This window comes from Camelus dromedarius, chromosome 7 (assembly GCF_036321535.1).
Source record: "Camelus dromedarius isolate mCamDro1 chromosome 7, mCamDro1.pat, whole genome shotgun sequence".
In the NCBI taxonomy this organism is placed as follows: domain Eukaryota; kingdom Metazoa; phylum Chordata; class Mammalia; order Artiodactyla; family Camelidae; genus Camelus; species Camelus dromedarius.
The window spans coordinates 64,085,894-64,330,961 of record NC_087442.1 but is presented as its reverse complement, the minus strand read 5'-3'; the positions used below and the strand labels follow the sequence as shown (position 1 = coordinate 64,330,961).

Sequence of the window (245,068 nt, the reverse complement as noted above, 5' to 3'; positions counted from 1 at the left end):
ACCACTCTAAAGTTATTCAATTTTATAATAACTTCAAAGGAAAAATTGTGTTAACACCTCTAGGCCCCTAGAGATCCACTTAATAAATTATTGCTGTGCTTTGGCAGAATCCATTACTGCTCCAGGGAACTGAGGAGATTTCTCAGAGAGCACGTCGTGACCTGGAAAAATATTGTGAAATCATTTTTATACTCCAAAACTCCAACTAAAAACAGCAGTAAAAATGACCATAACCATGAAAAAAGTTGAAAGGAATCATGCTTTGCATCAACACCAAAAATTCAATTTGAGGGAACACATTTTGTTCACATGAGATTTTTCCATCAAGGATGTTGGCTTATTTTAATAGATTGAGTTTGAAAAGCAGATATTCCTTCTGGAAATTGCAAATTATTGACTCACTGATTCTCTCTTAGGTAAAGTGATTTCATGTATAACGATTTTTTTTTGGATAGTCTGAGTCCATGTTAAACAGCTATTAAAATATTTTAAATATATGGTTTACCTACATATTTTATACAATAATTTATAGTTTTAGGATACTTTCTAAACGCTTTATTTTTAAATAACCCTTTGTGAAAGTTATATAATGCTGTTGTCTTTTTTAATAACATGGGAGAGCTAAATACTTTACATCAACTAAGATTTATGAATTTCCTCGTCTTGTTCTCCAAAAGTGCTAAAAATCCTAATTTCATTATTTCAGAGTAGTGTTGAAGCAAAATAATAAAAATTGATATAAAATTTAGTTATTTTTTCCAGTTATCAAAGTGGAAAGAATTTTACGAGCTGCCAATGCCTCCACATCATGACACATCATTAAAAGCTGTTTATGTCTAAACTGTAAACCTTAATATTTGGCGTCGGGGGGGGGGGACATGTCAAGTCAAACAAAGAATGTATTTCCAAAGCAGCATTTGCAAAGGTTAATCCGTGTATAGACTACAGAGGGGAAAGTGCAGCGACTGATGTCTGATGATCGATCCAAGACCCGCTTCTCGAGTTTTTTTTTCCTGGTTAATAAACCACCAGGAGAGATCATTTTTAAACTTAAATTTGCTGAAATGGGAATTTACAAACGTATGAAAAAGAATTCCCTAAACTTGAGAAGTTTCAGTAAATTAATTTTATATCTGAGAATAAAGATTTCTTGCTTCTGCTGCATCTTCCGCACAAAAGATAAAGGATACCCGACTATTTGGGAATCTGCAGGGAGAAAATTTACACAATCCCCAAACCGAAGGTGGTCTTACAGCTCAGAGATCCCCTGAACACCCAAGGCCTCTGAGGCCCGGTCAGTTAAGTGGCTTAACACAGGTCTCCCGACCGCCGGCCCAACCAACAGCAAAGCTCACACGCCACCAGCTAGAGTGAAGGTCAAAGCAACAAACTAATCCGCAGTCCGCCGGCTGTGAGGGTCTTCCTATCCAAGGGAGTTTTTTTTTTTTTTTTAATGCGGTTTATGAAAGGGCATTTCTCAACACTTTTCTCCAAGGACACGGTCCAGCCAAGGATGGTTTGGGTGGGGAGAGGTGAGGGGGAAACACGTACAGGATAAAAGCGCTGTTTTCTGGAGACTTGTCAAGAACTGAGAGTGCGGAACAGGGAATGGGGAAGAGGCGTAGTAAGACGCAAAGTCTAGAGCTGGAAAGGCGACCACACAGTACAAAAGAAAAGTGGGTTCGATTTTTCTAGAGCGGCTTCAAAAGGAATCTCGGGGGAGCCCTGCAGGGGGGCGCAGGCGAAGGGCAGATACTCAGCTGCTCCCAGTAGGGGGGCGGGGAGCGCCCAGCCCCAGCGGCGCAGCCGGGACTCCCCGCCGCACTGCTCGCCCCTCTTGGCGCTCCACGTCCTCCAGGGCTCTCCCCAAGCCCTCCCTTCCCCCTCTCCGAGCAACCCGACTCCTCCCCGGCTCCTCGGCTCTCCCGCCTCGCCCGCCGGGCCCTCTAATCGGCGTCCCTGGGCCCTCTCCTCGCTCTGCGCCCTGCCTGCGCGCAGCCCCTAGCGGCGCGTCATTGCGAGGCCGGCCTCGGCGCGCCTCCCTCCCTCCCTCCAACCCCCGGCCCCAGCCCTGCGCGATCCGGAGCGCGACCGCCGCGGCAGCCACCCTCCAGCCGGCGGCCAGAGGCGCAGTCCCTAGGCCCTGGAGACCGGGCGGGCCCTTGGGGAGTCGGCGCCGCTCCAGCAGAGCCGCGAGGCCAGCCTCTGCCCGGCGCCGAGGGCGCGGAGGTGAGCGGGTCTGGGAAGAGCGCGAGACCGGGTGGCGGCGGTGGAGTTGAGGGTCAAGATGCGGTCGGCGCCACGCGCTGCATCCCTCCTTTCCTGGATTCCGCGCCCTCTGCGTCGTCCGCTCTGAGCTGCCGGGGTTCCTGATTTCCTGGCACTTTGAGGTCGGGAGTGGGAAGGGTGGCGAGGGTGTGTATTCCACAGATCTGCCCCCTACTCCTGGTTTTCCCCGAGCTCCCAGAAAGTCCTAAGGTTGGTTGGGCCCAGGAGAAACAATGTCCCAGGTAGGATGTGCCGCAAAGGGAAAGGACAGGCAGGTTACCTGCGCCTCCCTGGTAGTCTCTACCACTTTCAGTTCATGCTGCTCATTTCATTGAAGATCATGTAGCGCTGCTCTGCGAACGGGTATTTCTAGCAGTCATTTTGTTTATTACCCAATGATGTGACCCATGGTGTGTTTAGGCCATTGTGTATTAGAAAGTAATTGGACTCTTCTTTGAGTGTCCTAAATTATCTGAGCCCTGTATTCAGCCTCAGCCAAAACTTGTTGAAAATTATGCCCTAAAAATCTTGCTCCTAAAATAGAGCAGAAAGATAAAGAGAATTTTTGTCGAGAGATTTCCATTCATTATCTTCGCCACCCCTTGGAGAAAGATTGGTGTCAGTTTTTACTCCTCAGGCAGTACATTTTTTTAGCTGGAAATACATATTCCAGGCCATGGTTAATTATCATTCATCACCACGGATGAAAGTGGGAGAAGTAGAATTCGAACTCCTGTCCCACCCTCACCCTCTTGACTTTGATTAGATCCTAGTCCTGTTAACAGCCCCGCTGCTGGGAACCTTTTTGGTCTCTCCAAACCACATCCTCCATCACACACCACACAGTTTTTTCACTTTTATTATAATTTCTTCGTGTGTTGGTCGCCATTTTTTTTCTCTCAGGCTAAATTTTTTTCACTCTGCAGCTCTCCCTCTGTTGTTTCAAAGCTTGAAAGCTATCTACAGATGAAAAATATGTATCCTAGATATTTTGCAGGATATTTGGAAACATAATTGGAACGGCTGCAGTTTCCTCCTCATAGCCAGTCACTCTTTTGAGCGGTGAGGGAATGAGACAATATCAGTAATGATGAATTGAGCTAATTGTGCAGAAAGAAAATTGAAAAGCTGTATCCAAGTCACTTTATATTGTACTTGTGTCATGAAAGATAGACTTGTAGTGAATGAGCGCAATTATATTGTAATACTGAAAAGGTAGCACAGATGAAGGCAAACAAATTTTTTAAGACAGGATCATAAATGAGTTAGAAAGGTGAGAAAGAGGGTACACCAAATGTTTGAAAGACTAGGACTGCAGTTTCAAAAATGGACAAAATCAGGGCATCAGGAGATGCATTTATTCTGTGCTCAGCCACAACTGTGACATTGACATGTCACTTACCCTCTTTGGTTCACATGCCTTCATCAAAATCAGGGATCTTATCTGGAGACATATTAGATTTCTTTGGGTCCTGACATTTTTGGATGCATTTTGACCACAAAGAACATTCATTGTATTTTTCTTTACTACGTGCCAGGCATTGTGGAGGCAGTGATGGACAAGACAAATATGGTTCCGCCCTCAGGGAGCTTATTAGCTGGCGTGGGAAACAGTAATGAGTAAAGAAACAACTACATAAGAAAGGGAATCTAACAAGGGCTCAAAACAAAACAAAACGAAACTGGAGTGAATTACTCTACTGAAGAGACATAATAGCATGTGCAACTTTCACAGGATGGAAAAGCGAGTGGTCAGAGAAAAGGATGCTGTGGCTGGACCATAGGTAACAGTAACAGGGGATGACACTGGAGAAGTGTGCTGGGACCAGCCAGTTCATTCAGATCCTTTTCAGTCATGGTCAGGAAGGGACTGTAGTTCTAAATGCAACAGGAAGCCACTGATTTTTAAGGAGGTGAAAGGCATCTGATTTACATTTTAAGATGATCTCAGCTGTTATGTGAAGAAAGGTTTGGAAAAAGGCCAAGGACTAAGTAGAGAGGCCCATTCAGAAATGTTTACAGAGTTCAGGTGAGAGATGATAGAGACCTGGACTAAGCTGGTATCAGTGGTGAGGGATTTAAGAAATATTCTGGAGTATAGATGCCGGTGTTGGATTTTATGTCAAGGCTGAGGGAAAGCAAGGACTTGAGGATCACTCCCAGATTTCTGGCTTGAGCAACTGATGGGTAATGATATCATTTACTGAGAGGAGGAAGTTTGGATGAATGTGAACAGGTCAAAAAAGGTAGAAAAAGACTTTAGTTTTGAACCTGTTAAGTTTGCAGTGTCTCTGAGGAGCTGCTTGAGAGGAGAAAAGGCATGGTCTCTCGGACAGAAATGGACAGACTGTCCTTTGATAGGTGAGATTGGTGATCATGAATGTAAGGTAAGCTCAGTGTCTGATTTTTCTTTAGCAACCTTCACCAACTTGGATACAGATACAGTGAAAATGGATAACTGGGTTCTTCCAGGGCTAGAGTTTTGCCAAGTGGATGTGATGGAGAGCAAAAGAGCTGTCCTAGTTTGTTCAGGCTGCTATAACAAAATACTGTAGACTGGGTGGCTTAAACCACAAACATTTCTTCTCACAGTTCTGGAGGCTGGGAAGTCCAAGATCAAGGCACGAGCAGATTCATGCTGGTGGGACCTACTTCCTGGTTCATAGATACTGTCTTCTCACTGTGTACTCATGTGCCAGAAGGGGAGAGAGAGCTCTCTGGACTCTATCCCATTGATGAGGGTTCCACCTTATCATGACCTAATCCTCTCCCAAAGGTTGCACCTCCAAATACCATCACATTCGGAGTGAGGACTTCAACATATGAATCAGTTGGAGGAGGGTGATGTAAACATTTAGTCCATAACAAGAGTCAATCATTTTAAGTGAGTAATAATAACTATACACTATGGAATCTAGTATGGGTAAAGAGAAACCAGGAAAGTGAGAAAACAGCCAGTAGATCAGATTTCTTCTGCTGTCTGGAATTATCAATGTGAATATTTGACTAAGATTATTGGAAGGCTAAGAGATAAGAGCCTGGAGATAGTGAGGTTGGGTGAAGACAAAGATTCACTACCTTTGATGAATAAGTGAAGGAAATGAGCCCATGAGTTGAATGGTTCATCCATTTGAATGATGAAGTAGTGAACAAGGGTGACCACTGCTGGGGCAGAGAGAAAGACTGTGTATATGGGGGTCCAAAGTTACTAGTGATAAAGAATATGCTAGAAGTCAGCAGATGACAGCAGTGGGTATAGAGAGAGGGTATTACAGGTCACCATGAACTTCAAAGGAGCACGCTGTTTGCAGGAGGAGAAGAAGAAAGGTTCAGATGTGGCTTGCAAAGTTAAAAATACACCAACTCTAGCTCATGGCACGGCCCTGGAGGATTACATTTTCTTGATAACATAACCAAATCAGCAGGTTGTGAATGTCATCAAGATCTCTGAGGACAGCCCTTTCAGAGTTGCTTTCATCCAACAATTAATGCTCTAGATCTTTATATGTGAAACATTCAGTTCTGTTTAGTGAAATTAGTATAGCCCAAGAGCTGCCCTTCAGCCAGAGGAAATGTCCAGGAAACTCCTCTGAATTGAAAATCTTAGGAGGCTATGTATCTGAGTGTAATCGAATTCTCTTATTTTGATAATTTCCTTCAAGTATTAAATCCATACATTAAGTCAAATGTCCACTCGAGAAAACTGTGACCTTGAAATTTCAAGGAACCCATGTGCTACTTAAATCACACTGTTACAGTTAGATGGAGCTCATAAAGTTGCAGTGTCACACTGTCAAACATAAGCTAGTGATTACCATTATTATACAGCTATAAGTCTTGGAAACAAAAGAATTTTAGTGTTGGAAAGGACTGCAGAGTCAAGGACAACTTTTTTGTTTTCCATTTAACAAAGGAAATTAAGAGTCAGAAAACTAGGTGATTTCAGAAGCCTAGGCCTATTCTTTGTCCTTGACACCACATAATATAACTTTCTGTAAATGTCATAGTCTTCTCAATTATCTAGTCTGTATTACCTGTGAATAACATCAGAAGAAAAGGTAAAGAAACTCTAGGACCTTGCAAGTCACAGTGTGGCCTGTGAACTGGGACCATGGGTATCACCTGGGAGCTTGGGAGAAATGCATACTCTCAAACCTCACTCCAGACCTACAGAATTAGAATGTACCTTGGAACGAGATCCCCCGGTGATCATATCTGCATTAAAGTTCGATAGTTGGTCCACCTGGAAACTCTACGCAGGTCAGCAGAGCCTGTGATGCCTGGAGAACTAAGGAGAGGAGCCCCTTGTTAGACAGAAAGAAGAGACACCATTACTGGAACATTCTGAATTTTGAATGTTATGAAATAACAGGAGCAAAGTGTGCTGTGTGGTAGGATGCCACATTTTAAGGAGTGGCACTGCCCTTTCCAAAAAGTGAAGAGAGGAAATTGCAAAACAGTGAGTGGACCTTCTGATATGGCTCCTGCCTGTGTGGGAAAGGGGAAAGGGCTGAATGCATATGCTCCAGCTTCTGACGTTCAAGGGCAGCTGTAACTCTATGGCTAGAGTTATTTTTCATTATTACAAACAACAGTGTGAAAAGGAGTGTAATCAAGGATGAAAAAGCCACATCTGAGGAGGGGCAGGGGAGTGTAGCTCCGTGGTAGAGTGTGTGCTTAGGATGCACGAGATCCTGGGTTCCATCTCCTGTACTTTCACTAAAAATAACTAAATAAGCCCAATTACCTACCCTCCAAAAATTTAAAAAAAAAAAAGCCACATCGGTTATCTCCAAATACCAAAATAAGTATTAAGTTGAATTTTGACTCTTTACAATTAGTAGTTTTCAACCTTTACTGCCTATGAAAACAGCTGAGGATCTCTTAAAAGGAAAGTCCTGATGTCCAGGCTGCACCCCAGACCAATTAAATAAAAATCTGGGTGGAAGGGTGGTGGGGGCCAGGTATACCACTCTGTGGTAAAGCTCCTCAGGCCACTCCAGGGTGCTGCTGGAGCTGAGCTTTAGAAAGCTGTTCTCCATTATGGGAAGAGGCAGCTATGAGACTGAGATTCTGCCTCCCACTCACCCAGGCGGTGGGACTTTCTGTTACTCCCACAGCAGTGAGCAGAGTCAGCAACACTCAGGTCACAGTCTGCTGTGTGTATGAAAGTTGGTGGGCCTTCCAGGACATTGTGGGAGGTAAGATGTTTTTAAAGAGGCATTCACTCTCCTCGGTTTTATTAAAATTTGAGTAATAACAGTTACTGCTGGTGGGAATGTTCTAAAATTGGATTGTGGTGATAGTTGCATAACTGTAAATATACTAAAAATCATTCATTTATACATTTTAAAAGGGTAAATTTCATGATATATAAATTGTACCTCAATAAAGCTTTTTTTTTCCGTTGCTGTGTACGCTTCAATATTCCTAATTTCATCATATTGATTAGGTGGCCCGGAAGCCCCTGCCTGTTTTGTGTCATTGGAGTGTTAACACCTAGCCGAATGCCTGGTGGATAGGGCTCACTCAATAAGATATTTGTTGGGGATGGATGGTTAGATGTTTGTGGACTGATTTCTGAATTGATGTCAGTCACCAGAGATCCCTGAAGTTCATAGCACCCAGTGGGCATTGGTGCTATATGTAACCTGTTTTAGGGTATGGCTTTGAAATTAGGGAAGCTGGTTTGTGTAGAGGCTAGAATACTCATAAGGATTATGAGTGAGTTACTGCAACACAGAAAAACTTGTTTTTGTTAGCCAATAAACATAGGTATCCGTATCTCAAGGTACCATCTGCAACAAGATTATAAAATGGGGAAATTAGTTCAGGCATGCTATGATCTGCTAATCCCAGCTTCATTTTAGGCATACCCCGTGGCCACGTGAACTTGCAGTGCTATGAAAGCCCAGTTGTGCACGGGGCACTTGGCTGTGCTTGACGTATAAGGCTGTTCTGCAAGGGGGGATGGAGGGAGCATATAGCTTCTTCTCTGGCTTATGCATAGAAGAAAAATGGGTGGGGAGGTCTTGGGGGAATGTGGTTGCTTTAATTTATTGAAGAAGATCCTAAAATTTTTTGTTAACTGAAGTCCTTGAGTAATAACTTTTTAAAATTGAATTTCTAGACTAACCTAAACTTAAGCAAAAAGCTTTTATGTTGAAAATCTTCCTAACATGAATTAGACTGCTTTCTTGCACTACTAATTGCAACATAATAAACAAGTTTTGTTTTGGTGATTTAGGGCCTAGAAATTTCAGAAAGTCATACCCATATAAAGGTATATATTGAATACGTGCCGAGTCTAGGAAGTATCTTGGAAGTTACTTGTAATTTTGAATTTGTCTCATTAAAATTTTGGGTTTTTTTGAAGAGTCTTGAAGGCTTGGAGTTAGTCAAGCTTTTGCTTTAATGCTATTATATTTCTTTTCTGAAAATTCTTTGGTTGTTTCTGTAAAATATGAACACAAAAAGACACTCAGATCCAAATATGAAATATTGATGAATCATTTGCAATTAGTGTAGTTCATAAACAGAAATTCAAAAAATAAATCTGCATAGTTTTAGTAAAATTACTATTTCATAATTTCTGGAAAATGATTTTTAAATGAAGATGCATACAAATTATCCAAGTGTTTCAGCTGAGGGATACAATTTAATAGTTTGACTTAAATGCATTTTAATATTCAAACAACAAATAGTGATTGGACTGCATTACATTAGGGCAGTTACTCTCAAACTTTAATGTGCATCAGAATCACCTAAGGGCTTTTTAAAACATAGATTGCTGGGCTTCACACCTAGGATTTCTGATTTGGGAGGTCTGGGCTGGGGCCTAAGAATTTTCACTTCTAACAAGTTCCCAGGTGATGCTCGTTCAGGAATCACACTTGGACAATTGCTTCATTAGGAAGTCTCATTATAATTTTTCAAGCAGAATTGCAGCTTTGCTTCTAGGATTGTCTAAAAGGCTTGAGAACTTTTTTCTAAAAAGTGAAAACCTAAAAAGAAAAAATTCCTCTTCCCTCAAAGAAATTCTTTATTGTCATAGATATAAACAGCCGGGTTTTATATGTTTATTTAAATACCGAGAGAATGTAGGGGTAATCTTTTTGCAACCCAAAGGTCATGATAGTAAAAATCACCATTTAGTTACAGAAAATTAGATTGGGATATTTGATATTTCATCTGAGGATTAAGCAGACATCTTCGGCTTTAGGGAGCTTGCTCCAGGGTGCTTTTCTCCCCTCCCCCAGGAAGTTTTTCTCTCCAGCAGGCTTAAGGAACACTTTCATACAGAGAGTTTCCTAATGTCTGCTATATCAGCGATTCTCTAGACTTAACGGATTTTACAGACCAGTAAAATAAAAAGGAGGGAGAGGATCTATGTAGGACTGTCAACTAAACAACTGTTACCACTATCCTTTTAGGAAAAAGGACATTTTGACCCCTAAAAGTAGTTAAAACATACTCTCAGAGTGAAAGAACAATTTCAGTTGAATAATTTTGTGAAAAACTCCCTACTGTATCCATATACCTTTTAATCACTGTAGACCAGTGATAGCTTCATACCTGGGAACCAGTGCCCTAGCACTTTTAAAGTAAGGGCACAGAAAGCCAAATTTAATTTGGGGTCCTTATGGTTTTAAGCTAGAATGAACCTGTAGTATACTCATGTCATGAACCTGGCTTTGAAGACATTCTGTGTAATTTAGAGATTATTCTACAAGTATAATTATACACACACACACACACACACACACACACACACACACACACACACACACACTTACATACGTATATAGAGAGTGATTTGAGGTAAGGGAATACCATGTGATATTTTCTCTCTTTGATTTTCTAGAATAACTATGCTCTGATCATAAAGTTTTTAATTATATGCTGATAAGAGACTTTCTAGTTTTCCTTCCAGGTACATCCTGTCTGTTCCTAACTAGTGTAAACTCCTTAAGTGTAGCACCATGCTTCTCTTCCTTATCTCTTATGTACAAAGCCCCCACTGGCCTGGATAAATTCATGCTGGGTCACAGCAGGGCAGATCTGCCTTTAGATTATAGTTGCATCATTCCTTGTCAGTGGAAATGTACAATGTAAGGTATTTACTGCTCTTATTTTGTAAATATGTAAATCTTTTCCAGCTATTGACATTATTCACTTCTTATAACCCTATTTTTCATGGATATCACAGTTGTAGACTTCAGCTCAGCTGGTAACCAAGTGATTCAAAATGGTGGCTTAGCAAATTGTAAACTGATTGATGAGATTTTTGCTCCAGTGTCTCAGCACCAGATAGTTTCCCATAGCTTGTAGAGATGAACTGCTCTTAGGTCTGCCTGTGGGTGAGTTCAACAGGATAGGGACATGCTTCTCAGCTTTTTGCCTCCCCTCTAGAAGCAGTACACACCTTCACAGTATCTGCAGTGTCCGCAAAAGAAAGTACATTGCTATTCAGGGTTCTTCAAGAGTTACCCAGCATCCAATCATGTTTTGTTTTGGAGTATTAATAAATTTAGGTCTTTCATTGGTTTTGACTTTAAATTGGATTTATTTATTCATTTTGAGGGAGAGGGGAAGCTAGAATTCATAACCTTATAGCTTTGGATTTACCTGAAACTATCCTAAGCTGACATTCATATTTTAACTCTTTAAAGTTAGTATTGCTTTTAGAGAATATAGATATAGGTGACACTCAGAGATCTAAACAGTTTTAAGACTCCCCATACATTGTTTGCATTGAAGCTTTAGAATGGGCAGAGGTTGAAAGACTTGTATTTGAAGCCAGGTTGTGTTCGACAGACGGCACTGTCTTCAGCAAATCGCTAAAGTTCTCTGAGCCTCTGTTTCCTTATCTTTAAGATGGGTATAAATATGTACTTCACAGCCCTTTGGAAATTAAATAAGGTAATATATATGAAAATATTGTGAACTATGAAATATCACAGCAGCATATGGTATTATTATATGCTTTTAGCAATACATAAATAATCTACTTCTCAAATTCATTAAAGATGGTTGGTTTTTTTTTTCCCCCTCTAATGGATGCTTTTACATTCCTTAAAACATTGATGAAAAGATGCTCATTTATTAGGCCAACTTCTGTTTGTGTAGGCACAGTCATACTATTGAAGGTTTCAGTTAGAACTTGCCATTAGAAATACAATGTGAATAAGGCCCAAACATGTTAGAGCAGAGTCACCCATTAATATGTATAAAATACATGGTATAATAAGGGACCCAGAGATGGCGTTATTAGGCCCTAATATAATTTTACCCATTCACATTTCTGATTTGTACAAGGGGTCTCAACTTGCTTTGTAAAAACAACAGATATTGTTTTGCTTTTGTTTTTTGTTTTTTATTTGAAAAGACCTTTATAAGCATGAGTCTTAGATTTAAAGATTTTGCAATTCTTATATTTTGGGAGATGCTACAGTCTATACTGAGAATAACTTGGTAGCAGGATATAGGAAACTTGGGTTCCTGTGTGTAAGTCTAGTAACTCTTTTTACCCTCAGATAATATATATGATTAGGGGTCCGTTAGTCAATTCACCTTGAATTGTTAAATGAAATTGAGCATTGGTTTAATTAATTCTGGTTCCTTTAACTGCTCTTGATTCCCCAAATAGCAACAAGAGGATGTAGAAAGTCTTGTACTAACATGGTGCCTCTGACCCCTCCCTACCTTTATGGGTGCATGGGATCACTCCAGGGGAAAGCAGATAATTATCACTCCTTCTATTGTGAGAAGTATGAAATGAAACATGTATAACAGATTCAAAAATAATGAGTTTTCTCCTTTTGTAGGATCTAAGTTAGAGATTAGGATGACTAGATAATGCTAAGGAGCAATGACATGGCCAAAGAAGGAGAATATACTGATACGAACACAAGCATCCCTTTTCCTCCTTGCCCCCCCATATCCAAAGAAAAAGCTCTTTCTGAAATTCCTTACATGCACCCAAATGACACATACCTGAGCTAGACTGGCTGGGTTCTAATCTTGGTTCTCCTTGTTTCTCTTGAATGAATGACCTTGTACAAATTAATTATCTTCTCCATGTGTCAGTTTCCTCATCTGCAAAATGAGCATGACAGTGTTAGTACCTATCTCATAGGGTAGTTGTGGGGATTCAATCAATTATTTTTTAAAGCACAAACAGAGCTGGCACATAAGAGTATTACATAACATTAGTATTACCTTTCTAAAGATTAATGTACTGATGTATTTGGAGTCATTGAAAATGCTCCATTTCTAGGGTAAGAAGTTGAATTTTCCTGGCTCCAGTAATTTCAAATTTCATTTAGTAAAAACCAAAAAAAAAAAAAAAAAAAAAAAAGCATGTTTTTTGAAATGTTCCGCCTATTCCTGTAAAATCTATTAAGTTCTGTGGAGTGATCCACATCTGCCGTTAACATAAAAGGAATTGTGCAATGTGGATACAGTGGAAGAATATTTTTCAGCCAGACCCAACAGGGACAATGATTCATGGCAATCTGACTGGTATTCCTGAGCAAGTTATTACAAATATGAACATTCCAGATGTTAGTTACTTAAAAAGAAGTCAACAAATTTTTCAAGAAAAAAATAACTGCATCATATTCTATGCAACCAATGAATAAAAGGGAAAGAAAGAGATTTCATAAGTATTGTGTCATTTAAGACCATAAACATAGTATGATTCAGCAATCCCACTCCTGGGCATATATCCAGAGAGAACGCCAATTTGAAAAGATATATGCACCCAAATGTTCACAGCAGCACTATTTACAATAGCCAAGACATGGAAGCAACCCAAATGTCCATAGACAGATGACTGGCTAAAAAAGTTGTGGTATATACACACACAAAGGAATACTACTCAGCCATAAAAAAGAATGAAATAATGCCATTTGCAACAACATAGATGGACCTAGACATTATTGTACTAAGTCAAAGACAAGTATCATATGATATCACTTGTATGTGGAATCTAAAAAAATGACACAAATGAAATTACTTACAAAACAGAGACTCACAGACATAGAAAATAAACTTGTGGTTACCAAAGGTTGGGGGGGCAGTTAAATTGGGAGTTTGGGATTAGCAGATACAAACTACCATATTCAGAATATATAAACAACAAGGTCCTACTGTATAGCACAGGGAACTATATTCAGTATCTTGTAATAACCTATAATGAAAAGGAATATATATATATATACACACACACAAAACTGAATCACTATGATGTACACCAGAAACTAACACAGCACCGTAAATCAACTATACTTCAATTTAAAAAAAGACCATAAACCCATTACTGCCCCCTTTTCATAGGGAAGCTATCTTTCTCGATGATAAGTTTAAAGGACATAGGGTGAATGATAGAAGTCTATAGTACTCAATCTTTTGTTATATTTTGACGTCTACTTTTCTTAAAATATTATTTTCTTAAAATATAATATAATATTATATATTATAATGTTACTTAATATAATATTGTTCATTTTTTAGCATTGGATTTATCATTCTGTCATTCAATGATAAAGTCCCTCACTAGCTACTGAGATGGAGAGCACGGTTTATAGACCTCCACCCCAAATGACTCTAGACAGTAGTTCTTTGTTTCTTATTATTGTTTTTCTGTCTTCTGTTGTCTTGTGAACTATCACAGTCCTCCACCTCCAGCAGCAGTTCTGATTTGCTGTCTCTTATCTGCTGAGAAACTAGATAATCACACTTGTTAGAACTGTATTTTTTTTAAAGTTCTCCCTTGTTGAAAACTTCAGCCTCTTTCCTTCTGTGCCCTAGAGTCTTGCTGTTCAAAGTGAGGCCTGCAGATCAGCACCATCGGCCTCACCTTATTGGAAATGCAGAATCTTGGGCCTCACTCCAGACTTACTAAATCAGAATCTGTGTTTTAACAAGATTCTCAGGTGATTCATGTGCACATTAAAATTTGAGAAGTTCCACTTTAGCAGATCGACTTTGTGACAGTTTGTTTTCCTATTTTGAGATCCATTTTTAGCTTACAAATCATGTCTTGCAGTGGTCGAAGTTATATAGCTGGCTGAACTATTTTACCTCTAGAAACAAGGGACGTTCAAGTGCATTCATGTTTGGTGATAGGTAATCGATAAGCATTTTATTTTTCTCCCCTAGGACATCCCTGGTGATCTTGGAAGAGTCCGTATCATGGAATCGATCTCTATGATGGGAAGCCCTAAGAGCCTTAGCGAAACTTTTTTGCCTAATGGCATGAATGGTATCAAAGATGCAAAGAAGGTCACTGTAGGTGTAATTGGAAGTGGAGACTTTGCTAAATCCCTGACCATTCGACTTATTAGATGTGGCTATCATGTGGTCATAGGAAGCAGAAATCCTAAATTTGCTTCTGAATTTTTTCCTCATGTAGTAGATGTCACTCACCATGAAGATGTTCTAGTCAAAACAAATATAATATTTGTTGCTATACATAGAGAACATTACACCTCCCTTTGGGACCTGAGACACCTGCTTGTGGGTAAAATCCTGATTGACGTGAGCAATAACATGAGGATAAATCAGTACCCAGAATCCAATGCTGAATATTTGGCTTCATTATTCCCGGACTCCTTGATTGTGAAAGGATTTAATGTTGTCTCAGCTTGGGCACTTCAGTTAGGACCTAAGGATGCCAGTCGGCAGGTATGTATTTTTAAATTTTATTCTTATTTATCTGGTATTTTGTATTTCAATAGTTAAACAAATATCATGCATTTTAAAACCAAATTCTGATGCTCTCTGACCATTATCATTTTGAAAACTATGTATGAGCTCCTGCAGATTCATGTCCCGACCTTATAAGGGCACATTTCTATTCCCAAAATGATGTAGAAAGCTGAGAGAATAACTTGAACTTTCCTGTTATAATCAGGCAATTCAAGAAAAAGGCTCAGCTGGCAGATGAATAATGGGCCACCTCCTTGCCTCCTCAAAAGCAGAAACAATCCCAAACGTGTCTTTTTTCTTTCCCTCTCTTCTTCCTGCCCTTCCTTTTATTCTCCCTTCTTCCTTCCTTGCAGCTATTTGGTAAACAGTATTCCATCACTGTATGAAATACTATTTAGTATGACCCTTAAGAAGACTGCTTTAGAGTTACCTTTTTATTTTACATGGATTATTCACAGAATTTTAAATCGTACAGTTTGTTTTATTTTAAGTGTAGATGGTAATCTGGGTGGGGAAGATAGAAGCAGACTGGATTTCTCAGATTCTCTTTTAATCTGAGTTTTATCCAGTTCAACCTGAGAATAAAGCAGATGAGGAGCTCCATCAATGCATCTGTGGAACGAGAGCTTTTATAAGTAAACACATGAAACAGTGCACCTTAAAAATCTTTTAGAAGTGTGGTTATGCATGATAATGAAGTGTGATGGTAAAATACTTTTATTATTTTGTCCATAAAGACAGTTGATTAGATGCCTTAGAAAATAAATTCAAGTATTAAATCACTGTATGCTGCATGTCAGAGTCATGATAACCATTCACTTTTCAAGTGTTTAATTTGGAAGACCTAGAAAAAGAGGATATACTTCCCTACTTTCCGAGAGGCTATTTCTGAATCTTTTTTTCTTTTGCGTATCCACCAAGGTTTAGCAGTGGACACAGACCAAGCAAATTAGAGATGAACCTGAATTTAATTCTTTGCCCATATTTATGATGATTTTCATTATTCAACAGAATAATTGTGGAACAGATTAAGTTCAGCATGAGCTACAGAAAGAGCTTCATTTGTATTTCATAGTCCTCGTGCCTTTATGAATGTCTGATTTATTCCTAAGGTTTATTATAAAATTGTATAATTTGTAGTTTTTCTCAATGAATTAAAAAAATGTTTAATTCACCATTGTCACACCTGTAATAAATTGAGAATGCTTTTCCTTATTTCTTTGGTATCTATTTCTTTACCTTCCCTGCTCCATTTTAGAAGTTCATGAACATTTGTATAATAGTATAGACTTTGTCATTCATCTGGCTAATGTGAGATGAAATTAAAAATCCACAGAGCTCTACATGCTCACCATTATGTAACCAGGTTTAGCAGGCAAGCATTTCAGTGTGGTCTGTTCCAGAGCCCTTATATAAACATCTTTCAGGGATGTATTTAGGAATTTATTTTCCCTTAACATCGCTCAGAGATTTTGTAGCAATATTTTTCTAACTCTAGGTGAGGTACCTACCTGTAAGTGATCATGGCTCACTCCAGCAATGAACGTGGTGCTTGAAAATATTTGTTGAATTCTCAACTGTATTACAATAGCTAAGAGGTTTTGGTAGTTTGAAAACCCACCTTTACCCTCAGCGATCACGTCATTAGAGTTCCTATAGGTATAACACCTCTTAGAAAATGGCGGTGGCTTTACTACTTAAATTAACTAAGCCTTATAATACCATTCCCCCCTCCTCCAGGTATACTATTCTCACTTAAAGATGAACTAATTTTATAATTTTGACCAATGAAATAATATACTGAGATTATCCATGTTTTTTCAGAGATACTTGGTGAATTGGTTTCTAAGCCGAAGGATAAATGTTATAAATAGTACAGCATAACAATTTAGAGGTTTTATTTGCAAATTCAGCCATCCAGAATCCATGCCCATCTCTTTGCTGAAGAGCTGTTAAGGGGCAGTGCTTGCACTCCCCCTACTTGGCAGAATCACTGCAGTCCTAAACTAAATACTTTTTCCAAAGCCTGAAGAGCCAGCCCCACCCCATCCCTGCTGGAATGAGAGAGCTGGAGGAGGGAGGGACATGGCCAGCAGCTCAAACTTCAGGAGGGAAGACCTTACCTTGTCTGCTTAGAACCATGTGGTCTAGAAACCTTTCTTTCCTCCTGCCTCTGTTCCCCTGATGACTTCTGATCTCATGTTCTGGCAGGTTTTTCTGCATTTTATTTTCATGCCATCAAAGGTAGGAAGGACTTTTGTTGTTTTTATGACACCATTTTAACCTATTAATAAATAGATTAATAGATTAATAGATGCTTTATCTCCTTAACATTTTGTATCACTCAAAGTCATCACAAGTGATGCTCCATGGACTATGTGGAGCGTGTGATTGTTACCATTGTTATAAACAACAACAGTGATGATGTGTCTTCTGTTTCTTCCCACAGGTTTATATATGCAGCAACAATATTCAAGCTAGACAACAGGTTATTGAACTTGCGCGTCAGTTGAATTTCATTCCCGTTGACTTGGGATCATTATCATCAGCCAGGGAGATTGAAAATTTACCCCTGCGACTGTTTACTCTTTGGAGAGGACCAGTGGTGGTAGCCATAAGCCTGGCCACATTTTTCTTTCTTTACTCCTTTGTCAGAGATGTGATACATCCATATGCTAGAAACCAGCAGAGTGACTTTTACAAGATTCCTATTGAGATTGTGAATAAAACCTTGCCCATAGTTGCCATTACTTTGCTGTCCCTAGTATACCTGGCAGGTCTCCTTGCAGCTGCTTATCAGCTTTATTATGGAACCAAATATAGGAGATTTCCACCTTGGTTAGAGACCTGGTTACAGTGTAGAAAGCAGCTTGGGTTACTAAGCTTTTTCTTCGCTTCGGTCCACGTTGCCTACAGCCTCTGCTTACCGATGAGAAGGTCAGAGAGATACTTGTTTCTCAACATGGCTTATCAGCAGGTATGGAACGTGCTTGATATTTATCTGATGCTAGTAAAACACTTGATTAGTGCAATTTGTAAAACGTAAGATATGAAATAGTATAAACCTTTACATACCTTGTAAAAGAAATTTTCGTATATTTTGGGAGGGGAAAGAATTGCTCTTTAAGCAGTGTTTCTGCATAAGAATTACATGGCTACTTCAGAATCATTTAGGGTAAAAGTTGCTACCATCTTTTTCTTCATAGAATAAAAGAGTAGTATAGAGTTGGTTTTTGTTTTCTTGTTTTTTAATGTTACTATTGTAATGATTACTTTCACCATCAAACAGTTAATTATTTTACAATTGGCCATGTTCCATGAAATAATAAAGCAGCTCTCAGTAAACATATACAGTAAAATTAGAATCAGTGAAAATATAATACAGAATAGGAAGTCACGATCAGGAGACACACACAAGGCTTTTGTTATCAAAAAGCAGGAAAGATACTGGTTCTGCAGGTGAAGCTTTTCTAGCACTCAACTCTTCAAGAAAATCTCAGGGAGAGCTTCATGGAAGGGGCTTGATGATGAAGTAGACCATGATTTTCCTCAATAATTTCCATTTAGCAAATATAAGGGGTTTCACTGAAGCTCTTTGATGTAGCATTCCTTAGAAAGCTGAGGACAGTGCGCCAAACAAATGTGAAAAAGCTTTTGCATTTTATAAGGAATCAAGGCATCATGGTTCAAGTATGTAGCATCCAGTACTTAAACTTGTTTCAACAATAAAACCTAAAATAATTTGAAAAAAAATTTACTAGATTGATGTCTTTAAGCCATTCTCTCTAAAAATAGCCACTTCTCTTAACTCAGTACAAGGCTCTGATATCTGCTCCACCAGCTTCCTCACCTCCCTCAAGTCTTTTCTTCAGTTTGTTGACACAAATAATCAGTAAACAATCAATAATAGGAATAGAAGACAGTTTTGTTTACAGCAAACTGAGGATGATAGCCTGGGAAACAGCCTCTTAGCAGCTCTGAGGGGATCTGCTCTGAAGATGTCAGGGAGGAGCCAGTTTATACGTGAATTTTTTGGCTAGCTAATAAGTGTAGTCAAGCATACATCTTTGGTAAAGACTGCTACTAATCACAAAGAACCGATATCTCAAGTTAATGACTTTAGTGCTTTTCTATGTATAAGAAGGTGCAAGAATGGGGGCGGGGAGGGAGAGTTGTCACTGAAATTCTTCCTGAGGTGTGCATCTTAACTACCTAAGGGCACAGAAAGCCTCATCCTGGTTTTCTTTCTTCCTGAATCCCCCTCAGGGCCCACTGTCAACTGACAATGGGGTGGGACAGAACCCTTTGTATAACTTGATGGTGGGCAACATTCTTTTCTTTAATGGTTAAAGCAGATGTACAACATATGTTTGGCAGGCCATAGACAGGCCGTTCTAGTCAGCATAAAGTTCAAGCCAAATCATGTATGAACCAGAATGACTTCCCATACCTCAATATGAAAGTTTGTTCCATCAAGTTATCACCTCCTCAACGAGGCCTTCATTGGACACTGTTTTAAATTCTGCCGCCTTCTGACTCAGCCCTGGTACTCCCAGTCCCTCTTACTTCCCCTGCTCTACCTTCTCTTTGTTCAATAGTGCTTACCACCTTCTAACACAGTTTATGTTCTTTGTTTATTATATTTACTGTTGTCTGCCTTCTCTTGTCAGAATTTAAGAGAAAGGATTTTTGCCTGTTTTGTTCATTGATATATGTCTAATGCCTGGCACTGTGCTGACACAGAGTAGACACTCATAACACATATTTATGCAATGAAGGGATGACTTGGGAAGGCAGGTAGATAGATCCAGGTTGTAATCTCTGGGTATACTGGGGTATGCTGTTATCCTGTATTGTTGTATAGACATCAGACAAGATAATAAGAGCCTTTTTCTACAGAGGAGCTCTGTGTCTCTTTTCAGGATGTTGGTATGATTGCTTCAGGGAACTAATGGCTAAGAAATAGCTTTTATCTGGGTTTTAATTTCAGTATGTTTGGTTAACTGAAATTGGATTAAAAGTTAAGCTGATGTTAAGTTAAAATCTGTTTTCCATGTATAGATTATTTAAATCAAAGCTTTAATCTTAGGAAATCCAACTTTTGATTTATACTCTAATTATATTGTTTGCATGTAAATAGATAATTCTAAAGGTAGTCCCTCTGCAGAATATGGCAGATTCAGAGTTAACCAAGTCTGACATGATTACGTATGCATTATCAATGTAAGGGGAAGACATCTGGAAAAGTACTGTACAGGAATGAGGCAACTGGACAGCTGGAAAAGTATATTGATGAGGCAACTCACATGAATAAATATTTGAGCTCTGTAGGGCTTTATCCCAGGGGAAATCCCAGCTTCCTGGGGAAAAGAAGGTAAGAAGGACAGTAAATCAGCATGTAAATGTTCTTCATGTGACAAAGGAAGATAAAGATATATTTTAGGAATTCCCTGCCTGGATTCTCAGTTGAACTAAGGCCAGAATGTACTCAAAATATTCAACCAAGTTTAAATCAACTTGTAAAAGTACCTGAAAACTAAGCCTAACTTCTTTTATATCACAGTCCCAGGACTCCAGAGTCCCTGTCATCGTGATGTATTAGAAATGTGACGTCAGATTTACCACTCTTCTCACGTATGTGAGGAAGGAGAGAATCTTAGTCCTCTTTTCAACTCCCCTTTCTCTCCCCCCGCCCACACCTGGGACAGTACCATCCAGTAATAGGTTCTTCATAACAATTTGTTAAATTGAATTAGGGCAACTTAAATATGTCCATATATGACGTATTCTTAGGTCGAGAGTGAACTCTGTGCTGAATCAGTTAATGTTCTACCAAATAAAGGAAATTCATGTTTGCTTTTTTGTTAGGTTCATGCAAATATTGAAAACTCTTGGAACGAGGAAGAAGTTTGGAGGATTGAAATGTATATCTCCTTTGGCATAATGAGCCTTGGCTTGCTTTCCCTCCTGGCTGTCACCTCCATCCCTTCAGTGAGCAATGCTTTAAACTGGAGGGAATTCAGTTTTATTCAGGTACGTAGGGTTTGTTTGGTTAAGGATGGATGGTGTAGAATTTAATTACAGTTAAGTAAAGTTGAACTTTAAATATGCTTCTTATAATAGAGTGCTCTGGGGCTGCTGTTTATGTGTCTAGCTTGTGGAACACATTGCTAGGACTTGTTTTGGTTAGTAAGTGAAACACTTTAGGACTCTTGGTTAGTAAGTGAAAGACCAGTACAAGATTCTACTGGAGGGCTTTGATAGCACTTCCTACCATGTTACAGATAAAGGTTATTTTAAAAAGGAAAAAAAAAATGAAAGTGGGGGATGAGTGAGCTTAGATCAAGTTTAATACCAAAATCAATTTATTGTTAGTCAAATGAATGAAGACTTATTTTATATTTTGAGTCATCTTGATCTATCTAGAAAAGTCTCATTAATTGTAAATCAAGTGGAGAGACGCTCAATTTGAATATTTTAAAAGAAATGTGCATACATACACAAATACAAATAGGAGCAAAACTAGGTTGATGGACTATGACAAGCAGACAGCCTTATGAGTTTTGTTAGTATATGTATTTGGTATATCAGTTGTATGCATATGTATATGTGTCTATAAAGGGGTTTCAAAATAACATGTTCTTTAAAAAGTTAAACATTCACTTTCTCCAATAATAGCTATTTAATAAATTTGCATATTTTAAAAATATAACTCAAACTTAGACCCTACCTATATTATTACAAAATCAGTACTGGTTATATCCAAATAGTTCATAGCCCAATATGCAGATAAGTGTCATTTGGTAGTACACTAAGTTTTAGCTTTGTTTTTTTTTTTTTTTTGCCTATTCACTTGAGTTTTTTTAAATATAAGTGATCTAAAAATCTCATTCAAATTAACAGCATATCCCTGGTCTAAATTCATTTTTCCTTTTTGAAGGAAAGAAAATGCGAATACTTTCCCAACTGCTAGTTTAATGACATCTGAAAAGAAATAGAAAGCCCTCTGATAAAAGGTGCTGCTAGACAGGTGCAAATTATCATTGTAAATTTAGATGAGACATTGCAAACAGAACAGTTTTCTGCTAGAGAGTTGATTCTTTCCCAGTGAAGTTAGACATTACATTATTATGCTGATGTAATATAACATTTTATGTAACAAGACGATTTCTCAAATAAGCAATCAAACATAATGTAGGGAACCCAAAGCAGCTGACCTTTTAGATTTTGATTTGTAAACTGCTTAACAAAGTACTCTTAATAATCTCAATATGGTCAATATGGCCACGTGTTTGAAATGCTATTTATATTATGTATTAATACTATATTTACCATATTTATCTTCAACTAGTATGTGTGTGTATACCCATGAAAATGCTCTTCAGCATTTAATGTATTATGTACGTAATGTGTGTAAATGTATATACATGTATATGTATATGTACATACACAGACTTTTTAAAAATATACACAACTGGTGGAGGTGTGGGTAACTTTTATAAAAAAGCTTTTCAGTTTTTATCAGTATGCTTAAGGAAAAGCCAGATGTTTTGACCTGCAATCCCACTATTAGAAATAAGTTCTAAGGAAATAAACCAAAATATAGAAAAAGGCTTAAAGTGACATTAAAATTGAGGAAAGTAGGAAACAGAGTAAATCATCAACAAAAAGGAATGGTTAGGTAAATTATAGTACATCCATTCAGTAGAATATATAGCATTAAAATCATGTTTTCATATTTAATGACAGGAAAAGGTTCTGAATATGATAAATAATCAGAATATTAAACTGTATGCAATATGGCCTTATTTGTGTAAAATAAAGTGCATATAAATTTATAAGAAATATATGAAAATATTAAAATTGTTTAATTCAGTAAAGAACAAAGAGTAGCTCAATAATTTAAGATAAAATTGTGTTATCAAAACATAAACACAGTATAGCTGGATGGGTTAATTTATGAGTTTGAATGATTTGCTTCTTATTCTTTGTTTCCTTTTCTTCCTTCCTTAACCCAAGTCGACACTTGGCTATGTGGCTCTGCTCATAAGTACTTTCCATGTTGTAATTTATGGATGGAAACGAGCTTTTGAAGAAGAGTACTACCGGTTTTACACACCACCAAACTTTGTTCTTGCTCTTGTTTTGCCCTCAATTGTAATTCTGGGTAAGATCATTTTACTCCTTCCATGTATAAGCCGAAAGCTAAAGAGAATTAAAAAAGGCTGGGAAAAGAGCCAATTTCTAGAAGAAGGTATTGGAGGAGCAGTTCCTCATCTCTCACCAGAGAGGGTTACAGTAATGTGATGATAAATGGTGCTTGCTGATGCCATGTAAATTTCTGTTTATGCCATTCTTTTTATGACTTCATCTTCACTTGGAAGGGCGCTGTCAAATTGCTGTGGGCCGAAACCAGTTCAGTGAGATCTCAACTGAATTAGTAGTAGAATTTTCTTCAGATTTATTTTCACAAATGTCCTATTTTACCAACATGAATTTTTATAGTCATCTTACTGTTGAAATGTAGGTATGTTTTGTTTTCTTTTGGACAACTGTGATACTATTGTTATTTTAACAAACTATATTCCATAATCAGGCAGAAATATTTATAGTTAACAATATGGATACAACATAATGTTAAAAAACTTTGCAAACCAGCAGAATTTTAAGTTTTAATATAATCCAATGGATTTTTTTTTCTGAAGCTTAAGTAAGGTTTTAATTGTTATCCAACTTAAGAAACAGAAATGCATAATCATCCATTATTTTTAAGAAAAGACACATTACATTAGCATCTAGGTAAGGATGCATGGTAACATCCCCAGATTTCTTTCATAAGATAGGGTTTGAAAAATGTAATTAACTGTGAATCAATGTGATTTGTGAACAAACACAACTTAAAAAGACAACTGAACTTGAAATTATATTTAAAATGCATCGGAGACATGAAATACATACTGATAACGTGTGCCTCATGAAAGATTTTATTCTTTATCTTGTTACAGAGAAGTTTTATTTGCGTGTTCATACGCTGATCAGGGAGAAGACAGTAATATATGGCCTCCAAAACGGCTTTTCCTAATACATTAACAATCCTAGGAATCTTACAGTTGTTTCTGGTTTGAGGGAAAGTGTTCACTTTACACACGAGTAGCTGTTTGTCAGCTGATCTATGTTGCTGCACCTTAGTCAGTCATGCTCTGTATGGTGGAGGATTTTTCTAACATTCACTGAGGGATTATAACATGCCAGGCACTGTTCTAAGCACTTTATTTGTATTATCCCATTTAGTACTTCCAATAACCCCATGACAGAGGCAGTTATCCTCCTTTTACATATGAGAAAACTGAAGGATAGAAAAGTTAAGTAATTTGTCCAAGGTCATGCAGTTAGTGTGTGACAGAGCCAGCATTCAAGTCCAGACAGTCACATTTTAGAGGCTACAGTTTCAACCACGAGGATGTGTGGCCCCTGCCCCATCCCCATGCCTACCTATCTAGATGATCCCTCTTTTGTGTAAAGACATTGACATTCTTTACAGTGTGTTGGTGGTGTCAAAATATATATGGAATTACTATAATCATACATTTATTATTGTGGGATAATCCACACTTACCATGAGAGAGGATCTTGCCTGGGACAGGACTCTGGAGACCCATGGCAGTCCATACGCCTCCCTCTGGCAGTGAGGGACTCCAGCAGAGATAGGACCATAATAGTTTTAATGAATGAATGGCTGAGGTCCTATGGAATCTTAAAAAGTCCCTGTAGAGTTGGTCATCTCTTTTCCTCTTTCTGAGAAGTCCTCCTGCCTGCTCAGCCATTCATTAGGGAGCACACTGCAAGCATGAAGGATATTTGGATGAGTGTTTAATTATAAATCTACTCTAGAGATACATAATCATATAAATTATTCATAAAATTTTCACTGCTGACATTCCACATTAAAATTGCATTCTGTCCATACTTTGGTTAGAATGCCCTACATTTTTTTTCCATTTGCTCTTCCCTTATTAAAACTAGAAAGTTGAAGACAAGATACAATTATATGCATTCCTTTCCTGAAATTACAACATTTCTAAACTTACCCACTTAAGGTAGTGCTGAATCCAGCTGCCAAAAATAAAAGAACTATACTTAGTGGAGGCCACCTTTCCTACCAGTGGCTCTTTGAATATCACTGCATCATGTTGGTTTGGTAAATCACTCATGATTCTCTGATGTTCTCTTCTTGGTGAATTTTAATATCTTGTACTTTTTAATTGAGTTTTTCATTTTCTTTGTTTTAATTATATTCTTTCCCTCTTAAGAATCACTTGTTAGTGTGCAATAGGGATTCAGTTGGGTGATAACTTAAAGGCAAACACCTATAAACTATATAGTGGACTAGTGAAATTAGCAGTTTAATACTTTGTTCCTTAAGTTCCACTCCCTTAAGCTCATGCTTTCACCAGTTAATGTGAAAATACAATGAAATACTTTTAAAAGTTAGATGACTGCTGAACTATATTGTTGCATGTATTTATTAGTTAGCCAATAGTATAAATACAGTTATCACTATTACAGATAAAAGGGGCCTTTGAAGATATAAGAAAACAGAGTTTATCAAAATGTATATGAGATGTAGCTTTTGTTATAAATGGTAATATCTCCTTTTCAGTACTACAAAGATGAAATAATTTTGAAGTTTTAGAATAGACATAATATATTCATTATAATTCTAAATGTATAAAAGTCCTTCTAAAAATGCAAAAATATTGACTTTTAATTGCTTGACTTAAATGACTTTTTATTGCTTTATTTTACTATTTCCTACCTGATTATTTTCCTTAATCATTATTTCTCATAATTATCCTTTTAAAATCATCACTCTGGCCTCAGAAGTAGGACTGTATTCTGCTCTTACTAGATGTGAGAAAGTAGTGAGAAATTTAAAGTATTGGGATTTGTTTCCTAAATTGTATTTGGAGAAGTGCCCCTGAGAAGATTATAAGAATGTAGAAAATATATCCAGTCTTAAACCTATGCAAAAAAATTAAGTAATTTTTTTCCTAAAAGGAAATTAATCATGGACTGAATCATACTACTTAGCTTTTGTGTACTGATTTCATGTCTCCTGTATTAAGAATATTTAAAATCATATTTAAATAAGAATATATTCATGCTAACATATATTTTTCAAAACATATATGAAAATTAGCCTAGATTATCTACATGTAGAGATTTTTATTTAAATTTTACAATATTTTAAAGTATGAATAAATTATATTTATAGGTGTTTATCAGAGATAATTATTTTGTGCTACGTATGGAATTGGTTAATGAGCTAGTGTTAAATTACCTGATTAATTTCTTATAAATTAGCATAACCTTGAGTTAAGGAATTTTACTTTCAAAATTAATTTGATAATAGTAACTTAATGTATGTTCATCCTAACAATCAAATTATAAAAATTGTTTGTGTAAAAGGGCTTCAAGAATATATCATATCCAATTTTTATATTGTTTACCTCTTATATAATATGATAAATCTTAATTATTTTAATTGCCATTTGCCATTAAACTATTTCACAATAAATTCTGTACAGAGAGTTCTCCCCTCAAAGGTTTTATTTGTGAAACCTAAAGTTTCTTATGTAATGTTTTAAATAAAGTACCGTAAGTGTAATTCGTAAATCTTTCTTTAAGAATACTATGGCGCTGAACTTGTGTCAGTCTATGAAATCTCTGTATTGAAATAAGCATTTAAGCAGCCTCAAATGTCATGTTGAAATTATTTCGTATATTCATGACTTAAAGCAGTGCAACACATAGTATAATATACCCCAGTCTAGTGTTAAGATTTATATTTGTGATGTAGATGTATTGTCTTCAAAATGAGATGCTCCATCCTCAGTTGTTCATAAGTCAGTAGAGCAAATTCTGGAACATATTCAGTATATGAAATTGCTCTAAATGAAACTGTAATAATATTAGTGGAAACACAATTTGTTCATACCTTTGAACAGTGAATTTTATATTAATGAATAGGTTCTTCCATTTTTTTTAATGCAGGAAAACTATAAAGTGCTAATATTCAGAGATTCTGTTGATACAATACCAAAAAATGTTTTGTTCAGCCTAACATATGTACCCCACCCCTCACCATGGTTTCACTTTCATTGATTTCAGTTATAGTCAACCATGGTCTGAAAATATTAAATGGAAAATTCAGAAATAAACAATTCATGACATTTTAAATTGTGTGCCATTCTGAGTAGCGTGGTGAAATCTCGGGCCTTCCCTCTCCATCCTGCCCAGGACATGAATCATCCCTTTGTTCGGTGTTTCCTTCCCATTCATCACTTAGTATCCATCTCAGTTACCAGATCCACTCTTCTGGTATCCCAGTGCTTGTAACCTTTATTTTACTTAATAATAGCCCCAGAGTGCAAGAGTAATGACACTAGAAATTCGGATTTGACAAAGAAGTTGTCAAGTACTCCCTCTAAGTGAAAAGGTGAACATTTTCAACTTAATAAGGAAAGAAAAAAATCATATGCTGAGGCTGGTAAGATACGCAGTAAGAATGAATCTTCTATCCATGAAATTGTGAAGAAGGAAAAAGAAATTCTTCACAAATTCTGTTGCACCTCAAACTGCAAAAGTTACTGCCACAGTGCATGACAGGTGCTTAGTCATGCACTGTGGAAAAGGTATTAAATATGTACAATAAGATATTTTGAGAGACACCACATTCACAATATACTGTTATTATTTTTCTATTTTATTATTAATTATTGCTGTTAATCTTTTACTGTGCCTAACTTAAAAATTAAACTTAATCGCAGGTATGTGCGTATAGGGAAAAACATAGTATATATCAAGTTTGCTACTATCTGCAGTTCCAGGAATCCACTGGGGGTCTTGGAACATATACCCTGCGGATAAGGGGAGATTACTATACTGAGATTTTTTAGCTTTCCAAATCATTGGATTAACATCATGCAGTCATCCAAAATTAGGCCAGACTATTTGGATTCTCCCAGTGGCTAGATAGGCTAAGGTAAATCACCAAAGCAGATTTTTTTTTTATGATTTACAAATTCACAAATCCAAGGAGGTATTTTCTTAAGATTTTCTTTATAGGTCTTTAATGGTTTTGCAGATATCCAGCCTGAACAAGGAATGGAAGTTGTCTTCCAATGTCTAGTTACCCTACTTTAAAACCCGCTGCCTTTAACATTCCTCAACTGCCCTTGCAGTTAGGTGTTCCCGTGTGACTGAGTGTTGGCTCGTGAGATGTAGGGGTACCTGTGAGTGACTTCCTGGAAGTCTCTTCAAAGAAAAGCAGCATGTGTTGTTTATCTTATTCCTCCATCTTGCTGCCAAAGTTGTGGATATAACAGGAGCCCTTACAAATATCCAAGAGCAAGGTCAAACCCTAAGGAAAGCATGTTGGAGACTAAAAAAGATCTTGACTGCATCACTACTTCAACTGCATTTTCCTGTATTTAAGCCATTGTAAATTTGGGTTTTCTTATATGAAGTCAAAACTAATCCATTCTGGCCCTTCAGTTCCTTGTCATGATACCGTTTAGCACTGTTTGAATAAACTAGATTGCAATAATTCTTACCTTTAAAAGTTTTTAAAGGATAATGTGCAATTCACATTAGAATTGATTTTCCATTGTTAATTAATTATACTCATTTTCTTGCCTTGACCTTTCATTAGGTATTTTGTATCTGCTTGGAAAATACTGTCTTCTTTATAACTGTGTAATAAATATTTGCTAAAACTCTGTAATCTCCAAAATATCGCTATCAAATTACATGCCATGTTTTTATATCATTCTCATAGATCTGCCTTATAAACATCTAAATAAAAAGTACTATTTAATGTGATTTAATTCCTTTTTTTGAAATGTTATATACAAATGGATTTTCTTTCTTACTGAATAATAATTCCAATATTTGATGGAAGCCACCTAATACTTTTCTGACTATTTCTTTTTAGAAGCATCCAGAAAGCCATGCAGGTAATAGTTTGGGGCTTGGGGGAGTTTTGTTTGTTTTTGCCAAAGCAGTCATTTAGAAAAACATCCATTTAATGAGATGGCATTGTTAAAAAGATTTCATTTCACTAGCATTCATTAAGTGTATTTAAACCAGGACTCAACACAATATTCAAGCTATATCTGTAGGCTCCTGATAACAGGAACTCTGTCTTACTCACTACTACATTCCTATTGTTTCATGCAGTGTGGTCCCACAGATGCTAACAATATAATGAATGTTGCCTCATTTTTACAGAAAATTGTGTTACTTATCATCCCCCATCCATGCAGCTGTGCCTACATCCTCCAGCCTACTCCCCTCCCCATCACTGCCCCCACCTCTTGCCTTGCCTCCTGGCCAGTGGCCCGGAGCTGCCCTGCGGTCCCAGAGTGGAGCTGCAGCCATTACTGCACCACCATCATGCTGCTGCACTGAGAAGAAACTGTGCCTGTGCTGACAGGATCTGTGGGGGCTCCAGCTCCCCCTGCAGCTGCCTGGAAATGCGTGGGTGTGAATATACTGAGAGTAGGGTTGCCAGGTAAAATTCAGCAAAATTTGAATTACAGGCAAACACAAATAACTTTTTCATGTAATTCTGTTAGACATATTGCATGGGAGTTTTTTTTTTCCCCCCTCTCAATAGGGGAACCCTATTTGGGGGGTGAACTTTGACCACGGAGATGCAGCATGAGACAGAGCTGGTAGATAAATTCTTCCTTCATTTCCCCTTGGTGGACTGTTTCAAAGTGCAGTCATTCATGAGGACTCCATGAAAATGCACTAAAAGACCAAGCAATTAACTGCACTTGTTTCAAAGCTCTGGCCAGCTCAGTAGCACCTATATTTGTGGTCCCTCCTCCACTGTCTGCCTCACTTCCATCTTTTCCTCACTTCTGCTTCCCAGAAATGGTGTCCCCCAATAAAGTGGCAGCAGGTGAATGTTTCTTCTTGTTTGTTTATGGCAGGCTTCAGGGAACCAAGGGCCAGCACAGTAATTTTGGTAGTGGATTCTTCAAAAGGAAAATAAAACATGAAATAAATGATGATTTTAACAAAGTCAAGCACAGAGCCCTGCAGATTCAAAATCCAGATTGGCTGAGAGCCCTGAGTGGAAATGTCTCCCAGGGACAGATTCACGTTGATAAAGGTACAGTGATGGACTGTTAAATCAGAAAAGGAATTTATCACTACTGTAAGAAATATCAATGTCCTATAGGCTAGGATACCAGTATTGCCTTAACTAAACACATTCTATTCTTGAATCTGTTCTTTATAGAATTCAAATTATAATTCAAAGGATGTTGGAATCTATTATGGGCTGAATAGTATCCCCCTAAAATTCATGTTGAAGTCCTAACCCCTAGTACCTCTGACTATATTTGGAGAAAGGGCCTTTAAAGAGGTAAAATGAGGTCATATAGGTGGTCCCTTATCTAATAGGACTGATGTCCTTATAAGAAGAGGAGTTTAAGACACGGAAGACCATGTGATGACTAAGGGAGAAGATGGCCATCTACAAGTCAAGGAGAGAGGCTTCTGAATGAAACCAATCTTGGACACCTTGATCTTGGACTGTCAGTCTCCAGACTGTGAGGAAATGAAATGTCTGTTGTGTAAGCCACCCAGTTTGTGGTATTTATTCCCAAAGCCCTCAAAAACTAACACGGAGCTCAAGGAATCAGAACACATCAAGTGAGTTATAGAACTTGAATAATTAATGTCATTGGAATGAACTTGTCTGATTAATCCTGCTCCACAATAAGACAGTTCTCTCCTGGGGGGACTTTACTGTAACTTCCCACCATGTAAACACATTAAACGTTTTTAGCTCTAAAAGCTCAAGAACATTTTCAGTTCATGGAAATATTCCTATGTCATGAAACTGAAGCTTCGATCAGGTAAAAGTCACTCTTTATAAATTAATTTCACTTATTATTGTTTATTTAGTTGCTCCACTAAACATGAATAGCCCCTCCAGCTTCCTATTTAAAAATTACCTACAATTTGGATTATTAGTACACTTTTTATTAGAATGGTTGACTTCAGGGGTGGATGTTCTTTTGTTTTCTGCTCCATGTACTTATTACTCCCAAATTTGCACTGATGATTCTGTTAGAGAGATGTAATTGCTTTTGATTCTTTTTTTAGGCTTTGTTTCTGCAACAATCAATGTGAAGTATTTTTTAAAACACTTAAAGTAGATCAAATTCCAGCTTTTTTGTATTTCTTCTGTTACATAATTCCTCTACACCTAACATACTAAGACTATACTATAATTACATTTCACATGTGCTATAAAAATTTTCTGTTTAAAATAAATTACTGTGACTTAGAAAGAATTAACATTTACTTGAACATTTAGAACATCTGGCATTAGGTTAGTGACTACCAAATTCATATGTAACCTAAAATACTTATTAGAAACATTGTTAATTAATGCTAGTGAATAATTACAATTTTCCTAAATATTACTAATTAGGCATCAGGAGAAAATTAGAAGAATAATATTATTTTCTAATATTACATTTATGTTAAAATATATCTAGCCTTATTACTTTTAAAAGTAAAAATGGTGGATAGGTCAATATATTATGAAAACTGATGGTTAATCTTTAAATCTACAGCAGCTTTTTAAAAATTCCAATTTGTAATTTGTCAGAAATGTTAAATTCTGCTGAACTGTTACCAGATTGAAGCATTTCTAGTCTCTTTGTATAATTCATCTCTCATATGTTTCTCTACTATTAATTTATCTTTTTGCTGAAATAATTTTCCATTTCAATAGTCAGCCATTTTGCCCTTACATCCTTCTGTGTTTTGATGCCATAAAAATGTCTCCTGCGCTCTTAACTTACAACCTTCAAAAATCTATATTACAGAAGGATCAATAAATAATGACTAAACTTAAATCCAACACCTAATTTAAGCAGGTAAAGCTTTTAAAAAGCTTAAGCTTGGTGCATTTAACAAGAAGGAAAATAAATACACCCAACAGTATCATCAGTAAGAAAACAAAGGATGTGGAAAATTCACAAAGTAAAAACCAGTTTTATGTCAATTGCCAAAACAGTGCTAATGAAAAACTACAACACACACTAGAATAGTGCTTCTCAACTTTTAATGTGCATACCTATCACCTGGGAGTCCTGGGAAAATGGAGGTTCTGATTCAGTAGGTCCACCTTGGGGCCAGAACTTCTGTGTTCCTAATAAGCCCCTAGGTAACACTTGTGTAGGTAGTTTAAGGACCCCACTTTGAGTAGCAAGAACTTAGTGTTTACCTTACTCTGGGTAACTTATGAAATGCTTTAACTTGGCTTCAACTCAAATAAAAAAGTAATCATTGAAATCTTTAATGAACATTTACTGAGTACCTAGTATAATCTAGACCAGAAGGTCCCAAGGTATGGTGGCCAGGCCAGAAGCATCAACATCACTCAGGAACTTGTTTACGGTCGACCCTTGAACAATGTGGGGTTAGGGGCACAGACCCTGGCTCGGTCGAAAATCCAGGTGTAACTTTACAGTCAGCCCAACATTCTGTATCCACAGATTAGACCAACCAGATTGTGTGGGACTGTAGTATGTGTTGAAAAAGCTCTGCGTATAAGCGGACTCCGGCAATTCAAACCTGTGTTCAAAGGTCAACTGTACATGCAAACCCTTGAACCCAACCCAGCCTTACTGAAGCCGACTCTGGATGTGGGGCTCAGGAGTCTCTTAATTAGCTCTCCAGATGATGCTGGTGCACACTAAGTTTTGAGAAACACTGCTCTAGATACTACGCTGAAGGCTTGGGGTGCAAACCTGGGTAAGTGACACTCCTTGCTTTCAAAAATCTCAGCCTAGCAGAAAATCTGCTGAGCCAGTAAATACCATTAGGTATATGGTGAGTACAAAAACAGAATGACAGACCAAGTGGCACCTAACATAGCAGAGGATGTAAAGAAGGTTTCCTAGAAAAGGTCACATAATCTGAGTTTCATAGGGAGTTAGACCTCAAGACAGTAACGTACAACATACGCAAAGGTAATGCAGAAAGAAGTTTGGCACCTGTGTAAAACCACAAGTAATTCAGTCAAGATGGCTTGAGTGTGGGGTGCTTGAGGACTTCCATCCTAGTTGCTTCTCACCTGTCACAGAATAAAACAAAAAACTATTAGAGCTAAATTTTTTTTTTATAAAGTTAGATCTATTAACTTCTCAGGTAAGGGAACTCATTCCATGAAGAATTTCACTGATTCCACTGATGGGGAAAAGCCAGAAAATTTTAAGAGCTGGTAAGGGGGAGTTCATGGGAGTTGTACTAATTAAGCATGGGAAACTGGTACCCTGGATATGAGACAGAATGAATATGTAGGTCTGTACACAATTGGTAAAAGTAAAACAACAACAACAACAAAAAAAAAAACCTGTTGTTCATTTGTTAGGAAAGTGTCTTTGGTTAAGTTCAGCGAGGACTTTTCAGGATCACTGAGGTTGATGAATCATTATCAGCTTCAGCCTATTGTGCTAAATTACAAAAGCCAGTTGATATCTGTTGGGCAAACTCTGCTTTAAGCAGAATATTTTCCTTGGTAATCCCTCCTCTTCATCCTTTCTTATCTTGAGATGCCAGGATGAGCACACAAAGGAGAGCAAATCAGCCGACTATCAGCTTTCCAAACCCCATCTTGGGTTCGGGTGCCATCCTCACAGGATTCCACTGTGATCATACAAGTGGTTTCAGTCTCCCTTTCATGTAGTGTACTTGGAATGTGCAACAGCAATTAAAGTTATGTTAATAATATACTTGACACACCCTTTGCACTTTCAGGGTAATTGCAACCTTAGACCTACTGAACCACCTCTAGGTGTAAAGCCTAATGGGAGCTCTAAAACCACCAGTAAGTAGCTGTAAAGATAAAACACAAAAACAAAAAATGCTGAACTCCAAGCCAGAGAGTTTCAAGAAGGAGAGAGTGGTCAACAGAGTAAAATACTACAGACAAGTAAACCAAAATTAGGACAGAAAGTGCCCGGAGACTTTGACCACAGTGTTGGTGACCTCATTCAGGGCAGTTTCAGAGGACTGGGGTTGAGGAAAGCGTAAGAATGAACAGAATCGAGGAAATAGGGACTGGAAGCTTTCAGCACTCATTCAAAGAAGTTTGGCGGCTTTGGCAATGATTTACATAAAGTGCTGCCAAGCGGAAACTAGGTTTTTCATTTCATTTATAGGCCCAGAAATGTCATTCAGATAATCTTGCTTGTTATGTGCCAAGCACCACTTTACAAAACTATCATCTCATTCAGTCCTCTCACAGCATTCCTACCGACAAGAAGAGTGAAAAAATTATGAGAAAAGTGGGGCTTCCTGGGGTTAACTTTCTCTAGATACAGTGATTTGACTCAAAAGCCTTCTAACATTGTGTACAATGCCTTGGTGATTACTTAACTGTCTGGAAAGGCCACTAGAGTACAGATGAGGTAAAAGGCTGGGTAATGTCGCTGATACTGATCACCTCTCTGAGGTGAGATAAACTGCTCTGCTCCCAACACTGAGTCCGTCATCCATCATTCCTGCATCCCACGTTTATCCCTCATCCCTCCACCGACTCATGCTTGTTTTAAAAAGGACCAGCGCGAACTACCAAGACTGAGACACACAGGGCACCAAGGTAACACTCCACGGCCAAACACTGAGGTCTTCACCCGCTTCCTTCCGGCGTGCCGGCAAATTCCGCCACTCCGAATTTAGAGGTGCAGAGATTAGGGTTTGGGGTAGTTTGGATCCCCGGGCTTCCGTAGGAGCAGGTGCTTCCGTCGCCTCCGGCCCCGCCCTTAGCAACGCGTTGGCTTGTTAACAACCGGTCTGCCGGCAGGCGCCGAGGTGCACCGGTGCGCTGCAGCCGCGCCGGGCGAGTGGCATCGCGGTGGACCCTGCCACGGCAGGATCCCCGAGGCCTTTGGCGATTCTAGCGGCTTTCAGGCGGCCTTCATTTCTCTGTGTCGAGGCCTCTTTGGGTCCCCACCTGTAGGGGGTACAGTGTAGGACAGGAGAACCCCCTCCATCCCTCACTCCACCGCCACAGCCATGTCAACGGCCGAGGCCGCGGCAACGGCCGAAGCCCGGGAACCCGGCACCAGGATCAAGTCCAGCAGCCCTCGCCAAATCCCGGCAGTCGGGGTGGTGACGGAAGACGAGGAAGCGCAGGTATGGGCCAGGTGTCTGAGCTTTGGAGGGTTTAAAGGCGGGGCGGCGGGTTAGATCTGGGGGCGGGGATGAGGCCTGGGGAGAGCAGGGGCGGAAATGGGGGCCCGAGGAGAGCCCGCGGGACAGAGGTTCCATTCGTGAAGTTGATCCCTTCGAGAACTAAGCCACCTGCGAGGGGGGTCGGCTGTTGTCAACCAACCTGTCTGGGGACTCTCTTGTCTCAAGATCCTCCCGAAGCCTCCCAGTAAACTAGGCGAGGTTTTGCGGCTTTACTTCATTAAATGTGACCACGAAGGGCCTGGGAGCGAAAGAAACATTCACAGCGAGAATTTAGATTTGATGACCACTTTGTTTGCACTCGGCTTTTATATGTAGATCCCTGTTACCGTGTGCTGCTCTTGATACAGGTGTAAATTCTCCCGTGTTTAAATGCGCTGTTACCAAAACCTGCACCTGGAGGACAGGACCAGGCTGTTAAAATTAGAAATTAAACATCATTTTTATATGAAATTGGAAGCTGGTTAGGAGTATATCGGAGAAAATTGGGAGAGAATAGAACTTATTTATTTTATTGTGCTTGTATTTGGTTTTGAGTTTACTTTTTGTCATGAATACAGAACTAATTCTTTCGAGGGGGTTTGCTGAGAAATTTCACATTAAACACTGGCTTAGATCGCCATTCCTGGCATGGGGGTCTAGAAACTTCAAGGGGTTTGTTTCATACTGGGGTTCCATTGCTCCTCCTCAGAGAGCCATGATCAAGCCCTAAATTAACGTGAATTCTGCGGAGAAATCCTCTCCTACCTCTTCACACTGATGGCGTGAGGCAGCCATGGGAATTCCTGTTGAGGCTTCTCAAGTCTCAGGCTGCGTCAGAAGCCCTGTCTCCTGCGTCCACATTCTGGAGCCTTGGAGAGTTCCTTGGAAGTGGCCAGTTGACTGGGGACCTTTTCTACTGTGGGAATAGAATCAAGCTCTCTGAAGGTGGCCAGACACTTCACCTAAAGAGCAACAACACTTTTGCATAAGGAGGAGCAGGTGTTAGGGGAACTGGGTTTGTGGAAGTATTCCAATCTGGGCAGGGAGAAGAATTTTGAGAAACAGCAGCTCTTCCTTCACTCCCAAGGCTGCAAGGGGGCTCAACACTACAGCTGTTCTCCCAGGCACTGGGCAAAACTGAGAAGTAGGTGAATCTAGTATCTGACAGCTCTCATTCTTCCTTTACTTAGTATAAATAATAGGGGTGGGAGCAAGGTTATATGAGGCAGGCAAGCTTGGGTTAAAAAGAAAAAAGGGGAAATACTTTTAATAGGCCATTGCTAAAATAGTCTACAACATGTCAACTAAAGCAGAACAAGTATACCCGTGTATTTGTGTGTGTGTTTTCTCCCTTCCCTTTGTTTTTTCCTTTTCTTTTATGACCTCTCCTTACAGGGCCTAAGATTCTCCTCTAGGAAGAAATCAATTTGTATTAATTAAAACCCTACCCTGTTAATAACTACTTGTAGGATTATTAACATTGCTTAAAATAGTGAAGAAAAAGGCAGTTTCTACCAAAAGAAATAGAATGAAGACATTTTAGAGTTGGGAGACATGATCACTTAGCCTTCCTGGGTTTTGTTTGTGGTTGTTTTTACAAATAAGAGCCTAAGGCCATGAGAAGTTAACTGAGAGTTACTCCATTTCTTTTCTGGGAGTGGGGTCTAGTGCTGTTTGTCATTTAAATTGATAACCTTTTAGACCTCTGCCTTGGAATTCTAAATGTTTCCTAATCTTTTCAAACCATTCCATATTTGCATCCTCCTCTGCCTACAGAGACAGTACAGTATATCCTAGTAGCGAAAGGTAAGAATGTGGGGTCTACCTCAGTTCATTAAGACAGCTTTATCACATGCTTGACATCACAAAGTGTTCACCTTTCATCTCTTTCCTGTTTATTTTCACGTGGTTCCTCTCATTCTAAAGAAGCAGAAGCCTTTAGAGCAATGGTTATTCAAACCTTAATGTGCATTTGGAGCCCCTGGGGAACTTACTAAAATACAGATTCTGATTCTGTAGGTCTCAGGAGGAGCCCTGGATTCTGCTTTTCTACCAGGTTTTTGGGTGATGCCATTGCTACTGGTTGGAGGTCCTGGTTTCCCACTCTGAGTAGAAACACTTAGTAGCCTTATAGCTGCAGTATGGTATGAACAGTGTGGCAGGGTTTCACAGCAGCTAACTCCTGGAAAGCTATAGGAGATGGACTCAGATTACAAAACAAAGTAAACAATAACAACAACAATAAAACAAAATTCCTACCTTCCCCCTGCCAGGTCAGATGATGTGGTACCAAATGAGGCTTTAAAAGAACTACTTGCTCTCCTTTCCTGTCACCACAAGGCCTCAGTTAATCCTGGATTAATGTTACATCCTTGGGTCCATCTCTTCCTCTCTTCCTATACTGTTCTCCATAAACACTTTATCATCTTCTTTCCTCCGAGTCCCACCTGTTCTTTCTTTCAGATTTTCACAGTAGCTCCTTATTGCTTCCTTCACCTAAGTCATTACAGTGACCAAATCATTCAGCCTCTCTAGGCCTGTTCCCTTTTCTATAAAATGAGCCTGTACTAGACAACTATTCCCCAAATGTGGGTGACCATCACAGTCATCTGAGGAGCTTTTTATAACCAATGTACATAGTTGGGCCCTACCCTAGATTTACTTAGTCATAATCCCAGGTGTGGAAGATGGGATTCCTAAAAGGCTCCCTCAAGTGATTTTTAGCCTCAGAACCACTGAACTGATGATATCTAAGATCTCTGCCATCCCCAGATTGCCTCAGGTCTGCTTCTCTGTCCTGTTTTCAGGGTTTCCCAATGCATAATCTGTCTTTTCTCTGTACTGTGTACTCTGCTTAGTGCCATCTCCGTGGGGGCAGAAAACCCTCTCTGTTATTTTTTTTTTCTGTTGTATACCCCACAATCCCCCAGTATTCCCCAGTAGCACCCAGTACAATACCTGGTACACAGGAGGTAATATTAAATATTACACCCTCCTCTCTTATGAATTTAAATCTTACCCTACTTTCAGATCCCACCTCTCTAAAGTATCCCCCGATAGGAAGCACTTCACATTTTCACCCTCACAGAACTTCTCATAAATGGATATAGTCCTCCAACTGAGTCACACAGTTTCTCACCTAATTATCACTTGTTTTATTTCTGTTACTATTTAATTTGTCTTGTTTTGTCTCTCCCACTAGAGTATGGATTCCTTAAGTGTAGGACATATATCTTAAAACTCGAGTGTCCTTCCTGCCTCAACTCTGATCTCACAGTAGAAATTTAAGTCCTCAAGTACCTTACAAAGCCACTTGTGTTCCAGCCACACTAGCCTCCTGGCTTCTCCCCTACCACGCCAGGTGTACCCTGCCTGAGGGCCTTTGCACTTGCTATGCCCACTGCCTGGAAATTTGCCTCTTGATGTCCATGGCTTGTTCCCTTACCTCCTTCCTGACTTTGCTGAAATGTTACCCACTTTGTGAGTCTTTTGCTGACCACTGCTTGAGCATCCTAGCACTTTCTACGCCTGTTTCTCCCGAGTATTATCTTGCAGGACAATATATAACTTATTGTCTCCCCTAAAGCATATTAATTCTTCATGAAAACAGGAAATTTTATGTGTTTTATTCAATACCATATCTTTAGTGCTTAGAACAATGTCTGGCACAGTAGAGGCACACAATAATATTTGTAGAGTAAATATATGATTTGATTAGCTCACTTGCTTAGGTATCATGGCTGAGATTCCGTGCCCAAATTTGCTTTCCCTCTGAGAACCTCCACAACCCACTAGTTGATGTCATATCCTGCCGCTGTCTGTAATACTGCCATGTACTGCGTCCTTAAAATTGACTACCCCTGTTTTGGAGTAATTGTTAGAAGTAATCTTTGTGGTCACTTGAGGAGTGAGGCAGAGGACTAAGGTGCAAAGAACCAGTGTTCCTGCATCAGGCGGCCCTGTGAGCCCACTTACGAGCTCTGTGACCTTAATAAGTTAGATCTCAAGGCCCCAGTTTAATCAACAGGAATAATAATTCTGCTTGCATATGGTAGGTTTGGGGATTGATTAAGATATAAAGTACTAGACATAAAAACAGACCACAATAAATGTTAGTTCCTTTCCCATTTACTAAGTATCAGCTAAGCAGGATTTTTCCCCTTTGAAATGTTCCTTGGTAAAGTGGGAAAATAAGTTCATCTTATAACTTGAAGTCGGGGTCTAATTTTCTTCAAAGTACTGTATTAAGCTTTTGATCTTAAAAGGTTTGTTAAATGTTTTTACGGTTTCTCCATAAACATCTTGTAATAACAGCAATTACTTTTATGTTTATATTTGTATGTTCTCTTTTGCTTCTACACCTGCCTGTGTGATCTCATTTACTAGACTGTTCCAATTATTACTTTAAGCCTGTGATTTAGAAATCTCTGCCCCCAGTTTAACTCATCTGCAGCCTCGACACCAGCCTCTTCCTCCAGCATTCCCCATCTCAGCAAATGGTGCCACCAGGTACATCATTCCTCGAGCCAGCCAATCATCCTTACCTTTTCCTTCTCTTTCCCACCAAATCAAATCACTCATTAGGTCCTGGTGACTCTGCCTCCTTGATGCTTTTCATTCCATTCATTGTTGTCTATCCCAGTGGACATTTCCTTACTTGAGGCCTGAAGTTACAGACTGGTCTTCCACCTCCAGTCTAGATTTTCCCAACTCAGTTTACTCAGCAGACAGAATGATTTGTTTATTGTTACGTTTCTCTGGCTAAACCCTGTGGAAAACAACAAAGATCATCCTAATGAGAACAAACAGGGGCTATTTACTCAACACTTGCTATAGAAAGTCAGCTACCATTACATGCATTTGGCAGAGACTCCAAGGCAGGCAGGAAAGTGTCACAGTGAGTGAAGAGAAGGCTTCTGGTTTGCTCTGGTTGGAGGCTGCTGCCAGGGGAAGCTGGAAGTGAGCTAGCTAGAAGCAGGACATCCTGTGTGATTCATTTGGCTTTTTCTGGTTGGCCCTAAGTAGCAAATGGGAGGAGGAGGGGAAGTACAGGGAATCTGATAATCATTGACCAGATCCTGACTTTTCTGAGCCACTTGCTGCAGAAGTTGTGGTTTGGCTCCCAAGGTTGATTGCTGCAGAGGTTGTAGGACAGAGTTCTGTTGCCAGATATAGTCTGGCCATTGTCCGTTTATATGTCCAGTCTCTCAAACCATTCAATAGCTTCCAACCATCCTTAGCATACTATATATTTCTGTAAAATGGGGTTAATAACAGTACCTACCTCATAGAATTCAGTTAGCAAATACATGTAAAGTGCTTACAACTATCTTGGAAATAGACATTGACTACTAAGTTTTAGCTATCACCATCATTGTTATTACCATCGTTATTATTATTTACCATTTGACCTCTACTTACCTTGTCAGCATCATCTGTAGCCACTATCCCCTGCACTATCTTCTCCAACATATTGAGTGACTCACCAGTCCTCTTAATGCCATGTGTTCTCTTGCTTTCAGGCCTTCACATAAGCTACTCCCTTTGCTCCATCTGTGAAACCTTCAGTTCATCTCACAAATCCTACTCAGCCCTACCTCTGCCTGCAGATTATTTCTTCCAGAAGTTGTCCCAGATTCCCATCCCTTTTCCTCATGCCATTCTGTCCCTCTTCTATATGGTTCCAGAGTAGACTTCTCAACATTCATGGAGAGTCTTGTAGTATGTGATCTATATTACCTGCATCTCATGCCAGACTGATAGATACTTGAAGTCAGGGCAATGTGTTCCCCATACCTAGCAGTTTCTGAAATGTAGAAGCTGCTTATAAATGTTTATAGAAGGAGAAAAAGGCTAAGGGAGGGAGGGAGAGAGGGAGAAATCTTAAAAATATAACATATGCCAAGCAAGTAAAACAAAGAGTAACATGAAGTGGTAATACAAGATAAATCTAAAAAGAATCTATGCTTTAATTTTTACTACTCTCTGTTTCTTATAAAAGATATATCTGATCATTTGGGGGAAAATTCTCATACTACATGCAGGTATTAAAAAGAAACTCCTGCACTGACATGTCATTTTTATATCTTTTCCAACTCACAAAGCCAGTATCACAGAAAATCAGAAAATAAAAACAAACTATATATATTTATTTCTCTGAGAAAACAGGGAGAAAAAAGACAACTGAGGCAGTGGCAGACGGCACTGTTAAATCCCCAAATCTCAAAAGGCAAAATTCTATTTATCAAAAAATTGTGTAACAGTAAATTTAATAATTTAAATAATTTAACAGTAAAATGTAATAATTTTAATGGTAATTGTAATACCAAGTATAGACAATTATATAGTAAATCCTTTTGATTGTTAATATTTTAAGTAAAAGTCACTTTGAGTAAATAAATTCATTCAGATAGTTATTCTGCAGACTTAATGTTAGAACACTTAACTGAAATTGGTTTTGAAAGATATTTATTGAGATAGAATATATAAGTTTGCAATTGTGAAAGGAAATTCTAGAGCTAAGAGGCAATGGATAATGACTATGTCAAAATATGGAAAGCTACATATTATGGATTTAAAAATCAGAAAATATAATCGTGTTAACAATAAGTGAAATTATATAAAGTATTTATACATGTAAACAAAACAGAAAATAAAATATAAATATATAAAATAAACATAAAATTAAAATAAAAATATAAAAAATATATATAATAAAATAGAAGTATTTAAATAAGAATAAGATTTTTTCTTTTTGAATAATTTTATATAACCACTACATCATCTTTTCAGTCATTTTAAAATAGAAATAAGTATAAAAGCAGGACAGACGGGAAGAAGGTAACAAGTTTGGGATAGCTTAACTCATATAACAGGAGTAAAGAATATTGATATGACATTTTAATTAAAAAGAAAATGTCATGCAACAAAGCATTAACCCTCAAGATAAACACAGCCAAATCTGCACTTAGAATTTGCAGACTTCTGTATCATCATAAGTACTTAAACTTTGGATGATAACACCTCCTGTTTTCTTCCCCATTTGCCTACAAATAACTATATGTCAGGCCCAGTGTTTGGTGTCAGGGGTGCCAGAAAACAAAAGTCTTTGCCCTCAAGTGACGTAGGGTATGGTAGGAGATAAACGCGTAAACCATTTTAGAACAAGGTGATGGGAACTGTAACGGCTATAGGCTCAGGGTGCTATGGTAGCACAAAGGAGGGACATTTGTTGTATCCTTTTTCATCCCTTGGGGAGGTGACACCTGAGCTGTGTCTTAAAGGACCTGTGGGATTTAACTGAGGAGAGGAACAGGACTGTAATAACATAAATGGAAACAGAGGAGGGGGTGAGGGGCATTAGTGGAGAGTCAATGAATGGTTTAGATGTGTTATGTTCAGATTTGCATTTCATTGTTTCATTGACCAGAGGGTAGAGGACAATGTTGAGGAGTGCAATAGTAGAGGCAGAGAGAACAGGAGGAAATCATCACAACTGAGTGAGAGATGAGAACTGAATAAATCAGTATGATGGAATGAGCTCAAGAAATATTTAAGATATAAAATCCATAGAACTTGGTGGTTCCTGTTTTCTAATATGTATGACGGTAAGACTGCTGGGAGAAGGAATACCTAGTTCAGGAAGGTGATCTCCTACCTGTGGTTTAGAAGCAAGTCTTACGTATATCTGCATAGGCAAACTCAGTGTAATGTCTATGCATGAGATCATTTTCTTTTCTAAAGCCTGGAAGTGCTGCTATTCCAGATGCTCTCTTGGGCCTTTCACTAATGAAATTTAGGCATTAAGATTATAAGATTATACTAGAATTCAAGAGGTGTTTTTTTTTTTTACTGCAAAATTCATGTATTCCTATAATTCTCATCTACTTTTCATTCTCCCCTATCTTTTTGTCATTTTTAAGTTGCCAAGGGATAATATAATATAAAAATAGTATGTTTGGTGGGATTTATTGATTCTTATTATATAGAATACTATGAGTTGTATGTTTTTTTAGGGTGTTTTCACGTCTATGGACCTAAATCGTGTCATCAAACTCCTTGAAGAGACTGAAAAAGTAAGCTTTAAGAGAAAATTTCTCTGCTGTTTCACTTATAGACTATAATTTTCCTGAAAGTTAACATGTATTTCCCTAAATATAAGTCTCATTTTTCTCTTTTTGTTGAAAACATTTCAAATAGTATATGTCTTATATTGAAAGACTATTTAAATTTATTAGGAATATATTTAACCTGGTAGGGAGGCTGGAAAAGAATAGATTTGGTTTTGTGGGATGGACAAATCCATGATATAAACAGAAGGAATCATAAGAGTAAAGAAAGACTCATCTAGCCTGTTAGGGCGCAAGGGTAGAAAAAAGTATATCATGATGTAGTGCTTAGTTTTCTGATGTGAAATCAGGATATATACACACTCATACATAGTCATAGGTAATTTATTTTGAGAGAACTCTTATACAGAATGTAATGGAAATAAAGATACAAGACTCAAGTTGAGAGTTTAGGCATTAGGAGAAAGGATAATAAATGCATCTGCATGCATGTTTATACCACACTCTCCTGATGTTACCCAAGAATTGACTGATTGCCTAAAAAGCCAGGACACACTACAAAGTTACTACAGGATGAAGACTGCATACTTTCAGAAGGCAGGAAATAGGCTGACCACGGTAGAGCTGATCAAAACAAAACAATGTCCTGTGGTTAGCATGCATAAAAATATAGTCACTATCTTAACATTTATTAGAATCTGTATTTTTTTAAAAAAGGAAACCCAACTACGTAGAGTTCCTTCTTGCTGTTAAACAAGGGTAGACAAAATATGTGTATTATATGTACTTTTGGTATATATAGAAAATGCCACAGCTTCTCACAGTTTAAGAAGGTTTAAAGGACAGAAGTGATTCTGTCAATGAAAACATATCACTGTATAGAGTTTTGTTTTACTTTGTTTTAATTGGCTGAAGATGTTTGGTGCAAGCTATTACACCGGGCATATTTTAGAGGTTAAAAGTACAATTTCTGGAGTCAGACTGCCAAATTTGACTCCTAACAGTATCATTTACTAGCTGTGTGATCTTGGACAATGACTTAGTGTTTCAACTTGAGTTTCCTATTCTAGAAAAGAGGGATAAGAGGTACCTTCCTAATAGGGTTGCTACGAAGATTAATGAAATGATTGGCATATACAGTGCCTAAATGGTACACAGCATACAAAAATGCTCAACACACTTCAGGTATTGTTAATATTATTTCTGGAAACAATTACTGCTTTTATATTAACCTCATTTTGAGTCTCAATTTCCTATTCAAATGTAAATGGTAATTTATTTTTACCTTTACTGTTTCAGGAAACATTTTGTAATGCCTATATTATAATTTAGTAATTTAAGAATTACTTAGTAATATGTTTACTTTCTTTTTATATTAAGGAAAATTTAAAAAATCTCAACAGAATTAATAGCACAAAAGAACTAAAATAGATCATTTGTTTTAGGATGATTTAGAAGAAAAACAACTTAAGTCTGTCAAGAAAGTGGTGCAGTGTTATCAGAATGGACTTGTATCCTTTATTTATATGTGTTTCATTTATCCTGAAATGGGAGAATTTTCATTAGAAAATATGTTTCTTATTGCTGCTGTAACAAATTACCACAAACAGTGCCTTAAAACAACATACATTTTTGCTTTTATAGTTTTATATGGGTTTGTTAGGTCAGTTAGTTACCTGAGGGCATGTGGATATCAAGCACTGTTTAGTGGTAGCCAAGAAAGTCTACTAGCAAGTGATTTCTTTTCCTATCTTAACCAGATAGCTCGACACCTCTTATTTTTCTTCACATTAGAGAGTTGATGACAAATGATTCTCGGTGAATGCCTTTAGTTGGTTGGCTTTAGAACTTACAAAACAAAAGGAAAGATAAGGTAGCAAGGTATCTTCGTCACTTCTCTAGAAAGTTAACAGAGGTTAGTATTTCTAATATATCCAGCTCTCCTGTCTTTTCCTAAGAAGTTCCTAAAAAAGACTAGAAGTGATCAGATTAAATCAACAAGTGCAAGTCACAGCTACCAAGTGCCCTCGACTGTAAAACAAAATCTGTAAAATGTGTTTACGTACCAGTTGGGTTTTTTAAATAGGTTAAATAAAAGGTGCTTTTATCTGAAGATCTACAAGGTACATTTTCCTTTCATAAACTAGTTTTAAATAAAATAAAATCTCAACCAGTTGAAACCTTAAAAACAAGAAAATGCACCTGAATAACATTAATAAAATAATGCAGAAAAGTAAGGTAGGTTTGGGTTGCTTATTCCTGAGCAATGTACGTTTTGTATGTGGATGGGTGGAGATGAAAGATACAATTGAGCCATTAATTTCTTTCATGTATTATTACTCATGGCCAGTAATAAGTTATTGTTCAACTGAATATGTGGCATAGTAGTTGGTAATAAAATTCTAAAGGTGTGGTGAGAGGAGAAAAAAAAATTTTTTGAGTAAGAGGTTACTAAGACAAAAATAATATTCCTAAAAAAATATGGTTCTAAGTTTTCCTCTTTAGATCTCAAAAATAGTATAGTTAGGACAGGGTCAACTATATTTAACAAAATAGATAGAATTCAATAAGACTTTCTTGACAGAAGTGCTCTAAAGAATCTATTGATAAAAATCTTAATTTTATTTCTTAACTAAAAATATTAAAGCCCCTAAGGGATTTAGCACAGATATTTAAAATTCTGAATCTGTGTGCAGGAAAAATTAAAAAACAGCCCCATTTTATAGAACCTGCATATAATATCCTAAAATTATGTGGGTAAGTTGTTTTTTAATTTTATTTTACATTAGCATGCAGTATTTTATGTTTTGTTTTGTATTACAAAAATGTTATGCTTATGGTGTAGCAAAGTGATACAGAACTCAGGAAACTTCACCTGATCACTTGATTCCAGCAGCTGGTATCTCAAAGGTAGTCCATTTTATTATAGTCTGAAATTGCTGGCCACAAGAGATTGAACTGTAAGTATATTAAAATGTTTTCTCACAATAAATTGCTCTCAAGTGAATGATAAAAGTGAGATTAAACCAAGAAATTATAATATTTTTACAGAATCCCTTGAGAACATTTATGGACAATACTTAATAGCTTATGTCTGTTTTTTCTCTGTCTCTTTAGAAAATTTGACTCTCACAAACATGTTAGGTTCTATGTCATGTTTTTTTTGATCTTCCAAATTTGAATAAAGAATGAATTGGCATCTATTATTTTTGGTATTTATTTTTCAAAATGCAAAGTAGAGGTCAGAATTATAAAATTCATATATTCCATCCTCTGTACTACTGTTTCTTCAACCATTTTGGCGAAGTAGGAATATCTTTTGCTTCCTTGCTACCACTCAGTGGCTAATCAAGATGTATATTAAAATATATGTTTTTTAAGTTTTCAATATAATACAGTAGAGGAAATTTCTTAAACTAGGAATAAACTTTTCTGACAATTCAACCTTCTAAACCTTTCTACCAATTTAACTTTTTAAATAATGTGTTTCTTTTAATATACAAATAATAATATTAGTAAGACTATGTATACATGGTAGGTTTATCTCTCACTTTTAGATTTAGCAGCAATATTTACAATTTTGTAACTGCTTACATTTAAGTTTTTTGATATTTGAATAGTCGAAAATAATTTATTGAATGCCCTTACGATGGCTTATTTTTTTATAGAGACCATGAAAAATAAAGAAATAAATTATTTCTCTAGTGCTCTCAAGGAACTCTAATGTACTAACTGGAATTTATTGTTATATTGATGTGAGATTATATTATATAAAACACTTTCAAATTTTGAGGCTGTGCAAGTCCTAGAACACAGCATTTGTAAGCATTACTTTCAACATCAAGGTTTCTACAGAGCTCCACCAAGAATTAGTTCTCTATGAAAGCTGCGACTGAATGTTTCATTATATAATGTGACAAATGTTTTGAATTGCACTCCTCCCTTTTCTTCATATTTTATAATTATTCACATAATTTTTTTTAACTTCCCTAATTTCTACTGTCATCCTGCATTTTCCCACGCTGCACCCTCACTCGAATCCCTTTTCAAGGACATTTTTGGGAGACAGTCCTCTTGTTTTAGCTTATATGTTTTTCTCAGTGCATCAGAAGTATAATGCTTATTCTTTTAATAAACTTTTTGGTGGAAAACTTCCTGATGCTTTATCTTTTAGGTTGTTTCCTTTGGTAGGAAAGGAAAAGCTTGAAGACAAGAAGAACTAGCTTTAGAGTTCTTCACTTTAGAGATTCAACAATGAGCTGGATAACTAATAAGTTATTTATTTTGATTGAAAACTTCTAATAAACACTAGAAATGAACCTATATGGCATTTATAAAATTGTCCAATTTTTATAGATTGCCTTTGAAATATCTTTTAATTCCAGTTGGCCCATATATACATCCCCATGTGATAATTCTAAATGTTGTTTTTCAACCACTTGGTTAATTTTTTAAAAAAAATAAGTGTAAAGTTCTATATATAAGATATATTAAATATTTTAAAATAACTCAGGAGTTTCAAATTTTGATTCTTGGAATGCTGAAATAGTTTCTATTTTGTATTTAAAAAATGATTTTTCTCTCTTTGACATTTAGGCTGTATGACCTAGGTTTGAGTGCCCTTTTATGATTTGTAACTAAATTATTTTCAGATAACTTTGGTTATAGTAGCTGTGACGTGTGAGTCTAATATAATTAATATTTGTTAACTTGAATTCTTTACTGTCTCAAAAAGTGTATTTGTTATTTTGTGGGTGGTAACTGATCCAGTTAATAAGGAAAAGCTCACTGACCTTTAAAAACAAATAGACCATTGATCTATTAAATAGAGTTTCAAAAACATCATAAAAAGGCCTTGAACAGCTTTTAAGTTATGGGTAGTCCTAGATCTATGATTTGTATCAGATTACCCAATGGCTTTCTAATTTTTGATAGAAGTACAGGTATGATCTATTATTTTGCCCTCAGAGAGAAAAAGGATCCTTAAGTTTTTTAATTTATGCAGTTGCAAGATGACTCTCTTAATCCTTGCCTCTTATGTCCATCTCTCTTCATTTTTATAAACCCATTTTATTTTATCTTATTTTATTCGGGGTCAGCTAGTTAGAAACACACACAAAAAATTCTGATATTTGTTAATTCTCTAGGGCTGAAAATAGGATACTGTCTTCATTATAATCTATAGAAAATAAATTTTCCTCTACTTTGCAAATGATGCTTCAATTAAGGACTTCATTAAACATAACTTGTATATTCTTCATTCTTACTGAAGCCTGCCATTTTTGAAAAAGAAAGTATCGGATGAAATAACATATGCTGAAGATACTGCTAATTCAATTGCACTTCTGGGTGAGTTGAGATTTCCTTAGACAGAGGGGTGTAACATATGACAGGTCCTACTGACAAGAATGAAATATCTCTGCACTAAGTTTCACAGAGAGTACTCCTCCAAATCTAGGCTCTTTTCTTGTTTTCTTGTTGGGAATGAATCATAGTGTGCTTGATGATAATTTCTGTATTGTCTTCCACTCTGGTATTTCATGATACCAACAGGGTTCTTTGTTCCTTAAGTAGAAGGGCTAGCAGATACTTCTTTGTGCTTATTTGTCTTGATGTTATATATTCAAGTTTGATGAAATGTTTGTTAACTTTTTTGGTAAATCAAAACTGTGTGTCCCTTTCTTTCAGCAAAAGTGTTTTCAACTTTGACCTCTAATAATTGCTAGAATCTAACTGAGTGCTAGAATTGATTGAGAACCAAATTGTTCATTGAATAATTTAAAGTCTTAAATAAAATCATAAAATGGTGGAAATATTGGGAACTTTAGTGTAATATACATAAAGATGCCTGTGTTTTATATATAAAAATATGAAAAAGTATCATAAGCAGGTGTTTAGGTTATTGCTCAATTTTCTAGAGAAAGTAATAATTTCCTAGAAATGAGATCAAACACTAGCTCCTTGAATCAGCCTCTGGGACATAACAGTGTGTTCCCAAAACAAATTCTACATTAAACTTATGCTTATTCATTTAGGTCTCTGTACAGGAGAAATAAAAGATACACAACTGGCCCAACAAATGAAAAATAAATATTTACTGACTGGTTATATTCCCACCATTATACTCTATACTGAAAGATGTTGGAGACAGGTATAAGTAAAAAGCATTTAAAATTTTTAATACAGACACTAACACTTTTATGTCTAAGTAAGTTTCATAGTCTTCAGCTGTAGGTACTTTGGGAGAAATTATTATGGCCTAAAAAGGGTGAAGAAATTATGGCCTAAAATGGGTCAATGAGATTAGAATAAACATGGGGAGTTAGATAAGAGACCTTAAGAAGCAGGCAGGCTGGAAACTAATGAGAAACTAATTCTGTGACTCTCTATCATCAACGAAAATTTAGAACGTGAAGACAACCCAGAAGAGGATATGATAATATTAATAGATAAAAAGTATAGGTTTGGTTCATAACATTTAAAAAATGTCTCTCTTGCCCTTATTATTTTAAAATGTTGCCTCCAAAAGTATTGGCAGACATTTGTGTACTAAATACACAGTCCTTTCTTACTGTGTCTGTCTGCTCTTTGCTGAATGCCCGCCTACAGAACACATCACTGCCTCACTTTACTTGATCTTAACCAAAAGGCCAAGAAGTGATATATCACAGCCTCACTTGATGGCAGTATGAACTTTTAGCTTAAAATGAACTCCTTTTACAGATTATTGACTGCAAGTACTGCTGTTCTGTCTCTTATTTTTTTAATTGTTAGACACATGAGTTTAAACTAAAATAATTGTAGTGTAAAGTGTTGAACAAAGGCTATTCATTTTTACTAATAACTGCCCAGTTTCTACTATTACTAGTAAATTATATTACCTTTTCTTCTAAATGATAGATATCTCTGACTGAAGAACAGAATTCTGGAAACATGTTAAGGAAAAAGTTGGTACTCTGCCCTGAGATTATAAAACAGGAAACTATGAGAAATGATCTAAACTTAACAGGAACTAAAAGGGTGGAGAAGCACATGAGAAATCTTAGAATTTCCCATAAACTTGTCTAGTTTTGTTGGGAAAGTTTAGTTATTCCTGTTGCCCTAATTTTTTTCAAAACATAGTGACTTTTCAACTTCAAAGGACAGGTCCAAAAAATTTAAGAGAATAATCTTGAAACTGTTTTGTTTTTTTTTTAAGTGATGTGTTTTCCAGATAGAGTCTCCTAAAGCAAGGATAAGGCTTTCCTACGTGCTCCCTCCCTGTCTACGTGCTTCCCCACGTACTGACTACCTACCCTCAGAGATGAACGTTAGGCAAGGCCTAATGCAAAACACAAGTCTTCAAGGAACACCTAAATATCTCTTTCCCTCAGAGAATCCAATCAGATCTGATGCAGTCCTGAAGCTGATATTCCTGACTCCAGTTGTCCTCAGCATCCAGAGGGCATGGATCATTTCCAGAATCCCACAGATTCTTTTCAGATTTTCTTGGGGATCATACTTGCAGGACTTCACCAGAGCAAATACAATCCAGACTGAAGTAAAGGCTGAAGCCAATTCAAAAGTAGTTCAGATATGACTGAAAAGGAATCCTCCCTATCGTCTATCTCCACCACAATAACTTAAACATATATTAAACTATTACCTGCAGGGCAAAGACTGCCCAGAAACTCACTGTCTTCCAGTCTGTCAACAAATTGAAGAGCAGAGCTCACTTGGAACTTCTCTAAGCAAAGGATGCACTATTAGAGGCAACGAATCACTGAGTCTCTAGTTAGGGAGGAAAACTCTCAACTTTTCTTATACTAACTCATTTAATTCTCACAGCAATCTTTAAAGTAGTAACTATTGCTGTACCATTTTATAGATGAGAAAACTAAGAGACACGTTTATACAGGTAGTAAGTGGCAGAGCCAGGATTTAATCTTAGACAATCTAGTTCCAGCATTTATGCTCTTAATTACCATTCTTTTCTTCCTGGGAAGGAGAGAATGAGTTGATTGAGAGGCCAAATGTTACAAAGATATATCCAAGGTATTTTGTGTGTGTGGTATGTGTGTGTATATATTATGTGATCCAGTCTGAATCTCTGATGAGGATATTTTAAGTACTCATATTACTAACACTTTATGGTTAAATTTGCAAATAAACTTAATGACATTGTTATTAAATAGCATTGGTGTATCTTTCTGGCAGGTGACTTAATGAAAGTACCGAGTTCTGAATTGAGGATACAAATTTGTAAGTGTATAACTGACTTTTATCATGCAGAACCACCAAAGCAGCATATTCCAGGTGAAGTTTTCAGTAGTCTTTCAGTAATAACTTACATCTTTGTAAAACAGAACATTCTGTCTCATTTCTCTCCGAACTTGGAAAGAACCAGTGGGATCATAAATGCAGCACGTCAAAAACATTTTTTTTGGTAGCTGGAAACTCTTCAGTCATTTTAAACAAAAAAAAATTGTATATAATTTTTTCAACTTTAGATTTGCATATTTTTATTTTGATGCCAAATATTTGTGACAGAATTTTTAAATCATACCCAAATTAGTTTAATTATGATGATTACTATTAGTTAATGTTATTTAATACTGTTGATAATATTATTTATTATTTTCTAACATTTTATAATTACTTGTAATATCTATCCCGTCCAATTATATGTTAAATTCCTAATGCTAATAACATTTCCACCATGTTTGGAAAAAGAGTTCTGCATGCTACAGCTAAAGGATCTTAATATATAACGATAAAACGAGTCACACTAAAATGTGATATCAAGGTAGAGGGCACTTGCAATGTGGTAGATATAATGTTGTTTAGGACATACTTTCTACCTTCATAAAGTTTCTGTAATTTATAATCAATCTAGGAAAGGAGAGAAGATGTAAAATATATTTTAAAGTTATATGCACCTTAAGATAGGTGCAAATAAGGCTCTAGTAGAAGAGAAGGATTACTTATGACTAGGGGAAAATGGGAAGACATCTGAAGTAGAGAAATGAGTAAAGAGATTATTAACTGTCAGATTTCAGCTATGGATGAAATAAACAGCAGAGACCAGAAATACAGGTTTGGAATTCATCCAAATAGAAATGAAAATTGAAACCATCAGGATGCTTGAGTTTTCCAGGAGATAAAGCATATAAACAGCAAGTGACCAAGAATAGTAATATGGAAAGTGCTCATATTGAGATCTGGAGAAAAAAAAATCCAAAGAAATTGGTAGTGAAGAAAAGGTTCAAAGAGGAGGATGAAAAGCTAAAGACCACCATGTTTTGTTGCAAATCAATGAAATGTTTGATGAAGGAAGAAGTGGTCTCAGTGTCAAATACTGTAGAGGCTTCTGTAACTGAGGGATGAAAATGCCAATTGATGTGGTATCTGAAAAGCTGTAGTTCATCATAGGCAGATCTATTTCCATAAACTGGTCAGGGCAGATACAGGACTGAAGAAAGAGAGGATTGTGAGAGTAAAGGCAGTGGTCATGAGGCAGTAGAGGCAGTGAATGCAAACTTATTAAGATCAAATGGTGAAGAAAAACAAGGAAGATGGAGAACAAGTCAACTGGTAGCAAAATCAAAGAAAGATATTTGGTTTTGTTGTTGTTTTCAATTTTGAGGATAGGTGATGCTTTCCCCCACAGGCAGAGGAACAAGAAGCTAGTACATGGAAAATGAGAGGATGAAATTCCCAAAGAAAGCACGAGAGGATGGAATTAAGAGCACAGGTTTAGGATTAACCTTGGCAATATATAGGCACCCTTCTTTAAGATAGACAGGGAGACAACTGGTGTATAAGACAAGACAGAGGAGTTAAGGTGCAGAGAAGTGAGGTTGATCTTAATTTGATCAGGCTCTGAAAATTAGGACCCTAAGGCAATGTTCTCACTAGCTGTCACTCAGTTAGTTTCAAGTGATGGGTCCACAGCTGAAAAGTCCTCAGTAGAGCAATTATAAGAGACATAGCCCTGCAGACAGGAATCAAGTCTATGAGACTTAATATTACTATATTCTTCTATAAAAATGTAAACTTGATATATAAAAATACAGTAAGTATAAAGTACATTTTGGTCCATGCATATGACAGAGTATTATGCAAATAAAATCATATTTGGGAAAATATTTTATAGAATGAGAAAAGGCTTATATAAAATGTATAGTGGCTACAGTAAAATATGAAATTCTGCATACAGTATATTGTTCAAATTATATGCATACATTAAAATATCAATAAGAAATATACCAGAATGTTAATGTTGTTGTCTTTGGATGGTGAAATTATGGCAATTTTTGGTTTCCTCTTTATACTTTTTAAATGCCTAAAGTGAGTAGCCAGGGCATACCATAGAGAACCTATCACAGGAATGGGCCAGGCCTTGTCCAGAGCCAAAGATCAAATTCGGAAAAATAAGAGACTGACAGACATCTCAGAACTATGGCAAAGTTAAAGGTCTAGTTGGTCTCAAAGTTGAGATGTCAAGAAGTTAGATAATTACATCACTAAGAGAAAATTAGCTGCATCTCAGGAGAGCAAGTACCCTCTGATGTGTAATTTCTCTAGCTGAATGTAGCTGAGCAGGCACCTTTGCAACCTACCAAAGGAGAGGTGGTGTTTCTCACAGGCACTAAGGCAGAAGGAAATTCTTATAAGACATGTCGCCAAGAATCAAGCTTCCTTAAAATACCATATTCACTAGCGTTTATCAGAACAGCATTACATTTGCACCTCTTATTTCATTGTCAAATTATATAACTTTTGCCACTTGAAAGCACTATAGTAATGCACTAACTTGAATAGTGAAAACACTTGTATTTGTAATCATGCCATTTTCCTTTATTAAAAGGTATATCTACTGACAAATAAATATTTTTCCTTTATAGAATGTAAGATATGCTTCCAAATTTTTGGTCCTCTTTGAAATGCTATTAGTAGGGATTAGCAAACTATGAACCCCAGGCCAAAATCGCCCCTCTGTAAATAAACATTTATTAGAGCACAGCCACGCTGGTTTATTTTTGTATTGTTTATGCCTGCTTTTGTGCTAGGATAACAGAGTTGAATATTTGAGAAAGAAACCCTATAACCTGCAAAGCCTAGAATACTTACTACCTGGCCTTTTATAGACAAAGTTTGCCTATCCCTGTGCTATACCATTTTAAAATGCCATACATTCTTTGAAGTTTTTGTTGTTGTTGCTGTTGTTTAATGATAAATTACTCATTTCTTTGTTTATTGTAGATGATTACTATGTGAAAAAAATTGTACATATTTATTCATTAATTGTTGTTAGGTTACCAGCAAGCTAGTTCATTGTATAAGATTAAAATGGCTGAAGTTGGAGGACTGGCAAAAACAATGGCCCAGTCATTGGCCTTGCTAGAAAATCAACTTGTTGAGAAACTTTGGGTGCTTAAAGCTCTGCAACATCTCTCAACTTCTGGTTTGTATATTATTAAATTTGAACACTTCGTTCCCAACTATTTTTGTTTCTATCTAATGATGTCAAAACTGTACAACAGAAATAATTTTAAAACTTATTTTCAGAAGTTAATTGCACTTTAATGGTGAAAGCACAAGCAGCCAGTGGAATCTGTGCTCACCTCGATGACCCAGATCCCTCTGGACAACTTCTGTTTCGTTCATCCGAAATACTTTGGAACTTACTGGAAAAATCTTCAAAAGAAGAAATCATACAGCAACTTAGTAACTTGGAATGTGTGCTGTAAGTATATGTGGTTAGATAGGAATGCTTTTTAACCTTAAAATGATAGCCAGTGACATAACTAAAATCTTTGAATTTGTATTCAATTAAGCTTTTGATTTATGTAAAGGCTATGTTTTGGAACATTTTTTGTACCATATTATAAATGCATCTGCACAAGAACAAGTCACTTTTTTTATGTGGAAGGCTTTTAAAGTATCTTGTTAACAAAACTAAAGTATGTCTTTGAATATGTATAAAGTACAATTAGGCACTTAGAAGAACTGTTTCATTCATTCATTCAGTAAACCTATTTTTGAGTACTTACTGTCTTCCAGATACTACAGTAAGCATTAGCAATAAAATATGAGTGAACCTTTATTTGCTTATTCATTTATCAAATAATTATTGTCTGCTCTGTGCCAAGTTCAGTACTAGGCTGTAGAAATACAATTGAAAACAGTGCAGAAATGGTCTCTGCTTTTATGGAACTTGCATTATATTAGGAGAGATGGACAAGTAAGTAGGCGACTAAAAGAGAGCATATAAATGTTATGAAGAAATGTTAAGGAGCTACATGTTTTCCAGAAAGGGGTGAATTAGCACATTTTTGTTTGCAAGTGACTAAACCCTCAAGCCAACTGATTTAAACCATATAGGAAATTTAAGGGCTCATGTAATTAAAAAGTCAAGGATAAAACTGGTGTCTTGTGCAGCTGTATTTAAGGCCCAGCAAATACCAGGACTTGGGCCCTCTTCATCTCTATGCACTATTTTGCACTATGTTGGCTTTTAGTCTCAAGATCCACATGGTGAGACCTAAGAAGTCTTAAGTTCACACCATCAAACCCCAAATCAAGCAGAACAGAAGACTTGCTATTCTGAAACCTCAAAGAAAATTCTTTCAGTCGAGTCCCTGTTGACTCTGAGTGGTCTGGTGTTGGCCATATGCTCATTTCAGAGTGAATGCCTAGTGACAGAAAGAAGGAATGCTCTAACTAGCTTCCTTTTAGTTGAAGGCAGCTTTACAAGACCAAAAGTGGGGAAAGACCAAATGCCTAAATAAAAATAAGGGCACCATTATCAATAAGAAGAGCAAATGGGTCAGTCCTAGGAGGCAAAGCAACAAATGCCCTTTATACAGGGAACCTGACTCAGATTTGGAGAGTAATCAACACTTCCTCGAAAACCCTAATCTGGTATTGAATGATAAGTATGAATTAGCAACACAGAAGAGTTTTGCATGCAGAGAGCATCCTGGATGGGAGCAGAAGTAAAAGTAGAACAAAGTAAAATTTAAAAACTGAAAGAAATTCAATATGGTGAGAGTAGGAGGTATAGGGTAAAACAGTGAGAGATGAAGCTAACAAAGTTAGCAGGGATCAAAACATGAAAACCTTGGTAAGGAGGTAGGACTTTATCCTAAGAACAAAGAAAAGCCTTTAACTAGTTTTAAAAGGAAAACGATGTGACTGAATGTTTATTTTAAAGCAGTCACTTTGACCATCATGTATAGATTGGAGTGAGGGATTCTTATCTGGTACAGTGAATTAGAGATGGATTTGGAAAGAGAAAAGATTAGAAATACTTTGAAATAAGTAGTATAATATAAAAAGGGAGATTTTGTTGATAAACACTTAAGTAGTATTTCCATAGAAATATGGCTTTAAAGATCTGATTTTATTTTCTAGGGCTTTGAAGGAAGTATTTAAAAGTCTGCTTACAAGAGGTTTTAGTCATTATGATCGTCAGCTTAGAAATGATATATTAGTGATCACTACAATTATAGCTCAAAATCCTGGAGCACCAATGATTGTAAGTATGAGTCAAATTGCATTCATTTTAATTGTGGAAGTTGTGGGTGTGGGGGAAGGAGGGAGTCATAAAGTATGTTGTAAAGTTTATGTACTTTGTTGTAATGCCAAGTTATATTATAATGTCATGGTAGTCACCAGTATACTTGCACTCTGCCAATTCTTCTTTGTATCTTTCGGAAGCTTGAGATCTTCCTCATATGTTATAATTTACCCATATATTTACTACTTATGATGTGTTTCTATCCTTCCTGATGATATGAGTTCCTATCTGGTATCATTTCTCTTTCACCTAAAGAACTTCCTTTACCATTTCTTGTGATGCAGATCTGCTGCCTGCTGGCGACAAATTCTCTTAGTTTCTTTTATCTGAAAATATATTGGATTTACCTTAATTTTCGAAATCTGTGTTCACAGAAGATGGAATTCTAGGTTGCAGGTTTTTTCTTTTTTCCTCTTAGCACTTTAAAGACATTCCACTGTCTCTGGCCTCCACTGTTTCCAATAAGTAGTCATTGTTTCAAATTGTTGTTTCCTTACGTAATATGTATCATTTTGTTCTCTGGCTGTTTTCAAGATTTTCATTCTATCTTTGGTTTTTAGCAGTTTTACTATGATGTGCCAAGATGTGATTTTCTTTGTATTTATCCTGCTTTAGATTCATAGAGCTTCCAGAATATGTAAATTTAAGTAAAAATTTGGAGAATTTTATGCCATTATTCAAGTATTTTTTTCAGCTCCATTCTCTCTTTCCTATTCTTATGGAACTCTGACTACACTTATGCTTTTGATATTGTCCCACTGGTTGCCCTGTGATTGCCTCTGTCCTCTGGTTCTTCAAACCATTAGATTACAAGTTTATCCTGAGTTTTAGCATCCCTATATGGTATAGATTAGGGCTTGGACTCAGTCTAAAAAGCCATTTAAAAAAACAAAAGGAGAGAGAGAAACTCATGCAGTACCATTTCCTACTTCCAAGTCCTGAGTCCCACCAGTTTCTGCTTGGTTTTGGTTACAAGATAGTTGTTTTTATATTTTGTTCAGAGTTTATAATTGTTACCTATAGGAGAGTTTCTTGTAGGAGTTACTCAGCCATACCAGAAGCTGCCCCTCCTCATATTTTATAATGTAAAAATCATTATGATTGACATCCTAGAGTAGAAATCTCTGGCAGCAATATTCACATATCAGCACACATGTCCCAAGCTGTACTTAAAGGAAATTTGGCAATGATGTCTTCAACCCCGTATCAATCAACAGCTGGTGATCAGAACATAAGAGAACAGTCATGGAATTCACACTGTGCAAAGGGGAAACAGTCTGACATAGCTTCATTGTCAAGGCTGTAATGTGTAGGTGGTCCTCTGTTTCTCTGGAGGCCCTTAGTCAAATTCTCATTAACATCGTTGCAGATATTCAGGTGAATTCCATGAATGTGAGTCAACAGGAATAACATCTTCACATTTTCAAGAAACCACATGGATCTTAAAGTAGTAGGAATATGAAGTTGGCAAGCTCAAAAGCCCAAGGTTTGCTCATATAGATTCTCCCTAATGTACAAAGTCCAACTAGGATATCTCTGAACAGCAGTTTCCTCATGCTGAAATGTTTGCAGTTCTGGTCATTCTTCAGTAATTTTCATGTTTAGTAAGAACTGTTTTGTTATCTCCTGGCCAAACCTTTGATGTATTAGGGAGCTGGGGGTGTTTAAGAAGAAAAGCTGTTAAAAACAACTATTTTCTTCCCTTATTTTGTCACTCGAAGGTATAGATAATGAATTACATAGGTAACTTGTTGCAATACATTTTGGGTTCTTACCAAATTTTAAACAGCAACTTGTAAAACATAGACCAACATATTTCTTAGAACCTACAGAAGTAAGTTTAATATTAACTAAATTACCAGTTTATTTGGCTATATGCTGTTATTTTCTTGCTTTCATCCCTTCCTATTATTAGTGCTTTATGAATTCAAATGAATGACAGGGAGAATCTGATAAAGATGCTTAAATATTAAGTAAATATGGCCATCAGTAACTTAATTTCCATGTAATTAATTCACACTTCTGTTTATTTTGTATATTTATATTAGGAATGTGGCTTTACCAGGGATTTGATACTATTTGCAACCTTTAATGAAGGTAAAAACCATAAAATTTTCAACTTACAATTGTCTTAATGAATCTTATACATCATTTCAGCTTTTATTTTACCTTTCTTTTTTTCTCCCCCTCACAGTTAAAAGTCAAAATCCTTTGGTAAAAGGTCTTAAGCTTTCTAATTCCTATGAAGATTTTGAGTTGAAGAAACTGCTATTCAATATAATTGTGATCTTATGTAAAGATTTATCTACTATACAGGTAAAGAGTAATCAAAAATTTAAATTGTCTCACTTCGTAGTACAACTTTTTAAAAGTCATGGCAGCAAATCTCTCATCATAATGCCTGTATGTTTACCATGGAAAGTAACAAACTCTTATTCACTGGAATTTCACCCTTTCAAAATTTCTTTTGCTTATCTATTAGTGAACCATGAATTTACCTAAATTTAAACCACATAGACCAAGGAAAAGCAGGAGAAATTTGGAGATTTATTTATATATTTAGATCTCCTGAATAAGAGAACATAAAATAAAAGAAAATCCATATGGGCCCATCCAGCCTGATAGTCTATCTCTGACCATAGTAATAACAAATGATTTAATGCTGGAGGAAATTGCTAATTCTGTGCCACCAATCTAAAACCCTTATGAACCTGCTTTTTCTCCATAAAAACCCATATACCAATAAATTTATCTTAAAACTTTATATCCTACATAACAGCATGATATAATTTGAGAAACACTGGAAATGAATTTCATTTCTGTCTTATCACCTACCAGCTGTGTGGCACTGGCAAAATCACCTAAACTTTCTGAGGCTCAGTTCTTCCTTCTGTTGTGAGATTGAGATGAAAACTTTGTAAACTATAAAGCTTTAGAAAAAGATACTACTTATTAACAATTCCATTAGTTTAGTTATTTACTGCATTAAATGAAGTTTCATTTTAGTCTTAGAAATCTTTCAAGTTCCAAAGAGAAATGCATTCTATCAATATTATTAATGATAATATAAAGGTGGTATAGTATAGTGGTTAAGGCTTTAGTCAGGTGGAATCCAGTGCTGTCACTTGCTAGCTACGTGATCCTGAATAAGTTGCTTAGTTTCTCTAAATCCTAGGTATCTCAACTTCAAAATGGGGAAAACACCTATCTCACCTATCCTAGAAATATTATGAGTATTAAAAGAGTTAAAAATTTTTTTGGTAATGCCACTTTGAAGAATATACTAAAAAATGCTCAGAAAAAAACTGTCTTTACAGTTAGAACTTTATTATTCATATTCATATATTACTATTATTCATATATAATATAGTATAGTATACGTAGTATATAACAATATATACTACATAGAACCTAAATGTATTTTCTGAAATGCCATATAGGAAAAACCATTCACTAAAGTATGGTTTATTATTCTAGTTGAGTATTACATAGCTATTAAGATGATAGCTACAAAAGACAAATAAAATTTATACTATAGCCTATAAACCAATTTTAGTTGATAGTAGAGTCAAATGCACAAAGACCATGGTAAGCTTCTTAAAGCAGTATGTAAGCAATGGAATCAACTAATTTTTTTATGCCATATGTTTGTGGCCCAATAAAAGTAGTGATAATGAATATGTGTACTGTTATTTGCAGTTCACGGAGTATTTAAAAAAAAAATTACCTACTTAATACTTGCAGCGATGCTAGAGCTAATGTTCTTGTTTTCTCAATTCTGAATCTTGTGTTCTTTCCATGTGGAATTATAAAAACTTTGGAAAAATTCGTAGATGTTATTGTAAAAAAAGTCTTTGTAGAATAATGCCAGATGAAAAGTAAATTGAATAGAATATAGCACATGGTGTGTTACTGTCTTGTGAACCATAAATACGTATCATAAGAATCAGCTATAATATTAACTTGATTAAACATTATAATAGCTATATATATATATATATATATATATATATTGTTTTATTTATATTGAAATCATGGATTCAATACAATTTAAAAATTCTAGGCATTTAATTAAATGTGGCATTCATTGGATAGAATATTTGTATAAGTTCTGCTGCGTGTGCTTAAAAATAGCCATAGTCATTATCATAACATCAAATAAAATTGATTTCTTAAAGTATATATACAGTTGAGTCTGTGAAATGTTTCCATTTTTTAAAAAGTGAGGAAGAGAGAAATAACCAGCAGTTTATTTGCCCCAAATTTTCTACTATTGTGGTTTTTATCATAAGTAGGATGTAATTTGCATATTGTCAGCTATAAAGTGCAAATCCCAGAAAGGGGAACACAGTCAAGCCATTACTATTGAGTTTAGTTTTTGGTGTTTTAATTTTTTAACTTTTGGTACTTAATATAGGTTGGGATCTTTAGGAAGGAAATATTTTGAAGTGGTCATCAATAACACATCAGATTGGAAATCTTTTATTTAATTTTATTAAATAAAACTGCTCTAATTATGTTTCTAACACAGTACTATTTGTCCTTTCTCATAGTTATTAATTGATGGCAAAGTTATTTTGGCTTTGTTTAGCTATGTTAAAAAGCCCGAGAAACAGAAAATAATTGAATGGTCTGCAGCACAGTATGAAGAATTACAACTGCATGCAATTGCCACTTTGTCATCAGTGGCTCCTTTTTTAACAGAAGAGTATATGTTGTGTCAGGGAAATGCTCGAGTCCTTGCATTTCTAGAATGGTGTGAAAGTGAAGGTAAGTGGCCCTTCAGATTCCTGTCAAAATTTTAATCTACATATTTCAACTGAATGGTGTAGAAAAAGAAATAAAATTAATAAGAGAAATAAAAATATAGATCTGGCTGCCAGTGATTTTAATGTATTTAATATGCTGTTTTAAGGGAAAAAAGCCTGAGATTTCATTTAGAGTCAGACATAGTAAATATTAGCTATAGTTGATTCATACCTCTCAGTAAAAGAAATCATTCATATAAACCGATCTAAATTTTTATATTAGGCCTATCCAACAATTATACTAAGTACTGACAATATTTTAATTAGTCATTCAACAAGTATTTATAGCATGCCTACTGGTACCATATATTGTTTTAGCTACTAAAGATATATTTATGACCAAAAGAAATAAAATCCTTACCTTCATGCAGCTTCAAATCTAGATCTCTAGCCAGAAGTAATGACTCCACATGTAGTCTACCAAATTAGCAAGCCCCAGTTTGTACGAATATTTCAATTCTCATGGTTCTTAGTAGGGAAATAAGAAATATATTATTTTTTAAAAATTATAAGGAAGATATTATATTCTTTTCTGGTAGTAACTTTGCTCTGATGCATTTTCATTAGCTCAAGAATAGAACTCATTTATCCATGAGGGAGAAAAAAATTGTAGCTTATTTTTATTTCCTGGTTTTTAATATGCTGAGTCACTAAATTTAGTCTTACTAAGTTACTGTGCATTAAATAAAACAACCCTCCTGTCTATCCTTTATAACATTTATATTTACAGAAGACTATAAAGCAAAAAAGAGAAATACTGCCTAACAGGAGGAAGCCTGACAGCAAACAGTTATTGAGTACCTACTATGTGGTAGGCCTTCACTCCCTTAGCAGGTTAAAACATTTAGTCCTCACAACAGATTGAAGAGTTATAGGCACTATTGTTATTCCTGTTGATCAGTAGGTAGAACTCAGTCACAGAAGTTAAATAACTTGTTCCTGGCCACAAAGTAAGTGGCAGAGCCAGTATTTCATACAGGCAGTCCAGCTCCAGAACTCACATTTTTTAACCTATACACACTACTCAGAACAGTATTTTGAACTTTTTTTTTAGCATTAAACATAAAGCAATTTCTAAAAGAATCTTTCAAAGAATGCATATTGTAAAAAAGAAAGGAGGACTTGCCTTGTTATTTATCACAATCTACCACAAAGCTATAGTAATAAAACTTGTATGGTACTAGAGCAGGAACAGACCAGCAGAACGGAATATATGGGATGCTGGTGTTATCAGAGATGATATTGCCACTTAATGAGAGAAGGATGGTGCTGGGGCAGTTGGCCCTCCATGTGAAAAAATAAAAATTAGATCCTTTTAACATGTTAAAAAATCAATTGCAAAATGAATTAAAGCCCTAAATATGAAAAATTAAACTGTAAAAATCTTAGAAGAAAACAGGAAATTATGATAACAGGATAGAAACAGAGTTTTAAAAACCAAAAAAGCTTAAACTATACAGATTACTAAAGATTATTAAATTTATTAACTACTGTAAAACAGAAATGACTGCATGACCAAATCTGAATAAAATAAAAATCTACAAATTGAGAGAAGACATTTACTTACCCCTCTGACTGATGAAGGATTAGAATCCAGATTCATAAAGAATGCCTACATATTAAACAGAAAATAACTCAGTAGAGAAGTAGACAAAGACTAGGGATTGCCAAGAAAATTTTTCAAAATTTTTGGAGATATTCTCAAATTTTCAAAAAAATTAAAAGACACTCAACCCCCCCTGGTAATCAGAGAAATGCAATTGCTCTGCAAATTAAGATAACAATGAACTACCATTTCACATTTAACAGATTGGGAACAATCTATTTCTTATACATTGTATCCATATAACCACTTTGGGAAACAATTTGGCAACTTTAGTAAAATTCATTGTGGGTATACCTATATGATTCTGGTGTCACAGGTGAAACTCTTGGCAGAGAATAAGAGGCCATGAACTTTAATATTCATTATAGCAGTTTGTACTAGTGAATGAATAAACTTATTTATAAAATGGATGCTGAAAGCAGTTAGAACTAAGTGATCTAGATCTACTTGTAACAATGTGAATAATTTTTAAAAGCATAATGTTAAGTAACAGAAGCAAGTTACAAAAGATATATAAAATAATGACATTTCTGAGTAAAATTTTAAAACACATATTTCTATGCTGGCAATAGAAAGTAGAGGAGGATGGAATACTTCTCTAAATAAAGGCCAAAATTTTAACATCCATTTAAACTTGAAGATAGATATAAAAGATGTTTAATATATTCTGTTTTATTTATTTGAAATATTTTATTTTAAATTTATTGATGTAAACTATTGATATTTCTCCATAGATTCTTTCTTTAGTCAAGGTAACAGTTTTCATGGTACAGGTGGCCGTGGCAACAAATTTGCCCAGATGCGTTACAGTTTAAGACTCTTGAGAGCCATGGTCTACCTTGAGAATGAGACTATAAACAAGGATCTTTGTGAAAAGGGAACAATTCAGCAACTGCTAGGTAAAATATAACATGTTCATGTCCTGATGAAAGCAGAATGTTTATAAATTTGAAATTTTGTTTGAAATGTTTTTCTACACATTAATTTTGTCCTATAACTGACAAACTCCTAAATATTTACTTGATTTTTGTCTCATATTATTGCTGTAAGTCAGTTTTTCTTTACTGAAACATCATGATCACTTGTCCTTTAAACATTTGTTTACTTAGTTCAGGTACCATTTCATTTAGGATTATCCTCTTTTTATGTAATGGGCTATTGTTATGTTTCCTTCTTCTAGTGATAAGATCACCACTTTTTGGCCAGGCCTTCTGGAGTCATTTTAAAAGAGGATAACATTACATTTTCTAGTGCATTTGATATACTAGACCACTGGTATGCTGGTGTATAGAGAAATGTTTATGGGAGATTCTTTTCTGATGTGAAATATCAAGATATCCTTGATTTTCAACTTAGAGTTGACTATGCTAAGTCACCACACATGTGAGCTCAGTGTAAAATTCAGAAGCCTAAAGCTTAAACAAAAGCTTTATATCTTTCATTAGTTAAAAAATAAATAGTCCTCTGGCCTTAGCCTTCCCTGACTTTGAGAAGTAAGGGTTGTATTTATTCATGTTCAGTGACTGCCTCATGAGTAAGTGATATAATTTGCTGGATGTCAATTACAAATGCTTACTCAAAAACTCTTCTACCTATTAATTGCCTGCTCTTCCGTTTACTGGACTGGAGTGGTGCCCTCTAATAATAAAACTAGTAAGCAAAACATGTACATTGAAAAGGGGGTTAGGCAAAAGCATTCACTTTCTTGATTAGTTTACATAGGATGACCGAACCTGAAAGTAGATTTTTACCACTTCTGTGCACAGTCCATTGTACAGAACTCAGTGATAAGGCCCCCGCCTAAATGGATGAATACAATATTCCATATGTCGAGGAAGAAGTCTTAACTTTACCCAAGTGGCAAATTGGATAGGGAAATCAAATAACAATTGTTCTTTTTTCCTTAGGACCTTTTTCCTTTAACTTGAAAGAAGCTGATATTTATCACGTGAGTTCTTAGGGCAGGGAGCTTCTCTTACTTGAATCTAACAGAGGGCTCTGTAGTAGTAATACACTCAAAAAATAGGAATTGCATTGTAAATGTAAATGTTTATACACTTTTGGTGTAGGCACTAGTGTCATAAACATGTATAGAGCAGGGCTCTCGGGACTTTGCCCTTAATTAGAACAAAAGGAAAGATATATGTCATAAATAGTATGTGTTACCCTGCTCCATTGGTAAGGCAATAGTGAGTAACAGAAAGTATATGCCACAGAAACGAAGAGGTTTTGGGTAGTTTTCAAGGCTGGGCAATCTTAACTGGAACCTTTATGGAGTTAGGGTATGAGGATAAGGCTAGTTTCAAGAGGAAAAATGAAAGAGTTTGATATTTCAAGCAAGGGGACAGCATGAGCAGAGGCATGAAGCCAAAATACGCATGATGATGTGTTCAGAGCTAGCTTAAGTGAGTTGAAGTTTTATGAAGACAATATGAGATAAAGTTAATTGTCTAGTCAGAGGCCAAGCTTTAAAAAAAGAGTTCTGCATGGCAGACAGAGTTTGAACTACATCCTCTTTAAGCATGGGGAGCTATTTGTGGTTTTGACCAGGGAAGTTATATATGTACAATGCTGTTTTAGAAAGAGGAAATCTGAAAGAATTATATTGGGTGATTTAGAATTGAACAAGGAGATGGTAAAGGCAGGGAGTTAAAGATAACTGAAATACGAAGGAAATAATTCACTATTAACATACCATGTGTCACAGACAACAGGGAAAGTGACATGCCTGTACCCAGGTAGGAAGGAGAAGGAGATAATCTAGAAAGGAGAAGCAGACTTGAAGCCAGCCAGGTTGGATTCCTAGAAGGTGCTTCCTAGTAAGGGAACATAGGGCCTCTGTCCTTTACATGCCTCTCCTTAGCCTCCAGCATGTTCAACGAGTCTTTCTAGACTCTGATCCCCTCCCTGAAATTCATCCTAACAGGAACAAGAATTGCCCCTTCAGGGCCAACTATGGAGATAGCTCCATGGCCCTTTTACTTTGGAACATAGCTCCATACTTCCTGCTAATGCCACCAGTGACCACTTTAACTGAGGAAACATGACTTTTGTCTCTCTTTTAAAGCTTAAAGAAAAATTTCTTTTTTGAGGTAAAATATTATAGCAAATGTCATTCCATCTGTATTCAAGTCTTAAAATTTTGATTAGAAGCTAGGGAGAGATTTTAAAGGGCAAGGGAATACTGCTGCCTAAGTTGCTGAAGAGGTCTTCAGGTAGCCATAAGGAGAGGATGCAGAAAGAAGTAACAGGAATAGAAAATGTACTTAGACATGTCTTCCACCTTTGCCTAAAATTGATCCTGTTAACCATGAGGAGAAGAGATGAAGCAAGCTATGATCAGGCATTTTGGTCATGTGTTTACAAAGGCACACATCTCTGCCTCGTGAAACTGTGTATTTTTAAACAGCTTTGTTTGCTGGATAAAGTATCAGGTTGTTAGGGAATCTTTTAATGACATTCCATTCTTTTTTCTTGACTTTAAAAAATTGAAGTATAGTGGATTTACAATGTTATGTTAGTTTCAGGTGTGCAGCAAAGTGATTTAGCTATATATATATATATATATATACATATATATATATATATATAAATCTATTCTTTTTCAGATTTTTTCTGCTATAGGTTATTAAAAGATATTGAATATAGTTCCTTGTGCTGAACAGTAGGACCTTGCTGGTTATCTATTTTATATATAGTGGTGTGTATATGTTAATCCCAAACTCCTAATTTATCCCTCCATCCCTTTTTCCCCCTTTGATTACCATAATTTGTTTTCTATGCCTGTGAGTCTATTTCTGTTATGTAAATAAGTTCATTTGTATCATTTTTAGATTCCATATATAAGTGATATCATATGATATTTGTCTTTCTCTGTCTGATTTATTTCACTTATTATAATAATCTCCAGATCCATCCATGTTGCTACAAGTGGCATTATTTCATTCTTTTTAATGGCTGAGTAGTATTCCATTGCGTACATGTACCACATCTTCTTTATCCAGTCATCTGTCAATGGGCATTTAGGTTGCTTCCATGTCTTGGCTGTTGTAGCCAGTACTGCTATGAATATTGGGGTGCATGTATCTTCAAATTAGAGTTTTCATCTTTTCTGGATATATGCCCAGGAGTGGGATATGCTGGATCATATAACAACTCTATTTTTAGTTTTTTTAAAGAAACTCCATGCTGTTCTTCATAGTGGCTGCACCAATTTACAGTCCCATCAACAGTGTAAGAGGTTCCCTTTTCTTTATACTCCATTAATTCTGTACTAGATAATCCATTAATTCTGTACTAGAAATTATATATATATATATATATATATATATGGAGCTACTGATTGTACTGATGGCTCAAAGAACCCATTTATCATCTGTCTACAGCCTCTAGGTAACCATGCCATGATAACAGCCCCTTTTAATATATTATTATTAACTATTTTATATAATATATATATTTTCAGTTGAAATTTTATAAGAAGGAATTTCAGAACAGTTATTGATCAAAATAAAAATTCAATGCCCAATAACTTTACATTCTTTAAAATTTTTTTCAAATCAGGAATCTTTAAAAATACAATAAGCAAGTACAATGACAAGGAAGAGGCCATTCTTTTGGAAATTCAATCTGATATATTACTTATTTTATCTGGTCTTTGTGAACATCATATTCCCAGGAAGGTATGTATCAAAGTTTTGCTCTCTCAATCACATAACATTCTGAACTTTTTCTTAGTAAATGTCCATAAATGGTGTTTTTTAATTTTCTGAAGATTTACTTTAATATTCTTTTTATAATTAGATCATAATTATGTACAGAAAAGTATATTGATCTTAAGTATATGGTTCAGTAGGTTTTGACAAATATATACACCCATTTAACTAATATCTCAGTTAAAATATTGAGTATTTTTATCTTCCTGTAAAATTACTTTCATTCCTCTTAGCAGCCACACCCCCACTTGCCCACAGGTAGCCACTATTCTGATTTCTATTCTCATAAATTAGTTTTGCCTATTCTTTACCTTTATATGAATGGAATCACGTAATTATTTACTCTATTATTTCTGGTTTCTGTCATCCAGCACCATATTTCTGAAATACATCCATTTTTTATGCATCAATAATTCATCATTTTTATTGCCGAATAGTATTTCATTGTATGAATATATCAAAATTTGTTTCTCCATTCTGCTACTGACAAACACTTTGGTTGGTTCCACTTGAAACCATTATGTTTAAAGCTTTAATAAACATTCCTTTACTAGTCTTTTTGTGGACATAATGCTTTCATTTCTCTTGGATAAATACCTAGGAGTGCAAATGATGGGTCATAAGGTAGGTGTATGTTTTGGAGAATCTGGCAAATAGTTTTCCAAAGTGGTTATACATTATAAATGCTGTTTTGGGTTTGAATTAGATTCATATCTAAAACTAAAAGTTAGAAAAAGAGCTTAATTCCCTTTGATCTTTTTAATGCCATAGCAAAAACTCTGGATAACTTAAACTGCAAGACATAGATTTGGAAAGATAAAAATAGGAAATTATGAAGATTTCAATAGAGTGATTTTATGGAGAGGGAACAAGAACAGTAAATGCATACTTAGCTCCGAGCTTTGGTGCAACTTCTCATATTGTCCAACCCTGTGCCTGTGTTCTTCTGGAAAAATACTTATACTCTTGCTTACATAAGGGAACCAGAACTGAAAAACAAGGCAATGAAAAAAGTTCCTGGTAAGGGACAAATATTAACTGGTAATAACTTAATATGAATTATTAAAGGTTCTAACTACTACTTATATATTTATTTCTCTCTTGGAAACATTAGAAAATCTTCCATGATAGAATTTTAAACCTCCTAAATTACTTATTGCTATCTAGTACTCATATGGCATGATGTTAGACTACATTCATTATAACATGGAAGAAAACCATGGGACAAGTCTTACAGTTTTTTTTTTTTTCCAGAAAGAGAAAGGGAAAAAAATAAAGGGACATTAAGCTATATATTGACTGATGTCCTCTCTTAAGATTATTTACAGTAATTTGTCTGAAATCCCTGAAAACAATTGAGCACAAATTTGAAGAAAGAATTTGTATTACAGTACTGTTTTCCTAACAATGTTGTTGTATTTTTCTGGTAGAAAGTTTTAGGGGACAGGAACAAATGGGAAAGAAAAATATTATTTATTTCAAGAAATAATTTTAAATAAATCTCTTAGGAAATTTTTGGAACTGAAGGAGTGAATATAATTCTTCATGTAATGAAAACAGACCCCAAGAAGTTACAGAGTGGATTAGGCTATAATGTACTCCTTTTTAGTACACTGGACAGCATTTGGTGAGTATTACTGTACCCAAGTTAGATAGATTCACAGTAAAAGAAAATTACCCCTGTATGTATGTAGCTATGTATGCCAATTTTCTTCCCTCAAAATTACATTAGAAAGATAAGCCTTTTTCCTTTCAACAGTCTAGAAATGAAATTTTTACCAACATCCTTTGGAAAGTAGTCTTGTGCATCACTCAAATATAGAAAACCATTCTTGTGTCTAAACTTAAATCCTTGTTTTTTTTGGATTTTTGAGTCTGTTAAACAAAGAACAGCTTTATTAATACAAACTATTAATACATACCCTTGAACTATAAAGTGCTAAGAAATTTAAATATCTAAGTCATAGCAAACAGGTGGCATTCAACATCGAGGGTCAACAGGAATTCTTGGGGGAGACCGCAACAGATTAGATTCTCAAAGTGGAAGAGGCATCTTCAGAGGCGAAGAGGGACCCAGGTGTCACAGCTATTCATGGTGCCCTTCCTCATCGAGGATCACGAGAAATACTCCATTCAAGGGGAGCTGTGCAATCCGGTGCTCCTTAGGCAGGTCGAAACTCTCAAAATCTAGCAGGTTGAAGGGAAAGAATTTTTCTATTTCTGGATTGCTGTCATCTGAAGCAGGAACAGAGGTTTTTGCTTTAATGGTCTTCTCAGTCATCTTTTTGGTAGAGAAGGTTGTCTGTTTCTGTTTCAGAGTTTCATTCGTCTTTACTGACTTTTCTGTAGCTCTGTTGACAGTTCCCAAAGCCTTTTTGGCAGCTTTACGTAAGGAAAGGCCAGATCCCAGCTTCAGCCCATCCTTAGGAGCCACTTGGATGCCTGGTTCTCCATTTTCCTTATCAACAAAATCAGAGTAGCCATTCTAGATTACCCACGTTGAGATCTACAGCCACTGTTTCCCAAGACTTGGTCTCATTCTTTGTTTTTGTGATTTGAACCTATTCCATTTTGGCCTGGTCTTGGAAAACACAAGCATTTACTATTACTCATGCAGTATTTTTCTTCTACTTGAACACTATTGCCTTTTTTTTTTACTTTTTTAAAATTGCAGTATAGTCAGTTTACAATGCTGTGTCAATTTCTGGTGTATAGCACAATGCTTCAGTCCTTCATGAATATACATATATTTGTTTTCATATTCTTTTTCACCGTAAGCTACTACAAGATATTGAATATAGTTCCCTGTACTATACAGTATAAACTTGTTTATCTATTCTATATATACCAGTATCTGCAAATCTCAAACTCCTAATTTATCCCTTCCCACAATTTATCCCTTCCCATCCCCTTACCCCCGGTAACCATAAGTTTGTTTTCTATTTCTGTGAGTCTGTTTGTGTTTTATAAATAAGTTCATTTGTCTTTTTTTTTAGATTCTGCATATGAGTGGTATCGTATGGTATTTTTTTCTCTTTCTGGCTTATTTCACTTAGAATGACATTCTCCAGGGACATCCATGTTGCTGCAAATGGCATTATTTTATTATTTTTTATAGCTGAGTAGTATTCCATTGTATAAATATACTACAGCTTCTTTATCCAGTCATCTGTCGATGGACATTAAGGTTGTTTCCATGTCTTGGCTATTGTAAATAGTGCTGCTGTGAACATTGGGGTGCAGGTGTCTTCTTGAATTAAGGGTCCCTCTGCATATATGCCCAGGAATGGGATTGCTGGATCATATGGTAAGTGTATTTTTAGTCTTTTGAGGAATCTCCATACTGTTTTCCACAATGGCTGCACCATACTGCATCCTATCAACAGTGTAGGAGGGTTCCCTTTTCTTCACACCCTCTCCAGCATTTATCATTTGTGGATTTTTGAATGATGGCCATTCTAACTGGTGTGAGGTGGTACCTCATTGTAGTTTGATTTGCATTTCTCTGATAATTAGTGATACTGAGCATTTTTTCATGTGCCTATTGGCCATTCGTATGGAAGACTGTTGAATTCTTTATTCATCTTATCTTTATGGAACTGGAAACCAATTGATTAGGTATTTCCTAATCAATATTGTTTTCCAAAGTTTTTAACATTCCTAAGCGGGGACGGAAAACTGCTTTTCTTACCATTAATTTATGAAGTTTTGGAGAAAAATACTTGAGTTTCATGTATCATTAACACTTAACACATTTCTTTTGTTCTATTTAGGTGTAATTCATGAGAGCCACACTACAACGCATTTATTAAATAAAAACTCTTAAGACCCTAGACCAAATGAACCTAATAAATGCATGCAGAATATTCTACCCAATAATAGCAGAATGCACATTTTTTCAAGCACTGTAACATTGTGATTTATAATAAGAAATATATATTTGGTCCATTCCTAGTATAGAGCTCCTAAAATTCTTGTAATTTCTTAATCAGTGAGAACAATGGGAACATCTTTTGTTATAGTATTTGGTCTTTTATTCTCAGTTCCTGTAATAGCTTTGCAATAATACAGATGAAAGTAATGTCTTTTGTTATTTATAACAAGTCCCTTTCAACTATATCTGAATTTATGTTAATGAGGTGATTTTTGGAAAGCCCCTAGATAACCACAGGATATAGGGCTGGTTGCCAGGAGCACTAACTATATGGTTAATTAAGGGGTTGTAACTTTTGAGTTACCATCAACCTCCACAGAGGGGAGAGAAGCTGAAGGTTTAGTTTAACCAATTGCCAACGATAATCAGTCATGCCTGCATAATGAAGCCTCCATAAAAATCCTAAACTATGAGATTGAAGAGTGCTTCCAGGTTGGTGAACATACAGAGGTACTGAGAGAGGGCACAGAAGCTTGATGCCCCTTCCCCATACACCTTGCCCTGTGCATCTTTTCCATCAGGCTGTCCCCAAGTTGTATCATTTTATAATAGACTGGTAATCTAGTAAGTAAACTGTTTTCCTGAGTTCTATGAACTTTTCTATATCTGGTTGGTCAGAAGCACAGGTGACAACCTGAACTGGAATCTAAGGTTGAGGGTAGCGGGGAGCAGCACAGTCCTAAGGGACTAAGCCCTTAACCTGTGATCTGCTAACTCAGGTAGATAATTTCAGAACTGAATTAAACTGTAGGACACTCAGTTGATGTCCAAAGAGAACCTGAGAATTAGTTGGTGTAGGAAAAACCTACAAATTTGGTGGCCAGAAGTGAAGTATTTATAGTAGTTTTGAGAGGAGACACAGGGCTGTTTTTTTACAAGCAAACATGAAGCATTCTCTAGGGTAGATCACATGCAAGATCACAAAAAAAGTCTTACAAATTAAGCAGATTGAAGTTATTCCTTTCTGACCACAATGGAATATAACCAGAAATCAGTAACAAAAGGAAACCAGGAAAACACACAGATGCATGGAAATTAAACAATACACTCTTGAACAACCATTGGGTCAAAGACAAAAACAAAAGGGAAATTAGAAAATTTCTCAAGACAAACTAAAAAGAAAACACTAAAATGTTGTATATCTAAACTTATGTGATAAAGCAAAAGCAGTATTAAGAGGGAAGTTTATAGTGATAAATCCTATGTTAGAAAAAAAGAGCATCAAACAACCTAACTTTATACCTCAGGGAACTACACAATGAAGAACAAACTAAGCCCAAAGTTAGCAGAAGAAAGAAAATGATAAAGATTATGCAAAAATAAATGAAATAGAGAATAGAAAAAAAAATCAACAAAACTAAGAGTTGGCTTTTGAAAAGATAACAGAAGTTTCTTGAAAATCAACAAATTTTTGGCTAGACTAAGAAAAAGAGAAGACTGAAATAAAATCGTAAATGAAAGAAGACATCACAACAGATACCACAGGAAAAAAATCATAAAGGACTATTAGAACTATATACCAACAAATTGGACAACATAGAAGATATTGGATAATTCCTAGAAACATACAATCTACTAAGAATGAGTCAAGAGGAAATAGAAAGCCTGAACAGACCAATAACAATAAGGAGATTGAATCAGTAATCCAAAATCTCCCAACCAAAAAAGCCTAGGTCCAGAGATCTTCACGTGTGATTTTTACCAAAACTTTAAAGAAGAATTAATACCAATCCTTCTTAAACTTCCAAAAGATAGGAAAACAGGGAATACTTCTTAACTCATTTTATGAAGTCAGCATCACCATAATAACAAAGCCAAAGATATTATAAAAAAAGAACTACAGAGCAATATCCCTGATGTATGTGGAAACAAAACTTCTCTAGAAAATATTAGCAAACTGAATTCAACAGCATATTAAAAAGATTATACACCATGACCTAGTGGGATTTATCCCTGGGATACAAGAAAATTTCAATATATGCATATCAATCAGTGTGATAAACCACATTAATGGAAGGACAAAAATCACATAATTACTTCAATATATGCAGAAAAAGCATTTGACAAAATTCAACATCCTTTCATGATTAAAAAAACTCTCAATAAATTAGGTAGAGAAGGAATTTACCACAACATATAAAGGCTATATATGAAAAACCCACAGCTAATATCACACTGCATGGTGAAAAGCTGAAAGCTGTTTCCTCTAAGATCTATACAAGGCAAGGATGCCCACTGTCACCACTTCTACTCAACACAGTACTGTAAGTCTTAGCCAGAGCGGTTAGGCAAGAAAAAGAAATAAAAGGCATCCAAATCAGAAAGGAAGAAGTAAAGTTATCTTTGTTTGCAGATGACATGATAGAAAACTCTGAAGACTCCACCAAAAAACTAATAGAACTAATAAGTGAATTCAGTAAAGTTGCAGGATATAAAATTAACATACCAAAATCAGTTGCATTTCTATGCACCATTAATGAACTATTTTAAAAAAGGAAATTAGGAAAACAATCACATTTGCAATGGCACCAAAAAGAATAAAATACTTAGAAATAAACATAACTAAGAGGTGAAAGACAGTGGCATAGCCACTACAGAAAACAGTATGGAGATTCCTCAAAATAAAAATAGAACTACCATATGATCTAACAGTCTCACTCCTGGGTATATATCCAAAGTATCTTAAGAGAGAGCTGCATTCCTATGTTCACTGCAGCATTATTCACAATAACCAAGGTAGGGAAACAACTCAAATGTCCAACAACATATGAATGAATAAAGAAAATGTGGAATATACATACAATGGAATATTACCTGGCTTTAAAAAAAAGAAGGAAATCTTACCATCTGTCACAACATGCATGGGCCTAGAAGGCATAATGCGAAGTGAAATAAGTCATTCACAGGATATCTCTTATACATGATTTCTCTCATTCGAAGTATCTAAAATAGTCAAAAGTGTAGACGCAAACAATAGTATGTAGACAGTAGAATGATGGACTGAAGAAGGCATGAGGAGTTGTTTAATAGATATAAAGTTACTATTATACAAGATTAGTAAGTTCCAGAGATCTGCAGTATGGCATATTGCTCATAGATCTACTCTACAACATAGTGGCTACTGTTAGCAATGAAGTATAATGTACTTAAAAATTTGTTAAGTGGGTGGATCTCAAGTCCAATGTTCTTAATACAAAAAAAAAAAAAAAAAAAACCAAGGGATATAAGGAAACTTTTAGAGGTGATGGACATTTTTATTACTGAGACTGTGGTGACAGTAACACAAGTATATACGTATGTCCAAACTCACCAAATCATATACATTAATTATAGGCAGATATTTAAATTTTAATTATACCTCAACAAACTTGGGGAGGCGGGGTAGAAACTGATGAATAGTACTTTCCATAAGATCAAGTAGCTGGATTTAGCCACTGCAAATTCTGTTTGTATAGAAAGCTGGAATACTCACTCAGCTCTCTCCCAGATACACATAGGCAATAGGACTAATCAACTATCTAGTTTCTTTTTTATTGGAGAGAAGAGAGGCATATAGTGATAACATGATAGCCTGATCTTAAGTTTCAACAGCAAATTCCTATTGACCAAAGTGCTCTATTAAGCATAGTAAAAAATTCAGAGATGAATATTAATGAGTAGCTCGCTTACTATCTATTAGTATATTGTGATTCAGTGATTATTGCAGAAAATGACTTGATGTTTTACCCCTTCTTAATATCTCACAATTATACTAAGATAAAGATAAATGGTTTTATGTGTCTTTTATTACAGCACAACTTCAAATCCCTGATAAGAGATAAGTAGTAAATAAGGTCAGTGTTTAATTGGTGACATCAGGCATCTGGTCTTTTTCCTTAGAAATTTAAACTGAGGGAAGTTCTCTATCTACTATTCATTTGTATCATGAAAGAACTTTAAACTTTATCAGTTTTTCTTCTATCGAGATGTCATGAATTGTTTCCCTTTGTTAATGGTATATCACATTGTATTCCTTGAATAAACCTTACCTGGTTATGGTGTATTATTTCTTTTTCTGTGTTGCTGGATTCAGTTAGCTAATATTTTTAGATTAGGGGGTGGATACCATGTTGATGTGAGTTTAATTTTCCTTTTTAGTAACATTCCATGAATGGTTTTAGTATCTAGCTCATTATTACCTCATAAAACAAGTTAAGTATTCCTTCTTTTCATGTTCTCTAGAAAGCTCTTGTGTAAGACTGTTATTGTATCTTTTGTAAATAATTACTAGAATTCACCAATTAAGTCATCTGTGCCTGGGGTTTTCTCTATAGAAAGGTTCTGAAGCATAGATTTCATTTAATATGTATATGTCAAATTAAAATTTTCTATTTCTTTTTGTGTAGGTTCTTGTAAGATGTCTTTTTCTAGGAACTCATATATTTTGTCTAGATTTTCACATTTACTGTCATATGGTTGTTTGTAATATCTTCTTAGGATTTTTAATGTCTGTATGGTACAAAGTAATGCCTTCTTTTTCTTTCTTGGTTTTAGTCATTTCTATCTTCTCTCTTTTTCCTTGATAGGTTTCACTAGGAGTTGATCAATAGTATTAGTCTTTTCAAAGAATTAATTTATGTGCATTATTATTTCTATTTTTATTATCATTGAGTCCAAACTATTTTCTAGTTCTCATTCTGATTTTCTTTCCAATTTTTGGCTAAGTTAGAAGTATACTGTTTACTTTCCAAACAGAGAAGGATGTTCTATATTGTCTCTTGTTGTAATTGTGAATTAAAGAGGCAAAAGGCAGCCCATAATAGGCATCATAGGGTACTACCTCAAAAGTGAGAACAAAATAAGTGATTCATACTCAGAGGTGGTAAGACCTGTAACCACCTGAGAGAGAGGGGCCTAGTGGATGGCCTTTATGTGCCAACCCTCACAACCACCACCACATGCAACCACCATCACAAATCAGCCAGCAGAAACAAGGGTCTCTTTTTTTCAAGAGGAAACCATATGAAATAATTATCATATTATTGAATCATAAATAAGTAAGTAAGTAAATACATAAATAAGTAAGTAAATAAATAAAAGCCATGTTAAATAGGAAAGGGATACAGGTTGACCCCAGCAGGCTTGCAATGCCTGGGAGGACTTGGGGGAGATTAGGCTCTACTACTCTTTACCACCACCACCAATAGCCTTGTCACCCACATCTATCCCCGACCCAGGAAAACAGTGAAAGCAGCTCTGGTGGCAGTTTCAGTCCCTCACTTCATATGAGCCACATAGGCCTAAGCAGGAGGCACTTCAACAAATAATCTCACATGCAAAGATAAGATGTAATTAAAAATCATCAAATGTTTGAGGCATCCCAGCACTGTGAAAGAGACAGTAAATGGATAAACCATGAAGAAATAGTTATTACAGCAACCAGAGGAGACTTTTAAGAATAATTAATATGAAAGCAAAGGAGAACATTACATCTACAGAAAAGAAATATAGTTATGAAAATAATTAATTGATATTAGTTTAAAAATAGTTGAAATTTACACTGGCAAAGTCTCTTCAAAGTCCAATTTTTAAAGCAAGAAAATTAACTTCTTGATTTAAGGAAATAAAGAAAAAATATTCTTTGAAAAGATTTTCTGATAAAAATAAACTCACAAACTGAATTTAACAATAAATCCTTGTTAAATGAGTAACTTCCTTTTTATTTAAGGTGCTGTATTTTAGGATGTTACCCCTTGGAGGACTACTTTCTTGAAAAAGAAGGCATTTTTCTCCTTTTGGATTTATTGGCAGTAAGTATAATTTCAACAATTGTTTTTTTAAAAAAAGTCTTTATTAACTCTTTCCAAACTGAGTATAAGAGAACACTACTCTGTGATTAACTATGCCCCTAAATAGTGTTCAAATGTTTGTTTTAAACAAAAATCCCTCCTGGAGATTCATAATAGGCATTGGCAAAGAAGTGACTCTGAAAGTTCCTCCAGTAAAAACAACGGTTTACTTAGGTCAGTGTTCTCAAACACATGACAGCAGAGAATTTATTCCATGGTTGTTGTTTCTTTTTCCCACCAAACTTTAAAGAAACAGCTAGATTATTCCAAAATCAACAATCATTTGTTAGTAACTTCTAGCTTCTTCTCTCAGTATTAAAAGTTAAGGGCCCATAGATATATATATCTATCAAAACTCATCAAATTGTACATCTGAACTATGTATAGTTTACCGAACAGAAATTGTACCACAATAAAGTTGTTTTAATAAATAAATAAATAAAAGGAGTATCACAATAAATAAATAAATAGATAAATAAATAAATGTTAAAGGCCACATTAGACAAAGGTCAGCATTTTTTAAAAACTGTAGTTTGTAGGCAATGTGAAGAACTTAGTGTGTCACAGGCCGTTTTACAGAATGAGCAGGAGTGAGCGTACTAAGCCTTCCAGGAAGGCAGCTGAGAAGAATGGCAAAGACCCTCATTTATCCTTAAAGTAACCCCATTCTAGCTTCAATTCTAAGTGGGTCCATAGTCAAGATGATGTGGGAGAAAAATACTTTTGTTTCAGTAAAACTTTGGGAGATAATCTCATGCAGACTTCTAGCTATGGCACTGCCTGTGATTGCCACCATTCTTAATTTTTATTAACAAAATAATAGACTACTTTGATTTAGCAAAGGTACTAAACTTATTTGTGTCCTTTTATTTCTCTGAAAGAAAATTAGTTGACACTAGAGATAAGAGAGCAAACTCATTAGATGGAAAACACAAGCAAAAAATAGGTAAACAATAATAATAATAATCAAAATAATCCACCTTGAATGAGTTATAACCAGAAACCCTTTGAAAATTCAGAAAATTGAACATAATAGAAAAGGATGTATGTATAGCTCTACTTATGTAATCCTAATTGACATATAGCTCACCATGCCTCTCTGACTAGAGTACAAGTATGCCCAGAGCCACATGGTCATGTGTCAGGGGATTCTCAAAGCTACAAAATTAATGTGGCATATCTTCCTGGAATCTTGGTTCTACTTAAGATTTGGAAGTGAGGAATTATATTAGGCATGTATATATTAAGTAATTAAATTGTATGTTAATATTTAATATTATATAGAAGACCTCAAAGACATTTCTCACTCGCCTTCACCATTATGGTTTCTTTGATGGAAAGGCATGAAGACTGGTAGGAGAAGCCATATAGCACAGTGGTTGTGAGCATAGGCTGGACTCAGTCTGATTAAGGCCTCCAATACTTGTTAGCTGTATAACTCTGACAGATTATTTAACATTCTGTCATTAGTTTCTTCAACTATAAAACAGAGGTAACAACACTCTACCTCATGAACTGTTGGGAGGATTATATAAGTGCTTATGTGTATGTATGTGTACATATACGTGCATTAGTCAGAATAGTTCCTGATACATATTTTTGCTACGTGTTTTCTATTGTTATGAATGTAATTATTAGACTGTGCTTAATGTGGGTTAAACCAATCAAGTTAATTACAAATTATAAATCTTCTTTAATGAAGTTTCTATATAAACTTCAGCCCTTGACATTTCCCTGTTTCTCCGGAAAGTAAAATATAGGAATAAAAAAACTCACTTGATTGAAAGTTCTGCTTAATACAATCTGTTAAAATATTTATTCAGTGTGCAATGATAATTGCTCATAAAGGTTAAATACTATTGAGAGCTTACTATGTGACAGGCAGTCTCATATAACTCATCTTAATAATTCTCTTAAGTAGGTAATATTATTACCCTTCATTTAATGAAAGAGGAAACTGATAATGTTGGCAATCCAGACAACATGGTTACATGTTTCCTTTGCTATATTCTATTAGCAGTACACGGTAAGAGAGTTAATCAACCAAAAATACTGCTTGGGATGAACTTTACTATACCTAAATTTTGGTTTGCTGAAAATTATTTGTAGCAAAACAGAGGAAATATTCTTAAGATAATTTTTAAGTGGTTAAATACTCTTTTATGGATGCTGAGTTTCAAAATACAAAGATTACACCTTATCTTGATTTATTTTCATATGTGGCTGCCACTTGCAGTTACCGTCAGTTATCTTCATAACAACGAGGTTCTAGCTAGGATGAGTCTTTTTACAAACTTTAATAAAGCATATAAATTGGAATGATCCTGTAATTACAGTGTCCTATGCATAGCACCATTGACCTTGCTCCACTTAAAATGAACGTTTTCACTTACTTTTACAATCTCCTTTTTTCCTACTTAGCTAAATCAGTTACATTTTTGTTGATGACTTATGTTTATGACTACATAGGAATTATATTGACTCTTTTCCTTTCTTAAAAATTTTTGAAAATGGACTCATTACAATGGTATCTATTTTAACAGGAGATTGTCACAAATCATACTTAATAGTCTGATTTTATAAGGCAATCAAATTTAAAGAAAACATACTGATTAATACAAATGTTTCTCTTTTTATAAGACAGTAATTCTTAAATATTTATTGCAACTTTTTTCTTTTTCTGTTTGCTTGTAAAGTTGAACCCCCAAAAATTCTGTAACCTAATACTTGGAATAATGGTTGAATTTTGTGATAATCCCAAAACTGCGGCTCATGTCAATGCTTGGCGAGGGAAGAAGGACCAGACAGCTGCTAGTCTTTTAATTAAGTTGTGGAGAAAGGAAGAAAAAGAACTAGGAGTAAAACGTGATAAACATGGGAAGATCATTGGTAAGTGTATTTGTAATTGTTCAGAGAAGCAATTAGGTCCATATTTTTAAAAAGAAATGTTAGAAAAATATGAAGACTTCCATTTCTTTGTAAAGTTCTTTTCACAGAGGTTTGCAGAAGTTGCTATCATAAATTCTGAATGATTGGAAGAAAACTAAGTAAATTAGTATCAGGTTCATATTTTTATAGAATATTTTCAGGAAATAGTATCTGATTATATTTTTAACTTGAAGAAAAACCTAACAGTACTTGCTAAAGAACTTTCTTTGGGTTACCTGCTTTTACAAGTATATTCAGTAATATTTCATGTCTAAAAAAGTTTGGGATATAGAGTGCTTAAAAACAATTTTATAGTATTTTATATATTTCTATTGATTCATATTTATATATTATTTACTTTTTATATGAAAAAATTTTCTAACTAAAAATCAAATGTTCATAAATTTTAATTACTAGATTCTAAATGAATGAAGTTTACAGTACGAATTTATAGTTCATTTATCTATTCTATAATGCTACATTACATTTTCTAAACTTATAACGATTCTTATTATAGTTTTATCTAATGTTAGTAATCTAATTAGTTTCATCTAATTGTTAGTATTACTTATTTTTAAGTGAAAATACTTCCTCTTTAACTTCTAATGATTTCTATCTTCAATCCATATTTATTATTTCTAACTTTTGATCTACAGCATCATAAAACAGTTTTATATTTATAGCATAATATATAGAAACCAAAAGCAGGAGAGATTACATCATTGTTAAACTGACATTGTTCAGTTTCTGGATCTCAAAATTAGAAAAGTTTTTTACATAAAAGTTTCACTTTTAAAAGTAATTTTGTGAAATTTTTATGTTTTACATAAATAATAAAAATAAAAGCTTTTAAGTTTTGCAACAGAATGTGGAACAAATTATTGATTACTTATGCTTTTAAAACAGTAACCATATACAAAGCACTATTTTACTGTTACAATATTTTTATATATTTTATGATATCTAGACTAAAATCTTAAAATTGTGTATTAATTTACTACAGTTTTTATCTGTCCCTTCTATATTTTCATGATATCCAATGATTAGATACAAAGAAACCTCTATTTACCAGTTTTCAAGAAAAGCAAAAAATCACACCACTGCCTGCTAACTGCCCAACCATTGCAGTTATGGATGTTGCTGAGAATATCAGAGCAAAAATTTATGCTGTGTTGGGCAAACTCGGTAAGAAGATATTCGTGAAATTCGTTAAGAGTGAATTTGCTCTCTTTTTTGCTGAATGTTGAGAACTGATTTTGTTTTGGAATCCACTTTTCAAGCGTGGTGAACAAAATTTCCTTTTATACAGATAAATGCATATTCCATTGTTATCCCAATGCTCAGGCTACACGCTTGACCTCTGGGTTTGGAGCACAGGCACCTGTATTTTTAAGCTCCCCAGGCAATTCCAGAGTGCAACCAGGATTAAAGGCAGTTAGTTTCTATGATGAGGCTTAAACACTAGAATTCTGAATCACTTGAGATTTTTTGAAGTCCATGCTTCTTATTAAGGAAAGAGTCCTCATTCTTCACATTATAAAAATATAGTATCATGGTCTGACCACAGCACAGAAAGTATTCCTCTTCTAAAGACTAGACAAGGATGACCTGGCAGAGGTTTGTTATAGGGGGAAACCAGAGCTCAAAGAAGTAACTTTTTCATAAATCAGGATGAAATCAAAAGTAATCATTTGCATTTTTTAAAATAATAGATATATGCCTTTTGGAATCATTCGCTCTGTTAAATTAATTCTCTCTTTATAAACTTTGTTTAGATTTTGAAAATTTACCTGGCCTATCTGCTGAAGATTTTGTCACTCTCTGTATCATACATAGATATCTTGATTTTAAAGTGAGTACCTTCTTAACCTTGTTATTAAAATTTAGTATAGCAAAAGCTCCTTTGGGAAATAAAAGATCCATTCACAGTTGTAAGCAATCATCCACGTACTGTGTAGTTTTTTATTTTTCATTTTGCATCTGACACTATTTAAGGAACGTACAGTTAATTGATTGGGTATTTTCCATGGGATAAGATTTCATCTAACTATTAATTTATAAAAGAAGATGGATGTTTCTGTCATAGAGGACTAACAATCTTTAAAATATACCTTCTCTTTAGAGGGTATTATAAGCTAGAATTGAATGAATTTTTATTTATTAAAATAAATCATTAATACTTATTAAGGTATTACTTTATCATTAGATTATATGATTATATAGGTATCAATTAAAGGATCCTAGGTTGCTTACTTTGCTGATTATATACTCTTTGGTAAATAAATGCTTTTGAAATTTTAGAAAAGTCTTTTCAAGTAAACAGTCTCTTCTACTAATATTGGTACTATGTATTTTAATGTTGTAAATGAATAAACCTCTATTTAAAAAAGGAAAACAAGGTTGAATTTTATCCTTATCCTGGATGTATAAATTTTTCTCTAAATTTAAACATACTCAAGTACAGTAATTTCCAGATAACCCAGAATATGAGATGGAGCTACAGCATGATGAAACCAACATGTGAAGAGTTTCAGATTCAATTATTGCCTTAGCTGGAAGGTGAGGGACAAGGCCCTATTTCTCAGGATGCGTGGGTTCTAGGGTCCTAGGAATCCTCATATTCACTGTTCTATGAATTCAGCTTGACCTAGCCTTCAAACAGGGCTTTAGGAAAGAAAGCATCAGTACTTCAGGAGCATGAGACTAAAGCAGCGATCTGTGTAGCTGTGAAAACAGAGTGACTATAAAGGAGGGGGCAGTGATCATAGCAAAGACCTAGACTTAGGGAGTGGAGCCTTGTCTATGAATACTTTATCACTGAAAAATATTTGCTAAATTACTCCTGACTACACAAATGTAATTGTTGCCCTGAATCATTCCGAATGCATGTAACTTATTCCGAAGGGGTAAGTTAGGAAAAGCTGGTTCAGTAGTGTTAACTTTGGAATGACCACCCAAATAAATTTTGGGCTACCTAAAATTATATCTTTTTTTTTTGGTTAATTTAACTTTTAAAAACTCTTTTAAACTTTGTTATAACAGACTGGAGAAATATGGAATGAAATATATGAAGAAATAAAGTTAGAAAAGTTAAGACCAGTCACTATGGACAAAAATATTTTGGAATCTATTACAACAGCATCAGAAAATATTGGAAAGATGGTCGCTTCTCTGCAAAGTGAGATGATTGAAAGCCAAGCATGCCAAGATGTGCAAAATGAACAAAAAGTATATACAAAAGTAAGCCACATATGCCACTGAGGCATAAGAAAATAATTTTAATGTATAAACCAGTTGAAGTTATCCACAGGATATATTTGCCTAACTTGTGAGTGTTTCAGGACTTAGTTATTTTATAATTTTCTTTTATTGTTACTTTCAGTGTCTTTGTACAATTTTTAAAGAAAACATGGAGTTAAGAGCTTGAAATTTAATTACTATGCTCAATGCTGTTTTATGGAATTATCATTTGATTTCTACAGACTTATATTTTAAAAGGTAGACACCTCAGATCTTTCCATTTCTGAAAGGTCAGAGTTTCAAAAATTGTAATCTAGTTAAATATTTCATTTTGCAAATTCAGACAAATGGTGTATCTCTGTGAATATATATATATAAAACACCTCATAGAGAACATTGGCCCTCATCCTTCACTTGGTGATAACCGTAGGGATACTGACAAGATTCTCCTCACCTCACTGCCAAAGCACTTACTATGATCATTCTATAAATGTGGTCTCTGACTTAAGCTAATCAGAAAAAGCCTGTCAGGAAGATATAAGCCATTTTCCTAAAGCTTTACACAGGTAAGAAACAGAACATATCAGAAGTGACCAAATAGGTTAAGTGGCTATTTAAGTGAACTTGTCCACAGAGATGATTTGGATCCCCCTCGCTTCTGCTTGGTGATCATTTATGACTAAAATTAAACATGTAAAACTCTTTAAGGAGATTCCCAAAGTGTTTTCTATTGCCTGATCTTCTCACATAGACTATTAAATGTTTGTATCTTCAGTCTAGTGGACCTCAGTATCCACCTATAATTTCTTCTTCATCTTAGCCACCTCCTGGCTCAAAAGTTTTGTTTGTGAGATTTTTTATTGCAAGGATGCCATCACTTAACCCACTTATTTGCTCCTAAGTGGGTAGCCATATTGGAAGTTCTGCTGCCTCACTAGTTCTGTTGAAAGGCCCGATTCTGCTTCATGGACTAGCTATTGTTGATTTGTTGGTTATTTTTTGCTAGTTATCACGGCTCTTACCCCACTTTTTAGCAGTTGTTTAATTAAATACTCTAAGGTTCATAATTTAAACTTAATAGCATATTATACACTAACCAAGGGCATATATCTTCTGATTATATATGTAGGGGTAAGCCTGTTGAGAACTAGTCTTTGCATTTTGTTAGTAGTTACCTCCCTGGTTTGCATCACCACAAGAAACTCAGCACTCTCACAAAATTGCTTGTCTTGCTACAGTCAGAAATTAGAGCACTTTTATCAATATAATCTTGCTTGAACTATTATAAGTGGCAACAGGAATCTATTTTTCTCCTGTGAATTTTCTGTTGGGTCATTTATGTAGCTTGTTCTGGATTATATACTGTCTTTACAAGTGATAATCATCTAAAACAATCATCTTGCTGAGAATAATATTGTTATTTTCATATTTTATAAACAGTTTTGTGTTACTTTTCATGGGAAGCAGTTCAAACCTTAGCCACATAGTGAGGGAAGGATTTTTTTTTTCCATTTTAAGACTTTTGTTTTTTAAGTTGTTTAAACTCTAATCTTTTTGCTAGCTTGCCTTAAAATTCATGTTGGCAAAAACTAGGTCTTCCCTCAAAATACAAGTATTCAAGCCCTTTAATATTCTTTCATAGAAACTGGAAATCTTAATTATCGCTCTCATTTCAGATACAAGCCACACACAAGCAAAGAGAACTGGCTAATAAATCATGGGAAAATTTCTTGGCTAGAACATCAAATGCTAAAACTTTAAAGGTAGGATTTTTTTTTAATATTATGATATCCACAACAAATACCTAATCTGACAGAATTTTTCAGGAATAAATATTCACTCACCTTTTTCTGTTGATCTTTCATGGAATACCAACACTATTAGATCCTCATTTGCAATTTAGGATGGTAACTGACACTACACATTTTTACAGTTATATAAGATACCACTCTGAGTTTCACTTGGCTCAGTAGTAGGAAGCAAAGATGGTATTCCTGGTTAGCATAAAAGAGATGAGAATCAGTCAGGAATGAGCAGGAGAAATGTGCTCCTGCTTTCCATTCTGAGCCTTCTTATTCACTGGTCTTTTCTAGTAGAAGCAGAGTGAAGGACACAAAAAACAACTCTCCGTATTACCCTCTCCCTCAAAGATGTTTCCCCTCTGTGACCATCAAAAGAAACATGATATCAATGCTTAAATGGGAATTTGGGCTAAACACCTCTTTGGAAAGATGTGATAACCTGTTTCAGCTATAAGCTAGAAACTAATCTAAAAAGTTTATAATGCTAATTGTTCACCTTAAATATGTTAAGCAGCACCATAGATTTCCAAAATCTCATTACTTTTTCCTAACTTTTCCATTAATATTTGGGATACACTTTTACATAATGTCACAATTCTTCTAGGTATGAAATTGTTAAATGTTATGTTAGTCCACAAAAATAGTAGAATCATATTAAGATAGCCTCTTCTATGCAGGTCATTTATTACATTGAATTTCGCCTGTTCTAGTGCCTCAACTATTGAGTTTGAATGTAACTGCAGCAAATTATATAGTTTACATTATTCTGAATGTTTGAAATTTTTAAGTGTACTGAATTAGTATTTAATTTATGCAAAATAATTTGAAAACGTGCATCACCTGCTGTAAATTTAGTAGCTTATTCAATTATGTGCAAAAAATTGAACCTGATTTCTGTAGGACTTACCTTATCCCTTGGTCATATGTGAACAGTACCTCTGGAAATCTCAGTAGCACTTTCAGGTGTTTTCTGCTCAGTACAAAAGATATAACTTGCTAATAAGTATTTTCTTAGCCTAAATGAGTAAATGCAGGTTCTAGAGCTAACTAATAAATTATAAGCCAGACACAAATGTGTTTTGTATATTTCCTTGTTAAGTACCATAGTTGATGCTTTAATAGCAATTAATTTTATTTTTAATTTTCTTTCTAATTCAAAAATCTCCAGAAAGCAAAACGACTTCAGGAGAAAGCTATAGAATCCTCTAGACGCAGTAAGCAACCTCCAAATGCAGTATTTCACTGGACAGATATTAAAGGCCTTAACACAACAGTAAGAGTTTTTTCCTCCATAACTTTTCTTAGCAGGTATTGAATTTAGTCCCCAAAGTATGTTATTTCCATTGGGTTTTGTCTCATAGTTCTTTTTGCTGGTCAAATTTCAAACAGGTAAGGGATATTTATCTCTACCCTTTCCTGGTCCAGGTTTAGACCAGACCTAGCCCTCTAGGATTCCCAAGAAACACTATAAACACTGTTCAAAATATATCTCTACATCTCTTTGACAGAAAGTGTGCATTGCCTCCTTTGCCTGGCAAATAGACCCAAGACCATATTCCAGTGTTCCTGCTGTCCTCTTCTGGACATGTTTGGCCCTGATTGGAAAGCAGTAGAAGTAGAATTCAAACCCATTTTCTTGGCTCCAAAGACTTTATCTTTCCATTATTCCACACTGCCTCCTAGTTACTATGTATATTTTGTGTCTTTTCCAAAGTTAGCTGAAGGAGGAATGGGTTTTTCTCTTATTGAAAATTTTTGTAAATGGATTCTTAAATATTTACTTTTGCTTTGTAGGTTCCCTCTGGTCGGGTAGTAACAGTGGAAAGCACTCCTGCCCGATTAGTGGGAGGACCTCTGGCTGATACAGATATTGCTCTTAAGAAACTGCCTATTCGAGGAGGAGCCTTACAGAGGGTGAAAGCAGTAAAAACTGTGGATGAGCCAAAGAAGAGTGTTCCCACATAAATACTCTAGAGACTTTCTGAAATAAATTCTTATAATTTTTAGTTAAATGTATCTTACATGCAAATGTAAAGCAAATATTTTAGAATAAATATTTTAGTAAAGTACTATTAAAAAATAAAAGCAAGCACATATAATTTATTTTTATTGAAAATATCAACATACACTTGTGAGAAAAGTTGTCATCAATTTCTTTCTAAAGATTACTAATTCTCTTAACTGAAAACTGTAGAACATACTGTATCAGTTAAGACTCTTTTGGCTGGCATGAGCTACTCTAAGTAGTTTAAGCCGAGGGAAAAAAAAAAAAACTTCTACACATTCTGTGCCTATAAAATCTAGTAATTAAATGACAAGCAAGCATTGTTGGATCCAGGGACTAAAACTTTGTGAATAGGATCTTCTCCTTCCCTAGCAGGTCCTGAATTATATTCTCCCAGGTTGATACCCAGTGAAGAAATGCCTATATCTGAACAGTCTCTGCAATTGTCTCTGCATCTTGGGTCCCCTGATTGGCTACATGCCCACTCCTGAGCCATTCACCATGAGTTGGGCCAGATCTGAGGACTGTCTACTCCCAGAGCCAGAAGCAGGCCAATACCATCCAAAGCATATGGATATGAGGAATCAGGATATTGTTATTATAAGTATATATAAATAGTGGGCAGCAAAAACATTTGCAACAAATATATTGGTAAAAGTAAAATAAGTTACCTCGCCTACAAAAAGCAAATGTTAGTCATGAACTAAACAATAAAAATAAAAAACAAAAGTACAGATGGAATATAGAAACAAACTCCAATGCTACTTGTCTTCTTTAATGGGGAAGGGAAAGGGAGAGTGGGGGAAAACAGTTTTGGTGGTGGAAGGATCTTGCCGAAGAATAGGAGGTAGATGCCTGAATGCTGAATGTAGAGAAAAGTGCCTGTGTCCCTGTGTGCTGCTATGAGGCTTCCACAGCCCGTCTCTATGCCCATCCACCCCCTTATCCACCCAGGAAGCTGTAAAGTTGAGTTCATGTCCAAGGCCGGGAGAGACAAGAGCCTGTTTTCTCAGACAGGAAAATACAATGGAATTTGAGTCTAGACTCTAGGCCTATCGGGTGCAGTATACTGGTGCTAAATGTATAACCACCAGCTCTTCAAGGGAAAAAAGCCCTCATTTGTAATGCTTGGCAATTTGCATGGTATAAATACTCCCACTATGACTAATTTCAAGCTAGCAACATGGTGCTACTAAGTGCAGAGTTGGGAAGACATGCATAGAATCCACCTTTATTATCAGAAAAACAAATGCTCCATCACCCCACCCTCTCCTGCTCTCTCCTCCCTCCTTTCCTGACTCCTCCTCTCCCGACTCACATTCCTCCAGGAATTTTTCATGATCCCGACTGTGAGGACAGTAGCATCTGCAATGAGAGAAGAAACTGCAGTTGTTGTTACTGTTCTAATTAGAATGAGTTGCCAGCAGCCTCTCACCGTGGCCCAGCTGCCCACTCTCCTTGTGGCTCACAGGAGCAGATAACATGCACCAGCTTATCAGTGAACTCTGTCCTCTCTTGAATCCCTTTCTTTATTACCCCACCCCACCCCGAGAAGACAGTAGAAGGCATAATTTGTTCCTCATCTTCCCAGGAAGCCCTAAGCACAAAAATAACATATAAAAGGGAGTAACTGAGACACAAGAATGGATGTGGGTAGGAAGATGGAACCATGAGATACCCATACAGGAGCACCAGACACACTTCAGGTACATCTCAGACACACAGAATTGAGATGAAGTGTTAAAGGCTAAGAGCAAAGAATGTTTGCCCCATTTTTTAGACTGTAAGTTCCTTCCTCAGACTCTAAACTCCCTTAAGACAAGATAGAAACCATTTCTCATTCATTGTTGTAACCAACTCCTCAGTAAATAAATTAAGTGATTGAATAAGTGTGAGGTTGGCCTCATCTCCTGGCAGCCTTCACCTTGACTTCTGCAAATGCAGCAAAATCCTAAACTCAAAGGGAAGGTCCAGCCAACAAAACACTACAGGGAATGCTAAACATGGACATGTTAAAGTATTTACTTCATAACAGTGACAGACCTTCTCTAAAGTGGTAAGGCTTATAAAATGTTACATTAACAGGAATAGAACTGATATTTCTTGGCTGAAGATAATTTTTTGAATGTAATACAGTACCTCCAGACTGATAAGGACTGACTGCAGTCAAAACAGTCTGTGATTTCTGTGAACCTTTTCCTTGCCATTGTATATCTTACCCATGAGGAAGAGGAAAGGTAAAATATGGCAGGCAATAACCCAGCAGCCATTTAGCAGAGGAAGAGATGTAGGTGGATGGAGGGTAGTAACGTTTAATCCAGACACGTGTACTTGGTAGACAGCACCCAAGTTTGCATATTACAGTTCCAGCCACCAGGCAGTGAGACAGTGAATCAGTCCCTCTGTCTGACAATGACACTGAGAAGTCTGTCTCTCCTCACACCCTGTGCTCCCACACCACTCCTGAGCCTGAGGGGATGTACTGCCTCGCCCACTCAGCCTGGCTGAAAGGTGGACAGTATATTTCCTTTCATGAGTCAGTTGAGACAAAATTTCAGCTCTCAAACATACTCCTGATAATAAACTAAATGAAAAGAAAGTCAAAACAATAAAAAGGAGTTTAGTGAGTACAGATGAAAGCAGTTTCAACACCCTTCAGGAAGATTTTCACTGCACAAGGGAGCTCCTTCAATGATTAGACCTGTTATCCAGTGCTTGCTCATATTAGATGAAAACCAGTGAATAAATGGGTGAATAACTTTTGTTCATCCGGTCCTCAGTCTGCCTTCAGGAAAAAACAGTGATGTTCACTCCACTTCTTTTCGGGTCAAATATCCAATTTCTTTAATCATTCTTATTTAATCATTCCAGACTTTATGAATCTGGCCAGACCCTTCTGAAGTGCTGCAATTTGTTACTATTCCTCTATCCTGAGACCAATGGAACTGGACAAAGATTTTCAGGTTTAACAGGACACATAGAGAATATAATAAAAGTAGTCCCTCTCATTTTTACACAACTTCTTCCAACACAGCCTAAGCTTACATTAGTTTTGTTGGCAACCATGTTTCATAATTGCTTTGCATTTAGTTTACAGTCAAGGAAAATGTCAAGGATGATTTCTGAGAAAGAAAAAGGCAGCCCCTGACATCTAGGTACTGCCCTGGTACTATCATGCAAAAATCTATAGATACACCCCTTACCCAGATCTTGATTTCTAATAACATTCTCCAATAAGCTCCTTGGAGAAATGGGTGGTTTTAGGGATGGTGCAGAAATATACCAGATAAGTCTGGAGCATCCTAGAGCTCCCAGTGGCCAAAGCTAGAACAATTTGAACAAAGTAACTAATATAGTATTGGATTATAACCCAAAGTATAAATAAGTGTCCTTAAGTCCATAATGATATAAAAAATGATGGAAGAAGGGAGGGAGAGAAGGGAGAAGGAAGAGAGGGAAGACAAATCCCCTATACAAAGAATTCCAGATAATTTATGTAGATACTCCCTTCTCGGGGAAATGGAACACAACTCCCCATTCCCTAAACTGTGGATTATGATTAGTACCTCTCTTCCAAAGAATATAACACAAAAGGAAGGAAAAGCAACTCTACAGCCAAGAAGTCTGACAAACACTACCTTAGCCAAGGTTAAACACCATTAGTGCTTTAAGTCATGCTGACAGCATGTACCCTTGATAAGAAATGTTGAGAATGGTGCTTGCTTCTGTGATCTTCACCCCCAAAAGCCTACAACCCAAGTCTAACCATAAGAAAAACATCAGGTAAACCCATATTAAGGAACATCCTACAATATATCTGTCTAGTATCATCAAGGTCATCAAAAACATTTTCTTAGAGCCTAAGGAGATATGACAGCTTAACGTAAGTGGTTTCCTGAATGAGATCCTGGAACAGAAAAAGGGCTTTAGGGGAAAAATTAGTGAAACCCTAATAAAATATCAAGTTTAATTAATAATGTGTCAATGTTGGTTCATTAGTTATGACAAATAAACCATATTAATGTAAGATGTTAACAGGAAAAATGGTTGAGGAGTATTCAAGAACTCTCTGGACTATCTTTGAAACTTTTCTGCAAACCCAAAAGTACTCTAAAATAAACATTTATTTAAATTTTAAAAAACCTATAAGAAGAGTAGAGAAACTTAAGGCACAAATACTCAATTATTATCCACTGTACCACCTCATGAAGAAATGTTTTAGGAGCAATATTAGATGTTTTGCTGCCTTTTCCCCCTCCTCAGCTTTCAGGGTTCTGGAAAATAACTGATTATGAGGTAAGCTGTATGAGCTCAGCATAAATCCAAAGCTGTGATACCACTGCAAGAATTGGTGTGTGGGTGTTTTGTTTTGTTTTGTTTTCAAATGATGCCTTGTCTGATCTACTCTGATGATACTGAACAGGGCCAAAAAGGAACACATACTGTTCCCCACTCAACCCCATTTTGGCTACCATTTCTACCTCAAAAAAATTTTTTTGGCATCACAAAACTGCTTTTGAGTTAGTGATATTATTTCCTGCTATACCTTTATCCTACAGCAATGACAGCTCTGGGAGTCAGGATTATGTCTGGATTCCTCAGCAGTGTACCTCCAAGCTCAATGGATTCTTGTTGAATGAATGAATAAGTGAATAATTTTTTTTAAAAAGAATAAAATTTTCTATATACAAATCACATGATTTGTGCCAAAAACTGGGGGAATTTAACAGAACATATCTAAGTACATCAAAAAGGCTTACGAGCCATCTTAATGAACTGCTTTAAAACCAGAATGCCCATTGGGCAAATGTCCTTATTTTTAATATGTTTAGTAATCCATGGTAGCATGCAAATTCAACTAGAAGAACTGGGAAACCATTTGCAATTAATCTATTTTGGAAGGCTAACAATTTATTAACACTAAAAAGGTCATCATTGCTATAATAAAATTTTTACGACAACTATGATTGATGACAACTGATGGGACAAATTTTTTAGACTAAAACTACATGGTCGTGCTTTATGGCACTGAACTTCTGAACTTCAATCACCTACCCACGTGTTGTAAAAGAGAGCTGTTTTCTAAGGAAAATCATGACCCTGTGTGTCTCTATAGCAAGAAATGAATTAGGCATCTTCTTGGGTATCTGCCTGGTCATTTTTATAAAAGAACATAGCCCTATCCTCCAGGCAAATGGATTTTCTGAGCTTAGGGATCTACCCATAATTGGTAAGATAAAATATTCTCAATCTAGGAATTTATTAGACTTACAACCTCATATTATCTGCAACCAGTTATTATACAAAACTCAGCTATATAAAATGATATTTGTAAAAGAATACCTGAAAGCTATGCAGTCCATTCATCCTTTAATATTGGAGCTTCTTGACCTGGGGCTCATGGGACCCCTGAAATTATACAGGGTTTAATTAAATTAATTAAAATGATAAGTGTGTGTATATAAAACCCCTAGTAAAGGGTCTATAGCTTCATCAGAATTTCAAAATGGTCCATAACTCAAAAAATGTCAGGCCCCCTCCTTTAATTCAAAATTTATCCTGGGATCAAGTCAAACCAAAAGACAGTTGTATACTTGTTCTGTATTATTTTTGCTGCTTTTAAAATTGTTCATATTTAATTTAGTTTGAAGGTGCTAGCATCAGCTTGCACTGAAGGCAATCCATCATTGCTGGGATACTTGAAAAAACATGGTGCCATACACAATGACAGCCATTATAAACACTTAAAGGACAGATTTCTATCAGTCCCTAGTCTGAGGAAAAGCTGGGCTTCTCCCAAACATGTTTGGTTTTTCTTAACACATTGTGAATCCTGAAACTGCTCATGAATCCTTCTTCACGTTGAAAATAGGAAACTTGGACCAAATTTACAGCTACCCTTTATTAAAGGTATAGATTTTTATGACATGCATTTAAAAGTATGAATCTAAACTTTTAAAGTATGAATCTAAACACTAATTATGAATCTAAACATTAAAAGTATAAAACTAAACTCCATATTATTATTTTCCTGCCTTTATCTCTCATTATCCCAATTTCCTCATCTACTTCATGTTATCCTATTGTTTGGTATATTTCTTTAAAGCTTCATATTCTTTTTGGAAAAAGATGTGTGCTAGAAACAGGAAGTACAGAAAATACCTGAGATAACAGTTAAAGACTAAAGAAAAAACTTCTATCAAACTGCACTTTACTAACATGAAGTTCCTTACTGCCTTTCTGTTTATTATTCCTTTTTAAAAATGAAGACAATAAAATGGGAACATAAAAAAAATTTAGCCCTAATGCATAGAAAAATAATATATAAGCTCAGTGATGAGATACATATATTAGAAGCCACACAGTACACTACATCAAGATTAAATAATACTTATTAGGATAATACTGACATCAGTTTTGGCAGAGTTTTAAAGTCAATATTATGTATAAGTTGCCATATAAAATTGGTTATAATTTTACTCCATTGTATTAAAAACATTTTGCATTTGCATTTTAAGCTGTATTTTCTTTAAAATGAAGATGTTTTAAAAGGTGTCTTTTAAATAAAAAATTATTGACAAGTTACCTGAAAAGATGGGAATGATAATTCAATAGCCATAAAACAACTACATATCAACAAAAATACAACTTTCACCAATATTAAAGAATTAGAAACAACAATTTTGATAAATACTACAGGAAACATTTAATACTCATAAATACTGACAGAGTTAAATTTTCAGGTTGGTGTCATCTTGCTTGAGGTATTTTCTCTGTTCTCTTAAATGTAAAACTCACGTTTTGTTAAAATCCAGTCCTATAAGGTTAGAGAAGAGAAACTGTTAATATTTATTGTAATCTGACTCTTAAGAGTCCCTCCTTTTAAACAACTCTATTGAAAAAATTAATTTCAAAAGCCTAAACACTATCTGATGTTTAAAAATTTCTTCAACAAATGTAATATAATTACAGGGCTAAATAGCAGAATCAAATATTTGTACATCAGACCTAAATAATACAAAAAAATTAAAAGTAAAAATCAAAACCAATCATATTAGGAGAAAATATGGCAAATTTTCTATCTTCTTGGGTAAACTTGGAAAATCAGAAGGATTAACTATTGAGTTTTTAGGAAAACTAAACTGTTATTCTCTTAAGTACATATTAAATTACCTCCTGTAATCTTCTGTGGAAAATTATACTTGGGAGGCATCACCTGTCTTCTGCCCATTCCATGAGATCTTGAAAGCAAGCAGTCTACATACATATCCCAGAAATCCTGAGCTATGCTTAAGAAGACATTATAATGTCTCGGCCACTGGGATTTTTGCAGGAACAACATGAAATTCCAGAAAGCATCCACATCGTGGTCTATCTTGAGTTCCTTGAGATCTATCAGTGTCAAAGAGCAAGTGTTCCAGCACTGGAGATCAATGTCTTCCATGATCCCTGGGCTGTTGCTGGCAAGCACCCCCTTTTGAAATTCAAAATCAGCATTAATCTCATTGATCAGCATCATGCAGCCCAGTGGTAGGTAGAACCATCTTGTAACAAAATCCATATTCTACACAGGAAAAAACAATGAGGGGATATGTTTTTAACTTTAAAAGAAAATTATTCAATTACTTGATGATCTGTTTAAACCTGAAAAATTGTAATACTTATGAACTTGGTTTTGATCAAGCCAAATTTGCCTACTAGGTATTTGTTGGTTTTCCTCGAATTGCCAACTCTCAGACCTCCCTTCAAAAGGATATTACAATTACAGCTTTACCAGCCTCCTGATAAAGTCTTCAGAAGCCACTGAAATCCAGCACATGTTTATGAAGTTGTGATAGATTAATTTCATTACAGACACTTAAAGCTGAAAGAAACTTTAAAAAGCATGTGCTCCAACCTTGTGCCTTTAGAGATTAGAAAAATTCTCAGTGATATGACCCAGCAAGTTCTCAGGTCTCCTGTCTCCCTATCCAAGACTCCTACCATGACATATTTCAACCAAGTGGATCAAAATGCAGCCCATCCCATGATAAAAGGTTTGCTTGTTTTTTAATTGACGCTTTCCAATCTCTTAACCCAAATGATGTTGGATGCTCAAGCTCTATTTTAAGTTTCAAAGTTACTGATGCTCCCATTATTTGTTCTGTATTGATGTCTGGTGGATCCCTGGCTTTTCTCCGGGTGTTCAGGAGCTGGTCAGAGAAAGTTAACATACATACACGAAGGAGCACAAAGACAATAAAGGTAATATAAGAGAATATGAAATGGTGCAGCACCAATGACATTCAGCAAAATCTTGGTATTTTCACATGGTTCTTTTCACAAGTTTCCCAGATTACTGACTGCTTGTTAAATCGGCCTGAAGTACATAAGTGAAGTCAAGGTCTAAACTGGCTTTGAATTGCCACAAGTTACCATTCCAGTCTGGAAGTGGAAATGTCCCTGACACAACCTTGACAGCCGGGGCGGAGGAGTGAAGTGACAAAGACAGATCCAGAAGACAGGACTCACCTGCATCCCTCCACTTCCCCTCAAAAAGTTAGGTTATAGAGACAAATAGAATGAAACAAACTGAAACTTAGGTTATTCAGGTCGTCTGACCAGTGCCCTACTGGTGGGGTCACAACGCAGAGAGGAAGCCCACGGGAGAGTGGTACCTTAGCCGTCTGCAGAGGCGCGTGGTCAGACGGGATGTCCTGCCTGCGCTGCGCTCGCTGGAGGGACAAGGGCGGCTCCTGCCTGGGAGGAACAAGAAGTCTCTGAGCCGTCTGGGGATGACCCTTGCCCTCAGGTTCCCATCCCTGCCCATCCCGACCCACCCTAAGGCAGGCGATAAGCAGATAGCGGCGTTCAGGGCCCCTCCGCGGCCCCTCCGCGAGCACTCACCTGTCGCCCTGAGATCGCCCTGCTGAACCGTCTGGGTCGTGCCTCTATCTGGGCCGGGAGGGAGCGCCGGGAGGCTCCGGTTCGCGGAAGTCGATGCGGTGAGCTCTGCCGCGAGTGGAGGGGGCTCGGGAGTCAGCCCTGAAGCCCTCATCCCGCTCCTTTTCTAGAGACAAAGTGAGGGGGCAGAGAGTGGGTGGGCGCTCCCGAGGCCACGCCCTCACCTTGCCCACCTCCCCAGCCCAGAGACCCAGGGACAAAGACAGCGTGAAAAAGCATAAAGTCACAAGCCTTTCTCACTAATGATAATAGATTAAAAATCCTATGCAAAATATTATCAAACCAAATTCATTAGGATTTAGAAAAATACACATCAGTATCAAGCTGGGATTATCCCAGGGATACAAGGATCAACACACAAAAATCAGTACATATAAACAAATTAAAGGGGAAACCACTTGATAAAATTCAACACCTATTCAAGATTTTAAGAAAACCAAACTCTTAGCAAACTAAGAATGGAAAGGAATTTCCTTAATCTCATAACCAAAACCCTACAGCAAGCATCTTTCCTTAAACATCAAAAGCATTCTCTTTTAAATTAGGAACAAGACAAGGATTATCTTTGTTCACGTGTAAAACAATACCTACACAGAAAGGTTAAAAAAAAAAAAAAGGAGGAAGGATTAGTATTAGAAAGGAAGAATCAGAACGTTTCAGCCTACTGGAGAGGCAGCAAAGCTACTGCTTCAGCATGAAGTTTAGAGATCAACGGACTGGGTTTAAATCTCGCCTTCTGGGTTCAAATGAAAATCTGTATCTTTGGGCAAATTAATCTCTTTGTGACTTAGTTTCCTTTTCTGTAAAATGGGGATAAAAAATGAACCTGCTTCATAGGGATGTTGAGGTAATTATATAAATATTTGTGAAGTGTTTGGAACAGTGCCTACTACATAGTAAGAATGCTATATATGTGTTTGCTTTAGATAATAGTAAAACAAATTATATCTACAGACAAATTATTTCAGTTAGTAAGAGTTTTGTAAGGTTTTATAAGGTGGCTGAATATAGGATCAATCTAAAATATCTATTGCATCTCTATATGAGTAACAAACAAAATATAAATTAGAAAAGATACTATTTATAATAACAAAAATATAAGTTATCTAGAAATTAATTCAACAAATTAAATCCTTTATGGAGAATTTTCTTTAAAAGACATTAAAGAAAATTTTTTTAAAAAGAATGTTAGTATGTGGTCTATAAAGATATCTATCTTCTCAAAATGATACATAAATTTTCAACCAAAACCATAACAGGGTTAATGAAAAGTTAGTCTAAAAGTTTTATGATAAAGCAAGATCTAAGATAGTTAAAAATTTTCTAAAGGACAACAATAAGGAGAGGGGACTCATTGGTAATTAAATAGGACGTAACTGGAATAGAGAAATTAACCAATGGAGTACACTAGAGAGCCTAAAAACAGACATATGCATTCATAGAGACTTATCTGTGACAGAACCGGAACTGCAGATCCTTAGGAAAACAGCATCTTTTTCACTAACTGAGGCTAAGACAATTGGTTATCCACATGGAAAAAAATAAAAGTGGATTTCTATCTCAAACAATCACAAAAACCAATCCTAGGTAGATTAAAAATTTAAATGTGAAATGTGTAAATGCATTACAACTTGAAGAAATTCAGATTATCCTTATGATCTTGAGGTTGGCAAGCATTTCTTACAAAAGATACAAGAAGTGCTAACCATAAAAGAAAAGTTAATACATTTGATTACATTAAAATTACCTTTGTTAACCATAAGACACCATAAATAAAGATAAAGGACAACTATAATCTGGGAGAAGATATTTATAGCACATATAACCCCAAATGGATTACAACTGGGATCCAAGATAGAAGAATCTTCATGGAATCAACAAGAAAAAGACAAATGTCACAACAGAAAACTGGGCAAAAGGCTTAGAGGGGCATTTCATAAATAAGGAAACATAAATAATGAATGACTTGTATAAGTATATTCATAACCTCACTGCAAGTAGAGAAGTACAAACTGTGAAAGACTACAATAAGTTATCAACTCACAACCATCAGGTTGTCAAAAATTAAGAGTCTAGCAATATCAATGTTTGTGATTATATGAAGGGTATTAGGGTTCTCCATGAAAAAAAGGGAAAAAATATACATGTAATATATGTGTATATACTACAAATACATATATATAAAGATTTATTATAAGGAATTAGCTCACATGATTATGGAACCTGGGAAGTCTCATGATCTGCTGTCTGCAAGCTTGTGACCCAGGAAATCTGGTGGTGTAGTTCCAGTCTAAGTTCAAAGGACTGAGAACCAGGAGAGCCAATGGTGTAAGTCCCAGTGGAAGGTAAAGAAAAGACCAATGTCCCAGCTCAATCAGTCAGGCAGAGAGAGAAAATTCTCCCTTCCTTTGCCTTTCTGTTCTATTCAAGCTCTCAACAGACTGGATGATGGTCACCCACATTGGGGAAGGTTTGCTCAGATGGCCAATTCAAGTGCTAATCACATCTGAAAGCACCCAGATAGACATACCCAGAAATACTATTTAACCAAATATCTGGGCATCCCACAACAAAGTCAAGTTGACACAAATAATTAGCCATCAAATGAAGCAACAGGGACTCTTACACTATACCAGGAGGAGTGTAAATTGGTTTGATTAGTCTAGAACACAAACTGGCACTATTTTGTGAGTCTGAACAAGCACATAACCTGCAGTAAGTCTTTTTATTCCCAGAAAAGATCTTGAAGAAAAGTGTATATGGGCATCAAGAGACATACATTAGAATGGGGTGTTCATAATAGCACTGTTCATAAAAGCAAAAAAAATGGAAACAATTATAATGACCATTAACAGGAGAACAGATAAATTAACTATGGTATGTTCACGCAATGGGATGTAATTCAGCAGAGAAAATGAGTAGACTACTGCTATATGCATTACAGACAAGAAAAGCAAATTGCAGAAGATACCATTCTTATAAACTTCAAAGACAAGCAAAATGAAATTATATGCTGTCTATAAATACGTATATACCTAACAAAGTAATTTTAACAGTAACGAAGTGATTTAGGAGAGTGGTTAGGTTTGGGTGTACAAGAGAATGAGATGTAGAAAGAATGTATAGAGAACTTCTACGATGGTAAGTTCACTACTCTTTTTATGATTATAATTGCCAACAAATATATGTTAGGCATATTCTCTTCTACTGTCAAATAACACATTATAAAATTTTTAGACAGGGACAGGATACTATATTTCAAATGCATAAAGACAAAACTTGTTGACTGGTCACATTGACATGATATGAAAAGGAAAGAGAACAAATGTTTTTAGCATGCCTTCTTATGGAGTTGACAATGACAAATATGAAAGATGGAAAGGAAGGATGGAGGGAAGGATAAATTTGATTCAGGATGTGTTGCATTAGAATTGATTCTGGATCTTCTGGAGTATCTCCAACTTAGCTAGAAATACAAATTGAGAGGTCTCTGTTTTGATAGAAAATTACTGTTGTTATGAGAGTATACACTGAAAAAAGAAAGCTGAGATGAAGGTGGAGGACAATGCCCAGATTTAGGGGTAAATGAACTGCAAATGGAATCAATGAAGGAAGAAGAGATAGAACAATCAGTCTATTCAAGCTCCAGGGTGGTATGATGTCACAGAACCAAAGGGTCTGAAGGTTTTTGCCCCCTCCACATTTATATGTTGAAATGCTAATCCCGAAAGGTGATGGTTTTAGGAGGTAGGGCCTGTGGGAAGTGTTTAAATCATGGAACCCTGCTGAATGGGAAGAATGCCATATAAAAGAGGCTCCAGAGAAACCCCCAGCCCCTTCCACCATGTGAGGACACAGCAAGAAGTAGGCAGTCTGCGAACCAGAAGAGGGCCTTCACTAAAATTTAACCATGCTGGCACCCTGATCTTTGACTTCTAGCCTTCAGAACTGTGAGAAATAAATTTCCATTGTTTGTAAGCTACCCAGTCTCTGATATTTTGTTATACCCTCCTGAACAGACTTAGATAGAGGATATAAAGAATCAGAAGACTGTTGTATTGTAGGTCAAACACTTGAAATAAGATTTTTCATTTGGCAAAAAGAGGGTGCAGTGGTGAAACTCAAAAGCATACAATATGTTTAAAAAATAGCCATGATAATTTCATGTAGAAGCTTAGATTTAACAACCAGTTATTTATAAAGTTAACTAATCTATCTTATTTATCATTGTATCCAAAACAAACCCTATCCTAATAATCACCTATATTTTCTATGACATGCATTAATTTTATTAAAATCACCTTCACCAGCAGCAATATATGCATCACCAACCTATTGTTATCATCTTGTTCCCAGCATATTCCTGTGGTCCCCAAACTTCATCTCTGACTTACATCATCGAACATCTCTCCCCTTCTCTCCATCACATCAGGCCCTGACCCCACTTCAAAGTCTCTTCCACTTAATTCACCTTACTTCTGCAATTAGGTGTTCATTTTCACGACCTTCTTTGGCATCTATTTATATTTGTATTTGGCATCTATTATTATATATGTTGTCTTTTTTCCATGAGAACATGTACTCTTTCCTACTAGTTTATAATAACACTATCTTTAGTTCATGTTTTCTAGTGACTGGCATATAGTACAATCAGCACTCAATAAATATTTCGATCTGACTTCTACTTCATATCCATGAATACTCCCTCCACTTAGGGAGGTTTGTTAACTTTTCACAAGGCACACCCAAGTCCTTCAGAACTTTAATGTTGCCCGTGAAGATTTCCTGGTGAATAGGCCAGCAGCTTATTTATTTGCCCCCATGCTTCCCACCTTCCAATCACTTCACTGTAGTTCTGTCACAGTTCTGTTTATCCTGTTTCTTCTTTATAGAGCATGTTTCTCCAGGAAATACTACATAATTACACCCCCATAGAATTCAGAAAAGCACTCCACACACAGCAAGGACATGTTGACTAACTAATGCTGAATACCCACAAAAAGAATAATTTTTCAACTCACCAAATTTCTGACTCATAATGAAAGACATTAATTTAAAACATCTACAGTTCCAATTGCCTCTAGTAAACCTTAATAACAATGTATTTATCAAAGTGTGATTCAATGATCTTGTGGAGAAAGGGGGCAGGAAATTAAGTTGAGACAAATAAGTAGGATGCAGAGAAAACAAGCACTAGTTGACTGCTGACTAAGTGAAGAGAAAGTAGGCATTTTTCTTTTCAGCAACACAGAAGACAAAAATGAACAAAATTCTGACTCTGAGACAGGAGAACAAGAAAGAGTTCAACAGAGAAACTGAGAAAAGAGCATTAATCCTTACCCCTGACTAAAAGGATCATTAATTGAAATATTTTGCTGTCATCATTTTAGAAGATAAAGAAATAAAAGTTTAACTTAGGTTTGTTTATCTCTAGTCTAGCTGAAACATAGCATATGAATAAACATTACGTATTCCAGGATCCTTATTTTACCTCTTTGCATTCTTTTTTAGTGGTTGCTTTAAGGATAAGAATACATATCCTTAACGGGCTACTTAGGGTTAGTATTGAATTAATACATGTCAAATGTAGAAGTCTCGCAAGATATGAGTCCATTTACTCACCCTTGCCTGTTTTTGCTAAAGTTGTCAAATGTACAACATCTACAGACATTAAAACTCCACAATACAATGCTATAATTTGCAAGTTCTACATCCCTCTCCCCACATCAAGATCTAAATTTTCATATTTTTATTTCTCTTTAGCTTATAGAATTTCTTTATTGTTTCTTGTAATGCATGCCCACTGACAATAAATTCTTTCAGTTTTTTTTCTCTGAAAATGTATTCTATTTCACCTTCATTTCTTAGAAGATCATTTTCACTGGATATAGAATTCTGAGTTGATATGGTCTTGTTCCCCCTTCCCCTCCAGCACTTTAAAGATGTTGTTCCACTGTGTTCTGGTTGTCAACATTTCAAATCATAGTTCTCTTGTACGCAACATGTTATTTTTCTCTCATAGGTTTCAAAACACCTTTAGTTTTCTCAAAGTTGATGGTAACATGTCTAGATGTGTGCAACACAATTCTGATGCTAACTACCCAGAATCAGGTCAAATTTTGCAAGTTAGGGGCAGAATCCTCCCTTCACTTGAGAAGCCTGATGCACATTCCAGAGTTCTCAGGTCACCCATGCTTCTGATCTACTGGCTACAAATTCATGGGTTCCCAACAGTCCCCTAAAGTGCTATAATTCACTAGAATGATTCAAAGGACTCTGGAAAACACAATATTTATGATTATAGTTTTATTATAAAGAATATAAATCAGGACCAGCCAAGTGAAGAGATGCATAAAGTCTCAAATGCAAAGATTTTGTGTCCCCACAAGACATCGCCTTCTAGGCACACTGATGTATAATTACCAATCAGGGAAGCTCACCCCAGTGCTCAGAGTTTTTACTGGAGTTTCATTACAAAGGTATGGTTGAGTGAATCATCGGTCAAGTGATTAAACTCAATCTCCAGCCAACCATGTCCTCTTCAGAAGCTGGGCTCATATCACTTACCTCTAAGTTCCAACCCTGTAATTACATGGTTGGTCTTTCTGGTGTGGCTAGCCCCCATTTTGAGTTACCTCATTAGCATAAACTCAGGTATGGTCCCAGAAGCCCACCATGAGTAACAAAGACATTCTTATCACTCCAAGAAATTTCAAAGATTTAGAGGTTATCTCCCAGGAACTAGGGACAAGGCTAGCCAAATTCTTTATTATACAATAGTGGTTTTCTTCATATTTATCTCACTTGAGGTTTTGTTAAGCTTCTTGAATGTGCAAATTTATACCTTTCACCAAATTTGGGAAATATTCAGCCATGTTTTCCTTAGATATTATTTCTGCCCATTATTCCTTTCTTTTATCTCCTTCTGGGGCTCTAATTAAATATATCTGAGACCTTTTGATATGGTCCCTGAGGCTTGTTTATTTTTACTTCAATATTTTTTCTCTGTGTTCCTGAGGTTAGATAATTTCTATTAATTTATCTTCAGCTTTGCTGATTACTTCATCATCTGCATTCCACTGCTAAGTAGATCTGATGAATTTTCATATAAGATACTACATTTTTTAGTTCTGGAACTTTCATATGTTTCTTTTTTATAGTTTCTATTTCTCTGCTAGATTTCCTATATTTCATTTATAATGCACAGTTGTTGTTGTTGTTGTTTTCATGTCCTTGAATATGTTTATAGTAACTGCTTTAAATCTTTGCTAATTTCAACATCTGGGATATCTCCAGACTGATCTCTGTTGATGGTCTTTCATCTCAAAAATGAGTCAAATTTCCATGTTTCTTGGTTTATTAAGTAATTTTAGGTTGTATCTTTGATATTGTAAATGTTATTTTCCAAACATTCTGGAGTCTTTAATACTCTCCTAAAGAATGTTAGTTATATATACATATATATACAATATATAACTAACATATATATACACACACACACACACACACACACACACACACATATGTTTGTTTGGTTTGGTTTAGCATGCAATCGACTTGATTGGGCTATATCTTTTGGGCCTGGCTTAAAGTGTGTCCCATTCAGGCATGGTTCAGGCATCAGCAAAAGACTCATAGAAAAAAAAAATTGAGAATTCCCTTCCCTGGATCCTTCCTTCCTTGGACTTTCCCTTTACTTTCCAGCAAGTATACTTAACCCAAACTCAATACTCTCACTCTTCAAGCCCCCAAACCTGATGTTTTGTGGCAGATTTTTAGCCAGTCTGCAGGGAGCACACCAAGACCAGTCCTTACGCTATAAACTGTGAATACAGGAGTCTGAGTACTTCCCTTCTTACAAATGTCAACTGCCCTCCAGAATCTGTTTCCTTTTGGTCATTCTCCAATGCCTTCATGTATTTGTTCTTTATCTTTCACTTAGTTTATCCTTGTTATATGCAGGAGCAACCTATGCCAGAATTCCTCCATTGCCCTCATTTTGTAGGTTAAGAAAACTGAGGTCTGAGGAGGGGTTTCCTCATTCATAAGGAATTTACTGGAATTGGGGTTTGCCACCATGAGAGTTGAGTTGGGTTGTGGTAGTAAGATAGAGGTTATTGGACACTTTCCTTAAATGTAATAAACATCACTAGTTTGAGTTCATTGGAGTGACACCCAGTTAGTGTTAATCAAAATTCCATATTACAAAATATTATAAAAGAAATGTTGTAACTTTTTATTACTTTTTAAATGCTAGCAAAGTGTTAAAAATAGAGGTTCCTAAAAGATATGTTTTAAGCATCTAACAACTGTTTGAAATTAGTATATGCACATACGCAAACAAAAAACATAACATGAATGTTTATTTCTAAAGCGCAAATAGTATATGCAAAAGCAAACAACAATTACTTCTCTGGATGACAGAATTTGGGTTTTTTTTTTCTTTTGTTTGTAATACTTTGAGCCTGTATTGCTTTGCAATAAGGAAAAGAGCGATTTAAAAATTAAAAAAAAAATCCTCAAAACATTTCATTCATTTTAAAGCATTTTAAAATTTCATCCATGTTTTTCTCACACATTGTACATTTAATGCTCCATTCAAATAACTAGAAATTCTAAATTATTATGGGCTCTATTGAAAATACTACTAAAATAAAAGCAAACATCTGAGCTATTTGCAAATAATCATGTCCTTATATCATAAAATCTTTAAACAGTGAAAGGATTAAAATGCTTCACTTTTAAAGGAAAAGTGTTATATATAAGAAAAATACTCAGAATATGGGCAAAAGATCTAAACAAGCAATTCTCCAATGAAGATATACAAATGGCCAAGAGGCATATGAAAAAATGCTCAATATAGCTAATTATCAGAGAAATGCAAATCAAAATTACAATGAGGTATCACTTCACACCAGTCAGAATGGCCATCATTCAAAAGTCCACAAATGATAAAAGCTGGAGAGGCTGTGGAGAAAAGGGAACCCTCCTACACTGTTAGTGGGAATGTATTTTGGTGCAGCCACTATAGAAAATAGTATGCAGATTCCTCAAAAGACTAAAAGTAGACTTACCATATGATCCAGCAATTCCACTCCTGGGCATATGTCCAGAGGGTACTCTAATTCGAAATGATACATGCACCCCAATATTCATAGCAGTACTATTTACAATAGCCAAGACCTGGAAACAACCTAAATGTCCATTAACAGATGACTGAATAAAGAAGATGTGGGGTGTGTGTGTGTGTGTGTGTGTGTGTGTGTGTGTGTGTGTGTGTGTAATGAATATTACTCAGCCATAAAAAAGTATGAAATAATGCCATTTGCAGCAACATGGATGGACCTAGAGATTATCATATTGAGTGAAGTAAGTCAGAGAAAGACAAATATCATATGATATCACTTACAAGGGGAAATCTAAAATAATGACACAAATTCTATTTATAAACAAAAACAGACTCATGCACATAGAAAATAAACTATGGTTACCAAAGGGGAAAGGGCAGGGAGGGATAAATTAGGGGTTGGGGATTAACAGACACACATTACTATATACAAAATAGATAAACAAGTTTTTACTATATAACACAGGGAAGTACATTCAATTTCTCATAATAACATATAATTGAAAAGAATCTGAAAAGAAAAAGTATATATGTATGTATATGTATAACTGAATTACTTTGCTGCATACCCAAAACTAACACTATAAATCAACTATACTCCAATAAAAAAAAATTTTTTTTAAAAGGTTAACTTCTGAGGTTTTTGGCTTCATCAAGTTAGTTATGATGATTCTAATAACTAAGATGGGGATAACTGGGGGAAAATAATGCTATGGAAGTGGTGGGAAATGGAGTCTATAAACTCCCCATGCTTACATGGACAGGCTTTGTAGGGTCCTTAAATGCCCTTAAATAGAATGAAAAATTTTTGTCTATATATTCACATGGACTTTGGGTTGGGAGCACAAGTTTCATCAAATTCTTTAGAGAATTTGAAAAGTTAACTCTGGAACATCTTACCTTCTGGATTTTCTTTCTCTTTTTCCTTTCTTTTGTGTTTATGATTATATGAAAGCAGAGAGAAGAGAGCAGAAACTGAATTGCTATTACAGAGTTTTAAATATATGTTAAAAAGGGACACATTTTGAGAGTTAGTTATCTTGTTAATTTTACTTCCATGAGAATATAAGTACATATACAGGGTAGACTTGAAAAGATATCCAGATTCCCTTTTAACTTCCTTGCTACATTTAAGATCTTTGGTATTTCTTGGCATAGGCTATTCTGTACTTTCTTAGTCTCTCCTACCAGGCTAAACATGTATCTTCTCCTTCTTTGCATGTCCAAGATCCCTTTTACCTTGGGTTTCTGGAGCTCTTCCACTGAGGTACAACTAAGGTTAACTCTTGTAATCCTTTTTATAAATAGGCATCATATCAGATATGGTTCAATCAAGGAAACAGAACATTATGAATAAGGGATTAATATGGATATGAGAACTAAGGCAACAGTGACAGAAGCTGAGGAAATAAAGGTCTGAATATGAATAGTTGGAGGACTGGAGAAAAGTGTATAACAAGGGACCATAAAGGGAGCTGTGGAAAGCTGTTGCCTCTGTGTGCCAGTGAGCCTGAAGTCACTGTAAGTCGGCAAGTCAGAGACTCAGTAATAAAAGTTGGAAAGACAGGTGGGTAAAGCACAGACACATTTTTCTTCCACAAGGACAAACTGGAACCTATGCTGGCCACTGATTATTTCAAACACCAAGGCCACCTTGCTTGGTGTCTTTGACTACCTTGCTACTGGCCCAGAAATTGGAAAAGATGAAGAGATCTCATGAGAACAAGAGAAGCTTTGGGCTTGGGTGCTGCTCCATGTGAACAGGTTGAGCCAAAACAACAGGAACACACTGCCCCCCATTCAACACACACACACACACACACACACACACACACACACACACACACACACACACACACACTCATGCCCATGCACACATAGGCAAGCATGTGTTAAGTGTGTTGAGCAAAGCCTGGGGCCCTGCAGCAACCTTTCGAGCACAATGGCTGCTGCTTCTTCCTTCTAAACCTCATGCAGAGTTCTCTAATGGCCAACTCTAAACAGAAACTACTAAAGGGAAGGAAATCCTGGTAACCATAGTTCCTGCTGAATTGACAAAGTAGCAAATTACCACAGTCATGCTCTTCACCAAACATACCATGAGAAAGAAGGCAGTGACCCCAATCACAGCCCTATTTAAAGAGACATGAAATGAGGATGAGTGTATTTAAGAATACCAAATATGACGGGGCAAAATAACTCAAAGAACTCAACTTTCTGGTTCCAACAATGCAACAATTCCACTTGAAATTCTCAGATGTTATGACAAGCAGTAGCATAGTGGTTTTCATAAACTTGGGCTACTTTGTTTAGTAAAATCAGGGTGGGATGGATAATAGCTTTGACTCATTGGTAATTTCTATGTGCCTAGATAAATAAAATGGGTCAAGACTACTCAATTTTATGTTCCATCTAAGTCTGCTATAGCCTTTTATATCTAGCCTCATAGTTATGTTTTATAAGTGATCTTTGTTTGCTTCCTTGTTGAAACATTTTAAAATCTTAGAAGGAAGTAATGTGAAATTGATGTAGTTAATGGTTTCACTCCTCTGTGAACTATAAGCAATTTCTATACATCCATAGATCTCGTCTTCTTTTAACAAAAATAGCATTCCTCACCTAGTAAGACACCATTTTCCTTTGAAAAAAAGAAACTACCTTTCATCTCTGAGAGAATTTTCTGTCAGAAATCTTACATGGCAAGATTGATAATATTACCATTTTTTCCTAAGATGACATTTCATGTGAGAAATGATTTCCTTGATGAAGAGATGCAATCATTCCTAACTGCTAGAGAGACAAATTTACACAGTAGGCAAAGAGAAGTCCAAATTTGAAATGAATGGCACACAAGGTAGCATTTTTCATGGTCCAACATCAGTCCTCAGAGGTTTATTTAAAGGATTATTATTATTTCCTTTATATATCAGAAGAGAAAAAAGAATAAAATAGGTGGAAAATATCATTCTCAAATAAATATTACTTATTATAATAGAAAAGTTGTAAAGGGAAAAATTCTATTAATACCTTCTCCAGCTCCCCATAACTAAATTATTAATCAACTAAGAAAAGAAACAACAAGAGTTTTGGATCATGTAGAGAAGCAAGAAAGAATAGAACATAATGTGTTCACATTTTAGTCAAATTCAATTCTAGCCCCAAATTTCATATTTTTCAAAAAGAAAATATCTTAGGACATTGAATGACAAGTTACAGCTGACACATGAAGATGACAGAGATGCTCCATACCAAAGTAAGGTGTCAGATCCAAATTCAGATTTTTAAAGGAAATGACCACAAAATTCCTGTACCTCTCAGGTGCTCCATCCATGATGGGCAGGGATTAGGGTGGGCCTGTTCCCTTTCCTCACACTCATTTGGATGTGCAGGGACCACCAAGAAGCCTACTGAGAGAACTTACTGTCTCACCTCTGCAGTGGTGAGGTATAGTGACTGTAGTCTGACTCCTATCCAGAGAAATCAAGCAGCCAAGAGATTGGCTCATCAACAGCTTTGGTGGTAACAGAGGAGAGTTTCTACTGTTTGGGGATTGGCCTATCCTCTCATATTTGCCCAGGTAAAGTCTACATGAGGGCTCCCCATGGCCTGGAGGTAGGCAGTATCTGAGGAAGAGCTCACTTTGGATTCAGCCCAATAGGGGTATGGAAAGGGATGAAGGGGCCCCATTCACAAGGATAGATCGAGGTGCACCCCAGATTTCTGGATGTAGCAAAGTCAGAGAATGTAAATCTACCACTCAAATAAAGATCTATCCACTTGGAAACCCAAGGTAAGAGGTTCCAGTGATGGGACTCTTCCAAGTACCCACAAAAGCACCCATGAGAGGGTAGCCCTAAATATCTCTCAATACCAGGAACTTAAATCTAGCCCACCAAAGACAAGTTCAAGTAAGAATTTTCTTATTATTTTTTTCTTTCACCCTTTCATGCTGCATCCAAATCTGGAAAGATCTGAAGCAAGCTGGTACTTAAACTCAGCACTGGCTGAGAGAAGGGAAAAGATGTAACTTTAAGTTACATGCAGAGTTTCAATTATTATATAGGAACCACCACTCTAATTTCTGAAATTCAGACAGTGGTTGTCTTTAAACTGTCTTTAGATATGTTTATTATCTAAGAATAAGCAGAAAATCTTAGAAGTTTTAATTGAATGGTGAGGGGATGTTTCCACCATTGGAAACATTTAAGGAAATAATGGAAAGCAAAAAAAAAAAATGTGTTTTATTAGGTCTTTTGCTTACGGCTTGTTCATTATAAAAGTAAAAAATCATTCACATATAAAACTTACGCCAACTACATCCTATAAAGCTCCCTAGAGTAAACAATTTATTCTATACTCTCTCTAGACACAGCCTTACCCTCTCCATTGTTCAACTACTGCCATCTCCTTTTGATTCATCAGAAAGTGTCTTAGCATTTTGTTAGGTCAAGGAGGATGATGCTTAATATAATTGCAAAACATTGTAAACTTCCTCCTGCCTAAGTTTTGTTGCATACTGGGGTTTGAGCCTGATCTTTCTTACCAAGAAGCATGGAAAAGAATTATATAGAATAGAAAGTTCTATGGATTATATTACATTTTGATATCTTCATTTTTTTCCTCCTTTTTTAGTATTCAGTTTGGTCAACAAAAATGGTGCATATCCAATATATCTAATTTCCTCTCTAATAGTTATTTCCAGTTCAAATATAATACGGCCTGAGAAAAGGACCAAGTGAGTGCCATTTCAGTAAAACAATATGAACAGAAAAAAGGTTTTAGTGAATTGAAGAGTGAATGGGAGATAAGAAAATAGACACAAGAAATTAATACCAAAATATCTGGGAGCTCTGCAGCAACCAAATCAGAGATTTAGTGCCATTGCAAGAGCTAGATTGAATGAATTAATGAATTTTAAGGCCAAACAGAATCATTACAGATTTAATTTTTAAAAATTATATCTCTTTTAAGTGTCTATGACCCTTAAGAAAGGTTAAAAAGAAACTCTATATATTTTATACTTTATAAATCTCTTGAACAAAATGAGTTCTCAGTAAACTTCATTTCTGTTCACACAACCATGTCCTCTAGTAAGTTATGGGTTTGGCATCATCTCAGAATATACTCTCTGTCATCTGTTTAAGTAGGCTATATAATGGGTGCCATGTGTACAAATGCTGTTCCATTCCAAAACTGTAGCTTACCATGTATGGAGTGATAGTCCAACAAGCATGCTTAGAATGATTTACATATTCTTACAATACCTTTTTCTAGAGGAGAATATTCTAGCTGATTAGCTTACAATGTGGTAGTAATAAAGACTTAGAAAAATACATGAAAACACTAATGTAAACATTCATTTCCTTATTTTAAATTATTCTTCAAATTATCTAAGAATTCTGTTTCTTAGTAAGTGGTTACTGCTTAATGAAGTATCAGTAATACTAAGTAACAAAGAAAATGGTTTAGGTAAAAATGAATTCTGAATACTTTACCAACTTTCCTGCTGCATGAGTACTCTTGTTTTGGACAAACAGGAAGCATCATTATCAAAGGCCCTCCTGATAACTCCACTGCCATTCTTATACCTGTATATGATTAAAAGAAAGTATAAAAAATAGAGCAATCAATGACTCAACGTAGTAGAAGCCCCTTAAAACCCTTTCTTCCTCTAGTAGAAATAGTTGACAACGGGGGTCATGAAACATGATTCAACTAATTCTATTTATTTATATTATATATATATATATTTCTAAGAAAATAACTTTCAATGCTATCCTTCAAATTAAAAACAGGGTGTATTAAGAGCAAAGGAAAATCATATTCAGTAAGTTTTTTTCCACTAACTATGAATTCAAGTATCAGAAATATTAAAATTCGCTTCTTTCTTTTGCTAACACAACTACTTTGTTTATTTACTCTTGTTTAGTTATTCCAGTAACCATGGCAATGTTCTAGCACATAGCTGAGTGTGTGGGACAAATTAGGAACTCTAATTGTTTTAAGAATGAACAGATGAAGAAACCAAGAATCCTTAGGAAGAAAGGCAGTAAGTCCACTTTTATTTTTCTTTATATAGGTCTTATTTAGGAACAATAATTACATGGCTTGAGGTCCTTACTTTGACAATGCTACATTTTAATTTAGAGAGATGAAGAGTTTAATTGGTATATAGCTTTCATTTTTTCAATCCATTTACCTTTATCACCTAAGAGAATTTGATTTTGTTGTAGAATGTAAGACCTTAATTTATAATGGTCTCAGAGTAACAATACCTTGAACTAAAAGAATATTTGATGTTACTTTTGGGGATTATAAGGCTAATGCGTGAGAATAACGCTATGCCCCATTTCAGGCAATTCATATGTCATAGGAATTAGCACTCTAGCTATTGTCATTCCTAAAAAATAAATCAATTAACTAAGAAATATTTAGAGAGTATATCATGAGTCCAAGGACCTGTTAGGAAATACAGAAAAGGACAAGATGTAGACATCTAAATAGTTGGAGATGGCAAGGTATCCATTTTAAAGGAAAAAAAAAAAGATCTTTTCTAAATAAAGGCAGCAATAAGATACATAGATGGAACTTCCAAGAAAGCAATTTTATAAATGTTCCCATCTGGAACATGGATATAGCAGTCATGCTGAGACCATAAGGGGATGCTGAATTTGATGATATGATCAAATTTGTATATTTATGGGGGAAAAAACACCTCTGGAGAGCCTATGGATAAAGGACTCCAGTGAACAAAAACTTCGGGCTATATTATTTTCTTTGTATATGAAATTTGGTGGAACCCGATAAGTTGGGTTATAGAATTAATAAAATAATTAAAGTTAAAATGAATTTTATAGAAACAATGTAAGCAGCTACCTTTTCTTATACAAAGGATACCAAGGAGCCTTCTCTGCTTTCATACATTTCCCCCATTGAAGGATCTCCCATGCTAAAGCTTGAAATTTTTTCAGTAGAAGTGAGGGCATTTTATTCATTCCACAATTAGAGATAAAAACTAAAAGTAAATGCCCTAAGAGAATTAACATACTGACTTAAAATCATGCTAGCTTGTAATATGCAGGTATCAAATGCATGCCTGAGATCCAAGTTTTGACAGGCACTGAGAGGAAGCAGAAGGGTACTTAGTACCGGTAGTAAGAAGAAGTAATTACAAGATAGAGGGTAGGGGAATGCAGAAAAGGGAGGTTAAGACCACTAAAAACAGACAATTATTTCCACATTTCATTGTTGGGGTGGCTCTGGAAGAGGAAATGCAGAGAAGCAGCATTTTGTTAATAAGTATTAGTAAATCCAATCTAATGATTACTTCCTGCTAACCTGTATTATTCATAACAAAAATTATAAATGCTGAAGAGTACCAGAAAGTTAGTATCACAGTAAATACTGAGGTAAATTACCTCTTGAGTAACTATATTAACAGAGAGAAGTGGGATGATTAGAAAATAGCATTATAAAATTCTAGCTTTCTTAATTATATTTGTTCATTTTATGCTTAAAGTAATAATGGCACTAAAATGTTTATTAGATTAAATATAATGTGGTGTCCAGGATTGGATCCTGGAACATAGGAAAGTTATAGTTGAAAAATTAGTGAGATCAAATAAGGTCTATATTTTGGTTAATAGTATTGTACCAACATTAATTTCTTAGTGCCGACAAACAGTTATACAAGATGTTAACTTTAGGACAGGCTGAGCAAAGGGTATATAGGAACTCTTTGGGCTAGCTTTGTTAAGTTCCCAGTAAATGTAAATTATTCCAAAATAAAATGTTTATTAACTTTTTATTAGAATAACTCTAGTTTATAACATTTATTAAATCAAATTGTAAGTTATACCAATGGCTTGAGGCTAACATGCATATTATGCAAAATTTTCTAGTGTCACTGAGTTTAATGGTTTGCGTATACTTCAATCTTCTGAGCAACCATGGGGAAGGCATTTTGTCCTCTCAGTGGTAGAAGTAATAATATTTTCTGCCAATTGTGACTTCTGCAACTGGACGCCTTGTGTCACTTCACCTCATATTCATTTTAGCCACACATTAAAAGTGGATAATTTACATTTCATGTTTCTTTTACTATCTGGTAACCAGAGCTGTAATAAATATTTCAGGCTCCGATCATGTTTTGTTCAAGAAAAATATTAGGTTTCTCCTTCGTTTATAGTTCACAATTTTCCCCAGTATTCTGAGATGTTTTTATATAAATCTCTCATTTATTTTTATTCGCTGGTATCATTTTCTCAAGTAAACGTTGTGAGAAAGAAAACAATTTGGGCTTGTGTTCACTAAAAATAAATAAACCTTAGAAAATAAATAAATAGATTGGGCTCAGTATAATTCTGACATCGTAAGACCTAGTAAAAAGAATAATCCAAATGGCAGGAAATGTTATCAAGATTAAACTAAACACCTACATAGTAACAACCCAATTTCCTTTTTCTTTAATCGTTACAGGTTAAATGACAATTATAGCTTTATTGACTGGCGGGGAAGAGGGAGGTTCAGTAGCAGGAAAGGAATCGAGAGGGAGTTTTTACAGCGTGTATTTCCAATCACTATCATAAGTGAAGGTTTGAAATGTGAAAAGGATTCTAGAAGTTAATAGTTTTGAGTTAAGAAAGATGACTACGCTGGCAGTGGAGCGCAGGGCTGCCTAGCAGGGCTGTGGACCTCAGTTCACCGCATGAGGGCGTGGGGAGAGGGAGGCAGGGGGGCGGACTGGGATCCAGCCCATCTGCTGGTCCTACCCAGGTCGAGGAAAAGTAAAGTAGCCTAAGTCTCACAAAGGCGCGCTTCAAATGAGAGGTGGCTAGTGAGCTTTATCTACCCGACTCCGAGAAACTGTTTTGACAAGCTTCAAGTTCCCTTCCCCACAGAACGCAAAGAAATTCTTACACATCTCAGATTCTGACATTGGGTCCCAGGTTTTAAATTGTCTCCTGTAAGCTTTTGCTAGAGATTACTCAGCTGGTCAATGACTTAACAGCTTTTCCTGACTCTTCTTTCCCAGGTGAGTTTCCATGTCTTTTATGCATGTGGTTTTATTGTCTATGTGAGGTGCTTTTTTGTTTTGTTTTTATCCATTCCACTTCGCCGAGAGTAAAGACTGAAGTACTTTGTGCTTTCCTCAATTAGCACAAAAATTCCTCGAAGACAGCCCACTCTCCAGTGCCGTCCCATTCAAAATATCAATTCCTGAGGCACCACTCCGTACTCGCCTGTCTCTCGTCACGCTGCTTCTCTACATCTCAGTGTTTAGCGCGGCTTTCCTCTCGGCTGACGCAGTTATCCACCTCACCGTCGGGGGCACGGCACAGCGCATGCGCAGGTTTCTGTGCGCGTGCACGTTACGGCGCCTGCGGCTGTCCACGTGGAAGCGTGCGGGGATAAAATAGCGATTGTAGCCGGCGGTGACGTAAAAAGGTCGCGCCGTAATTCAGTGCGTAAGGCTTCCGCGGGAAGGGATGCTTCTCCACAGCAGTCATGGTCCGCAGCAGTTGCTTATTGTTGAGAAAGGTCCGTGACTTGTGCCCTTTTCCCTGATGCGGGACCCTTGGTACTTCTAGCCCCACCTGAGGGCTCTCGTTCTCCCTTGCTTCTCTTCCTCCCCACTTTTTCTTCCTGGGGGCCTCGTTCTTGCTCTTTTTTTCTACCATAGTCCTCTCCTTTCAGCCCGTCCAGGAGTCAGGCTTGTCCTGTGAGCAATGTCTACCCAGCATGGTTAAGACGGTTGTTTGGGAATAGGGTTTGATTGTTTTCAGTGGAATTGTTTGCACGTGGGATGAAGAGCTGGGATAGCTACCCGCTGTTTAGGCACACAATGTGGTATGCGTGGAGTGTAGTTTTGACTTTTTCTTTTGGCTCAAATAGTGTATTCCCCTCTCCCCCCATTTTTTTTTTTTGCATTTTCTTTCTTCTAAGTAGTAATATCCGTAACCTGTTCTAACATATTTTTTCTTTTGAGTGTATTGTTATTAAAAGCTTTTTAAAGACGACTTTTCATCAGTAAACGAAAATCAGTGACTTGCCTTCTTGCAAAAAACTAGGTCAGCTTTTTGGCAGTGCAGGTTTTAAAATCGTTTTTGTAAAAAATTTTACATTTTTGTTTTTCAGATTTAAAAACCTCTTTAAGATCCTTACTAGCAATGGTTTTTGAAACCTGCAGGCATCATAGTTGGGTCATTACCTTATTGCAAAGGACGAGATTGGGATATTCCTTTTAAGTTTGGGTTCTAAATCTCTGAGTCTGATAAATCTGGAGCAGTAAAAAATGTGTCACGAATTGAAAGGAGCTTTAAGAACAGGAGTTTTCTTTTTATCGGAGAAAAGGCATGGTTAGTAATACCTGAGTGAAGTTATACTTTATTCAACCCTCTATTTTACAGAAAATCAGTGGTCAAAAGAAAAGGGACTTGTAAAGAGCAGAACTTGGGCATGTATGGTAACTAATCCTTAAACCAAAAAAAGAAACTGCTGCATTTTGTGAATATGTTATTAAGGTCTGGCTACTTGTATAACTTTACTGCTGTAACAGTCACTTCCGAACATGTTTGCCCGGGGAATCTATCTCTTCACTTATCTGTGAAGCGTTTCTGATCTAGCCTTACTGAACCAAAGCCAAAGTTCTTCATCCCCATAGAAAAATACCCAGCTAGCCTTTAAGTTCATCTTTTATTTATTTCTTCCACTCTTAACAATACTGTTTCATAACTGTATTTGCATACTCAAATGAAAACCTGCACTTCAAATCTTTGTGGTGCAACCATCTACTACAATCTCAGATCTAGACTGAGATTATCAGAATCAACAAAGGAGCTTTTGATAAATGTGCTGGCTTAACCTATCCTCATCCCTTCCTCCTGAGTTTAATCACAGTGGTCAGTGGAGTGTATTGAAAAAAGTTTCCAGATGTTTTTGATACTTAAAACTATCCTGAATGGCTGAAGATGTGAAGGTTAGCTCAGGAGGTTAAGACATAGGATCTTTACCTCCAAGAAGTTCTTGATTTGGTGAGGGAAAAAGAAATAAACCCCAAATGCAGTATATGACTTGTAAAGGTATAAAAGCAATAATGAATTTGCTGAAAGCCCAGCAAAGTTAGTGGTAAATGCTGATTACAGGAATTAAGAGAGATGTTTGAAATATGATATTCAGGTGGGTTTATGATAGAAAAGAACAAATAACATCGTAAGTAGATGAAAAGCATGAGCACAATGCCATGGAGAAGTGACAGTATATCATGTAGTAAAGAGCAAAGAAAGGAAGAAGATACTGGAGGGGTTGAATGAATGAAAATGAAATTGGAAGTGTAGGTTAATAGCTTTGACTATAGTACTGAGAATATTAGACTTTATTTCATAAACAGCAAAAAATAAAAAACCAAGAATGGTTTTTGAGTAAGGGAGAAATATGGTTAAAGATCAGATCCATTTTCAGAAAAATAGCTCAGGCAGTGAGACAATGTGTAGAAGAAGAAATGACTAGACACTGAAAGACCAGTTAGAAGCTAAAGTAATGGTCAGGATACTAGAGGAGTTGGTTGCGATAAAAAGGAAAGATAGTAGGGCTTCAGGAAAAGAAGCAGGTATACTCAGAGTACCTCATATGTAGTCTCAATGAATAGATAAACTATAGTTTTATTATTTGGGAGAACATTGGAGGAACAGAATTTACCTAGGGAGAAGTTTGGTTTTGTTATACTGCTGTGTATTGAGGTGACTATTTTCCTTTCAATACCTGAGAACAAGTTACATATTTAAGGGGTTTCAAATATAAGTTAAATACAAATCCAGATCTTGTTCTCAGTTACTTTAGACTATGACACTTACATCTGGTGGAGATGTCCTGTGTTCTAGCTGGACATAGAAAATACCTCACCTATGCAGTAGTTACTGGTACAGTCTGAGATCACATAGGGGAGAAAGTCTAGACTGAAAAATGGGCCAATGTCAGAGACCTTCAGGATTGGAAGGATAACTATTGATAATAAAAAACAGGGTCTTAACAGAGTTAATCTAATGGAAAAGGAAGATCAGACAGGAGGTAAACTAAGAAGGTACAGCAAATTTGGCATAAAGAAAGCCTTTTTTTTTTTTTTAGGAGTTTTAGTGGCAACAAAGAACTAGAAAGAAATTCTCTAAATTGGTAAGCACATTTGGTATACAGATGTTTTCTTCCTCTCTTTCTCTTTTTTAAGTATGGAAACTTCATTGATAACCTAAGACTCTTCACCAGGGGAGGAAGTGGTGGAATGGGTTACCCTCGCTTAGGTGGAGAAGGTGGAAAAGGTGGTGATGTCTGGGTTGTAGCCCAGAACAAAATGACTTTAAAACAACTTAAAGACAGATATCCTCAGAAACGGTTTGTGGCTGGAGAAGGAGCAAACAGTCGGTAAGTATTTACTGAATGACTTTGATTTTATGAAATTAATTCCTCCTAGAGATGATAAAAAAAATGTTAAAAGATAAAAATGTAATTGGCAATTTGAAGTAAATAATATCCTGGATTTGTAACTAAGGGAAAATCTACTGTATTTATCTCAATTCTAGTAAAGATAGAAAGTAGGTACTAAGGGATGTTTTGAAGCTTTTAAACTTTTTATCCTTTTCTTCTCCCAATGTCTGTTTAAAGTACTCTCATTTGAGGTCAGTTTTTTAAAAGCTTTGTTATTCAGTGGATTTGCCATTTTTTCTGGTTTATTTTTGTTGCAATGATCTCTTCATTTCAGATATACAATATTTTAGTTCATTGTGAGTTAAAATGACTTATGGTGATAACTTAAATCATTACTTACTATTATTTTTATTGGGACACAGTAGTCTAAAATGCAATAAATAAATAGGGATAATTTTATTTTTTTCTCTATTATTTGGGCATTTAATATCTACATTAGAAGAATTGATTGCTAGTCTTTTTTGTATATCATTGTATTTGCTTGAAACATAAACCATTAAATCTAACAGGTCTTATTTATGTTAATTTATTTTTTTCATAGAGTTAGTGCACTAAAAGGCTGCAAGGGAAAAGACTGTGAAATTCCGGTACCTGTTGGTATTTCAGTAACTGATGAAAATGGTAAAATTATAGGTAAGTGTACTGTGGATTCTAAGGTTGTGAAAAATGTGCACATTTTCTGAAATTGTTTGAGAGCTGTGAGGAGTAGCACCTCTTGGGTTTCAGGATTTTTTTTTTAAACATTAAGTATTTTAGCTGCTAGTTTACAAGAGCTTTTAAAATGTTTATATAAAAGTCATTCAGAATTAGCTTCTAGATTTAAAATTGTTTTAAAGATGTAAGAGTATTTACTCAGTTTTAAAACATGTAACTAGCCTTTTTTCAAGCATTGCAAAAGTGCTTTTCCAGGGTCAGACTTTTGATAGAAACTTGATCCTATTGTTTTGCCCTTTAGAATTGTAAATTGGAATTTCCTGTCATCTATTTCTCAAAGAAAAATGTCATTAGTGATTAGCTCCACTTATTAATCTTTGCTCAAAGTATCTCTCTCTCTTTCTTTTTTAAGGAGAACTCAATAAAGAGAAAGACAGAATTTTGGTAGCTGAAGGAGGTCTTGGTGGTAAATTACTTACAAATTTCTTACCACTGAAAGGCCAGAAACGAGTAATTCACCTTGATCTAAAACTTATAGCTGATATAGGTCTAGTGGGGTAAGTATCATTCATATTTTTATTTTTATACTTTCAGAGAGGTAGTTTATAAATAGGAAATAAATATAAATGGTAATTTGGGACAAGCATTATTTCTAGTTTATAGAATGTGTTTATTGTTTGTGTACTTTGAGAATATGCTGCTAAATATAGTTATTTTCATATTGCCAACATAGAATTTCATAGTTGCTGTTCATTTGTCAAACATCATAGCAATTGAATAGACCAGTGGAAATGTTAGAAAGTGAATAAAGAAAAATCATAGTTATGAGGGTTTATGAGTCATAGGTTCTGTAATATTATATATTTTTCAGGAACAATATGGGCAAAAGAGGGTTTTGTGAATAAGACTGAGAATCCAGCCATTTACTCTCTCATTTGGTAGAAAAATATGTTTGAAGTTCCAAAGAGATGCCTTTTACAGCCTAAGAAGAGCATAGCAAGGCTGAGAAGTAAAAATGGGGTGGTGATGGGGGACTCAAGTGAGACTATTTGGGTTAAAATCTTAAATCCTCTGGAGGCTGGCTGGATACAGTCTCTTTAATATCTTTAATAGTGGGTAGTGATAGTTCTGACCTTAAAATGTTGTTGGTGAGTAAGATACTGTGTTTGTAGCACAACACATGCCTCGGATTTATGAATGCTCAATGAATGACTGGTGGCTGCTATCATTGCATTATATTGCCAACTTAATGGAGACTACATCTAGTGAAATACTAAGCTTTTCAGAAGTGGACTTGGTATTAGCCAATAATTAAAGCATCATGATTCATAAGCACAGTGTTTAGCATGTATGCTAATCCTTTTAAATTAGGCAGCTATTCTTAAAAAGTTACTAATGTGAATCCCAGCATCCTTGTAGCTGGTTTCAGAAATGAACTGAACCTGAGATGAAAGTTATCATATAATACACTTGTCCTGCTGTTAACAAATCTGATCTTTGCATAGGTTGGATTCCAGCCTCTAAAAATTTCATTAGGTACTTTTCAAGAAAATTTCAAGTATCTTCTTTAATCATTAGCATTCTTTTTCTTCTTTTAAAGTTGCTGGTGTTTTTCTGTGCTTAATCATTATTATGAAAATATGAGGATGTTAGAAAGACATAAGCAAGTCCAACTAATGATAATCATGGCAAAAATGATTGCACTTTGCTTTTCAAAAAGTTACAAGAGCCTGAGTATAGCAGGATATAAGAAAATACTGTATTTCCAAGGAAATGAGTCATTAAGAAAGCTCACATAATTTTATTCAGAATTTGATAGAAATATTTTAATGAGAAAAATTGTTTGAAGAACTTATAAATTTGTAGAAAATTCCAAATTAATATTTGCAAAATATTGCTTTATTATTCCAAAGGGAAGTTTGGAAAAAATTTGAAAGAATCTTAATTTGAATGAAAACTGTGAAGACAGGGGTCACATTTGTCTCACTGATTGCTGTATTTCACATGGCTAGTATATTGCCTGATACAAGCTAATGCTCAATAAATATTTGTTGTTTTTTTATTGATATAATTGACATATACCATATTACTTTCAGGTATACAGTGTAATGATTTGATATATGTATATATTGTGAAATGATCACCGTAAGTCTTGTTAACATCTATTACCATGTAGAGTTACAGATTTTTTTTCTTATGATGAGAGCTTTTAAGATTTGCTCTTTTAGCAACTTTCAAATATACAGTACTGTATTATTAACTATAATGACCATGCTGTACATTATAGCCCCATGACTTATTTACTTTACAACTGAAATTTTGTACCTTTTCACCCTCACCCACCGCATCCCCTGCCTCTGGGAACCAGCAGTCTGTTTTCTGTATCTATAAGTTTGATTTTTTTTTTTAAGATTCTATATATAAGTGAGATGCTATGGTATTTGTCTTGGTCTGACTTATTTAATTTAGCACAATGCCCTCAAGGAACATCTATGCTATTGTAAATGGCAAGACTTCCTTCTTTTTAATGGCTGAATAATATTCTAGTATGTGCACATGCACATGCACGTGGGCGCACACACGTGTGTATATATGTATGTATATACACCCCACACTTTCTGTATGCATTCATCCATCCATCATTGGACATTTAGATTGCTTTCATGTCTTGGCTATTGTAATAATGCTGTAGTGAACATGGGGGTACGTACATCTTCTTGAGTTAGGATTTTTCTTTTCTTTGGATAAATGTCCACAAATGGAATTGCTGGATCATATGGTAGTTCTATTTTGAATTTTTTGAGGAACCTCCATACTGTTTTCCATAGTGATGGTACCACTTTACATTCCCATTTGTTGAGTAAATTTAATGAAAATATCTGAATGAAATTTAGAAAATCATCTCTTAATTGGCCCCCATTGTAGGCCTTTCTTTATTTAGCAATAGAATCAAAGCCTTTGAAACACATCTATAACAAAGATGTGTTTCCTCATCTTGAAATTTAAGAGATTAAAGATGTGTATAAAGTTTCAAGGATAGTCACTTCATTGTTTACAGTTTTTTAGAAAAAAGTTAGGCAAATAATGCTTATTCGCAGAAAGAAAAAAAAAGGAATTGTCTATTAATCCCATCATTAAGAACTGACTTAATATTGGCATATGTCTGTCTACATGCATATTTTTTGCAGTGTTATTTACAACAGTGAAAAATTGGAAACAACCCAAGTGCCTAACAATAATATATTAGTCAAGTAATTTACAGTGTTCCCTTGAAAGGTGTTCACCTTACATAATTCAGTTTAAAAAAGAGGCCACCCAACTATGAATAGTCTTTCAGCAAAAAAAGGAATCAAAACTGAATTTGATCAAGGCTTTATATCTACTAATTTATAGAAAATCCAGGACAAAGGAGCATGGTAAATGACATCATGGGTGTCAGCAGAAAAATCCAGATTGTGGGAAAAAAGCTCCATAGGACAAATGACCCAGTTTCTTTAAAAATAAAATTGAAAAGGGAAACAAGATGGAGGGGGAGTCTGTACCAAAAGAAATTCAAAAGACACATCAACCACTTGTAATACACAGACTGTATTTGAGTCTCTGTTTGAACAAATAAAATTTTAAAAATTATTCAGAATGTGCTAATATTTGTTGAAGCTAGATGATGGCTAAATGGGATTCATTACTCCTCTCTACTTTAGTGTGTGTTTGAAAGTGTCCATATAAAATGTCTAAAAAAATCCGCAAAACAATGTAAGAAGTATTTTGTTAGTGTTTAGCTAGAGATGGTAGATTGTAGGTATTTTTATTAGTTTATTTTTGTTTTCCTATGATTTACAAGGTTTTGGGTTTTTTTACATAATTTGATTTACTCTTAATATTGAAACATCTTCATTGTTCATAAATTAATCTTCACCTTTGTCATGAGTATATTTTGTTCCTCAAGTTTTTTAAGATTGTTTTAAATTTATGTTCTACTTCTAATCCCAGCACTATTCAGGAAGCCTGCTTCTTGGAATGCTAGGAATTCAGAGATAAGCAAGTATTAATAATACTGATACTTATTGTAACATACAAATTTATTTCCTCATTTCAGATTCCCAAATGCTGGAAAATCCTCTTTGCTAAGTAAGATTTCTCATGCAAAACCTACAATTGCAGATTATGCATGTAAGTATATATTTTTAAATATGTGGAGGTAAATTTTTAAAGACTAATCTTTGAGTATGAATAAAATGATAACTTTGAGGGTAGCCTTAGTTTGAAGGCTCTTGGCAGATAGAATACGTGCATTTCCCATTAATCTTTGAAACCTCCATAGTTCTCAGCAGAATTCCTAGTACTTGTTAGGCCCTGTTGCATTTATTTCTCTGTTGCATAGTCATTTATTTGGTTTAGCTGTGATTTTATGAGCACCTTACCTTTATCAAGCACTATGATAAATACTAGGAAGCCTGAGGTGAATTCTTTCATTCATTTAGCAAGTATTTATTTCTAGGAACTACATTAAGTTCTAGATTATGCAGAAGAGAATATTGTTTTGACAAATACTGAATTTGTTTTGTTGAACTTACAGACAAATGGAGAAAGGCACATATCTCACTAATGAATATGAGAATATAATGTGATTCTATGAAAGAATGTAGGTGACTGCTTTAGATTTCTTTAGGGAAGTGTGATGCTGGGGCTGACATGTGAAGAATAAATGTGGACAGTGGAGGTGAGGGTCTTTTAGTCTGAGGAAATAGTGTGTACACAGAGGCTCGGTGGTGACAGGGAGTGGATTTGTTTCTCTAGAGAACATGTGGTAAGTGAGAGAATCAAGATGAGGCTAGAGATGTAGGTCAAGACCTGTAATAAGACCATGTAGGCTGTGTTTGATCTTTATGTCTTAAGAGCAGTTGATAGCCTTTTAACAAGGGATAAAATGATTAGATTTGCTTTTCAAAAAGATCTCTGCATGTAATATAGAAAATGGGTTGGTGTGGGACATAAGTGGATCTGGAAAGAACAGTTAGTAGGACTGGCTATTGCAGTAGCTAGATGAGATACAATGGAAGCTTAGACTAAGTGGTGAAAGAATATGATAGGATCTCTGCCATAATTAAACAAGATAGTATAGAATGACATTAAACTGGAAAATAAAACTAAACTGTTCTAAAATCAGACTCTGATAAAGTAGAATTAATCTGTACTACTAACTACTGTAAATCACATGGCCAATATTTTTTGTCATCATACAGGGGACTCTTGAAAAGGAAAGAGGGAAAAAAAGCAAAAAGTCATAAGAAGATGGCTAGTGCAGATTAATAAAGCTTGAGGATAACTGAATGAGAAAGGACTAGACAGATTTCACCCACAGACCAGGTGATAGAAGCCTAAATTCTTTCCCCAGCCCCAGCACCTTTACCATGCTCCTTAAAAGTTCAATAGAGGAACTTTAAGACCCACTAGTTAGACTTACGCTTACACAGATTGTAAAAATCTATACTTTTCCAAGTATATCATAAATAGCAAAAATAATTGTATCTTTCATTTCAACAAATGAGAACATAATTAGATTTTTTACAGAAAAGAAATAGTTTATTTTATACGTAATTCTAAGACAATTTTGAGAGTACAAGCCTTTATTCTAGCCTTAATTTATTATTGTTTTTTCTTTTAGTTACAACATTAAAGCCTGAACTTGGAAAAATTATGTATAATGATTTCAAACAGGTGGGTACTTTTAAAGTAAGACATTTGGTTAGAAATTAAAGTATTTGCTTTGATACTTAGACCTTATAATATTTGGCATTTTGTGTTAGGGGTAAAAAGGTAGTAGTAGGATTTTGGTTTTGAAGTGAAACCATGATCAAATCAACTCTGCTGAGCACTGTCAGAGTAAAATATTGTATGAAAATGGAACTTTTTGTTCTTCCAAAATTTAGGTCCAGTTTTGTCATAACATTGTATCTTTATCTCCTTAATCTATTTGTTCTCATTGCAAGTCCATGTTTTACTGCCATACTTGATTATTGACTTCTGTTTCCTAAAAAATTCCTATCTCCTTTTAAGAGTGGACAGTAGTCCTGGTAGAATATGAACAGTAAAGGAACAAAGGTACCAAATAATCAATGACATACAGAATTAAAAAAACTTGAGAAACTTCAGAGCTATGTACTAAGTAAGTGTCTGCTGAATTAATATCCTTGTATACTTTTCATGAATTTAGAAAATTGAAATTCTTAGAAAAGTTCATATTGAACAATATGGTTTATGGAATTTTAAAGAGAATTTATGTGACTAATAACTGTTAAACTAAGCCCTAAAATCCCTACATTGTCAGATTAGTAAGTAAAATGGGATTCTAATTTCTGATAATAAAGGATTTTGATTCTTAATACATTTCTTGTAAGGTATCTTGGCTTTCTAAAATGCAGTGATAATCACAAATTAGGAACTGTTTATAATGGAAATATGAAAATTGTTGGATGTAATTGTTTTTGTGGTTTTCATATATTTTTCTTTATTATCAAACCATTTAATTTTGTATTAGGTATCAGTAGCTGATCTTCCTGGTTTAATAGAAGGAGCACATAGGAACAAAGGAATGGGCCACAAATTCCTCAAGCATATAGAAAGAACTAGACAACTACTTTTTGTTGTAAGTCATATGCATGTCAATGTAATGTTCAAATGAATGTGAAAATCAGTGAATTTAGTATACCTAGAAATTTTTTATAATAATACAATTTAAAGTAGTAACATATATTATTCCACTAAATCTGTTTAGATGGGGTCAAATATGAGTTAGTAATTCCTTAAGATTTTCAATATACTACTTAATTATATAGTATCAACTTTCCTATGTCACTTGTAGTGGTGTGTTATACATAAGATTGTGTATATTGGTATAAATTGTCTTGCCTGTACTGGTTTTTCATGTTATTAATGATTGTGATTTTATCAGAATAATTATAGTTATCTTAAAACATTAATTTCTCTTATTCTGAATTCCTAAATAACCAATAGAATGTAGATTAAAAAATTATTTTTAGCTTGAGACAGTAAAACATTTCAAAATAGAATTGTATAGCTCTTGTTCTTTTGTTAAAGGCTATCTCTGTCCCTTTTTTTTTTTTTTTTCTTTTTTAGGTTGATATTTTTGGATTTCAGCTTTCTTCCCAAACTCAATACAGATCTGCCTTTGAAACCATAATACTGCTTACAAAAGTAAGTTTTATGTTTTATATCTGGTCTAATATTTAGGCAAATAGGACTGTATGAAATAATATATCACAGTTAGAATGAATATGTATTCTACCTCTGCTTTTTAAATCTTTGCTGTCAATTAAAGCTGTCTCCAGTTTCTCAGTATTTACCTGCTCCTCGAATTATTGTAATCAGTAAAACCATCCTTGATTCCAAATTCCTATTACATGTTTCTCAGACTGTATCTTCTGCAAACTTTTTATTTCTACTTCTTAGACTATTTCTCTGTCTACTTTTTAGGCTCTCTGATACATAGATGTTTCAGTTGTGCTTTAGATCAGCTGCCTATTGGACACCTTTGATTGGATATCTCATTAACTTCTCAAATTTAATATGTGTAAAACTGTGACCTTTTTTTTGACATAGACGGGAGGTAATTAGGTTTACTTATTTCTTTATTTTTAGAGAAGGTACTGGGGATGGAACCCAGGACCTTGAGCATGCTAAGCATGTGCTCTACCACTTGAGCTATACCCTCCCCCCACAAACTGAACTTTTTTTTTAAAATTCTCCAATCTCCCCCCAGCACTTTACTGACTATGTAAGCAGGAAACCAGGTGGTAGTGATTCTTTCTCACCACCTACATCAAGCCTGTCAGTTTTATATCCTAAATTTCTCTGAAATTCAGCTACTTGCCTTCCTCCGCACTGTTAAAATCATCAGCCCCTCTTACTAGGATAAGTCTCTCCTATCTGGTCTTCCTGCTTCCAGTCTTCCAAGCCATTTTTTATATGGGAGCTAGAGTGATCTTTGTTAAAGAACCAAGCTGATGTATGTTCCCTGCTGAAAACACTTTGATGGTCCTCCATTGCTGTTAAGTCTAACCTGAACATGGTTTAAGAGATCTGGCAAGGTTGGGTTCCTACCTAGCAAGCCATCTCTGTCAGCACCCGCTCCACACCCCTTACATCCTATATCTAGCCATGTGGTTTCTAACACAACGATGTTATTTACCTTCAGGACTTTTATATCCTATATCCTTTACCACTTTTTGCCTATTATCGATAATGCTGCTGTGAACATTTGTGTACAGGCTTTTGTGGACATGTTTTCATCTCTCTTGGGTATATACCTAGGAGTAGAATTGTTGGATAATATGGTAATTCTATGTTTAACATTTTGAGGAACTGCCAGACGTTTCCAAAGTGACTGCAGCATTACATCATTTTACAGTCTCACTAGCAATGTATGAAGGTTCCAGTTTTTTCATATTAATATCAACACTCATTGTGTCTTTATTTTAACCTTGTAGGGATGAAGTGGTATTTCATTGTGGTTTTGGTTTGCATTTCTCTGGTGACTGATGATGTTGAGCATCTTTTCATGTGCTTATCAGCCATTTGTATGTGTTTGAAGAAATGTCTATTTAGATTATATGCCTATTTTAAAATTCTGTTTTCTTTTAATTGTTGAGTTGTAAGTTCTTTATGTTTTGGTTACAAGTCTCTTACTAGGTATATGATTTGCAAATACCTCCTCCCATTCTGTCAGTTGTCTTTTCATTTTCTTTGGGATATCTTTTGAAGCACAAAATTTTAAATTTTAATCAAGTCCCCTTTGTCTATTTTTTCTTCATACTTTTAGTGTCATATCTAAGAGACTGTTGCCTAATCCACGGTCACAAAGATTTACTCCTAGGCACACTTGCTTTTTCCAAGAATAATACAGATAAGCATTAAATTGTCGGTATTCAGTTCTGAATTTTATCTATGTGCTTAAAAAAGTCCAAATACCTGTAGTTGTATTTGTGCTCTAAGCACAAAATCACAACTGTCTCTAGGATGTCACGTGAGCTAAAATATATTAGCACATGACACAACCAGTAAGCATTTTCTGAATTTCCTTTGTTAATTAGTTTTGTGGTTGTTGGGACTTACTGCATTTCAGAGATGTGAATGGGTTTTAGATTACCCAGGCCTATAAAGTAAAGAAAGATGTTACCATATTTGGTCATTTGTATAGATACTTTAATAAAATTATTTCATTTTTATCTTTTGATTTAAAGGAGTTGGAGTTGTACAAAGAGGAGCTTCAGACAAAACCTGCACTCCTGGCAGTTAATAAAATGGACTTGCCAGATGCTCAAGATAAATTCCATGTACTGATGAGCCAACTCCAGAATCCTAAAGGTAAACCTATTCATTCACTTAATGTCAATTTAATGAGTACCTACTATTTGCAGAGACTGGTAGAGAAATCAGTAGAGAAAAAAAAAACTGACAGTTGCTACTCTTAAAAAAAAATGAAGAAAGAACACGTACCATATGAAACATTCAAATAATACTGTAACAAAATAATCATCAAATTTCAGAATCTGGGATATGAACATTAAGTTGACAAAAGAAGGATTAATTTGAACTGAAAAGTTCAGGCTTCATGAAGAAGTAAATCTTAAACTGGGCCCTTAAAGAGTTAATGGGTTTTGGATCAGAAGAGGAAAAAGTCAGCATCTTCGTGTGAAGTCTTTTACTTTTAGCTTATTTCACAAATTCTTGAACTTCATTCCCCTAGGATGTGAATTTAAAAATGGAGCTAACTGTTTAAAAACGAGCTGAATACTAGTTTCTCTAGTATACCTTGAATTTAAAAACAGAGCTAAAGGAATTATGTATCTTTGCAATGCCAGCTTACTAGGTCTCTGAAGAGTACTAGTCTTCTAAAAAGAACTTGAGTCCCTATGTATGTGTGGCACAGAATAATAGATGCTGTTATTCCAAAAGAATTTATTTATTTGAAATTTGTTCCTAAGTAGACTACTTCATGTAAGGGAACTTAAAGGGAATCTCCATAGTTTTGAATATTGATCTTTGCAGAACACTCTCTATCCTACAGTGATGGTGTTTTCATTTTTCTGAGTCTTCTGGAGGACCTCTTACACAAATGAGGAAAGTAGGGTGGATAGTAAGTGGCTAACATATTTTAAATAGACCCAATTTCTGTGTTTTTATCCTTGGGATAAAAATTAGAGAAAATAAATTATAATATACTAGGACTAGCAGACAGCACAAGAAGATCCCCTCTTCTCTCTCAAAAATCTCTCACCTGTATAATTTACTTACTGGAGCTGTCCTTGAGTTAATAAGTTATGCTGAGGATACAAGTATCCCCTGGAATTAGTAAACAGTCTTTATTCCTTTATGTCATTTGCTTTATGAAGTCATTAGATGTGTTTGCTAGTTGGTCTTGCAGAAAAGGGAATTTTCAGAGGAGGTACCAGGAGGAAGGGTAACCCAAGAGTTTGTGGCTATTTCGGACCATCATAAAATAAAATATAGTTCTCTCGGTAATAATTACTGAATTAGCCTCTCAGACTTCCTTGGGGGTATATGAGTCTCGAAACCAGTCTCCATATTGGCTTGTCCAGTCTCTTTCAGCCAGCCTTTCCAGTTCATATTGGTGTTGATCCATCCCATGAGTATGCCATCCCCCTTTCTGTTGCCTTGGTGACAGAGAAGAGGAGAAAGGTATATAACAGCTGTCAGCCTCTGTGGAGTAATAGATTGGATTCATCTGAAAATGATCTCTCCTTTAACTCTCCCTGCACCCTTTTCTATTTTAGTATGGCTCCTAGCACCAGTGATGATAAGCCTATCCTTTGAGATAGTCAAAGGCTACCTGTGTACTGAGACAAGCCGGATATCCCAAATCCCAAATTACGTTATTTTTATAGAAAAGTTCTTTCAAAGAATCTATGTTGCCTCACTTTTGAACTACCCCAAAATAAAGTTTCTTGTCTCTGTAAATAAATAATCTGTGATTCATCTTATTTACAGTTAATTTGGTTTAAAATATATTCATATAACAAATATTTACTAAACACCTATCATGTGCCAAGAACCTTACCATTGTCACTAGTAAAAGCCAAAGGTTCAGGGAGCTTATTCGAGAAGGAAAAAAGAAATTTAAAATGCTAAGTTTTTGGTCTATCGGTTCACAAATCAAACCTTAGCAGAGTTTTGACTTATTTTCAAAGACAATGAAAATCAGCTTAGTTTTTTATTCCTTGTTTCAGATTTTTTGTATTTATTTGAAAAAAACATGATTCCAGAGAGGACTGTGGAGTTCCAACACATCATCCCCATCTCTGCAGTTACTGGAGAAGGAATTGATGAACTTAAAAACTGTATAAGAAAGTCTCTGGATGAAAATGCCAACCAGGAAAATGATGCACATCATAAGAAGCAGTTGCTTAATTTACACATTTCCAATACAGTATCTTACAGTGAGCCACCATCAAAGAACGCTCTTACTAGTCCCAGAATGGATGTAACGTCAATCAATTAAAAATGATATTGAAATTATGTTCATTTGAAAGCTTTTCCACAGACAGTTTTTAGAAGGTTAGTTGTTACTAATCTGATATATATATATGCCATCATTCAAGAACCATACTTTTTACAGTTGTTTTGAGGTTGTCTATCAACAGCAAAAAAAAGTAACTGCAGACTAAAAATGACAGTTTATAATTTTATGGCCAATTCACCTATAATAAAATCCTCTGATATTCCTACCTTATGATGTCCCTAGTGAGATCATTTTTTAAATTATGTAAGAGGATACCCTAGAGTAGTTTTAGAAGGAGCAACTAGGTTTTGTTTGTGTTTTTGAGTCTGTCTTGTACATGGTCCCACTAAAATATATAATAGTTCTCCTTTTTGGAAAATTTCAAAACCCTAAATTTGAGTATATTCAGTGGTGATAAAGATCACTGATAATGTTTAACACAAATTAACAGATAGATGGTTGTGATTTCAGCTTTTGGAAAATTTTCTTAAGTATGAAAGTGTTTTTTCTTGCTTTGGAGCACACTGATGTATGTCTCATTTTCTTGCATCCTTGTCTGTTTCACTGTCTGCCTTCATATTTTACTAAAGAGAATAAATGGGAAATGCAAACTTTAATATTATCAATCATCATTATATTCTTAGGAGATTATAATTTCTAAATTTCTGCCTGAGTTACAAATTAGACATTTTCTCATAATGAATTGTATTATAAAATATACATGTGAATTGTAAAAAAAATAAAATAAAATTTAAACAATGCAAAACATATAAAGTAAAAAAGAAAAGTTCCCATCTTTGTATCAGGCTCTCCAGTTCTTCCCAGAGAAAACCAAGGTCAATAGTTTCTTCAGTTCTTGCAGAAAATTTTTATGCATGTCTTTTTGCCCAAATGAGTTCATTATATATACCTTTCCAGTTTTTTTTAACAAAACAATAGCAAGCTAATGAGCTTTTAAAAATTATTCTTAAGTGCTACTTTTAAAGTATTAGGAATTGCTTTGGAATTTAAGGCTAAGTGAAGTCTTAACATGTGGCTATATTATTAAATAAAAATGTCACTATCCTTCTACTTATATTTCTTCTGATAGGACAAATGTTTGTGACTTCTTATAAATATTATTTCACTTGTATTTGTTCCGTTTTCTCTTCCCCACTTCCACCTCCCATCCCAGTCCCCATATCCCTGGCTTTTCTTGTGTTTCTTTTCATTACACCAGGTATTTATTGAGTGTCTCCCATGTGCCAGGCACCGTGCAGGGTGCTACATGTACAGTGTTGAGAATAGACAAGACCTGCTTCCCTCATGGGTCTCACACTGGATGGCGGAAACTGCAGAGGATTAAAATAGCCTGGTACCCCCGTACAACAAAGAAAGTAAGAGTCAGGAAAGTGTTTGAAATTTGAACATCCTTACTGATCATAGTGACCATGTTTCATATTGGGTATGTCTTGCATTTATGACTTGTGTAATTTTTCTCTTTTTTACTTCCAATGTTTCCTAAATGTAAATAAGTGGCAATGTGCAAAGAGTTTCATCAGGTGGATTTCTGAAGTTCTGATCATCTTAATAATAATTATAATAATAATAATCTTAGTTTCTGCCATGACAAAGGATAGTAGATGTGTGTTGAGGATTAAGAGGAATTGTATCTTATTTGTTATGTCGTAATGCCCAGGTTACTACTCCTCCACCAACTGAAACATTTTATGTGGCTCACTAAAATGTTCTATTATTTGGTTTTTACTTACCAAAAGTGTAATCTATGTACCTTTTTCTGATGGTTGATTTTTATTCTAAATGAGAGGAGAAAATCTGGATTCCTTTTTTATTTTTTAGAAAAATTTTGAAAGCTTAAAGATTTATTTTGAAGCAGATATTTTGACTATTTACTTTGTCCGTAAGCAAGACTTTTAAAATGTTTATCTTTCAAAATACATACTTTTTGGAATACTTACTTCTTATATTTCTGAATGGCCAGGGTATCAATATACTATATACAACAAATGTTTACCAAGTCCCAGTAGTTCTTGCAGAGCTTGCTATGTCAGATTCATTTACCATCATGGATTATAAGTTTATACTACCAGACACTGTCAAGTATTAAGCATACTATACTGTAAGGTTGGATTTGTGCTCTGAAGATTTTACCTATGAATAAAAAAATTCTAGAAACTGGGAGCGGGGCTGGAGTCTGGGGTATAGGTATAACTCGGAGGTAGAGCACATGCTTAGCATGCACGAGGTCCTGGGTTCAAGCCCCAGTACCTCCATTAAAAAAAAAGAAAAAAAATTCTACAAACCTATTATATTGTTATTTTTGTAATGTACATCCGTATTATTCTTATTTATCATAGCAAAATGAACTTTATATAAAATTAATGTTTTCTTTTAAGTGGTAAACTTGTATTAGTTATATAATCAGGGGGAAAGTCTGCTTTCATAATGGGAAAAATAAAGTCAAGGGTATTTTATTTCAGGTTTTATCCAGTTAGTTTTCTTGTAAAGTTATGTGTTTTGTTTTAGCTCAGTGTTCATTTGCTTTGGGAAAGTAGAGGTCAGAGTTTCCTTTGATAAAGTTAATGAAAGCTACAGATTTGTTTTTCTTGCTAAAAGTGCACATAAATACATAGAATATTTTCCAAGCAGTTTCACAGGGTTTGCAGAGTTCAGATAAAATATTCAGTTAACAAAGGTAACTTCCATCTAGACATCTGTAATACCAATTAAGATATTAAAAACAATGTTTCAAAGCAGCATGTAAGTATACTTACAAGCTATAGCTTAAAAAACAAAAATGAAAATGAGCAATCATTTAAATTATAAACCTATATAAAAGACACTTTATTTCAAAAGTATAGCAACCTTTCTTTTTTTAAGACTAAATTGTGAATTTAATTGAATGTATATTTTTAAGTCCCTTAAGAATATCTCTAATTTGGTTTAAATCTGCTCCTTCTTGTGGAATAGACAAGGGAATCAAATCCAGAAATTTTGAGTGCATAGTCTATGCTAGTAATCATAATACATGGTGATGTTTTCATATGCTGGGCACTGTGCTGAGTGTTTCACATATATTATCTCTTTTAAACACTAAACTGTATTGCTTCCTGATCATTTATTATTATTTAAATTGGGTGGTAGGTACATGAGCATTTGGGTTATTTTTTTTAACCTTTTTATGAATCTAAAATATTTTATAATTTTTAAAAAGCCTTACAAAATTTAGATAAACCTTGAAATTTTAGATAAATTTACCTTGAAAATTTAGATAAACATAGTTGATGAATGTTGGCAGACAACATGCTACAGTTTTTACTGTAGAGTTAAATAATAATGAAAAATACTTTTTTTTCCTTAGAGATATTTCGGAGGAGCATTCTGTTTTCTGTTTTGTGATTGGAGTTGGCAAATAGAGAGAATCAGAAGACTCTCTAGTTTTGAGGGGGTGTCACAAGCCAGCTGAAGGAAAAGTAAAATCAAATAGGTAGTAGAAATGAGAAAAGGAGATAAAAAAGAAAGGAAGTATGTGTGTTGGAAAGTTGAGAGTATTTTCTTGTGGATAAATGAGGAGTAATAGGTGGGGGTCATTACCTCAGTTGGATGAAAAAGTCATGGCAATTTCAACTACCATTTCTGATCATAGCCAACCACTAATTTTGGGAAGTCCTAATTTTAAAATTGTTTCTTTCTCAATATATGACAGTTGCTTAATTAATAGTTTTTGGGTACTTGGAAGACTTCAGAGGAAGTAATCACCTTTGTATATATTATTAATGTATTCAAAATAGAAAGTAAATCCTTTGGGGTGCGTAGATACCAAGCTGTGTGAAGCATAGCTATTATCTGAATCATGTCCTTTGAAGTACTTGGAATTTGAACAACAGGATATGTTGTTTATTATAACTAATTCTGGAGCAATATATGGCAGGGCAGGTTTTTTTCTATTTATTTTGTAAACTGAGTGCATTGAAAGTTGAAAGCAAAGGGCAAGAGCTTCCTTTCTTCATGGCACATATTTCAATATATTTCTCTGAAATTGTCAATGTCTTCTGAACAGTGCCTTCATTTTCTTATTTGTTTATTATTGGTATTATTTTTATATAAAAGGCTTCAGGAAGGCCATGGTATGATCTTCTTATATTAAGAAAAAGGATATGATTATAAAGCTAAAACACTTTCAGTTTTATTTGTATATGGTTTGCTGCAATTTGAGAGAGATTGGAAATATTTTACATCAAGAGCAGACATTGAGTAAAAGCTTATGGCTTTGGATGTATTTGATGATTAAATGACAGGGTAAATAAAAGCCCTTGGTCAACCAAATCCTAATGGAGGGAAATAAGAGTATTGTACAATCATTGAGCCCCAGTTTCAAAAACAAATCTTTCTGTGAACTGGTACTACTGTTAGGGTCGAGAGAAGTAAGAACAATATTAGCCACACATGGCCTTTCTATAAAAATATGAAGCAGAAAAACTCACATGCTTTAAGGAACCATTGATGTCATAAATGCCAAATTTGTAACCCATTCATTAAAAGTTTAACATACAGGTTTCTCTTTAAAAACCAGGTTAAAAATAGCGGTGGTGGGAGGAGGAAGTAATAGGCATGGTAAAAGATAAAGATTTAAAATACCTGAATGCAATTACAAGAAAAAGCCTTCAATTATTGTTTTTTAAGTCAATTTTGTTGTACAGTCCGCTTCCCTCCCTCTCTCCCTCACTCCCTCTTTACTAGTAACTTTGTTAAAGATTAGAGACAAGTGCTGTCATCCTACCTATGTTATAGTAGACTACACATTCCCAACAGTTTTTAAAGTGACATCTCACTGCTTGGTGTATCCACAACCTTGTTCCCTTATTTCCTGTATTAGTTTGTTAAGGTTACCATACAAAGTACCATGAACTGAGGACTTAAACAACAGAAAATTTATTGCACAGTTCTAGAAGCTAGAAGTTGGAGATAAAGGTGCCAACAGGGTTGATGCCTTCAAGAGCTGTAAGAGGGAATCTGTTCCACACCACTCACCGTGCTTGCAATGGTTAGCTGACAGTCTTTGGTGTTCCTTTGCTTACAGAAGCATCACCCCAACTTCCTTCATCTATATGTGACACTGTGTGTGTGTGTGTGGTTGTCTCCAGATTTCCCCTTTTCATGAGGAAATGAGTCATATTGGATTAAGGCTCATACTAATGACCTCTTTTTGACTTGATTACCTTTGTAAAGACCCTTTTTATAAATAAGGTTACATCCTGAGGTTTGTTGAGGTGGTTAGGACTTTAACAGATGAATTTTTGAGAGATACATTCAACCCACAAAGCTTCTCTACACTTCCCAACTAATAGTAAAAATATACTTCCAATTATACTTACCAACTTCACAATTATAATGTTATCTATTATTTTTTATTTCTAAATACTAGTATGTGGGTTTTTTCATTAATCTGTATTTGCTGAATTTCAGTTATGGACTTGGAAATACCATGGTGAGATATGACTAATGCATGAAAAAGGTACAATATGTGTGAGTTAGTTTACAATTTGAGGTTCAACTATGTAGTTTAGAGAAGATACAGATATTCAGAAAAGGGGGAAGTTAGGTAGGATTTGAGTGGGCAAGGTGGATAGCAGAAGGTTATTCCAAGTTCAGGAATGGTTTCAGTGAGCATTTAGAGTTAAGTAATGTCTTTGAGGTATAACCAAGATAGGAGACCATCCTAAGTCTGGAGAGTTCTGAATAGTGACAGCTACCTTTTAGGAAGATCTACCACTTAACTACTTCTTGACTTTAGGCAAATTATTGAAACTTTCTGCATCTCAGTTTCTTTGTCATTAATATGGGGTTATTGTGATTAAATTAGATAATTCATGAGGAAGTTCTTGGTACATATTCAATGCTATTATTTTTTAATTAACAATATATATGTGAGAAAACTTATATGTATCTTAATATGAACAGGTAAAGGCTTACATAGAACTGTGACAATTCTTTGTAGTGACTAAGGGGCAAATGGATATTTCAAAGGAAAAATGAGAGGATATGGTTCTAATTTGAGTAAAAGATATGAAAAAGATGTCAAAGAAGAAAAGAAATAAAGTGAATCCGATGACAAAACAAGGAATGAATGAAGACATAAGGGATACAATTATTAATTTATATTTGGAAACTGCTGAAATTGAAGTAATAGTTAACTATATAAGCCAGTAATTAGAAATAGCACTAAAGTTATGGAAAGTCTTGCCTAGAGGTGTAAATTTGGAGAGAGAAAAAACACACTGTCCCTCACAGAAGGGGGCCCAGGACAGAGCCTTTTGATAATTGGGGAGTGGGGAGGAGGAAGTGAAAGCAGTTGGGGGACAGGGAACTAATCAGAACTAATCAGAACTAATATTTCCAAATCCAAGGACGAAAAGTTCAGCGGAAAAAAAGTTGTGCGATGTGGACCTGAAGAGGATGGAAGAGAATTAGGACCAAAAAAAAGAAAAAACAGTCCCCCAAGATGTCCTCCTCTTCATCTTTGCAATCTGAATATACTCTGTTACACGACGAGGGGGCATTAAGGTTGCAAATCAGATGACCATAAAATAGAGAAATTATCCTGGGTAGTCTGGGTGGGTCAGATTTAATCCCAACATTTTTTTTTTTTTAGTAAAGATTTATTAAGAGAGATACATGCTGCATAGAGTGTAGGCTGTTTCAAAAGGCAAGAGAAAGGCCACGAGGTGTGGGGGTTGGGTGCTCTGATTAGAGTAAAATTAGTTACACACTCCATAGACAGTGTCGTATGTCTCTGAAGAGGAGGGAGTGAGAAAGGCAGCCAATCCCAACATTACTTAAAAGTTGGAAGAAGAAGGCGGAAGAATGTAGACTCTACTGGCCATTGCTGGGTTTGAAGATGGAAGGGGGCCACAAGCCATGGAATGAATGTGTCCTTAGGAACTGGAGGAGCAAGAAAAAGGAGCCTCCTCTGGAGCCTTCAGGAAAAAAAAAAGCAAACAAACCAGCCCTGCTGACACCTTGATTCTAGTCCAGGGAGACCTATGTCAGATTTCTTACCTCCAGATCTGCAAGGTAATAAATTGGTGATGTTTTAAGTCACTGAGTTGTGTTAATTTGTTGCAGAAGCAATAGGAAACAGAGTAACCAAATGAGAATTTTTGTAGAATTTTGGAGATGAATGGTATATTGCAGTCAATTTGTTTTAAGGTTTGACTTACTCCTTAAGTTAAAGAGTCTCTGCTGAGAAAAACTAGGAAGGCAGGATTGTTAATTCCTCATTCACAGTCTTTCTGAGAATGAGATTCCAATATTCTAGTCCCACTAGGGCATGTAAGTATTTTGTTTTATCTTTTCTATACCAAAGGCAGGCTGACCATAGAACTGAACTTGATCAATAAGTCTAGAAATAGGGCTGTCTTCCCTTCCTTTTGAATCCTTTAAAAAAATTATCACCTACATAGACATCCCAGCTAAAGTTTGGTAACCAGATAGTATTCATCAGTGATTGTGACATAAATTATAAAATGATTTTGTACACAGTTATTTGATTCAATTCAGTTTTGTAGATGTAAGAACTGAAGTTCAGAGCAAAGAATGAGTTATCTTGTGTCATAATGTCATCATCTGTCTGCTGTTGCCAGAGCTGGCCTGAAGCCCAGAGCCCTTCTGTGCCCAGAGGTCATTGGGTAGTAAAAGAGGTCCTTTTACCACCCAACGCTGTCCATCTTTCTCATTGTTACATCTCTAGGTCTGGCTTTGGGACCGGATTGCTTCTGGCCTTAAATAACCTTATGTCCTCTGAAGCAGTATGGCAGACGAGAAGGTGGTAGCAGGGGACAGATAGCAGCCATTATCTATTACAAACAGTCCTGTTACTAAAGCAACACAAAAATGTCAAATGGTAATAGCAAATATGTACAGTCCTTACTGTGTGTCAGACCCAATTGTAAACTTCTCTATGTATAGTAAATCATTTAATCCTCACTACAGTTTTTGATATAAATACATTATTATTACAGATGAGGTCCTGAGGTACACAGAGGTTACTTAACTTTCCCAAGGTCATACAGCAGTAGAGTGGGATAGGGATGGCTGCTGTCCTTTACTTTTGTTTAGAACTATGATGCTTTTACTAAAATTTTCATTTTGAAATTTTTTCAATGGTACTGAGAATTTGAATAGTACATCAACACCCATATAGTTTATCTAAATTCAACAATTATCAACATTTGCCTTATTTACTTTATTTCCAGTGTGTGTGTGATCATGACACTTACAGCATCTGCCCAGGGCAGACCACCCCCAATTATGCCTTAATGGCATATTGATTATTTTTAATTAAAATTATTTGAGAAGCAGCAGGTGGGAAGAAAAAATGATATAAAAACACTGATCCCTCCCCACCTTTCCCACTGAAAGTGGTAAATAAATCATTTAGTGGGAAATATCTATTTGGGAACCCAACTCAAAACTATTTTTATTTTTGTTTCATTTAACGTTTTTTAGACCTATAACCGAAATCCGCCCGGGACTGTGAAGATGCAAGAGAAATTGGGGAGGCGGGAAGCGGGGCCGGACCGCCGGAGGTGGTAGCAGGATGTCGCCTGCAGCTGGCAGTCCAGTGGACTCTGGGAATTGTAGTCTCCCAGTCATCCAGGGCATTCCTGGTTAGGGAACCTGACTACAATCCCAGAAGCCTCCGGTGCGGCTCGCTCGTGACGCACTTCCTGGGGCGCTGAGAGGGAGACGCTCCAAGAGGCTCCTCCGTGTGGGCGAGTAAAATGCCCTGGATGTGAGAAGCAGGTAGGTGTGGTCAAGAATGTTCCTATTCTTGTGTCTTTTGCTTAAGTAGTTGAGTACTTTGTGTAAAGATTGCTAAAACGAGGGGAATCATTCAGTGTTGAAAAATGCCGACCACATTTGTGGGCGTGAAAATTGAGTGAGGAGGTATTTGAGAAAGCTCTAAAAAATGATTTTCGACCCAGGAGTGTGGAAATGTCGAGATGTCTTGCCGGAGCAGCCAAGGACTTGGGGCTTGGCTGGCCCGGTGTGCTGTGTGGAGCTGCAAGTTGCTATTTTTGAATCCCCGTCTGATGCTGGTTGTGTAATGATGACCTGCTCGCAGTTCAAACCCACTCAGTATTGCAGGAATGGGCTTGTTTGAGAGCATTCATAGTCACACAGTCTCTCCCTTGGCTCTAAGCTGGAAAGCTCTTTTCCTTCCCCTCTCTTTCTGCCAGCTTCAGTGTTCCTAAGAACACAGCTCCAAAGGAGGAAAGGAGATTTGGGCGGGGGAGGTGGGGTGCGGGCGGTGGGGAGTGTGGGTTAAAATCTGGAAGCTTGGTTTGCTTTCCTCTGAAGCCGAAGTTTTGTGTTAACAGGCTTTGCAAGGGGGCCTTCAAGACCTTAGAAGGCCAGAAACTTGGTGACTCCACTTCAAAATGAGGATCCTGTTACAGGGATCTTACCGTGTGTTTTTTATTGTAAAAAAACTATTTAACAACTTTGGAGTGAGCAGTTATGCCTGATACCAACTCAAACATACATTTGGAAGAGAAAAAAAAAACTTGATTGAAATCTCTTCCATGCAGACTGTTGGGAAAACCATTCTACATAGCAATCATAGTAGGGCTAGATTTAAATGCCTTAATCCAGAAAGCTCTCAGGCATTTACAAGTTTTCCTTCTCCTCCTACCTATTTGAGGTAAATAGTAGTTGAAGAGGAAGTTGTGCTTAAAAAAAAGATACGTGGAAATGTTTAATTGGCAGGTTGAGCTGTTGGTGGAACTATAAGCTCAAAAGAAAACATTCTAGATGCAAATTTTAGGAGACACAGTGCAAATCAACTTTGACTAGTTTTGTTATCGTTATCCTTTTATAAGGTATAAAAGAAACATCATGAATTTCTTTTATGCCAAGACAACTAACTGCACAGTGTTTCATCAGTCCTCCTTATTCATTCACTATAGTCATGAAAGGATCTAAAAAATTCATTAAATGTAAACAATCTGTTTCCAAGACAGTAAAATGATTTTTATCCTTATTTTTCTCAAATCACAAATGAGAGTTAAATCTTTCTTGTTTATCTTGCGTGTAGATATTATGTTAAGAATAAACTGCCTTAAAAAAAACCCTATCGCCCACATTTTTTGGTATAACATTTCCTTGATTTTAGGTGATTGCTAACTAGTTTTCCTAATTCCATGTGAATTCAAATTGAGTTTTTAAAGAAGTGCTAATATTAACTTGGAGTACTTTTCCTATTTCTTTAGGCCCAGATCATCTCTACTGTGTGTTCAAATGTGCATGTATTTCTTCTGAGTTGATTAAAGTTGTTTTAGAACTATCACGTACCTCAAAGAGTAAGTACATCCTTTGATTATATCTTTTATCTCTTCCTTTTGCTACCATATATCAGATGACACTTTTTTCTCTTGTTCAACAAAATAAAGATAGAGGACAGACCTCTCATGTAAGTGCAAGGTTGATGACTGATGGTTTCTAAGAAAACCCAAGTTACAGATAGAAGAGACTGGTAGTATTACTACCAAGAATTACTAGAGCTGCGATTACAAATGTGTTCTCCTATAGCTATTCCTTGGAAAAAATACAGTAATGGGTCTGGGAATTCCTAAAGCTTTTAGCCACTATTCCTGCTCCAGACTTCTTTGAGCTCTATGCAAAGCCATGGAAAAAGATACCCTTTTGAAAATGTTTTATTTAAAGTATCTTTGATAACCTTTAATTGTGTACTAAATTATATCCATCTACTGCTCTGCAAGTCACTGTGGAACAGATAGTCAAATGACAAATGTGATGTGGGTGTTTTGAACAGAGTTCTTGTCTGATTTGGTCAGTATCTGCTCTCAAAAAGAAAACTCTCAAATAAGCCTAGCAGTAATCACTACAATCTTAAATTTCTGATTTACAAAGGGCTTTACTGTTTATCATCTCACAACTACCTTTGGGGACATTTGAGAAATTTGAGATTCAGAGGACATAGGTGACTTGCCCAGTTTGTACATAGTAGTTTATGACTGGCATTTGGGTCTTGGGTTGCCTGGGCTACAATGCCAAGCTGCCTCCTAGGTGGAAACAAGCCCATACATCTGTATATATGACCTGGCTCAAGGCTGGCGCTCAGCTAGTGTTCATGGATGCTCCTCAGATGGTTAACATATGTTCTTAGCCTTGCACATTTTTAGGGACTAAGGAGGGGTTTTCATATGGCAAAAAGATGTTTACTTTTTCCCTCATTGGAAAAAATATTTTTAAAAGAAAAAATACAAATATAATAAATTAACTTTGATATGCAAACATTAATTTGATATGTGAATCACTGTTAATGGCGAGGGGCCATTACGTAACATACCTGTTAAGTTGAAAACATAAGAATCAACACGGTCATGATTGATTGACTCTAACCACTGTGGAAGTTAACCAGTGTCACCAAACTGAGATATGTGTTTCTAAAAGTATAGGCTGTATATAAATACCTGGGGATGGCCTTACCTTTCTTGGGAAGTTTCTGGGGGAAGAAAATGGACTTTATTTTTAAAAATGAGAGAGACTTTGGCCAATAAAGATGGGAACAGGAACACATTCTAGAAGAAGCTTGGAGGCTTCAGAACACAAGATATGGATGAATGAAATGAGTGGAACTAATACTAGAGCAGATTTGTAACTGTGTGTCCTGACCATACTCATATGGACCTTCCATTTGTTTGTCTGTTCATTCATTTAACATTTAACAAATAATTGAATGTCTTCTGTGTGCCAGTGTTGGACAGTGAATAAAACAGAAGGCCCTCTGTCCTCCTGGAATTTACAGTCTGGTGGGAAAGATAAACACTAAACAAGGAATATAAGCATAATCAGTGCTACCAAATTAAAAATACAAAGGTGCAACCAGAGTGTGTAACTAGGGGCAGGGGGAAGGTGAAGGGTGGGCAGGGAGAGGGGAGGCTTAGGACCAGCCTCCCTGGAAACTAGAAAGATGAGTATGTGTCAGCTAAGCAGAGAATAAAATGGGATTAAGAAAGTTCCAGGAGGAAGAACAACATGAGTAAAAGCTCTTAGCCAAATGAAAAATCAAAATTTGAGAAGCTGAAAAGAAAAGCAGTATGGCTACATAGACTGTAGTATGTAAGGTGGGAGAGTGACACAATAAAGAGATTGAGAATTTGGCAGGAACCAGATGGTGGGATTTGAAACTTTGGAAACTGTGGGAAGGATTTGAAAGTTTAGAAACTTTATCCTGAGGAAAATAGGAAGCCACTGAATGGTGAGAATGTAGTGACATGATTGGATGTACATTTGCAAAAAATTATTCCAGATTCAAAATTAATTGGTATAGCTCAAGAGTAGAGGTCTTCTTACCCTCCCGATATGAACAGATCCTAATCCAAGAGATAAAAGCATTATCTTTTAGTTTTGAATCACTAAACATACTCATTCTCCCAACTATCTCTATAAAATTTTACTTCATCCTTCTAGTGAGATATACTACTTACTATCAAATCATACATATGTGGAGTTAAAAGCAGGACATAAAAAGTAAAGCAGCCAAAGAAAGTTACAAAGAGCAAGGACATTAATTCCAGCTCTGAGGTTGAAATTTAGTTACATCGAGATTAGTAGTATTTCCCTTCTGAAAAATGCTTTGGTATACTTGTTGACTCTCTAAATAGGACTTTTAGTTAATCTCTGGGATCTAAGCTAAGAATACTCCAGCAGAAACAAATTCAAGGGACTGATAAAACACTTGTATTGATTTGATGCAGGATAAATTTGAACACACTTGACACTGAAATAAATATTGACCTATCTCTGTTTATTGGTGTTGTCTGATAGTCCATAGGCTAAGAATACAGAAGTTTATTTATTAATAAGTCGTTCACCCTGATCTTGTTTCTCATTCCGTTTGTGTTGTAGAAATCAGGGGTACAGGGCAGCTTGATTAGAGAAATCTTACTTATATTGATACTCCCAAGTATTTGTCCCCTATTGCTGAAAGGAAGAAGGAATTGTGAATGGGTTAGGACTCTGTGGGTTATCTGAAGGTGTTCTGAACGTTTGAAAGAAACCAAAGGAACCTTTTTCTTATATCGTCAGATCATTGATTAAACCATCATTCTCTTTCATTGCTCAGTTTTTCTCTAACCCTGAATGATATATTTTTATGAACTGGTGTCTTACTGGGTCACTTTGCTTAGTACCTAACAATGATCACTTGATATATGGTAATCAGATACCTGATTCACTGTCAGCATTTTGAGTTCTCATAAAAAGCATATTCTTTCCCTCCGTCTGACTGTGAACACACTGGGTCAAGGTCCAGATCTTAATGGCCTCAGTGTCCCTCTAAGGGCCTAACAGAATTTTTGCAGTAAATACCTGTTGAATGAATGATTGCTTAGTCATGGCTACTTCCTTGTCCAGTTCTGCATCAATAGCCTGCCTTTGTGAGTTGCTGCGGTCTTGGATCAGGGCCCAGTATTTGTTTATTCAAATATTCCTAAAATGACTTGTGTGCCAGCCACTGTGCAAATTGCTCACAGTATCCTGGGGAGACAGGCAAATGAGCAGAAACCAACAGGAAGCTGAATTCTGGAGACTGACATCAGTAGTTGCCTTTTCCAGCATCAGCATTCTCAAACCTGCACCAGTTTCCATTGCTGGACCAAGGGGTTGGTTGCTAAAATTAAGTATATAACATTTTCAGGAAGAAAATAAATTAGGATTATAATTCCTCTATTTCAAGTGTTTTCATCCATAACATTTTCTTAAAACAGTTGCTACTTCTGGCAATATTGACAGAAGACAACATGATAAACAAGTAGTAAACCACTATTAATGGAGAAACTCAGAACTAGTTGTGCTTAACTTGAGGACTTAAAAAAAATGGTCACTTGTACTTAAACTCTGGTTTTTCTATTGCACACTTATATATGTGTCTATATAGGTATGTACACATGCCTATGTATTTTCTGCTACTAAAATTATTCCTGGTTCACATGATTGGATTAAATATACAGATACATTGTTTTCTAAAGAACATTGTGCCCTCCCATTTGAACACATTTGAGAATCAAGTCAACTCAGTCAATTCGGTTTCCTAGCATTTTGATCATGGTCTTCTTTCTGACCCCTTAACTCCTAGGAATGCTACTCCACCATCTCAGCAGATGATATTTGACTCTGCAAATGACAATAGTTTCTCTAAACACATAGGGTATCCAGAAATAACAGTATTTTCAACCTTGCTCCTTTGTCATGATCAGACTAAAAGAAGCAAACATGTTATCTTATTAAAGTCGTCTGTTCTGTTGCCTCATGGGAGGCATGATAGAAGGCAGGAAAAATACATTTGAGTTTCAAACTCTTGAAGAAAAAAGGCTGAATAAGGTACTGATTTTATAATTCGTCAGAAAAAGAATACAGCCTTTTAATTTGAGATGAGAGAAAGGCCTGGCTACTTTTTTTCTTTTCCTTATAATAGCATTAATAGAGATAGGTTGTCATTACTTCAGAAATCTTTGCGTTCATCTTATATGAGCAGTAAAGTAGACTAACCAATAATAGTATGTTAGTATAATAACCAATAACCAATAGTTAATTAATAACCTGAAGAGCACACCAGTCATCTTGACTCACCCAGGAAGTAGTTGGGCAGAATCACTTCAGGGACCTTTGGTATTTTTTTTTGTTGTTTTTTTTGTTTGTTTTTTCTTTTTTTTTTCATTTGACTAACTCATTGGAGAAGAGCCTGTTTACATTTTGTAGTTATCTGGTATGTCTGGTATATAGGAATGCGATATTTGCTTTTTCTTATTTAACGTTTATGCAACAAATGTTCTTTGAACTGGTCCAGGAGGCTAAACACTGAGTTAACACTCATATCACACTTGCATGGCACCAGATGTATTTATGAGCACTTGACATTATATTAACTCATTGAATCCTTAGAAGAACCTTGTGAGGTAGGCACAGTTACTCTTCCTGTTTTATAGATGAGGAAAATGAGGCACATGGAAGTATTGTTGCTGACCCAAGGTCTTGTCACTTGGCTACTAAGTGGGGAAGTGGGGAACAGAACCCAAGCAGTTGGGCTCAGAGTCTGCCCCCAGCCACTCTGCTGCCCTGTAGTGCTGCTTTCCCTTCACCTTTGTCTCTTATCTGTCGCCTTCACCTCAGCTACGTGCTAGTCTCATTTTACATTTGCAAGAGCATTTGAGGCCAAATTTGTGTCGTTTGTGGTTGATGGTTGATGAGTGCTCTGACACTGTATATTTGAGTTTCTGACACATCAAAATGCTTGATATGTGTGTGTTGAATGAGTGATTATTGACAACTGAGAGAATTTCAGATGTGATGGTAAGAGAATTTGAAATTATTTTGGTTGTTCCTCTGATTTGCTGTGAAGAAAATACTCATGTGTGAAGACTGTAGTTGCTGTATGACCGGGTCAGTGGTAACCTAGTGTATGTGTGTGCACCTGCGCTCTGAGGTCACATGCACATGTGCTTATTTTATATACATTCATACTGTTAAATGGAGAGGAGACAAGGGACAGGATTTCCCTCTTTGCACTGATGTCACTGGTTGTGTTACCAGTCAGCACCACCCTTCCTGCTCTGCTGTTGCCCCCTCATGATGTGTCCTCTTGTGTGTCACCCCCTAGTCTGACTGACCACACTGCACAAGCCTGCCTGCCATGGGCTGTCGGGATGTCCATGCAGCCACAGTCCTCTCCTTCCTGTGTGGAATCGCCTCAGTTGCAGGCCTCTTTGCGGGGACTCTGCTTCCCAACTGGAGAAAATTACGACTGATCACGTTCAACAGAAACGAGAAGAACCTGACCGTTTACACAGGCCTGTGGGTGAAGTGTGCCCGATACGACGGGGGCAATGACTGCCTGATGTACGACACTACGTGGTACTCATCAGTTGACCAGCTGGACCTGCGGGTCCTACAGTTTGCCCTGCCCCTCAGCATCCTGATCGCAATGGGTGCCCTGCTGCTCTGCCTGATTGGAATGTGTAACACTGCCTTCAGGTCCTCCGTGCCCAACATCAAACTGGCCAAGTGTCTGGTCAATAGTGCAGGATGTCACCTGGTGGCCGGGCTGCTGTTTTCCCTGGCAGGTACTGTGAGCCTCTCCCCATCCATCTGGGTCATCTTTTACAACATCCACCTGAACAAGAAGTTTGAGCCAGTCTTTACGTTTGACTATGCAGTGTATGTCACTATTGCTAGTGCTGGGGGCCTGTTTATGACTTCCCTTCTACTGTTTATTTGGTACTGCGCATGCAAATCTCTGCCTTCTCCTTTCTGGCAACCACTGTACTCCCATCCTCCCAGTATGCATACTTACTCACAGCCCTATTCAGCACGCTCCCGCCTCTCTGCCATCGAAATCGACATTCCAGTAGTTTCACACACCACCTAATGGGGAAGTAGTTGTTAAAGCAAGCTTGTAGCCTCACATTTTCCTTGTGCAAGGAGCTCTTTTGGGCCTGTATACATTTTCCTTTGTTTCTAACCATTCAATGAAGCCAAATTTGTATGTCTTAGTAGAATAAAGTGCTGCTAGTTTTTATGAAAAGTACATTATTTTAAATGTGAATCATTCCTTTTATCTTGCTTCTTATGCTAGAAGGATTTTTAACCTCCATTTGATATCTGGTCAGTTATTTAGGGGAAAGTACTGGTATCTCATTTGACGTGATGTAGAGCAACATAGTACAGTAAAAAATGCTTGCTAAGAGGAGCTGTTGTATGCAATCTTTATGACTATTTCAGAATGTGTATTGCCCATTTTCTATAATACCTTAAATTGGGAAAGAAGGGCAATTTCAAATTTAAGAAATTTTTTTCAGGTAAGGGCAATATTTTAACAGTAGCCAGTCTACCAGCTTAAGGCTATAACTTTTCTCACTTCTTTCTCGGGGCTAATTGTATTGAATAGAGTTTGGTATTTTGAAGATGATTTTCTTTTGTGAGTTCCTTATCTTCTACCTCATGCCTGTGTTTAAAAATAAAATGTATTTTAAGTAATGTCAGAGAGAATAAGCCTAACACTTAAAATATCTATTAGTATGGATAACATTTAACATAATTTTTAAAGTTAATGGTTCTATAAGTTGTATTATTAGAATTAAAATGTGCCATGTGATGGACTGGTGCTTCCTCTGAGGCAGAAAAACTTTTTTTCCAGATACCATCCACTAAGTAGTACTCATGCCGATGTATATCTCTTAGTGACTAAGCGAAAGAAATAAAAAGGTCCGAGTGGTTTGTTCTCCCTTAGACAAGAATTTATTGGTAGGGAAGAAACATCTTTTCTTTGGTGACAACATTAGAGATTTATTCTGGTCACTGCCTTTTGAGTGATGTGTGAAGTATGGCTTCAATATGACCACATTCACCTTTGATTCAGTTCCTGCCCCATCACTGATTATTTCTTTGAGCATATATCTTTGCCCAATACTTTACTAGGTGCTATAAAGGATACATGAAAAGTATGAGATCTGGTCCCATACCAATTTAATTCAATAGAGAAGATCAGATTGTTATCTGACAATTCGAGAACAGTCTGACTTCACTGGCAGCTGGTCTTCACTTCTCAGTCATTTATCCAGGAATGTATTTCACCCAGAGACATGGCTTTCTAGCAGGCAGGCTTATTGTACAATAGCAGCCATATTCTGAAACCTAGAAATTCAATTTGTTGGATCCTTTGGAGCACCTTCCTTAGCCTAGACACTGTAATAACACTATATCAGATTTGTGAGAATGGGCAAAAGTGATAAAAGAAGTTAAATTGTTCCCTTTTCACCTCTGAAAGTATGATGATGTATTGAAGAGGGAGGAGCAACTAAAATCTCTCTTCTAATGGGGTAACCTTTAGAGGAAACCAGTTAACACTGAGATGAATGCTTAGAAATTTAGGGATATTGGGTCTTTACCCTTATGAATTTGAGCTGCTTAATTGGTATAATTCGCTACACACTGGTACTGTGTTCATGGGGATTTTGTTCTATTACCCATTAGAAATTTCACAAACAACTAGTTGCATGAATATTGTGCCTCTTTTACAAATCTGAGTATGATTCTGGTACTTCTGTGGATGTAAGTGGTACTTTTGTTTCTAATTCCAAACAATAGTTTATGTATATAGCAAGAAAATCCAGTTGTATAATTTTTAAATGCCATCAGTTGAAAGCATGCAAGATTATGATTTTTCAGTTGTAGCTTCTGATTTCCTTTAGTTCTTTTAACTCTTCTCAGATGTAGCTGAGTCTTGATTATTCCAAGACAATGGCATATAGAATTTTGAGATTAATATTAATTTCCCCCTTTGCTAATTAATTTCTGTCCACTCACTAATTTTGTCCAGAAGTGTCAAGAATTCCACCATTTCTTTATATAAACAGTGTTGAAAACAGACTCAGCCATTAACATTCCAGATACTTTTTTAGTCAATGGGATCATACATAAAAATGTTAAACTTTTCCTATAAGAATCTTTTGGATTCTTTTCATAATCTGTAGCCTCAAATTAGTATTTATATTCACTAGGCAAAAGAAACAGTTGTTTCCTTTATTGTCTTTAATACTTCATATTTGCGATCAGGAGCTATTCTTCAAAGCCATCAAAGGAAAGCAAATATTTATGATTCTTTTTAGTAACTTTTGAGTACTCACCAGGCTATCATTGTTATGGGGGATATATTTTTTCATTGCTACAAGTCTGATAATGTTAAGGGCCTTTTTACAGAAGCCAGCTTGGAAAACACCTTAGAAAACTTTAAATGTGGTATGATGCACCAGATTTGGCTTATCCAGCCATGGGAGAAAAAAACCCCTGTGTTTACCTTACCTGTGAATATACACTGTAGTAGGTAATATGTTTCCTGTAAACTGCAATGTAAAACCTCAATAAAACTGCACTGTACTTCTTGATGTTTATTAAAAGATGTATTTTTACAAGTTTCTGTTTCTGTCCTCATTGTCCTCAATGTTTTAAGGTGAAATATTTTGAGAAATGTTCCTCAAATATATGCAAATTGAAAAAGACACAGCCCCACTGAAAGCCCTGTAGAATAGAAGTTGGAAAGGAATCAGAAAACTTGGCATTATTATTTCAGAAGCATCAAGACCCTTTATTTCTAAGAGTGGTCCTAGGAGTCCACTGGACTATTTCAACGTTCCATAAAAAAGCACCAAATAAAGCTCAATGGCCAGACTTGCCTCATCAAGTGGAGTTTTCCAGTGATCCACAATCTTGGAGATTTGGAGTTCTCAAATGGTTGAGTAGGAGGATCTTTCCTTACTCTTCAGAACTTGAGGTTATCAGGAAAAGTGGTCCTAACAAGTTAGTCACCTCAAAATTTCTGGAACTTGTGAGCTTTTCATTTTTTGCTTCCTGGGGATGGCATTCATGTGCGCTCCTCATTGAACTCACAGCTGTGTTATGGGACATTAGATGGCAGAGCGATATGTTGCACTGGAAATCCGAAGCTGCTTCAGGCCGGGCATCCCCATAGCTCATTATACTGATGGACCACAGTTGGGAGTCTGCCTTTCAGTTGCACAGGCTCACTGAGGGTGGCCGAAATGAGAGAAAACTCTTCATGCTAACCAAATTCACAAGAGACTGATTTACCAACAAGAAGTGAGAAATATAAATTACTTGCTACCACCATCCGAGACCAATTTTTAAAAATACATCCTACACAGAGTTCTTAGAGAAAAGACCAATTCCAGTTCTAGGGTAGATGAGCCCAATACATCTTCCTGCATAAGGAAAGAAAATGCTCAATGAATGATGCAGGCTGATCAAATTACACAGGAGCCACCTTGAAGAGTTTCCCACTGGCCAAATCTGGGACAATCTGAGCATCAAAATAATTAATAGTAACGAGTTAAGACCCATTGACCAAAGCAAAAAATCCATGTGTCCCTGCTGAAATGAATGGGAAGAAAGAAAAGATCTTATAGTAAAATACCAAATACAGAAAAATAAATGGAGTTGAGAAAACAGTTATAGAATTAAAACTGGTTGGTGAAAGTTTGTTGAAAAACAAGGTAATTATTTAGTCTCAAAATACTGCCCCACAAATTACTTAATAATTTCACACGGAAAAATAGTAAGTTTATAGTAGAAAAATTTGGCAGACACAGCCTTAACCAAGTGATCAAATTTATCACCAGTGTAATGACAAACCACCATGCACCTCCTGATGTGATGCAGAGAGAAGGCCATATCATTGCTTTTGTGGTGTTTCCATGAAAAAATACATCACTTGAGACTAATCTTGAGGAACTGTGCAGCTTGTCAGTTCTGTTTTTGCTTTTTTGCTTCCTTTACCTCTCCTAATCTCACGCTCTTCATTTTTATTAAAAGCATAAAAACTTAGTCTAAGTTGTCTCTAAAATATTTCATACAGTAACTCTTTCAGGAGAGATCTTGAAGAGCTTATGTCAGGTATGCCTGGGAAAAGGAAAAAGGAAAGGTCCCTGCAGAAGACTTGTAAATCAAAGTGACAGAACCACAGGACTCGTGGGATCTTAATTAGCTGACCCATTCATTGATTAGCAATATCTCCAATCCTTAAATATACTAACAGGTAGCCTAAGGGCTGTCTCCCCTTGCTCCCCCTCCTCCACACTGGGGTAGCCTTTCTAGGAGGAAGTCATTCTCCCTGTCCCTGCTGGGCGTCTCACCACCCTCTAGCCCAGGAAAGTTCTGTGTCAGTGCCGTAGCCTGCCAGAGTCCTTTAAACCTCCCTGCAGAACTGTGGAACTCAGAAGAAAAAGCACAACTATAACCTACCTTGTATTCATATCCAAGACTGCTATTAATGAGGAATTTGGGTTGGTTTGTTACATTTTTTTGGAAATATGCCAACTTTCCTAACTGTTCTATGAAACAAATTCTTCAAATGGTACTGGCCAATTGTGCACAACTCTTCCCAATGCCCCACCCAGTGACATCATGTTGGTAGGTTGAAATTAACCATGGTGGAAGTATTGCTACCACAGAAATTAGCAAGTGCTACAAGTTAGAATTTTTTCTTTTTCCTTTTGTTCTTCTTTCTTTTCTCTCTCCCTTCTTTTCTTTTGTTTTTTTTTTTCTCTCCCACTATGCCTCTCAGCTTTTTGTTAAACATGTACCAGCACACACCATTGCTCAAGTGAAATTAATTTGCTGAGCTTCAGGTTAGTTAATGAGGGGATTTGGAATTATGGCAAGTGCTGAGAGCTGTAAAACTGATAAAGGGACTCTGAAATAAATTGTTAGTGGGTCTCTATCTCCAGTATTGTTCTGTCTCCCTCCCCACCACCAATCTGTCTTATTAGGTACAGAATGCGAAGATGACCTAGCCCTAGTCTCTGCTTTACTTAAAGTCAGCAATTACCTCTCAGAACAGAGGCTAAGCTCTTGCCTTAAGTCTGAGTGGTAGGTCTTGTGCAGAAGTACGCACAGGAGTACATCAAAGAATATAGTCAGGAAAAGCAAACTGTCTGGTGTAGCACAGCCACGCATGTTATCTAAAAAGATTTTTCCCCCACTGTGCCCATAGCTGAATGGGCTTTTAGCAATTACTGATGCTAACATCTCACAAGTCTAATTTGTAACAGTGTAAATTCAATAACAAATAATAGGGAGTATTCCTTCTCAGCGACATCTAGATTGGTCACATACCTTATTCAAGGAATTTCTGTTTCCTGTATGACGGAAAGAGTAGCAAAATGAATGTGACACGTAGCCTTTCAGATGGCCCCCAATGATCCTTGCCTCCTGGTCTTTGTATCCTTATGTGATCCCATCCTACAATGAGCAGGGCTGACATGTTACCGATGAGACTGAAAAAATGATAGCCTGTGACTTCTGAGGTTATAGGTCATAAAAGAGGTAGCTTCTGCCTCTTTCTCTTGGATCACTTGCTCTGGGGGGAAGCCAGCTGCCATGTTGTGAGGACATACACAGTCCTATGGTTAATTTGGGAAGAACTGAGGCCTGCTGCCACCAGCCAGTACCAGTTTGCCAGCCATGGTGGAAACAGACTTCCTCAACCCCAATCAAGCCTTCAGATGACAGCAGCCCTAACTAATATCCTGATTGCAATGTTGTTGAAAGATCCCAAGCCAGAATCACCCAGCTAAGCTACCCACAACTTCCTGATCCACACACCTTGTATGATATTAATGTTTATTGTTCTTTTAAGATGCTATGTTTTGGGGCAATTTGTTACACAGCATTAGATGACTAATACCAAGAGCATAAAGCAAATGCAGGAGGCCAATCTTGAGGAATATCTGTCCTTCTGCTATGAAGAGGTATTATGAGCTTTTCTTGCTCCATATCAAAAAATCTCTCATGGCTTCAGATTCCCTTGAAAAGTGCTGAATATTTATTGCCAAAATGTGGTAAAACAGCCTAATTGGAAGTGTGTATATTGAGGGTGAGAGGTGAGAAAGAGCTGAGCTTAGATTAAGAGCAGAGTTCCCTCTAATTCTGGTTAGGCTGTAAGTGACTGCTTCTGTTACCAGGAAAATAAACTAAAGACTAAACACACATGGAGTGTGGAATAGACATTAAATACATTTACAGTCAACTTAATCTGTTAGACATAGTGATTATGTTGTTCTGTGGTTACCAGGAACAAATAAACCTTACCTATAAAGAATACATCATTTGTTTTTATGTAACCGTCCAATTAGTTTTGGGGTAAGCCCTTCAGGAAGAAAATAAAACAAGAGTTTCCCAGGCAGAAGAGGAGATAGCTGGTTCTAAGACTCATTAGGCAGTTGAGTTGACAAGCAATACCTCCCTTTGGTAGAACAAATAGCAAGATGAAAGCCTGTGGCAGCAATTTTAAGATAAGGGTTGGGAGAGGGAAGCAGAATCATACTGATATTTAAGTACAGTGAAGTTAATCTGATTGCTTTCCTAATACTCACCTGAAAAGGGGACAAACTAGGTGGCTTAGGACTCCCAGAGGAGAGCAGCCTAAGAACACTGAGCTCCTCGGTGGGGGAATAAAAGAGATTCGTGGGAGAAAATGGGGGATGGTTCAGCAATGGAAAGCATCAAAAGCCAACTTTCCCTACTCTTTTTAGGCTGCTCCTCTGCCCCCCCGGCCTGTACAGCTGAGGTGGAAAGGCATAAATGCTAAAGTGGAGTACAGAGTAATTAGTACATTTTCCTCCAAATGGAACCACAATGCCAGTGGAATTAAGCTAGCTTTGACACGGATCAGAGCAGGAAATAATACTTTGTGGTCAATGAGAATTACCTATAGTTCAGCTCAAGCCAAGTAAAATTCTTGCCCTTAGAAGTGATACCATGAAAGAATGATGAACAAAAATTCAGTTTATCCAGAGAACAAAAGTATGTGAGTGTTAAGGAAGTAAATGGATGAAACTTTTAAGATGCTCCAAAGAGAAAAATGGCAAAGAAGAAAGAAAATCGTCTTACTCATGTTTTACTTAGAAATCCTGCTTTTGTCACATGTTAAGAGACTGGCAGCCTTTTATTCTGTGTTTATATATTTGTTTTTGTTTCTACTGATACCTCTGAATTGTTTGTTAGGAGCAATCACTCTCACTGCCAAGAGAAATTAGTGATGCTTTCACCACGGCATAGACATGAGTCATACCAAGGGCACATAAGAAACACCCTCTTCCCTCCCCCAGCTCCTGCTGGATTTGTGCTTTTGAAAGGCATTGTGTCACAAGGGCAGGACTGGCTTTGTGGTCATGAGACCCGTGCAGTCACATGAGGCCCTCTGCTCGGGGTCTTTTCCTGTGCCCAGGAAAAAGCATTACTCTTTCATAGGTTATAATCCATGTCCATCTGAAAAAGACATGTGCCAGAGCTGTGAGTGGGCTCTATTTTGAGGCAGGGGAAGTTGGCTAGGGGACTGGGCACTGATGTCATCTCTAGCTTTTAAAAATTTGTCCACAAACTTACTAGGCAGTCTTACTTTCCTTTTTGTGAAGTGCCTAAGGTTAAAGATATTTAATTTACTTGGATCTATAAGTAGGCTAGAGAAAATTGATAATAGGCTGTTAGTATTTTTTATAGCAATCCAAAAAAAGCAATTCTGTAGGAGAAAATCAAATAAAGTATGTAAACCTGCTTTGAAAATTGTAGAATGAATGCCTCATGGACTGAAGGTATTAGGAATTGACTGATATCTGTAGTTAAGTATACTTACAAATATCATTTTGTTAATGTAATTCCTTCAAATGAAAGACTTTTAAAAATCATCTGTGTCTTCAGGTTTGATAGTCCATATTTTGTTTAGCCAAGATGATATCTTCTCAGCCCTTTTCATGATTATGGTTGTATTTTATGTCTGCTATAAAACTAAATTAATGAGCAACTATTTCTAAAAGTTATCACCTAACACTGTTGTTTCACTTTCCTGTTTAATCTGCACCTCCTGCTTCTTTCTTTGATGAAGAAATTCTTATTTTAAATCCAAACATTTATTTAGCCCTATGTCTACATGCGGTTGCTTAGATTTGGAGCTCCTTAATCAGAAACTAAATGTGGATTTGGTTTCAATATTTGCTTTAGCTATTAGTTTATGAGTACAGAAATAAATAAATGATATCTGTTTCCTAATGTATTTGTGCTTATTTATCTTAGATCAAAATAAATTGTGCAGCTCAATATAAGAGTATTAGGAAATACTTGTGACAATACGGATTTTGTTAATCCAAATGTTATCTAGGGTCTTAGGTTCCCCAGAGTATTAACATTTCTCAGAAGTAAGATCACACCGAATTGTGTCATGTTTCTCTTACAGGACAATAAACATCCAGAGCCTAGGCTGAGAGCCACCTCTCTCTAGTGTGCTGTCACCCCACCCCACCATCTCCTTTCCTAGGCACCCAACTTATGTTTCTTTCACAGTGGGCCTTGTTCTTGTTTAAATCCCAATGAATTTTTAAAACTATTCAGCAGTGGTGCTTGAAGGGTCACCTTATCCAGAGGTATTTTACAATTAACACTTAAAAGATTTGGAAACTCTAAAACTCCTCAAAATGAATCTTCAGTGGTGGAATTTTAGGTATTATGCATGTTAGTGGTGAGATTCTTTGAAGCCTGAGTTCCTCCTGGAAGCTCCCAAATCACACCATATAAGCCTACCTCATTTTAGTGCATTTTAGATTAAAGTCTTGTAAGAGCATATTAAAAACTCATTGAGACTTCTTTATGAGAAAAACATTTTTTTAAAGATAATTTTATTTAAAGATCACTCTGTGAAATTCTGTTTTGCAAAGTACTTTGTGATGTAAATTGTCCTCATTTTAGAGTTGCACTGGCATGAATAAGTACCAGTTATTTCAAAGTGAGGGACTATATATGGAAAGTTCTTTCTGGCCTGCAAATTTGATCTGACTATAGCTTTATTTTTGTGGAACAATTGTGACATCTAGTGGTTAAGTAGTTCTAAGGAATAGTTTCACATGTTTTCCTTAGTTAAATTCATTTAAATATGAGAACTTGATATTTAAACAACACTGAAGCAAATATCCTTGTATATTCCTTTTTACATACTTTCTTATATGGAATAAAGACCAAATGGTGGAATTCCTGAGTGAAAGGATGTGTGTGTTTAGAACGTTGACATTGTCAATTTACCCTCCAAAGAAGGTTGCACCAGTTTACACTTCTACTATGACTGCAAATACATAGTTCTTCACATCATACCAACAATGAAAATTACCAAGTGCATTCATTTTTGTTTTAATTTTCATTTCTTAATGACTGAGCAGTTCATCTTATTATGGCTTTTCCCCCCCTTTTTAACTTTTTTGTTTCCCCGCTTGTATTTCTTTATCAGTGAAGTACCAACCAGCATTGAGGAAATTAGTCATTTATATGTAATTTGCATTGAAAATATGTTTCCCAGTTTGTCTTTTATTATTTATACTTCATGATTTTTTTTTTTGCTTTGCTAAAGCTTAATATTTGTGTTAAGTCAGGTGTATCAGTTTTTCCTTTATAATTTTTGTATCATTTTAAAAGGCTGTCTCTTCTCCCACTGCGTAAAATTTTTAAATTGTATATGTTTATTCATGTAACATAATCATGTATGCTATTTATAGATTTTGTTTTATTTTTTGAATTTAGTCTTTGGTATTTTAGTAAAATAGGTAACTTTGTTTACCCTTAACAATGTAGAGGAGATTGGTAAATGTTAAGTATAGCTCTTAAAAAGATTGAGATAAGTATGTAAATTGATGAGAAAAGATGTCAAAAATATGCAAAGGGTGGAATAATATTGATAATATGATTCTTCTATGTAGAAAAATTATTTACCTGCAAAGGCTCAGAAAATACCTGAAAGGATACACACACACACACACACACACACACACACACACGCACACACACAACTATTAACGTGGACATTTCTAGATAGTACATATGAGATACTGGTAAGATAAGTAGAATTTTGCTTTTGTCTCTATTACAATTCTCTACTATTTGAACATACTACCATGAATGTGTACTATGTATATTATAAAAATTATTTTAAAGTAATACTTAATAACATGGAAAGATATTTAGGATCTGTAGTTAACTGAAAAAGCAAGTTATAAGCAATAAGTAAAATAAGATCCCACTTTAGAAAATAAAAGAATGTCTGTGTAAAGAAAAAAGACTGGGTGGATACCCAACAAAATGTTAACAATGATCTCAGAGCTGAAGGATTTGGGTAATTTTTATTGTTTTCTTTTGCACTAATCTTTATTTCCTAAATACTTTACAGTGGACACATACTACATTTGTGATTATGAAAAGTAAATGTGTGTGTGTGTATGTGTGTGTTTATATGTGTTTATATACATAGATATACATAGATATATATACACAGATACATGTATATCTCAGAATTAATTCCTGTGTACAGATCTCTGTGAGATACCTTAACTGTAATTTCATGCAGCATGTTTTACTTACCCAAAGGCCTAGCACTGCCCTCTCTCTTCCCTACTCCAACGACCTATTTTATCATTAAGAAGTTTGATTCATCAGGCAGTTCTTAAAAAATAAAATGATATACTTCTTAATATTTTTAAAAGGAGAAATTTCTGGTTCATGGAGCCAGAAGATAATTGGATACAAAAATATCTGACATGTAGGTTATTTCTTCCACCAAATTTTAGTCATGCAAGACCTCTTAATCCTTGGATTTCTCCTCCATACTTGACTGATTTCATCTATATTTTATATGGAATAAGTAGCAACTACTTTTGACATTCTTTGAATTATTTTAAAATTATTTATATAATTATACTCAGTCTTGTTCCAGAAAGAACTCGAAGTCGTTAGTTAAAACACACACACACACACACACACACACAAAGTTTAAAAATAACTAAAATGTAACCAGATAAAGTAAAATGTAAAATAAGTGGATGAAGAAATCAGGACAAAAAAAAATATGAGAGGCGAGATAAAATGAAACCACAAGATGAAGTCTATCCCTTAAGGTCCATCACTCTTTTGAGGGTGATCTAATTCTTCTAATTAGCTCCCTCACCCCACAAGATGAAGACCAGAGTTGGGGAGGGTCAAACTGTCCTGAGATTGAGGCCAAAGTGAATCACTGGATGCATGAGATTTATGTATGACAATAACAATGGCTACAGCTTCTACCAAGGCTTCCAGTGGATCAGGAATAATGCTGAGCTCTTTAAGTCATGATTTTATTTCATCTTCACACTAACCTCATTGTTAGTGGGGGACATTTTTTCCTGTTTGCCATGTTTCCTCTCGACTCCCCAGGAGAGACACATTTGGGAGTGACTCTTTGGGCTTCTCAAATCTGCCCTTTAAATAACCTCTTTCTCCTCCGGATGAGTTTGGGAGAAGGAAAAGCAGCTGCAGCTCCTTCCCCAGGGAGGCCTGCTCTCCAGCCCATGGAGTTCTCTGACCTCTGTACAGACTGGAGAGCTCTGCCCCTGTACTCCTGGGGCTCTGATGTGTTCCTCAGTTCAGCTTTATCCATAATCAGCTTGACACTGTACACAATCTCTAATCTGAAATCCCCGGGATGAGGTGGGTTTCAAATTTCAGAAATTTTCCGATTTTAGAAAGGTTATATATAGTTCATTTAGGGGTTTTAGGACAACTCCCCATCATCAAACACCTTGTTACTTCTGCAATACAAGGTATGAATATTCACACAGAATTGGTAAATTAAGACTTTATCACATTAAGTCAGATCAGATTTACTGTCAAATGAGTTGCAGGTGATGCTGGAATTTGCTACCAAATGAGTTATAAAAACACTTTTGGGTTTTAGGACTTTTTTTGGATTTTGAATTGTAGATAAGGGATCCTTTGGGTGTATTTTGATCTCCAACTGTGTCTATCTTCTCATTTGGTTCCTGGCTTGGAGAGTGGAGAAGGGTAGAGGTAGATAAAGGTTAAGCTTCAGAGCTCCTTCCACGGCTTGTAACTTTGTATTTATAATTTTATGTTCTTTCTCATAAAGAGAGCCCTGAAAAATATAAGCTTCAGACCCCACAAAACTTAGGTCCACCCCTGGGGAGAGATATGATTGCTTTCTCTAAAACCCCAGTAGCCTAAAGTTAGGTACCATTATCATCCCTGTTTTACTCAGGAAAAAAATGAGGTAAAGAGAGGTTAAAGAAATTGGCATCAATTACAAGTGGCAAAGTCTGATTCAAACCCAGACAGTGAAACTACTGAGTTTGTGCTTTTAACCACTGCCTTTATATCTGTGGATAAAAATTCAAAAATAGTTGACATTCTCTTTCCCAGTAAATCCCAGAGGATAGCCCTTATCCTAACAAAAATAACCTAAAGCATCTTAATTTTTACCAAACATCTCAGTCTGATAAAAGAAGGATGAAATTCTTCCAAGAAAGTCTTCCAGTAACTGAGGAAAAAAAGCACTAAAATAACATCTGTACACTTTCTTCTAAAGAGAATCCTTGGGATTAAATCCTGCTTGCACATTATTATTCTCCTGATATCAAGCCATTGCTATTAGGCAGAGTTCACTCTTTTTCTCCTAAAAGTAGTTGTCTTTGCACTCACTCAACATCTTAACTACATTTGGCTTTTCATAAAATTCAATCTGAAAAATCAGTGACAACTATGAACACAGAATCCTGTAACATTTCTACAACAGTGAACAGTCTCACATTTATATTACTTCATTTACTGTGCACAAAAAGACTGTGAGAAGGGGAAACAGGGAACACCCACCACTTTACAAATGAAGAAACTGAGAAAAGAGAAAGTAACTTCTCCAAGGTCACCAAATAGTGGTGAAATAATTGGCACCAAGACTCAGCACATTTTCCTCCCTAGTCTAGGGCCACTATAAACACTTCTGTTTTATAAAAGCTGAAGAGATAATTTTCTCCATAAGGGGAATTGTAGAACGTTATTTGTCTGAAGAGCATCAACTCTTGGTCATACAGGTTCGAACTTGTGTGCTTCATCTTTGGCTAAACTGCTGGTGAAGTTCCCAAGAAAAACAAAACCATTCACATATTCAAGCTGATTTTTACTTCATTCTCAGACTCTCCACTTTGCATAAGAGAACAACAAGAAATATTTTTGTCCTATTCCTCCCAATTACAGTGGCATTTTAAAACATTTTATTATGAAATATTAAGTAATAGAAAATGATGATGAGCCCATGAAGAAAATTAAAATGATATTCACCACCCAGCTACAACACACCTTACCATTTTACTGTATGTTTCCTTCTGATTTATTTCTAAAGTAATAAAGACTTAGTGAGTGTTTCCTAACCCCACTCTTTTCTTATACTGCCCAGAGGTAACCGGCAACCTAAATTTTTTATATTAATCCCTAAATGTGTATATAGTATTTTAGCACTTAAATTTTTCATATAAGATTTTTTAATTTATATAAGAAGATAAAATTATCACATATAAATATGTTGTATCTACCATTTTGCAATTTGTTTTTTACATTCAATGTTGTTTGGGGAATTATGTTGATATTTAACACTAATAGATTTATACCTTTAGCTTTTATGATATGGATGGGACCTTCATTTCAATTGCATTTTCCAGTTGGTTCTGACTAGTATATGAGACCACTATTGATTTGGAATCAAGAAAACTTTTTGAACTCAGTTGTTAGTTCTAATAGCTCTTAGATTTTCCATGTGGGCAATCATCTGAAAATAAGAACAGGCAAGCATTTTTAGAATGATCATATTTCTCAGTGTGACCTGCTGTCACAGAATAAAAAGCTCCTAGGATATCTGACTTCTAAAATAAAATCAGTCTCCAGTATCTACAAGCATATGTTCCAGTGCAGATAATCAGAAAGTGCCTCCTAGTCCCCGTCCCAAATGTTTTTCTAGAAGTATAGTTATTACCATATTCTTTTATTGCTCTGTTCCCCTAAGACTTTATTCCTTAGTGTGACTTCAAATGAAACACCACAAGGCCAAAGAATTGGAAGCAAATATTTGACTTTTATTTCAAGAAGAACATAGTATCCTACTTAATATCTATGATTTTATAGAACAGTAGAATTTTTGGAGAAATAGTCTTTAAATTTATGAAGCTACTAATCACATTTCTCTGTGAACAAAATGAAACAAATTTGTTCTCTTTTTTTTTGTCAGTAAAAACAAGTTGGAGAATAGCTGTGAATTCACAATCATTTGTTCCCATTAAGAAGAAAAGTAAAGAGTCACATAATGAAAATCAAGGTCAAAGACCCTTAACTTTGTGGCCATTTATTCTGAGCACTTAATCAATGCTGGGCAAAATACCAGTAGTCTTAATAAAGCAAGAGTCTCCTCGGAGAACATAGTCTCGTTTCCATGTGAACTGGAATCCAGAGCTTTAACTGTGTGTCCTTTCTTATTATTTTAAAATAACGTTGTTAAAGGACAATTTTCGTCCCCCAAACTCTGCTCAATAGAAAACATTATCAAGTAAACTCTACGTGTCAATTAGGATTCTTTGGATGCACACAGTAGGAACTGACTAACTTAAGCAAAAAAGTTATTGGAAATATTCTAGGTAACTCAGAGAGTCAAAGGATATGTTGAACAACTAGGTCTCAGGAAGGAAAAGGATGAAGGCAGCTCTGGGGATCTGGGTCGCAGGAACGAATGGACTGTCTCTGCAAAGAACTGCCACGTGTCAGCTCTACACATATTCATATCTGTGTCACTTCACTCAAGATCCAGACTCCCGGAGGAGAGAGACTGATTTGCCAGGCTCATGCAGGGTGATATGTGTGTTGGAGGGTGGCAGGAAGGGCACCTTCATTTCCAGGTCCTTCCAGGACTATATGTGTTGGGGAAGTTCCCAAGGGAAATCAGGGTCTTCTTACCCAAGAAAGGAGGAGAATCAGCTGTACAGGAGGACACAATGGATATTCATCTTGTTCCTCCTTAGTCTGCTTTTTATGAAAGCTTAATATAGCAGTCTCCTGGCAGAACCTCCAGGCAATAGCACCAAAGGCGTCTAGGACCCTAGAAGCAGATGACTCCTCTGGAAAATGGGCTTGAGGATGCTGGGAGCAGAGGCTCCATCAAGTCCACTGGGGACACCAGGCTGTCAGCAGGGACCTTAGTCCTGGAGAAAGTAGCCTTATCACACATGTGAATAATGGGGCTGAGCCTTCCAAAACTGAGAAGAGTCTGTTCAGTGGGTACTTATCGGTAGATTGACCTGAAGGTTTCCAGGAAAGCAAAAAGTTCCCCTGAATGGAGTTAAAAAAACAAAACAAGTAAAACTTCAGACTTTTTTTTTTAGGGCAGTAGCTCCCCCAGGAGACTTCTCTGGTGCCAGTCTTCCACTTTGACACCTTGGCTTGACACCATAGCCAAGGATCTTCCTAAAACTTCTCTTCCATTATCCTCATTTTGCTTCTGCTGATGCTCCTGTTGTCTTTCCCTGTAGAGTAGGTAAATGTGGAGAATGGACTGCCTGATTTCTAATCCAGACTCTTCTATCTACTTTCTGGGTGACCCTCTATGCTCCTATCTTGGCTAATATGACTGACTGTTGCTGCTTTACCACTTATAACTGTCAATCTTCCCTCCTTCTACATAATATTTATTAAGACACCCAATCACAGAATTACCCCTATTTCCTGATAGCATCCATTCCAGAGAAACATCCTGCTTCCTTAAGCCCGTCCCCAAGTCACCTAAGACCAAATCCTTTAATAAGTTCTTTCAAACACCCTCTCACTGAGATACTCTATTTTTCCCCATGCTGTGCATTCTCCCTCTCTGTAATAAGAAATAAAAGCAACTTGTTCAACTAGAGGTATGTTCCTGGTGGTCTTTAGCTAGAGAGTATTGACACAATCATGGGTTTTGAAATTTCAGTGACCTGGTTTGGCATCCTGGCTCCACCACTTACCATATGACCTTGTAGGTATCTTAACCTCTCTGCCTGTTTCCTCATATGTAAAATAGAGACAATTATAACACCTTTCCATCAAACTGTTATGAATATTAACAAGTAAAGAGCTTAGAACAGTGCCTTACCCATAATAAAGTTATCAATAAATTTTTGCTATTATTATTGGTTCAGTAATAGTATCATTTTCCTAATGTAGTGGACATACTAATTCTAAGATTTGCATTTGACTTTGCCTTTATAGATTGGTGGAATTATCCTTGATTTTATTCTGTGGTTCTTGCCAAATCACATAACCTTGAATTCCAGTGTATGCGTGTGAATGTGTGCATGCATGCGTTGGATGAGAGGATGAGAGGAGGGCCTAACAATTACTGAATGGTGCACACCAGACACTTTGCTGGGGTTGTTTATTCTTCTTAATGAACAGAAGCTAAGGAGACTTTTCTGAAAAATTTCTTGAGGCTAGATGCAAAAATTTCCAGCAGAACTGTAAATAATTCTGCTGAAAGTAGGAGCCATTCACTCATCTTCCTGAGGAATTTGAGCCAGATTTAAGTCTGAAGCAAGGATTTAGATTTAATTTTCTTGCTATGGGTAGGTAAATTCTCTGCCAAAGACATGACCTTCAGTTTTTTTTTTCAAGACATGCCTATTAGAGTCTGCAAAATAAATTCAACTCACATGAGAATGTAAATGAAGTTAGGATATGAAATCACATGTGCTACTTACTGGCTCCATAGAAGTTTGACAGCAGAGTTTAGGTTGCAACAAGCTTTGAGATATCCGAGAAGACCTTTCATTTCAGAGCCTGAAATGATTAAATGATTAAAATTGCTCTTTAATAATTGAACGTGCCATCTGTATAAAGCAGAGTGTGACCTTTCACCCAGGGTCTCTCAGGCTGTTCTTGAATTTCTGCAGTTGGCACATATGGTATCAGAAATCCATTGCTATTCTTCCTTTGAAATATTAGAGGAGCAGACTTAAAGCAGCTGTTCTTGTGCTGCCAGATTTCATTGAAATGTGGGTTTTAAAAGCCCTTGGCTTGTCATTTTGAGTTAGCTCACCTTAATCACAAATTTCACCATAACATAATTCAACTCATGCCTGAAACTCAATATAGCGGAACATTTGCTGAACAATGCGCTTAACAACAATGACCAACCATAATGTACATTTTCCATTGAAACATCCTTTTCATGTTACATGTGACCTCAAAAATGTCTAATAGATTATAAACATTCCTTTTTCTATTTTCTAACAACAGAGTACCAAGAAAACACTCCCCACCATGCTCTCTTTCCCCCAGCTGGGCATGTAAAAAGAATGTGACATTTGGAGAACTATCTGCTCTATTACTGCAGTATTGAAAAATTGATGCAACCTGGTCATTATGCCAACTATAGTAATTAGTGATGAGTACACTTGCATGTTTGTCTCAAATGTCATATCAGACAACTTCTACAGCTAGAGGCTGACAGGTACTATGGCCAGAACAAAAAAATATCAGTCACCATAAATGTAATTTCTCTGTGTGTTTGGGGGAAAGAGGCATGGACCTTGGCTTTAACAGTACTTACTAATTAAGCTGTAGTATCCTGGGGACATTTCATCTGCTTGCCTTCAACAGTCTTAGTTATTAAAGTTCAGCTGTTAGACTACATTTGAATGCTTCAAATGTAGACTTGAGTGCTTCTTTTGAAGATAATTCAATTCACTTCCATTAAAAGTGTAGACTTTGAAAGCCAAAAGCAAAGACAAGTGAGTTAGTCTTATTTTTTTTAATATTGCAAATTTAATTTTTAAAAGCCAAATTGCAGTGGAAACTCTCTTAGAATCTGCTGTTTGATTTTGTTTCTCACATACACTTACAGCTGGCAATCAGGAAAAATTATCCTGTTTGCTTTATTGATGTCTTTATTGTACCTAGGAGCCAGACAGAATTCACTGGGCATTAAGACATAACATAAAATAGGGTACATTTGTCCTTTTTTCCTCAGGCAAAATTTTAAGCCATGGGGACAGATAATGAATATTCACTCATTTATTCACTAAATATTTATTTATGAGTTCCTCCTATAATGGGTGCTGGAATACTTAACACCATGAATGAGACATGTAAGAACTCAAACTTGGTTTAGTATAAGGAGCCAAACACATAAAATGAGTATTCATAATTCCAGGTGGTTTAATATACAAATACATATTTGTGTGTAAATGTGTATTGGAGGACAGGGCTATTTATTTTGTGAAGGAAAGGTATGCTGGTTATTCACCAGTTAACCCTCCAAATCCATTCTCTGCCTTTCTCTGCCCTGCCCTGACCTCTACAGATTGCATTAGCTGCGTTTCTTTTCCCCTCCAGCTTTGGGAGGCTAGAAGGAGAAAAGAGAGACCAGGGTATTTATTTCCCCTACTCACTCAGCCAAACTATATTTCCTCTACGTTATGGCCACAGCTCCTGTCAGGAAACCCCTCCGCAGTTCTCTCTGGATTTCAGCCTCTCTGTTCCCACTTTGCCCCTTCAGCTCCAGGGCTGGTAATAGTTTCCCTTTGATGTCCCAGAATGTCCACCATCCTTTATTTGTTTTTGTTATTCCTTCACTGAATTATCTTCAATTAGCCCTCCTGGGCATTTGACTGACACAGAAATACAGAAGGTCAAGAAAGATAATACAGAGGTTCCTTTACCTTCAAATGTTCAACATACACATTTTGATAGATCTGAGCAAAGCTATTATCCAGAATAAAAACATGTCATTTCTGTTGTCACCAATAGATGGCATTAACAGTCCTGTCAGTCAGTTAGGGCTGTGTATTGTTCTTGAGTCTGTTGGCTTCTGTGATTTTGTGATTTACAGTAAGAAATATATATTTGGTCTTCATCCCATTTCTGGCACAGAGCTCCTAAAACCTCTGGAATTTCCTATAGCCATTATTTTGTACTACCTTTAATGGAATATAATCTATAAAAATACTGAATTACTATGCTGTACACTTTAAACTAATATAATATTATAAATCAACTATGCTTCAATAAATAAATATATAAAACTTTTGTAATTTCCTAAGTGAGGAGATTGATAAAGGTGTCTTTTGTTATGTTAATGAGGTGACTTTTGGACCCCCACTTCAGGATGGGAACTGGTTGCTTGTCGCCCCCTCTTCCCCCTACACCACAAGAGAGAGAGGCAGGAGGTTAAATCAGTTGCCAGTGGACAGTGATTTGATCAAGCACGCCTATGTAATTCATTATTATCTCCATAAAAACCCAATAGGACTGGGTTTGAAGAGCTTCCCAGTTGGTGAACATGAGGAAATGTGGGGAGAGTAGTGTACCTGGAGAGCACATGGAAGCTCCTTGCCCTTTCCCTAAGCATCTCTTCTTTCCAGCTGCTCCTGAGTTACATTCTTTTGTAATAAACTGGTGATCTTGAAAGTGAAATGTTTCTCCGAGTTCTGTGAGCCACTCTAGCAAATTAATTGAACCTGAGGAGGAGGTTTTGTGAACCTCTAATTTATAGCCCGTTGGTCAGAAGCACAGAAGGTAAGGTGGACTTTCCACTGGTGTCTGAAGTGTGTTGGGGGGAGTGCAGTCTTGTAGGACTAAATCCGTAACTTGTAGAATCTAATGCTATCTTCATGTAGACAGTGTCAGAATTGAGTTGAATTGTAGGACACTCAGCTTTGTCCAGAGTATTATTTGTTGCTGTGTGGGGAATTCTCCCCTCTCCCAATAACAACCCCCATTGCTCACCGACACACACATTGAAGTTGGTGATCAAAACCTAAAAGAACTGGTTTTTTTTTTCTATTTTTAAAATGTTTTACAAATGTTAACTCTCTCCACGTGATAAACACAAGACCGGTGAAAGTATTGAAGAAACCTATTTTAATAGGCACACATTTGCTTTTGATAAAGGCAAAAATAAAGATAATCTGGAAAAAAAGCAAAGCAGGGAGAAAACAACAAAAAATTTTCATGTGCACAAGGAATGAATTTTTTTTGATAGGAATAATTCTGAAGGACAAAGAGTGAATCTCATGATGAGGAAAAAGTACTGTGCCTGACTGTTAGGGACTGAATGTGCCCCCCAATCCCAAATTTATATGTTGTAGCCCTAACTTCCAATGTGACTGTGTTTGGAGAAAGGACCTTTGAGGGGGTAATTTAGGTTAAATGAGGTGGTAAGAGTGGGGCCCTAATCCAACAGGACTGGTGTCCTTATGGGAAGAGGAGGAGACACCAAGAGTGTGCACACACAGAGGAAAGGCCACATGAGGACATGGTGGGAAGGTGGCTGTCTACAAGCCATAGAGGAAACCAACCCTCCTGGCACCTTGACCTTGGACTTCCAGCTCTAGAACTGTGAGAAATAAAGTTCTGCTATTTAAGCTACCAGTCTGGTACTTAGTTAAGGCAGCCCAAACAGACTTATTTCACTAACTAGTGGACAGTGATCTGTGAGAGACTCGGACAAGTAACTGAAGCAATGAAAAACATGTTTGTGTGTGTGGCTAGATGACCATAATTAATATCAAATGATTGTTAGCATTAGGAGAGGGCTAGGAATTTTTTTCTAAAACTTAAAATGAGGAATGACTCTGAGGCTTCTCTCTTAGGTGACTGGTTGGATATTGGTGATATGAATCAAATTAGAAAAACAGGAGGAAGAACAAATTGGATGGGGAAGACTGAGACTGAGTTTGAGGCATCTGAAGGACATTCCAGTAGAGATTTCTGGAAAAAAATGGAGTACAAGACCAGAACTAAGGTAATGAATGTTTTGGGGGTATAGATTCAATTTAAAAAAAATGATTGAGCACCTAAATGTGCTAGGCACTGTACTAATGCTTGAATTATATCAGTAAGCAAAAGACACAAAAATCCCTACTCTGTGGAGCTTATATTCTAGTGGATGAGAGAAAGGGAAAAAGCAATAACATAACAAGTAAAATTTACAGTATTTTAGAAGGTAATACAATGCCTGGGATCAATAGATATGCTAAGGGGATTGGGAGTGCTAATATGAGGGGGCAAATATTCTCTGAGATGGCTCACGTTATGTCTAATTGAGAAGATGCCATTTAAGCAAAGACCTGAAGGAGTAACCAAGGGGCTGTCTGAAGGAAGCATGCTCTAGGAAGAGGAAACAGCCTCTGCAAAGTCTCTGAGGTGTCAACATGCCTGGTATATTTGAGAAACAGCAAAGTAATAGTGGATGATGCCAGAGAGGCAAGTTAGGAAGTGTCAGATCACATAGGTGTCAGCTTTTTCTAAGGAGCTTGGGTATTATTCTGAGTGAGATGGAAGTTTCCAAATAGAGGTGCTACTTGGTCTGACTTTCATTGTCACAGAGTCACTAGCTGCTGTGTTAACAAGGCTGTGAGAGTAAGACAGGGCAAGCATGAGAGCATAGAGTAACAGAAGAGGAGGTCAAAATTTGTTAACTTGGAGGTAGAGGTGATTTGCTAATGAATTGAGTGTGGCGTCTCAGAGGATAAAAGGAGTCAAGAATCACTCTTAAGATTTGGGGACTGAAAAACTAGAAAGATAAGAAAATGGATGAAAGATCTTAAGTTCTGAATATATAGAGATAATATGTTTGTTTGCCTTTGTTTGAAGATGTTGAACAGGCATTTTGATATACTTGCCAAGAGTTTAGGAGAGAAGCAAGATGGAGATAGAAACTTAGGAGCCAACAGCACATAGATGATAGTTAAAGCCACGTCTCTGGATAAGATTATCAAGAGAATAAATGTACTTAGAAAAGAAAACCAAGGATTTGGTCTGGACCACTCCAATATTAACAGGTATTGGAGAAAAGTAGCATCTTAAAAGAAAAAGACTAAGCAGGAACAGCATCCTCAAGAGAGGATGGTTACCTGGAAGCCAAGTGACAAAGGGTATCAAGGAAGATGGTGTGATCAACAGTAGCAAATGTTGGTAGTAAGTCAAGGAAAATAAAGGCTGAGATTTGATTATTGGATTTAGCACATGGAGATCATTAGTATCCTTGACAGAGACTGGTGGAGTGGTGGCTGGGAAGTCTGATTAGAGAGAGTTTGAGAGACAACTGGTTGATAATTGAAGTCAATGAGTACTGACTACTCCTGAGAAATTTTCTGCCAAGGGGAACAATGAGCTGATAGCTAGTTAAGAACGTGGGGTTAGGACAAAGCTTGTATGTAGTTTTTAAAGGCAGGGTCAATGACAGCATGTTGATATACTACTGAGAATGATCCAACAGACTGAAAAACAAAAACTGCAGAAGAACATTGTGGATAGAGGAGTAGGGGAGGGGAGAGTTGCTGGAGCAATGCTGTTGAAGAGACTTGGAGGTCAGATCTGTTGCCCTTGGGGCAGGTTTGGCTTTGAATAGGAGCATGAATAATTCCTCTATAGTTACAGGCAAGAAGGCAGAGAATGTGAGTGCTGGGGTTAAGTGTGAAGGTGGAGTCTAGGTAAATCTCCTTCTGATGGTTCCATTTTCTCTGCGAAGTAGTAAACAGGGTCATCAACTCTGAGTGGTTTGGGATGATGATGAATACATGGCAATTGTTACATTGGAGTGTATACAGCTATTTCCAAGTCAGCCAGAGTTAAGGCTACCTCGCTGGGCAAGATGATACTTATGATGAGGCAGTGAAACCTAACTCTTGAAGTACCAAGAGACTGAGGTCAGTCCGAGGGTTTCAGGCATCATGGGTGGTAATATCATTTTCTCAACCCTCTGCCTGAAGTAGGATGTTGCTATTATCTGAACAGATTCAGGGACTCAGAGCTGGCAAGGTACACCTCTGGGCCAGAGGAGACATGAGTAGGCACAGCAGAATGATGCTCTGAGGGAGAAGGTATTCTGACCTCCTCCACTGTTCTGCTCTGGAAACTAAGAGTCTCTTATAACAGGCAATAATAACAATAGTCTGTTCTTAATTTGAGACAACATTTAAAAAAAAAAACTTTCCCTTTATCTTTTATTTGGATAGATAATTTTCATTTCTTTTGTGTATTTCCACATACATATATGGAAATGTGTATGCAGATAGAAAGAGCAAGAGGGCAAGCTTGATTTATGAACAAAAGGGGCTTTATACATAGGATTTGTAGACTTACATATTCCCCTTCCTCTTTGCAGATACTCAGATAAACTCCCAGGAGAGCACAGGACCTTGTTTAACAACAAGTATCACAAATCTGTTATCCCCATTTTTCCTTCCTATAAGGAATCTTGATATATTGCTGTTGAAGAATGCTCAAGAGACAGAAAATGTACCTCAAACTGGCTTAAGCAAAAGAGGTATTATAGACTAGACCATAGAACAATTTGACTCCAGGAACTATCTGATCCAGTGTCCAGATGGATCAGCAGGAATCTGTTTCTTCTTCTGTAATGACCCTACTCTAAAGCTGGCTGTTTGTTCCCTTATGAGGCGGAATCCTCTGAGAAGCAGATGCCAAGACAGGATTAGACAAGGTGACGATTTGGGTCTCTGTGAATCAATGCCAACTTGAGCTCTATGTCCAAAAGTCCTCGAAATGCCAGATATTCTTTTCCCAGTGTGCAGTCACTCTAGGAGATGGTTGAAGTCCCTTCGGGGAAGGACTGGGAAAATCATTACAGCATATTTTTAATGCAGTGCTGTGGAGTCCTTTCTAGAACATGGACACTTCTTGAGTCAATGGGTTCTGGATCTAAAAACTGGCTCAAATTTGGGAACTGAGCAAGGAATTATGACTTTTTGTTAGGGCCATTGCTATCAGCTGCTTGCTTTTACATTCTTGTCCCTTTCTGATTGTGGATGTTAAGCAGCACCCTTGCTGGCTACCCCTCTATTTTGCCCCTAATGATGCTCTGCTCTGTTAACCATCTCCATACCTCCCTATAGGTCAAGTCCCCATTGGTTGTCAAAGATTGACAGCTGAGTTTCAGGACCTCACCACTTATTAATGGTATAATAACCCCCATGGGGTGATGAGGATAGTAGGTTCCTTTACATCTGAGAAAAGTAGCACAGGAAGCTGAACTGCATTACAGCTGTTGAGTGGTGGAAATTAGAATCCAGGCCTTTCTTCAAAAGCAATGCCTGCAAGGAACAGCTGTGCGCTTTAGAGGGGAAAAGACCTCCATCCAGTCCAGACGGGGGTCAGGACCCCAAGAAGCGGGGCCAGCATGTACCAGGGTTGCATTACTAACATTCCGCGTTCTGGCTGGAACGTTAGGGGTACTAAAATTCTGCGAATTATGCTGGGGTCCAGGGCTCCGAAGAGGCTGCCTCGTAAGGGGCTGGGACTAGGACAGGTCACAGTACCTGAGCGGGTCCACCGGTCCAACCTGGCCCTTGGTCCTCACCGAGGTCCCACGGGCCGGGGACTGGTGGAGCCCAGGTGGGAGGAACCATGTGCTGGCCGCGGTCGTGGAGCCAGATCCTCCTACCAGTTTTCCTCTCCCCCTTTCTCATCCAGCTGCTTATCAGCTTCTCAGAGAATAGTTTTTCCCAAATCTCCAGACACGAGAACAACCACGGACCAAAATATGAGGATAGCGGTGAGCCATCCTGAGCCCAGAGGCTGGTGCCTGCCCCACGCACGCCCCTGAACGGTATTTCCTGCTGGTTGTGCCACGCTCGCTGGCTGAGACGTTCATCTCTAAAATTGCCTTTTGGTGTTGGTGGGAAGACATTTTCAAAGGTTCTTAACGTTTTTGGTGAAATCCAGTTAAGCTGTAGTCGAATTAATTTGCTTTATCTGAAATGTGAAAAGTGGATTGAAACAGTTTTGTGTGGAAAACATGTTCCCCACCCCCACCCCACCCTCACTTTTTGCATGACCTCTAACACAAAAGCTTTGTGCTGTGAATAAGGTTTTGGGTTTTGTTCTAATCAGACCTAATTCAATGGCCATAGCTAGTCTTTCTTAGTGTTTTAAGGTCTTAGTTAATAAATTGCTTAATTTGGGTCTTATATTAAGAAATGATTACTTTGATTTAGAGATTTCCCTTGGTTCCCCTCCCCAGCAGAAGAAATTTGGAAACAAATCATACTTGTTAAAAATCATACTGAATTAAATTCATGAACCTGGAAATAAGGTTTTTAAATATCTTAAGTTGGAATTGTATAGATAGATTAAGGACAGGATTTGAATTACTTGGAACATGCCCTGTAAGCTAAGTTTGTCATTTTTATGAAGACTATAAGACAGAATAATTACTGCTGTCTGGTTTCCAGAGTCTAAAAGAATGTTAGTATCTGTAAGCAAAATAAGTCTTCCTTCCTAAAACCAAACCCAAAGATCTCAGCTTTGCACTAAAATGAGACTCTCCTTTGAGAGGGTGGGGGTCGGGAGAGGCTGAATCAAAAAATCAAAAAAACAAGAGGCTTGTTTCCTATGGTTTCATCTTTCCCATGCATTTCTCTCTCTCTTAACCTCTCAATCATCCCCATACTTCAAGAGGAACAGTGTTCTGGTACCAACCCAGTCCTGTTCTCCCCACAAAAAGTGCCTAAAAACATAAACCAAACATAGAAACAAATCTTTCCCTTTGAGTCATACTGGAGTTTTTCAAAAGAACTTGTTTAAATGCAGAGGAAGAATAAAAAGGGAGTAAACAAAAACAAATCAAGAATCATAGATAATATAGTCCTGTCTTCTAAAGACTAAAGTTTCTGATTCTAGGTAGCTGATTCCGGAGCTGACCAACCCAGGTCAGTGTTTCTGAGGAAACAGCTTCCCTTTGGGAGGGAAAGCCTGCTCAGCCTGTCCTGGGCCCTGAGTGTTTGCTTCCTAGCCTGGGGTAATTTCCCCTTTGTGCTTCCATTCTACCTTCCCATTTTATAAGGATATAGTTTCTTAGGCATTATAATTTATTTACTTCCAGGACTGAGAAAGACCTTTCACCGACATCTCCACCTACATTCCTGCCTGGGTTCTGAGTGATAGACCTTTCCCACAGGCAACCCACAGGACTTTGTGAACAATTCCACATCAAATGAGATCTCCTGCAAAGCAGGTTGCTTTGATCCTCAGGACTTTTAGTCTGATGTTTATTTATGTTTGAGAGCTTAATAAGTAATATCCCAAGAAGTTATAGTTTACTCTTGGAACTTTGGGTTAAGAATATTCTTTTCCAATATCTAATGAATGAATTTTTAAAAATACTAAAATGTAGAGAAATTCTTTTACCAGGAGCAACCAGACAACAAAGGGGTATAACCTAAGAAGTAAGTGGCAACCAAGGAAAGAAATAGAAGATTCTGGATCAGAATAGAATAGCACAGCATGGCAGTGCTCCAGGTGCCACCATTACCACTTCGAAGTAACTAGTGAGTCACTAAATTCCAAGAATTTTCATTAATACTCCCAGGTCTGGAGAGATGCAAAGTGAGTGAGTGTCCTGTTCTTCACCCTGTTCTGAAGATCAACAGAGAAATGGTTACAGAGGAGAAATAAGAGAAAGAGAGAAACTGAACAGTGGGTCTCACTGATGGAAACACAGGTTCCTGGGCTACAAAGTGGATTTAGGGGCAGATTTACAGTCCATAAATTCCCTTATTGTGGAAGTGGGATACATCTCCAATTAGCTAGAGTGAACCTTGGCAGTGGGAAATGGCAGAACATCTGAAGAGAGTGTAAAGCCCAGATATTCTAACAAAGTCTGTTATAGACTCACCCAAGTTCTCTCCATTTGTCAAATGCTGAGAACAACCAACTGAATAGAACATAAAATATAGTGAAAGTGTAGTTTATCTGAAAAAAATTCTCACGGACAATGATAAAGTGGTCAAGATGTCACCTATGCTATGTCAACACAAATAAAAGTTCTGAACAGAGCTATCCAAACATTAGTAAGATGAAAATAGATGATATATAACTATACAAACACTGCAGAGCCAACCAAATAAATAGTGAAATTAAGGAGTGTATGATCACATGTAGACAGATAATCTACCTTAGAAGAAAACATAACTCAAGGAACAGATGAAAATCTCCCCACAAGTGCTGAGCTAGAGAACCACCAAATGACAAATTGATTCAGTGAAACATGTCTCAAATTCAAATTTCTTCAAGGAAATGAATTGAGGGCTAAATAATTTGAATATGGAGGAAAGCTTATAGGTTTTCTCTTTACTTCTGTAAGTTCCCATTTCTTTATTTCTCCCAGTGGTGAACACACCAAGAATATTTGACATGCACACTCTAAGTATACCTATTTTATTGGGCTCTGGTAGTTGCCTCCTTTCTCTGTCCTCTAGCCTAGTGGGCGCTGGTTTCTGAGAGGAGGTGGAGTTTCTTGTCTTTCCCCTGGTAGGTTTCTCCGTCTCTTCCATCATCTGCATACCTGATTCCCAGTACTAAATGCCTTGTGTTATATTTACTCAGAGTGATTGCTGTTGCTCACAGACCCTCTGAAAAGGGTACTCATGGATATTATTCAGCGAAGTGAAAATAAACTAGGGAAATGTGGGATTCAAGAAAGAGCAGTAAGAAAAGAAACCAGTAAAACTTAGAGTTAATGCTAAATGATTGATTGTAAGTCAACAGCAATTTAAATACATTAACAATCTAATAATAATTGATAACTATTTAATAATAAAAATTCCAGATGATTTCTGCCTGCGAAATGGTATGGGAAAGAAAAGGAAGAAAGTAAAAGCATATTAGGATCCTCATATAGGTAGAGAATGTAGACCCTGATTAAGCAGTGATACAAAGAGGCATATAAAATATATCTCTCAAAAATTTTAAAGTAACAGCTCACATAGAAATAGAAACAGGTGTGACTTCAGGGTGTGACTAGAGGAAATAAAGGAACAAAAAATAAATTGGTGGACTATGATATACCTTGGAAATGCTACTGAAAAAGAGAGCAAGTGTAGCAATATTAACACTAGAGAAAATAAAATCCAAATCAAAAAAAACTTGAAGTAGAAGAATAAATGATATTCCATACTGACATATAGCATAATACATGAAGATGACATATTAAGAACCTTTATTCACCTAACAACATAGTTTTGAAATAGATGCAACCAAAGCTGATAGAAATAGAAAGAGCATCGTAAAAAATTTAAAAACACATAAGGCTCACTTTACATGCCTATATCAGTAATCAACAGAGCAAATAAATAAAATATAAGAATATAGTATATAAAATAGTAATATGTAAAATCTTATTACCCATCTCCCCCATTTTTTTCTTAGCTGTTCACCAAGAAATTTCCCTTCCGCGTAAACTTTAGAATCAGTTTGTCTGATTCAGTTCTATTTTTAAATTTATTAATTTATTAATTTTTGCAATGCCAATGAAAAAGAAAGATATTGTTTTGATATCTGGTATAATATATGTTGATGCCTGGCATCCCTAGGCATTTGAAACTGTGATCCCTCATGGGAGAAGAGAAGAGGACCAAGGATGGAACTTTATGGAATAACAATATTTTAAACTTTGATAGAGGAAGTGGAACCAGTTAGGAAACTCAAAAAGAATGGCCAGAGATGTTCCAAGAGAATTCAGAGAGTATGATGCCATAGAAATTATGAAAATGTATCAAGTGGAAGGATATGAAGAGATAGAAAACGAATAGACAAAAAATCAAGCCTTTAGAGAGTAAGGAAAGAATCTGGTCCTGAGAATGTTGTGGAAATAGCTAGTACCTCTTCAGGAATTGGTGTGAGAGGAGGTAAAAAACCTATTGCTTCATATAGCACAGGGTCACATAGATCATCTGGCCCTCACTGGTTCTTCAGTAAGGGCAAGAAAGACTATAAGAAAGATTGCTGGTTAGTTATACAAATGCTTAATCTAAATCTCTGAGATGGAACCAGATCAGGTCATTCACTACATGAAGTTCAGGCTAAAGAGAAGGAATGAGGCCACCAAGGGCAAACAGATTTGGAAAACAATGGAAAGGTCAAGGAAAATGAAGTTCTGAGTCATGTCAAGATGCAAACAAGAGGGGAAAAGAAAGAAGATTCTAGTGAGACTAGAATATTGGAATTTAAAATTTCATGGTTGGAAGTCATCTGGAATGATGGCAAAATCCAATTTAGATCATGGAAATAATTTGTTTAAAGTAAGACGAAGCCTCAGTTTCTCTGGATGGTGGAATTTCAGCTGATTTTTATTTACTTATTTATTATTAAAAAAAATTTTTTTTATTTATAATCATTTTACAATGTTGTGTCAAATTCCAGTGTAGAGCACAATTTTTCAGTCATACATGAACATATATATATTCATTGAGACATTTTTTCTCTGTGAGCTACCATAAAATCTTGTGTATATTTCCCTGTGCTATATACAGTGTAATCTTGTTTATCTATTCTACAATTTTGAAATCCCGTCTATCCCTTCCCACCCTTCACCCCCTTGGCAATCACAAGTTTGTATTCTATGTCTATGAGTCTATTTCTTGATTTTTATTTTTTATAGATACTGATTTCTTATATTGAATATGCATCATTTTTATAACTACATAAAGACAAAAATTCTGTTTAAATTTTGGAAAATTTAAACTCCCACTCAAGTTCCACTTTGTAAATCGTGGGAGGAGGATTCTGATTGACCTGACTTGGTCAGAGTCCTTCTTCCTGGATCAATGAGTATAATCTGGGATTAGTCCAGTTCGATTCAGGTGTGTAGCCTTAGATACCTGGCTGGGACCAGGGAGTTCGTGTAGGAGAGGGCAGTTACCAGTTGTACCATGTGTCTAGCGCTGAGGAGGGAACAGTTCTGCAAAGGAAAGGTGGGGTATACTTCCCAGGAGACGGGAGAGGTGCTAGTGGTCAAAACAGTAAGTATCTTGGACTCAAATCCAAATTCTGTTATTATTAGCAAGGGAACCTGAATGTGTTGTTTGAATTTTCTTAGGTCACTTTCTTCATCACTACAGTGGGGATATAATAACCACCTTTCAGGAATGTGAAGATTGGCTATAATTGTTTATAGATAAGCACTTTTGTTTATAAATTGCTTAATAAGGACTCTGTATAACCAAAGATTGAAAGCCAGTTTATGTTCTGCTAAACCAGGTTTCTGGCTGTGACTGCTCAGAAAGAGTGTGCATTTTTCTAATTAGTCCTTTCAAATATGTAAGTTGACACAAAGATGTCCTGTCTTCAGCTAGCCCTAGCAGCAGCCCTGTGTCTTTAACTTTCTCTAATGAGTATAAATGATGTATATGTGATGTGGAGGGAACTTCACTCTGCAGAATTCTTCCCCCAAACTCATATCTCCAGTCTAATCATTAGGAAACCATCTGACAAACCCAAACTGAAGGATAATCTACAAAATATTTGACCAGTACCCCTCAAAACTGTCAAGGTCGTGAAAAACAGTCATTGATCAGAGGAGACACAATGACTAAATGTAATGCGATATCCTAGATCTTGTACCAGAGAAAGAACATTAGTGTAAAAACTGATGAAATCTTACTAAAATCTGGAGTTTACTTAAAAGTAACATACCAGTGTTGGTTTCTCAGTTTTGATAAAGGTACCATGGTAATCTGAGATGTTAGTGATGGGGAAGCCAGGTGAGGAGTATTGAGGAACTCCCTGTATAATCTTTGCAATTGTTCTGTAAATCTAAAATTATTCCAAAATAAAAACTTCAGCTGACAAAACAAAAAAAAAAACCTGTGAGAAACAAGTAGAATTTGGAGAATGGTGGACAAGTCATGTGACTTTTGTTTCCCTGGTCCTGCCTCCTAAAGTAATCCTGAAGCCAGATAATTCCCAACATAATGGAAGCAGTAGAATCTTTCCCTTTTACCTCGCGTTTTCCTCCATTCAACTGTCCCTTGGGGGCTTCAAGGATACTTTTGGGTAGGAGGAAGTAATAGTGAATAGGACTTAGATTGAAAAACGATTGTTTTTCCCCAGCCAAATCAGATCTGTATCCAGTCAAACAATTTGAAATTAAATAGAAAAATCTGATGCTTCTACTAGATCTGTGAACCCTGTTCCCAAAATAATAGTAACTTTATTGTTATTGTATTACAAGACCACTAGGGTATTAATTCCAGATCCTACTTACTTTACAGAGATGATGAAGTAATAAAAAGAGCCCTCAAAATGTTTTTTCCAAACTCATATTTTTTATTCTAGAACTTTCAAATATAAATTATATTGCTTGTTTTTTCACAAAACAAGAATGATGAAAATCCTCATTTGGAGGAAGTTTTTAAAGCTTTGTGGCAAAACAAGGTAAAAAATTTATTTATTTTTTTAAATGTTTAAAGAACTAGTTAACCCAGACTATCTTGGCAAAACCATGCTGGATAACAAAGGGGTTACTAAAAGAGGTTTTTAAAGTATGATGTTTTAAATATACAGTTACATTGCCAATTGTTTTTCCTTATTGTGTTTTGGAAGTTATTGGTCAGAATTTACTTGACTAGTCAAAGTTAGATGATGCTATTTCATATTTTTTCCAAGTAACAAGAGAGAAGAAGGAGTTAAGATTTAAATGGTACCAATGAGAAAGTATCTAGAAATATGAAAATAATGAAGGAAAACTCTAGCGGTATAGCATATGGTTACATATGCCATGAAGCAGGAGTGACTTAATGAAATGCATTTTTATATAAAACTGAGCAATAAATAGGCTTTATTTTTACACTTTTGTATGTAATTTTTTGTAGGATGTTCTGTGAAGATAAATTGTGAATCGTGCACAGAAAATAAAAATGTAAGTTAACTTTTATATGAGAAAATTACTTTGGGAATGTTATAATGTCACACAATGTACAGTTGTAGTCTAAAAAGATATGCTAAACTTTGTTTCACACAATTTTTAAATAATAGGAATGACTAATAGCAGTTATTAAATGTATTTCTGCATTTCAAAATATTCTTTGAGAATCTAGAAACAAAGGAAATAATTTAGTGCAAACATGTGCTTCCTTATAGAAACTTATACTTCAAAAACAATTTTTTTGTTTGAAAAAAATTATCCTGACTTCAGGAAGAATTTTTTGTAAGTCAAGGAGAAGATAATCCATTTGAGATGCAGTGAAAATTTCCTTGCCACTTTGTTTCCTGAAGACTAGAATGGATGACACACTATTCCTTAACCCCAGTGGTGCTAAGGTCCCCTTCTCTGATGATTAGACCTCTGACATCATTGTTCTTTGCTTCAGATTTGGGAAAAATCAGAAATGCCATAAGTAACGAGGGAAATAGTATTACTTGCTCCATGGAGAGCTTTGTGGCAACCCTCACAAAACCATTCTACTCTAACCAGTATTGGAGAACTGACAACACTAAAGACATAAAGACACAAAATCAGTCATTAGAAAGGGTGCACTCTAGTGACTGCTATCTGTTATAGTGATCTGGATGTACCACCCTATGTGCCTTATCTTTCTCCAGGCTACACTTCCACTTTAATAAAGAGGCCCTGGGCTCATGGACTTCTTCACCCAGTTCCCGCTGACTCCCTTCCGTATTGGCAATGGCCCAGACACACTCAGTGTCACAATGTCCTGACTTCCTCAACCCTGTGCATTAAGAAGTGAATTCCATGGCCACACCCTTCCAAACATAACATTCTTATGAAAATCCAAACATAACATTCTTATGAAAGACAAGTAAAAAGCTACTCTTTTATAGTACTATCCCCAACACACAACTCATAAACACAGCATATGAAAAATATTACATTTTTGTTGATATCTTCTCTCCCATTAGAAATAAAATTTCAAAAACCATTCTATCTAAGAAACTTAGCACTAACCTTCATCTGGGCTTTTAATTCTATTCAGAACCATGTACATATCATTGTTGAATTCTTGGAATGATAGTTTTCAATCATGATATCACAAAGATGAAATTTGTCATAAGTAATTTGTTTTGCTAATGACAATTAGAAGACTGAGTTTTACAATTGACTTAAAAAAAAACAGAGTAAATTCTAGGTTTTCTTTATAATCACATCTTTCCCATTCATTGCATCTTGATATGGATTATTGGTAGAGGCAGAAAGGAATAAAGTTACAGCAAGCCCAGTGGGATTTTTTTAATCTCCCACAGCCTACCTTTTTTATTGCACAGTTCATAGGAAATGACCATTACTCACATGCTTGTGAAATGCATTTATAAATGCCATCCTCACACCCAACAGCGATGCCCACTTTGATATGTATGTTTCTAAAAATTGTGTGTGTGGGGAGGTGTGTATTAAGGCATGGAGTAGGGAAACGTGGACAGGGTCATGGATCCAAATCTGAATGTGCCAGTGAACATGTGAGTATCATCTGTCAAGAGTCTCTCAGCTGAAAAAAAAATGTGGAGAACTGGTTTTACAGATTATTCTGCAAGGCAACTATTCCCAACACCTTACTTCCTATTAGCACGTTCATCCTTCTGGAGCTTGATTTTCCTTGAGAAGTTCAAGGCCATTTGTCAGCTTCAAGTTCCTTATTTTCCTTCTGAACCATTTCGGTGTCTTGTCTTTTACACTCTTTTCCCCTTAGGAAGTCCATTCTCAGTTCCCAGGCTAATCCCTTAGTCTTTACCTCCATGCATTCATCATACTCGAAAACACATACATGTTCACAAACTCAGAACGGTTCCCATTTCCCTGTTCCCTCTGTGACCAACTCAGTCTATTTCTCTACATTAGCTCCTTCCTTTCTGAGTTCAGACAAAATGGGAAAAACAAAACAAAACCTCCTTGTTAATTCCTTTCTAGCAGCTAAAGTCCTTATTCTTTGCTTCCTCACCACACTATCTGATTTAAGCCTTAGCGAATGGATTTAGAGGTTAAAAAAGACTCTCCACAACCAAATGCAATGACCTTTCAAATCAGTCACACATTCTGGAAACTTGCTCATTCCATGGTGATCTTGACTTTACATTTTACACTTGCCCTACTTTTTCTCTCACCTCTCTTTTTCATTTACCAACTCCTCTTCCTCATCGTTTCTCATACTCCTATGCATTTTTTTATACTGTGTTCGTATCCTGGTGCCATCTCACGTACCTTCGTGGACTCTGAAAGGCTATGTACCTACAAATGAGGAAATCCAAAATTCACATCCTTAGATCTAATAGGCTGGAGGCCTTGGGGTCACAGCTACAATTGCTTGATTGACATTTCCTCCTGGAGTATTTCATCACCTCAAGCTCAAATTTTCTATAAACTAAAGTTATCATTTTCCTTCCCTAAAGAAACTCATTTTATTTACTATTTTATTATTTCTGGTAGCATTCTCCCAGCTGTATAATTTTAGAAATCTTTGGCTTCATTCTTTTCCTTTTTCTCTATCTTTAGTTCATGAAGTCCTATCAATCCTTCCATTCTTTTCTTTCAACTGGAACAATCCTAGACTTCTTACTCGCCAAATCCCTCCAGTCCCTCTTGATGCCTTTTTCATTATATTACATTAGCACTTTTCAGCATGTCACCTTTAGCTCAAAATAATTCAGTTGAATCCCTCTTATTAAGATAAAACACAAACTTTGGTTAAATGCACAGAGTGGAATTGCTGGACATATGGTAGTTCTATTTTTAATTTTCTGAGGAAAATTCATTCTGTTTTCCATTGTGGCTGAACCAGTTTACATTCCCACCAACAGTGCAGGAGGTTTGCCTTTTCTCCACATGCCTCGCCAACACTTGTTATTTTTTTGTCTTTTTGACAATAGCCATTCTGATAGGTGTGAGGTGATATCTCACTGTGGTTTTGATTTACATTTCCATGATGATTTGTGATGTTGAGCATCTTTTCATGTGTCTGTTGGCTTCTGTATGTCTTCTCTGGAAAAATGCCTATTCAGGTCCTCTGTCCATTTTTAAATTGTTTTTTTTTAAATATTGAGTTGTATGAATTCTTTATATATTGGGATATTAATCCCTTATTTGACATATTGTTTGCAAATATTTTCTCCCATTCGGTAGTTGTCCTTTTGTTTTGTTGATGGTTTCCTTTGCTGTGAGAAAGTTCTTATGTTTGATTAGGTACAGTTTGTTTACTTTTGCTTTTGTTTCTCTTGCTGGAGGAGATGAATCCAAAAAAGTATTGCAAAAACCAAAGTCAAAGAATGTATTGCCTATGTTTACTTCTTGGAGTTTTATGGTTTCAAGTCTTACCTTTAGGTCTTAAATCCATTTTGAATTTTTTTGTTTTATACAGTGTGAGAAATGTTCTAATTTCATTATTTTATATGTAGCTGTCCAGTCTTTCCAACAGCATTTTTTTTAATAACAGCTTTATTGACATATAATTTACATGCATACAGTTCACCCATTTAAAGTGTACAATTCTATGGGTTTTAATATATTCATGTTAGTACACCTATCACCATAGTCAGTGTTCAGACACTTTCATCATCCCCCAAAGAAACTCCATACCTACCAGCAGCCACTTCCCATTTCTGTCCAGACACCCCCAGGTCCTGGCAACCACTAATCCACTTTCTGTCTTATAGATTTGCCTATCCTGAACAGTTCATACAAGTAGGAGCATACAACATATGGCCTTTTGTGACTGGCTTCTTTCACTTAGCATAAGATTTTCATGGTTCATCCATGTTGTAGCATGTACCAAAATTTCATTCCTCTTAATAGCTCAGTAATACTCTATTGTATGGATATTCCACATTATTCACTACCAACACTTATTTAAGAGACTGTCTTTTCTCCACTGTATATTCTTCCCTTTTGTGTCATAGACTAATTGATCCTAGGTGCATGGGTTTATTTCTTGGCTCTCTATTCTGTTCCATTAGTCTCTATGCCTGCTTTTGTGCTGGTATCACACTGCTTTGATTACACTAATTTAAAAAAGATATATGCATCCCAATGTTCATAGCACCATTATTTACAATGACCAAGATACGGAAGCAACATTAGTGCCCATCAACAGATGATGGATAAAGAAGATGTGGGGGGGGTGTGTGTGTGTGTGTGTGTGTGTGTGTGTGTGTGTGTGTGTGTGATGGAATATTACTCAGCCATAACAAAGAATGAAGTTGGGCTTTTTTTGCCTTTTGCAACAACATGGATGGACCCGGGCAATGATTTTATTGGACCTGCTTAGTGATATAAGTCAGACAGACAGATACAGTATGTTTTCACTTATCTGTAGAATCTAAAAAAATAAAACAAACAAATATAACACAACAGAAACAGACTCCCAGAGAACATAATAGTGGTTACCAGAGGGGGGAGAGATGGGAGAAGAGCAAAGCAGGTGATTGGGATTAAGAGGTACAACTACTAGGTTTACAATAAATAAATTACAAGGCACTCTCTTAAGGGTCTGAGGTTGTTATGGCTTTGTATTTATGTGGGTCATTTCCTTAGCTACAAGAAAAAAATTCATGTAATTTGTCTTCAATTATGCGTTATCAATTTAGGGATGCTGAATATATTGTACTGTTCCTCTGAGTAATGTGAAGTTCTGCTCTTTGAAGATTTTTTAGACTTGGTTAAGGAATTAGTCAAATTTTTTTTGTGGCAAGTGACAGAACCCAACTCAAACTAATTTAATAAAAAAGAGAATTTATTGACTCACAAAATTGATAAGTCCAGGGTGGCCCTAATTTCATGCATAGCTGAACTTTAAAGCATTTATTTCCACCTCCTCTCTCTTTTCACCTCCCAGCTCTGTCTCCATCGGTGTGTTTCCTCATTTTCTTCTGTGGCAAATTAGTGTTCTCCATATATCTGGGGAAGAGGCTGCCTCCCAGCAGATTTCTCCCAATGTCTGCATTCAATTCCACAGAAGATTCTGGTTGACTCTATTTGAGTCTTATGTACAGTCCAGCCCTAGTTACTGGGCCAGAGGGATGGGCTACTCTTAGTGTCACTGCCTGGGTCAGATGATTCCAGGAGGAGGAAAGTGGTGGGGCACAGCTGACTGACAGCTGCAGAATCCATAAAGCTGGGGAATAGGTCCGCAAAGGAAAGAAAGTGTGGTTACCAGAGAAAGGAGGATGGTGACACAAGCTGGGCAGACAGAGAGTAAAAAGATAAACTCCCTTAGGCTGCTGTATTTTCACCCTTTGACCATTCAGGAAGTGCACATTCTATTTTCCGCATTCCTACATTTTAAAAAATGCTCCTGGCAGAATAAGACAACTAACCCTCAAGTAAAATGGTATTTACCCAAGGTCACTGTCAAATATGGCCCTCCCTTCAAGGCCAGAAGTCTCTGGGCTGTAATCCTTGAATCTAGGCCTTGACTTGGCAGCTCAGTCTTTAAGCAACAGTCCAAGAGGACAGGACCCATTAAGCCTAAATGGCTTCAATCTTAAACTTGTTTTCATCTGACCTTTGGTCTCAATTAACATGAAACAAAAGCTGAGCTATAATATATCTCTTGCTCTCAGACAGTGTCTAAGGGGTGATTTTTTACATTGGAATGTATATCCTGATGGCTTCAGGATATATAGTAAGTAGTGATTGGGAGGGGTCTGGAATCAATCTTATAAGATTGCTTACCAGCATAGAACCAAATTGATTAGGTTAGAACCTAAGCTCCCCTATTCGCTAGATGTGTGACCTTATGTGAGTCAGTTGACTGCTCTGTGCCTTATTGTCCTCCTCTCTAAAGTGGACATAACAGTACCCAACTTGTAGGGCTGCCATGAGGATCAAGTGAGTTTATATATATATATATATATATATGGTTTAGAATGGTGCCTGCCCTGTGGAAGTGACAGCCATTTTCACCACTCTGTCCTCATTTTTTTTTTTTTTTTACTCTTCCAGTTTCTAGTCTTGTCTCCCACAATGCTTGCCACCTTTCTACCTTGCTTTTGCTTACTTCAGCAAGGGTCTTCAAATTCAGTTTTCCTATTTCCACATGTTCTTCTGACTATCAGTGAACAGAAGTAGGGAGGGGGTAAAGCAAGGCAGGTTGACAGCAGCACCAGGCCCATGTGTAACAGAAGAGGAATCCCCAGAGGAAAGTGTGAGTGCTGCAGACAAGGGGGACAGGAAAGTGTTAGAAAAAGAGAGGGGATTGAAAAACAAACAAATAAAAACCTATCTACTGAAGTCCGTATGACTGCTTTGTGAAATAATGTCTTAGGTTTTTAGTTCTCTACACAGAGCCTGAGAAAGGGATTCAGGTACATTTGATTTCTTGAGTGACCACTGTTCAGCAAAATTCTATGAAAGTGTAAGGGATTTAGGGAAACTAAGGGACAGGAACCAAGCAAAGATGTGATCTCAGCTAAACACTACATTTGGCCTGAACTGTGGACAGCCCTGGGCAAAAAGTTCCATAGCAGAATTATGCCTGCCTTGAGGCAAGGATGCCTATTGCTTGGAACCCCATATACTGGCCAATTACTGACAGAGGTGGAAGTAACCTCACAGGCAAGGTGGTTAAGAATGTCAAGAAAAATGGCAGCTTGAGCCATTGGCAGTCAACACTCATTACAGCTCGGTTTGTGTGCACGGGCCTGGTAAAGGGGTCTGGGCAGACCACCAACAGCATCTACTACAAATAATAATAAAATAATGATGATGGTGATGATGGCAGTTTTATACTGAACAGTTATTGAACTAGTACTAGAAGCTTACTACTGGGATTGTGATTATTATAACTTGGTCAGTGCTTTTATTTTTTTCTTTCAAATACAGTGTTTTTGGTGCAGTGAAGAAAGGGCTTGCAAAAAGTTTTGTTTTCCATATTTCAACTGTCGATTCATTTCTATATTTTGGTTAAACTGTCGTGGTGAGTTGTCCTTATTTGAATTTGTATGTACTTTTTTCAATTGACTTTTAAATGCTAGTAATTTGCTACATTTGAAGGATGATAAATTATTATATTTGCTTTATGAAAATATAACGTCTATTCAGTAGTGATACTGGTTGTTTCCAGCCAGTGTTGGTTCAAACTAGGTCAACATTCATTCTGATTGGTGGGTGCCTTATCATACCAGTTGTTAGGTACTTTAAATTTCATCTCTAAAGTACTCTGATGTATGATAACCATAACCCATGGAAGGGAGGTTTGTGTTCTTCAGTTGTTTTAGGAACTCCAGGAGTTTCTAATTAGCTAGTCCTGAGGTGAGGCCATATTGATCCCAGTAGCATTACTGTAACTTATATTTCTTCAGCTAATGTGTTCAATACTGAGAATTGCCAGCAATAACTCCCTAGGCCTGAACTCATCTCAATCATCAAATAATCTTTAAATTATATCTGTAATGTAGTATTTTTATTTTTTTAATTGAAGTGAAAAAATAAGAATTTTGCTCTCAAGTCCATGTTTTCTCCAGGTACTATCAGATAAATTTAAATCATAATTATTTGTAGCAAAGAACTTACATAAGCAAGTGACACTTCATGTATTTAAGTCTGAATGGGCAACCCTAGTCTCCTACTCCATGTTCTGCCTGTCGGGTTTCATTTTATAGGTCCACCAGACTGATAAGTTAAATAGTCCTGAGAGGGGATAAAGTTTACAAGTGCTAGTTATAAATCTGCTTTCCCAGCAAGCATTGGTTATCTCTTTGATAAGGAACTCCTGAAACTCAAACAACATACCATCCCCTGCTGCTAACTGTATCCTCACAGAAATAGCAACCTGAGGAGTCTATTTTTTTCTGTTGAGATATTGCCTGGAATGAGGTTAGAGATAAAATAAAGGAAAAAATAAGCCAATGGCCTAATTGTTCACCAATTTGGAGATAAAGGACATTAAATATTACCTCTTTTTAGCAATCTAGACTATTTTCAAATCTTAGTGATTATTGTGTTAATGGTAGTTTTATTGGAATATATGATGTTTGTTACTGTATCATTTTAATAGTGACCTGTGAATTTGTATTTAAGAATCACACTGCATGCTATGAGAAATGATGAAAATATAAGAACTAATTAACTTTCATTAACTTAAAGTATATTTCTTTTTGTACATTTCAGTTGACATGTTTGGAATGCTGATGCTTCTACTCCTTGCAATAGTAATTATAGCATTCATTTGGCATAGCTGCATCTATCACCATTACCTTCAGACGTATGTTCATTTTACCCTTAGTAAGAATGCACTTTGAGATATCGTTGAAGAGAATGCTAAGCTAGTAATCAGGACATGTTTTGCCTTTTTTATGTAATAAAAATAATGTATGCATCCATATGATATGGAAAAAATTTCAAAAAGTACAGGAAATTGTAAAATGAAAAGTTTAATTTTCCCACTCCACATTCCACCTCTGAAACCTCCTCTCCAAAAGTAATCTCTTTAGTATGATTCTGTTTGTAGTTCTTTCTACTTCTGGTTACCTCCATGTGTTTGAACAATATGGTTATATCTCCTTTTCATGATTTATTAACTTTAAATATTATCTATTGACTCCCCATTATGAAAGCTGAAAATTTTATCTTGCTCTGTCCATATCTTTTTGTTATTTTGCTGCTAGGGGATATCATTATTTTGCTATTTTTGAATTGTAACTACTGTCGTTCATTATTAGCTCTTAAGATGCCTATTATTTCTGCTGTTGGTTATCTTTCTGAGTTTGAGTAACCTATTTAAACCTCTGTTTCTCTATCCATCAATACTTCTCTCAGTATTTAATATAAGAAAATTTGGAACCCTATGCTTCTATCTATCCTCTCCTCCCTCTTTCTCCTAAATTCTGTAGGTTTTCTCACTCATTTGACCTTGTCAAGTGTATAATATTTAGATTCTGTTCTGTAGCTATATTTATATCTAAGACTCTGTTCTGTGGCTATATTTATATCTTGAAATGCTTACTCTATAGTTTGAATCTAAAATGTTTTAACTAATAAAAATAATAAAACATATTGTGATTGTATAAATACTGTTTAGAAAAGAACTGAAGTGGAAACAGGAAATGCAATTCTATGTGACTAACGTATTACTTGAAAAGGAATTACCTAGTATTAAGATCAAATAAAGTCTCTCTCCTTACTCTCCATTTCTCAAAATCATGATATATTTCAGCTTGTTTCATGTTTACATTGTTGACTTTCCTATACAGCTTTTGCATTTCTTAGAGTTTTTAGTTTCTTTCATTATTTCTTGTCAAGAAGGACATAGGACACACGTGTCTCTATTTCCATCACTACGATTGTTCATCTAATATTTGGTAAAATATATTCATTTTCTTCTTATATGCTTTTAAAATTCCTCTGACTTCCTGTTATAATTTACAAAAACTAGTTTCATATCATTGCTCTACTGAGTTAGAAATTTTTGGATCCCAAACCTTCCCTTTTTTAATGATTCACTTTTTTTCCCTTTTGCTGGAGTATATTCTCAAGTAACTTTTTCAAAAGCAGTTCATAGAAGGTATGGAAAGTACTTACTTTTTTAAAACTTTTTTTTATTGAGTAATAGTCATTTTACAATGTTGTGTCAAATTCCAGCGTAGGGCACAATTTTTCAGTTATACATGAAAATAAATATATTCATTGTCACTTTTTTTTTTTTTTGCTGTGAGCTACCACAAGATCTTGTATATATTTCCCTGTGCTACACAGTATAATCTTGTTTATCTATTCAATATTTTAAAATCTTAGTCTGTCCCTTCCCACCCTGCACCCCCTTGGCAACCACAAGTTTGTATTCTATGTCTATGAGTCTGTTTCTATTTTGTATTTATGTTTTGTTTTGTTTTTTTTAGATTTCACATATGAGTGATCTCATATGGTATTTTTCTTTCTCTTTCTGGCTTACTTCACTTAGAATGTCATTCTCCAGGAACATCCATGTTGCTGCAAATGGCATTATGTTGTCGGTTTTTGTGGCTAAATAGTATTCTATTGTATAAATATACCACCTCTTCTTTATCCAGTCATCTGCTGATGGACATCCAGGCTATTGTAAATATTGCTGCTATGTCTTGGCTATTGTAAATAGTGCTGCTATGAACATTGGGGTGCAGGTGTCATTTTGAAGTAGGGCTCCTTCTGGATATATGCCCAGGAGCAGGATTCCTGGGTCATATGGTAAGTCTATTCCTAGTCTTTTGAGGAATCTCCATACTGTTTTCCACAGTGGCTTTCCTTGCCTCCCTCTCCCACTCTTAATGATTTAGATGTCTTCTTTTACAATTTTGTGTTTATTCTTTTTTGTAATTCATGGTAGTTATCACCTTTCCAGTTATGAGTTTCTCATTTTTGTAGCATCTTACTTCTTTTCTATTTAGAGTAGACTTGCCAATATTTCTTTTAGCATGGGTTTAGTGTTGCTAAACTCTTAGTTTTTGCTTGTCTGTGAAGTTCTTTATCTCTCCTTCTATTCTAAAGAATAGCCTTGCTGGATAGAGTATCCTAGGCTACATCTTTTTTTCATTCAGGACTTTGAATATATCATGCCACTCCCTTCTGGCCTGTAGTGTTTGTGTAGAGAAATCAGCTGAGAGCCTTATGGGGGTTCCCTTTTAACTCACTCTTCATTTTTCTTTTGCTGCCTTTAGGATCCTTTCTTTATCCTTGACTCTGGCCATCTTGATTGTGATATGTCTTGGTGTGGGTCTGTCTGGGTTCTTCCTGTTTGGGACCCTCTGAGCCTCCTGTACTTGGATATCTGATTCCTTCTTCAGGTTTGGGAATTTTTCAGTCATGATTTCTTCAAATACCTTTTCAATCCCTTTGTTCTTTCTTCCCCTTATGGAACCCCTAATATGCATAGATTGGCACACTTTATATTATCCAATAGGTCCCTTATGTTGTTTTCATTGTTTTTTATTTGTTTTTCTCTCAGCTGTTCTGTTTGGGTGCTTTCTGTTGTCCTGTCTTCTAGGTCACTTATTCGTTCCTCTGCATTATCTAGTCTGCTTTGCACAGCCTTTAGGTCACCTCTCATCTCAGCAAGTGAGTTTACTAATTCTACTTGGTTCTTCTTTATAGCTTTTATTTCACTTTTGACATATTTTATATCTCTAAACATTTTTTTAATTCCTTCAGTACTTTGATCACTCCTTTTCTGAAATCTTGATCTAGTAGGCCATCAAAGTCTATTTCCTTGATTGTGCTTTCAGGGGATTTCTCTTGATCTTTTAATTGGGAGTGGTTCCTCTGCTTCTTCCTATTGCTCTTATTTCTCTGGCACTGTGGCTGGTGGGCAGGTGGGTCACTCCCCCTCCCGATGTCACAGTCAGGTGCTGTGCTCCGACGGGACAGGTGGGCCAGTAGCGCCCCCTCCCAGCACCATGGTCAGGTGCTCCATTCCTGCCAGGGAACTGGTTGCTCCACTGCTCTGTGCAGCTGCCTGCTCCTCCTTGGGTTGGCGCTTCATACGCAGGCTCTGGGAAGACCGCGAAACAGCCCTGCCCCTGCTCTGTGCCAAATCTCAGCTCCTTGTTTGTCTTGGTGGCATGAGTTCTCTGAGGTGCTAGGGCAGAAAGATCCTATCTGCCTCAGGCTGTAAACAAGTCTCAGTCCTGCCTAGGAGGTTGCAGAGCCCCTGGGTGTGGATTCAGGTCTCCGCCCTGCCCCCGCCTGGGTGCTGCGTACAGAAGGAGATGGTGGCTGTGGCTGCGCCCTGCCTCTCTTCTCACGAGAAGCACCGGTAATTGTGCCGTGGGTCTGAGGAGACAAAGGCTACGGTGCCCTTTCCCCCAGGGCACACCAGCTTTGTTGCTTTGCTTTTTTCTCAATTTATGGGAGACCGAGGTTGTTCTGCTCTGTATCCCCTCCCAGCCACGGTGCGCAGCACCCTGCAGTCCCCCAGGGCTGCCTCAGTGCAGCCACCCCAGTCCTCCGCCTGGCTCGGGCAGCCTGTCCTGGTCCCAGCTGCCGGCTCGCGTCTCGGGCTGGGTGTTGCGGGGACCCTTTGTGCCCGTTTAACTTAGTTCTGTCAGTCAAGGGGTGCTCGGGGCAGATCTGAGACTCGGAGGCTCCCCCTCCGTCCCGTTGTCCTCTCCGTTGGAGTGGGGAGACCCAGCGAACAAGCGCTATTCCTCCTTTGCCTCTCCCTCCCCGCGGGACTGGTCCCACACTGTTTTGCTTTTTCTTCTTTCTTTTTTACTTTTCTCCTACCAGATTTTTGGCGTCTTTGTCTTTCAAAGAGGGCGATGTTCTGTCGGAGTTCAGCAGGTGCTCTGGTTGGCTGAGTGGGTCCGTAGATGTGAGTTTCGGTGTATTTGTGGGAGAGGGTGAGCTATGAGCGTCCTTCTACTCAACCATCTTGCTGCTCCTCTGGAAAGTATTTTCATAGTCCATACATGTTGAGAAGTTTATTTGTCTCCATTCTCCTTCAGGCTAACACAGTATTATTTTCTTTCTTCAGATTGTATGCCTTTTTCAAGAAGGACACACCGACAAGATAGAAATACCCATAGATAAGGTAGATGCACAGTAATAGGCCCATCTGTAAGTAAAATGTGCCTATGTGAAAAAGTACAGGTTGGCCAAATGTTCTGTTTGCTTAGTTAAGACCGCTACTTTATCTAGGACTTTGTATTTACCTGGCTTTGAGACTTTATGCCCTTTCCTTATTACCATATAAAGATAAAGGAAAGGGTAATATGGAAGTTAATTCCTTATCCTTTATGTCTAGAACAAAAATATACCCAGAAGGAAGAATCAATAAGGGTACGTTGAATTTGTAGCAAGAGGCTGTGGCAAACATTGCTTTTTCTTTTTTTTATAATTTTTTCCCGGGATCCTGGTCTCTTAGAAGTGTCATCAATTTTTTTGCATAGTGCTTATGAGTAATGTAGCAAATCATACCCCCAAGGGAATAGGAGCCTGAGCAAATATCCATTATAGAAGCTTCTGCAGTTTAAAAGGAAAACCCTGAAGCCTCTCTGCAAATAGGCTACAACACTTGTCTTCAGTCCTGGTCTAGCTCTGCCATTCATCTTCCATCTCTTCTTTTTCGATTTCTTCTAGAGATGTCCTAGATCTTGTTAATTCCATGGGCACTGCATTCTGTTAGAGGAATTTGTCTTATTCCAAATGGTGGAGAGCATAAATGTTTAACTGTTCATACATTCAGTACTTCCTTGACTCTCATCTATTTCAGTAAATATTTACTGAGTATTGATTATGCCTTAAGTGGTGTGGTTGTCACTAAGGATATAATCATAACAAGAAAGATAAATCCTTGCCTTCATGGAGCTTACATCCCACTAAGGGAACATAGAGAGTAAAATAGGCAATTGGTAATTCTATTGCTAACTTACTGATATTTTAAATGATATTTCATTTATTTTAACTGTGTTGTTCTTTATCAAACACTTTAATTCTCCTGGTAGATAAATAAAAGGAGAATTTAATGTAATAAAGCAATGGTGATTTAAAAATTGCATAAATGTAATCTATCTAATGAAATAAAATAATTCAAATAGCTTTAACTATTCTGAAAATAAACCTCACTAATTCTAAATTTACCATCATTTTGAACAGGACTCAAGTCCGTATTGCTGGAAGACGCACAATTTACATTCCTCGTGGGAGTGGTCCTGGCAAGTGTTTTAATTTATTTGATGAAATGTTTCAGACTCTTTCAGTAACTCACAGCTGGAAGTCTTCCCCTTATATGTATTTGAGGCATCAAATTAAAGTATGAGTAGGAAACATTGTTTTCATTTCTAAGACCCATTCTTATAATATCCGTAGCTAGTCTAGGGTGGGTAAAAACCAGTATATTGATAGAGAAGAGTTTAAAATTTCCAACCTAAATTGGATATTAAAAACTTTCCCAATTCCCCCAACTCCCACTCCACAAAAGCAACTCAACAACAGATTAACTTTGCCTTAAGAAATCCTTGAAGATTTTCCCCAAATCAATTCATTTCATCTTAACTAGTTGGCTGACCCGCTATCCATTATTTTCAGCTTGAGTCTTTAAACCTTCCCTTACTTACAGGGCTCCCTCTTACCCAGGACTCAAATCTTAACTTCCTCCAGTTCATCACATGCAGCACCTGAGCAGGTCCTTCCACTCCTCTGCCCAGGCCTAGAACCTGGGACCCCAACTGAAGTCAGAAACGTGGCCCCTTTGTTCACCTTGGTTACTGGACCATAAAAAATGGACTGAGGAAAGAGTACTGCAAGGTCCTTTATAATTTCCATTAAAAATAACTTTGGGGGACATCCAGGTTACTATGCTTCTCTGGGCCTCCGGGACATGATACTGAATCTGAATGAGAAGCAGGGTGAACCTTACAGGGGCGAGGATGTACTGTCAAGCATGTACGCATGCCATCGCCAACTCCTCGATCTTGTTATGTAGAAATTGTTTTGGTGGTAACACGATCATGAACTATTTCAAAAAGCTATTTGAGAGGAGGAGCTGAAGTGCGGGGTAATTGCTACTTCTTGGGGTTGAAATCAAAACAGAGGACTGCAGAGAATGATGTGTCATTTCAACTTGTCTCCTTCCATCTTAAATTCTACAACAAACTGGGCCAGGAGAAATGCTTTGAAAAGAACACAGAGTTGAATGTTTATTCCTTTTGGGTAGAAATAGTTATCTATTCACAGTTTGAGTTACACTAGATTCATTGTAAGAAAAAATGTAATCAAATTCACAAAGCAGTATTATTTTCACCCAGGAGAAAAATCTCAAGCCCAGGGGATTGCCTATATCAAAAGGTTGAATAAAGGAAACAAGATTCTTCAAGAGGAATTGAGAAGATGGAAAAGTGGGAGACAGTGGTGTCATAGAAATCAAGAGAGGAGGGTCTGAATATGGAGGGAGAGAGTCATGAGTGTCCTTTGGACTTACAAACTGGAAGTTTACTGGTACCCTTTTTGCATGTGGTAGTCTTATCAGTGTTTATTCAAGACAATAGACAAGTGTGTTTAGACTTCTAACTTGTGGAGGAGGAAAATACATAACCTGGAAAACGTTATATATTATGCACTATTTGACCAAGATGCCCCTCACCCACAGAGTTATTTTCCAGGAGTGGTGGTAATATCACCTCTGTTGGTCCTTGGTCCAAACTTGCCTAGAAAATGAATTCAGAAGATGATTTGCTGGGATTAGGGATTCACTGAGCAGCCAGCCACAGGTTTTCTGTCACCAGAGACAACTAATTTTGTGGTCACTATCAAATATTTGGACTTTTCCTCTTTGTTAAACTCATACCCAAGGTGGTAATACCTTAAGTCACTTAAGCCTTAATTATTAAAATAGCAGTAATAGTAAAATCTCAGAATGGAAATCATATGATTCTTTATAAATATTTTGTGTTTAGCATTTTTTAAATTAGGTAAGTCATCACTGACTTTTCTTAGAAAGACTTTGACAAGGTAAATTAATTCTTTCTTTGCACAGAGTATGATGAATAGATAACTGAAAAGATAGATCATCCAGAGAGAGAAGAAGGAAGTTTTCAATGGTAAGCTTTCAAATTTTATTGCATGACTTCCCCCACCTCTTATTAAGCAACTTTCCAGAATGCAATCAGAATTAAGAAGGTAAGCAGAAATCAAATCTGTATAATGTGAACTGATTTTCAATGCCTAAAACATGTAATGGAAGGGAGCAGAAAATGGAGCAGTAACAGCTCCTTAGTCAGGCTGCCTTAGTTGAAATCTAGGCTTCATTTAGTAAGTACATACTATTGGACAACTAACTTAATCTGTCTGTGCCTTACTTTACTCACTTGTTAATATTCTCTAGTAATAGTGACTAAATCAATGAGTAGCTCTGAGGACAAAATGAGATTTTACAGGAAAAATTTTTAGAATTCCCCTGACACTCGGGAAGTTCTCAGTAAATGTTAATTGTTACTGCTGGAGTCACAGAATCCCAGCCCTTGGAAGCATATAACAGTCACCCTGCCCACCCCTCATCCATTGCTGGGACCCTCTTACCAAAATCTCTGGCATGTTGGATGGTGATCAGCTAGGGACTGTCACTTGAATTAAAACAGTTACTAATTTGGCTGTGTGTGTGTGTGCGCGCACACACAGGTGCTTGACTTTCAACAGGATGAACACACAGGCATACTTTTATTGCCATCTCCTACATCCACCTAAACAGAAAGGAAGTCTCTGACTAGAGACAAGCTCCGTCATTCTATAGCTCCTGAAGTAGTTGGTCCAGGTTAATAAGGAGGGAGGGAAAGGAGAATGCAGGTAACTTTCAGAAGCCTGCAGGCCTCCTACAGGCCAGAATGATCTCCAGGAGAGAGATTAGAATTTAAAAGATCAGTGACACTGCAAAGGCCATCTATCATTCAAACTGGGAATGTTTTGAGAGTAAAAAGGAACGCTATGAATAATTATACTGGGAGAACAGATATAAAACAGGACTATCTTGGGCAAAAGAAAGTGTGTAGTCATGCTGGTTAACACGCACTGTTGTAATGGACATGTGTACATTTATTTGCTGTTGGAGGGACTGAGAATACAAACTTTTTAGAAGGCAATCTGATTGTATCTATTAAAACATTTTTGGGTACTCTTCGACCTGATAACTCTGCTGTTGGTTATTAGAAATTTTCCCCTTTATGAGTCACCAAAATTTTGTGTATTAGTTGAACCATATGAAATTTCTAGATTTGTCATTCTGTGACATACTACAAGGACAGTTTCTTATAGTTCAGATTAATAAAATGATAGAGTTGATCTAGGTGTTGTGGGGCCTGAAGCTTATGGAATTTGGGGACCCTCTTTAAAAATCTTCCTTTTGTTAATTTTACAAAAATATTTTACTCTGATAAGACATTCCCAGGACCTCAAAACGCCTAGGGCAAATGAAGGCTTCTAAACTTAAGCTATACTACACACACACGTATTCTATTAAATATTTAAAAAATAGGACATACACTTTCTTGTCTAGACTTAAATAAGAATGGAAGTGCCATGTACTACATTTGGGGGTATATATTAGTGCAAGAATTCTAAAAGTCAGTTTGCTAATATGAATCAAGAGCCTTATCCTTTTTCTACTCTTTATCCCAATAATGTTACTCTTGGGAATTTATCCCATGAATGTAATCTGAAATAGTTTCATTTTTTTAACATTTAGCTCTGTGATCCATTTGGAATTAAGCATGGTATGTGGTGTGAGATTCAGCTCCAATTTTATCTTTTTCCGAAAGGCTATCCAGTTGTCCCAACACAATTTGTTTTAGAAGTCAATCTTTATGCCAGTGATACAAGATGGAATCTTTTTCATAGATTACATTTCCATACACATTTGAGTATATTTTTGTATATTCTATTCACTGCCATTGGTTTATCTCGCTAATCATTCCCCAATGCTGTAATTAATTATGGAAGATATATACATTATTTTGATATCTGGAAATGATATTAAACTTCTCCCTACCTTGCTTTGCTCTTTTTGTTTCCATTCTTTCTGAATTTTAAGTTTAAGCATAATAAAGACCGGTTGTTTATTCTAACTTGTGCCAATGCTGGAAATTTCAGAAAATTAAACATTTGGTCTCCGGAAGAGATAATCATTCTACAACTTCAGAGATTCTGTGTGCAAAGTAATTAACGAATTTACAGTGATCTCTTGATGTGGTTCATCTTGGTTTCTGTCTCCTCCTCTTTCCTGTATTTCTTCCTCTTTCTCTTTCTCTTTTTCCCCTCTCTCGTTTTCTTTTTTCTTTTCTTTTTCCTTCCTTCTTTTCTTTTCTCCATTCTAGAAGCAGACTTCCCAAAGAAGGCCTTGATGATACTAGGAATTTTTTTAAAAAACTTTATGTCTTCTCATGTTGCCTTACTGTCCAACTTTTGTACCAGAACATTTCATTTTGAATAAAATGCTACTGCAGGGGGGAAAATGTCATTGAAGAAGAACTTTTACAATACAGTTGATCATATAATAATCATATAAAGACTTTCAAATGCATAATGTAGAAGTTTCCATTTTTAATGCTTTTTGGTTAGATATTCTGTTAAAAATAAAACAGCAAAACATTTTAAAAATGACCCCTGATGTTCTAGCCCCAAACTGTCTTCTATAAGGCAATATTTTGAAATCTTGGAATAAAATGTAAAAATAAGCTAGCACAAATTGTAGGACTAATTACCAATTCTTGTTCATATCTAATAAGTAAATTTAAAGAAAAGGTAGTGACCTCTATTGAGAGGAAAGGAATTGACCCAGGATTGTGAGGAAACAGGACTGTGAAGAGAGAGACATAAAGAGCTAGAAAGACTGGGATTCAGGGAAACTTTTGTGTGAGTGATAAGAACGGGATGAGAGAGAGCGTTTGATGAGAGAGCTGTCTTAAATTGGGAAATAGACTCCAAGCAGAGATTTACCTGCAAGAGTCTATTGGAGAAAGCTCCTAAAAATAACACGTGTAAGGGAGAAAAAGAAGCAGACTTGGGCAGGGAGAAGAGCTGAATTGTCATATGATCATAACAGAGGCCTTAGTCAATTTTACAGGTAGTCCTGGAACCTGGATAGCCTTTCTAACTGAGGCACAGGGGCTCAAGCCCCCACATCAACTAACATTAGATGTCGGATGCTCTCCAAAAGGAGACTTAACTTGAGCAGGGCAGCTCCCTTTGTCTGAGGGCAGTTCTCAAAGAGAGCCTGGCAGCTGGAGGAAGGAGTGCCTTGTTCCTGAATGAGAAGTCCAGGCAGTACACCATAGCATCTACCACAGCAGCTGTCATTAATTTGGGGGAATATTGACAAGAATGATGCTGGGAAGATAGGATTTTGAAATGTTCTCCTGCTTGTTAAGTGCACACTTGTCCCTCACAGCTTAAGCATTTTCTTTATAATCTAAGGAAATATTAACATTTCTTTCAGTTATATTTTCCATTGTTACTGAAATTATTCTTATTATTTGATTGACCCTATGCAGAGATTGGGCCACATTTGATCAGCTTTATTTTCACATTAAATAAATTTTGGAATAGAATTAATTGTGATGGTGACTGAGAAGGGAAAAATATATAAATAAAAGATGGTAGATTTACTAGAAAAAGAAGGTAATTGAAAAAAGGATGTCTTGGAGAAGTAGAAAAAAGCAGATCTAATGGGACAGAGAGTCGGGGAGTAGAAGACTGTGACCAGAGAGTAAAATTTCCTCCTGGAATACTGAGATGAATTGGTTTAGGTCAGGGATTGGCAAATTTTTTCTATAAAAGGCCAGATAGTAAATATTTTGGGCTTTTGGGTCCTTCTCGTCTACTCAACTTTGCAGTCATTGTGCAAAATTAGCCACAGACAATACATAATCAAATGGATGTGACTGTGTTCCAACAAAATTCTATTTACAAAAACATAAGATGGTCAGACCTGATGATATGATGATATGGTTTGCAAGCCATAGTTTGTGGAGCCTTGGTTTAGGTGATGAAAAAAGACCACTGAGTGGCTAACTGGTGTTTGCCTAACTTATTACACTGACTTGTAACAAATGTTTTTAAAGATTCCAAATAAAAGAGCCAAAAGAAGATACAAAGAGAAGGCTGGAATAAAATAACCTTATGTAACTCATAATGTGATCACTTTTGTCATATGGTTGATCATACATGCACAGCCTTTCGTTTCATGATATACTAATTTTTTTCATACTTCACATTTATATTCTTACTTCCTTAAATACTGAGTTTTCTGAGATCAAAGCAACAATTAATCCAGCTAACATATGCCACCCTAATAAATCCAAATGGATTTTGACGAACAGACCATAAAAAAACAGCTAATCTCATGATAAAAGATGTGGCAGTAATCCAAGAGGAACAGATTAGACTTCTAAAATACACGTGTGACAGGAGTCTTTCCTCTTAATTTGTGTGATTCTTGACAAATCTGTTATATTTCACATGTTATTATGAAGCTGTCCAATAAAAACACATTTGATACTTTTCCAGAGTTTTAAAATCTACATGACAAATTTTAAACTCCTTTGAAAAGGATAGTCAATGCCTTTTTGGAATAAGGCAGTATTTTCTATATCCAACTTGCTTCCTGGCCAAATCCATGAACAGAGATGTTATTAAGGAAAGTCTTCGTTGGCCTGTATGAGATGAGATGATCTTGATTGTACAACCAATAGAAATTTACTCCAAAATTTCATTTATTCATATAAATTGGGTACCCAAATAATTAAAAAGGGAGGATTAAGAGAAGCCTTTTTGTTGCTTATGTCTTTTGGTAAACATATGCTATTCAGTTATGTACTGAGCATGCCAGAGCCTAATGAGCAAATTGTGACTGAAAATTGTGAAGACAGACTTAACCTTCTGTTTCCTCCTGGTAGAGGAGAGCAACAGTTAAAGGCGGAGGGTGAGTGGCAGAATGACAATAGCTTTGTTAACTTGACTCTGTAGACTAGATGATCATTGCCTGAAATGCCAGCTTCTGGTTGGCTGTAAGAAAATGCCTTTTTCTCATTTCGCTCACCAGCTTTCCTCCATCCATTTAAATGGTAGTTACACATTTATAATGCATTGCTAGTATGTCTAGTTTTGCTCAGAATCCTCTGGGAGCTCTAGAGACTAGTGTTTTCATGATGAGGGATACTCTTTTGGAGTTATTTCTTTGCTTGGGAAGATCTCGGTTCTGTTAATTTTTTTTTTCTACTTTTACTTTCCCGTTTTTTACCCTCAAAAGCATTAGGATTTTCCCGATTAAATAGTGAGCATTGGCAAAATTGAAGCATGATATTCAAGTCATGTAACTTTAAATAATCTCTTGAAGTATATTTTAATTACATTGGTGGTTGCTGCATACATATTAATTTGGTATTGAGAATTGTTTTCCTATAAATGTCAGACTAATTTGCAGTAAAATCACCCCCCTCAAATTTTTCCCTTTACAAAATTATATTCTTATATTCTTTAAGAATCTAATGGTTAATTCTGATCCTGCATCTTTCCTTTTTCCCTTCTCCTCTCTGTGCATGGAATTTAGTTTAAGATTCATTGTGGTATTCATAGCAGTGCTTATGTGTTTCTTTACATGTAGTGTTTTATCTTGACCTTCCAAATAACTTGAATGCAATAGAAGTACCAAACAAAACCTGATGATCTGGTGAAATTAATAACGACAAGTACTAAGCATGAATATCTCAACATATTCTTGATCTAATGTTTATGTAAGCAATTACTTTTTATCAGTAAACTTTTATCCTTCTAATATCAAGATCATTTTTATGTAAATGTCCATCAAATTCTTTGAAGTACAAGCATTTTTTGCCAGGTTATTTATAACAGATAAGATTAATAATTACTATATAAAGTTGACAAATATAATGCAGAATAACATTTTTTCTATATGTATATAGTGATGGTTTCTGTTAAAAGGGTGTCTATATGAAATAGAACCACATAAATGAGACCCTGTGAGTAATTTTTAAAAATCAGTGAGGGCAATAACATTTTTCTCAAAGGACTCCTCCTAAAATGTGATAAGTACTTTTTTGGGAGGTAGGTGAGTCCTGTGGTCAGGTTTAAAAGTTGCACCTGAAATTTACTAGCTGTGAGATCTAAGGTAAATTGCATCTCTAAGCCTTGGATTTCCTCATGCATATGGGAATAATAATAACCACTTCGCAAGGAAGTTTAGGAATAATGTAGGAAAAGCTCCTGGAATATAGTATATAATGAATAAATGGCAGCTCCTGGGCAAGGGAAGGAGCCAGGCAAGATACTACCGTGAAGTAGAGTTTGTCTCTGAACCAGCAAGATCCTGGGTTCAGATCTCTGCCCATTACTTTTTAGCTGTTTAATACTAAGCAAATTATTTAAATACTGTCTCCCTATATGAAAGGGAAATAATACTGCTATAAAAGTTGTGTGAGAAGTAATATAAATACTGTATATAAACTACTTTTTATAGTGCCTGGCATATAGTAGGTACTTAATAATGGTTCTATTATTGCCTGTTGTAAGCCTATTATGCCACTTTCGGTCTGTAGGAACTATGGGAACACATGGAGGAGCCTTGCAGTTTACCTTAAGACACTTAAAATCTTTAAAGGAAGATAAGGCCTTGAGATAAGTGTAAGTTTAGATAGTACACAATATAGTGTATTAAGTCCCACAAGTTAAAGTCTAGATAACTTCTGTTCGTAGGGGTCAAGTAAGACAATGGAAGCAGTCATGGCAGCTCAGCTGAGTTTGAAGATTAGACAGGATTATCAACAGGTAGAGATTAGCGTTGCCAAGGGAGGGAGTTTTGGGGAAAGGAAGCAGAATGAGCAATGAAAGCCATGAAAGTGAAAGAGCATAATCATACATGAGTAAAATAGTGAATAATTTCTACTGTTTATTTAAAATATAAGGGACAGGGAAGGTGTGGGATTAACAGCTGACACTTTGATGGCACTTGTGTGCCTGGCACTGTTCTGAGGGCTTTACAAGTATTAATTCATTGAATCCTCACAACAGCCACTTGAGATGTCTTAGGAAATGGAGCCCATATACTGCCTATATGTGAGATAGAAAATGATGTCCCTTCCCCAAGCCTGTGGCTGCCCCTTGGTGATACATGGCTTGGTGACTGGTGTATGGGCTACACTTCTACCCCAGCACCTCTTCCTCTCTCCCCCCTTAGCCAGGTGCTTCACTCAGGACCCCTCAGCCTACACTAGAGTGTGCAGCAGTCTGGCTTAAGGTCTCAGAGCTGGGCGATCTGGCTCCGAGGGTCTGAGCTTTTAATCATGACACTATGCAAAGAGAAAGGGACCTGGTCCTTATCTGTGGAGAACATTGAAATCCACACTCAGGAATTTGAGCTTTATTTTAAAGGTAAGGGGAAACATTGACTATATTTTGAAGAAACGTGGAGGCACTTTTTAGCAGAGGTAGGGAATAACAGTCACATTTGTAAGGAAATACACCTCATGGTATTGGGGGGACAGGGAGAAGGGACGGGTGGGTGGCTTAGAGAGGAGTGATTCCGGCAGGAAGACCGGTTAGGAGGAGAGTGCCAGTCATTCAGGTGGGCACAGAGGAAAGCCCAAACCTGAGTGGTGGCATGAAATCGGGAGGAGACTTGAATGGCATTTCAGATTAGAAATGACAAACCCTCCTGATCATTTAGAAGTAGAGCTTGCAGGTACTGCTGTATAAAAAATAGACAAACAACAAGGTCCTACTGTAGAGCACAGGGAACTATATTCAATATCTTGTAATGACCTATAGTGGAAAAGAATATGAAAAGGAATATATATACATATGTATAACTATGAGTTACTATGCTGTACACCAGAAATTAATACATTGTAAACCAACTTACTTCAATTTTATATATATTTGTGTGTATCTCTCTATATATACACTATATATATATACACTTTTATATATATATATAAAAGAAGTAGAGCCTGAAAAGGAGGAGCTGAAGGAGATCACCAGGTTTCCAGCCTGGGTAATTGGAAGACAATGATGCTATTAAGATAAGGAACAGAAACATGAGGAAGGGCAAGGAAGTTTTGGTGAGAAAGATAAAGTTTTCATGTTGAATTTGTGGTAATGGCAAGATACATGTGGAAACTACTACCAAGAGTTGGAATTGTGGGTCTGGAGCTGGGGAAATTTGAGCTGGGGAGCGAAATGAGTAAAGAGTCTACATGAAGCCAATGGCTGTGGGTGATAGTGATCGTGGAGTGTGTTGAGAGAAACAGAAGTACAAGAATGGTTCCTTCTGGACAGCCTTAGTCTATAGTGTGGAAAGAGGTTACAGTGTCTCCCTAGAAGATGGAGGAGTGACTCAGGAAGCAAGCCAGAGTCCAGCAGTGCTGAGGTATAAGATGAGGGTGCTCAGGAACACCAAAGGCATGGCACAGGCAAAGTTGCTCGTACACGTAGTCTGTTTTGTAAACTGCAGCAATGCCTTTAAACAATTAGGATGTTTCAGGATACTAAGGAGTCCTTTGGTGCATATTAGGTACTATGGCAGCTAAAAATAGACTATAGCTTTCCAAAGTGCATTTTCTATCCTATGAGAAGGGTCCTAGACAATAAATGTTTTATCTTACAGGATAGAGGTTGCCTGGAGCATCATGTAGAGAAGGGATCTGAGTAATGCCCAGCTTTGGTGGGAAAGGACACAGATCCATCAGTAATATCTACCCTCTCCGGCAGGAATGGAGAATACTGCATCTAAGTTGGCCTTTTCTGGATTAGATGCTTTGTAAGATCTGTCAAAACTCTAAGTTTCTGTGATTATCATACGCATCCACTTTTTTTTAAAAGGCCAATTACTCCTCATGATTTTGTAGCACAGCTTTCTAATTCCAGGACTTGTAAAATGAGGCTGAATGTCAGGCTCTCTGGAGTGAATGAATGAAGAAAAACTATGTGCATTCAATAGGATAAATAAGGCAGAATCACCGTACGCCTTCAACTCAGCCTTTTCCAAATACAAGCGTTAAGGGGGTGTGTGTGTGTGTGTGTTCAGTTGTTTTGGACTTAGATAAATGTTATAATGGGAGTATGGTGGGAATATGTGAAGAGAGTTGAAAGTAATTGCTTTTTACTGAAAGAGAAAAAAAATTATTTAAATTCCTCCAGTCAAGAACTTTGATTATAGAAAGCCACAGGCAGGGAACTTAAAAAGCAAATGCTGAGTTGGATTATTCACTGAAGAAAATTCATGGTAACCACATTAATGAAGTTTTAGATGAGGCTCTGCTCTGTTCTATGTAAATGACTATTGCAGAGAAGCTTTTATAAGTACTCAATATCATAGAAATTTACTCTTCTGGGTCTTGAAAAATTTGTACATGAACACTTTTGGAAAACACCATTATAATTTAAATGCCTATTGGAATTAATTTCAAAATAATTTTGCTTTGTAGGATTCTAGAGCTTTGTATTTCTTCTAACATATTTACTGTATTATATGAATTTGCACAAATCATTTCTTCTCTGTGTCAGAATGTAACTCCTTGAGGGCAAGGGCAGTATTTTATCACTGTACCATTGACAGATGTGTAGTGTAGTTTCTATATGCAGTGCCTCTCTAATCACCTCTGACTTTTCTTCTTGTCCACCGACATTTTTAAGAGTCAGCTTTTATAACGCCTCGGTGAACGTGTAAAACATGGTGCTTGGCATCAGAAAACTTAAATCCAGTTGCTGAGAGAATAGCCACCAGAAATAGCTGATGAACAAGGGAGGTAACTGATAACTTGGAGAATAGGTCCACAGTAATTGCTGTTTTAAAACTTTGATTTCATTTTTATTTCTTCTTTAGCCACAGATAAATTCTCAGTGATATAGGCAAGGACTTTCACTATTTGGGCTCAAGAGATGCAACAACATATAATAACATGGCTATTACCATTTCCTGTGCACACTTAGTGTCTGTTTTCCCTGTATTTTTGTTCTCATCATTTTTTTTTTCCCTAAGAAGGGCCTTTTGCACCAATTCCTGATATCTGTTTGTCAAAATGCTACCTTTTTTTCCAAATCGCATCTTAAACGCCACATCAAACAAATATTCCTGTCCTCCCTTAAGAAACTGTTATCTCTTTGCGTTTTCAGTTCATTTTCCTTTCCCCTCTCTCCTGGTACTTTTCTTAAGGTAGAAACTGTGTTTCATTGAATAGAGTGCGGAATCTGAGCTCTGTCACTTACTATTTGTGATATCTGGAGCACATAATATTAACCTCTCTATATCTCAGCTTCCTCGTCTTTAAAAAGGGAATAAAAGTAGTTGCTCGTTTACATGGTTGTGGTGATACAATGGGATAACATTGGTAAAGTACTGTAACTGTGCCTTGAATGTAATAAGTACTCAGTAAAGGATAGCCATTGTGGCAGCACCTTACAGCTCCCGGCATATAGTAGGTTTATATGTTGACTTGCATAATAATGATAAACTTGAGTAAATGATGAGTTCATTATGCTCTGATTCCAATAAGAACAAAGGTAGTTAGAAAAAGATAGGTCAAAGTAGGATGGATTTGATTGAATTAGCATTTATTGCAATTTGCTTTGTGCCAAGCATTGAGGATACAATGCGAACAAGACAGGTAATACTGGGAAAAACAGGGGATGTTGGTCAAAGGGTACAAACTTCCAGTTAAAAAATGAATAAATTCTGAGGCTCTAATGTACAGCATGATGATTATAGCTAGTAATACCATACTACATACTTGAAAGTTACTAATAGAGTAGATCTGATATGTTCTTCCCACAAAAAAAGAAGTGGTAATTATGTGAGGTGATGGAAGTGTTAGCTAATGCTAGGGTGCTCATCATTTTGCAATATAAAAGTATTAAATCAACACATTGTATACCTTAAAATTACACAATATTATATGTCAATTATATCTCAATAAAGCTGGGAAAGGAGGGGGAAAGACACTAATCCCAGTGTGGATACAAAAGAAATGAGGAGCAAAGGAAAATAATTAAAAAAAAAATTCTAACACTGCTGGGAAGAAAGAAACTAGGGCAAATAAAGGTGGGGAATGTACTTGAGATAAATAGGAAAGGTGTTGAGGGAGTGCGGTGTAAGCAAAGATCAAAATATAGTAAGAAGTAAGCCAGGAACAGAGTTGAGGGAAGGAACATACCAGATAGAGGCTCCTGGGAGAGCCAGAGCTTCAGGTGTTGGGGAAGCTGAAGTTCAGCGTGTGAAGTGAGCCAGGGTTGAGCTGGAGACATAGGCAGGGAGTAGAGGATGTGTAAGGGTTTATAGTTCATCAAAGGCATTTTGGGCTCCACTAGACTTGACTCAGAGGGTTGGATTTTCAGCTGGGCTTACGACTATGTAAAATGTGGAGAAATGTTTGGGAGTAGGCATTTGAGATGGAAGAGCAAAATTATAGGGTTGTGAGGAAGAATGGTGTCAGAGGAGACAAAAAGTAGTCTGTGAAGTGGAGGAGGGTCACTGGAGCATATGAGAAACTGTTCTCTCGTGGAGGCTATCGTTCTACAGAACAGCTGCTGCCTTACAGTAATGGACTTGGACAGGATTTTTCTCACAGCAGACGAAAAGTCGAGCTGACATGGTGACCTTTTGGAATAGATGGTTTCTTTTCTGCCAAGTTGAACCTTTTCTGGGAATATTTGTGCTGAGTGTGCTCTCTGACCTTAGTGCAGGGTGGGTAAATGCTAACCTTCGTGAACATTCAACTCCTTTCCTTTCATGTCAGAAGAAGGAAATAAATCATTTATGTTGGTTTGGGTAATTGAAGAAGCTTTTCATTTCCAATTTTCCTGGATGTGTGTGACTAATTTGAGTTGATAATCATTATTACCCATGCACAGCTTTTTAAGGGGAGGACCATGAGTTGGAGAACATTACATTTCTATAAAGATTGGTGTAATGGCCTTGAACTTAAGCTTTCTAGTCTAACGTGAAACCTGAGAGTTAACATTGTATTACATTTCCAGTAATGACTGTGTCCTTTTTCTTTCAGGCTTCCTTCAAGATTTTAATCATCCTTACAGCCTCTTTGAGAATGCTTGAACTTCCAAATTCCCTTAAGTCAAAATTTTAAATTCTATTGAACATTTTGGTAGAGTATTTCATTACTTTCACATTATGCCTTGTGCAGTAATTTGCAACTATCAGGGTTGTAAGAGCTCTTGAAATAAGATTTTATGGTTAGTTTAAAAGATTTTTTAAAACTTTTGAATAATCTCCTTCCTAGCTAGTTTTACTACCTTAATATGCTTCCCTCTGAAGGTGAAGTGGTGTAAATATAGAATGCTCAAGCACCTGACATATAAATGTATTTATGGCATGAGGATTAGAGGCTGCATCCTATGATTATGTCTGACAGTGCTATTTTCTCATCAGTGTTACCAGACAATAAATACTCTAATTCTAATCTCGTTTACATGTATTACTACAAAAATGCTCCACTACTCAAAATCTTCCCTGCAGTAGTAAATTTTAGGTAATGATTGATATTATTAGAACCTATATTGATGAAATATATATCAATGATAATATATTTTTAATGCTGTAGTATTTCAAATAAAAGAGGTAAAGACTCCTATTAATTTAAACAAAATACTTGAGGATTTTTTTAATAGAACAAAACTATGCCAGGCTTGTTTCAATACCAAATAATTTTTTCATCAAAATTCAGTAAGGTTCTGGTGCCTTTATTAATAAGTATGTTTCACCAAATTTTTTTTTTTACTTATACCTGTTAGGCAAAATTTGGAAAAAGAAGGTGTAAACTTGTATTTGATATTGTTCTACTTGCAGTAACTTTGATATAAAACTAATACGGCTCCAGTTGAACTAGGGGTGGGGGGATGTTATATCAAAAATTGTGGAGAAGATGATCCATTATCATAATGGGGTGAATAAAACTCGATTCTGTATATATTTAGCAGTGTTCCCTTAAGCCAGAAATAGGGTGCAAAAACTTGAGCTAGGAAAAAACGAATTTGTCTAAGTTGAGGTGTCTGTAATTCCAGCAAGACAGACCTTGCACAGATCAAAAATTGATTTCTATGCTGGGCAGAAATTTTGACTTTGGTTAGAGAACTGAAACCACAGTGCAGAAATAAGTAATCTCTTTTGTTCTACCAAAATTCAAGAACTTCCTGTCTTTTTCCCCATAAGTAGTAACTGAGGCTTGCTCCTGTCTGTCTCTTTCTTTCACCTTTAACTTGTTTCCTGGAGTTTGTCTTTACTTTATTCCCTCCCCCCACAACTTTATTGAGGTATAATTGACAAACAAAATTACATATAATAAAGAGTACAGCATGATGATTGATATGCATATATATTGTGAAATGATTACCGTAATCAGGTTAATTAATACATCCATCACATAGTTACCTTTGTGTGTGTGTGTGATGGGAATGCTTAAGACTACTCTCTCAGTAAATTTCAAGTATAAAATACAATATTATTAATACAGTCACCATACTACACGTTATATACCCAGAATTTGTTCATCTTATGACTGAAGGCTTGTATCCTTTGACCACTTCTCTCACCTATAGCCTCTAGTAGCCACCATTCTACTCTGTTTCTATGAGTTTGACTTTTTCTTTTTCTTAGATCCCACATATAAGTGATATAATACAATATAGTATTTGTTTTTCTCTGTCTGGCTTATTTTATGTAGCGTATTATCTTCCAAGTTCATCCATGTTGTCACAAATGGCAGGTGCTCCTTCTTTCTCATGCCTGAATAATATTCCATTGTTTTATTTATATATATACACATATATGCTTATATAACATAACATGTATATAACATATATTTACTATTTATAATATTACTATTTCTGGGTTTAAATATATCTTTTTTAATTGAAGAGATTCATATCTCAAAAGCATGCTAACTTTCTGAATATCAAAAATATATTAAATATATTCATTTTGTGTTAATACATATGGCCATTTGCACAAATCTTTCAAAATCTCGTTAATTAATGTTTTCGGGGGAGTTTCATTTTTTTTCTCCTTTCACCAAAATAAACTCCAATTTAGCTCTTCATTAAAACAATTCAGTATAGACTGTTGTCTTCTGTAGAATGTCATGTCACCATCACTAAATTATGAAAAAAAAAATCATCTTTGAATTATATAACCTGAGTATGGCTCTTGATTTACAGTCTTCTGAAATTGATAAACAAATACTAAAGGAAATAATAAAATATTACACTATAGTTAATTTATTTTATTGTAATTTTAATAGAATCTTTCTATTAATTTCTTTATTACTGGCCCTAACTAATTCATTTCAGAATCCACAATAATTCTGTATTTAGAAAAATCAGTTACTGACTTTTTGAAATCATTTTTTCTCAATCATTTATTTTATATAGTCAAATTGAATAATTATCAATATATTGTAATTGCAAAATGCACAATGCTATATTTAAAGGATCAGTAATTTTGGAATTGTTTGCTGTTAAGTGAAATTATAAATAACTTTGTTCTCTGCTCTGTTTGACATTTTCTTTTCATCACCTATCGGGGAGTCTAAAAAAGTAAAGTGCAATTCAGCTGGCTGTCTTTGAAGAATAATAATTTGAGATGAGAGTAAGTCGATAGTGTAGTAATGGTCTGGTGATAGCTTTCCCAGGAGATATCTTATGCAAACATGATGGAGGTCTGCCCATCACTGCACAAAGAATGCTGACATTCTTGACTTTAATAGGAAAGCATTTATCTTTTGCATCTGCTCCAGTATATGAATAGCTGTCATGTACTCCAACAAAAGAGAGGAAAATTGTCATTATGATTTAAGAAATATACATTGGTATAAGAAAAAGCAAAATATTTTGAGCACTTAGAATTTATTTTTCTTGCTCTATTATGCCTGGTTTCTCCAGTGGATTATTTAAGTTATGTTTAATAGTATTAGAATTTTCCTATTGAGTTCACCAGTATGACTTCATTATAGAAAGCTCTTTGAATTATTAAAGATACCCTGTGTGTGTGCTTCAGGAGTAAAAGGTTGTGCATTTATGATTACTGAATTTTCAGTAGTATGTAACAAAATGAAACATCTATATAAAATGTAAATACGATCTTTACAAGTATCTCAGTAAGACATAAAATTTAGGTCTATAAAGTTAAAATTTATTCCTTAAAGTTCACTAATTAAAACAGAACAGTAAGATAATGGAATAAAATGCATATTGAAATTGATTATTGGAAAAACAAAAGGTGTTCTTTTAGGTTTTTAGATTCCTGACATGTTAACTATGGAGCCAGAGCCTTTAAATGTGCTAAAATACTGAAATGTTATTGCTTTTCCACAATATTTTTATTCCTAAATATTACTGCTTTACTGGGTAAAATTATGAAGGAAGCCTGTCAGATCTTTTTACATTTATGTTTTCCCAGCAGGTGTTTCTTTCTATAGCATTTTACATGCTGATTTTTCTTCTGTTTCTGTCTTTCAATTCAACTTTCCTCTAAAAAATACGCAAGAAATTTCAAGATTATGTACACACACACATAGCATGTATGTGTACACATATAAAGTAGAGCTATAACTTAATCTGATTCATCTTTTAACAAACACTAAAATTAAGTACAAAAATTAATTTACTCCCTTGAGAATATTCACTATTTGAAATTATCCACTTATTTCAGTGCTACTGATGTTACTCAAAATGTCTTTGGATCTCTTCCTTTGAAATGTCTTAAACACCTGTGAAACATTTAAAATCTTGCATGGTGGCAGGTCATCATTTTTAAAGGATGATTGAGAGATGGAAACAAAGAATTTGTTTTTGAAATAGCAGAAAGGCATTTGGAGCCATATGTGATGAACAGGTAACTGATGGTTTCAGATAATCCATTTTTGGATTATCAGGGATAGGCTAAAAAGAACTTGCTGTGTGTATGGAAGAGGAAAAATGAAAAAGCAGGGAGAAAAAGGAGGGACCCAAGCTGACTATGATAGGCTAGCAATTTAAAAAGAAAAATCCAAAATGTTTTTAGCAGCTGTTGAAAAAAAATGTTGAATTTTCTATGGTGACTGCTTTGAAAGAATGCAGACATTTGGAAGTACTGGCAGCCCATGAAGCACTGAGGTTTTATATGATTTTCATTTGTGCTTCTGAGTTCATTATGTCCGTATTGAGATTTGAAGTAAACAGCATATAAATTAAAACTGAGTCTGATTAATTCTCCCTAAGGCTCTTCCACTCATCTGGCAAAAGTCTGGCTAAAACCCTTACTCTCCACCTTGTACCATCCCATTTGATTCTTACTGTGGAGACAGCTTTGTTGAGTTTCTAAAAACTCTTGAGTGGGATACATATTGCTGAATCTAGATGGCTCCAGGAAATGTCAGCTTTGGACAGAGGAAGCAAAGTAAATTTGGAAAAGAGGAAAGGAGCCTAGATTCAGAGAGAGTTTCTATTCTAACCAGAACTTTGAGTGGTTTTCACTTTAGGAAGCTGCATTCTGGAGAGGGATCAAAAATGATCAATTTAATACAAGCTGCTAACTGAAATTTTATACTAATTATCCAGGCTTCTTTATGTCTTACCTCATGAAATTGAGTGCTTGGAAGAGGAGATCAAGTTTTAAATTTAGGAGACCTAGTCCAATTTTCAGCTCTGACTCTACGTTGTGACCTTGACAAACTGATTCTAGAAAATGGTGCTTTGCTCATTTTCTAAATGGATCTCTTGAGTTAGATGGGTATTAGCGCCTCCATTTTATGGATAAGAAATTTAGAGAACAAGCCAGCTACAGCGAAATGAATTGTCCAAGATCATAAAGGGCTTAAGATGTGGTGGTAGGCTTGGAAAGACACAGCTTTTGTCTCCTAAAAAGCTGCTTCTCTGTAAGATAACAGCTCAAAAATTTTCTTTAAATTTCTCTAAAGTCATGCAAGAAAAAGGTTATTGTGCTAGAAAAGACATCTCTGTCAGTGAAACTAAACAGTTCTGGAGGAAAGTGCTTTTTCAGTTGTGCAACAGTAAACCAGAAAAATCCATGCTTGGTTTTAAAGTTAAGGATAGATATGCTTTTTATTACTTTTATTCAGTTCAAACGCTTCAACTGATTTTCAGCTCAAATGCTTACTTTGTTCATCACTGTGAAAATCTCAAAGCACATAAGATTATACTAAAGGCAGTCCTCCAGTCATCTGGAAATCAAATACTAAAACCTTAGGGAATCAGTTTCCATTTTTAGGAATAGTTTTAAATCCAATGTTTAATTCTAACTAACAATATTTGAGACCCTACTCTGTACAAAGCATTATAGGTTGTTCAGAATAATTTCAAAAACAACACTGCATTTAAAAATATGGCATAATACCCCTGGACATTATTTGCTGTAGAAACAGATTCTAGCTAATAGGATATTTTCATGTCCTCTTGCATAAACTTGGTGCTCTAGCCTATAGACATCGATTATTTTGTTTGAAAAGATCATTACAACAGGAAAAAAAATCAGTGGCATTTACATAAACATCAGCAATTGTCAAATTTTTTTTATTATACAAAAAGGACAGAACAACAAAGCATCCATAGTTCAAAACTCATAATCAAGTGTCTTTCATTCTCTCCAGTTATCTCAAAGGTGACTGGGAAACTTTCTCCAAAAGAGCCCTCAGCATTCTATAATCTTACACCTTCTGATTTGTTGCACTAAAGGAAAAAGAAAGACTAGAACTGCTTTAGGAGGAAGAACCATTTATAATGTTCTATGAAACTGAGCCATATTAAATACAGTGTTGCAAGATGGTTACTATATGGTACTATTTTGTATATAGTTCTAAAAGTGTTGTAATCTACACAACATATACTATATACTTGTGTATATATGTAAATTTTAAACATAACATTTTGCTAACTTTTATAAAAATTTTAAACCGCAGATTCCTTAATCAAGAGTATAACTTTTACCATATTTTTCCTTTGAGAAAAAACAACTTGAATCAGCTTGAATTATTATTATTAGTTTACATAATAACAAGAATAAAATTTTACATAACTTTATGTTAACAGAACATTATTACGAATTATAACTGAATGAAAGGTTTTTAATCTTCTTTCCCCATATCCCTTTCCCTTCATCTCCTTCATTCTTCTTTTCCCCCAGTTTTATTGAGAGATAATTAACATATAACATTGTTATAGGTATTCGACAAAATTATATATATAAAACAAGTATATATATATACATATATAAACATACATATATACATATACATATACACACACATATATACACACACACACACACACATATATACATATATATATATATGTGTGTATATATATATATATATATATATATATAGCAAAATGATTACCACCATAGCATTGGGTAACACCTCCATCAATTCACATAGTTAAAAATTTTTTTTCCTGTGATGAGAACTTTTAAGATCTACCCTCTTAGCAACTTCTGAATACACAGTGTAGTATTGTGAATTAAAGCCACCATGCTGTATATTACATCCCCAGAACTTGTTCATTTTACAACTAGAAGTTTGTACCTTTTGACTGCCTTCACCCGTTTCATCCACCAAATCTGTCAAATACCAATCTGTTCTCTGTATTTATCAGTTTGTTTTTTTCAGACTATTCCACATATAAGTGAGATTATACATTTGTCCTTTCCTGTCTGACTTATTTTACTTAGCATAATGCCCTCAGTGATATCTACGTTGTCACAAATGCAGGATTTCCTTCTTTTTAATGCTAAATAGCATCCCACTGTATATATATATTACCACATTTTCTTTCTTCATTCATCTGTCGATGGACACTTAGGTTCTTCCATGTCTTGGCTATTGTAAATAACACTGCAATGAACATGGGGGTGCAGATGTCTTTTGGAAATAGTGATTTCATTTTCTTCAAATAAATATCAAGAAGTGGAATTGCTAGATCATATGGTAATTCTATTTTTAATGTTTGAGGAACCTCCCATCTGTTTACCATAGTGGCTGCACCAATTTGCATTTCCACCAACAGCACAAAAATGTTCCCTTTTCTCCATGTCCTCATCAACACTTGTTATTTCTTGTCTTTTCGATAATAACCATTTCAACAGTATCAGGTGACATCTTATTGTGGTTTTAATTTATATCCCCCGATGATTAATGATGTTGAGCACCTTTCCATGTATCTTTTAGCCATCTGTATGTCTTCTTAGGAAAAATGTCTATTCAGTTCCTCTGGCCACTTTTGAATTGCTTTGTTTTGTTTTTTATGTTATTGAGTTGTATGCCGTTGGAATTTTGACAGGGATTACATTGAATCTGTAGATTGTTTTAGGTCATATGGAGATTTTAATAATGTTAATTCTTCCAATCAATGAGCATAAAATATCTTTCCACTAATTTGTGTCGTATTCAATTTCTTTCATCAGTGTCTTATAGTTTTCAGTATATAAGTCTTTCACTTCCTTTGTTAAATGTATTCCTAGGTATTTTATTATTTTTTTTTGATGCAATTGTAAATGGGATTGTTTTCTTAATTTCTCTTTCTGATAGTTTGTTATTAAGATAAAAAAAATGCAACTGATTTTTGTATATTGGTTTTGTATCCTGCAACTGTACTGAACTCATTTATTAGTTCTAACAGTTTTTGCTGGAGTATATATGGTTCTCTTTACATAACACTGTCATCCGCAAATAGAAACAGTTTTACCTCTTTCTGATTTGGATGACTTTAATTTCTTTTTCCTGACTAATTGCTCTGGCTAGGACTTCTATTACTATGTTGAAAAAAGGTGACTAGAGTGGGCATCCTTGTTTTATTTCTGATCTTACTGGGAAAGCTTTCGATTTTTCACCATTGAGCATTTCAGCTATAAACTTGTCATATATGGCCTTTGTTATGTTGAGGTGCATTTCCTCTATACCCAGTTTGTTGAGAGTTTTTATCACAAATGGGTATTGAATTTTGTCAAATGCTTTTTTTGCATCTATCGAGATGATCACGTGATTTTTACCTTCATTTTGTTGGTGTGGTTCTCACCTACACTATGTTCAATCGGTATTTATTCCAGGGATGCAAGCATGTTTCAGCCTTTCATTATTCTTTGTTAGGGTCATCATATGTCCCAGTTTGCTCAGGACAGTTCTACTTTATTCCTATTGTCTTGGTGTAGTGAAAAATAGAGCCCCTTCAGATAAGCATATGAAAACGTGTTTGCCATCATTAGTCATTAGGCAAATGCAAATTAAAGTCAAAATGAGATACCACTACACACTCACTAGAATGGCTAAAATTATAAATATTTACCATACCAATTGTTGGTGAGCATGTACAGAAACTATAATTTTAATACAGTGCTGTAAAAAATGTTAAGTAGTGTAAACACTTTGGAAAATTATTTAACAACTTCTTAAAAACTTAAATGCTCTTACCATACCACCCAGCCATTCCATACCTAGTTGCTTACATAAGAAAAATGAATACATATGTCCATACCAAGACTTTTACATGAATGTATATAGCAGCCTTATTTGTAATAACTCCTGACCAGAAGCCCAAATGTCCATCAACAGGAGAATAGATAAACAATTATGGTATAGCCATACAATGGAATATTACTCAAATATACATAGGAAGAAATTTTTGATACATACAACCTGTAAAAATCTCTGTGTGAAAAAAGTCAAATAAAAAATTCTATAAAATGCAAACGTGACAGAAATCAAATCAGTAGTTGCCTGAAGATAGGGAAGAGAAGGGTGGATGGGGTGAAAGGAGAGATTACAAAAAGACACAACTGAGATGGTGAATTTTTTTTTTTTTTTTGAGATGGTGAATATTTTCATTGTCTTGACTGTGGCAATAGTTTCACAGGTATATGTTAAAACTCGTCAAACTGTAAATTTAAATATGCACATTTTATTGTATATCAATATACCTCAAGTAGGCTGTTAAAAAAATAATGCCACCCTTCACCCTCAAGAATATTTCAGTTTGAATGTTAGTAATATTCTATTTCTTAATCTGGATGCTAATTTTATAGATTTTTAATCTGGTTATTGGTTTCATAGATTTATTCAGTTTTTGAAAATCCACTTATGGATATGTACCCACTTTCTATATATATGTTAAACTTTAGACAAAACTTTCCTCAGAAATTCTTTCATCAGCATTTTGAGATACAGTGAACACTTAAGAAGGAAAAATCTACACATTGATGTGGAATTTTATGTATTTTAGTAGCAGGCACCCTGGAAGATTTTTGATTATCAGGTTAAAAAGATACAAACAAGTCTTTGATATTAAAATAGCAATTTAACTTAGAAATTGATTAATATTATAAAATAATTAAACTGACTTTTAAGGACTATGGCTTATAGCATTTTAATAAACACTCCCCAGTATGGTGCTTTGCATACAGTACGCCCTCAAAGTAGTGTTGACTAATTTCAGTTCATAGACAGTTTAGGGGAAGGAGAGAGAAGGAGAAGGTGGTAATGCAGACAGGAAAGAAGAAGAAAAATTGAGGTGCAATAGAGCAAGAGACAGCAGAGAAATGTTCTGCAGGTTCTAAAATAAATCCTTTCCAGTGATCTTCAGCTGTTACTTGAGGCTTTGGGCTCCTAACAGATTGTAGAAGATCCTACTGGCTGCCTATTCAGTATCTATTTCTCTACACACGTGCTAAAATGATCCTGATAGTCACTGCCCTCCACGTGGCCGTGTACTCGTGGGAGGCTGGCCCGATTTCTGACCCAGAAGGTAAATCCTAATTGTTCTGTGGCATTATCATTTTACTTACCATTGTTTTAGAAAGGACACATGACCCAATTCTGACCAATCAGAAATGAGAAATCTGCTGGAAGCCTTTAGGAAATGTTTTCTTACACTTAAATAATACACAAGAAGGTCACGTTCCTCCTCTTCAGTTGGGCAATATTGTATCTAGATGTGGTTCCTAGAGCTGCTTCAGCTACTTTCCTATCATGAGATAAGCAAGTATGTGGTATAATCAAAGTATAATCAAAGAGTTTGATACCTTTAGAGAGGCAGAACTGGAAACTGGAGAGAACCTGGGTCCTCAGTGATGTCACTGAACCACACTAAATTACCCAACCTTAGGGTTGCTACTAACCACCTCTATCAAGAAAAGAAAAGATGGAAAGAGAGCTCTCCACATATTTTTCCAGGTTCTAATTTATATGAATCAGTATGATATTAATTAGGTCTTTAATAAAGGCTATCTTACTTTCTTCCATATGAGCTATATATTTGATGAGTCCTTATAATATACAAGGGACTATGCTTTTATTTCATGCAAAAGTTAAAATGTTATAACCAGAAAATTAAGCCAATAGAAATGCAAACATCCTTAGAAACCCTAGGCAAAGAAAGGGAAGGGGTTGGGAGTATATCCTGCAATTTATGACTTAAATTAAGTTGTACCTTAGTTCCCCACCTATATAATGATAGTAAATTGAATACTTTTTTTAAACATTTTTTATTGAGTTATAGTCATTTTACAATGTTGTGTCAAATTCCAGTGTAGAGCACAATTTTTCAGTTATACATGAACATACTTATATTCATTGTCACATTTTTTTTTTGCTGTGAGCTACCACAAGATCTTGTATGTATTTCCCTGTGCTATACAGTTGAATACTTTTGATTATAATAAAAACCACCTGTTTATAAAGGGCTTAAAATTTTATGAATTATGGCAGAGCAAATATAAACATGATTTGGGGATCTTTAATATTCTCATCTAATGCTTTATTTAAAGTGCAAAAACTCTTTTTTGGTCATAATGGTTCTAACATTGCAGACATCACAGTCAAGAGCCCACCTTTTCTTGGAACAGTTTTCTTTTTAGAAAAATATTAGGGAAAGACAACCTGTTTTAATTCCCCTGCCTCATCTCCTTTCCATTGTCTTTTCCACAGATGCCCCTACCCACAGGCACAATTTTACCCATTTTTATCTAAGCATAGGCTCCTCAGACTATCTGCAAGCTTTTCAGAATTAACTCATCATACCAGACCTGGATTCCTGGGCTGTTTGATAAACTTTGAGTCTCTGATATGCCTTGGGATGCCTGGGAACTCCTGCTCTAGAGCTTTCTTTCTCCTGTCCCTTCTCCTGGATTGGCTTGCCCATAGATACAGTGTCTGCCTCTGTTGCCCTGTCTGCCTTCTCACCTTCCTTACCTAATAGTGATGCGTCTTCTCCTAGGATCAACCAATTCCTGCCAGGCCATCCTGTAAAACAAGCCATCAATATCTTAGAACCAGACAAAATTTCCTAATATTATAACTGGCCTTCTAGCTTAAATACCCATTCCTTCTTCTAGCAACAGTTCCAAATTTTGCTTGGGATTTAGCCTTCCTCTGCTTTAGTTAAAGTAGACTTGGTGGGCCTCTGTTCTAAGCCCTAGAGGTGGAGTTTGGGACTCAGGATGTCCTATTCCCACAGTGATTGGTTCAGAGGTAGGAATATGACCTAAGATAGCTGAAGCAGAGAAAATGTCAGGACTTCCTATGGGAGTTGTAGGATAGTTGCTCTCTTTTCTTTGTTTAAATTCAAATCTGAAAAGTTTTAAGTTCGACAGCTTTAACTCTAATATTTGCAGGTCACAGAGCAAGAAAACAAATGGAGGCCTGTAAACATAGAACCATATGCTTAAATATGTAAAAATTATAAAATCAAACACAATGTTAAATGCAAATTGTTCTTTTCTCCTACATGAACAAATATACTTTCATAGTGATCTGGAAGACAAGGTTCCATACTCATCAGATTTCTCATACTCTTCAGATTTCTGCTCAGGAACATGGCTGGCTGAAAAGATCACACATACTTTAGCCTAATTCCTTTTCTTCTCACTCCTGCCTCAATTTTGTGCCATAAGAGGACTCATAAACCAAGTATGAACACCCCAAAGTGCTTGTCCAGATTCCATACACATCATCTGCAAACAGCGAACAATGCTTGGGCCCAAAGATATGCAAATGGTCAGTTTGGTTCACCCTCAAGGGGGATGGACTAAAGGAAAGGGTCCACTCAGGGCTGAGAACTAGCTTGGAGATTTTTGGCAGGGAATCTTGGGTCCGTGGTACCCAGAGTGTGATCTAGAGGGATGTGAGAAGGTTCCAGGAGAGTAGGTGACTGGCTCCAGAGGCTTTTTGCCCCATGAGGAGGGGCATGCTGAAGGACAACCAGAGAATTGCTCAGGATCCAGGGGAGGGTCCCTTTTATCTGGATCTAAGGATGGCACTTAGTTACAGGCAATTATCTCACAACCATGAGGGTAGAACCTGTCTTAGGGTAAACCCAACACACTGGAGAAGAACCAAGCCAAACCAAGAGATAGAGAGAACTGGGTTATAGTTGTATCATGTCAGTCTGCACATAAGCCACATCTACAGCCAACACTCTCCTGGGACCATTCAGTTTTATGAGCTAATTCATTTGGGTTTTGCTCAGGCCAGTTTGGGGTGAGGTTTCTGTCACTTGCTGACTGAAAGAATCATGTCTAATAGGCTTCTTGATGGTGTTGTGTGAATGACTCATGTCTGTGCTGCTGTGCGTCCTAAGGCTGCAGATTAACCTTGATCTAACCAATCTCTGTAAATGAGAAAGCTCCTCCATCTCCCTCCTCTGCATCCTGGTGGGGAGGGAGTTCTTTGTCCAGTATAAATTTTCTTCCTTGTCAGCCCCATTTTGCCTTGATACCACCTGCCTCATACCTGCATCCTCCTAGTTTGTGAGCAAAAGGAGCTATAAACTGCCAAACAATAATCCAGTCATGAAAGTATTGCTAAATTTATAACATCCAACAGTAGGGACAATTGAAAATATGCTATGATGTGATAAATGTCAGAGAAAGACTCAAACAATTTAATGAATCCTATATTCTTGAAAGCATCAATTCTTCATCATCAGCTTCATCAGTAAGGGCAGTCCAAACATGTGAAGTAAATACTCCTTTGATAACTGGCTCTACTATTTGTCGACAGTTTGTGTTCAGAATGTAAGATGATGTATATGTGTATTCAAACAGCTTTGTTTCTTATTCCCTATCTCCAGTGCCTGTCTGGTTTTAGTACCAATTCATAAAGGTTCAGCTCAGAATTCTGGTCCCCTAGCAGAGACTCTAAACCTTCAAAATTAACTTCTTGAGGTCACATGGAACATTACATGAGAATAAACGGAAAAAGCATATACTTGACCAACTTCAAGTAACTAATCACTATGTTCCCTATAAAATCAGGCTTTAATTAAGTGTGTGATTTTTTTAATAAAAAAAAAAAAGTCCAGAATGAAAAGTGGTACATGTGGATTTTTTAAGTGAATATCATAACATAAACTTTGGAGAGTGTTAGCACAAACACAAGTCATCCCCAGTTCTCTAAGAAGCAACTTCTGCTGCTCCTGTAGATGGAGGGTGTGATTTTTCTTTTCTTTCTTTTTTTTTTTTTTTCGATCTGAGCGTGTCTTGAAATTCTATGATTACTGTCACAACAAGAATTTACTCTTCTGCAATATAAGAAAGTTCTATTTAAAGCAGTGATTTTTACTGTGGATAATGTGAGTGGTGCAATTTGCAGTGTTCTTGGGGATTTTAACATAAAGAAAGATTTTTTCCTCTGAATTTCTCAGCAGTAATTAGATTTCTAGTCAATTACTAAGTCCACAGTGACTCAAATCATCAGCAAACTTGAAAATATTGAACTTTACCTTTAGTTTTTATGGTCTCTTTTTACTTTATATTTAAGTGATTTTAGCACACATTGAAGTTGTCCTTGAGTAAAAGAAGAGAAATATTTTCTGTTCTTTTTCTAACCAGGATCAGTCCCCCAGGACTTCTTTTATTTAAAAAACAAAACTAAACTTCTAAAAACCTCCCTATCATTTAAACATTTGTATTAATTAACTAGGGCTGCTATAACAAATTACCACAGACTGAGTGGCTTAAATAATAGAAATTTATTGTCTCACGATTGTGGTGGCTAGAAGTCTGCAATCAAGGGGTTGGCAGGGTTGGTTTCTTCTGCAGCCTCTCTCCTTGACTTGTAGATGGTATAGATGGCTGGTTTTCTCCCTATGTGTTCATATGGTCTTTCCTCTGTGTCTGTCTGTGTCCAGATGTCCTCTTATCAGGGCCATCAGTCATATTAGACTAGGACTTAGTCTGATGACATTATTTAACCTTAATTATCTCTTTAAAGACCCTGTCTCCAAACACAGTCACATTCTGCAGTACTTAAGGGTTAGGACTTCAAAGCAGTAATTTTGGAAGGGCACAGTTCAGCTCATAACACTATTTAACCAATATTTTTTGAGTGCCTAATATGAGCTCCTCTAAAGATTGGGGACAACTATACAAAAGAAAAGTCCTCCTGCCCACCCTTGTAAGGATTCAAATATTGAAGGATATATTCCATCTAGAATACTATGTAAGCCTCTATGACAGAGAGATCCCAGAATGGAAGAGGTGGAAATTTCTCTCCCACATTGTGTCCTGAGGTGGACAGCCAGGCCCACAGGGTGGCTGTGCACTCTTGCACTGACTTCCTCTCTGAGCACAGGGCAGCTTCTCTGACTCTCAGCATCTCCACATCACAACCAGCGGGAAGGTGGAAAAGGAAACGCACACTCCTTTTAAGGGCATGGGCTGGAATTTTCACTTATTATTTCTTTTTAAAAGAGGATTATAAATCCATCGGTGGCTGCAAGGAAGGCTGAAAAATGTAGCGTATATCTAAGCAGTCAGGGGCCTAGGTAGAATATGATTTACTGTGGAACAAAGAGCAAATGGATGTTAAGGGACCGTTCATGGGGACAGAGACCATAAATAGGCAATGCAATGGAGTACAGTAAGTGCGAAAGGGCTACTAGGTAACAGAAGCAGCAAAGGCTGGCATAAAGAAAAAGATGGGAAAAGACAGAGAAGTCCAGGAGAGTGGAAATGAGAGACCAAAGACCAGAGAGAGGGCAAATGAGAAAGAAGTTGCCTGGGTTGCCAGAGCTTTTTAGATTTTTATTCTAATCCCTTGTTATGGGAATATTTTCTTGTTCCTTAGTTTTTGGTCCTAAATTGCTTATAAATTCAGCTTTTAGTTTCTTTTCAAAGTGACTTTCTTATTTACAATGCCCACTTACCTGCCAAATAAGGACTTACTATCATCCAACAATTCAGAAAATTAGGTCTTATTGCTTATTCTTACTGGAAAGTAATTGCCGTAATAGCAACGGGGAAAGAAGTCAGCTCCACAATTGCTTGATAATATACATTAGTATTCTAACTGGGCAACCATAGAAGAAGGGGTGTGTGTGTGTGTGTGTGTGTGTGTGTGTGTGTGTGTATAATATAAAGGCATGTATAACAGATGCTGAAAGTTATTGGTAGGGCTTTCTGTTAAATCTCTTAAACCCTTCTAATTTTTAGTAAAACATCTTTCTGAAGAAATAGCCCTCGTAGAAAAGGTTTCACACATATTAAAAATTGCTTTACTAGCTGTATTACTTATATCCTGTCTATTTTATAAGACTGTTGTCTCTTACATTTCCCAATGTGTAACTAGGCCTCCAACAAGACTGATGATGGCTAAACATCCTGAGGAAAAAGATAAAATTTATAACCCTGCATAGAATAATTGTAATAGTGTGATTCTAGGTATGGGAATGAGCAATGAGGGGTAAACATCTCTTGGATCATAATAGACTAGTAAGACAGGTGATCCAGAGAATTTTTAGGATCAACAGGGCCTAATCCAAAAACTAGCACTTTGAGTGGCATGTCAACAGATTCTTCACCTGATCTAGGAATGAGCCTTCCTAGCACCGTGGGACAAAATTGGTCACGAAATGTCTCCCAAAATATTGGTTGAATTTAAGACAAAAGGGGAACACTGTGAACAAAAATACTGCAACCATATCAGTAAAAAAAAAATACTGAATCCAAGGCATCAGCAGCTGCCGCCACCCCCCAGTGAGGACAGGCCTGCAGCCTAGCCTCTGCAGCCACTCATAATGGTGCACTCTGAGCGGACTTGGAATAATAAAGGACAAAATAAAACGCCCTAGATAGCTAGATGCTTGTCAAAGGAATGAATACAATGAGCCCAACTCTGGCTTCCTCCCATACAGAGAAAAGCACTAAATTCTTGAACTTGAGATGCCTGGTTTTCTTTAGGTAACAAGTAATCATTTATTGTTCCAACTACCTGGTCTTTGTTGTAAAGCTCCTATATATCCTAGCTCCTCCCATACCTCTTCGGAGCAATCCTTCAGAGCCATGTGAGGAGCTGTCATCCTGGCTCGAGTCCTCCCGCCAAATAAAACATAACTCTCAAAAAAAAAAATTGCTACTCACACACACACACACACAACAGCCACTACCTTATAATGTATAAGGGAACTTAGGCAGAAAGTGCCAACAAGTGGAAAGATGGACAAAAAGGGAGAAATACAAATAAAGTTGCTGCAAAGTTTTCTCAAAATTAAAAAAAAAAAACTTTACAAACATGGTAATTGTCTTCAATGAAAAAGAAAAGGGAAGGTATCAAAGTAGCACAGAAAAATAAAGTTCAACTTCATCAATAATCAAAAGGAATAAATTAAGACTGGATACCAACTTTTCCGCATAATATGAAATATCAGCACTGTTGAGAGGGTGGTGAGATAAGCATTTCCATAAACCTCTGGTGGGTATATAACTGGTTGTGAGTTTTCAGGAGAGCAACCTGGCAATATGTAACAAGACCCATCAGAATATGCACATAGTGTGCCTCAGGCAAGCGAACTACTATGAGTGTTACAGAGTATGGGATTTATCATATGAATGGACCTTACACAACTGTGGGAAAAGCTGGGAAGTGAAGCCCTGATGGGGGTTTGAGTCAGTGAGACACTGACCGATCCTCAAGCACTGAGATGGGTGGACAAGGTAGAGCAGATCTGAGACACTGCTGTGGGCATGCAAAGGGGGATTCGGATTTGTTGGGAGATCTCTGGGAGGCCATTGCCTCTGGGGATCCAAAGTCAGGCATCAGGCACCCAATCTAGGGCCTCTGTCCATCAGCAGGGCCAGGAGTCTGGAAAAAGGGCTGCATGCCAAGAGAAGCGTGAGGATCACCTGGAACCTACCAGGCAGCTCAGCTTCTGACAACAAAGACTTCCAAAGACTAAGCAAAGCTGCTGCCTCACTTCTGCTGCCAGACTTCACAGGAGTTCCTCTCTCGGCCAACTCTACCTCTGAGCATGCAGGGAACGTATTTCTGGGCCATGTAGTTCTTGGCTTCACCAAGATGAAAATAAATCCAGCACTCATATCTTTTGATCCTGTTAGTTCCATTCCACATATAGGACTGGATTCTGATGAGGAGGAAAATGTAGTCAAAGATTAAATAAAAATATAACTCTAGCTCCCATAGTTAAAACAGGCAAAATTGGAATTATTTGCCCAACAATAGAGGAATGGTGAAATAGATTAAGGTAAGACACAGACAGGACTTTCATGCATTCATTTAAAAAATTATTTCAAATGACTTTATGACATGGTTATAGCTTCATGACATGGAATGAAGAAAGTAGACACAAAATTGTACCTGTATTAGAATTATGATTTTGGAAATATATTCATAGATTTGATTTTCTTTTTATACTTTCTTATACCTTTCCCTATTCTTCACAAAACAGCCAAAGTCATCTTTTTAAATATGGACAAAATCATGTGTCTCCCTTGCCTAAAATCCCAACATGGCTTTGCATTGCACCTAGGACAAAATGCAAGCCCTTCCCACAATGTCTGCAAGGTCCTCTGTGATCCTACCTTTGAGCTGGTCTGTATGAATCTCTGACAGCTCTCTGCTTGGCTCATTCAACTCCAGCCCCACTGGGCTTTGGTCAGTTCCTAGCTTCAGCTAACATCTCTCCCATTTGAAGAGCTTGGCAATTTTTTCTCAACATATCCTTCTCCCAGTTCTGACTGATCCTTTCTCATTATTCAGATTTCAGCTCAACTGTCACCTCCTCTAGGGGGCCCTTTTCTGAGCACCGCATCTGCTGTGTCTCCATTCCCCTCCCTACCCAGCAGTCATCCTCCATCTCATTGCTCTGATTATTTTTTCCTTAACTGAAATAGTATGCTTTTTCCTTAGCAGTCTCCCTCACTAGGGAGTAGGGCCCAGGAAAGCAAAAACATTATCTGTCGTATTCATCGTTATAGCCCTGTGACTCTAACCAAGCCAGCAAGGCTCTCTGTGTTTTCACTGAATGAATGGGTAAATGAAGGATCAGTTTCCTGAGTTTTCTATGGTGAGCATTTGCCCCTTAATAGTAAGGAAAAGATATTTAGAAGGAATATGTTGCCTGAAGGGCAATCTTGTGTCAGGAAGGATTTTCACCTGTTACATAATTAATCTCTCAAATGTCATAACTACTGATTTTCCAGGCCTATTTCGGCTATTCTCTTCCTCTTACAAGATCTAGGTAGGAGTCTCCACTTGACAGAAGAGATGTGAATAAATCTCTGTAAAAACACAGGAATCTGGAAAGCATTCTCCCATATAAACCATGGCATGCATAGCAGTTAGTCGGCAAAACCCATTACACCATGATAACACTGTAGAACTCCCAGAGAACATGAATTTAAAGCCCATTTTAGGGCTATAACTGCCTCCCCTTCTAGCCCAGTGGTTCAGTCATCCTCATCACTTCTGGTTTGCTTTAAACACCACCCACCAGCATTTCTACTCTCTTCACGTCTCTCAGCCTCTCCTGCCTCCGTGTCCTACCCTATCATGAGCAATGTGTCAGCCAGGCCTACTGGTTAATCTTCAACTTCCTTGTTTCTCTGTCCTTCCAACTCTCCTGTTTGAGAAAATCTCAGCTATAGAAAAATCTAACTCTCTGTCTTCTCTCCATGTTTGTGTCTTGGCTTTAAGCTCTCTCTGGATTAGCAAAATTTTGTTTCCTTTTGCCTTACGTTGCCTTTTTATGTTCCAGTCTTTGGAGGTCCCTTGTTCACTAGGCACTTGAATATAAAGAAAGAGGTGAGGCAAGGCCGAGTGAAGTCAGGCTGTGGAGCCTGAATATTTTCACCTTCATGATCAAACAACACAGGCACTCAAGGGTGTGCGACAGGACTGTGTATGTCAGGTTTTGTCAGAGCCCTCCCTCCACTGCAGCGGCCAAGTGTTGTCCAGGCAGCTGACACGTGATTAGCTCACTTGGCCAAGAATCAACAGCAAAAGGGTGCTGTCTACTCTCCATCACTATCCAGGCCTCTAGTCTAGGGAAATTGTCTCATTCTTCTTAGTATAGGACTAGGTTTTATAGATAAGAAATAAAAGCATCAGAGTAGAGCTTTCATTAGCTTTTATTCAGAAGGTGGAGTAAATAGGTGAACCTATTTCTCAAAAATTGATTTTGAGGATTTTTCATTAAAAAAAAAATCATTTCCAGAATAATCAATGAAAGACTTCTAACACTCTGTTGTGGTAGATGGGTTTAACTACCTTTAGCAAGCATGAATTCCAGTGATGGCAGATAAACAAGCAACTTTGTGGCATATAACTTAGCAGCCTGGCCTTTTTTGTGCTAACCTGACTCTGAATTTTGTGGCAAATGAAACTCTGTGTGACAGGTTCTTTTTTTTAGACTCTGACACTGGCGGCTATTTTGTTCAATTTTATGGTTATATAAATTTTGGTGTCAGCCTCAGCAATTTTTCATGCTTTCCATGTCACCCTAAGGGAAAGTGGGCAATCATCAGAAAGTAGCCATGGAGAACCTCCTCTTGCCTATTACCAATTGCTGCTGGAGAAAAATCACCCTGCTCAGCAGATTGATTTCACTTTAAATTGGTGGATACCCACTTCAGCTGGGTCCAAAATATTCCCAGTTAATTCAGTGGTTCTCAACTCACTTCTTTCTCTTATACTCAATAGGGATTGTTCAAACCTTCTCTACTATCAAAACTTCAATTCTCTCTTTATTTTCAGAAAAAGACTGTGTGTCTTCCTTGGCATAGAAAATAGAAGCCATCTGAAAAGTCCTCTCTCCATTCTCATGACAATTATCCCAAAGTTCCCTTATCTAGATTCAACTCATTTCCCTTCTTTTCAACTACCAGGGACGAGGTCTTCTTCTTCTGTTTAAAGTTTATCACTCTGCGGCAGGCAGTCTGTGAGATGTCTCCCGATGACTCCCACTTATTGGTATTCATACCCTGTGAAATCCCCTCCCCTTGAATGAAGATTGGACACAGGTGACTTCTCCCAAGACATAGAATACAGTCAAAATAATAGAATGTCACTTCTGAGGTTAGGTTAACAAAAATATTACGACTTCTGTCTTGGGTACTCTAACTCTCTCTTCCTCTCTCACTTACTGACCCTGAAGGAAGCCGGCTGCTCTGTTGTGAGGTGCCCTATGGAGAGGTTCATGGTCTAAGGGAGGCCTCTAGCTGAGAGCCATTAAGGAACTGAGGCTCTTGGCTCACCAGCCTGTGAGAAGCTGAATGCTGACAATGATAGGTGAGTAAGTATAGAAGTCCTCTCCCTTCCTCTCCCCACACTGCTGAGTCATTCAGTGAGACCACAGGCCAAGCAAATAGCCTGACAGCATGTTCATGAGAGAACTTGAGCCAGATGCACCCAGTTAAGCTGTGTCCTGGTTTCTGACACACTGGAATTATGAGATAACAAATATTTGCTATTTTATGCTACTGAATTTGGGGGCAATTTATTTTGTAGCAAAAGATAACTAATACAACCTTCATCTATGATCTGGATCCTCACATGCTTCTCTTTCCCACGTCTTCAAGTCTTCTCTTTCTACCTGCTCCTTCTAATCTGCAAATACAAATGGAAAATCTATTTCAAAGAAAGGAAACCTTCACTTCCAATTTCCCTTCCAGCTACAGCTATGTTTCTCCCCTCCTCTTTAGAACCAAACTTCCTGCATTATCTACACTCGATTTCTCTTCCCTTCATTTCCCTTCTCTTCCGTTCGCCTCCTGTTCATTTCATTGCAATGTAGTCTCTATCCCCAGGAACCCCAGAGAAACTCCTCTCACCAGTGTTTCCAATGGATCCCGTGGGAATTTTCAGACCTTATTTTACTTGACAGTTTTGAATCATTCAGTACACCTCATTTCCCTCACAAATGTCTTCTTTCCTTCGTAGCAATTATACAAGATTCCCTAGTTTTTCTCCTATCTTTTGGAACGCTTCATTTCTGCCTCTTTTGCAGGCTCTTTTTTTCTCATTAAATGCAGTGTGACCCCAGATTATCTGCTCTTCCCACTCTATATGCTTGACCTGGGCAATCTGACTTTCTGATGAATCCCAAACTGATCACTGGCTCATTATGAGCTCTGGATACATATATCCAACAGTTCCTCTCAGCAAGTGCAGAACTAGATTTATTAACTACTACCCCCATCCTCCTTTTCTTCCTCTTCTCTCTGTCATAGCAAATGCCGTTCCTGCCTGCCCAAACTAGAAAAGTGGTCAACTTGACTTCCACCTGTGCATACACGCAGTTGTTATCTTCCTCTTTCCGTAGTGGTTTGCAATTCTGTTCACTTTTATCCATTCACAGTGCCACAACTCCAGGACACCATCGTCTCTTGCCTGCATAACTGTAAGAGCCTTCTAACTGGTCTTCAATTCATTGTTCTCTCTGCAGCCTGAGGGATTGTTTCAAAACACTTTTAAAATGTCAATTCTCTGCTTAAAATTCATCAATATCTTCCTATGAAGATAACGTTGAAGTTTTACCTATAGGTAGTGTGATCATTTAGTTTCTCATCCAAATGGGGCTTCACTTTGGAGAGTGAAAGGGAGTACTGCTAATTATTATGAAGGAACAGGAGCATAAACTGAGACCATCTGAGAAAATGGGATAAGAGGTCACCTTATTGATAAAGCCCTGTGAAGTCTGGTCCCCAACAACTTTAGCAGCCTGTCTCCTGTGCTACCATACACACTGGTCCTTCTGAACTTCACTCAGCTCCTTGAACTCACCATAATTGCTCTTGCTTTTGAGCTTTTGGACATAGTGTTGTGTTTGCCTGGGAACCACTGCTTTAGACTTGTTAAAAATACAGACTGTTAAGTCCCATTCTGGTTCTACTGAATCAGAATCCACATGTAAACAAAATCCTCAGATTATCTCTATGAAAATTAAAGTTTTTTTTAAATTTACTGATACATAATTGACATGTAACATTAATTTCAACTTTAAACATTGAACATTAAAGTTTGAGAAGCACTCATTTAGATGATCTTGTGTAAGTCAGACAATTCTAAGATCACCTCATGAATATAACGTTTATGCTATAGATTTCCTTTCATACATTCATTTACCTTTCACCTTTCAAACTGCCTTTTATAAAAAGAATCAAATTTTGTGTGACCCTACTCTCTGCCTCTGATTAATCCTTTTCTAGGTCTGAATTTTCTTCTTAAAAACATAGAAATCCTAACAATAAATTCACAGTGTTTCACATAAGTTGGAATTTGTTACATCAAAACCAAACACTTGATATTCTCTCAGTGGTTTGTATTCTGCTTGCAAAGTTTTTCTGTTTATTCTTTAAGCCTTTCACAGGTCACCTTTTTGAGGTTGCTGCTCCCTACACTTTCAGTCTCACTCCAAGCTGAAACACAGCCCCTCTCTTAACTTCCCAAAGCAAGAGCTAGCTATAACTTTACCAAGAACTTGGGAGTCTATGAAATGAAAATACATGCAGAAAATCAGCCACTGGAGAGGAGTGCTTCAGGGGTTCATGGCTACACCTTTCCAAGGGGAGTTCTGACCTTGGCTTTACTCCTTGATGTGTTGCTAAAATGCTGCTCACCAACCCCATCCCCCTTCTACCTCATGTTTATGCCTCCTCCAAATTACCGCCTACCTAGAACACAAACCCCATCTCATCTCAGGACTAAAGATAGAGAAAAATCTAGTTTTCCCTTCTTGTCCTGGTGTAAAGCCTGCCCCAGCCCAGTTTGTGTCATCACATGCAGTCTAACTCCTTCGAGTCCTTAACACTCTTCAATTTAGAAGAGATCTCGGCTTGATTGTTGCTCAGTCTATAGGTCTGCTGAAGATTGTCAATCACTCTCCCCACCCAAAAGTATCTAAATGCCTTCAGAGGCCCTTAGTGAAATAGATACTGCAAGTTTTCAAAAAAGTCAGGATTCTGCTGCAGATAGAGAGCACTCTTTCCATGTAAAATAGTTTAGTTAATTCATTCAGAGACTAGATCTAACTGTCAGAAATTCATATGTGTGATGGCTGTATTTTTTAAAAATATGAAGGGTCATCTGTGCATGTTTGCTGTATGAGTTCAAAGAATGACTCAAGTATGAATCGTGTCCTATTTTACTCCTAATTTCCCCTTTTTCAGTCATCTTTTAAGAGTTCCCTCTTTCTTGACATAATTTCAGTGAAATTAAACTTGAACAAAGTCATTTCATCAGACAGTGCAGAAACAACTAGATATTCATGTAGGAAAAAATGAAACTTAACTCATCCCTCACACCACACACAGAAATTAATTCCAGATGGATTATAGACCTAGACATAAAATATAAAATGATAAAGCTTCTAGGATAAATCAGAAAAATATCTTTGCAATCTCAGGGCAGGCAAAGATTTCCTGAGGAAAACACAGAAAGTACTAACCACAAAAGGGAAAAAAATTGGTAAATTGGACTTCGTCAAAATTAAACACTTTTGAAAGACAATGTTAAGAGAATGAATAGATAAGCCACAGAACAGAAGAATATGTTTACAACACATGTGTCTGACCAAGGACTTGCACCCAAAATATATAAAGAATGCCTGAAACATAATAATAATAATAATAATAATAATAATAATAATAATAATAATAATAATAATAATAATAATACCAATCTTTAAAAAGAGGCAAAAAAGTTTGAATGGTCACTTCACATAGAAGATATATAAGTAGCCAATAAACACTTGAAAAATGCTCAACATTATTAAGTTTTTATAAAAGTATAATTTTAAACCACAATGAGATACTACACACCCACTAGAATGGCTGAAACGAAAGAGGATAAAAACTCCAAATTCTCATGTTTTGCTAGTGGAAGTAGAAAATGATATAACCACTCTGGGAAGTTGTTTGGGAGTTTCCTATAAAGTTAAACATATCCTTATACAATTCAGCAATCCCAATCCTAAATATATGCCCCAGTGAAATGAAAAGATGACGACAGAAAGACCTATACGTAAATGCTCATAGCAGCCATATTCCCGGTAGCCATAACGAGGAACCAGCCCAGGTATCCGTAAGCAGGAGAAAGGAAAAACTGTGACCTGTTCATACAGAGGGATACAACTCAGCAATAAGAAGAAACTAACTACTAATATAACAGCAAGGATGACTCTCACAAACATTACGTTTGAGTAAATGAACCCAGACTGAAAAGAGTGCATACTGTAAGATCTCAAGAACAGGCAAACTAACCGATGGTTAACAGAAATCAGAACAGCAGTTGCTTGGGGTGGAGGTGGTGGGGAATGACTGGGAACGGGCTGAGAGGACTTTCTGCTGTGATAGAACGTTACTTATCTTGATAGGAGTGTGGATGAACGCAGGTGTCAGAACTGAAACCTGTGTGTCAGTTTTCTCAAAACTGACCAAAATATACACATAAGATCTGTGCATTTCCCTGTATTTAAATGATATCTCAATTTAAGAAAAAATTTGAGCAGCTTAAAATAATTTAATAATTGCATTTAGCTTCTTATAACAATTGATCCATAAATCCTACCATTTCTACTAATAATGGCCAATTACTCTATGGTACAGATGAATAGCATTTTATATGTGTTATCTACTTAGGTAAAGCTAGTGTTATGGATCTTCTGAATTTTGCTGAAGATAGCTGCAGATTTATTTTAACTTCTGTGTTCAAATATAACACATTTGTTTTAGAAAATGGCTGATTTCCCTCAGTGCTTTTCACTAACTTGTGATCCCCTTACATGTTTCTGTTCATCTTTATTTTCTGATCCAAAATGTCTTCAACATTTGATTCTTGTACTTTTCCTCTCAAGTACTATTTCTCATGATGAAGCAACAGCTTAAAATGTACTTGGAATTTCTTTTCTGGTTTGACCTTCTTTTCTAGAGTGCAGACCACACAGGCACAGCACACAGAAGGTACTCAAATACCTAAAAAAATGTTGAACTTTTGAACATTTGAAAAAAAATGTTTAATCTCATATAGTGGGTTCTCCTTTCCTTGAACTCAGAGTATACATGTAAGATAAATAATTTAATTGTGTCCAAATAGATCTTGCCTTATCTAAAAAGAATAATAATAGGAAATGTTGAATGATATTCTAACTTTTAAACTCTTATGGTTGAAATATATTGGTCTGTATGTATTACAGTCATGCTGGAAAAAGTTCAACAAAATAAAACAAAAGCGACTGACAGTTTCCATCTTATTACAAAAGATAAGGGACTGGTTTGACTAGAAGTATCTGTTTTTAAGGTACATCATGTTTATCTTTGGCAAGAAGTTAAAAGACAGCTCTATAAAATTATTTGTGTCTTTGACAAACATTTAGCCAATTCATTAATGAGAATATTTTATACTTTCATTGCAAAGGTTAATTGCACTGTATAATACAAGAGTCTTTAATATGTATTAGGGACATCACTTAATAAATATATTTTAGTTTTCAGATGCTTTTGATTGTTATATTCTGTGCTTTATGACTGAGATCTTATTAGTCACTCTTGTACTATAATGATAAGAGAAACAAAGCTAGTAAGTGATGACTCGTTAAACTGCATGTACAAACTCTGCTTCATGAATTTTCTAATTGTTTTTCCCTGTTCTGGACATTAACCAGCATCCATTCTTATTAAATAAATATTTCAAAGTTTCTGCCAAATAAATAAATTCAGAAAGTAAGAATTAATACGGTTTGAAACAAACTAGTACCTTAAATAATACTTCACATCAGATACTAAGGCAGTTAAAGATATTTACTAAATTAAAAGCCACCAGAGGGCAGCTTAATACAGTAGTGATGGAATACTTTTAAGTATGGTAGTAGTGTTTTTTAAATAATTCCAATAAGTTAGATATTACAGATATATAGGAAAGAAAGTGAAAAGAGACATCTAATAAAATGTTTTAAAATTTCAGTTATAATAAATGTTTCTGAGTTTGGTATATTTGTATTATATTTTCTATGCAGTGCACTTTTTTAGTTGATCTTCATATATAGATATGAATTAAATTGATTCCCCTTGCTTTTTTTTGGCAGCAGCAAAATTGGCCAGGACATCAAGCAACTTGGCCAATATTAATTTTTTTTAAATGTGATCTTTGATTCCCCTCTCTCTGTGGTGGCCAATGTTCCTCCTGTAAGAAGGAATTGGCACCACTAACTTGTTTCTAATTTAATGGAATTAAAAAAAAAATTAAGATGATAATGATCATCCTCTTTAAATTACTTCATATTTTTTAATAATTGATGTATTAATTTGCTTGCTGTTTCGTCTCTTCCTCTGGTTTGTATGCTCCATGAAGTCAAGGACATGTACTTCAGGGACTGTGCCAAACACAGGGGCTAGCCGTTGGCTTTCAATAATTAATTGTTGATTTAATTAGGTATTAACTATAAATTCTTAAGGAACTAACACTTCTAAGGACTATTCCAAGTGTTCATGTAGACAAATACTTTTCACTCACCCGTCCACCCACCTGTCTAACCATCCATCCATCCATCTATCCCTCCATCTGTCCATCTGACTATCTTTCCATCCCTCAATCATCTATCTGTCCATTTGTCCACCTGCTCATCCATCCATCCATCCATCCATCCATTTATCCCTACAGACATCTAACCCTCAAAGACAATCTTCAGAAAGGGTTCCTTTCTCTTCAGTAATTGAAAAAGAAACTTTTTCAGTGAAGAATTCCTGGCTCAAAGACTTCCTTCCAGAACACTTGCCTGATAAAATTGCTTGATAGTTTTTACAGTAGGGACAGCCTTGTTTTAAAAAGACTGACAGCTTTCCTCTACTCTTCCCATTGGCCAGTGCCATGGTGAAAGAGTACATAAGGGCTCATTTTGATCTTTTTTTCCTTCCCTAAAGCCCTGGTTGCTATTTAGGAGCTACTTTTTGACAAAGTGAAAGATGAGGCCTTTCCTCTTTCACCAGGTTTACGTTATTTACCTTGTAATATGTCAGAGTTTTTAAAAAAAAATTTATTGCTACCCTTCCAGCTTTTTTTAAACTATTAAAAGTGCTTATTGCTAAATGGAATATAGTTTAAAATTAAAATACAATATTATATAGATAATTAATATAAATAATTCATTCACACAACAAAACAGTAGCTTAATAAATATAGTTGTGAAGATTCAATTTGAGTAAAAGATTAGTCTTTTAAGTACAACATTCCTTTCATTGCTAATGAGAGAGAATTCAGGCCTCTGCAAAGACAAAGAAATACCCATACTTTTCGGTGCATTATGTAAAGTGCAATAATGTTCTTTAGATTTGGAGGAATCAACCATGAAGATGCTGTTTGCATGTGAAGACCCCCCCAGCTTGTAAAGGAAGAGGAACTTCAACCCAGGGATGAGCTCCTCTAAATCCACTTGTCCACTTGTGACCCTCAAATGAAGGTCGAAGTGGGTGATTGCAGCCTGGCAGCTTGGAAAGCCTAAGTGGAGAGGAGGAAACAGCTCTGCTTTAAGACCCAGGCCCACTCCTGGGGAAGAGACCTTCAGGGCTTGGCTCCTATTCTCCTGGCAGATTTGGAAAAGTTCCCGGTGATTCTCATGACCTCTTCTTAAGAACTGTTAGCATCTCCACCATCTCCATCATCTTATATTGAGCATTTGGATCTCTATTCCTTAAGTTCTTAGACTTCTTAATAATAAAATATGAGACCTAGGACTCTGCCCTGCACCACGATCTCTCCTCACTTATAAACTCCATACCGTTAACCATCACCTCTATGCTGATGCCTTTCAAATCTGCACCTCAAGCCCTGACCACTTCCCAGAACTTCAGTCTTTTGTGCTTACCTAGAGGACCCACAGCCACCTCCCATCCACAGTGGGAAGGGAAGGAAAGGAAAGAACAGAAAAAGAAAGGGGAGGGAAGGGAGAAGAAAGGAGAGAGAATAGAGAGGTTGGGTGTTTTTGTAGAGTTTACTTTCTACTTTCCTCCTCCTTAAAAACTGTGAGAAGAATGGAAACTTCTAGAAAATTTTTGGTGGCTTGTCCCCCTGCATCTGGAATTCTGGGAGGAAGATGTCCTTCACAGAGCCTAAAGACAGCAAGAGGCAGTCTAGGTAGAGTAGAACTGTCAGTGTCTCGTTTGTAGATAGAAAGAAATGGTGGAGAAGAAACTTTGACCCCAAGTTCCTCAAAGCCTGCATCAGGCAGAGAGAAGACACAAAAGTTCCATATTCTGAGGTCCGGAGATGCTGGGATTGAGCCAGTTGCCTCCCAGGAGTCACTGTGAGGGGATCACGTAGAACTGGGGACAAGGTGGTAGAGGAAAAACCACCTCCCCCAGAGGGCTGAGGGGGAGGACTGTGATTGCTGGGTGATATAGAAGAATAGGTTTAGCTTTGTAAGAGACCACCAAACTGTCTTCCAAGGTGGTTATACCATTTTGCATTCCCCACCAGCAATGAATAAATATATAATGGTATCTTGTTGTTTTACTTTGCATTATACATCTAATAGATGTATAATGGTATCTCCTTGTTGTTTTACTTTGCATTATACATCCAATAGATGTATAATGGTATCTCCTTGTTGTTTTACTTTGCATGTTGCTGATGACATATGATGTGAAGCTTCTTTTCATATGCTTATTTGCCATCTGTATTATCTTCTTTGGCGAGGCGTCTGTTAAATTCTTTGGCCCATTTTTAAATTGGGTTGTTTGTTTTCTTATTGTCGTGTTTTAAGAGTTCTTTGTATATTTTGCATAACAGTCCTTTATTAGATGTGTCTTTTGTAAATATTTTCCTTCAGTCTGTGGCTTGTTTCTCATTCTCTTTACATCATTTTTCAAGTATTTAACTTAATGAAATCCAGCTTATCAATTTTCTTTAATGGGTTGTGCCTTTGGTGTATCGAAAAAGTCATCTAGGTTTTCTCCTATGTTATCTTGTAGGAATTTTATAATTTCATATTTTATGTTTAGGTGTTATGATCCATCTTGAGTTAATTTTGGTGAAGGATCTAAACTCTGTCTTGATTTATTTTTTGTATCTAGACATTCTGTGGCTGTCTAGTTGTTCCAGTACCATTTATTGAAGTGACTATCTTTGCTCCATTGTATTGCCTCTGCTTCTTTGTCAAAGATCAGTTGACTATATTTATTTGTAAGTAAATATATGTATTTATTCTATAAATAGTCCATGGTCTGTTTCTGGACTCTCTATTCTGTTCCATTGATCTATTTGTCTGTTCCTTTGCCAATTTCACACAGTCTTAATTTCTGTAGCTTTACTGTCATAAGTTTTGAAGTTGGGTAGTGTTAGTACTCCAACTTTGGTCTTATTCAATATTGTGTTGGCTATCCTAGGTCTTTTTCCTCTGCATATAAACTTTAGAGTATTTTATTAGCCAATATCCACAAAATAACTTGTTGGGGTTTTGATTGGAATTGCATTGAATCTATAGATCTAGTTGGGAAGAGCTGACATCTTGACAATATTGACTCTTCCTATTCAATAATATGGAATATCTCTCCACTGATTTAGTGCTTATTTGATGTCATTCACCAGAGTTTTGTAGTTTTTCTCATATAGACCTTGTACATATTTTGTTAGATTTATACCTTAGAATTTCATTTTGGGGGGTTCTAGTGTACATGATACTATGTTTTTTATTTCAAATTCCACTGTTCATTGCTGGTCCTCAATATAATTTTTAACAATTTGGTAATTCATCATATGGCTCTTTGGAAGTTAATTAATTAACCTCTTTCTCTTAAAAATATTTAGGTTTTAACTCAATAAAAAATGTTAAAAAAATTTAGGTTTTTTTCCCCTGTTTTCTGCTATTTTAAATACCAATGAGATAATAAACAACCCTACACATATATCTTTAGGGAGTTCTAAAATAATTTATTTAGATTAAATTCCTTAAGGTGGAATTTCTGGGTCAAAAAGTACAAATATTTTAAAGATTTTTGATACATCTCACCAAATTGGGCTTGAGAAATGTTATACATACTTTAAATTCCAATTGATAGTGTATGAGAGTAACTCTTTCCTTACATCCTCAGCAATACTGAGTATTATAGTGTTGAGATTCTCTTTTGGAAGAGATTTCTTTTTATTAAAAAATTATCTTGTTTTAGTTTGAAATTATATGATTACTGGGGAGATGGGTAAATCTCTCTGTTGAGGATACCAATAGTTTGCCGTATGCTTCCTATATTTTCCCCACTTTGGTATTTTAACAGGTACTGAGTTCACCTGTGAGTACAACAAAGTGGCATGGAGGTGTGAAAATGTCAGTAGTGACAAAAAACAGTAGGTGTGTGTGCGTGTGCCTGTGCCTGTGCACACGCACATTGTGTAACCAAGTGATTTATGCTTCTAAGAAGTGGTTCATGGACAATAGTATAATAATTTTTTTTTAGTCCTTAAGAAGTTAAACATCGTCCAGAATGGGAAGATTCATAGAAACAAAGAATAAATTAGTGGTTGCTAGAGGCTAAGGGGAGGGAAGAATGGGGAATGACTGCTAAGGGTACAATGTTTCTTTTTGGCATGATGAAAATGTTCTGGAATTAGACAGTGGTAATGATTACACAACTTTGTGAAGGTACTATAAACCTCTAAATTGTACAATTTAAATGGGTAAGTTTTATGGTATATGAATTACATCTCAATAAACCCATTATTTTAAAAAGTCAAAGTACTTATTTTTCACTCAGATGAAATTTCAATTTTAATAAAAATGACAATGTGTTTTAAATCGTTTTCCCAAGGCAAAAGAAAGAACAAAGGACTCTTAGGCTTACTGATCCAACATTAATTCAAGGATATTGGGTACAGGGTTTCTATTTGGGGAGATGAAATTTTTCTATAAGTAGATGTTGATGATGGTTGCATAATCTTGTGACTATACTAAAATCCAGTAAAATGTATACTTTAAAATGGTGAGTTTTATAGTATGTGAATTGTATCTCAAATTTTTAAAAGTTTATTTAAAAAGTTAACACAGAGCTACTATATGACCCAGCCACTCCACTCCTAGATATATACTCAAGAGAAATGGATATATATGTCCACACAAAGCCTCTACATCAGTGTTGATAAGAGCATTATTCAAAATAGCCCCAAAGTGAAAACAACCCAAATGTCTCTTGCTGGTTAAAAGAATTAATAAAATGTGGTGTATCCATACAATGGACTATTACTCAGCAACAAAGAAAAATGAAACACAGATACATGTTACAACAGGATGAACCTTGAGAACATTATGTAAGTGAAAGAAGCCAATCACAAAAGATCACACATTGTATGATTCCATTTGTTTGAGATGTCCAGAATAGACAGACAGATTTACAGAGGTAAGAGAGTAAATTAATCGTTGTCCTGGGGGAGGGGAGGAAATGAGGAGTGACTGCAAATAGGGAGGGGTTTCTTTTAGGGGTGATGAAAATGTACTGGAATTAAATAGTGGTAACAGTTGCACAATCTTGTGAATAGGGGGAAAACTATTGAATTGTACACTCTAAATGGGTGAATTACGTGATATGTGAGAATTGTATCTCAATAAAGCTGTTCAGAGAAAGAAAAAAAATTGCTAACAAATACCTACAAAATATTTAGACAAATGTTGGAAAAGACAGATAGTAGATGGTCTCTGTTAATATCACGTTAAAAAACCAAAACAAACGAACAAACAAACAAACCCACAAAGAATCCTTTTTTCCTTTCCCAACCTCTTTATGAATTATAGCCAGCAGTTACCAATATCTTGAATCTATAAGACCCCTTTAACCCTTTTCTCCCCCTTAGGGGGTCACCGTTCTATGCTTGTGCACACACACTGCTAATGTCCTGCTTACTCACAGAGTTTATGAAATCCACATGCATTTTTTTGCCAACGCTATGTTACAATGAAGAGTTTAATAACACCTTCAAGTTTTTACTTTTACCTTTCACTCTTTATTTCTTTAATAGAAATGCTAAATCGTGTTGATATTATGCATTCATGCTGGACCGTCACCACAACGGTTCCAGATGAAGAGCATTTACCACAAGGCCCTGGTTCCCGTTATTATTCAACTCTCTCTCCAAGAAAATTATATCTCCTTAGTAACTAGGTTGTTTTAGTCATTGTTTTGACTTTTAGCATCCTTGGGAGTGGAATCTTGTCAAATGTTTTAAATTATAGAACTTTCAAATTCACTCAACAAACATTTATTGAGTACCTCTTATTGGCCAGGTACCATTTACTTTTAAGGAACATTAAAGAACACTGGTTAATCAAGTTGTGTTTTTTTTTTTCCCTTGCAGATACCGGTAAGAGCACTTCAAAGACATGAATGGGATTAATTCAGGGCTGTTGCTCCTGACATATAAGCCAGTCTACCTACTGTTGAATGACATGCAAAAAAGAAATCGGGTAAGAAGAGAGTTATTTGTGTACATTCTTTTTGCATTTGTAGAGTGTTTTTGTTTTTCAATTTTTTTAAACAACAAAAAATTTTTTTAATTCTCACAAGAACCTTAGGAACGGGGCTGGGCAACGCTCTCCACATGATTCTTCTGTGGATGGAGACATGGAAATCAGTGAGGTTATGTGATGTGCTTGCTCAGAGATGCACAGGAGTCCAGAAAGTCTGACTCTTCCTATTTTATTTCAAGTTGACCTCTAGAAGCAAAAAAAAATCAACCTTCCCTAACATTTTCAAAACTGTTTATTTTATTCAAACTTGATTCTAATCTAAATTAAATGCCTTTAATGAGGAAAGAGCCCCACCTAGCTATTTGCTCAGTGGGATCTGGTATTCCATCTGACCTCCATATGTTAGTGTATAAACTGACCAAAGTTAAAGAGAAAGCACAACCTTTCCTCAGTGTTTGGGGATGGTGGAGTAGGACAGTTTCTCAGCAAGGCATCAAAAGGTAAAGTGTAACTCTGCTTTTTGGTGAGAAAAGTTCAGAAATGACTGTGTTTTATTAATGAAAACTTCGTAATACTTATCTTTGGCTAGAGATTAAACATGGAAAAATCCACCCATTCAAAATCATAATTTTTGTAAAACTATACATCATTAAATGAATGGGTCATATTCTTCATCTGTTGCAGAAATACTAGCGCTTTAAATATTGCCCGAATGTGTATAAGCCCTAAATTTGGAGTCATTTCACAATAATTTCTCATTTTTGTGAAGCACTAATTGTGCACTATGTAAGAAAAACCTATACTACTCCTGTATTCTCACTACTTTCTTACAGTCACACCACTATCACACTCACAACGCCTCTGACACCAGATGTGTGGGTTTTTTCCCCACACCAAGCAGTTTTGCAACACCAGCTAGGTGTCCTACCATTTAACTCAATTCTGACACTATCTACCTGGAGATAGCATTAGATCCCACAGGTTAAGGGCTCCATCTCGCAAGACTGTCCCTCTCCCTTGCCAGTTTATATACCAGGCACAACCCTCTCCCCTCCCCAGATTACCCACAATTTCTGTTTGACTTGGCTACCTGCTCCCCCTTGGATTCGATTATTTGCTAGAACATCTCACCAAACTCATGGAAAAACTTACGTTTACCAGTTTATTAAAGGATACAGAGAAGCATCCAGATGGAAGAGATATGAAGGGCAAAGTCTGGGGGAAGGGGCATGGAGCTTCCAAGCCCTCTACTAGCCCTCCACTCTCCTAGCATGTCCACTTGTTCACCAACCTAGAAGCTCTCTGAACCCCATACTTTTGGGATTTTTAGGGAGTTTTCATCATGTAGGCATGATGGATCATTAAGTCCATTTCCAGCCCTTCTCCCTTCTCTAGAGAATGGGAGGTGGGCTGAAAATTCCAAGTTTCTAATCATGGCTTGGTCTTTCTGGTGACCAGCTCCCATCCAAAAGCCCACCAGGAGTCACTTTATTAGAACAAAAGGCACTGCTGTCACCCAGGAAATTCCAAGGGATTTAGGAGATCAGTGTCTGGAACTAGGGCCAAAGACCAAACGTTAGAATCAAAGATGCTCCTAGTGCTCTTATCACGTAGGAAATTACAAAGGTTTTAGGAGCTCTGTGCTGGGAATGGGGTGGAGACCAATATGTATATTTTCTATTAACTCATACATACTAAGAACTATTATAGATAGTTGATAATTGTTAACTTATCTATTCTCAAAGCGACACTATGAGGTGAGCTCCATATAACATGATGTAATAACATAATGGGACGTGACATGACGTGATATGACGTGATATGACATAACATACTGTAATGTAACATACCCTCATCTTAAAGCTAAGGAAACTGAGACACAGAAAGAATGAGTTTCTTGATTGAAGTCTCACAGCTATTAAGGAATAAGGTCAAGATTTTAACCTAGGCACTTTAGACTACTTTCTTCTGTCTTATTTAGATCAAATGCTCTCATGTTAAGCACGTATTCTTCGCTCGTGTATCAGCAGCTACCCCTATGCCTAGAGCAAATAGTGAGTTCACCCACACCAGGGCTTTAGCAAAGTTTGAAATCTTTCTTTAGCACCTTTCCATTTCCCTACATTTACCTGTGAGTCCCCTTCTTTTGTCCTCATCTTCCCTCTTCCTTCCTCCCCATGGGCTCCTGCTCAGCCTCCAGGGCTCAGACCCCAGAACCCCATTGAGGGCAGCCCTTCCATCCAACTGAAGTGCTCCTTCTTTCTCCTGAATCTAAACTGCCTCCACCTTTGCCTCAGCTGCTGTGAAGAAAGCCTACTAGTAGTTTCTGTCTACAGAGGAGTCTGTTGGTTAGGCCACAGCAAAAAATCTGGTCAGAATTTGAAGGTGACTGAGAACAATGAGTCCTTAAAGTCGTTTTCCCTTTGGCTTATTCCAGCCTAGCCAACCAGCAGTGCAAGGGGTAGACAAGACACTGAGAATGCAAAGGGGTGGCCCTGACTGTCCACTACCTTCTCGATTCCCTACCTAACATACCTGAGACTCAATGGAATTTCCTGACTACAGCGAAAAAGCACTAAGCCAGAGGAGCCCAACACGCGGGCTCGCTGTCTACGTGCAGTAGGGGAGGGGTCACATCACAGCTCAAGGGCCCACCCTTTTCACCTGCTAGGAAATGCTTGCTTCTCCAGTCACTTAATTCTACATTTTAAGTTTTTGGGTCTACAGAGGAATTTACCATAAAGCTGATAAAGTTTTAGCCTCAGGACTCCTCACTTCCTAGGCCCCTGTGAATGGAAGTTGTTGCTTGGGGTTATAGAGTGCTCTTGGTGGGGAGAGGGAAGCCAGGGTGCGATCAGGAAGCATTTATCTGTAGGCATTGCTGGTATATCTTCAAGGGACCTCAGAAGAAAGGGACTTGGACCTTCCAAGCTCCAGTATTTATTTTACTGTAATTTCTCATTCTCAGTAAATAGCCATTTTTGTACTAGATTTATATTTGTAATTCTGTTTTATTTGTTTGTTTGTTTGTTTTGTAGAGGGCTCACAAAATTGCATCAGCATCAGGCCCCACAAAAATTTGGAGACACGCCTGGGGCCTACCTGGTCCTTGTTATCTTAGATGAATTGAAAAGGAACCAAATTTGTTGGAAATAGATTTGGGAGTACCCTGTGCTGGATATTCTGTTTGCCCCCCCAGACCCACTCTCCACCCTTCTCTCGCCTAGTCTGTAGCTTAGGAGACTATCCTCTTTGGATACATCTCTGGCTCTTTTGCCACCAGTGGGGTCATCTGCAGGAGGTGGTGGACTGGAAGAAGGAGCATTAACTCTCCTGGCCCTTCCTTGCCTGGTCAGGGTTGGCAGCAGAGTGGGTTTCATGGGTGTGTGACCTCTGCAGTCAACAAGGCCCCAGACTCAGAAGGGCCCTGCACTTGGTTTAATGCTTTGTTGACACCATTCTGCAATTCTTAAGTTTATCTTTGAACATGTATTTGGTGATAAAGTCTGATATGTGAACAGAGGAGAGACACACGAGATATGTCTGCCATTTCTGGTTGCCCCGTTAGCATAGAGCATTTCCCATGCCCCACAGGCATAGGATTCCTGTGCACCCATGACACTTGGGAGTTCACTGAGACTCAAAGCAGGGTCAAGGTAAACCTGTCACATTTATGACTAATTAAGCCTGAAATGCCTCTCTTTCCACTTGAACCAAAACTTGCTTCAAATTTAGGGGGAAAAAAGGCAGTGGCGTGCTAAGAAACCCAAACAGCCAAGGCACTCTGTCATGTCCTTTTTCAGTCATGTTACTTCCCTATTTTAGCCAACCACTTACACTAAGAATGATGCCATAGAAGGAAAGGGAATATAGGGAAATCCATAGTTCCTTTTCCTTTCAGTCCCTCTTTACTCATCAGTAAACCAAAGGCAGCCAGTGTTGGTACAATGTGTATAAAAAAGTGAAATAAAACAGTTGAGTTTTGTGCAGTGTTTCCACTGTTCCAGTAAGAAAAAAAATACTAGTGCAAGTATGTCCTATGAAATATGGAGTGGCTAATTTTAGTGGTTCTGCATGCAAATTAAATGCTCTTATATTGCATTTAAAACTGACAGTGCACAAGTTAAGTGGTAGAGTTCATGCTAATAATTTAAACTTTTAATTTTTTCTTTATTTAGAATGTTGTTGAATACAAAACATTTAAAACATGACCAGTCAAGTTGGTGGGGTGGGGGGACTGTGGAAGAAAAGCTAGTGTTTCATAATGCAGGACCTTGAAGCACATTTTTTTTTTCTTGATTTTTCAGTTTGCACTGGGCTCCACAAATTAAGTACTGGGCCTTGGCTGACAGTGGCTGCATTCCTCCATCCCAAGCCACAGTTCCTGATGGTGGCCCTTTCCTACAGCTAAAGGTCTCCCTGGGTGTCTGGGGCTGGTCCCTCTCCCTTTTGCCTTCCAGATGGCTGCTGGCAGCACTTCCCACTGTTGCCAGTTCTAGGTGGGTGGGGTGTGGAGGGGAAGGAGGGAGGAATCACTTTCCCTTGTTTTCCTGTAACCTCCGCCCACACCTTTGTAAGTCACTTTCCTCAGTCCCTCTTTTGTACTCCTCTGTTTTCATATGTTTTACTATAGACAGTCTCAAACATAGACAGATATAGAGAAACTAGTATAATGGATGCCCACCTACCCATTATCCATCGTCAACGATAACTACTTTCACTCCCTTGGAGAGTGTACCATTTGTTTTTGCTGGGATCCTGGCTGATATGGGGCCTTCCTATGCAGTTGGGCTACTCTTCAGAGTCATTACACCCTTCTCCTCAACAGGGAACAGCAACTTGACAGACTATTTCTGAAAAGACCCAAATGGACATTATCCCACAGATTAAAATGGAGGAAGTGGCTTTAGACATATTTCCTGCCTGTTCAGTGAAAATTGGTTCCCTAACTCCCTCCTGCGCATCCTAACTCATCTTAAACCAGGCTTTGTTTTGTACACAAAGCTGCAAAGAGAAGGCATACTTGGTGCCATTCAAAATAATTGAACCACATGAATCAACAGCATTTATTCCCATAGATTATTAAGCGCTTTGTCATTTCACTCATGAGAGAAAAGGAAACACTTGGGAAGAACTGTTTCTTTGTGAGGAGGTCCTCTTTGTGAGAGGATTGATTACATGGTCATAGATCAGCAATATATTTGTCTTCTACAATTTGATGAAAATAATTTGGTCATTAATGAGATTTGCCAGTAAAGCAGAAAGGTCATATCCACAAGGATAGTCATTTGTAATACAAGACCCTGGTCTCTTTTCTCAGCAAGAGAAAGAATCATTCCAGATTTAGTCTTCTTACTAGTAGAGACAGTAAAAGTAATAGACTCTTCTATAAATAGGTATTTGGAATTAGACTCTTTCTCATCATGTCTCATCAGGGGTACCTTAGAACTGTCTAAATCAACAGAGAGCTAGAGAAGGAAGGGGTGGGGAAAGAACTAATATTTATTGAATGCCTTCTTTGTGTTATAAGTGCTCTCAGGTTTATTATCAATTTAATCCTCATAGTAATCCTGAGAGGCACGTGTTATTACCCCTGCGTTACGGAGGAGGAAAGTGAGCTCAAACCTCAAAGGATAAGTTGCTGCAAGGCCCACAGCTTCCTAATAACTACAATAGCTACTCTTTATGTATGGCTATGCTTGGCTCTGTGCCTCAAAGCACTTTACATTTAGATTTATGAAATTTAACCCTATATGGTAGATCACTTTATGCCCATAGTACAGCTGAAGTGGGTTGTGTCTCTCGCCATGGTACATAAATAACAACTGGCTGACTCAAATCCTTGCTATTCTCACTACCTTCTGTTGGCTCCCAAAGGAGATGAGTATACTCTTACAATTTCTTTTTCTGTCTTGGGCTTCTCTTCCCCTTTACCAATTTCCATTCAATCATTCTTGTTAGATCTTTCTCTTTGATAAAGGGCACAGAAGCAAATGTGAGTAGACAGGTTCTTTGTCATCATATTTCATTGTGCAATCAGTCTCAACAGTGGGCCTGTTCTTTCCTTCATCATTTTCCTGTCTAACATAATTTTCTCCTTTCATTGTCTCCAGACATGTTCACTCAAGTACTCCTAAAATATTTTAAGAAGCAATACAACCCTCACCACATTTTTAAGTTGATGCCTAAAATTTTTATCATGTTAAAAGAGTTAT

The 245,068-nt window shown here is 36.4% G+C and overlaps 6 protein-coding genes, 4 long non-coding RNA genes and 1 pseudogene across 14 annotated transcripts in view; 5 read left to right on the top strand and 6 right to left on the bottom strand.

Annotated features, from left to right (window-relative positions):
* Positions 1-1,854: 1,854 nt before the first annotated feature.
* On the top strand, positions 1,855-28,866 carry STEAP2 (STEAP2 metalloreductase). Of its 2 annotated transcripts, XM_010978014.3 has the most exons (5): positions 1,855-2,229; positions 14,434-14,958; positions 17,432-17,959; positions 20,851-21,015; positions 23,002-28,866. In XM_010978014.3, exons 2-5 carry the CDS (start codon positions 14,467-14,469, stop codon positions 23,287-23,289), a joined length of 1,473 nt encoding a protein of 490 aa, XP_010976316.1. In that variant the 5' UTR covers positions 1,855-2,229; positions 14,434-14,466; the 3' UTR covers positions 23,290-28,866. The 2 variants fall into 2 exon arrangements, with proteins under 2 accessions (XP_010976316.1, XP_064343659.1); XM_064487589.1 differs by lacking the exon at positions 1,855-2,229 and having other exon boundaries at positions 14,412-14,958.
* On the bottom strand, positions 24,739-35,530 carry LOC135321704 (uncharacterized). The gene is made up of 3 exons (XR_010381708.1): positions 35,414-35,530; positions 33,072-33,151; positions 24,739-24,821 (listed from the first exon to the last, which is right to left on the bottom strand). It is a non-coding gene; the product is annotated as an uncharacterized LOC135321704 (long non-coding RNA).
* CFAP69 (cilia and flagella associated protein 69) lies at positions 34,921-87,759 on the top strand. Its single transcript, XM_010978016.3, has 23 exons — positions 34,921-35,214; positions 43,269-43,328; positions 44,768-44,833; positions 45,970-46,079; positions 48,595-48,671; positions 51,519-51,617; positions 54,619-54,768; positions 54,873-55,050; positions 56,721-56,844; positions 58,935-58,983; positions 59,081-59,202; positions 61,440-61,656; positions 64,035-64,199; positions 67,864-67,982; positions 69,524-69,642; positions 77,657-77,738; positions 80,474-80,666; positions 81,753-81,890; positions 82,481-82,557; positions 83,748-83,945; positions 85,622-85,708; positions 86,916-87,020; positions 87,542-87,759. Exons 1-23 carry the CDS (start codon positions 35,095-35,097, stop codon positions 87,710-87,712), a joined length of 2,826 nt encoding a protein of 941 aa, XP_010976318.1. The 5' UTR covers positions 34,921-35,094; the 3' UTR covers positions 87,713-87,759.
* On the bottom strand, positions 39,395-69,035 carry LOC116153977 (uncharacterized). Its single transcript, XR_004137758.2, has 4 exons — positions 68,905-69,035; positions 63,262-63,306; positions 62,056-62,162; positions 39,395-40,021 (listed from the first exon to the last, which is right to left on the bottom strand). It is a non-coding gene; the product is annotated as an uncharacterized LOC116153977 (long non-coding RNA).
* LOC135321736 (securin-like) lies at positions 69,964-72,322 on the bottom strand (annotated as a pseudogene).
* A 279-nt stretch (positions 87,760-88,038) lies between the features above and the next one.
* Positions 88,039-94,725, bottom strand: LOC135321703 (uncharacterized). The gene is made up of 3 exons (XR_010381707.1): positions 94,480-94,725; positions 93,096-93,161; positions 88,039-89,117 (listed from the first exon to the last, which is right to left on the bottom strand). It is a non-coding gene; the product is annotated as an uncharacterized LOC135321703 (long non-coding RNA).
* Positions 94,726-94,903: 178 nt separating this feature from the next.
* Positions 94,904-96,080, bottom strand: FAM237B (family with sequence similarity 237 member B). The gene has a single exon (XM_064487591.1). It carries the CDS (start codon positions 95,311-95,313, stop codon positions 94,906-94,908), a length of 408 nt encoding a protein of 135 aa, XP_064343661.1. The 5' UTR covers positions 95,314-96,080; the 3' UTR covers positions 94,904-94,905.
* A 294-nt stretch (positions 96,081-96,374) lies between these two features.
* Positions 96,375-115,136, bottom strand: LOC116153976 (uncharacterized). Its single transcript, XR_004137757.2, has 4 exons — positions 114,742-115,136; positions 111,318-111,410; positions 96,639-96,801; positions 96,375-96,491 (listed from the first exon to the last, which is right to left on the bottom strand). It is a non-coding gene; the product is annotated as an uncharacterized LOC116153976 (long non-coding RNA).
* A 120-nt stretch (positions 115,137-115,256) lies between these two features.
* On the top strand, positions 115,257-131,109 carry GTPBP10 (GTP binding protein 10). Of its 3 annotated transcripts, XM_064487587.1 has the most exons (11): positions 115,265-115,362; positions 117,946-117,990; positions 118,081-118,236; positions 118,841-118,932; positions 119,366-119,510; positions 123,050-123,123; positions 124,619-124,671; positions 125,492-125,599; positions 126,091-126,168; positions 128,214-128,337; positions 130,221-131,109. In XM_064487587.1, the coding sequence occupies exons 3-11, from the start codon at positions 118,097-118,099 to the stop codon at positions 130,490-130,492; spliced, it is 1,086 nt and encodes a 361-aa protein (XP_064343657.1). In that variant the 5' UTR covers positions 115,265-115,362; positions 117,946-117,990; positions 118,081-118,096; the 3' UTR covers positions 130,493-131,109. The 3 variants fall into 3 exon arrangements, with proteins under 3 accessions (XP_010976319.1, XP_064343657.1, XP_064343658.1); XM_010978017.3 differs by lacking the exon at positions 117,946-117,990 and having other exon boundaries at positions 115,257-115,362; positions 118,043-118,236; XM_064487588.1 differs by lacking the exon at positions 117,946-117,990 and having other exon boundaries at positions 115,296-115,362.
* Positions 131,110-139,219: 8,110 nt separating this feature from the next.
* CLDN12 (claudin 12) lies at positions 139,220-149,487 on the top strand. Its single transcript, XM_010978018.3, has 3 exons — positions 139,220-139,297; positions 140,767-140,856; positions 146,178-149,487. Exon 3 carries the CDS (start codon positions 146,211-146,213, stop codon positions 146,943-146,945), a length of 735 nt encoding a protein of 244 aa, XP_010976320.1. The 5' UTR covers positions 139,220-139,297; positions 140,767-140,856; positions 146,178-146,210; the 3' UTR covers positions 146,946-149,487.
* Positions 149,488-194,166: 44,679 nt separating this feature from the next.
* CDK14 (cyclin dependent kinase 14) overlaps positions 194,167-245,068 on the top strand; it is a 555,862-nt gene continuing 504,960 nt past the window's right edge. Inside the window, exons 1-2 of one of the 2 annotated variants that reach the window (XM_031454861.2) lie at positions 194,167-194,221; positions 238,742-238,850. The gene's annotated coding sequence lies outside the window, so the exon portion shown is untranslated. Of the gene's footprint in view, positions 194,222-226,624; positions 226,703-238,741; positions 238,851-245,068 lie in introns of those variants that run through there. The other variant, XM_031454862.2, reaches the window with a different exon arrangement.

Excerpts from the sequence above, each read along its gene's own strand:
- STEAP2 (XM_010978014.3), top strand. The coding sequence starts at position 14,467 with ATGGAATCGATCTCTATGATGGGAAGCCCTAAGAGCCTTAGCGAAACT. Across the intron at positions 17,960-20,850 it reads TCAACATGGCTTATCAGCAG|GTTCATGCAAATATTGAAAA; the intron begins GTATGGAACGTG and ends CTTTTTTGTTAG. Across the intron at positions 21,016-23,001 it reads GGGAATTCAGTTTTATTCAG|TCGACACTTGGCTATGTGGC; the intron begins GTACGTAGGGTT and ends CCTTAACCCAAG.
- CFAP69 (XM_010978016.3), top strand. The coding sequence starts at position 35,095 with ATGTCAACGGCCGAGGCCGCGGCAACGGCCGAAGCCCGGGAACCCGGC. Across the intron at positions 67,983-69,523 it reads AACATCATATTCCCAGGAAG|GAAATTTTTGGAACTGAAGG; the intron begins GTATGTATCAAA and ends TAAATCTCTTAG. Across the intron at positions 87,021-87,541 it reads TTAAAGGCCTTAACACAACA|GTTCCCTCTGGTCGGGTAGT; the intron begins GTAAGAGTTTTT and ends TTTGCTTTGTAG.
- FAM237B (XM_064487591.1), bottom strand. The coding sequence starts at position 95,313 with ATGGATTTTGTTACAAGATGGTTCTACCTACCACTGGGCTGCATGATG.
- GTPBP10 (XM_010978017.3), top strand. The coding sequence starts at position 115,330 with ATGGTCCGCAGCAGTTGCTTATTGTTGAGAAAG. Across the intron at positions 115,363-118,042 it reads GTTGCTTATTGTTGAGAAAG|TATGGAAACTTCATTGATAA; the intron begins GTCCGTGACTTG and ends CTCTTTTTTAAG. Across the intron at positions 119,511-123,049 it reads GCTGATATAGGTCTAGTGGG|ATTCCCAAATGCTGGAAAAT; the intron begins GTAAGTATCATT and ends TCCTCATTTCAG.
- CLDN12 (XM_010978018.3), top strand. The coding sequence starts at position 146,211 with ATGGGCTGTCGGGATGTCCATGCAGCCACAGTCCTCTCCTTCCTGTGT.